General features: G+C 50.0%; 3 protein-coding genes and 1 non-coding gene across 7 annotated transcripts; 1 reads left to right on the top strand and 3 right to left on the bottom strand.

The window, feature by feature from the left end:
* Window positions 1-36,110: 36,110 nt before the first annotated feature.
* On the bottom strand, window positions 36,111-55,607 carry Pard6b (par-6 family cell polarity regulator beta). Of its 2 annotated transcripts, none has more exons than XM_036184857.1 (3): window positions 55,142-55,607; window positions 48,703-48,925; window positions 36,111-38,291 (listed from the first exon to the last, which is right to left on the bottom strand). In XM_036184857.1, exons 1-3 carry the CDS (start codon window positions 55,205-55,207, stop codon window positions 37,468-37,470), a joined length of 1,113 nt encoding a protein of 370 aa, XP_036040750.1. In that variant the 5' UTR covers window positions 55,208-55,607; the 3' UTR covers window positions 36,111-37,467. The 2 variants fall into 2 exon arrangements, with proteins under 2 accessions (XP_036040750.1, XP_036040751.1); XM_036184858.1 differs by having other exon boundaries at window positions 55,184-55,607.
* A 32,853-nt stretch (window positions 55,608-88,460) lies between these two features.
* On the top strand, window positions 88,461-160,666 carry Ripor3 (RIPOR family member 3). 3 transcript variants are annotated; one of them, XM_036186654.1, is made up of 22 exons: window positions 88,461-88,637; window positions 131,181-131,296; window positions 138,915-139,061; window positions 141,777-141,855; window positions 144,963-144,986; window positions 145,156-145,209; window positions 146,076-146,225; window positions 146,334-146,397; window positions 146,671-146,714; window positions 146,812-146,937; window positions 147,014-147,159; window positions 148,191-148,320; window positions 149,331-149,885; window positions 152,616-152,746; window positions 153,475-153,598; window positions 154,028-154,163; window positions 154,603-154,764; window positions 155,415-155,576; window positions 155,995-156,197; window positions 157,054-157,137; window positions 158,945-159,035; window positions 159,454-160,666. In XM_036186654.1, the coding sequence occupies exons 2-22, from the start codon at window positions 131,190-131,192 to the stop codon at window positions 159,546-159,548; spliced, it is 2,814 nt and encodes a 937-aa protein (XP_036042547.1). In that variant the 5' UTR covers window positions 88,461-88,637; window positions 131,181-131,189; the 3' UTR covers window positions 159,549-160,666. The 3 variants fall into 3 exon arrangements, with proteins under 3 accessions (XP_036042547.1, XP_036042546.1, XP_036042548.1); XM_036186653.1 differs by having other exon boundaries at window positions 145,153-145,209; XM_036186655.1 differs by lacking the exons at window positions 155,995-156,197; window positions 158,945-159,035; window positions 159,454-160,666 and having other exon boundaries at window positions 88,598-88,637; window positions 145,153-145,209; window positions 157,054-157,132.
* Window positions 160,667-163,569: 2,903 nt separating this feature from the next.
* On the bottom strand, window positions 163,570-211,066 carry Ptpn1 (protein tyrosine phosphatase non-receptor type 1). Its single transcript, XM_036184934.1, has 9 exons — window positions 210,861-211,066; window positions 178,466-178,556; window positions 175,805-175,905; window positions 172,827-172,925; window positions 168,874-169,011; window positions 166,032-166,241; window positions 165,546-165,707; window positions 165,018-165,238; window positions 163,570-164,101 (listed from the first exon to the last, which is right to left on the bottom strand). Exons 1-9 carry the CDS (start codon window positions 210,921-210,923, stop codon window positions 163,888-163,890), a joined length of 1,299 nt encoding a protein of 432 aa, XP_036040827.1. The 5' UTR covers window positions 210,924-211,066; the 3' UTR covers window positions 163,570-163,887.
* Window positions 211,067-225,593: 14,527 nt separating this feature from the next.
* On the bottom strand, window positions 225,594-225,703 carry LOC118583246. The gene has a single exon (XR_004944836.1). It is a non-coding gene; the product is annotated as a U6 spliceosomal RNA (small nuclear RNA).
* Window positions 225,704-285,659: the final 59,956 nt, after the last annotated feature.

The following is a 285,659-nucleotide window of genomic DNA, read 5'->3' as shown; positions in this document are numbered from 1 at the left end:
GGAAACAAAAGAACCTGGGTTCGAATTCCGGACCCCCATGTAAAGCCCAGCATATAATCTTCTAATCCCAACATTCGAGGACAGAGACAGGCCAGTCCCAGGAGCTTGCAAGACAGCCTGGTTTAGCCAATATCGTGAGTTCTGGGTTCAGTGAGACCCTGCCTCAAAAAAGGTGGACAGTGACGAGGAAGACACTCAGGGTCTCTGGCCTTTGCATGTGCACGGGGCTGTGTGCACACAAACAGAGAAATGAGAGTTCAAGTTGGCTGTGCTTTTGGATTTTCTGTTTCCTTTTAAATTTTATTTTACTTTTAATCATATGCCATGTGTGTGTCTGTGTGGGGCTGACCTAGTTAGTGCCTCTGTTGCTATGATAAAACGCTGACCAAAAGCATTGTGGGAAGGCAAGAATCCATCTGCCTCATACATCCACAGCAGTCTATCATCAAGGGAAGCCAAGGTAGGACCCTGGAGGCGAGAAGTGGAGACCTTGAGGAACATTGCTTACTGGCTTGCTCAGGGCTCTTATATAACCTGGGCCCACCTGCCCAGGAGTAGCATTGGCCACAGTGGGCTGAGCCCTCCACATGGACCATTAATGAAGAAAATGCCTCATAGACATGCCCACAGGCCAGTCTGATGGGAGCAATTCTTCACTGGGACTCCCTCTTCCCAGGTGACTCTTCTTATGTCCAGTTGACAAAACTAATGAGCATATGGGGTATATGCATGTGTGTTCACATGTGTGAGTGTTGTGTGCCTGGAGGATGTGTGTATACGGCTGTGTATGTCCATATACAGAGGTCAGAAAGTGTCCTGCTCAGTCTTTATCTGCCCTTATCCCTTGAGACAGAGTCCCTCACTGGACCTGGAGCAGGGCCAGCAGCCAGTGAGCCCTGATAGTCCTCACATTCTGCCCCCACCCCCTCACTGGGATTCTAGGCAAAAGTGGCCATGCATGGCATTTCACATGGCTTCTGGGGATTTGAATTCAGGCCCTTGTGTTTGCATAGCCAACATTCTTACCCACTAAGCCATCTCTCCAGAACCCAAAATTTACCAAAGATGCTTCAAATGCTTCTTTCTATGAAGGAGATCGCTCTGTCCTTTAAAACACTCTGTAGGCTGACTGACCTGCCATTTGCCACCAACCGAGGCTGCCCTTGAACTTGCAGTGATCTTGGTATTACAAAACTACATTACACCAGCACACAAGCTTGATTTAAACATGTCTGAGCCGGGCGGTGGTGGCGCACACCTGTAATCCCAGCACTCAGGAGGCAGAGACAGATGGATCTCAGTGAGTTCAAGGCCAGCCTGGTCTACAAAGTGAGTTCCAGGCCAGCCAAGGCTATTACACAGAGAAACCCTGTCTCAAAAAAACAAAACAAAAACAAACAAACAAACAAAAAACAGCCAAAAAAAAGTCTGAAATAAATTATTTTATTTTATTTTACTTTATTTTTTGAAACAGGGTTTCTCTGTGTAGCCCTGGCTGTCTGAACTCACAGAGACCCACCTGCCTTTGCCTCCCGAGTGCTGGAATTAAAGGCGTGGGCCACCATTACCCAGCTAAAATAAATACTTGACCAGTCTGGGCTATAGAGGGAGAGTATATGGCTAAAGAAAAAAAAAAAAAAAGTCAGGCCAAGTAGGAGCACACACTTGTAACCCTAACCCCCTTTCCAGGCATGTCCAAGACCCTGACTTCATCCCCAGCACCGAGCCAACAAATGCACCAGGTAAGAGAGACAAGAGCTTAAAAATTCAAGAGATCATTTTCAAAACCTCCAAATTTTTTACTAGTTAAAGGCACTTGACCACCTGAGTTTGATTTCCAGAACCCATGAAATGTGGAAAGAAAGAACACACACACACACACACACACACACACACACACACACACACACACACACCCCTTCTGGGCTTCAACTTCTCAAGACCATCCCAGCCTGTTTTCCCACAGGACACAGGCAGACCACAGGGGCCCACGACAGCCCAGGTCCTCTGCTTGTACCTCTAGCTGCTCCCCCTGGACACACATCACACATTCCTGTCACTGAGTCTTAAGCAGTGGGAGGTTTTCCTCCAACATCTGCGAAGTGTCGCTCCTGATCCAAAAAGCAGTGTATGAAGTGTTCTTCCGGGTCACCACATGCCTTCAACCGCCCAGGGCTCCAAGCACCCTGCTCAGGGACAGGCCAGGAACAAGCCAGATGCCCAAGCTCAGCCTCTTCCCCTCCGCCTTCATCTGGTTTTTGAGGGAACTCAAAGATGAGGGTAGGCTGGGCAGTGGTGGTGCACACCTTTAATCCCAGAACTTGGGAGGCAGAGCCAGGCAGATCTCTGTGAGTTTGAGGCCAGCCTGGATTACCAAGTGAGTTCCAGGAAAGGAGAAAAGCTACACAGGGAAACCCTGTCTCGAAAAACCAAGAAAAAAAAAAAAAAAAAAGATGAGGGTAGGCAGGCTGGCCTATGGGCCCCAGGGATCCTTGTCTCTGGCTACCCAGGACTGAGGTTATAACCACACATGGCCATATAACTTTGTGTTACTGGTTCTGGGGACTGAACCCTGCTCTATGCCCAGCACTTTGGAAACTGAGTTATCTCCCCAGCCTGGAATGTTCATTTTTGGCTAGGACTCCAAGGTTGCCATGGGCGTGATGTTAGAAGCCGTCCCCTGAGCTCCAGCCTTTTGCTTCAGGGGAGGAGAGTGATGGTCTCACACTGGCCCTCCTCCCTTCTCCTCCCTTCTTCCTTCGAACACTGTGAGGTGGATATGGTCAGTGTCTATTTGTTATGTATTGTGGTCTCAACAGGCCCTGTCCACTGGGGCCCATGTCCCTTCCCCAGAGGACAGCAATGACTTGCAACAAATGGAGAGGGCTATCTCCTACATCTTGTCCAGTGCCCCTCTTGACTTCCATGCTGCTGGCTTCGATGAAGTAAAAGGCAAGAAGAGTGGCCTCTAGCCAGCAGCAGCTAAGGACTAGAGAGCCAAGGGGTGATGCACCTTGCATACAGTGGAAGCTGATCCCACCTCAACTTGGACTTGGGATGACCCTGAGCCACAGGCCCAGCCTACCAACTTGGCCTCGAAACCTACCTATCCACCCACCCTTGTTGAGGAATATTTTTTTTAAGCTGAGGATCGAACCCAGGGCCTTGCACTTGCTAGGCAAGCACTCTACCACTGAGCTAAATCCCCAACCTGGAATATTGTTTTAAGGTGCGTTAGTTTTGTTTATGTTGCATTTGTTTAACTCTGTGAAGCTGTGTTACTTGACCTGTCTAAAGCACCTGATGGGCTAATAAAGAGCTGAATGGCCAACAGCAAGGCAGGAGAGAAGATAGGCGGGGCTGGCAGGCAGGGAGAATAAATAGAAGGAGAAATCTGGGAGTAGGAAGAAGAAAGACTTTGGGGGCCAGCCACCCAGCCACCCAGATACACAGCAAACCACGGAGTAAGAGTAAGATTTACAGAAGTTTTTCCATTCTCTAATGGGAAAAGCCCAAAGGCAAAGGGTAGATGGGCTAATTTAAGAAAGCTGGCTAGAAACAAACTAAGCTAATGCCAGTATTTATAATTAAGAATAAGCTTACATGCGTGATTTATTTGGGAGCTGGGTGGCAGCCCCCCCAAAAGAGAAAAACAATCAGCAACACACCCTAAGCGAGCAGGGTTACGAGGATCACTGTTACGTTCCAAGATCATCTTTGGCTACGAAGGAAGTTCTCACACAGCTCACCACAGCTGCTATGAAGCAGCACCTCTCCATCCTCCAGCTCTTCTTTTCTTTCTGCCCCTCTTGTGTGATGTTCCCTGAGCCGTGGCGGGGAGGAGTATCGATGATACAGATGTCGAATTCAGCAGTTAGGGCTGAGCACTCGGTCACTCATTCTCAGTCCTTTGACTGGTTCAGTCTGTGTTAGCCATCCCACCTCCCTTACAAAAGCGGCTTCTCAGAGCTCGCTGAGGACAGCATTACTTTGTGTTTGGAAGTGTAATATCCTTTTTGTGAGAGCGTAAAGGAGTAACTCCAGCTTGTTCCCAAGTCAGTTTTCTCGGAGTTCACTCTCCATCCTTTCTCCTAAGGACCGTCTGTGGTAGATGTGCTTCTCAGAGAGACAGACAGACAACAGCTCCTGGTTTTGATCCAGCCTACAAATTGTGTCTTTTGACTGGAGAAATAAGACTATTCATTTAGCCATCACTGAAAGTTGTCTATGGATCGCTGCCATTTTGCTGATTTTGTTGTGTTTGGTGTTTTCTTCATGCTCACTTGCTTAACCTTTACTCTGGTGTGGTCTAGTCTTTCCTGTGGCCTCATGGGAGGGTTGAGACAGCCTTAGCTGTCCTGAACTCACTCTGTAGACCTTGAATTGGCCTTGAACTCACAGAGATCCACCTGCCTCTGCCTCGAGTGCTGGGATTAAAGGTGTGCACCACCACCACCTGGCTAACCCATATATTTTAATCCACGTTCTTTTATGTGGCTCAGTTACCTTTACTTTGTATCCCCCCATCCTGCTTCATCTCGGCCTGGCTGGTGTCTCTGCCCTTATTCTTCCCAGTGTCCTCTCTGCCTTAAAAATCTGCCTAGCTATTGGCTGATTAGCTTAAAAAAAAATCCATAATAGTGACACATCTTCATAGTGTACAAGATGATTCCACAACAGAGGATGGATCTCAGGGGTTCATTTTATCCTGGAGGCTGCTCAGAGGGTTTTTTGTTTTGTTTTGGTTTTTGGTTTTTTGAGACAGGGTTTCTCTTTAGCTTTGGAGCCTGTCCTGGACTAGCTCTGTAGCCCAGGCTGGCCTGGAACTCACAGAGATCCACCTGCCTCTGCCTCCCGAGTGCTGGGATTACAGGTGTGCGCCACCACCGCCTGGCTGTCAGAGGGTTGTTTGTTTTGTTTTGTTTTTGACTTACTGTGGTTTTTATCTCCAGCATTTCAGATGGGCCTTCTTCACATTTCCATCTCTGTGTTGGATTCTCTTATATCATCCACCCCTTCAGCTGTTTGTGTCATTGAACATAATTATAATCATGACTTTGAGCTCTTTGCCTGGGATTCATCTAACTCACTCTCCCTAAATGCCATTATTGAAGGGTTAGTAATTTTTTCAAGAATTATTGTCGGGTGGTGGTGGCGCATGCCTTTAATCCCTGTACTCGGGAAGCAGAGCCAGGTGGGTCTTTGTGAGTTCGAGGCCAGCCTGGTCTACAGGTTGAGTTTCAGGACAGCCAGAGCTACACAGAGAAACCCTGTCTTGGGGGGAGGGGGGAGAAGAGAGGAGGGATAAAGATGTGGAAGAGGAAGACTCAGAAATGATGCAGAGTATGAGGTGGGGCTGCTGAGTCTAGTGGAGAATTTGTTACAGTAATTAACAGGAGAAAGAGACACTCCTGAAACACGACTGAGCAGCGTACACAGTAAAGCACAGCAATGCCCAGGTGCCGGAGCGGAGGTGAGAAATAGAAAATAGGAGGTACAAACACCAATATGGAGTGAATGGCTGCACAGCTGTGATAGGCTAACAGCAAAGGTCTTTTTACTTGTTGCTGTGTGTGCCTGTGTAAGCATGTGTGCATGCAAAGGCCAGGGGTCACTGTTCGGTGTCTTCCTCTTTTGCTGCCCACCTTATTTTTTGAGACAGGGTCTCTCACTGTGTAGTCCTGGCTGTCCTGGAACTCACTCTGACAACCAGGCTGGCCCAGAACCCGCAGAGATCCACCTGCCTCTGTTTTTGAGTGCTGGGGTTAAAGGCATGTGCCACACCTGGGCCTCTGTCTTCCATTTTGAGACAGGGTTTCTCCCTACCCCTGGAGCTCAGTGATTCAGCCAGGCTGCCCCACCAGCAAGCCCCAGGATTCTGCATATGCAATTCTGGGCCCAGGTTTCTGTGGGTACTGGGGGCTTCTCACTCTTTCCCCACTCAGCCATCTCCCAGCGCCTACCTTTTATACTGAAATGACCTTGCTAGGTTGCTCAGACCAGCCTTGAATTTGTGGTCTTCCTGTCTCAGCCTCCTCAGTAACTGAGATGACAGGCCTGTGCTAGCATGTGCTACGTTGTCCTCCTCTTTCTACCTAAATACTGTGACTGGCTCCTCGGACATGTTCTCATCAGGACTCCCAGCAGGCTGACACCAGTCCAGCGCTTGCCTGCATCTTTCTCTTTGAGGCTCTCCCGTGACACTTGCCCCGTTGATTTTTGTCTAACCCAGGTCCTCTGAGCAGCTTCCCATGTTTGCTGACCACCCCCAACCCCAATCCCAGTCAGAAACCACCATCTCCTGCATCTGCCTCCAAGCCCAGCCCCCACGAGGCCACTGTGTCTTGGTCCCAGAAGGCAATGTGCTGCTCTGGCAGGTGACACCTGGTGCCTGTCCCAGACCTGCCCCCACTTCACCAGCCCAGTCCCAGAGTACTGGGGACTCAGTTCTCACCTGTAAAATCTGGTCCGCTGCAGAGGAGGAACCAGGACTGAGGATTTCTGCAATGTACCTTATCCACCCACATAGGGGCTGGGGCTCTGATTTCCAACTTTGACATTCAAGTGTAACTCTAGTTAGGCATGGTGGTGCACAGGAACTTAGCTTCCACTGAAAACCTCCAAGAACTGCCCCACAGCACACAGCTAGAGCTGGGGACATCTGCTCTCTGGTTAACCACAGTTCCCACTGCGCCCCATAGTCTCTCCAACATGTAGTCCATGTTACTCTTTCTCTTTTTCTTTCTTTCTTTTTTTCTCCAGAGCTGAGGATCGAACCCAGGGCCTTGTACTTGCCAGGCAAGCACTCTACCACTGAGCTAAATCCCCAACCCCACTCTTTCTCATAGAGGAGTCTGGAAAAGAAAGCAACTGGTGATCTGCTCACCCCCACCCACTGTCCTTGTGACAGGCATCTGAGTGTGCCGGAAGAACAGAGGAGACTCTGAGCTTGACAGACAGGAGACCCCTCCCCAGCCACCCCTCCTCCTTCCCGGAGCCCAGAAGTCTGGGGGAGGGTGCTGAGGTCATCAAAGACAGCTGGCTGTCCTGGATAACTGGGGCCCCAGTAAGGAGAGCCAAATGCAGCCACTGGGTGGAGGCCAACAAGGAAGTTTTCTCCATTTATGTCCTGAAGGAGGTGGCTGCTCTGGGCACAAGGTGGGCCTGAGGCTACCCAGGCTCTGAGTGCCCCGAGGGGCTGGCCAGGTCCCAGCAATCACCAAGCAGCAGGCCTTGCAAACCCAGGTTTCAGAGTGCCCTCGGTTTGGCCACCACTGTGTCTGTTGTTGAGACAGGGTTTCAATATAGCCCAGTCTGTCCCAGAATCTGTGTGTAAGGGTAATCTCGAACTTCTGACCCTCTCATCTCCACCTCCAGAGTGCTGGGATGACAGGAGTATGTTATCACACCCAGGTTACATAGCTCTTGGGATTGAACCCAGGGCTTCCTGAGTGCTAGGCAAACACTCTACCAGTTGAGCTACATCCCCAGCCTAGACAGTGGTCTTCTGTCACAGAAGGTACCCATGGCCATGCTGGGAGTTCCCTGGTCCTGAGTCTATGCCATCTTCCAATTCTGCCTGGCCTAGGGGCCGGCATTCCCCATGCAGCCGCCACGGGGACCCCCAGCCCTCTGCCTTGGCCCTGGCCTCCTTCTCCAGCCGCTGATCTGAACTCTTCTCTAAGTCCTAGTTTTCATCATCTCCTGCCCCGCCCCACCCAGGCTTCCCCTCTCCATGCCAGAATGGTCTGCTCTGAAGTCCTTCTGTCTGTCTGTCTCTCGTCCCTTCCCCCACATCAAACTCCAGCTCCAAGATGGGGCTTTACCCACATCAGCCTCCCTGGTAGACCAGAGCCACACCCGTCTGGTCTTACAGATCCATCGATGGCCCTCAGTCTGTTAGCCTTCTCCCCACAGAGCACTGGGCCCAACTTGTTCTCTGACCGACCCCATGGGAACAAGACTGGACACAGACCTTCACTCCCTAGCCTCAGGCCTGCTCAGCCCTGGGATATCTGGGCTGTTACTGGCTCTAATAGTAACACCCTCACAGACCCCCCTGCCGCTCCTGAGCTCACTCCTGTGCCCAGGGAGCAGGACACTGGAATGCCTGTCTGGGGAAAGCATGCTGCTTGGCATGTCAGAGGTCCCCAGATAACATCTGAGCCCACATGGCTGTCACTGGTTGGGCTCTCCTGGACCCTCAGGTCACTGTCCACAGAGGCCGAACTTTTACTACTCCCCCTTTCTGCGTAAGTGTCTGGTGCTCTGGTGACAGCCACAGCCACAGTCTGGCCTCAAGATGGAAGCCTCACACCAGGGTTTCCCGGTTTCCCTTTCATAAACTTGGGGCCTACTAGAAGATTCTATGATTGCCCTTAGGGATTCCAAGCCGGCTGGCCGCAGTCATGGTGAAGAACCTTATCTCCCAGCTTCTCCCTCACCCATCCTAGAGGATTTGATCTAGGAACCCATCGGAGTGGGCAAGGCAGTGGAAGCCCAGAGGGTTGGGAACAGAACTTGACGACAAACAGGCGGAGTGCTTCTGCCGGGGCAAGAGGCCTGCTAGGGCCTCATAGGCCTGAAGCCATTTCCTGGCTGCCTCCATGTTTGCAGGGCAGGCTTCAAGGAACGGAGGAGAGTTAAATATAGTCTCAGGCTCCCCGCTGCTCCACCACAGCATCCACGCCCGAGAGTGCCACCTTGTGGCCAGCTCCAGGCTCCTTGGTGGGATGGGAACCATCTCAGGGGGAATGAGCCTATCAAGATGGCTGCCCAGGAAGCTCTGGAAGGAGTGGGGGGAGGGAGGAGGAGGAGGGGGAGGAGGAGGAGGAGGAGGGCAGGCAGGCATGCATGCGGTGCTCTCCTCCCTGCTGGCCACTGGCCCATTCCCACGGGCTGCCAAGTCACCTCCAACATGGCTTCCCCAGAAAACTCCAGGAAAGGCCTGGAGAGGGGCTGTGAACCCAGACCCCTGGAGCCGACCTTCCCCATGTCCATCAGACTGCAAAACTTCCAAAGCCAGGAGCCTCCTCCACCTCCCTCGCCCACAAAGACAGCAGCGTCCTGCCATCAGCAATGGTTTCCAGGGAGATAAACCCCTTCTTTTCTCTCGCTCTCAGCAAAGAATCAGGGAAGAGATGCCCCGCTCCTCCAGACCCCCATCCTTTCCCAAAGCTCCTTAACCTCGTTGAAAATAGCGGTAGCTGGCAGCAAGCTTGACCCCCACGCACCAAGGGCTGGTTCAGCCACGCCTTGCCATCCTCCCCACACACCTTTTGGGAGAGACAGAATAAACAAATACTATGAAGAAACAGCAAGGCTGCCCCATGCTCTACAGTGCAACGCTGCTGAGCTGGCGGCTCAGAGAGGGGAGGTAACCTGCCCAAGGCCACAAGCCTAAGGTTGAGGGCAGGAGTCCAAGGTAGGCCGGAGCCCACAGTCCTCAAGCCTGTGCTTATAAACACAACCAGGAACCATGGCCTGAGCAACCAGAGAGGAAAGCAGGTCGAGGATGTCTTTGGGACTCCGGAGACGGCTCAGTGGGGGTAGGGCAACTGTGCAAGCATGAGGACCTGGGTTCAGATCCCCAATGCCCGCATAAGAAACTGGGCACTGTGCTGCACACCTGAAACATGCATACTGGGGGTCTAGATAAGAGGATGTGGGGGGAGGCTCGCTGGCTAGATGTTTAGTCAAAACAGGTGATTGCCAGGCTCAGTGAGAGACCTTGCCTTAAAGAACAAGGCAGAGAATGATGAGGAAGACACCCAGGTTGACCTCTGGCCTCCACATATGCCGGCATGGCTGGGGTGATTCGCTGTAGCCCTGGCTGTCCTGGAACTTATTTTGTAGACCAGGCTGGCCTCCAACTCAGAGATCAGATATTTTTCAAAAGTATTTTTAAAAAAACAAAACTCTTCATAACCAAGCACAAACACAAACACAGAAAGAGACGGCCTCCTGGGACCTGACCATGACGAGCTACAGCCATACCTAATTTATCTGCAATCCCTGCCTTTAGGAGCTTGGTCCTGTGCAGGCCTGCACCTTGTTAGGGGCTGGGTCTGCTGAGCCCTCCTAGGGGCTGGGCGCTGAAGGCTGACAGGGGCCTTGAATGTCCAGAGCTGCTGCCGTGACCAAGATGAATGAAGAAAGCCCTGTGGGTAGGGGTGTGGCTCTGTGGTACAGCACAGGCCAGGTCTGAGGGTAGGGGTGGGGCTCTGTGGTACAGCACAGGTCAGGTCTGAGGGTAGGTAGGGGTGGGGCTCTGAGGTACAGCACAGGACAGGTCTGAGGGTAGGTAGGGGTGGGGCTCTGAGGTACAGCACAGGTCAGGTCTGAGGGTAGGTAGGGGTGGGGCTCTGTGGTACAGCACAGGTCAGGCCTAAGGGTAGGGGTGTGGCTCTGTGGTACAGCACAGGCCAGGTCTGAGGGTAAGGGTGTGGCTCTGTGGTACAGCACAGGTCAGGCCTGAGGGTAGGGGTGTGGCTCTGTGGTACAGCACAGGTCAGGTCTGGGGGTAGGGGTGTGGCTCTGAGGTACAGCACAGGTCAGGTCTGAGGGTAGGTAGGGGTGTGGCTCTGAGGTACAGCACAGGTCAAGTCTGAAGGTAGGGGTGTGGCTCTGTGGTACAACACAGGCCAGGTCTGGCTTAGCAGGCAAGTGGTTCTGGGTTCTATTCACAGCTCCACAAATAAACCAAAACAAAAATAAATGAGAGAAGACAGAAATTCTAACTCTGTGGGAAACACCCCAATGATTTCCAAATATCGACTATGTTCCTTGTTTGTCTTTGAGACAGGGTCTCACTGTCCTGAAACTCCCTATGTAGACCAGGCTGGCCTCAGACTCATAGAGATCCTCCTGCCTCTGCCATCTCGGTGCCGGGATTAAAGGCACATGACATTACACCCAACCACCATACACTTTTAACCAGTCACAGGCCAAACAGGATCCTGCTTCCGAAGCCCTGTGGGTATCCAGTCCTAACCAGTGCCCGCTTGTGCAAATATGAGTCTGGACCCTTTCCTCCCAGACAAAGCCAGTACGGGCAGCCTGTTAATTACCGGGCACTGGAGACAGAGCTTACCCAGTGTATGAACCCCTTTCTCCAGCTGACCCTCTCTGTGCTCTGACCCCACACCTGAGGGCTCCCAGGCACACACGTGTCCCGCTCCCTAAAGAGTCTGTATATCAAGTACAGCTGCCTTCAGCATGAGCTACCCCACCCCACAACACAGACCTCTGTGCAAACACCCCTCCTCCTCCCATGTGGTATAAATAGGGCCCAAGTGTGATTCTAAGCCCTGGACCCTTAGTACAACTGGACTATTTCTGGGTTGTACCCTGTGGAGTCCACAGAAAAGGTCCTCAGTGAAGGGAAGGCAGGAGGCATGTTAGGAGGTAACCCCCAAAAGATCATGCTGAGAGGTCATGGGTGATGGTGGCTCTGTGGGGACAGATCCTGGAAGCCACTGAAGCAGGGGAGGAGAAGCCACAGTTCCTCGTCCCAAGGAAAGCTGAAGAGCAAGTGGAGGGGTGCTGGGGACCCCTGGGAATGGTGAGCTGTCAACTCTGGCTCTGCCCCTGCCCAGAGCCACCAAGGCCCAGCTGATCCAGAGGGCCCTGTTCCCGTGAGAAACATTTTTTGTTTTGCTTTTAAACAAAGATAGTTAGCCTGCAAGAACTCTGTCTCCCGAACCTCCCGTTCCCACTTCATGCTGATCCGCCAATCACATCAGATTGTGAGGCCGAGTCTCATTGACCACCAATGTCAAGGACAAAAGCTGAAGCCCTCTAGCCTTGGTGCGCTCACTCGCCAGGTCTGGGTTCTGGTGCACGATTTTGCAAAAAGAATTGTCTTCTTGAGCTACGTTTGTCACTGTTGGTGTGTGCCTTTGTGGGATGAGGGACATTGGTCTTTGTCCAGAGGCCTGCACTCTGCTTGCTGTGCTGATCTCAGCTGAACGCTCGGGAGAGACATGCCAGGTAGGCTCAGTGGCTCAGAGCTTGCCCAGCATGCCTCAGGGAGGGAGTGGAAGATGGGAGCCAGGCAGGGAAAGAAGAACAGTGACATCACTCATCCGGGTCTGTCCTGGGTACGAATCCTGCCTTCTCTTCTGCCAGCAGGGCAGCCTCAGGGGACAGGCTTAGTGGCTGCTTCTGTTGAGTGACAGGAGCCACCACTCCGTTGAAGCAGGTTGTCAGGCTGCCACTCTGACTCAGTCCTGTAGCAGAGAGATTGCATCATTTTTTCGGGGTCACACAGCGAATAAATACTGCAACCAGAACCTGACCATAAACTGACATCTGTAGCCATGAAGGTTTTCCACAGGAGGGACATTTTTTTTTTTTTGCTTGTCAGCTCTGGTCTCTCCCCTCTGTCCACCTCTGGGACCTAGGGTGGTGCCCAGAAGCAGGGTGACACCAAGACAGTGTTACTGACTGGCCCACTAACGGAAGAGTGATCCCAAAATATTTCCAACCCACAGGAAAGCACTCAAGGGCAACCACCCCGCCAGGCCCACAAATCATTCACAGGGCAATTTTCTCAAGATAATCTCCTAAGTGGCCTTAGAAAGGATCCTGCAGGCCACAGCCCACGCACCTTTCCACTGGCCCCTCTGTTCTTTGTAACTCCCTGAGCGGGCAAGGGACAACCAGTCAGTCAGGCTCTCTCTTTCCTTCCTTGTTGTCCCTTCTGCTAACGTGCCATTGCAAGCTTCCCACTGGCTGGGCCAAGTGCCTGGAAGGGCCAGCACTGCCTATGTATGGACAAGGGACAAAAAGCTGCTCCACCCATGGTCCCCTCCCACTCAAAAGTAAAGACAGGTGTCCAGTTGTTCAGGTCACATACGTCAGCACTTCCCAGCACCCCCTACCCCCCCCCCTTCAATTTCCAGCCGTCCAGCTGGGCAGCTGGTCCTCAGTTCTTCCCTCAGAAGAAGGAAGGCTCTCTCTCCATCTCCAGCCACCTCTCTGCTTCCTGCAGAGAGCACCTGAGGCCTTCTTCTGAGCTCTGTGGGCCCTGGGCACGTATGCAGAATGCAGACATACGTGCAGGTGACACACCCACATGCATAATATAAAACATAAAATTTAAACTAAAAATGTAAAAATCAGCTGCCGTGGTGGCACACACCTTTAGTCCCAGCACTTTGGAGGCAGAGGCAGATGGATCTCTGTGAGTTCGAGGCCAGCCTGGTCTACACAGAGAAACCCTGTCTTGAAAAACAAACAAACAAAAAATGTAGAAATCAGGCAGGCAGGTCACTGGTCTTGCATGCTCACCAGGAAGGGGAAATAAGGTCACACATTCAAGGTCAGTCTGGGCTATGTAGCAGTGACCTTATCTTTAAATAAATAAATAAATAAATAAATAAATAAATAAATAAATAAAGCCAGGCAGGTGGTGGCGCAGGCCTTTAGTCCCAGCACTCAGGAGGCAGAGGCAGATGGATCTCTGTGAGTTCGAGGCCAGCCTGGTCTACAGAGTGAGATCCAGGAAAGGCGCAAAGCTACACAGAGAAACCCTGTCTCGAAAAACCAAAACAAAAAAAGCAAAACCAGGGCGATTGGGATGGCTCAGTGGGTAAAGTCACTTGCAGAACTAGCCCGACAACCTAAGTTTCATGATGGAAAAAGAGAATAGGCTCCACACAGTCCTGCCCTCTGAACTCCATGCGGATACCCTGGTGTGCATGCCTCTGCCACACACATACGATAATACAGAAAGGAAAATTAAATTAAAAGAAAAAAACGTTGTGGTTTTTCAAGACAGGGTTTCTCTGTCCTGGAACTCACTCTGTAGACCAGGCTGGCCTTGAACTCACAAAGATCCACCTGCCTCTGCCTCAGGAGTGCTGAAATTAAAGGCATGTGCCACCACCACCTCCCAGCTTACGACTTATGTTTATGTGTAGAAATGGTTTGTCTCTGTGTACATATGTGCACCATGTGAGTACAATGCTCTCAGAAGCCAAAAGAAGGCATCAGATCCCCTGGAAACTGGAGTGACAGACAGTGCCAGTGGAGTTACATGGTGTAGTGGTTTGAGTAAAAATGCCCCCCTCATATATTTTGAATGCTTAGTCATCAGGGAGTGGCACTATTTGAGAATGATTAGGAGGTGTGGCCTTGTTGGAGGACGTGGGGGGGTGGGGGGGTGGGAGGGGTGGGGAGGGTGGAGGGGAGGGTAGGCTTTGAGGTTTCAAAAGCCCATGCAAGACCCAGTCTCATGCTCTCTGCCTAAGATCAGAATGTAGAACTCTCAGCTACCTCTTAAGCACCATGTCTGCCTGTGTGTTGCCAGGCTTCCTGCAATGATGATAGTGGACTAAACCTTTGAACCTGTGAGCCAGCTCCCAACTGGTCATGGTGTCTCTTCACAGCAATACAAACCCTAACTAAGACACCATGGAAACATAAATTACCCAATGATGGCATTGTACTTCAAGAACAATAAGAGTGAGACCGTGTCTCTGTGAAACCAAGAATATTCTCCTTGTCCAACTTACAAACCTGTGGGAGGACTGGGGTGTGTCTTGCACTGTGACCCACTGGCCTTGGGGTACTCTGGTTTTAGGTGTTGGGTTAGAATTCCAGTAGAAGAAGAGGGTGGAGACACTGTAGAAGCCAGAGGTCAAGAAGGAGCAGAACCAAACAGTGTCCTCTGGACATAACAGGACCCTGAACTCATGGCCTGACAGCAGCTGTGGCTGTCTGCACAAGACCTACAGAAGACCAAGCTGTCAGCAGGGAGCAGGGAGGGGCTCACAAGCCCTCAGCCCTAGATGAGAAATGATTGGCAGTTGATGGCTTCTGGGGGAGGGAGAGTCAGTTTTCTTTAAAGGTGTTGACGTCTGGTAGGTGTACCGTGTTCCAGTGAGTGTATAGACAATACGAATTGGACTCAGTAGGTTATTTAGGGGAGGGAAAGGGGGTCATAGAGTTGTGAAGGACAGAGTGGGAGGAACATCTGGAGGGGTCAGAGGGAAAAGTGAGAGGTGACTATGATTAAAGTACATGGCATGAAATTCTCAGAGAGCTAATGAAGTATTTTAAGGGGTTGGGGGGATGTTACCAGTGCTTACTGCTCTTGCAGAGGATGGTCTCGATCTCTAGCACTTCTGTGTCTTAGTCGGTGTTCTTTTGCTGTGAAGACACCATGACCACGGCAACTCATATAGAAGAAAAGCATTTAGTCCCAGGCCAGCCAGGGCTACACAGAGAAAGCCCGTGTCAAAAACAAACAAAACGTAGAAGCAGAACGCAATGGCTGCTCACGCAGCCTCAGCAGTAGGGAAGCGGCCAGAGCCACTGCGGATGGTGGCTGAGAGTGGACACAGCTAAGAGTTTTGCTGTGCAGCCCTGACTGGCCTGGCACTCACACTGTAGACCTGTAGACTAGCCCAGTCTCTGGCTCTCCGTCACACCTCCTGCATGCTGGAATCCCAGGGGTGTGCCACCCCATCAGCCAACTGAGTCTTAAAATGGAGTGTGGTGGTTCACACCTGTAATCTCAGCACTGGGGAGGTGGAGGCAGGAGGATCAGGAAGTCAAGGGTCATCTTCAGCTACATGGTGAGCTTGGGGCCAGCCTGGGCTATACAGTGAGTTCTAGGCTAACCAAGGACTACATCAGGAGACCCTGTTTCAAAAAACCAAATCAAGCTGGGCAGTGGTGGTGCACACCCTTAATCTCAACACTTGGGAGACAGAGAAAGGATCTCTGAGTTCAAAGCCAGCCTGGTCTACAGAGTGAGTTCCAGGACAGCGAAGAGTCCATAGAGAACCCGTGTCTAGAAAAGCAAACAAAACAAAATAAACAAACAAAAAATAAAAACTGAAACTAAATTAAATCAATGCCCCTATACACAGGAACAGACCTAAGAGAATACTGATTCTGTCTCCAGAATGTTAGTCACATCCAAACCCAGGCCCTCTCAGGCCTCCCTGACACCTCAGAGACCATGGGTGTGAGCATGCCCTGGGTGCCTCGTTTCTTCCCTTCCTGGCCATTCTGTCCCATTGTGAGGAGATGGGAACTGTCTGCTCCTCTATCACAGTCCCAACCACAAACCAAAGTTTGGTTACACCAAAGCTCACCCTGGGGAACCAATAGTTTATTGGGCTTGCTTACAGAACGTGGATAAGGGGTTAACTGGCTGGAGGGTGGGAGACTCCAAAGCAGCTACTTTGGTAGCTCACCCCACCATGGATGAACTTAGCTCTAGCTGTGTGGCTGGGCCCCTTTTCAATGACCCCCCCAGCCTCTATTCTATTCTATAGCACTTCCCCAGACCCTCAGTTAGAGCAGACCTGCATACATCCAGGCATGGTGTTGTATACCTTTAGTCCCAGCACTCTGGAGGCAGAGGCAGGTGGATCTCTGAGTTCGAGGCCAGCCTGGTCTACAGAGTGAGTTCCAGGACTGCCAGAGCTACATAGAGAAACCCTGTCTTGAAAAAACACACAAACAAACACACACCAAACCAACAACAACAAACAAATACTGCATACAAATGGCTGTGAGGAGCCTACTGAGTCTCAGGTGAGGGCTGGTGACTCTCCTCCTGTGAGGGAGGGCCAACAGTCAACAAGCTGGACATCGATGGACTCTTCCAAAGAGAGCATATCTGACGGGAGGAAGATGTTGGCTGCTTTGCTCTGAGTACCTCAGACTACAACATAGTGAACGCTTCCCTGTCCCAGCAAGAACACAGAGGTCTGCTTGCATCTGGTCCAGTGGGCAGGAGCTGGCCAGCCTCAGCTACTTCCCTCTTTGCACACCTGGCTCTCCCCTGCCAGCCAGCATGTGGCTTCCAGAGACCTCCCCTGAACTGCCTGTCCCCAGAAGAGGAAGCAAGAGGAGAAAATGTGGAACTAGATCACTGCCTGCCAGCTTGGCTCCTCTGTCCTGGGGAAGATGGTGTCAGGTGCCTGCAGGGCTCTGCACCACCCCCACCCCCAGCTCCACCTCAGTGGTGACCCTTCTCCTAGCAGGTCTCTCTCTTCTCCATCCTCACAGGACCTTTGCAAGACCAGATCCTTGAACCAGAAAGGTTTGTTTTTTTATTTTTAAAAGGTGTGTGTGTGTGTGTGTGTGTGTGTGTGTGTGTGTGTGTGATATTGTGCACCCCAATAAACTTATCTGGGGTCAGAGAACAGAACAGCCACTAGATAGACATAGAGGCCAAGCATGGTGGCACACACACTTTTAGGCTTTCCACAGCAGTTCAGCTGAGATCCATTTGGATAAGGACTCAGAGGCTTTCAGTCTGAGGAAACAAGATCAGCTGAGAAGTTGGAGAGGTGAGGTTGGATGTGGCTTGTTCTGCTTCTCCGATCTTTCAGAATTTACCCCAATATCTGCCTCCGGGTTTGTTTTTATTAATAAGATCTGTTAAGATTCGTGTCACATTGTGTGTATGTTTTGCTGGTGGTATCCAGGGCCTTGTGCACAGCAGACAAGAATTCTACACCAGACCTATAACCCCAACACTTGATTTTCTGAGACAGGGGCTTGTTATACACAGCCCAGGCCGAATCCCTCCAAGCACTTTGCCAACTGTGCCCATCAGCAGCCCCCACTCCTTATTTCAAACACTGTTCCACTGTGGGGGGTCTTAAAAGAGAGAGGGTGTAGAACTTGAGTAGGTAACTTCTTTCAAACACCTGGACAGACCGCCCGCCACAGCTGGAGAGCCCAGTTTGAGATCTAATTTGTTTTTATGCATTTAAAATAGAAACTATGACCGGGACTCCTATTTTTCTTCATAGCAACCATAGTTGCCGGCGGCCTCCAGGCTTCCGGAACCCACGCGGCCTACACACCGTTCCTGGCATCTGGCTCAGCCTGAGGAGAGCTGAGGGGGCTGAGACCCTGCACCTGATCCCCTGCAGCTGAAACAGGTTGCCGCCTCCAGGGCCCTGTGTGGCACCAGGTGGTAACTCTGGGCGTAAGTACTCAGCCCGGTGCACTGGAAACCCGGAGATGCTCGGGGTCCCTGTGTGGAGATAAGAATCTCTTGGGGATGGGTCTCAGATGAGAGTGGGTCCCAGGTAGGGATGGGACCAGGATGGGGAATGGTCCCAGGTAGGGATGGGACCCAGGTGATGATGAGACCAAGGTGAGGATGGATTCCAGGTGGGGATAGGACTGGGGGAGGGGATGAGCCCTGAGTGGGGAAGAGTCACTAGTGGGACGGGTAGGAATGGGACCGGGGTGGAGATGGTTTTTTTGTGGTGATGGACCTGGGAGGGGATGGGCTTTGAGCTGCTGCAACAGGGGGCAGGCACATCTCTGGATAGCCCCGGGCAGCCACAGCTTCGGAAAGGTGTCCTCTTGTCCCTGCCCCTGTAGAAGGCGAGAAGCTGAGGTTTCCCGGTTCAAGGCCCGGACCGCAAGCTGGCGACCACGCTTCCCCTCCGGCTCTTCGCCCTTACTTCTGCCCCAGGCTCCGGGTCAGGGAGAGCGCAGACTTGCGTGTCCCACCGGCTCAGATTGGTCGGCGTCCAAGTGCCACGTCCAAGCCCCGAGGCCCGCTTGGCGGAGGCAGAGCAGGTGTGGTCGCAGGACCCGGCGCCGGCCGAACGCGCAGCGCCCCCCAGTGGCAGCCGGTGTGCACTGCAGTCCGCGAAGCTCGGGCCGTTGGCGCACACCCAGGTCTCGGGGGTCGATACCCGAGCTCTCCGCGTGCATTGTCAACAGCCTGGCTCATGAGAGCTGTCCTTGTACACCAGCTCAGGCTGCACGTCAGAAACCCACACGGAGCTTTTAAACCAGACCAGGTGTTGTGGCTCACAGCACTCCCCAGATAGAAACAGTTAAAGTCATCCTTGGCTGCATAGGGGGTTCCAGACCAGCCTTGACCACATGAGACCTTGTCTCAAAAAGCACCCTCCCCACCCCACACACAAAAGACCTAATTAAGAGTACGGGAAATTAGGAAAGCCTTGGGGGTGTGGGGGTGTGGGTAGCCCTTCTCCAGGCAACTTTTATTTATTTTACAATTATTTATAGAGTGTGTGTATGTGCACCTCCAGCTTTTAATATAAGTTCCGACCTCATCTCACAAAAATAAAATAGGGCAGATGAGATGGCTTAGAGAAGGAAGGTGTCTGCAGTCAGGTCTCAAGTCTAAGGGTTCAGATTAGCTCCCCAGGACCCACAAGTGGAAGTAGAGAACTGACTCCTACAAGTTGTCCCCTGACCTCTACACACCTGTGGTGGCATGTGTGCACCCACATACACAAACACACACTAATGAAATAAGTGCTGGGCGGTGGCGGCACAAGCCTTCAATCCCAGCACTCTGAAGGCAGAAGAAGGTGGATCTCCGAGGTCGAGGACAGCCAGGGCTACACAGAGAAACCCTGTCTGGAAAAACCAAGGGGAGAGAGAGAGAGAGAGAGAGAGAGAGAGAGAGAGAGAGAGAGAGAGAGAGAGAGAGAGAGAGAGAGAGAGAGGTATCAAGCTCACAGAGACAGAGACAGGGAGAAACACAGATATAAAAATATAACACACATTTTGCTGGGCGGTGGTGGCGCACGCCTTTATTCCCAGCACTCAGGAGGCAGAGGCAGGTGGATCTCTGTGAGTTCGAGGCCAGCCTGGTCTACAAATTGAGTCCCAGGAAAGGTGCAGAGCTACACAGAGAAACCCTGTCTTGAAAAACCATATCTATCTATCTATCTATCTATCTATCTATCTATCTATCTATTACATTTGAAAAACCTGCAGGAAGGGATGATTCTGGTAACTCTGGTAGTGGAAGCCACCACTCCTTGGGGGTTCATTTCTGTAATTGCAGCAACTGGGAACTTGAGGCAGGAAGATCGCAGTGGCCATGATGCCAACCTGGGCTACACAGAGGGAATCTGTCCCACCCAGACAGGAGGTCACCTGGACTGAAGAGTGAGTGGGGCTGCCTTCCTGCAATACAAACGGGAAAACTCAAAAGGCAGTAGAGTCAGACTATAGTCTAGTTTTGAATTTCCAGCTGCTTTTTTTTTTTTAATTACATTTATTTTCAAATGGGCTGGTCTTTGGGTTGCGAATAAATATCCACCACCCTTTACCCTTCTCCCGATTCTATGTGAGTTTATATTCACCTGGCATCCCTAGGGAGGGGTCTAAACACACTTCATCTGGCTTTTACGTACTCTGGGGATGTTTACTTTTCACTTGCAGATGTGTAGCTGCTGATTTTCCACATCCATCCAGACCTCCTGGCCTCCTGGCCAGCATCTTCTGGAAAAGCCTTGCCAAAGCCTTGGCTCCCAGGTGCTCAGGGAGATAGTATTACAGGAATCCACTGAGGCCACACGTAGCCATCCATTTTAATTATGACATGCCTAGGACTGAGTTCTGGTTGCACATCTGTCTAGCAAGCCGGTCAGGACTGGGGACAGCGGGCAGAGCCCAGGCTGACCGTGGTTTGGCCAACAGCACTGAGTGGCACAAGCCACTGGGTGAATAACCAGAAGAAATGCAAAAAATGAGCGGCTAAGGCCTGGCACGGTGTTCTGCTGTCACCGGGCACGGGCTACTTTGTGCGTGGGTTCTGCTGTGGCCTGGCCAGGACACTGTGGAAGGGTGGGATCTGGAATTGAGACTTCATTCAGCAAGGTGGTAATTTTGGTGTGAGAGAGGAAGTTGGGGGGGGGGGTGCTCACTGTTTGAATATTTGTAAGGTCTGTTTCTTTGGTGAAGTTGGTTATAATAGCCAACCTTTAGAGTGTCCTTGGAGGCAGAGGCAGGGGATTAATGGTTTTTTTTAATTTAATTTATTTATTTATTATGTGTACAGAAGAGGATGCCAGATCTCATTGCAGATGGTTGTGAGCCACCATGTGGGTGCTGGGAATTGAACTCAGGACCTCTGGAAGAGCAGCCCATGCTCTTAACTTCTGAGCCATCTCTCCAGCCTGGGATTAATGTTTATAAGGTCACTGCTACTTAATGAGTTTGGAGCTAGCCTGGGCTAGATGAGCTCCTGTCTCAAAACACCGGCCTGGAATCTAAGTGTAAAATGTGAGTGGCTTGGGGGAGGCCTTTCTGGGGAAATTGTCCCATCTTCAAGAGTCACATCCTGAGTGGAATTGGGGAGCCAGCAATCACTGTGTTTCTAGAATCCCGTGCCCTACCCCACTTTTTGAAATGGGGACGTGGGAGAAAGGGGGAGCAGGCCTGCCCATTTCCACTAGGTCAGCCATTGATTGGTGTTGATACACAGAGTCTGAGAGCCCTTCCAATTCAGAGCTTCACTGGGTCACCGCTGTGCCAGGGACCCTGCCCAAGGACACAGTGGAGATTTTAAACAAAGGGCTGAATTTGCACAGGGTCTAGCCGCCAAGAGGGCGCTTGGCTGCGGCCCCCAGGCCCCGCTCACAGAGCTCTTGCCCAGGCTGCCCAAACTCCCCAGCCCCAGGAAAGGTCTGGGACGTGCTGCTAGCCTGAGGCCTGGAATGAAGCCTGCAGAGGCCGCACCCTGCCCAAACCAGTTTGAACCAGCCGTGGGAAGGAGACGGGCCAGTCCTTTCGAGCTCCCTCTGGCGCCCAAGTGGGGCTCAGAACTGCAGCCGGCTTTAGAGGTCTCTGCGGGTGGGGGCGGGGCGGGGCCCCCGCAGGGCCTGGGGATGGGAATGCTGATGGCGGCTGGCGATAGCCTGGCTTTTGCAGGGAGTGCCGACTCTCCGGAGCCCCCAGCTGGGCCCCCAGGTCACGCCCTTCTACTTCTGCACCTTCTGGCTTCACCTCTAGGAACACAATGGTTGTCAACCTGCTTTTCAAGATTTTCTCAGCTTAGACCTTAACACACAGGTCTAAGCCTTGTGGTGGTTGCATGTCTGTAATGTCCCCAGTTGAGGTGGAGGCAGGAGGATCAGGAATTTAAGGGCATTCTTGGCTACATACCAAGTTGGGGGCCTTGATATGCGTACCAGCCTATGTCAAGAGTCAAACGCACATACACACAAGTTGTGCAATAGCCATGCTTCCCACATTAGAGTGCACGGTGGAAACTTCTTTTTTACGTCTACATTTGGATTTTTATTACATTTACTTATTTATTGCGTGTGAGGGTGTGCAAGTGTGGAGGTCGGGGGACAACTTGGGGGAGTGGGTTCTCGCCTCCCACCATGTAAGTCCCAGGGATTGAACTCAGTCAGGCTTGGCTACAGACCTTGTCCGGACACCCTGAGTTCCCTGGTCTAGCTTTAGCTTTGGATGACCCGGAGTTCGTCCCTTGTACCAAGTTCTGGACTTGCTCGGCTGTGGCACTTCTAGGCCCTGCAAGCGCCATCACGTTGGTGGCCCAAGTGTCACCATGTGCCAGGCACTGTTCTCTGCTCACCGGGTCCCCATCCCACGGGTGAGAAGGTCACTCTGCCATGTCCCCACTGTAAGAGATGGACACTGAGGAGTGGGGAGGTTGAGTCAGCCAGAACCAGGCCCAGTCTGGAACAGTCTGACCCCAGAAATGAAGTTCTACCATGCCTAGCAGCAACTACTGTCTTTGCCAGAGCAGCCCAGACCACCCGCAATGGACCCTCAAATCAGGCCCTCAAATCAGGCACATTGCTGTTCCGTCTCAGTAGGGTCTGGGGAGGGTCGTTGCACCCTCCCCTGAGATTCCAGCTCAGTGCAGTTCTGTCCCTGTGGCACATGGTCTTTAGAGTGTAGAAGATGGGCAGTTCACTGAAGGGGACTCCATCCACGCAGCTGTTGGGAAGTCATCATCCATGTTGGGTGTGGCACTTGAACGAGAAATGTCCCCCATAGGCTCACACAGTTGAACACTTGTCCTCCAGTTGGTGGCGCTGTTTGGGAGGGGATTATGGAACCTTTGGGAGGTGCAGCCTTGCTGGAGGAAGTACATCAGTCAGAGAGGGCTTGGAGGGTGCTGGCCACACCCACTTCCTGTTGGTTCTTTCTGCATCCTGTGTGCAGTTGAGAGTTGCTCTCCCAGCCTCCGGCTCTGGCCTCCTGTGGCCATTGTGGACCCCTCCTCTGGAACAATAAGCCAAACCAAACAGTCTTCCTTAACTTGCTACTGGTCATGGTGTTTTACCATCGCAACGGAAAAGTAGCTCAAAGGCCGGGGTAAGATGTTTTAGTGATTCAGCAGCTGACTTAGGGTCACTTAGGTTCCTACTTGAAACCCCAGTGAACTCATTGGCTCAGCCAGCAGGCCTTAGGCAGAATGCTTGTTCTGGTTGGCCAATGGTGCCTATCTGGAGTGAACAGGAATTGACTCACTTCTGTCCAGGCAAGTTCCCCCCGCCAGGCCCTGGATGGCTAATGCATATGCGTATGCCCGCCAGGTCTCAGCCACAGGGTGAGCTGGCGTGTGACCACATCACATGGACAACTTTTCTGCACAAAATATATGAATATTCACCACTGTCGAGCTCAGTGAGGCCTCCAGAAAGAGCTGGTGAGGTCCCTCGTCAGGTAAGAGCACTTGCCACCAACCCTGAGGACTTGAGTTGGATCCCCAAAACCATCATGGTGGAAGAAAAGAATTGACTCCTCCAAGTTGACCTCTGACCTCTACTCTTGTGGCATGTGCAAACCCAGAATAAACAATTATTTTCTTTTTAAAAAAGAGCTGAAGCCAGATGTGGTGGAGCACACCTTTATAGTTCCAGCACTTGGGAGGCAGGTGGATCTCTGAGTTTGAGGTCAGCTGCTAGCTTCAGGACAGCCAGGGCTACACAGAGAAAACGTATCTTTTAAAAAAAAAGACAATACAAAAGAAAACAGATGTTCTCAAGCTCTAGGATGTCTCTTTTTTTGTTGCTGTTGCTTTTGGTTTTTGTTTGTTTTGTTTTGGGTTTTTTGTTGTTTTGTTTTTGACTCGTGGTCTCTCTAAGTAGCCCTGCTGTCTGAGTATTGGGATTAAAAAGGTGTGCTACCTCAACCAGCTAGTTCCTCTTAAACATGGCAGGTAGCTTTGGAGGGAAGGATTTCTAGTAGCCACCTCCCAGCAGGTAGACTTAACCTTTGTGGGGTCGAAAACTGTGTGCACAGCTCCCCTGTGTGATTGGTGGAGTCGCTTAACCTCTCTCTGCCCCAGGTTCTTCATTACCTAATGGTGCACCAGCTTACCAGTTTGCTAAGGGGTGCTGGGTGTTCGCCATGTGAACGCATGCAAGAGTGTCTGACAGAGAGAAAGCCTCACTCCTTAACACACCAGGAGTGGAATGGACAAGCTAATGTTTTCAAGACAGGGCAAGGCTGGCCAGGTCACAACCTAACGGGTGAACCTGCTAGCCAGGGTCTTTGTGAGCAAGCATGCATTGGGGCTTCTGAGACACTGGAGAACATGGGTGTTCGGGGTGGGGCTGGGGGTTGGGGGAGGGGCTCTGTGTAGGCTGAGGGAACCGATTCCCTGAAGGATGATGATGGGGAGGGACTCAATGAACTCTGTGGGGTCTCTAGAAAAGAACTCCAAGAGAACCAGAGACACAATGCCCCACCCGATTGTGCAGGCTGGTCGGTCCCTGCCAGGCTGCAGAACAGACACCTGGCGCTGTGCTGTGGGGACCAAGGATGGCCAATTCTGACTTGGTCCCGGCTATTCCTGCCCCCTGGTGGCCATATCTGGTACGGCACTCTCCCAGAGCCTGGGCGGTGGTTTGATTGGTTGCTTGGGAGTTCATCAAAGGGGTTTATCTAGGGCACACTTCTGTAAGGAAGCCGAGAACTCGGAGATGGAGAAAGGCTTAGTCAGAAGACAGCAGAGGTCCACTCTAGCTGGCCAGGAAGGAAGCAGGCAGCGTCACTGACCTGCCTGGATCAGTGGCCAAGCAGTCTCAATTATCCCTGTACCATGAATACATCTGGAGTAGGCCTGAGTCTTGCCAGGCCTTACCCTCTACTCAAGACAGCTGGCCCATCCTGATCCCAGACTCCTTTCGCTCTGACCCCACGACAGTTCTAGCAGAGTGGACGCATCTCTGACACATAGATGGAGTTTGTTCTTAGAGTAAAGCTGACGACATAGGGTAGTGTAGCCAGAGGCCTGCCTCGGATGTAAAAGTGACCCAGGATCCCCAGTGTTCCAAGTGAGTGAAAAACCATCTGGGGCCTCAAAAAAAAAAAAGTGTATATGTGTATGTGAGGGAGCATGGGCACATGTGTGTCACAGCATGAGAGTGAGGTCAGAGGACAGTTAGCAAGAGTTGAGTCTCTTCTTCCACCATAGGGGTTCTAGGGTTCTAGGTCCTAGGTTCTAGGTTGTCAGACTCTGCAGCAAGTGCCTTGAGCCATTTTACCAAGTCTGCTTGGGGATTTGGACAACATGAAGCCTGAGCCTGTCAGTGTGATAATCTGATGATTGTGTTCTTCCCAAAAGGCTGAGTACAAGATGGTAGAATTTCTCTTTTAGAGCGTGTGCATGCGTGTTTACATGTGTGGATGCATGTGTGCGCACAGGTGAGCCTAACCATGTGTAGAAGCCAGAGGCTGATGCTGGAAGTCTTTCTGGATGGCTCTCTGCCTTATTCTCTGAGGCAGGGTCTCTCCCTAGAATCCAAAACTTGCCATTTTCCTAGGCTGGGATGTTTCTGCTCCCAAATGCTAGGATGACAGGCAGCTGCTGTGCCCAGATGGCACTTGCAAGGTACCAGGGACTTTAATTTCCATTCTTACCCTTGTGTAGCAAGCACTTGACCAGCTGAGACCTCCCCCTCACACCCCTCAACCCTGTCTTCTTTGCTGGGGCAGGATGGCAGAGCCTAGTCACCAGGAAGCTGCTGTTTGTCCTGATCACGGGTATGTCCACCATCTGACAGAGGAGACAGTAGCATCTCTCAAAAGACTGAGGTTTGAGGGGCCTTCCTTGTTCACAGCATTACTGAGCTGTGACTCAGTCGCTAGGCACCTCTCTTGTTTAAAGTGTGTGCTTCAGGATTGCCTAGTGCGCATAAGGCCCCGAGTTACATTCCCGGCACACACAGACTGATTCACTCCTGTAATCCCAGCACTCAGCCAGTGGAGGCAGGAGGATCAGGGATTCAACACCAGCCTCAGCCAGACAGAGACTTCAGGGTCAGCCTGGACTACACAAAACTCTAAAAAAAAGAAAAAGAAACTGAGTATGGGGCCCACCTTTAATCCCTGCATTTGGGAGGCAGAGGTAGATCTGTGAGTTTGAAGCCAGCCAGGGTTCATAGTGAGACTGTCTAAAAAAGAGGAAAGAATGTATCTTAGCTGTTTTTCTGTTGTTGTGAGGAGACACCATGACTATGGCAACTCTTATAAAGAAAACATTTCATTAAGGCTGGCTTACAGTTCAGAGCTTTAGTCCATTATCATCATTTTGGGAAGCATGGCAGCACATAGGCAACATGGTACTGGAGAAGGAGCTGAGAGTTCTATATCTCGATCCACAGGCATCAGGAAGAGAGAGAGATACTGGGCCTGGCTTGGGATTTTGAAACCTCAAAGCCCACTCTCAGTGACATACTTCTGTCAACAAGGCCATAACTCCTAATCCTTCTCAACTGGGGATCAAACATTCAAATATATGGGCCTATGGGGGCCATTCCCATTCAAACCACCACAGAAAGAAAGGGAAAAAAGAAAAGATAAGGAAACCAGGTGCCCACAGAAGTGGTGATCTCAGAGGAATTAAAAGAAAAAGTTTGATAGCACAAAGCTGCAATTTCCATTCTTGGGAAGCTGAGGGCAAAGGATTGAAAGTTTGAGGCCTAGCTACAGAGCAAGACACCATCTGGAAGTCATCCCTAAATTCACAGTCCAGGCTGGAGAAATGGCTCAGCATATGCAGGTGCTGCCCACCAAACCTGATGGCCTGTGTTCAATCCCCAGAACCCATGTAGTGGAAGGAAGGAGAGAACCAACTCCTGCAAGTTGTCATCTGACTACCCACCTTTGTTGGTGTAAATAAGAATGTCTCCCATAGGCTCATATATTTGAATGCTTAGACATTGGGGAATGACTCCACTTGAGAAGGATTAGGAGGTGTGGCCTTGTTGGAGTAGGCGGGGCCTTGTTGTAGGAAGTGTGTCATTGGGGAGTGGGCTTTGAAGTTTCAAAAGCCCAACCCAGGCCCAGTGTCACTCTCTATTCCTGTTTCCTGCTGATCCAGATGTAGAACTCTCAGCTCCTTCTCCAGCAGCACATCTGCCTGCATGCTGCTATGTTCCCTGCCATGATGATAAAGGACTAAACCTCTGAATTGTAAGTGAGCCCCAATTAAATGTTTTCCTTGATAAGAGTTGCCGTGGTCATAGTGTCTCCTCACAGCAACACAAACCCTAACTAAGACACCATGGAAACATAAATTATCCAATGATGGCATTGTACTTCAAGAACAATAAGAGTGAGACCGTGTCTCTGTGAAACCAAGAATATTCTCCTTGTCCAACTTGCAAGCCTGTGGGAGGACTGGGGTGCGTCTTGCACTGTGACCTGCTGGCCTTGGGGCATTCTGGTTTTAGGTGTTGGGTTAGAATTCCAGTAGGAGAAGAGGGTGGAGACACTGTAGAAGCCAGAGGTCAAGAAGGAGCAGAGCCAAACAGTGTCCTCTGGACATAACAGGACCCTGAACTCATGACCTGACAGCAGCTGTGGCTGTCTGCACAAGACCTACAGAAGACCAAGCTGTCAGCAGGGAGCAGGGAGGGGCTCACAAGCCCTCAGCCCTAGATGAAAAATGATTGGCAGTTGATGGCTTCTGGGGGAGGGAGAGTCAGTTTTCTTTAAAGGTGTTGACGTCTGGTAGGTGTACCGTGTTCCAGTGAGTGGTTCCACACACCCGTGAGTGTACAGACAATACGAATTGGACTCAGTAGGTTATTTAGGGGAGGGAAAGGTGGCCATGGAGTTGTGAAGGACAGAGTAGGAGGAACATCTGGAGGGGTCAGAGGGAAAAGTGAGAGGTGACTATGATTAAAGTACATCGCATAAAATTCTCAGAGAGCTAATACCACAGTACATGTGCATGCATACACACAATTAAATAAAAATGTAAAAACAAAAAAATCATGATATACAGATGACCATGCAACACCAGCCTTTGGCTCATCCTTGTAGTTCTTGCCCCTGGGAGGCTAAGGTGAGATGATTGATGATTATTACTTGGAGGCTAGCCAATGCTACATAGTGGGACCCTATCTCCAAAACAAATCAAGTGAACCATGCAACCCAAAAAGAGGTAACTGCTTCAGCTTCCCAGCATGCACCTGCATCAGGTGCATGTTCTGACACCATCAGGAGCACAGCATGGAGGAACTGTGGGTGCTCTTTCAGGTTATCTCTGCATCAGCAGTGTGGAGCCGCAGTGAAGACCCCCTTCATTGTCTCTTTGGGAGAATTCCCAGAGGATGAATTGCCAGGTGGAAGCAGATGCTACTTTTGGAAAGGAGAGAGGGACACTTCTCCTTTTCCCTCCCTTCCCCTCTCCCCTCCCTCCCTCCTTTCCTCTCTCCCTTCTCCCTCCTTGCCTCCCTCCCTCCCGTCTTCCCTCCTCCCTCTCTCCTTACCCTCTTTCCCCTCCCTCCTCCTCCCTAACTCCTCCCTTCCTGACAGTGTCTCATGCAGTCCAGTCATCAGGCTTGGCAGCAAGTGCCTTTACCTACTGTGCCAGTTCACTACCCCCCCACACTACTCTCTCTCTCTCTCTCTCTCTCTCTCTCTCTCTCTAAGATTTATTTATTTATTACAAATACAGTGTTCTGTCTACATGCCAGAAGAGGGCACCACATCTCATTGTAGATGGTTGTGAGCCACCATGTGGTTGCTGGGAATTGAACTCAGGACCTCTGGAAGAACAGCCAGTGCTCTTAACCTCTGAGCCACCTCTCTAGCCCCTTTTGTTTGTCTTTTTTGATACAGGGTTTCTCCGTGTAGTCCTAGTTGTCCTGGAACTCACTCTGTAGCCCAGGATGGCCTTGAACACAGAGGTCTGCCTGCTTCTGCATCCCAATTGTGGGGATTAAAGGCATGTGCCACTGCCGCAGGGGCTGTACCTTTGTTTTTGAAGTCCAGATAAACCCAAAACAGAAATCCAACAAACTGTAGTTTTTGCTTTGGTTACCTGTGGATGAAATAATATTGGGCACTGGGCTGTGATTCAGGGGTTCTGTGTCTGAGGTAGATTTCTTTCCTATGTGTAAAGCCCTGGGTTAGATGCCCAGTAAGAGACAGAAAGGAAAGAAGGACATGATCATATCTACCTCAGCAAGAAAAATGTACAACAATTAGCAGTGGGAAGAAAAAGTGGAGCTGAGCAGATGTCAAGGGCTTGAGGCAGTTGGTCGGTTGTCTGAGAAGCCCTAATGAGGGCAAGGCTGAGGCCGGAAAGGAGCGTCAACGCGGCCATGAATTATGCATGGCCGCTGTTAAATATTTCATCCACTCTTAAGCATGGTTTGTCTTAGCACAGCTAAATGAGGAATGAAAAAAAATATTGTGGTCGGAAGCCGCATCGGTCCAGTCATCTTCCTGGGCCGTGGCACTCCACCGAGTTCCTAAAGACAGTGTTGCCCTGGCTCCCTGGAGCAAGTGAGAGCCGGCAGGGTGACCTTTGCCTTCAGTAAGGTGAGGGCTGGCAGAGCGGCTTCACCTCCCGCTTCCGGCAGTCAGCCTTCCCGACCAGGACCATATTCTCCGGCTCAACACGCTGGCTTTAATACTGTCCGCAGGGCTTCTAAGGGGTCTGGGTTCCCCTGGGAGCCCCACGGTAAGTGGGCAGTCCAGCAGGATGTCTGCACTTCAGCAGCGGAGGCGGGAGACGCCTGGCCCGCTGCCCAAGCCGGCTGCTGCTGGCGCTTCTCCCTTTACCACGGATTTTCTCCAGCTCCCTTGGCTCTGTGTGCCCGGCTGTTGGAGGCACACGCCAGCCCCACTGGGCACGGGCTCTAAGAACACAAGCCAAGGCCTCCTGGGGAGGAGGGCACCGAGGCCAGCTCCCAGGGAACAGGCTCCTGGGATGCAGCAGAGTTGCACAGGCTTTCCTGCAGCCTTCCACAGGGGCTGGGACCACAGTGGGGAGAGCCTTGCTTGGGTCGCGGATGTGTGCCTGTGCAGGAAGCTTAACTTGGCATTGAAGTGGATCGCGCGCGCGCGCGCGCGCGCGCGCGTGTGTGTGTGTGTGTGTGTGCGTGTGTGTGTGTGTGTGTGTTTAAAATTTACTGATCAGAAATTGGGCTGGCCTAGTGGGTAAAGGCGCTGGCCGTCACGCCTTATGAGTCAAGTTCCATCCCCGGACCTAGATAAAGGAAGAGAGGACTGACTCCCACTTTGTTCTCTGACCTCCACATGTGTGGCACAGTGGCAAATACACACACACACACACACACACACACACACACACACACACAAATAAATAAAAAGCAATGAAGTAAAATTTAGACCAGTGAGAGAGCTCAGTGTGTAAAGATGGATTTATGTGCCTAGCTCAATCCCCAGATGCCACTTAAAGATGGAAGGAGAAACTGACGCCACAAAGTTGTCCTCTGTCCTCCACACACAACATGGCATGTATACTCTCCCCAGTTTAAAAAAAAATAAATGAAGAATACAGAAAAGTGCATATGTGGTTTGGAGACAGGTGCCGCTGACTCTCAATCCCCCTGCTGTAGCTTGCTAGGTGCCAGGATTACATGTGTGGACTCTCACCCATGCCTATGTGTGTTTGTTAGTGTATTTGTTGATAGGGTCTCAAGTAGCTCAAGCTAGCCTCAAATTTGAGATGTATCTGAGGATGACCTTTGAACCCCTGACCCTCTGGCCTTTACCTCCAGAATGCTGACTACTGAAATGCTGGGTTATGCTGTGCTGGGGATGGAACCCAGCACCATGTGGATGCCAGGCAAGCACGCTACCAACTGAGCCATATCTCCAAGTCCCATGTGTTTTTACTGATTTTTCTTAATTTATGTAAGTGTATGTAGGTGTGTGTATGCCGTGGTATGTATTTGGAGGTCAGAGGTCGGCTTTCAGGAGTCAGTTTTCTCCTTCCACTATGTGGATCTTGGGGATCAAACTCAGGCTTGGTGGCAAGCACCTTTACCTGCTGAGCCATCTCACCAGCCCCCCTATGTATTTGAGACCAGTTTTCCCTGTGACTCACCCAAAGAAATAGTCATTCTTTACATGGTACCCATGTGGATTGTTGAGTTGTAGCCATGTTTTGATTCTAATCGAGGGAAAGATTGCTCACACCGGAGAAGCCACATAGCTGGCACTTGCCCTTCTCCAGCATTGTCCTGGCATCCTCGGATGGCAGGCACTCTATGCCTCACCCTCCAGCCCCTCCTCGCCCGTGCTCTTCGGCTATCTGCTGAGTTAATGATTTAGTTTCTGAGTCACTAAGCACACACTTGCACCGTCGGTCAGGGCACATACCTGAGACAAGCAGCTGAGGGCTGGAAATAGCCTGATTAGTATCTCTGTCCCTCCTGGCCAGGTAGCCTGGGAATAAAAGTTATGTTCTAGAAGAACTCAGTGTAGGCTGCATGCTTGAGTTGAGAGCAGCCGGCTCAGGTCTTAGAAATGATGGCATGAGTGCTATGTGCTTGAGTCCTTGAGCATCCTGGGAATCTGGACAGAGAAGGCTGATGTGCATCAGTGGGTTGTCCTGGGTCCAGTGCCAGCTTCTCTCCTAGCAGATGACAGGGCACAGAAATGCAGCCTGAGGCTCTCGGGGGCTCATTGTCTGCATGCTTTCAGCGATTCGTGCACTGCTGTAGGGAGGGGCTGGAGCCAACAGAAATGTTTCGGAAGGGCCACATCCCTGCACCTCGCTCGTTGGGACTGCTCCAGATGGACTGAGTTACTGCAGTGAGAGCTTCAGCCATACTGGGGTAGCCTTGTCTACAGAGCCAGCCAATGACACCCCTGCAAATGAACTCCAGGCTCCTGGAATGGACGCTCTCTCCTTGGTGCAGCACCAGAGCTGATGGGGTTGAAGACAAATCCCTGGAGGGCTTATACAAGCTAGAAACTATACAGAGCTGAGGGTGCCGGTCAGTGCCAGAGCGCTGCCCAAGTTCCTGGGTTCAACACCCAGAAGGGCAGGGGGAAAAAGTCAGGTGTGGTGGCTCATGTTTTCTAATTCTCAGGACTTGAAAGGCAGAGGCAGGAGGATTAGGAGTTCCAAGTCATCCTGGGGTACTTAGTGAGTTTGAGGCCACCCTAGATTTCAGGAAACCCTGTCCTAAAGCCAAAGAACAGAGGAGGCACAGTGGCTCAAACCTACAGGCCTAGCACTCATGTTGGAGCCTCTGATCCGCACTGTACAACTCCCAAACAGCCAGCGCTACACAGTAAGATCCCATTTCCAGAAAAAACAAAAACAAAAACAAATTGGGCCAGTGAGGAGGCTCTGTGGTAAAAATACTTGTTGAGCAATGAAAAGAGAAAATGGAGTCCTGAAAGTCACCCTCTGACCTCTACAAACTGCGGCTCCAAGCTCATACAGACACCACACATAAACACACATGCTTGAAAATCCTGCTCATTACTTTGAATGCTCGCTTAAAAAATTAATGGGGGTTGGAGAGATGGCTCAGTAGTTAGGAGTGCTGGCTTTTCTTGCAGAGGACCCAGGTTCAGTTCCAGCACTCGTATGGTGGCTCAGAACCATCTGAAACTCCATCCAGTTCCCCAGGACCCAAGGCACTTTTCTGATCTCTGTGGGCATCAGGCATGCACGTGGTTCACAACCATACATGCAGGAAAAACACTTGTACATATGAAATAAAATTTAAAAGTAAATAAAAATTAAGGCAGCCTGAAGAGATGGTTCAGTGGTTAAGAGCACTGGCTGCTTTTGCAGAAGACCCAAATGTATCATATGAAACTGTAGGTTTCTGGAATCCCCCAAAAGTCAGAAGTACAGACAGCCTTGGGCCTACACATACCCAAATAGCATCTCTTGAAATGCTGAACCTCTGCTTTGGGGGCCCAGGGGGCCTCATTTGTCAGCCCCCTCCATCCTGTCTCACTCTAGCTCCAGGGCATTTGAACCAGCAAGAAAACTATTAGCACTCTATACTCCTACCACTGCAGAGCTATGTTTATGTCACATATCTGTGTCCCCGAGTGAATGTCACATGTGTGTGGGTGCCTACAATGGCTGGAAGAGGGTACTGGATCTCTAGATCTGGAGTTACAGGCTGTTCTGAGCCACCAGACATAGGTGCTGGGAATCAAATCTGAGTCCTCTGAAAGTAGTCATTGCTTTTAACCACAGAGCCACCTCTTCAGCTATTTGGCTAGCTCTCTACTACTGACATCCCAGTCCTGTTCACTTTTGAGATGGGGTGTAAGTTGTCCAGGTTGGCCTTGAAACTTGCCATCCTCCTGCCTCAGCCTACCCCCATCACTGGAATGACAGGCCTGTGCTACTGGGTCTACCAACCATCCATGTTTTAAATCAGTTAACACAATGGTGGACGTCTTCTCTCGAGTGCACTATCTATTATCTTTTTTAAAGATAGTCTTGCTGGGCAGCCCTGGCTGGCCTGGAACCATCATGCTCTGCCTGCCTCTGCCTCCTGAGTGCTGGGTTTAAGGGCATGTGCTACCAAGCCTGGCTGTTTTTAAATTTTTCTGGGTATAAGTGTTTTGCTTGTTTGTGTGTCTGTGCACCATGTTCATGCCTGGTCCCTGGGGAGGTCAGAAGAGGGTATCAGAGCCCCTGGAACTGGAGTTAGATAGTTATAACTGCTATGTGGTTGTTGGGAATCCCACCAAGGTCCTCCGGAAGAGCAGTCACCTCTCCAGTCTCCACTGTCTACATCTTAAACATGCAGGTGTCACAGCAGCCTAGGCCACTCTACACTTCTTGAAATAAGGAGCTATAAGTGTCAGTCACCATGGGGTGGGTGAGACAGCTGTGCCGTTGAACCGCAGGTCAAATCCCTCTCAAAAGCTGCCACTCCTAAGTGCATATGCATACTCATGTTAATAAATATAATTTAAAGCCGGGCAGTGGTGGCGCACACTTTTAATCTCAGCACTTGGGAGGCAGAGGCAGGCAGATCGCTGTGAGTTCAAGAGCAGCTTGGTCTACAGAGTAAGTTCCAGGACAGCTAGAGCAACACAGAGAAACCCTGCCTTAAGAAAACAACATAAAACAACACACACACACACACACACACACATTCTGTTTAAAAAACAGAAACCCTCGTCTCAGCCATTCAGTTCCACAGGCCAGGAAGTCTCACTGGCCTTGGGTCTAACCCACCTCCAAAACAGCCTCTTGGTGCAGGCCCATGACTGCTCACACAGTCCAGGGCCATAGGAAATAATCACCAGGTCTAGAAACACCCACAAGCAGCACGCAAGAGTATTCATACAGGCCGGGCGGTGGTGGTGCAATGCCTGTTATCCCAACACTCAGGAGGCAGAGGCAGGTGGATCTCTGTGAGTTCAAGGCCATCCTGGTCTATAGAGCTAGTCCAGGACAGGCTCCAAAAATCCAAAAAAGAAAAAAAAAAAAAAGAGTATTCATACGGCTTGGTGATAAAAGTTAAAAGTGCTTGCTGTTGAAACCCTGGATCCTGGGAACACGTTGTAGGAGTGGACTTATTCCTGAGAGCTATCCTTTAACTCTGTACACTTGCTGTGGCCCACCCACCTCTCCTCACAAAATAAAGGTTACACTTACCTGCAAACCAACCCCAGCTTCTTGGGAGCCCGAGGCAGGACAATGCTGAGTTTGAGATCAACCTGGGCTACATAGTGAGATCTCAAAAAAAACCAAGAAGCCATATGTGATGACAAATACTTTTAAACCCAGCACTCAGGAAGAGGCAGGTGGGTCTCAGCGAGTTCAAGGCCAGTCTGGTCACACATATCAAGTTCCAGGCCCAAACCAAAAGGCTGCTGGTGCATGCCTGTAATGCCGACACCTGGGAGTGGAGGAGGGAGAGTCAAAAGCTAGATTCACAAGTTCAAGGCCAGCCTGGGGCTACAGGAAAACTTACCCAAAACAACTGTCAAGATAAAAAAACTGAAATCAAGTAACAAAAATTCAAAAGAGAAAACCAAACTGTACCTTTTGACATCTGGGCATTGGCCTCTGAGGACCCAGGGCACAGGGGGCAAAGGCAGGGGTATGAGTTTCAGGCTAACCTGGGCTACATGAGGAGCCCTTCCCTCACACGGTGGAGAGAACCAGCTCCTACAAGTTGTCCTCTTACCTTCACAAGCTGTGCACACAAATACACGTGTGCTCATACACAACATACCTTTGCCAGGAGTCTGAGACCAGCCTGGACTGCTGGGTGAGACCTGTCCAAGATACAAACCAAAACAGATGTTTGGTGTGTGGCTCAGGGTGGGGATGTGCTAACTGTGAGACCATGTGCTTAGCCCTTAGCACTGGAAAAGGAAGTCAATAAACCAGCTGTGACTCAGTCTCCCTCCTATGTACCTAATGGATGCTTGATAAATATTCTGAAGTACTCTTTTCATATAATTTCAAACAAGAAAGTAGCCTTTATACAAGTCCGTCTTTATTTGTAAAAAATAATATGTAACTAAAGCTAACTTGATTTTTAAAATCAAAGTTCATTTAGTGATAGTGTACATTTTATAATAAAATTGTAGTAAAATACTGACATTTGATAGTTTAAACAAAGTATCATTCATGTAAAAATCATGTTATAGCATGTAAAATTTAATTAGAAAATTCATGGTTCACAACAGCACAGCATCATGTTGACATAGTTGACTGAGGACAGAACAGAATTCACAGTGAGGCTCGACATTAGAGACAACAGAACTGCACACTGAGCTGCTAACGCTTACACTCTTGTTATAAGGTGCATTAAGAACAAGCCAATGGGACTGGACCCCATAACCAAGGCTCTCTGGCCTCCCAGAATGTCTGCGGATCACTTACTGCACCAGTAAGACCTTGGTGCAAACACTACTATCCCAAATTAAAATAAGCGCCAGCAGCCTTGATCTCCATTTTCAGACGGAAGATAAATCTGTTTTATAGTTAAAATTTGTACAAAAGTCAAGCCCTGAAGTATTTTCCCCAAGAGAAAAGTTCTAATGTTAAAACTCTGTTAAAAAGAGAGAGAGAGAGGGAGGGAGGGAGGGAGGGAGGGAGGGAGAGAGAGAGAGAGAGAGAGGGAGGGAGAGAGAGAGAGAGAGAGAGGTAGTATGTGGAAGTAGTCTGACTTACAATCTTGAGCCTGTGTGCCATTTAGCTCATGAATACAACTGAGCCTTCTAGACCTAACAGTACCTTCCCAAGAGCCAAACTGCGAAAACTCCCTCACAGTGTCAAAGCTGGAACACCGTCAGCAAGTGATGCTGTGGGAGAGGAAGAACGTGGCGAATTGAACAGAGAGTCACTCGGCTAGGGTCTGCCAGTAACATGTTCAGTATCCGTTGAGTCCAGCTCCCTTCACTGGATCAAGGCTTCATTTCTGTTGGTTCGGACTATAGAGAAAAAACATCCTTCAACCCGGAGTCATCGGGATCTTCACTGTCGTAATAGTACACAACTGGGGTGTCCACACTTGCCTCACCACAAGGTGAAGTAATAAATAACTGTCCGCCTCAGGGACTCAGGACAGTCTGAGTCCACACGTGGATCGTGGTACCTGGGCATGCGACACAAGGGCATCAGGTGAGGAGGACAACCACTGGTCCCTCCTCCTGAACATAGAGGAGAATAAATAACTCACAGAATTAACACCCCTTTCGGGGGTGAACTTGACACAGGCTTCCCGAAGTGCAGACAGCGCCCTAGAATCCCCAGGAAGAAAAACTCCATTTTTTTTGTATAAAAAGTGCACATGTGTCCTGTGTGTTATAGTCTCTTAACCTGGGGTCCTTTTTATTCAACATGATCCACACTGTCTGGTATACTGGAAGAGTGTGGAACACACTAACTGTAACACATACACACACATACACACACAAACACAGGAACAATTTCCAATGGACTGGGGGTGAGGAGGTTAACAGTTAAGGGGCAGTCAGTAGGACTGAGGCACCCTGCAACTGTGAAGCTACAGGATGGAGACAACAGGGAGTGCTCCAGGTAGTGGGAAGCACCCCTAAACATGGCCAGCTAGTTAAAGTCTTAGAAAATAGGAAAACAGAACAAAACTGCACATGAAAAAATAATCTGTCACGATTAACTGAGGAACATTTTTAAAAGTCAGAATCCATCAATGTTGGGAATCCAAGAACTGAGGTTCAGTGGACCAAGGAAGGAGACACCAGACTTCACAGAGGACAAACATCACCTCTGCAGAGCAGGTGGAGACAGGGAGGAAGAGCATCCAGTGTTGCAGAGAGCAGCAAAGGCCTCACACATGCACCATTGCAGTCTGTCGGCGGCAGTCACCCCCATCCAGCCACACTTCAGGCTTACCCATGGGACATCAAGGCCCGGAGGTCCCCTGTGTCAGTCTTGTGCCACTTTTATAGTACGTGGCAAACACATGTGGCAGTTCACAACGTTATGATCGTTCCGTCTTCCTCTAAGAGTCTCTGGTCTGGAGCACGGGGTTCAGACTCTGTGTCCAGGCTGCTGGGCACAGGCACCGGGTCCTGTGGAGGGGAGAACCCATTCTGCTCCGGCTCAAAGCTGAGCTCTATCTGCGTCAGGGACTCCAGGCTCTGGGCATCGGGGGCAGCCTTCGGGATCTGCTGTGGCTCACCACTGTCTTCAATGATGATGTCATCCTCATCGCTGTCCTGGTCCTCTGGCTCAAAGCTGGCTTCCACCTGCTGCGGGTAGCCCAGGAGGCTGTTGTCAGTGGACTGGCTGGAGCTGCCGGAAGTCCGACTGTTCCTCACCACGTTGTTCCTCTGGTTAGCTGGCCGCACAGTGATGATGAGGTTGCGGCTATTGGCTATCATCATGTCAGTCACTTGGTCCAGGCTCTTCCCTGACACCTCTATACCATTTACTTCTAACACTTCATCATTGACAGCTAGCAATCCCGTGCTCTGGGCCAGACCCCCAGGGACAAGCCTGGATATGAAGATCCCGGGGACTTTCTCTAAGCCATGTGGTGTCACCCGGACGCTGGAACCATCGCGGATGTAGAAGCCCAGGGGCTTCTCCGTGCCATACTTGTACAGACGGACCCTTCGGTGGGTCTCCGGGAGGATGTCTACATCTATGATGGATGACACTGGCCGGAAGTCCTGGGGCATGCTGATGACGATGTGGGGCTTTTTCCTATGGTTGTCAGGACGAAGTACATTGCTCAGCACGTTCTTCTTCCTGATTAGGGTGTCTGTACCAAAGGCACTGTAGTCAGCTTCTTCTGCTCAGAGAAAACAAATACAAGACAGTTACAGAACTGCTGGAACACATCTGACCACAGTGGACCTGGCAAAGGATGACACCAGCCAACGTACATGCTACATCAAGATCAGAGGTTGAGTGTTAGCTTAGCCAGAACACCAGACTGCAGGGTGACTGCCATGCCATAAAGAAAACACTAGAGGGCCCTCTCAGACACCTCTCAAAGGTCACTACCTACTGAACATTATTAACTGGCCAGTGAAATTCTGACACAACCAGGCATGGCCTACACATCTGTCATCCCAGTGTTCAGGAGCCTATGGCAGAAGAGAGAGGATCTTAAATTCATGGCCAGCCTGAGCTACATCACAACAAGCTTGAGGCCAGCCTGGGTTACAGAGTGAAACCCTGTCTCAAACTCTGAAAACCAAAACAACAAAATAAACTGGTAGATCTTCCAGGCTCATGTTTCCTTTTCTCGGGGAGAGAGTCTCACTGTAGGCTGGCCCCAGTCGCCCAGGCGGTGAGACACTTAACTAAGGACGGTAGTATCTCACCACCCCTGGCTACAACTTCACCCCACAACTTGCCCGTGGGGGTTGCCTTGTATTCAGCTTTTTTTTTTTTTTTGGTTTTCGAGACAGGATTTCTCTGTGTAGCGCTGGCTGTCCTGGAACTTACTTTGTAAACTCACAGAGATCCTCCTGCCTCTGCTTCCTGAGTATTGGGATTAAAGGTGTATGCCATCACTGTCTGGCTTCATTTTTTTAAATTTTTTTTATGTACGTTGGGGTTTTGCCTGCATGTATATCTGTGTGAAGATACCAGCTCCCCTAGAACTGGAGTTACAGACAGTTGTACACTGCCATGAGGATGCTGGGAATTGAATCCGGGTCTTTTGGAAGAGTGGCCAGTGCTCTTAACCTCTGAACCATCACTCCAGCCCCCTAAAAACTCATTTTTTAAAAATCAGCTTGGCCTCGCAGGATGGCTCAGTGGTAAGTTAATTGCTGCCATGCCTGATGACTTAAGTTGGTTCCCAGGACCCACATGGCAGAAAAAAGAATCAACTCTTGAGCTGTCCTCTGACCTCCACAGGCACACGGTTGGCACACATGTACACTAGGTATGGTCACTCACCCTTGTAATCCCAGCTCCTAGGTAGCAGAGGCAGGAAGATCAGGAGCTCAAGGGCAGCCTTAGCTACACAGAGAATTCAATACCAGCCTGGGCTACATAAAACATTCTCAAAAATATTTTTTAACTTAAAAATATTTACACGTATTCAAGTTTTGCCTGCCTCTATATACATGCACCACATATGTGCCTGGTGCCCTGAGATCAGAAGAGGGTATTGGATTCCCTGGAACTGGAGTTATAGACAGTTACAAGCCATTATATGGGTCCTCTGGAAGAACAGCAAGAGCTCTTAATAGCTTAGCTATTTCTCCAGCACAAATAAAAATCATTTGCACGTGGCATGGTGGCGCATGCCTTTAATTCCAGCACTCGGAGGCAGAGGCAGGCGGATCTTTGGGAGTTCAAGGCCAGCCTGGGCTACAAATCAAAGACAGCCAAGGCTACACAGAGAAACTCTATCTCAACCCCCTCCCCCAAATAATTTTGCACCAGCTTCTTAAAAATAATATATTTCTTAGCAGAGTGGTAGTGTTGTATGCCTTTAATCCCAGCACTTGGGAGGCAGAGGCAGGTGGATCTCTGTTTGAGGCCAGCCTGGTCTACAGAGCGAGTTCCAGGGCAGCCAGGGCTACACAGGGAAACTGTCTCGAAAACAAAACAACATCTTGAGATATGGTTCCCTCTGTAGCCTAGACTGGCTTGGTCCTCACTGCGTGCAACAAACTGGAGCAATCCTCCTGCCTCTGCTTTTGCTCTGCTGGGATTATAGAGTTGTCCCAACATGTCCGCTTAAAACGATGTTTTCTTTCATTTAGTTAAAACACCTCCACTTTGCATATTTATTATATCCAAAACGAGGACAGGGGAAGGCACTCATTCCAAGGAATCAGGAGAGCAAGATGGCTAGGGCATGACAGGCAGGAAGGGCACCTGCCTTGAACTGGTGAGGTCCTGGGTTCAATTTCAGCACAGGAGGCTAGAAGGCTGGGAGGGAAGGACCTGACCCACGCACGCATCAACACCATCGGCTTCATTAAGTGAAGCAGGAATGTAGAAAATAATAAAACTCCCTTCTGCCCCACAGGCTCTGACCGTCTCCCTTCCTACTCCGGAGGAGTGTGACGTCAGTGCTATGACTTACTGGGGTGGGGGCAGAAAGGACTCTGGCAAACTTGGAGCTCCTGCTCCATTTAAATCCCACTGGTCTCTCTGGTCCCGCCCTCCCCCCCCCCCCTGCCCCCCCCCCCCCCCCCGCCCCTGTGATGGAAAGCCTCGTTTTCAGGTAAAGCTTCATTTTTGGCTGGTGAGATAGCTCAGTGGTGAGGGTGCTTGCTGACAAGTCCAATGACCTGAGTGTGAGCCCCATCGCCCATAAAGTAGAGAGCCAACTCCTGCAAGCTGTCCTCTGACCTCACTTGTGCACTGTGGCAAACACACACACACACACACACACACACACACACACACACACACACACGAAATATAAAGAAGAAGAAAAATGCTGATACCTACTAAGTAACAACAAAAACATGTTTACTTGCGCACCTGCAGCTGAATTAATTCCTCAAGCCAGCTGAGTCTGTCACATGCTAGAGACACGGAGCCCTAGACACTGCTGTCACAAGGCGAAGGCGGAAAACTCAGAGGAGACATCAGGGGATGAAGGGCAACACGGAGAAGGAAGTGAGCAGGAGAGCTGGGCTTGGTGTGCAGGCCTAGACTCCCAAGGCTTGAGAGGCTCAGAGGGAACACTGAGCCCAGGCTGGGCTGCACCAGGGACCTTATCTCAAAGAACAAAGCAAAAACCTAAACCAACCAACCAAGCAATAGCCAAAATCAAAACTAACTGGGAAAACGGTCAACAAAATATAATTCAGTAACAGGAGCGTGGGGCTCGGGACATGGGCAGAATCAGGAGCCCAAGGCCATCTGTCCTCAGCTACCCAGTGAGCCCACCCTGGGCTGCACTGTACTTGCTCAGAAAACCCAAACTTCTCATGTGCTCCTTCATTTCCCAAACATAACTAGTTGGAAATTCTCATTCCCTGTAGGCCAGAGATAGCATGGGCCCTGCAGAACTCCAGCCAGCTGCCTCCTCACAGGACCTGCCCCACAGCCAGGGACACCCCATCATTACCTTCAGTTCCCGGCCCAGGGGATTAGGAGTACAAAATAATCTGAGACAGGGTGAACCCAGGTTTCCTTGCTGGACCAGTAACTTCCAGGTTCCCATCACAAGGGTCAGGTATGGACACCTCAGGAGGCAGAGTGTCTGGCTCCTCTACTTAGACCATGTGAACAGGGCCAGGGACACCATGCCTTGGCATCCCCCCACCCATATCCTCTCACAAGGAGTCTGTGCTGTGTCCTTAGGCAAGAAATTTGCTTTATAGTTTGGTTTGAGAAATAGATCCATTGAAGCAGGAGTTTTTGGCAAAATCTCGCTAAAAGCCGTTAGGATTAGTCTTGTACTGAACTGTTTATTTCAGAACAACAACCAATAGCAGAAGCCTGCGTAACATGCCCAGGGAAATTCCAGACCACAAAACTGAGAAGGCCACCAAGCTTCCTACATGCCTGCTCATGGGAAACCCTACTGAGAAAACCCAAATCTGCATAATTTGGCACGGCCTGAGACTCCCTCTGAATGCTCGCTCTAAATTCTCAGAAGCACTAGGCCCACACAAAGGCACCTCTGTTCTCCCCCCCCAGCTAATCAGTTTCCAGCCACTGGGAAAGAAACAGGCTGGCAGCAGGCCAGGGTGCAGGGTGTGAGTGTAAAGTGTAAAGGTGACTGTCCAGGAGGGCCCAGCTGGAGGCTGAGGTCACTCCCAGAGGCCATGGGAGTCCCACAGACCCGCAGCAGACCTGGCCCAGGCCATACAGGAACACCCCATGGAGAACTCTGTCCCTCAGCCAACAATCTCTGCTAACTGCCCTTGACAAGGACCCACCCAGAAGCTTCTGGGCCGCCAAATGGGATATCTTCTTCACACACAGGCTCCCAGCTTTACTAACATTGAGCCCTGCAGGGCCTCTCTCTGAGCAGAGACCTCTTTAAACATTAGTTCTGGGAGCTGGTTCCCTCATCTGAGCTCACTGAGGGCCCAGACTCATGCACTCAAGAGTGAGGGTGAGCCAGGGTCCACTGTGGTGATGGCAACAGAAGAAATGCCCACAGTGAACAGAAAGCAAGTTTGGCAAACAAAAGCCTCAGCATGGCACCAAGCGTTCCTGGAGAGGAGACCCCAGCAAACACACGGTACAGTCCTCAGGAGGCTCAAGAGCTTGTCCCATTGGAAGTACAGAGGAAGACAGGGCAGCGGGGACTGGTGGCATGGCCTATCATGTCAGCTACTCGGAGGCTGAGACAGGAGGACTGGCTCCAGGCTGGAGACCTCATGGAGAGAGGCCTATCTCAAAATAAATAGAAAGGGCTCGGCTGGACACTGGGGAGTAGGACAAGAGGCTCAGGAGCTCCAGGCCAACCTGTTACACTGCAAGGTCAAGGCTAGCCCTGTCTCAAGGACAACAACAAAACATCAGGGTGAGTTGAGGTTGGCACAGAGCTCATACTGTAATGGCAGGACACTGACCCAGCAGCATGAGGCCTGGGTTCAGTCCCTAGGACAAGAAAAGAAAAAAAAGAGTGCCAGGTGTGGGGATACTCAACACTCAGAGTGGAGGCACAGAGAATGGGGGAGACAATGACACACGGGGATGGGGGACAGGATGGACCACTGCTGTGAGTTCAACACCAGCCTGGGCTACACAGCAAGACCTTGTCTGGTTTTGCAGGGCACATATGTAAAGGAGTAAGCAGATGTATTTCAAGAAAACTTTACAATAACGTCAGGCCTCTGCTTGTGAATCCCTTTCTAATCCATAATGATGAAATGAAAGATATTTGGCAACTTTAAAAGGATTAAATATCACTCTAGCCAATGTTCAAGTGATGTAGACTCCTTCACTTCCCCACATGGAAGAAGTAATCCAGCCACAGGTTCACAGACCATGCATGGCTCCATGCTCTGCAGTGCAGCCACAGGTTCACAAACCATGCATGGCTCCGTGCTCTGCAGTGCAGACACAGGTTCATAAACCATGCATGGTTCTGTGCTCTGCAGTGCAGCCACAGGTTCACAATCCATGCATGGCTCTGTGCTCTGCAGTGCAGCCACAGGTTCACAATCCATGCATGGCTCCGTGCTCTGCAGTGCAGCCACAGGTTCACAATCCATGCATGGCTCCATGTTCTGCAGTGCAGCCACAGGTTCACAGACCATGCATGGCTCCATGCTCTGCAGTACAGCCACAGGTTCACAGACCATGCATGGCTCCGTGCTCTGCAGTGCAGCCACAGGTTCACAATCCATGCATGGCTCCGTGCTCTGCAGTGCAGACAGACACAGGTTCACAATCCATGCATGGCTCCGTGCTCTGCAGTGCAGACACAGGTTCACAGACCATGCATGGCTCCGTGCTCTACAGTGCAGCCAGTGAAGAAGCAGACAGGCAACCGCTCTCACAGTGTTGCCATCCTACAGAGAGATGGCACAAAGAATGCTGAACAGTCAGCGTCAGGAGTATGAAGGGGACCTGGTGGGGCTGGCAGATGGAGGCAGGACTTCTCTGTGGGGATGAGGTGTCTCTTGAGATGAGAACAGCAGTAACAGGTGGTTGGGTGGGAGGGGGAAGAAGGGTCTAGATGCAGATAGGGGTGTATATGTTTGAGAGGGGTGGTGAAGAAGCCTGAAACATCGGGAAGGAAGGAGGACAGACTGGAGGTGCAGACAGGGTTCCTGGGAAGGGCTGTGGTCTAAGGACTTCAGCCTTGGGCTATGTACCCAGAGATGGTAATCTCATCTGTTTTTTTTTTTTTCCTTTCACAAAGCTCCCTGCAGCAGGGGTGGGAAATAATCAGAGCACTTGATGGGCTTAGTGACTGAGAACAGGTTTGCTCAGAGGTGGGATCAGGCTTCTGTAAGGAGCAACTGAGATCATCTTGAGAACCACGGCTCAAGTTTCAGTAGTAAAAACTTTTGGTGGGAGTATCTATTTTTGTTTTTATTTTGAGACAGGGTCTTAGTGCTATGGAGCCTAGGCTGGCCCTAACCTGATTTCCTACCAGGATTACAGGCCTGTGCCACTACTCCTGGCCTCTTTTGAAAAGTAACTACTATGTATCTCTTGGACTGTATTAAAATTAAATCCTGGTTCATTAAAATGTAACCTTAAAACACAGCTACAAAGTCATGTCTAGTGCCAGGTCAAGGTCCAAGAGTTGATTTTCTGCCAGGTGTGTGAGCCACAAGTCCTCAAGGAGACCTAGCAGAGCAGGAGGCTCTGCTCTGCTAACACTACCCACAAACCCAGGACATAAGCACACACTTCACACACAGAACACCAGCCCACAAGAATGCACAATAAACGACTAGATTGGGGGAGGGCCTGTGCTCTAACATGTCTTAGCATCCCAGACTAAGCAGGTCTGTCTGGAAAGCTCTAGAAATACATCGCCTGGACTGTTTCAACACTACAGGAATGACCTGGTGGGTTTATGTTGTTGTGAGACAGAGGCTCACTATGTAGCTCTGGATATCCTAAAACTCAGCCTGTAGACCTGTCCTGGAACTCAAGAGATCCACCTGCCTCTGCCTCCTGGGTGCTAGAATTACAGGCATGTGTATGTATGACATTTATTGTGACTGTGTATGTGTGTACGTGTGTGTGCCAGAGCATGCCATGTGGAGGTCAAAGGACAACTTGTGGAAGTTAGCTCTCTCCTTCCATCATGTGGGTTCTAGGCCTCACACTCTGGTTGTCAGGCTTGGTGGCAAGCACCTTTACTCAGTGAGCCATGTTGCTGGCCATAGGGAAACACTGGTGGTGGGTGGTGGTAGAGTCCCCATGCCCTGGCCCTGACCTGGATAGTTTGTAAAGGCAACCCAGCATTTCTAACCTGTCTAGTGCAGTCATGTGCTAACCAGCGATGGAAAGGGTTTTCTGGGCTGTCTCACCCTCACCCAGACACAGCAGGAGAAACTCCGGCCCCCAGGAGGGAGCTGAGAACCTTCTTTGTGAAAATAACTTTTCAGATATCAGGTTTTTGTTTTGTTTTGGCTTCCATGAAAACAATCCAAGAAACAAGAGGTATGGGATTTTTCTCCCAACAGAAAATGACCCCAAAACAGAACTTCCCAAAGTGTGTGATATGACTATCTAGGCACCAGCTGTGAGTATACACACTCAAGCACAAGCTTTCACCCCAAAGAAACTTTATTCATTAGCTTATCAGATTCTAAAAACTTTAAATCACTGAGGGACCAGGGCACAGCTCAGGGTAGGCACTTGCCTAGCAGCACACAGGAGGCCTCAGATTTGAAACCCAGGACCACCACATAACAAAAGGGAGAGAAACAACAGCTGAGAAAACAGACTGAGGACTCACTTTAATCTCAGCACACAGGAGGCAGAGGCAGACAGGTCTCTGAGTTCAAGACCAGCTTGGTCTATGTAGCAAGTTAGCAAGTTCGAGGCCAGCCAGTCTTGGAAGAAAAACAAAACAACCAAGCAGAAAACAGAGTGCAGAGGTTCTGCAGGGAGACACAGCCAGCCTTACCCAGGCTCTGCTGGCTCTGTGAAGGGCCACTTCCTGCTTGGGCTCCTGTTTGTTTTGTTTAAAAACCATTCAATCCAAACCAGAATCATGTCTCTGCCTCGGATGCTGGGACCTGGTGGTCAACAGCACATGAGACCAGGTAGTCTAGGCCTAAGCAAGATATGCCTGGATCTGCAAGGCAAACTGGTCAGGGAGGTCCCAAGAGACCTCTGGCAAAGCCAGTGCTGAGTTCAGACATGAGCCACCAAATACAACTATCATGTTTCTGGGATACAGATCCCTAGATTCCCACCCTCAACCCCCGCCTGTCATTTCTAATCTGCATGGTATGGTCAGTTCCGAAGCCTGTTGAGATAATTTGTTAAGCCTAGAAGAACTGAACTCATTATTTTCCCTGCAATCCCACCTGTCTGCCGGATTCTGACAAAGCACTGGGTGTTGTCGGGCTCAACACCACAGCTGTGTTCTGCAGTACCCCTCACTGTTGGCCATTCCCCATCTCACCTCTCTCCCACCTGCTCCTGGCTCTCTACACACTGATTCTTGCAAGCAGACACCAGGGTCTCTTGCAGTCAGTCTCTGCCCACAGCAAGCCCACTGTGGAGCCTGCCATCTACCTATGGGCACGTGGGAGCATTAACACTAACTCTCTCAGGACAGACTGCAGCCCTTCAGCAGATGGAGCCGACAGAGAAGCAAAGTAGCAAAGAAGCCAGGCTGTGGGCATGTCAGATGTTCACCATCCTCCTGTTCAAGCTCCTTTCTGGGTTGGCCTGAAACTGTAAGGTCTTTATCCCACACCACTCAAAGCTCGTAAGTGAGCTTTTCAAATCTTTCATTTACCAAAGAGAAAGGAGCCAGTGGCCAATAGAATAGGACTATCCATCCTTCCCGTCTGCGGTCTGTCTCTGCCTCCTTGCCTCACACATGGGGCAGGGTCAGTCCAAAAAAGTTTTAAGACGCCGTGCAGTGGTGGCGCATGCCTTTAATCCCAGCACTTGAGAAGCCAAGTCAGGCAGATCTCTGTGAGTTCGAGGCCAGCCTGGTCTACAGAGCTAGTCCAGGACAGGCACCATAAATAGTCACCACTTCCCTTCTCATTTCCCAGCTCGTTTTACATTTACACAATTTTTGTGAATACAAAAATATTCTAAAATGGAAGATTCTGTTGGGTGCTGCCCTTTCCTCCATTTGTCTGTGTAGTGATACTACAGGCAGTACAGTCACACCGTAAAGAATGAGGACCAGAGAGAGAGAGTAACCTGCTTCGGCTGTCTCTGAGACAGTGAACAAAGCTCTTGGAGGTGGGTGAGCCTCTGCTACCAAATTCACTTTTTTTTTTTTTTTTTTAAAAGATTTATTTAGGGTTGGGGATTTAGCTCAGTGGTAGAGCGCTTACCTAGCAAGAGCAAGGCCCTGGGTTTGATCCTCAGCTCAAACAAAACAAAACCAAAAACGCCGGGCGGTGGTGGCGCACGCCTGTAATCCCAGTACTTGGGAGGCAGAGGCAGGTGGATCTCTGTGAGTTCGAGGCCAGCCTGGTCTACAAAGCGAGTTCCAGGACAGCTTCCAAAAGCTATAGAGAAACCCTGTCTTAAAAAACCAAAAAGATTTATTTATTATGTATACAGTGAGTGTTCAGCCTGCAGGCCAGAAGAGGGCACCATATTTCATTGTAGATGGTTGTGAGCCACCATGTGGTTGCTGGGAATTGAACTCAGGTCCTCTGTAAGAGCAGCCAGTGCTCTTAACCTCTGAGCCATCTCTCCAGCACTGCCCCCCAAATTCACTCTTGCCCATCAATCCAACAATGGAATGAAGACTTACTTAATGCCTAATTTGACCTGTAATTGTCCCCCCCCCACCCCCAGACAGGGTTTCTCAGTGTAGCCTTAGATGTCCTAGAAGAACCCAGATATCCTTCTGACTCTGCATCCCAAGTGCTGGGATCAAAGGCATGCACCACCACCACCCAATGGCTCCTAATTTGACTTAAAAAAAACAAAACAAAACGGGGGTTGGGGATTTAGCTCAGTGGTAGAGCGCTTGCCTAGCAAGTGCAAAGCCCTGGGTTCCATCCTCAGCTCCAAAAACAAAACAAACAACAACAAAAAACTAAGAGGGGGCTGGAGAGATGGGGTCAGTGGTTAAGAGCAGTGGCTTCTTTCAGAAGTCATGAGTTCAATTCCCAGCACCCACACAGGAGCTCACATCTGCCTGTATAACTCCAGTTCCAGGAGATCTGGTACCTCTGGCTTCTGAGAACACCTGTACACATATGTGTAGAACTGTGCATGCACACACACATACATGCACACAGTTTTTAAAAATAAAAATAAACATAATTTTAGAAACTCTAAGAGGAAGGGCAATGGCAAGACAGTCCAGCAGGTCAAAACACTACCTGTTGCCAAGTTTGTGGAAAAAGTGACTTCTGCAAGCTGTCCTCTGACCTCCACAGGAGTCACATTCACCCCCCCCCCACCCCCCCAGAGTTAATAGTTAAAAACACAGATTTTTTCTTCTGTACACTCAGAGAAGGCTTGGACATAATTTAAGCCAGCAATGTCATCATGCTTTAGCTCCTTGCAAGGTGCAGATCTACTAGGTCAGAGGCAAAGCTGCTCACCCTCGAGGAAACGTGTGCACTCCATACAAAGGCACTCACCCTTCTTCTGTATAAAAATCCTGAGCAGTGGGTTGGCAGTGGAAACCGCCTTGTGGTAGTTGTCATCATTGTTTATGGGCAGCAGGTCCCCATGGATGTCTGCATAGCCCACCAGCACGTCAACATTGGGGATCTTGTGAACATGCTGCAGCAGTCCATAAAACTCCTCAAATTTTCCAGGTTTGGATCTTTCCAGTGAAAACCGACGAAACTCAGCTCCAAACTACAAATATAAAAAACATATTAGAAAATAGAATGTCAGCTGGGCATGTTGGTGCATTCCTTTAGTCCCACTTGGAAGGCAGACCGCAGGAGGACCTCTGTGATTTTGAGGCCAGAGAAAAACCTGCTCTGAACCTCACTGCCAGGAGCAGAAGACAGAAAGACACAGGAATGTGGCTGCTGCTCTCCCAGGGTGCCCCTACCTAGGTCTCCCAGGACAATTCAGCTCCAACTGTGCCTGGAGCCCAGACCAGGGCACCAGAGACATTCACAGACCTAACTTCCCACCACTGCATAGCACCCTCATAAAAGGGATTATCTTTTCACAGGCTGTAAAAGTCAAATCTAAGTGTAGCAAAAGGACTTTGAGCTTCTTGGCATGAAATAAATGATGTCATCATGTAAGAAATAGGTCTAAAGACAGAAAAGAAGCATCTTCCCAAAGTTAGTGGAATTAAAAAAAAAAAAAAAAGCTTATTAACAAACACATCACCTTTAAATCCTGTTCCATCTGGCTAAGGAGCACGTCTGTCCATGTACTGGGCTCAGTGCTGGGCTGCAGGGACCAGGAGGCTGGCCTGCTTCAAAAGCTCAGCAATTAATGGGTGAGGAGACTGATCGCCTCAGGGAGGCTAGAGATCACAGGACAGGCAGGAAGCACCCTCTGTCATTCCCCCATTTACTTTCCAGGTCCCCTAAGGCCACACTTTAAAGTGTCTCCTAAGTCCCTGTGCTCTCAAATCAGGAGCCTAAGAAAGGCTCTTCAGCCTTCTTCAAAAAGTGCCCACCACATACTTTTAACTCTCTCTTTAGGAGTCATTGGCTATATGGCATATTAAATGCTTAGTTAAACGCCAGGGGTGGGACTGGAGAGATGCTCAGCAGTTGAGAGCACTGGCTGCTCTTGCAGAGGACTGGGGTTCAGTTCCCAGCACCCACAAGAGTGGCTCACAAGTACCTCTAACTCAGTTCCAGGGGATCTGATGCCTTCTGACCTCCAAGGGGAACAGACACACACATGGTACATATACATACATGTAGGCAAAGCAGTTATAAACAATAAATGGGCAGGGGGAGGAAAGGAGGGAGGAACTTTGGCTCCTGGTGTGTGTGCCAATCCTACTGTTAGCTTTTTTTTTATTTGAGGCTGGAGGCGTAGCTCGGTGGTAAAGTATGAACTTAGCATGTGCAAGGCTCTCCGTCAAGAACCACACACACAAAAAAATGTGTAAAGTAAACATTCACCAAGCATGTTTGACTGGCGGACTTGTTTTCTGTCTAAATTCCTAGGATATCCAGGAAACATGAATGTTCCACAGGAACAGCAGGTGCCAGGCAGAGAAAGGCCCTCATCCCAACAGGCATCCATGACCAACACCAACACAGCACCCCCAGACATCCAGTCTTTTCTCTTATGGCTGACCTTCCTCTTACATACATTATTCACTACCCACCTGTGCTTTGACATGAAAACAAAATTCACTGCCACTTCTTACTCCTAACAAATTCAAACTTTCCAAAACACATTCCTGAGATAGAAACACTAACATTTGTCAAGAAAAATCAGGTGACTCATATCTAAAGCTCTCAGAAAGTTAGTCACACCTACACATTTCAGAGTAAATAAAACCCAGGAACACCCTTCCTATCAGTCAGTCTTATGATGTTATCAAAGGCAGTTTCTCCTCAGTACTCTAGAGGCTGGTCTCCCAGCACAGCCACAGTCCACAGTGCAGGCTGACTCACCCCAGGCTATCACCTCCCCTGGAGTCTGAATGGGAATACACCTAATGATTTAACCCTTTAGGCTCCCCCAAAGCATCTGCTTGTAAATTCTTTGCTCAACATCCTTTTCTCTGGCTTAAATACTTATTTAAAAACAGCAGGTGCCCACACTAGCCAATGTTGGCAAAGCAGGAGTGGGGAGTGGACATGGGTTAAAAATCTCTTTCAGCAAAGTAGGATTATAAAATCTTTTTAGGACATGAAGAAAGATTAGAGAGCAAATTAACCCAATCAACAATTATTCACCATGCAATCTGGGGGGGGAAGGAGGGGCTGGACCAGTTTGCCTGGAATCCAGATGTACATGGTCTTGTTTCTCAGCATCTGTTGGCATATTCTAGAACTTGGTTCTTTGGAGGGAAGGGGAATGAATAAAGTTCAAGGCTTTAGCTGGCTTTGAACCTGCAGTGAGAGCTGAGATGAAGTACTTTGAGAAGTACTGTTAATATTCCATTTGCCCGTGAACAGCAATTGGTTGTATGTCTCACGACTGTCCAAGGCTGTTTAGGGCAGGTGTCTTGGCTGTGATGAAGGTGCTAGCAGGCCCCAGTATGCCAGTCAAGCTCCAGGGCAACAGCTACAGCCCCCGCCCTCAGGACCAAGGTTACCTAAGGACATCACTGTGTTTACAGAGAACTTTCCCAGTTCTGGAGAAACAATCAAGAAGATAAATCAGTTACCAAAAAAATCACTTGCTTGCTGGTATCACACTTCTAACTAGACCTATATTTACACTATCCATTATTTTTTATTATCTGTACCATGTCTCCCTTTCCAGAGTAAAGATGATAAAGTTGACACTACTGTTTTTCTTTCTTTCTTTCTTTCTTTCTTTCTTTCTTTCTTTCTTTCTCTTTCTCTTCTCTTCTCTTCTTTTTTCTCTTTTCTTCTTTTTTCAAGACAGACGGGGTCTCTCTGTGTATCCCTGGCTGTCCTGGAACTAGCTCTGTAGACCAGGCTCCTCTCAAACTCAGAGATCCACCTGCCTCTGTCTGGGATTAAAGGCATGCGCCGCCACTGCCAGGCCAACACTATTGTTTCTGTAGAGAAGCCTTCTAGTCATGACCTGTATACTATCCAATTTTGGTTACGATCTCTTCATTGTGATATAAAACTGACACTGGATCAGCAAAATGGCTTGGCAGATAAAGGCGCTTGCCACTATGTCTGAGAACACCCAAGACACACACGGTGGTGAGAACCACTCCTGAAGTTGCCCTCTGACCTGACACTCATACTATGGTACTGGTGAATCCCCATTGACTCATGCACACCAAGTAAGTGATCAAAATGTAATAATTTAATGAATTTTTACCATTCACATAGCATAAAATATAATTATTTTTACAAACCTGAGCTAAGCTAAAACTAGTGGCACATGCCTTTACACCCAGCAAAGGTAGGCAGACTCTGTGAGTTCAAGGCCAGTCTGCTCTACATAATGAATTCCAGAACAACCAGAGCTATGTAGAGAGACCCTGTCTCAAAAAACAAAACAACAGCAACCAGAAAAGAGCATGAACGTGCAGAGGACCCAGATTAGTACTCATGTATTTCTGGTGGCTCACAAGCTCACTTCAGCTCCAGGGGAACCAACGCCCTCTTCTGGATTCCACAGGCACCTGCACTCGCGCGCGCGCACGCGCACACACACACACACACACACACTCTCTTTTTTTCTTCTTCTTTTTTTTAAAAAGGCAAAAATACAAAAGTAAATCCCAGAACTCATGAGGCAGAGGGAGTTAGATCTTTGAGTTTGAGGCCAGCCTGGTCTGAAGAGTGAGTTCCAGGGCAGCCAGGGCTACGCAGAGAAACCGTTTTTAAAAACCAAGAAACGACAAACGTAAGGTCCACAGACCTATGCTTTCGTTTATTAACAGGTGGGACAGTGGGACTGCATTTCACCAAGTATCTGTTCTGATTGCCTTGATGCCCATTAGGAGAGGGCGCTCGCTAGAAGTGCAGGATGGCAGCTGAAATACACACCACATACTTTGGACAGAACTATGTAAAATATTAAAAAATCAATAGACGGAAAAGAAGAACAAAAAGCCTGAAATTCCAGTCCCCGAGAACTCAGTTTCCTACCCCCAGAGACCCACTCCTACCTGATTTATTGGCACACCTAGAATCTCTACTCATTTTTCCTATGATAAAAAATTCAAGACTCACTACCAAGATGGGACCATAAAACTGAGTGTTAGCATTATGCAACATCACAAGTGGTTTTCTTTTCCGACCTCAAGTCCCACAAGCCAAACTACAAAAAAAAAAAAAAAAAAAAGCCAGGAGAAAGTTCATGTGCTGGGCCTGCACAGACAACCTCAACACGGTTAGAGAAAAGATGTACATTTCTGGGGTTACTGTCACCCTTCCATTCAAACAAGTCACCTCAGTTTGCCATTATGCTGTGGAGAGCCCAGCCCAAGAAGAGTATGATCCTCAAACTACCATACAGTTTTATTCTTTTTGTAGACCAGCCTGGTCTCCAACTCAGAGATCCACCTGCCTCTGCCTCCCAAGTGCTGGGACTAAAGGCATGTGCCACCATGTCCAGCTCAGTTTTATTCTAAAAACAAAATCCTAAAAAAAATATGTGTACATGTGGTCTCTGTGTATGTGTGCCATACATAGGTGCCCTGGGAAGCTAGACTATCAGATCTCCCGAACCTAGTGAAGGGCTGGAGAAGGCTCGGTGGTTAAAAGCATGGGCTGCTCTTCCAGAGGCTCTGGGTTTGGTTCCCAGCACTCACAAAGTGGCTCACAGTTAAAACTCCAGGCCCAGGAGATCTGGCTCCATCCGGCTTCCTTGAGCACCAGGCATGCAGGTGGTACAGACATACATGCAAGCACTTATAAACATAAAATAGAAAAAAAATTTAAATGTACAGGTTCTGGGCTGGAGAGATGGCTGCTCTTCCAAAGGACCTTGAATCCCAGCACCCACATGGCAGCTCACAACTGTCTATAACTCAAGTTCCAGGGGCTCTGACTCCCTCACACAGACACACACTCAGGCCAAGTACCAACACAGTAAAAAAATATAATTACTTAAAAAAAATTTACAGGTGCTTTTTGCTTGACAGGGCGAGAGCTGAACCTGGGTCTCCTGCAAGAGCAATGCATACTCTACTATCTTTCTAGCACCAACAGCCCTATCATTTATTCAACAGATCTGTGTTTCTGGTACCTACTCTGGTATATAAGTCCCTCCCTCCCCTTTATTAAGACTGGATCTCACTGTACTGGCCAGGCTGGCCTGGAACTCTTCCAACTTCACTAGTCTGGCTACATTGGGAATTCCAGATTAGTCTAAATTAAAGGAGATTTAGAGAGAGAGAGAGAGAGAGAGAGAGAGAGAGAGAGAGAGCGCTTAAAAGCAAATGTAGATCTGTGATCATTAGTTAACAGAACATCGCTCTCAAGCCCAGACACCACCACACCTCACCCAAAGGCTCATGGCAGCTTTCCTGACTTCCCTCAAACCACTCCTGGAACCGACAGTCCCCCGGGGTCCCTTAACCGCCACCCCACGGGTGTGCACCACATCACTCTTGTGTCTCACCTCAATTCTATCCTAAATTCTCAGGGTCAGCACCCTCTGACCACTGTTCTACAAGTTGTTCAGTAAAAAGCCCTCGGCAGGACTTGGTCCTAGAGCAGAGCTAGGGGGAAGTCACACCCTTAAGAAGCTGGTCGGTCACCCTGTCATCTCAGAATTCTCCAAGGGTCTGGCTGTATTATCCCAGCTCCTTCTGGCCTTTCAAAGTCAGGAGAAGCTTGCCTACGTGTTCCGGTGGCTGCAGATCACCTTCAAATTCCATCTGAAAAGCCCCCTTGGGAAGAACGCATTCCCTAGCTAATCCGCACAGGCTACTCTGCTCACCGGGCCTTGAGACTGAGGAATTCCTCGGACACTGAAGTCACTATCAGCAGACTGGCAGACCCGCCAAGGGGAAAAGCACTTGCCATGAAGAAAAGAGCGGCAGCGTCTCAAACTGTCAAGCGCTGCTCCAGAGAAAGGCGATAGTTAAACAGACTAAATGCATACCAAAGTTAGAGCTGGAAAAATGAGGCTCGCCTCCATTCGATGTGCCCCTGAACCCCAAGAAGAGGTGACATGAGGAGACAACAAGGTGCTCCGAGAGCCTCTGACTCACGCCCAGGGTGAAGGGCTTCCCCACAGCTACCGCATCACCTAGCCTTCGAGCGGTCCCCATCCCACCCTTAAAGCAAGGCGGGAATACGAAAGATGGAAAACAGAGGCTGTGATGCGGAACAGACGCCAGCGCTCCCCGCCGCCGCTCTCCACCAAGTTTCTCTCCTACGTGCTCCGTCCGGCAGATCGCCCTCGGCCCGCGTCCACCGCGGCAGCCCGGGTCCACCAGCCCGCCACCCCGCGTCCCCGTCGCCCCGCCCGGCCGCGCACCTTGCTCTTCACCTCCATGGTGCCCAGGCAGCCGCTGCTCACCCCGTGCCGGTGGCCGCGGTTCATGCTGAGCGCCCGGCCGGCGGCCGCCTCGTCGGGGGCCGGCCCTCGGGAGCGCGGGCAGCGGGGCCGCGGACGCGCGGGCTCGGGACTCGGAGCGCCGCACGGCGCCTCGTCACCGCACCTGTCGAGGTCCGCGCTGCGCTGGGCCGGGTGCTCCGCGGAGGCCCGAGGGTCGGACTGGCAGTGCGGCAGGCGGGGACACGGGTCCCTCCCAGGGAGGCTCGGGGGCGGCGGCAGCCGCGGTGAGGAGAGGGCGGAGCACAGTCCCACAGCCGCCGCAGCCTGGCTTCTCGGCTGCCTCCCCCGCGGGCACGCGCGCGGCCCGGCGCTCGTGCACGCAAGCACGGCTGCAGCCGCGGCACGTGCGCGCGCTCACCTGCAGCCTCCGAGCAGCCTCGGCCGCTCGCGCTCCGCCCACACCCAATGGGAAGCGCGCACCTGCGCCCGCGGCGCCAGCCAATCGGCACGCGGCCTGCGCGGCTCGCGCGGCGCGTGGGCGGGCCCCGTGCCCCCCGAGAGCCCCGCCCACTCGCTCGCGATTGGTCCTGCGTTGCGAGGGAGGGGCGGGATCACCTGAAACTGTGGGGCCTCTCTGGATTGAGCAGGGGAGCACGGGGACGCATGCGCCGGCTGTGGAGTTTCCGCCCCGAGACGGCAATCGGGGAAGGCAGGCCGGAAGCGCGAGCGCACCTGGACAGCGGCTCAGGAGGGTGTGTGTTTTTGCGCATGCGCGGGAGCGTTCGAGGCTGCTGTTTCGGGTTGGAAGCTCCGGAGCGCCCTAGTCACGGCGGAGTCCTGGGGTGGGGTGTGCGGGCGGGTCCCTTGCGGCGATCATCTGAAGGGCTGCTCCGGCGTCCCTGTTCGGCCTGAGCCACCGTGCTGCGGCCTTTAGGCACCCACTGCAAGTCTTGGTCGTAAATTCAAGTTTCCCGCCTCTGCCTCTGCGGCGTTCACTAGGGGAGAGGCTCCGGGGTTCTCGGCCTGGTTCCGTGGGTCGAGGCTTTAACCTTCAGCTAGAACAGCGGGTTGAGACCCCTTTGGGAGTCGAACGACCCTTTCACAGGAGTATTCTCGGAAAACACAGATATTTACGAGTCGTAACAGTAGCAAAATCACAGTTATGTAGTAGCAACGGAATAATTTGGTGGTCAGGGTCACCACAACATGAATAACTAACTGTATTGAAGGGTTGCAGCATTAGGAAGGTTGAGAGCCATCTAGATCTTTCGTGTCCCGAGGGTGCCCTGAGCACCGGGAGAGCTGAGGCCTGCGATGATCCCCGTAGGCCCTGGCTCCTCGCGGGCCTCCCCATCCACCCTCTCGGGACTGACGTCTTCTCTCCATGGATCCATTTCTTGGCCCTTTCCTGTTTGTACCCACGCCTCTGGATTGTGTTCTGTTCCCCCAGTGACCAAGCTGTGTCCCGGGGTAACACAACACCAAATCCTACTCTCTGAGCGCCCCACACTGGGGCTCCCGCCTCTTTCCTGTTTTGTTTACCTGTTGGCCCTGCTGAAGCCACGAGCCCAGAGAGGGCTCCATCCTGGGAGCCAGGACGGGCTGAAGGCTGAAAAGTTCACCAGAGGGCTTAACTTCTGTCTGTCTCCTTCCCCTTTACCGCAGAGCCTGACACCTGCGTCTTCCCTTCTCCTCTGTGATGGGGCCCAGTTTTCTTACTTTCCTTTGCGCATGTGAGTTTTGAGCGACTCTACGTACAATAAAAGCTTTCCAAAGGCGAGGATGCCCTTGCTTTGCTAAACTGAAGCAGTCTCCCAGAGCCAGTCTCCGGGTGTGTTCTCAGGTATGCCTTTGGAGACAAGGCGCCAAGTGTGTGGCTTCTCCAGGCTGCACTCTACACCTTCAAAGATGAGAAGCCACTTTCCCTTGAACAAATCAGCTCACCAGAGGTTGGTAGATGACTCTAAGGTTTCCCTGACCGTTTAGGGGTGGAAGCTCTGAAAGGAGAGAGACACCCCAAGCCGAATCACAAGGCTACTATCCCCACCAATCCCTGTGTGATTGGAGCCCTGGTGGAAATGAAATCCGTGGTTGTGAGGGGAACCACACGCCTGGAATCCTGCTAACTGCATCCGCGTGGCAGTTGGAGCTGTTTGGGTCCCAAGACCCCTTTAACTAACATGATGAGGAATCGCAGTCTGTGTATGTCTATGCATATTTATTGTATTAGAATTAAAACGAAACCGGTTTAAAACAATACACAATATGCATTTCAAGCAGTCAAAGATGATGTCATCTTTTGTCATGTCCCTTCTGGAAAACTCCATCATTTTCTCCTGAGATGAGGAAGGTGAGAAGTGACACCTTAGAATCATGAGAACAGTCTGACTTAGGGAAATCCCCTAGCAAGGTTTCCAGGTGCCCGTGGATCTGTGGGGTGCGCTAGGAAACATGTCCCCCTTTGCGGACCTCCAATTTCAGCTTTCTTCTGCCTCTGCCCTGAGCAGGGCCACGCCTTGAGAACTGTGTGGCCCCGGCTCCGTGTGAATGATGGCGGGGTGGCTGCTATTATTGCTATCGGGATTGCTTTATCAGTGGCTCTGAGGAGGAAGCTCACGGGTGCCAACGCACCTGCGTGGGCCCTGCATTCCTGGAGCTGCCGTCACATCCGTCCTCCCATCCCTGGGTGTGGCATCCCTCTCTACCTGGACTTTCCTTTCTAGAGGGAAGGGCCAGGCCAGAGCTTCCTGGATCTCTCAGGCAGATCTGCTGTGAGCCAGGCCTGTGGAAGGAAGGAATGTAGAAAATAGTTTGGGTTTGATAAAGGTGTTGTGGGGGAGGGGAACCTTGTCAGTTTTGCTTGAGAAGCCAGAAGACCCGAGAAACAGTGTGGATTAGGTCTTAACTCCTGCCTCTCCGGTTTACAGACTGATCTAACCTCATTTTTCTTCTCTCCCTGCCCCCAAATCTTCAAGCCAGAGCTGATCCAGACTGACATGGGGCATGAGAAGCTGCGAGAATTAGTACTCAGTGAGTTGAGAGATAAGTCAAGCGACTGACCCAGCTCCATAAATTACAGGCTCCTCAGATCATGAGTCTGGAGCGGGTCACCAGAGCTCCACACCCACACAGCGCCATCCCAGCCCTGAGACAGCTTGGGCAAGGGTTAGAGTTTCACTTTATCCTCTCCCAACATGGTTCTTCTTTTACGTTATAAACAGCCTGGCATGGTGGCTCAGGCAGGTAGATTGCCTAAATCCAAGGCCAATGTGGTCTACAGATTGAGACTCTGTCTTTAAAAATAAGGGCTGGACCTGGTGAAGTGGTGCATACCTTTACTCCCAGCACCTAGGAGGCCGAGGCAGGTCAGTGTCTTGAGTTCAAGGCCAGTGTGGTCTACATAACAAGTTCCAAGCCAGCTAGGAAGATGGCTGATGTGGTACCACAAAGTCTGACAGACAGGCTGAGTTCCATCCTGGAACCCACAGAAACAAACTCCCACGAGTTGTCCTTGACCTCCACACAAATGCTGTGGCATATGTACACCCCCACACTATACACCCACAAGATAAATGTAAATACACACACACACACACACACACACACACACACACACACACACACAAAACAAAACCAAAGAAACAGTCTGGCATGGCTTGGTTGGAAGCACAGGGAACTGTGTTCCTTCCCCAGACCCAGAACTCATGTGGGAACTCATATATATATCAGGTCGTAGTGGTACATGCTTGCAATCCCAGCACTAGGGAGGCAGAGGCAGGAGGATCCTTGCACCTTGCTCACTGCCCAGCCAGCCTAGCCCATTTGGCAAGTTCCAGATTTTTAAAAAAAAAAAAAAAAAGTGGCCACACTTAAGGTATGACTCTTGAAGCTGTCTGTGGTCTGTGCAGGCACATATACCCTTAGGCACGCACGTGTGCACCTGCACACACCCAAACTACAAACACTGTTCAGTTCTTTAGAAATCTACCTAGTGTGACGAAAGCACTGTAAATTTCCACGATTATTTTTTAAATTAACATCTGGCCTAATGATCTTCTTCCTCCAACTCTTAGAGAAGGGGGAGGGGACTACCCGGAGGTGGCACCAAGTCACACTCGGGGCGGGTAAAATTTCTTCAAGGAATGTCTCTACCAGCTTTTTCTCATTGGTTGCTCAAGTTGCAGCCTTGATGGAGCTGGTTAATGATTTTTTGAGAAGCAGCTGAAGTGTGCATTTATGAATCTCTGGCTATTCACCCAAGCATTTTAAGCCCTTTAGCTGAGGTGGAATTCTGTCACATGTTCTTTTTTCTGGTTAGTGGCCTATAATGCTTTAGGGGTTTGGAGGGGGCCTAGGGGCCCACGGCTAGAGAGTGAATATGTTATTCCCTGTAACCTTTTAGAGGTTTGCTGCTGCTTTAGTTAAGAAAGCTATCTCTACAGGAGGCATCTGGGCGGGGGCACAATGCCTCTGCCTTGCCGTTGTTCTGGTCCTGCTGTGGGTTTGCATTCTGACTTTAACCCTTTCAGGGTCCCAGTTTCTCTGTCTGTAAAGGCGGGCCCAGGATGAGGTCATCTTCACTATCCCTCCCATCTCAACACTCTGACTCCCTAGGGATCTCAGAAAGTGAGCGGTATTTCAGCATTACCAGGGTGGACTGGCATGGAAAGACTAGTTCCCATGGTGGTCCATAGACACTTTTCCCAGGAGGAGCTGATGAAGATGATCATTGTATTAGCATTTATCTGAAACCTAACGGGTGCCAAGACGGGCTTAAGTGCTTTTGCATGGGTTAACTAATTTAATCTTAAATTGCAGGAAAGAGTGTCATGTCTGGAGTCAGTTCCTGGAAGATCTGGCTTGTTTTCTAGGCTGACAGTTCCCTGAAGTCCTTGCTCTCCTCCTCACTGCCTGGGTGGCATTGATCCTGCGCACTCAAGTGCTCAGCACTCTAATCTCTTCTGTGAAATGGGACGATAGTGTTGGCGATGTGTACTGTGGACGGAAGTTTCTCTGTCCTGCCTAGCCCCGTGGTCCAGACCAATCTCTTCCACGAGTGTTCTCGAAGCTGCTTTTATAATAATCACTCAGAGGCTTATATTAATTACCAACTGTTTGGTTTATGGCTCAGGCTTCTTGCTAGCTAGCTCTTACAACTTAACTCAACCCATTCCTGTTAATCTATGTTTCCCCATGTGGCTTCCTGGCATTACCTGTTCTCTCACATCTTGCTTCTCCTGGTGGCAAGATCCTCGGAGCATCTGCTTCACTCCAACTTTCTTCTCTTTCTTTCTTGGATTTTTCCACCTGGCTCCATCCTGCCCTGCTCATGCAGCTTTATTTATTAATCAATGGGAGCCACACATATTCATAGCACACAGAAAGACACGCCCAGCAGCGTTCTCTGATCTAGTTGTCACACTGCAGATGAGGGATGACACAAGACTTTTGCAAGCCACCAAGTTAGGGCAGACATGCATAACTAGTAACGGTGCCACCAGCAGGTCTGCAGAAAGTGCCAGAAAAAAAAAAGGAAAGCCGGGCGCTGGTGGCCACGCCTTTAATCCCAGCACTTGGGAGGCAGAGCCAGGCGGATCTCTGTGAGTTCAAAAGGCCAGCCTGGTCTCCAAAGTGAGTTCCAGGAAAGGTGCAGAGCTACACAGAGAAACCCTGTCTCGAAAAAAAACAAAAAAAAAAACAAAAAAAAAGGAAATGTGGCAAAACTCTGTTTCTGTCTTCAAAGTGGGCTTTTTTATGTGCATTGGTGTTTTGGCCATGGGCGTCAGATCCCCTGAAACTGGAGTTATAGACAGTTATGAATTGCCATGTGGGTGCTGAGAATTGAACCTGCGTCGTCTGGAAAAAATCAGTGCTCCTAACTGCTGAGCTGTCTCTCCAGCCCTCATTTATTTATTTATTTTTATACATATGGGTTTTAGCCTACCTATATCTGTGCTAATCACCCTCTTGTTGCCTGCAGAGGCTCAAGAAGGTGTCAGATCCCCTGGGCCTGGAGTTTAGAGGCTTTGTGAGCGAGCTGCTGTGTGGGTGCTGGGAATCAAACCCAGGTCCTCTGGAAGAGCAACCAGTGCTCTTAGCTGATGAGCCATCCTCCAGCCCCAAATGGTTGGTTTTTGTTTATTTGCTTGTTTGATTTTGAGACAGGGTCTCTCACAGTTGTGTAGGCTGCCCTGAAACTGACTCTGTAGCCCAGGCTAGCCTCCACCTTACAGTTGTCCTCAGGCTTCCAACATGCTGAGATTATAGGTGTAAGCTGCTATGCCAAGCTTAGAATGGTGTGTGTGTGTGTGTGTGTGTGTGTGTGTGTGCCTGCCTGTGTGTGTTATATGTACATGTGTGCCTCAGTGTGTATGCCTGTGTGTGTGTGCCTGCCTGTGTGTGTTATATGTACATGTGTGCCTGTGTGTTATATGTGCATGTGTGTTATATGTGCATGTGTGCCTGTGTGTATGCCTGTGTGTGTGTTATATGTGCATGTGTGCCTGTGTGTATGTATGTGTGTACTGTGTGTGTTATATGTGCATGTGTGCCTGTGTGTATGTATGTGTGTATGCCTGTGTGTGTGTGTATACCTGCCTGTGTGTGTTATATGTGCATGTGTGCCTGTGTGTATGTATGTGTGTATGCCTGTGTGTGTGTGTATACCTGCCTGTGTGTGTTATATGTGCATGTGTGCCTGTGTGTATGTATGCGTGTATGCCTGTGTGTGTGCCTCTGTGTGTGTGTGTGTGTGTGTGTGTGTGTGTGTGTGTGTGTTATATGTGCATGCATATGAAGGCCAGAGGTTGACTGACAACTGGTGTCTTCTATCACCTCCACCTTCTTTTCTGAGACAGAGTTTCTCCCTGAACCTGGAACTCATTGCTTTACCTGGACTGGACCACTCAGGGATGCGCCTGTCTCTGCCTCCCCCATCCCTTTCAGATGAGACTACTTTTTATGAGAGTGCTCAGCATCTCAAGTCAGGCCCTCCTGCTTTCAAAGCAAGCACTTTATTGACTGGCCATCTCCCCAGGCCTTGGAGAGTCTAAGAACATGACTTAGGGCCAGGAGAGGCAGTTTCCTGTAGAGTACTTACCAGCATGCACAGGGTCCTGGGTTAAAGTGCCAGTACTGCCAAAAAGCATCAGCTTTTTACAAATTTAGAAGAGAGGAGCAAACAGCCAGGTTTCATGGCTCATACCTACCCTTGGGAAACTGAGGCAGGAGGATTCAGGGAACTGTCTTAGTTACTGTCCTATTGCCATGACCATGTGACCATGTGACCATGACCAAAAGCAATTTGGGGAGGAAAGGGTTTATTTCACTCACACTAATATGTGACAGTTCATCGTTGAAAGCAGTGAGGGCAGGAACCTGGAGGCAGGAGCTGATGCAGAGGCCATGGAGGGGTGCTGTTTACTGGCTTGCTCCCCAGGGCTTGCTCAGCCTGCTTTCTTATAGAGCCCAGAACCACCTGCTCAGGGGTGACACCACCCACAATGGGTGGGACATTCTTCCAGCAATCACTAATTGAGAAAACACCGTATAGGCTCGCCTGCTTACAGCCCAGTCTTCTGGAGACATTTTCTCAATCGAGGTTCCCTCCTATCAAATGACTGCATGTCAAGCTAGCTTGGACTGCAGAATTAGTCCTAAGCTACAGAATGAGACTGTTGAAAATCAACCACTCAACGAAACAAACAAGAACAGTCAGTCCTCAGGCTACAGGTAAGGCCTGTGTCTGCTGCACATGGGGTGGGACCTTAGTCAAGTCCTCTGAGACTCCATTAACACAGCTGTAAAATTAAGATAATGAGAGCTAATTGTCTGATGGTCTTAATTCACACACAGCACACTTAGACTAGATCATGGGAACAATGAGGACTCCATGCAGGGCCCCTCGCTCTCCTGACTGCTGTCTAATTATGTTTATTGTCCGTTGTCTTAATAGGCTTCATTAGTGCAATGGATGTCAGCATCCCCCTACCTGTGCACGGAATGCTGGCAAAAAAAAAGTGTAGCAACAGCAGAAATGGTTGCTGGGGCCCCTTGACCCCGGCATTGGGAAGGTGGATGATAAAAGTGGGGAATGGCAGACAGCTCTGGGCCTGCCAGGGTTGTAGAGACCTTGTCTCAAAACCAAACCCAAATTAAACAGCACAGACAGCCACCTCTCCCCCTCAGTCCATCATGGTTCCTGCAAAGGGAGTTCCAGGATAGCCCGGGCTACACAGAGAAACCCTGTCTCAAAAAACCAAACCAAAACCAACTAAGCAAACAAAAACAAAAACCTCTGCTTTTCTGGTGCTGACATTACAGGAACATCAAACTACTTAGGAGCTAGAGATGGCTCGGTGGATAAAGGTGCTTGAAGCCATGCCTGATGACCCGAGTTCTATCCCTGAGCCCTGAGTGATGGAAGAGAACCACATCCCTCCTCCTCCTCCTCCTTCTTTTTCTGGTTTTCTGAGACAGAGTTTTTCTGTGTAGCTCTGACTGTCCTGGAACTCACTCTGTAGACCAGACTGGCCTCAAACTCAGAGATCCCAAGTGCTGGGATTAAATGCATGTGCCACCACTGCCTGGCAAGAACCAACTTCTGTAAGTTGTTCTCACATGCACTAGCAACACACACACACACACACACACACACACACAGAGAGAGAGAGAGAGAGAGAGAGAGAATCCCTAGAGATGTGGCTCAGTAGTGGCTCACTTACCTTGCATGTGGGTGTGATTATGGATTCAACCCCAGCCCACAAAGGGAAAAGGAATAAACAATAAGCTACAATATTTAAAATAAGTGAATTGATATTCACAGAGAGAGTTGGGGAGGCCTGGCTTGGAGTGAGGCATGCAGGAAGAAAGGAAACTTCCATCAAGGAACTGTGGGCCACACCTGTAGTTGCAGCTACTAGGGAGGCTGAGACAGGGGATCACTTGAGCCCAGGAGTTGGGCCACAGAGGAAGACCCTGTGGATTAATTAATAGTGTGGCAGGGCTGCCTCTGGGGAGTTGGGCTTAAGTCTGTGAGCTGGGGGTATGGCGGCTCACCCAGGCCGAATGAAATAGCTGAAGGGTGCTTGCTCAATGCATGGCACATTGGAGGGCTGGCAGGGAAGACACCAGCTACTATTTTGAGCCGTTACTCAGAGCTCAGGCCAGAGAGAGGAGAGGTAGAACGGAGAGGATGACTAAGTCAGCTGGAGGGTGAAGTGGCCCCGGCAGGAATGAGTGGGAGTCCGCTGGGGCATTCCAGGGACAGAGCACTGGGGCGGGGGGGGGGGGGGGGGGCACGGGAGCTGACAGGGTGGGCTGCCAGCCAGCCTGGGGCTGGGCAGGGGCTGGATGAGACCTCTATAGAAAGTAGGTGGGAAGCAGATGGGAAAGCCTCAGAGGCTCCCAAGATGCTTAAATCTGGGGGTTGGAAGAATCGTATTTGTGTTTCCTTTTGGTAAGATCTACTGGGGGAGGTGGGCATGGAGGTGTGGGGAGTTAATGAGTCTGACAGGCTGAGTGTGATTAGATGGCCAGATGAGTGGGGTGCCCCATGGGAGGAGGAAAGGCATTTCTTCAGCTATTAGCTTGTGTGTGAGAGGTGTGTGTGTGTGTGTGTGTGTGTGTGTGTGTGTGTGTGTAAGTGCATATGTATGTGTGTATGTGGTATGTGTATGTGTGTGTAAGTGCATATGTATGTGTGTATGTGGTGTGTGGGTGTGTAGTGTTATGTCTAGTGTGTGTGTAAGTGAATATGTATGTGTGTATGTGGTATGTGTAAGTGTGTATGTGTGTGTGTGTGTGTGTGTGTGTGTGTGTGTATACTTATTGAGATCTAACTGTGAACCAGGCACAGGTCAAATGCTAGTCTAGTTTGGGGAATAAATCCTTACAATGAAGACAGGCAAGCCTGGGGATGTAGCTCTGTGGAAGAGTGCTTACTCAGCATGTATGAGAACCTGTATAAGTCTCTAGCACAACCTTCCAAAAAAGGTACAGGGGGAGGGGAGCAAAGAAGATAGGTGATAGGCATGTGATTTGAACTTGGTGGGTAATAGGAGAATGCCACTAATCCTAGGCTTCGTGGCCCAGGCCACACATAGTGAAGATGCTGGTGGGACTGCGGAAGACACAGCCTCTGGCTGTGGTGAGGGGCTCACCTTCAGTCCTTCAGGCTGAGGGTCAGGCAGTTTCAGAGGGCAGCCTTTGTGCTGGACACATACTTGGGAAACTTGTGATTTGTGAACATCAGTTACAAGTCAGTACTGGAGTGTGTGTGTGTGTGTGTGTGTGTGTGTGTGTGTGTGTGTGTGTGTTTCTTTCTCTCTCTCTAATCCCAGCACTTGAGTAGCAGAGGCAGGAGGATCTCTGTGAGTTTAAGGCCAGGCCCATCTACAGAGCAAGTTCCAGGACAGCCAGGGCTACACACAGAAAATCTGCCTCAAAAATACAAAATAAAAGAAAACTCTTTTTACAAAAGATTAATTTTCTTTGTGTGTATAAGCATTAAGCCTGCATGTGCAACACGTGTGTCCAGGGTCACATGTGTATCTGGAGTTCGGATCTCCTAGAAGTGGAGTTATAGGCAGTCAGTCGTGAGCCACCGAGGGGTGATGCAAACCTATCCTAGATCATCTGAAAGAGTAACAAGTGCCTTTAACCACTGAGCAATCTCCCCAGCCCGCCCCTCTTTAAAACAATAAAAACAGAGTTTGTATATATGTGTCCATGTGTGCATGCCTGAATGCCCAAGGAGGTCGGAAGGGGCATTGAATCCAATGGAGCTGGAGTTATAGGTGGTTGTGAGCCGAACCACCTGCATGCTTGGATCTGAACTCTTCTGGAAGGGCAGTATGAGCTTTTAACCCCCTGAGCTATCTCTCCAGCCAGGAGTATCTTATCAGTTGATAGCCTGGCAAGAAATGAAGTTCAAACCTCAGAGTGTAGAAAAATGTAGCTTTCCCACCCCCAACCCACTTACGGACCAAGTGTTCCACAAGCCAGGTGACATCAGTCTTTCACTCTCTCAAAGGCTAGATGTCTGAGATCAAGCTGGGATCAGGGTTGGTCCCTTCTAGAGGCTCTCAGGGACAGGCTGTTCCAGTCTGTCTCCAGCCTCCCATAGCTGCCAGTTACCATGGGATCCCTGGGGCTTCCAGCTGAGTCACGGTAGTCTCCCACATTGTGATCTTGGCCTTTTCCCTGTAGGTTTTTTTCCAGTCTGTTGATAAGGGTACCAAGGATTGGATTTGGGACCTACTCAAGAAGCTTATCTGAAAGTGATAAGTGTCTAAAAGACCCTGGTTCTCTCTCGGCCCCGCCCCATTCCTTCTCCCCTTTCCCCTTCCTTCCTTCCTTCCTTCCTTCCTTCCTTCCTTCCTTCCTTCCTTCCTTCCTTCCTTCCTTCCTTCTTCCCACACCTCTTTTTCCCTCCCTCCCTTCCCAGAACCAGGCAAGCAGCCGTCCTGTCCCAGCGCTGAGCTGCCTTCCCAGGCCTTTTTGTATTCTTTACTTTGAGACAGGGTCCCACTCCCTGGCCTGAGCCTGCCTTGAGCACACTCGCTGGTCCACTGAAGCACATAGAGTGACCTGAGAAGAGGGAAGACCCGTGGAAAAGATGCCTCATAGACTGGCCTGCGGGCAAGCCTGCTGGGCATTTTCTTGTTAATGTGGGAGAGCCCAGGCCACTGTGGGAAGGGCCACCCCTGAGCAGGTGGTCCTGGGTGCTAGAAGAAAGCAGGCTCATGGCTGGGTGGCGGCGGCGGCAGCGGTGGCACACGCCTTTAATCCCAGCACTCGGGAGGCAGAGCCAGGCGGTGGGTCTCTGTGAGTTCTGGACCAGCCTGGTCTCCAAAGCGAGTTCCAGGACAACTGGGGGTACACAGAGAAACCTTGTTTCGAAAAACCAACCCCCCCAAAAAAAAGAAAGAAAAAGAGAAGAAGAAGGAGAAGAAGAAGGCGGCAGGTTGAGCAAGCCATGAGGAGCAAGTCTGAGCTGTGTTTCTTCTCTACAGCTCCTGCTTCAGTCCCTGCCTCTAACTCCTTCCTGCTTGAGCTCCCACACGACTTCTCTCAGTGCTGGAGTGAGTGTGACCGGAGAGCTGTAAAAAGAAATAAACACTTTCTTCCCCAAGTGGCCTTTGGTCATGGTGGAATTTTGGGGTTGTTTTGAGACAGGATCTCATTATGTAGCTCTGGCTGACTTGGAACTCACTATGCAAATCAGCCTGACCTTGAACTCAGAGCCTCTTGCCTCTGCCTTCCCAGTGAGTGCAGGGACTAAAGGTGTGCGCCTGTGTGACCACACTCGGCTTGGTTACGGTATTTTGTCACAGCAATAGAAACCTCAACTAAGGGGCTAGAGAGGTTGCAGAGTGCTCTTCTAAAGGACCCACATGTAGCTCACAATTGTCAGTAATTTTAGTTCTAACAACATCCTCTTCAGGCCCCCATGACAAAAGTATGCACATGGTACAGCCAGGCGTGGTGGTACAGGTCTCTAATTCCAGCATTAGAGAGACAAAAGCAGGTGGATCTCTATGAGTTCAAGTCCATCCTGGTCTACATAGTATGTTCTAGGATAGCCAGGGCCACACAGTGAGACCCTGTCTCAAAAATAAATAAATAAACCTTGAAAGAAATAAAGAGGGCTGGAAGGATGGCTCAGTGGTTAAGAGCCTGGTTCAAATCCCAACACCCACATGGCAGCTCACAACTGTCTGAAACTCCAGTTCCAGGGGATCTGAACCCTAACATAGACATACATGTAGGCAACACACTAATGTACATGAAAAATAATAAAGAGGGGCTCAGTGGTAGATTGCTTGCCTAGCAAGCACAAGGCCCTGGGTTCGGTCCTCAGCTCTGGCAAAAAAAGAAAGAAAGAAAGAAAGAAAGAAAGAAAGGAAGGAAAGGAAGGAAGGAAGGAAGGAAGGAAGAGAAGAAGAAAGGGAAGGAAGGAAGGAAGGAAAGAAAGAAAGAAAGAAAGAAAGAAAGAAAGAAAGAAAGAAAGAAAGAAAGAGAGAGAAAGAAACTAATAAGGATCCCCAGACAGGATCTGAACTTGGAACCTCCCTGCTTCCGTCTCTCTTGTAGCTGGTCTAATAGGCTTTTTTTTTTTTTTTTTTTTTTTGCTTTGTTTTGTTTTTCACTGGTCTCTCTGTGTAGCTCTGGCTGTCCTGGAACTTACTCTGTAGGCCAGGCTGGGCTTGAACTCACAGATCCACCTGCCTCTGTCCTAAGTAAGGTTTCAGCATATCCTTTGTGAGGGCGCAGTCTAATCTAGAGCAGGGATGTTTCGGCGTGATAACATCATCAGGGCAGCTATTGACTCTGTGGGAAGTGTTTCCCTGGCATTGCAACAAATGGCTGGTGTTAACACAAGAGACTTCTGTTCCTTGAAGGAGCCAGCAAGGCTCAAAGAGGTGTAGAAGTCAGAGTCTCAGTATGTAGCCCAGGCTGGCCTCAGACTCACAGGGATCCTTCCTCAGCTGCTGTGGTCTGGGATTACAGATATGAGCTGCTGTGAGGCCAGCTTCCTTATTGAGATGGAGGTTAATAATATACCTGCATTTCTCCTCAGGCCTGTCGTGTGGACCTGACGCAATGCTCCTAACACGTTTGACTGGGTGCCCAATGTACAGGAAGTTCTAAAAAAAGACCTGCTCGGACCTGGGAGTGTGGCTCAGTGGTAGATGCTTGTCCAGCATGTGTGGGACCTTGCCTTTGGACTCCAGCACTGGAAAATAAAGTGTCACTGTGCTTCACACTATTCAACCCGGAATAGGCAGAGAGTGCTTGCGAAATGGGTTGGTGGCTTCTGTCACCAATCCTGATGACCTGAGTTTGATCCCGGACCTATAGGTTGGAAGGAGAGAACTGTTTTCCTTTGACCTGGACTCACCTGATGAGCAGGCATCCCTATTGGCTGCTCCCCTCAGGGCGTGGCTGCTTACAGGTTTCCCTTCCTTTGTCTTGAGACTCTAACTTCCCAGCAAACCCCACACCACCTTCACAAAAATCATATACCGGCACTATTACCCTCAGCTTATACATTTTGAAGTTTGTGTTTGTAGCCCAGGCTAGCTTCAAACTTGATATTTAGCCAAGGCTGACCTTGAATTTCAGATCCTCCGGGCCTTCACCTCCCAAGTGCTGGGATTACAAGTGTGTATCACATGTCCAGCTTCACTGGGAACCCTATAAATTTGCAAATACAATCAATCACGGAGGAGGTAAGTCCCTGGTCCTGCCCTGTTGGACAGTCCCTACTGTTCTCTACTGTTCTTTATAGGTCATGGGGCATATAGATGTCTGTGCTTGGCTTAAGGCCATTTTATTGTATTTTTATATTTTTATTTATTTTTTTTTTTGAGTAAGGGTCTCAACATGTAACTCTGGCTGGCCTGGAACTCACAGAGACCCACTGGATTCTGCGTCCCGAGTGCTCCACTATCTCCTGGCCTGAACTGTTCATTTAAGGGTAGAAAGAACAGCTGAGTGTTTTTCCCTGCTCCGAAGCAACCCACAGGTGTAAGGTAAGCTGAGACTCAGGTTGCAAGGTTCATTGCCTTCCAGAACCTTCCAGAAGCCTCTGCCTCACAGCCCACTCGTGAACAGGAGGGAGGGGTCAGCCACGAGAAGAGCCTAGTGGCAGGAAGGAGGGGACAGGACAGTTTTAGAGAACTCTTTTCCCTCAGACATTTAAGACGTGAACAATTTTTTTTTTTTTTGAAAAAAATTCAAGGAATGCCAAGCTTATGTAAAACTAAACCAGCAGTGACAGAGGCTTGGGGACAACAACAAAGGCAGCCAGAAGCAGTTCCACAGTTCCCGGGGGGGGGGGGGGGGGGGGGGGGGGGGACCTCAGAGGAGTCCTGGGAGCACACAGGTACACCCAAGTGGGTGGGGCCGTGCCACCCTTGGGGCCTGCATTTTCCTGACAACCCTCTGCAAGCAACTGTTGAGGACACAGGCTTTGTGGGCTGGTTTGTTTGCTTGCTTGCTTGTTTTTTGTTTTGTTTGAGATAGGTTCTCACACTGTAGACCAAGTTAGCCCAGAACTTACTGTTAGCCCAGGCTGGCCTCAAACTTACAATCCTCCTGCCTCAGCCTCCTGAGTGATGGAATTGTAGACATGTACCATCACTGGCCTTTTTTGTTTTGCTTTGATTTGAGATCAGATGCCTCCTTTTAATTCCAGACATGTTTGTGTCTGGAGAGTGCCACAGGCATGCCTGGCAGTCTTTTTGACAGAGGCATTTTCCTCTCCACTTCAGACAAACATTTCAGGTAGAAGGTGTGTCCTGCCCAGCCCAAGGCCCTCTAGGCAGAACTGGAAACTGCCCTAAAGCTGAATTCTGCCCCAGCTTCATTTCACCCAGAGCCATCACCTAGAGAGCTGATGCGTGTGTTCACAAGCACCTACCAACAGCAGAGCTTAACACAGGACACCATGCATGAAGCCCAGGTTCCCTGCTAGGGCCCCAGGAGGCTGAGGGGAAAGTTTGCCCCTCACCATGGTCCCCACAGGATTCTGCAACCCTCAGTAGCTACTGATTTGCTTTATTAGCTGCTGGCCCTTCTCCACCCTGTCTCCTAATTGATCAGTTCCGCATTGTGGAGGAAAAGTCTTTCCTGGTGTCACCTTCAAAGTCAAGAGTATGCTGGGGGTGGTGACATACATAGGTTTGTTTTATTTCTGTTTTGTTTTGTTGGTTTTTCAAGACAGGGTTTCTCTGTAGCCCTGGCTGTTCTGGAACTCGCTCTGTAGACCAGGCTGGGCTCGAACTCACAGAGATCCCCCTGGCTCTGCCTCCCAAGTTCTGGGATTAAAGGTGTGCACCAGCACAGCCTGGCTTTTCTTTTGTTTGTTTTTCGTTGTTCTCCCCACCACAGATGGGTTTTTCTGTGTAGGCCTGGCTGTCCTGGAATCATCTACACACTGGGTTTGAGGCCAGCCCATGGTGCATGGAATCCTGTCTCAGTCCAACCAACCAACAACATCCTCCTCCCCATTCCCACGACTTAGATGAGTCTATGGGTTTCTTCTACAGATGAATATACTTTACCTGCATCTTCTGTTGGGGAAACGGCCCTTCCCCCTCCCTTCCAAGGCTTCCATTACATACACACCATACATAATCTTGCTAGGTATACTCTCTGCCATGTGTCATAATGATACTTCCTTTCATGTGTGCTCCTAATTCTTTTTCCTGGCTGCCTAGCTTTCCAAGGCACAGGCACATCATAATTTACTTAGGCATCGAGGTCACTATGACTCACTGTGTTGCAGTAAGCATCCCATGGTGCTGTCCTGTGCACTCTGCATGTATCTCTAGGATAGACTCCAAGAGGTCAGAGGGTGTGCACATATTAGGTGTGTCTGATAGGGGGCTGGAAAGATGGCTCGGTGGTTAAGAGCACTGACTGCCCTTCCAGAGGAGCCAGGTTCAATTCCCAGCACCCACATGGCATCTCACAATTGTCTGTAACTCTAGTCCCAGGGGACCCGAAACCCCCGATAAAACACTAATGCACATAGCTGTGTCTGAGAAAGATGGCCTGCTGATAGACAGGATGGGGTCTCAGTTTGCTGGTGAGCTCCCCTATCTTCAGGTCAAAAGGTGGAAGCAATTGTCAAGGTATCAGTGGAAAGGATAAGCTCAGCTTTTTAGCAGCCGAGGCAGGAGGATTGCTGAGAGTTTGAGGCCAGCCTGGACCACTGTGTTGCAACCTTCTCTAAACAAACAGACAGACGAACAAACACCTCGACAGTTCCCTGAACCCAGTGAGGCTGGATTTCCTGCTGTTAGCGCTCACTTTGTTTTTCTGTACTAAATATTCAACCCAGGGCCTCCTGGGAGCTAGAGGGGCACGCCACCAGTTGAGCCACATCCAGCCCATGTTCTTCTTTTCTTTTTTAATTAATTAATTTATTTATTTATTGAGCTGAGGATCGAACCCAGGGCCTTGTGCTTGCTAGGCAAGCGCTCTACCACTGAGCTAAATAAATCCCAAACCCTATTTATTTTTATTTCATGCACATTGGTATTTTGCCTGCATGTATGTCTGTGAGAGTGTCAGATCCCCTGAAATTAGAGTTATAGACAGTTTTTGAGCTGTCATGTGGGTGCTGGGAATTGAACCCAGGTCCTTTGGAAGAGCAGCCAGTGCTCTTAACTACTGAGCCATCTCTCCAGACCCCTAGCCTGTTTTCTTTATTTATGTGCTTTATGTATATGGGCATTTTGTTTGCCTGTATGCACACCAAAGAAGGCATGAGACTAGTCATAGATGGTTGTGAGCCATCGTGTGAGTGCTGGGAATTGAACTCAGGACCTCTGGAAGAGCAGCCAGTGCTCTTAATCACTGAGCCATCTCTCCAGCCCCCATGCCTTCCTTCCTTTTGTTCTATTTGTTTTGCTTTTTGAAAGAAAGTCTCACTATGTAGACCAGGCTGACCTTGAACTACGGAGATCCACTTGCCCCTTCCTCCTGAGTTGGGGGATTAAAGTTGTAATTAAAGGCAGGCATGACCATTCTAGTCTCTCTCTTCCTGTCCTCCTCTCTCCCTCCCTCCTCCTACCCCTTTTCAATCTTTGTTTGAGACAGAGTATTGCTATATATCCCAGGCTGACTTTGAATTGAAATCCTCCAGCCTCCTGAGTGCTGTCACCAAGCATTGAGGCATGTGTCACCAAGCCAGGCCCCCATCTTCCTCTTAAAAAGTCCTGTGGTCGCTGGTAGAGAGATGGCTCAGTGATTAAGACCACTTGTTGCTCTTCTAGAGAACCCAAGTTCAGTTCCCAGCACTCACATCCAGAGACTCTAGTTCCAAGGAATTCTTCTTGGATATAAGCATAAATCTTACATAAGACAAAGTCCTGTGACCAGGCTGGCCAGATGGCTTAGTTGGCAAACAGACTAGCTTCCCAGTCTGATGACTCCACCTCCACACCTGAATCCCATCAGAACTCCACTGCCGGCCTCCCGTGCTGTGCATTTCTGTGAAGGGCACAGTGATTCTCTGGTCTCAAGGACTGTGACTTTATTTTATCCACCCCTTCTCTCACTTAGCTCCATGAGTGACAGCAGGTCCTTCCCTGGGATGCAGCAGTTCCCAGGACAGATCTTCCCCTGTTCTGTCTGCAGCCAGATGAACTTGTGCTGTCTGTCCCTGACTGTCCCCGCCCCCGGTGCTCAATGGTGACACCACTCTCCTCTTAGTGCTGCTCAGTGGCCTCCAGGCCTTGTCCCAGTCATCTGCTTTTGGTTCTCATTCCGGCTGTTGGACACCTTTACAGGCATGATGTCACTCCCCTCCCACACCTTGGGAGACAGGAACAATTATTATGTTGTATTTCAGGACCAGGAAACCCAGAGCTGCAAAAGTGAATGACTCACGGCCACTTGGCTGGGGATGGGCAATACACTGGAGATCTGGAGACTGTGGGTCTTAGCTGTGTCCCAAGTACTGATCCCATGTCCCCTAAATGTATCCCCATGAGCTGAGTATTGTGGTGTATTCCTGTAGTCCCAACACTCAGGAGGTGAATGCAAGATCAGAGCTCAAGAATAGCCTTGGCTACATGGCAGACTTGAGCTAGCCTAGGTTACATGAGATCCTGTCTTAAAGAAAGTCCTGTAAAATGTCAAAAATGGAAATGGCAGTAGGGTGTGGTTGCAGACCTTTATTTCCTGCACTCAGAGACAGAGGTAGTCTGTCTGTGAGTTTGAGGCCAGTCTGGTCTACATAGAGAGTTCCAGAACAACCACAGCTTTATAGTAAAACCTTGTCTCAAACAAAACAAAACAAATATTTAAAATGGCAGGAGCAGGGGCTGGAGAGACAACTTACCAGGTAAGACCACTGGCTGCTCTTATAGAGGGCCTGGGTTCAATTCTCAGCACCCACATGGCAGCTCACAACTGTCTAAAACTCCAATTCCAGGGAATCTGAGGCCCTCTTCTAGTCTTCTGGCTTGGCACACACATGATACATAGACATACATTCAGGCAAAACACCAACACACACACACACACACACACACACACAAAGGCATGTACACACACAGGCGCGCGCACACACACAGAGACTCACACAAACAGGCAAGGGCTAGAAAGCTGACTGGTTGAGAGTACTTCCTCCTCTTGCAGAAGACCCAAGTTCAGTTCCCAGCACCCGCAGCTAGGAACAATCACCTGTAGCTCCAGGGGACCCAATGATGGATTAAAAATAAATCTTAAGCCGGGCTGTGGTGGTACACGCCTTTAGTCCCAGCACTTGGGAGGCAGAGGCAGGCAGATCTTTGTGAGTTCGAGGCCAGCCTGGTCTACCGAGCGAGATCCAGGAAAGGCGCAAAGCTACACAGAGAAACCCTGTCTTCAAAAAACAAAAAAAAAAGAGACAAATTACCAAGCATGATGATGCACACACCTTTAATCCCAGTATTCGGAGGCAGAGACAGATGGATCTGTGTGAGTTTAAGGCCAACCTGGTCTACAAAGCAAGTTCCATGACAGCTAAGGCTGTTACACAAAGAAACACTGTCTGGAAAACAAAACAAAACAAAAAGAAAAAGATAAATCTTTAAAATATTCCAAAGAACCAATCCACAAAGTTTTAAGTCATGATGTGCAAAGATTCAGCCTTTTTGTGTTCTTTTCTCTTCTGAGATAGGACCTTACTCTGGAGCCCAGGCTGACCTGGAACTCACAGCAACCCCGTCTCAGCTTCCTGCATGCTGGCAATTCAGGTGCAGCATAGCACACAACCGTCCCTTGTTTTCAAAGATCTGAGCAGAGTCAGCTCTGCTCTTGCTCGGGTCTTGTGGGAGCTGCTTGTGCCCCTATGGCTCAGGCGCCAACATGGCTCAGGGCCTGGCTGGTTCTCACCATCTCTCGGGCCAAAACAGGAGCTCCTACACTCGCCCTGCTGCAGCATAGTCTGAGGAGCTGACATTCTGGCAGAATCCAGTCAGATGATGCCCATCCTCGGTAGTGGCTGCTTCTGTCTGAGTCGCTGTAAACGTTTGGACAGCCCAACAGCCCTTACCTTCACCCTTAACTCACCTCATCTCCCCTCTGCCACCCACCACCAACCCCAGCCCACTGCTGCTGTTCAGAGTTGTCATACTCTATTCCTGGACTCATGACGACCAGCTCTATCTGCTTATTGTCCCTGCATGCCACCCCCACCCCAATTACAGGAGCATAAGCTCCCAGAAGGCAGGGACTTAGGAATTTTCTACTTCATTTCTACACATGGGAGGTGGAGGCTACAATTCAAAGCCAGCCTGGGCTCCATGAGCCCTTGTCTCAAAACACCAAGAAAACAAAAGAGCCTTTTATTTCAGCATCCAGCTCTATTCTGGCACACAGCCCCTGCTGATGAGGGGCTGGGGGCTGTCAGTCAAAGCCTGTGTGCTACCTAAGGAAGTGTCAGCCAACACTCGTCTGAGCGATGGAGTTGAACATCCCCTCCCTCCCAGGGATGAGTCCACTATGACGCCATAGCTCAGGGAGTTAGTCACTCACGTGCTTGTGTTGCTGTGCGTGTACACACCCCGTGTCGCTGTGGGGTAAATACACAGCACGTGTAATTAGACACAGTTGCGACACTTGACTGTGGTGACCCATGAGGTTACATTGTGTGGCTTCTGCGCTGTACCTGTCATTATCTTAGAGTGTTCTCCTGTTTATAAAATCAAGTGGGCTGTCAAGGAGCTGGCTGGTGGCAGCTCCTCCACCCGACTCTGTCATTTTTCCCTTCGGCTTGATTTAATCTCCACTGCTTTGCTCAAAGTGGGCCAGGAGGGACTGACCTGTTATTACATACCAGGCCTGGCTCCTGCTCGAGGATTTTTTTGCAAAGAAGGAGAGAGAGAGAGAGAGAGAGAGAGAGAGAGAGAGAGAGAGAGAGAAAGAGAAAGAGAGATTGAGAGAGAGATTTTATCTATTTACTTGTTTGTAGATAGGGTCTCACTGTGTAGCCCTGACTGGCCTTGAACTCACAGAGATCCAACTGCCTCTGCCTTTTGAGTGCTGAGATTAAAAGAGCATGCCACAGCACCTTTTGGTTGTTGTTTGTTTTTGTTTTTTGAGACAGGGTTTCTCTGTATAATAGGCCTGACTGTCCTGGAACTTGCTTTGTAGCCCAGGCTGGCCTCATACTCACAGAGATTGGCCTGCCTCTGCCTCCCTAGTGCTGGGATCAAAGTTGTGTGCTACCACTCTTTGGTTGTTGGTTTTTGGTTTTGTTTTGGTTTTGGTTTTTTGCCACAGTGCCTTTGAGGCAGCGTTTTGTGCAGCCCAAGCTGGCCTTGAATTCTTGTGGCTCTCCTGTGCCAGTGTTACAGGTGTATGCTACAGTCTTGACTGAGCCACCTCCATAGCCCTTTTCCAAATATTTTTGAGAAGTCTGGAAACTCCTCTGTAGGCTAAGCTGGCCTCTAACTTGAAGAGATCCTCCTGCCTCAGCCTACAAGTGCTGGGACAGTAGATTCAGGTCACCTGCTTGATAATGTTGGAAGCTTACAGGCAGACACACCCAGTGCAGGTGTGGGGAGGTGAAGTGCTGTGTGGGGGGCACAGGGAGGGGCTGGTTTACTGAGGCACCTGCGGCTGCTCCTAGTTTCTAAGCAAGTTGGAGCAGTCTTCTCTTGACTTCCCCAAGTCCCAGGAAATGCCAACTCTAGGTCCAAGCGTTCCTGACAAATGCAGGGTCAGTGCAAGTCACACAGAGGCCTTTCTGTGCTTCTATACATGCTTGGCATGTTCCTGTCATGCGGGTGTGCAGGTGAAGTGCAAGCATGGGTGTGTATGGAGGGCAGAGGCTGATGTCAGTGTCTTCCTTAACCTCCCTCCTCCTTATTTTTGTGTTTTATTTTATTTGAGGCAGAGTCTCCTGTGTAGCCTTGGCTGGTCAGAAACTCTCCATGTAGACCAGGCTGGCCTTGAACTCTCAGAGATCCACCTGCCTCTGCCTCCCAAGTGTTGGGGTGATCACACCTGGCTAAATTTATTTTTATTTTTTTATTTTTTTGGTTTTTTGAGACAGGATTTCTCTGTGTAGCTTTGTGCCTTTCCTGGAACTCACTTGGTAGTCTAGGCTGGCCTCGAACTCACAGAGATCCACCTGGCTCTGCCTCCTGAGAGCTGGGACTAAAGGCGTGCGCCGCCACCACCACCTGGCTATTTTTATTTTTAAGAACAATTTATTTATTTATTTATTTCAGTTTTTGAGATAGGCTTTCACTATCTAGTGTAGCTATAAGTTTTCTCTGGTCCCACCCAGCTCGAGGTCCGGTGTTCCTCCAGTCCTGCCTGGCCTGAGGGTCCCTCAGCCACTTATAAAATAATCATTCAGAGGCTTAATATTAATTACCAAATGTATGGTCTATGGCAGGCTTCTTGCTAGCTAGCTCTTATAACTTAACCCATTTCTATTAATCTATAAGTTGCCACATGGCTGTGGCATTACCCGTCTGCTGGCATCTTGCTTCTCCTTGGGTGGCTGACATCTCCCTCTCCTCTCCTTTCTTTTCTCCATATAGCTGCTTGGATTTCCCACCTGCCTCTAAGCTGCCTTGCCATAGGCCAATACAGCTTTACTTATCAACCAGTCAGAGCAACATATATTCACAGCATACAGAAAGACATCCCTAGCCGGGCGGTGGTGGCACACACCTGTAATCCCAGCACTCGGGAGGCAGAGGCAGGTGAATCTCTGTGAGTTCGAGGCCAGCCTGGTCTACAGAGCTAGTCCAGGACAGGCTCCAAAGCTACAGAGAAACCCTGTCTCAAAAACAACAACAACAACAACAACAACAAACCAAACAAACAAACAGAAAGACATCCTATAGCACTGTGTAGCCCTGGCTGTCCTAGAACTCACACTGTAGACCAGATTGGCCTCTAACTCACAGAGACCTCTCTGCCTCCTGGTGCCCTCGGCAAGAAGAGGGTATTGGAACCCCTGGAACTGGAGTTATGGATGGTTGTAGCCTGGCATCTGGGTCCTGGGAATTGAATTTGGGTCCTCTGCAAAAACAAAAAGTGTTCCTAGACCGATGAGCCATTTTGCTTCTGCCCTTATTTTTTATTTTTGTTTATGTGCATGTCTGTGTGAATTCATGCCTTGTGGGTGCAATGCCCTCAGAGGTTAGAAGAGGGCATCGGATCTCTTGGAGCTGAAGTCACAGGTTATTATAAGATGCCTGACATGGGTGCTAGGAACTGAACTTGGGTCTTCTGGAAGAACACAAAAGACTCTTAACTGGTCAGTGCGCTTTCTCTCTCTCTCTCTCTCTCTCTCTCTCTCTCTCTCTCTCTCTCATATTTTTACAGGTTTTTTGAGACAGTTTCTCTGTGTAACCTGGTTGTCCTCGAACTTAGTTTTTAGACCACACTGGCCTCAAACTCACAGAGATCCTCCTGCTTCTGCCTCTGAGAGCTGGGACTAAAGGCATGTGCCACCACCTAGTTCTGTCTTTTAATTCATAGGTGTTTTGCCTGTATGTATGTGTAACATATACATGCAATGTTCCCTGAGGCTAGTAGGGGGTGTTGGATCACCTGGGACTGGAGTTATACTTGGAAGTTATATTGGAAGCTGCCATGTGTGGGTATTGAGATTGAACTTGGGGCCTCTGGAAGAGCAGCTCTTAACCACTGAGCCTCACTACAGCATCCATCTTCCTCTCTTTCTTTTAAAGATTTAAATTTTTTTTAATTTTAGGTGTATGTTTGCCTGCATGCATAAATATATGTGTATGTATACACACACACACACACACATATATATATATATATACACACACACATATATACACCATGTGTGTGAATGGTGCCTTTGGAGGCCAGGAAGGGATTGAACGTCCTAGAATTGGAATTACAGGCAGTTGTGAGCCTCCGTGTGGGTGCTAGGAACTGAACCCAGATCTGTAAGAACAGCCAAGGATAACTGCCGAGACACCTCTCCAGCTGCCTCATTTTTGAGTCAGTTCACTTTTTCTGCCTCTTTAAGGGCATCGGGGCCCAGGTGAGCCTTTCTGACTCCCCGGCCAGGTGCATTCTGCACAGCACCAGGGCGGTGGCCTCCGCCTTTAACCCCATTAGCAATTTCTCATTTTCTTCCCATGACGTTCTGAAAATCCTTGACCCTTCACAGAGCCTAGGCAGTCTAGATTTGTGACATTCCTGTCATTCTATTTCCAACCCTTAACACAGTGCCCGGAACTCAAATATTTCTTGAATGATCAGATCAGTTGTTTTTTGTTTGTTTTTTAATTGTCATTGAAGTGCCGGGGATAAGACCTACGCCTTGTGCTCTCTAGGGATGCACTCCACTGCCAAGCTCTGCCCCACCTCGTAAAAAAGACCCCTTCAACCTCCCACTGGCGTTTCAGGAACTGCCAGCAAAAGTCCTGTGTCACTCACCTGAGTCCCCAGTGCACAGCTCACTCCTATCCCGAGAATGGTGGTGAATACTGAGTAAGGAATGGCGGAACCCACACTGGACGTTCAGTGTCCTAGTGAGAGAACTAAGGACCCATTAGACATGATCTCGGTCCCCTCCCTCCCTTCCTTCTTTTTGAAGCTGGGTCTCACTATACAGCCAACCTCAAACCTCAGACTTACAGCACGCCTCTGCCTCCCAGTGCTGGAATCACTGGTGTGAGCTACCATGCCTAGTTTATTTTTCTTAATTAATTTCCTTTTTTTTTAAATGTTGTTTTTGTGACAGGGCTTTGCTATGTAGCCCTGGCTAGCCTGGAACTCACTACATAGACCAGGCTGGCCTCAAACTTGCAGTGATCCTCCTGCCTCTGCTTCCCAAGTATTGGAATTACTGACATGCACTGCATTTGACCATATTTTGATGGAAAACTTATCTGAGGTTGAGCGCAGGTGCTCGAACCTAAAATTGTAGCAATGAGGAAGAGGAGGTAGAGGGCTCCATAGTCAGACCCCATCTCAAGAAAGCAAAACCAGAGCTGGGGGTACAGTTTAGTGGATGAACACTAGCCTAGCATGTGCAAAGCTCTGGGTTCTAGCCCCTGCACCACAAAACACGGCACCTGAAGTCTATCTGTTACACAGTGTCGGAATTGGAGTACCTCAGTTTCCCCCTCATTTTGGTGGTACTACTCATGCATGTGGGGGTTGGGAGGGTGCTGGGGAGGCAGGGAATGCTTGGGGATTGAGTGCTGAGCAGGCACCTCCAGTGGAAAAGAGCTGGCTCAGGACACTGGTCCAGAGGCCAAGCTGGCAGTGTGTCCACAGCATGGGCACATGTCGGTTAGAAGGTGGCTTAACAGAAAGCAGTTTGGGGTCCCTTAATGTAACCGCACACTAGCAACGCCAGCCTGTAATGGCCTGCTCATGGCTGGCTCTCATTTCTAGCCCCATTATGAGGTATTTGTGCTTGGGATATAAATTATAAATCTAAACACAGGCAGGGTTTGTGACCCCCACTCTCCAAAGCAGATTCTGAGAAGGATGAAACCAGCCAACCCAAATAAACTGTGCACTGGCCCGTTGTTTCCAGAACCATGTAAACCTTTGAAAAGGGGCCTGGGAACAAGCGCCCCACCATCAGGGTTCAATTTAGGCCGCACATATTTGAGTGGTTTACTAGAAATCTGTGGCAAAGACAGGCATGCATGGTGGTGGCGGAGCCACAACCGAAGTGTCGTATCAAATCGTGAAGGATGCAGCTGAGGGTCTTCTCACAGACCCAGACCTCTCACAGAAGTCCTGCACACCAGGGGCCAGCAGGATTCCTCAGCTGGTGGAGTAATCTCTGGAATGCGAGGCTCACTCTCCGTGGAATGTTAAGGAGATGACAGTCACCACGTGGAGAAACACAGGCCCTCCAGAGAAGCCCCATGGGTGCTTGTGTGTGGAAACAGTTTATTTAACTGGACTCGGTTTCTGCAAAGATTTAACCCTGGCAAGAGCTGTTGTATGTGTGGGGGTGGGGTAGGGGTGGTATTGTGGGGCTTCTCTGGCTTTCTTTAGGGTCAGACCTCAACCTCTGCTAATCACCTCCTGACTGATAAGGTTTCCAGATTGCAGTGCTGCTCCATTCCTCTGCTAAACTGAGGTTTCTGGTTCATACCAGAGGTGGACCTTGTCAATCCAAAGGCTTTTTCCGCTCAGCAGAGCCTAAGGGCTCCAGGATCACAGTCAGTTTGTCATGGGGGAGAGGGTGTCAGAAGGGCCTGGACTGAGGCTCCAGAGGGGTCAGATGAGAACACAGAGATGACAGGGGCTGATGCATTAGGACATTTATCTCCAGGGAGGACCAGATAATCTGACCTGGTCAGCGCTGAAAGCGGCTGCCATTGATAAGGGCCTCCTCCTGGTCACTATCTCCCAGCCCCTCCCCCACAGGGGTCCCTTGCACACCCCGACGACAATGACGTCTCTGTCATTTTCAGGAAAGGGGCAAACTGCAAAGAGTTCAGCTAGCCTGGTCACTGGGCTTCTATCCAGCTTTCCCATGTGAATTAGGCATGGGACCCCACAATGCCATGGGGCTCTTGACATTAAAGTTCTCTCAGCTGCGGAGAGATGAGAGAAAGACAGTATTAGGGGATGATAATGGTGATATATATTTGCTAATTAATTACATTTCCTAGTTAATTTGTTATTTTTTGTTTTTAAAAAAGATTTATGATTTTGTGTGTGTGTGTGTGTGTGTGTGTGTGTGTGTGTGTGTGTGTGTAGACCTGACTGTATATCTGTGCATCATGTATGTGCAGGTGCCTTCAGAGGCTAGTAGTCAGATCCCCTAGAACTGGAGTTACAGGCAGTTGTGAGCTGTCATGTGAGTGCTGAGAACCAAACCTGGGTCCTTCACAAGAGCAAATGCTTTTAAACCCTTTAGTCACCTTTCCGGTCCAACAGGATCTCATGTAGTCAAAGCTGGTGTCTTCGTTAGGGTTTCTATTGCTGTGAAGAGACACCATGACCACAGCAGCTCTTAGAAAGGAAAACATTTAACTGGGGCTGGCTTACAGTTTCAGTGGTTAGTCCATTATCGTCATGGTGGGGAGCATGGCAGCATGCAGGCAGACATGGAGCTGGAGAAGGAGCTGAGAGTTCTTATATCTTGACTTGTGCAGGCAACAGGAAGTGGTCTGTCTCACTGAGAGTGGCTTGGTTACATATGAGCCCTCAAAGCCCCTAGAAGACCACACCGACTCCAGCAAGGCCACACCTCCCATTAGTGCCACTCCCTTTGGGGGCCATTGTCTTTCACACCACCATAAATGATGACTTAAAGCTTCTGATCACCCTGCCCAACCGCACATGTGCTGGGATTACAGGCATGTGCTGCTATGCCCCACTTCAAGTTTTATTCTGACAAAATAAAAACCTGAAGGAAAATTGAAAGGATAGTACCTAAAATACCCATAGACCCTCAGGGCACCAACTGTCGACATTTGTCATGCTTCTTTTTCTATTTTATCCCATAAATAAATCTATCAAAAATGGCTGTTGGGCTGGAGAGATGGCTCAGTGGTTAAGAGCACTTACTGCTCTTCCCAAGGTCCTGAGTTTCCATCCTAGCACCCACATGGTAGCTCACAGCTGTCTGATGCCTCCTTCTGGTGTGCAGATGTACATGCAGACAAAATACCCATATACATAAAATACATAAATAAATAAGAATGTAAAAAGTAAAATAAACAAAAAATAAATAGAAAGTGTTACAGAATATTATTTTAACTATTTAAAGTGTTACATTTGTTTTTGCTGTGGAATATTACTTTAATTGTGTAAAGTTGTTCATGCTGCATTTGTTTAACTATGTAAAGATGTGTTGCTGTTTCACCTTGCCTGCCTAAGGCACTTGATTGGTCTAATAAAAAGCTAAATGGCCAATAGCTAGGGAGGAGAGGGCTAGACGGGGCTGGCATGCAGAGAGAATAAATAGGAGGAGAAATCTAGGCTCAAGAAGAAAAAGAAAGAAGAATGAGGAGGAGGAGAGAATGAGGCAGCCACCAGCCCGCAGACAGGAGAGCAGTGAAAGTAAGATACACAGATGGAAAGAAAAGTCAAAAGCCCAGAGGCAAAAGATAGATAAACAGAAACAGGTTCATTTAAGTTAAAAGAACTAGGCAAAAATAATGAGCCTAAGCTAGGCTGAGCATTCAAAACTGATAATAAGTCTCTGTTTCATGATATGGGACCTGGTTGTTGGCCTGGTACAAAAAAAAAAAAAAAAAGGCTGTTTCAGTTGGGCATGGGGTGCACAACTCTAATGCCAGAGGAGGTGGGCAGAGGTCGGTGGGTCTCTGTGAGTTCAAGGCCAGCCTGGTCTACTTAGTGAGTTCTAGGACTATGTAGAGAGACCCTGTGCTGTGGAATAATTCTTCTATACACTGTGAAAATGTGTTGCTTTCATTGTTACTAAAAAGCTGACTGGCTGGTAGCTAGGCAGGACTTTCAGGGCAGAGAGAAAGCTGGGATGAACAAGGGCACAGTCTGAGGAGTCACGGGCCAGACGGGGAAGAAACAACATGGGAAGTCCATAGATGAGGTTAACGAGCCTTGGGGCAGTGCACAGATGAATAGAAATGGGTTAATTTAAGTTGTAAGAGCTGGCTGAAGACAAGCCTAAGTTATTGGCCAAGTATTTATAATTAATATTAAGTTTCTGTGTGGTTATTTGGGAGCAGCTGGTGGGACAGAGCTAACCAGCAGTTCTGTCGAAAAACTCTGCCTACAATCCTGTCTCAAAAACAAAAGTATGTTTCTCGGGTTGGGGATTTAGCTCAGTGGTAGAGCGCTTGCCTAGCAAGCACAAGGCCCTGGGTTTGATCCTCAGCTCAAAAATAAATAAGTAAATAAGTAAGTAAGTAAGTAAGTAAGTAAGTAAGTAAATAAATAAATAAATAAATAAATAAAAGTATGTTTCTCTCTACTGTGAGCCCATTAAAGGTATTTTGTAATGCTTGGGGTGTGGTTAGTGATAGCCCTTGTCTAGCATGTGCAAGACCCTAGGTTTATCTCCAGCACTGCAAAATAAGTAAGGAAATATTTAAAACATTCTAGGGCAGGCATGATAATGTATGTCCAAAATCCCAGCACTTGAAACCTAAGGTAGGAGAATCTCCCTAAGTTTGAGGCCAGCCTGGGCTACATAGTGAATTTAAGGTCAACCTGGGTTACATATCCAGACAAAAAATAAGGGGGTGGGGGAGTTCCGAAGTCCTGTCCCCCCTCCCCCCCAGATATGGTTTCTATGAAGCTTTGGAGTCTGTCCTGGAACTCGCTTTGTAGACCAGGCTGGCCTCGAACTCACAGAGATCCACCTGCCTCTGCCTCCCGAGTGCTGGGATTACAGGCATGTGCCACCACCGCCTGGCTTTTTTTTTTTTTTTTAAAGAGTTATTTATTTATTATGTATACAGAAGAGGGCACCAGATCTCATTATAGATGGTCATGAGCCACCATGTGGTTGCTGGGAATTGAACTCAGGACCTTTGGAAGAGCAGTCAATGCTCTTAACCTCTGAGCCATCTCTCCAGCCCCTCCAAAGTTTAAATGACCATTTATTTTGTTTTGTTTGGGCCTTATTTAGCCCAGGCTGGCCTTAAACTCACTGTGTAGCCCAGACTGGCCTTGAATTCACTGTGTTCCAGAGGATGGTCTTGAGTTCTTCCTGTCTCTATCTTCCAGATACACTGGCTACCATGCGCCATGAACTTTTTGTTTTCATTTCTAGGAATGCTGTTGTGTGTGGAGGGTTCTGCATAGATTTCTTATAGTTGCCTCATGGTCCACTTCCACCACTGTGCAAGGCTCACTACAGCTAAGGGACAAATACTAACACATTGTCATTACCTAAATTCCACGTGTCCTTATGGTTGTGTTCATTTTCCCTTATCAGGTGGATCCATCTTTAAGCTTTAAAATATTAAAAATAGGGGGTCCACAAAATGGCTCAGTGGGTAAAGGTACTCACTATCAAGCCCAGTGACCTGAGTGAATTGACCCTGACTTCTAAATGCACACTATAGCACTCAGACGCACGTACGCACGCACACACGTGCACATGTACAAAGGGGGCATCTCCATGGCAGGTATAATCTCTGGCCCACTTGATTTCTACTAGATTCTGTGTGACAGGGACCTGTGCCTGGGGCTGCTGTTTCTACACTAACTCTTTCTTTGTTGGGAAGAGAAATTAGCCAGAGGTGTGAAAGGCAGGCCTGTTCTGAAGGAAGACTTTCCCAGGTCCATTGGGACTGAAAGAGGTTTGCCTGAAGAGAAAGTGCCTAGGAGACCCAGGGCTGCTGAGTGCTCAGTCTACAGAATAACACCATGTCACATGATATTGGTGTCAGCAGGGGTCCCACCCGGGTGGGACTCCCCCACAGGAAATACCCTGTCATCTATCTGGTTATGCCAGGAACCAGAGGACAGAGTCAGGGCTGGGAGCATGTCATCTGTGTTCTACAGTGACTGCCCTGAAGGGCTCCTCCATCAGCAGGTATTTGCTGAGTGCAGAATGGGACAGCACCCCCTGGAGGAGTCCCGTGGTATCACAAAACAAGCTCAGCACAGGTCAGGAACTCTGGGCAGTGAAGGAGACAGGGAAGGCATGCCACATGGGAACTGGCTGTCTCCAGAGCTTTCCTGTGACCTCTGAACTTGCTCTTGTGCCTTCAAGTGCTCCCCATGGTTTAGTTGAGAAGATGGTATTGCTGAAAGTGAGCTTTGGACCAGCACAGAACCCTGTGATTGGGGAGGTACCCTAGGACACTCAGCCACTTGGGATGACCAGCTGCTGTCCAACCTGGAGGACTGTTGGTCTGTGGTAGCTCACTGTTGCTCAGGTTCCAGAACACCCTCTCAGTTCACAGAATTCCAAGGTGAAGTTCAAGCCCAAGGCTTGCCTTGACTTCTTTGTGAAGCTTTGTTGAGTTTATTTTATGTGTATGGGTATTTGCCTGTGTGTGTGTGTGTGTGTGTGTGTGTGTGTGTGTGTGTGTGTGTGTGTGTGCACAGAGGAAGTGCTTCAGCTTGGTTCACAGCCATTCAGGGCTTCTTTCTGGCTTCATATATTTAGTTTAATCATATTTCATTTCATTAGTGTGTTAGGGGGCATGCTATACAGTCAAGATTATATTTACTTTGTTGTCCTGCTTCTTGGGAGGCTCACTTGAGCCCAGGAGTTCAAAGCCAACTTGGACAACACCCAAAGACCTTGGTCTTTTCTTTATTTTCTTTTTGAGATATGGTCTCTTGTAGCCCAGGCTAGCCTCAAACTTGCTATGTAGCTAAAGATGTCCTTGAACTTCTGATCCCCCTGCCCCCATCTCCTAAGTGCTAGAATTAGGAATGCCCACCACCAAACCTGGCTTTTCTGTTTTAGCAAGAGGGTCTCATGTAGCCCAGGCTGGCCTTGAATTCTTGGTCTTCCTGTCCTAGCTTCTTGAGTGCTGGGATTAGATGTGTGAGTTGCCACTCCTGGTTTGAGACTCCTGTGTTCAAAACATAAAATGAGAGTCAGGGCTTGGTACTATAGTTCTGTAATTCCAGACATTTGCTACTCTGGAGCCTGAGGCAGAAGAACAAGTTCAAGGTCTGCCTGAGTTACAGCGTGAACTTGAGGTTGAAGGCTCGTCTGAGCAACCAGGAGAAATCCTGTCCCCAAAAGTGCAAAGAAAACTGGGTGTGGCTCACTGGGACAGTACTTGCCTGTCGTGTGGGAGGCCTCCACACTGCAAAAAAGTGACTAAACCAACTAATTGACTTAATCAATTAAATCAAGCAACTTAAAAACCACCGTTTTGTTCCTGTTGTGTGTGTGTCCACACTAGTGTTTTCATGCATGCACATGTGAGTGGAAGACAGAGGACAAGTGTCCTTCCTCAGGTACCATTCGTTAATTAAGTCTCTCATTGGCCTGAAACTTCAGGCTGGGCTGGCTCCCAGACAGGGCCGTTGTCTGCCCTCCCAGGCAGTATGACAGGAGGTCAATACTGTCTTCTGGGGATTGACCCAAACCCTAGTGTTCGCAAGACAGGCTCTTTCCCCACTGAGCCACTTCCTCAGCCCATCCTGGGGACTACACACCCAGCAGTGTGGATTAGAGGCCTGTGGTTTCATTGTTCTGCAGGTACAGATTTTGTTTTTATTTTTGCTCTTATGTTGCTGTTATTGCTTGAGACAGGGTCTTGCTATGTAGTCCAGGCTAGCCTCCCACTTACCACCTTCTGGCTTCAGCCTCCTGAATGCAGGGATTGCAGGCACAGGCTGAAGCATCCAGCGAAGGGTTGCCTGAGGCCCTGTAGTCCAATTGGCTTTCATTTTATTCAATTAGCTATTATGTAATGGCTAGGTGAGTGACTCTCCATTTCCTGTACCAACCCGTTTACAGTGTGTGTGTGTGTGTGTGTATGTATGTATGTATGTGAGTGCGTTCCATTGTTTGGAAATGTTCATTCTTGCTGTTCAAAGTTCCTGCCAAGCTGGGCATGATAGTTGGCTTGAGTCTGTCTTCCTCAGCCATACAGTGAATTTGAGGCCAGCCTGGGCTACTCCAGAGACTTCATTTAAAAAAAAAAAATTAAAAATTAAAAAATCTGAACTGCTTGCTGCCAAGCCTGACAACTTGAGTTGGATCCCGGAAACCACAGGTTAGAAGAATAGAGCAATCTCCCCAAAGTGTGTCCTGGCATGTGCTTTCTCCTCACAAATGAATGAAGGAGTGAGTGAGTAAGTGAGTGAGTGAATGTAAAAGACAAGATTAAAAAACCAAATGTGTTTGAGGGAGTTGGGACCCTCCTTCTGGATCCCCACCCAACAGAGAGGTGGTGCAGCGGGGAACCCCTGCTGGGAAACCAGGTCAGCTCAGACCGGTCCCTGGCTAGGGGGAAAGGGGCTAGGGCTCGGAAGGAGCTAAAAAGGCCGATGCTGGAGGGAGGGAGCCCGACCCTGCCTGTGAGTGATTAGCTGCAGCCCCGCGCAGCGCAGTAAACAGAAACTTCCAGGCGTCCCCTCCGCTCCCTCCCAGGCCAGGCAGGCATCGGACCCCCCACCTCCGCCTGCCACGTAATTAATTTGAGTCTTCGGGGGCCACGAGCCTTGCACGGACTTGGAATCAGCAAAGATGGGAGTAGGAGGTGGCCTCCTACAGCTACGGCAGGGGAGTGTCCCCGCAGCGCTGTGACACGACGGGCCAGCGCGGCATCCGGGGGCGCAGGGCCGGGGCTGGAGGCTTCCGGGAACCCCGGGTCCCTCGGCCGCTGCACCCTGACACCGCCAGATAAGCTCTATCGCAGCGGCCAGAGCTGGGGACAGCCGGATACAGGGGCCACCGAGTGCATTCCCAGAACCAGCACTCGCGGTGGCCAGCGGGCTGCGAGGAGCTCCGCCTGCCCGCGGACAGCGACAGCCAGCCGGCGCAGGACCGTGGGGCTCCGTCCGGGAGGTCCAGACCTGCTCCACGGTGAGTGACGACACGGTCCCCAGGAGGCTGGAACATGCAGGTAGAGAGAGGAGGGGCCGCTTCCTCGCACTCACCTGGAGCACCAGGAGAGGGAGTCTGGATCCGAGCCGAGATAACAGTGCTGTGTAGCCTTGGGCAAATTCCTTTCCCTCTCTGGGCCTTCCTGTGTCTCTGTCCATCTTTAAATAGAGTAGTTATCCGGAAAATCTTTAAGGGGGCTCTTGCATGACACTATGTCTCAGGCATAGTGCTGGGCACTTTTGAAGCGGGTTGGTACAGGGAATATTTAGGGAATCCCCTGGGTTCCCCCTTCCTGGTAGAGGGTACGACTCCCCCCACCCCCCATCCTTGTATACAAAGGCTCAGAGAGATGGAGCGACTTGTCTAGGTCACACAACCCATCAGTGCCATTGACAAGCAGTGGAGCCGCGTCTTTATTCCAGGCATAGTTGGAGTAGTCTAGACTGTCTATTGCCTTAGGAAGGGGCAGAGGAGGCATGCAGCCTCAGTTCTTCAAGCCCCCTCCAGCTGTCAGGAAGGCGGTGGTTGCTCTAGCTGGGAGGACAGTGCCCATTGCCACTGCCTCACCTTGCTGCCTAGACGGTCCCCAGGGACTTGAGAGAAAAAGGATGGCCGTCAGGGGTGGGAGAGAGCTGGGGGTGGGGAGTGTGGCTCATGCCTTGACTAGGTTTTGTTCCAATTTTATTTTGCCTTTTCAAAAATCTGTTTTAAATCATTCTGGGCCCCTGCGCGGCTCCTCTGGACAAAACAGAATTGTGAAACACACCAGCACTTTCCACACGCCTCCCCTGGGGGGAATCTCGTATTAATACCATGGCAGGCTATTTGCATATCCGTCTCTGCTGCTGCTGCTGCTACGGCGGCGGCGGCGGCGGCGGCGGCGGCGGCGGCGGCGGTGGCTGGCAGTGGGCAGGGTGTGGGTTGTAGACAAAGTTAGCTTGGGCACTAGGAAGGAGGTTCAGTTACATTCCAGAGCCAGGAAGTCCTCAGCAGGATGGCAGCAGGTGGGAAGCCCCCAGGGCCAGGCTCCCAGCCAGAGGTGAAGGTCTCAACACCCAGATGTGGCCTGTCTTCCTTTGGAATGTTCCACTGGGCAGCAGCCCTGGGGTGGACCCACACCTCCTTCCCTTCCTGGGGTGGACTCAGAAGCCCCTGCACTGAGGGTAATTGGAGGCTTGAGCTGTGTCCCAAGAGCCCTCTCAGTCCCAGGGAACCTGGTTTTTGTGACTTTAACCAATTGCTTATCTTAGCCCACTTTCCCCATCTGCCAGATAATGGGTTTGTTTGATACTATCTCTCATTTCTGTAGTCTGGATTCTGGGACTCCCAGCAGGAGCAGTCCTAGGGCAGGGATACTAGGTCAGGACAAAGTGTTTGTCTAGGATGCACAAGGCCCTAGGCTGGATGTCCTCCCAGACCTGCGAGGGTGGGGATGGTAGGTAGGGGTGGGGCCTGGAGAGTACTCCAGTCCATCATCCTGCTCCACAGGTATCGGGGAGAACTCCAGTACAGTGGGAGGGTGGAGTACCAGGACCGCTGGTGGGCTTGGAGACATGGCTGCTGGCCTGTCAGCTGCGGGCAGGCTGGGAGACCTCAGGGCAGAACACCCCGGGGTTTGATATGCCAGACCTTGCTGGCTGGGCTCCTGCCTAGTCATCTCATCTATAGGTCTCAGAGCTTCTGCTATTTGTGGGTCCCAGAGATGGAGCTAAGGCTCCAGGCTTGTGAAGGCAAAAGCCTCTACCCACTGAGTGGTCTAAACTCACCTGACAGGGGACTTTTTTGCTGTGTGGTTCCCACACAGGGGGGTAGGAGCCTTCCTGAGGAAGCCCACTGTCAGAATCTTAGGAATTGTATGAGAACTGGTTGCTAAACCAGAATTATGTAAACTCACCATAAATTCTGCTTAAACCAGGTAACAAGTACACAGAGCTCATCACTTCTCCTTTTTACTTGTGGTGTTGGGGATTGACTCTGGGTCTTGCACAGGGCAGGAGTGTGCTCTGTTGTTGAGCTGTGTGCCAGCTCTTGCTGTTTTGAGATAGCCTTACCAAGTAGTCTGGTGTCCTCAGAGACCAGAAAAGGACATTGGATCCCCAGGGATTGGAATTACAGACAGTTGTGAGCCTCCATGTGGGTGCTGGGATTTGAACCCTGGTCCTCTGGAAGAGCAGCTGGTGTTCTTAGCCATTGAGTCATCTCTCTGGCTCCGCAGCCGGCATTTTGGAAACCATTTTCTTTGTGCTGGGGACAAAGCCAGGGCTTCAGTTGTGTTAAGCATGTAGTATATCTCCAAGCCATGACCTGGCCCCACACAACTCACTGTGTCATTTCCAAGCCTCTGAGCTGCGTCCTATCACATTTGAATGACAGGAACACAGAAGGGTGGCAGGTCACTGCACAGCTCTTCCCGCTTCCACGGTCAGTGATTTCATCTCCGAAGTTTGAAGTTGGCTTTGGTGGGAAACTGCCCAAAGATCCAACCTGGGGCTTGCTTTGTTCCTTTGTCTACTGTTGGGTTTGTGAAAGTGGCCAGTGTGAAGGGTTTCACTGAAACATCACTTCCTGCCTCTGCCTTCTTGCTGCCTGCCAGTTGCACAGGAAAGGCACTGCCTACCTCTGGTGACCCAGTGAATTCCCACACTGTGTTTTGTGAGCTGCTGGCTCACTCACTGAGGTAAAGGGATGGCACCAGTCTTCCCACAAAGCCACGCTCCTTCACTCCCTGTCACATGCAAAAGTCGGGATAAAAACCTGCCAAAAAGGTTCCATGCAAATGAAAAATAGTGTGTGATGCCCCTGCTTCAGCCTCCTGAGGGCTAGGACAGGAACGTATGTCACCATGCTTGGCTATGTAAATCTTGTAGTATTAGTATTTTATTTTTTAAAATAAGCTTTTTTTTTTTTTTGAGACAGTGTTTCTCTGTGTAGCCCTGTCTGTCCTGGAACTCACTCTGTAGATCAGGCTGGCCTCAAACTCAGAGATCTGCCTGCCTCTGCCTCCTGAGTGCTGAGATTAAAGTCATGCATTGTCACGCCTGGCTATTAAATAAGTATTTCTATTTTGTGTGTCTGCATGCTTTGCCTGTGTGTATGTCTGTGTACCACATGTGTGCAGTGCTCAAGGAGGCCAGGAGGCAGCATTGGGAGGCTTGAGTCTTTGGAACTGGAGTTACAGACAATTGTGGGCCACTGTGTGGGTTCTGGGAATTGAACCCGGGACCTCTGGAAGAGCCACCAGTGCTCTTAACCTCTGAGCTATCTCTCCAGACCCTGGAAATTTTATTTTTATTAGTAAAGTGTAAGATCGACATTCTTGATTACCATATACTGGTGTGTGTGTGTGTGTGTGTGTGTGTGTGTGTGTGTGTGTGTGTATGGGTTTGTGTGAACACAGAGCTGGTTGATAACCCTTTGGCACCGCACCACTGGTTCCCTGATGTCCATACCACTGCCCAGGGGCTCGGAGATCTTGTCATGGACAGGCCTCCACCTCCCTGGAGTTTCAGACCCAAGCCCTCTGCTTCTTTCTTTCACTGAAGGACAAACAACCAAACCTGTGCTCTCTGGCTCCAGCCCTGGGGTGAGAAGGGGGTGGGGGATGACTGTCTCCAGGAGGAATATCCAGACTCCTGCCAGGGCCACACTTTGTTCACTGCACTGTGGTCTTTGCATCTTGGCTTCTGCACCTGTGGTCCCTGCATCTTTGGTCCTGCTCTCTGTATCCAAGGGGCATCCGTCATAGGTCCCATCAGTGGCAGCTTCTGGTTAATTGCATGCCATTTTGCGTCTTGATCTTGCCAGCCTCTATTTTCCCATGTGTAGAATGATGGTGTTAATAGAAACAATGTCTTGGAACAATTCAAAGGAACAGCTAAGCCAGCCCTATAGATGAGTTAAGACAGCGTTTTATTTTTAGAAACCCTAGGAGCCAGGTGGGCCCTTTCCAGCCGCCCTGGAGCAGGCCAGAGCAAGGAAAATCTTTCTCAGGCCCAAGTCCCGCCTCTTCTCCTGCCTGGCCAAGGAGGAGGCCTAGGTGGGGGGCGTTAGCTAAGCTGTGTGGCTGTGGTGGAGGGGTGGGGGCAGGCCTGTAGTGATTTTAAAAGGGCTAAGAGTGTGTCATGTTTTATTATTTGGTGTGACAGGAAGCATACAGAGGGGGTATGTGACTGTCTGGGCAAGGGGGCATTCCAGATGTCCATGTGGTTCCCCACCAAAATCCTCAGGACTGTGCTCTGCCTGGTAACGCTCCTGAAGTCAGGTGTCTCTGTTCCACACCTCCATCTCTGCCTGCATGTCCTTCCTCCTACTCTCCACCCCCTTTTTGGCACTTTGCAACAGCAGGCTGGGCGGGATGTAGCTCAGGGGCAGAGCTCTTGCCTAGCCTGTGTGGGCTCTGGATTCCATTCCCAGCACCACATGCTTGATTGCATGCATGAGCGCACCCTGAGCTCGGTCCACCCATGTTATTTCCCCACCTCTTCCTTTCGCCTGAACATTCCAGCCTGGTCAGATGGTTCAGTGAGTAAAGGCGCTTGCCACCAAACCTCACGTGGTAGAAGAAAACTGAGTCCCACAAGTTGTCCTGTGATCTCTGCACACACACACACACACACACACACACACACACACACACACACACACCCGTCTGCTTTCTAAGCCGGGCTTACAAGGGTCAGTTTGACAAACACTTTCTAACTGGGTTCCATACTTTTTTTGACATGCTCGTGCAGAGCCCAGCAGCGTCTACTTTTCAGTAAACAAAGCAACTGTGACGGTACTGCCCTCAGCAACGGTCCAGAAATCCATGGCTTCTGGTCACCTCCACTGTCCCAGCAAAGCCACATCCTCTGTTCTCGCCTGCTTCTTCCTGGCCCTGCTCCCCGTCACTCAGAACACAAAGCCTGAAGGGGCCAAACCTTTTTAAGTCCAGGTCACCATACCTTCTCCGCACCTGCCTCTCTCAGTCAGGCTGGGGACAGCTCTGCCCCAGGGCCTTTGTGTCATTCTCCTCTCATGTCATCCCTCTCTCGGTCAGGCTGGGGACAGCTCTGCCCCAGGGCCTTTTGTCATTCTCCTCTCATGTCCTCCCTCTCTCGGACCTTCCAAGGCCTCGAGCAATTGCCGTCTTCTCAGACTTGGTTTGGTCTTAGGTACTTGTCTTGAATGCAGAAGGGTTTGGGTTCTACCTCCAGTGAAACCAGCTAACAATGCCTCCTTGTTCCAGGTAAAGCCAAGGCAAGCCGAGTGTGGGCTCTGATTCCACAGTGCCTGCGACTGCCAGTGTGTTGTCCCCTGAGGGCCACCCGCTATGGCTGACCACGTCCTGAGTGTTGGTGCTGTGATTGCTCCCAGAGGGATAGGAGCCTGACAGCTAGACTGCAGGGGGACCTGTCAGGATGGAGACTTAGGACCCTATGGCACTGGCCTCTAGGGACAGCATGGGGACAGGACATGTTTCTACTCTGTGATGGACACTGGGCCACATACCCCACACTCACTGGCTGACTCCTTCCTTGGATCCTGAAAACAGAGATGCCTTTTCGAGTTTGTGCAGAGATGGAGACTGAGACACAGGAGTGACAGTCATATGGCTTATAAATGACAGAATGGCTGTGTGTCCAGCTCCTCTGGGTCTCCCCACCCTGAGTTCATGATAGTGCCCAGCAGCTTAGCATTGTTAAGTCCTCGGTCATACATACAGGACTCAAATCCTGAATCCCCTGCCACAGTGCTGTGTGTCTCTGAGCTGATTACTTCCCATCTCTGTTTTCTTTAAAAATTATTGTTGTTACCTGGGCGGTGGGGCGCTCGCCTTTAATCCCAGCACTCAGGAGGCAGAGGCAGGATGATCTCTGTGAGTTCAAGGCCAGCCTGGTTTACATAGTGAGTTCCAGGACAGCCAGGACTACACAGAGAAACTCTGTCTCGAAAAACAAAGAAGCAAATAAAGGTCAAGGTCCCACTGGTGATGAGGGGTCCCCCAGAGCCAACCACTGGTGATGAGGGGGTCCCCCAGAGCTGACCACTGGTGATGAGGGGGTCCCCCAGAGCCAACCACTGGTGATGAGGGGTCCCCCAGAGCCGACCACTGGTGATGAGGGGTCCCCCAGAGCTGACCACTGGTGATGAGGAGGTCTCACAGATTGTTTGGTTTTTCTGGAAGCTAGGAAGAAACCTCTGGCCTTGCTGCTGAGTGATCCCTGTTACTCTAGCAGAAGTCCTGGCTGCTTGTCCTAAGTTCACCTGTTCCCTAGGCTGGCTGAACACAGAACAACGATGTTGAGGATTTCTATTCAGGTTCCGGAGCATTCTTGGTGGAGGACGGGAACACTTGGCAACACAGAGCAGCTGTGAGATGGTTCCAAGTGGGCACCAGACTTTAGCACTGAAGCTGTTAGCCAGGAGCCTCGCATGGGGGACTTGGCCACTTGGTGCTTCAGTTACTGAGTATTGAAGGGATGGTTGGAGTCCCTCAGAGTGATGAAGAAACTGAGTACCCATGGGAGGGGCGGAGGCAGAATCCTTCATCAACACTAGCTTTTGGAGTTGACAGGTTGGCTGTGCTGTGCAGCTTAGCCCTGTTCTCTGTGGTGGTGGTGGTGGTGTGTGTGGTGGTGGTGTGTGTGGTGGTGGTGTGGTGGTGGTGGTGTGTGTGGTGGTGGTGTGTGTGGTGATGGTGGTGTGTGTGGTGGTGGTGGTGTGTGTGGTGGTGGTGTGTGTGGTGATGGTGGTGTGTGTGGTGGTGGTGGTGTGTGTGGTGGTGGTCTGTGTGGTGATGGTGGTGTGTGTGGTGGTGGTGGTGTGTGTGGTGATGGTGGTGTGTGGTGGTGTTGGTGGTGTGTGTGGTGGTGGTGGAGGGCACAGGCTCAGGTCTTTCCTGGTTGCAAACAGTGCCGGAGTGGAATGCCCATGGCTTTGTGTGCCCTGCTCAGGTATGTGAATCCTGTAGTAACCTTAGCCCTGGACCTGCAGGACAAGGAGCCAAGAGTGCATGGCCAGCCCTGCCTAGCATGCAGACAGGCCTATGGGGTGGGGCAGGAGACTGGCAGGAAAGATTCTTCCTGAGTCCCTTTGTGAGTAAAGTACCATTAAGCATTTCAGAAGGGTGAGGCAAGCAGGGCCACTGAGCCCCCAGCTTCCTGGTAGGTGCCTTTGTGTGTCTGGACAGAGAAAAACAGTGCCATGAGGCTCCGTTGGTCCTTCCAGGGCCTTCTCCCCCAGGGCCCAGTGTCCTCTGCCTTATCTGTCACCAACTTGACCCTCATATCTGGAGGGTAAGACCCTGAGATGTGAGGTCAAAGCTGCTGATTTCTGCTCCGACATTCTGGTGCCTACACCCCTATAGCCCCAGCCTGTATGTCCAAAAACCTTGTCCAAAAACCTGGACACTGTTAATCGACTCACAGGAAGATCTAGGAGCCTCAAAGACATGAGGCACGTGGAGCACGAGAAATCCAAATAGAGCTGGGAAATGTCCCGTTTTGGGGGATGTCTGGGACACAGGGACCTGCAGGCGGGAAGAGATGGGCGGCTCTGTGGTCTTGGCTGGATCCTCTGTCTCTGCTAAGCGCTCTTGGATACCAGGTTGCTGACAGCACAGAGCTCCAGGGCGAGTGTGAGATTAAATGAGGCAGAAAGCACAGGGCTTCGGGTCCTGACAGATGCCGTGGTGGCTTGCTGGTATACCGATCAGGAGTGTTAACAGTTGCTGATATCTCGCCAGGCATGCAAGCAATTGGCACCCAGTGAATACCAAGGGACCGACTGGCAGAGCTGAGCATACCTGATATAAGCCTGGGCCTTGGGGCTAGAGGGATTCTCTCCTGTGTTGTTCATCCTCATTGTTAATTTTGTTGTTGTTATTATTTGTTTTGTTTGAGACAGGATTTCTCTGTGTATCCCTTGCCATCTTGGAGCTCACTTAGATCAGGCTTGCCTGCCTCTGCCTCCTGAGTGCTGGGATTCAAGGCGTGCGCCACCACTGCCAGGCTTGTTATTGTATCTTAAGTACGTATTCTTTTTATGTGCATATACATGTGTGTTTGTGCCACAGTGGACATGTGGGGTGAGAGACGGCTTTTTGGAGCTGATTCTCTTTGACCTTTGTGTGGGCTCTGGAGGTCAAACTCAGGTTCCAGGGGTTGTCATGCCAAGCCAGCATCTCAATGGTGCGATCACTGCAGAGTCAGCTAGCCTGGAGCTCTTGGCGATCCTCCTGCCTCACCCTCTGCCTCGCCACTGCTCCTGGCTTGTTGTTGAGCCTTAAGAGAATAAAGGAGGAAGCCTGGGGGACATAGGACAGACAGGGCATGGCCATTCCGTTTCAGAGGTGGGGGAGCCAAAGCCTAAGATTGGGCTTCGCCCCACCTCCATCCCAGGGGAAGAAGCCAAGCCAGACCCACCCCCAGAGGCAGCTCCTGACCCTACACCCCTTGCAGGAAGTGGACATGGGGTGAGCTTGTATCCCTCCATGGCAGAGCCCTTGTGCATTTCTGACATTTTTGTGTCTTGGGACAAAGGGTGAAAAAACTCAGATGAACCGGGCTGCTTCCTGGTGGAAAAACACTCGGGACCCTGGTGGGGATCTTCCAGCAGCGAGGCTGGTCTTGCCTCTGTCTCCTTCTGTTCTTGCTGCTGCCCGCTGGAAAGATGATAGAAGACTCAGGGCTTGGGGAGCCAGATTGGGGCTCAGGGACTCAAAAGATTGAGTGTATGAGCTGGGCCTTCCAAGCTAGTCCTGCCTTTGCTATCAGGAGTCCTGGAGTGATGGAGCAGACAGTGCGTTCTGCCACTGTCCCTATCCGGATCCCGTGGCCACTTCCAGCACAACCACTGAGCTGCCCAAGGGGACCTGGCCTAGGCCTTGGATTCAGACAGACCCGGCTTTGCCCAGCCTCGAGACCTGTAGTGTAGGATGAGCACAGTCTTAGTCTGCTTCCTCATCCTCAGGATGTCAACAGAGAACCTGTCACCATGAAGCCTGCATGAGAAAGTGGCTCACAGAGGACCAGATAGTCTGAATACAAATGTAGTCTCAGCTCTGAGTGCTATCACCACCCCTGCAAACTGGCTTCCTCTTTGTATCCATGCCTATCAGGATATGAATCACATCATAATAATGGGTTTTATTATGACATTTTCATTTTCACTGTACATAATGTGTTTTGATCACAGTCATCCCTTCCCCCTCTCTGTCCCCTCCTACTCTTGCTGACCCCTTCCTAACTCGCTCCCCGTTTCTACTTTCTTTTTTTCCCCCCAAATGTGCTCATTATCTGAGCATGGTCTCCTTACCGGCGCCTACACCAGTGAAGAAACTGTCTTCTCCTTTCTCTGCAGCTGTGAACTGCCAATCATCAAGGAGGAGCCTTGTGACTCACTCCCCCTGGGTTTTATCTATCTATCTATCTATCTATCTATTTATTTATTTATTTATTTATCTATTTATTTATTTATTTATTTATTTAATGGTTTTTTTGAGATAGGGTTTCTCTGTGTAGTTTTGTGCCTTTCCTGGAACTGGCCTGGTAGACCAGGCTGGCCTCGAACTCACAGAGATCCGCCTGCCTCTGCCTCCCGAGTGCTGGGATTAAAGGCATGCGCCACCACCGCCCGGCTTGTTTTATTTTTGAGACATGGTCTCCTTGCGCAGTCCTGGCTGGCCTGGGACCCTGGATTTGTTTTGTAGACAGGCTATTCTGAAAATCACAGAGATCTGCTTGCCTCTGCCTCCAGAGTGCTGGGATCAAAGGCGTACACTACCAACTTTGGTAAATCTTCCCCTAGTTTTGAGACCCAGTCTCATGTAGCCCAGGCTAGCTTCAAACTCACCATGTAGCTGAGGATGACCTTGAGCTCCTGATCCTCCTGCCTCCCGAGCGCTGGGATCGAAGGCGGGGACCACTACAACGGCTGTCTTGTCTTGTTGCTCAGTGTAGTAGGTGCTCAGCCTTGAGAGGACTCCTGGGCCTAGCAGCTACCTATGTCTATTTCTCGGTGATGCTGAAAGGGTCCCACAGACTGTTGCTAAAAACTGTCTGTCTGTCTGTCTGTCTGTCTGTCTGTCTGTCTGTGGCGCTGCTAGGGACTGAACTCAGACCCTTGAACATGCTAGGTAGGTGCACACTCTGCTGATGAACCATATCCCTTGGAAGTTGCATGGCCTTCCTCTGTGTGTCCTGCCCTTGTGTGAGGACATTGGCCACTGGATTCAGGCTGGCCCCCGTGCAGGACTACCTCCCCTTCACCACGCATCTATAAAGACCTATTTCTAAATCTGGTCACAGGTCTACGGTGCTTTTTACATTTCTTCCCACCCCCTGACAGACCCACTGTTGGTGGGGTCCCCTTCCCACTGTGACCTCACCCACATTGGATGTCCAGTGTGATCCAGCTCCCTTCTGTTCCTGCGGCCATCCTGTGCTGTTTACTGGCCTGTGATGGTCTCTGAGGAACAGAGAAGTAAACTCAGTTTCCTGAGGTCACATGGCCAGCAAATGCTAACTCTGGGAGACTTCTTTCTGCCTCTAAAGCTGGCTGGGTTTTGAGACCCTCCCACCCCACCCCAAGAGCCAGAACTCCCACAGATGAGACACACTCTTTCCTGGCTTGCACCATCTTCCAGGTACACCTCCCACTGCCTCTTCCTGCCCTAGGCTGGTAAAGTCGGGGTGGGGGGTGGGGAGTGGGGGGTGGGGGGTGCAGGAATAGGGAGACTATCCCTATTTGTGGTTAAGAGATTCTGCAGAGGGTCAGAATTACATTCCCAGAATTCATATTTGGCAGCTCTTAACTGCCTGTAACTCCAGCTCCAGGGAATTTGGTGCTCTCTCCAAGGGCACCGGAGTATGTGTATGCTGCACACACACACACACACACACACACACACACACACAATTTTTCTATTTTTAGACTTTCACACATGAGTATTGTATTTTACATCATTTCAATGTTTCCTCTCCCCCCTCCAATGCTCCAGTGAGCCTCCCACCTCCTTTTGAATTCATAACCTCTCCTATAATTATGACCATTTTACACACACACTCTCTACTGCATCCATTTACTATTGCCTGTATGTACATGTGTTTAGGGCTGATCCCTTGGGATTGGATTGCCTGTCAGGGTGCTCATCCTTAGAGAAAACTGACTCTTGGAAGCCATCAGTTCATATAGGGATGAGGCCTCGAGAAATATCTCCCATTTACACCAACATAGTGACTGGTGTGGTTATTGTGCAGATCTTGTACAGGCAACCATATTGGTGAGATTTCATGAGTGTAATAGCTGTCTGTCTTGCTTAGAAGACACTGTCTCTTGGCAGGATAAAATAACCTTTAAAAAAAAAAAAAGAGGAAAGAAAGACACCAGCCATGTGTTGATGTGGGCACAGCACTCATGAGTCTGGCAACATTGGAGGAGTCTCAGGATTGAGACCATACATTGCAAAGTGACTCATTAAAACTGTGACTTGTGGCCGGGGCGGTGGTGGTGCACACCTTTCATTCCAGCACTTGGGAGGCAGAGGCAGTGTATCTCTGTGAGTTTGAGGCTAGCCTGGTCTATGTAGTGAGTTTGTTCCAGGACAGCCAGGGTTGTATAGAAGGATCCGGTCAAAAAGGAAAAACGGTGACTTGTTTGTTTTGGTGACAAGGATCTTAAATACTCTGAAACAGTTTCCGCTGCCAGGTCAGCAGCAAGAACCTCCTGGGCCAGGCCTGGAGGAGGCACTGAAAGGATGTGGGCACTGCTTTGATGTGGAGGGAAGTGCTGAGGTCAGACAGGTACTGACAGAGGCAAAGGATTGAGCCATCAGATGAGGCAGGGATTTACATTCCCCGCAGGCATGGATCCTTGTCTTGGATGTAGCTGCTTGGGCTGAGGTCTGCTGTTCTGAGATGTTGGATCTAGGGTGGGGGTGGAGGTGGGCAGGGTTCTAATTTTGGGGCTCTGGGGCTAGGAAATAGTTTCAGTGTCAGCAGGGAGAGCAGTGGGCAGATTGGAGGCCCCTAAGGAGATGAGGGTTTCCCAAGGACTTTGCTGGGGGCAGCTGGCAAGTGGGTCAGGAGCCAGCCACATGCCTGGGTAGGAATCCAGCCAATTGGGCCTTCGGGAAGTATGGGCTAATGGGGCTGAGGGCCCCCAATGACATCTCATTAAAGGTTCAAAACTGTCATCATGGTGGCAAAGGCTGGGATGACAGTCGGAGGAAGTGCCCATGAGAAGCCTCAGAGGGCATCTGGGAGCCATTCAGTACTCAGCCCAGCAGGCCACAGGCCTCACGTGAGACCAGCTGAGGGCAGTGGACCTGTGAGGAAGCCCCCAGTGCCCTCCAAGCCTGCTGCAGGCAAGCTGCCTGAGGGGTGCCAGCCAATGCCACGCCTGGAACTCAGGCCTGTGTCCACCTCTGTCTGGAAGAGGCATGCCAACAGACATGTGGTCCCTTCTGCCCACATGAAGGTGGGGAGACAGATGTGTACTGCTGAGGTCTGTCCCGTAGGTCATGGTTAGGAGAGGGGTGAAGTTGAGGCCTCTGATGCACAGGTAGAGAGCTTGGTGCTTTCGGCCCAGATTTGGGGGTCCTAGAGACTTTGTTCCTAGAACCCCTGCACACTTAAGAAGCCTCAGCTGCACCATGGAACCCAGACCAGTTAGTGCTGACACCTGAGGTGTTTTAGATGAAAGCGGCTCCCGAGGGCTCACATATTTAAATCTTTGGTTCCCAGTTGGTGGACTGTTGGGGAAGTATTAGGAGGTGTGGCCTTGCTGGAGGAGGTGTGGCCTTGCTGGAGGAGGTGTGGCCTTGCTGGAGGAGGTGTGGCCTTGCTGGAGGAGGTGTGTCACTCCGTGGAGATTTCAAATGCCCATGCCAGGCCCTGTCTCCTCCTCTGTCTGTAACTTGTGGGTCAGATGTGAGCTCTCAGCTACTTCTCCAGCACCATGCCTGCATGCCTGCCACCAAACTCCCAGCCACGATGGTCATGGACTCATCCAAAACTGTAAGCAAGCCCCCACCTAAATGATTTCTCTTATAAGTTATCTTGGTCATGGTGTCTCTTCACAGCAGTGGAACAGTAATGAAGATATATATACCCCATGAGGGTGACCTTTTAACTATACAATGCTATTGGTTTGTCTCCATCAAGCCAAATACAGGCTTGTGGGAAGCAGTGGCCCCAGGTCAGTCATCCAGGGAGAAGGCAGAGCCCAGGAAGGCATGGCCAAGAGCACTTGGACAGACACACCCTTTCCATGTCTGTTTACAGGCCTCTGAGGCTTCTCCTGACCACAGGCAGAGTCAGTCACTGCTTCTCTGAGGCCCTAAGAGCTTGCCCAGTGGAGTGAGGATGGAGGACTTCCTGGAAGAGACACCTTTCTTTCTCTCATGTGCCTGGAGCTCACTGAATAGGCAAGGCAGGCTAGCCAGTGACCCCAGGAATCTTTCTGTCTCTGATTAGAAGTGTGACACACTTCGCTTTCACATGGGTGCTAGGAATCAAACCCACTCATGCCAATTCTTTATAGATGGAGCCATCTCCTCAGCCAGCCATGATTTTTTTTTTCTTTTGAGAAAAGGTTTCAGGATGTAGCCTAGGCTGGCTCAAACACATAATCCTCCTGCCTCAGTCTCTTGAGTGAAGGGATGACAGTGATGGTGTGCCACCATACCATTAAATGTTATTTAATGTTCATAAAAATGACATGGGATCAAGAAAATGCTTGGTCCTAGGGTGGGAAGGTGCTTCTGTCGTGCCTGGTTTAACTTTTGTTTTGCGAGGCTGGGAATGGAACCCCGGGCTTTGAGCGTGTTGAACACACATACTGAGCTACAGTCGCTGCCCAATTTTAGAGGAGGTGACACAGTCGGAGATCAGGTAGGTAACTGGTCCAGGGGTCAAGAACTGACGAGGGTACAAGTGTCTCCTGCTGAACACCAGATGACCCCACAACTTGGTGGATTTGGACACACATTTATTACCTCATGCTCTCTGTGGGGTAGGAACCCAGCATGGCTGCCCTGGGTGTGCCACCTCAGGGACTGTCATGAGCTGTATCCAGGGGTCAATAGAGGCTGCTCCCTACCTCTCTTGAGGGAGTATTGGGGTTCCATTTTCTGTCACTACGATAAAAGCACCTTATGGAGGGAAGGGTCTGTTCTGGCTCACAGTTCCTGGTACAGTCCATCATGGTGGGGAAGTCCTGGTGGCAGGAGTGTGAGGCGGCTGGTCACAGTGTCACCCACAATCAGGAAGCACAGAGAGACGCACACGATCCTCAGCTCCTTGGCTCCCTCTTCAGTCAGGGCCCTGGCCGCTGCAGTGACACCCACAGTTAGGCTGGATCTGCCCACCTTCTAACCTAATTAAGATGACCACTCACAGGCTCGCCAGAGGCTTGCCTCATGGGTGGCTTTAGATCTAGTCAAGTGACAGTGTTAACTGTCACATGGGATTCAGCTTTCTGTAGGCTGCTGGCTGCAGGGCCCTTAGTGTGTGGCCTTCAGGGTATCTTCAGCATGGTGTCTTGAGCAAGCCTAGGAGAAGGAGAGGAAGGAGGAGAGGAGGGGGGGGGGGGGGGGGAGGGGAAGTGCTTATGCCATGCCTGGTTTAATTTTTGTTTTGTGGGTCTAGGAACAGAACCCAGGGCTTTGAGCATGCTGAACACGCATGCCCCTGCTGTATCCTGAGCTATAGGTCAGCAGGGAGATTAACATCTCACGTTGTTTTTCTCCCAGTGCTGAGTGGACTCAGGGCCTGGCCCTAGGCGAGCACCCTATCTCTGAGCTCATCTACAGCCTTACTTTGTAGCTCATGCTGGTCTCTAACTTGCACCCTCCTGCCTCAGCCTCCAAAGTAAATGGGTTATAGGTGTGTGCCACTGCACCCTGCTTGAACATCGCTGCCTCTTCTGACCACCCCCCACTTTGCCATTAGGTGTGCCCCCCCTGCACACCAGGATGGAGGATGTCTGGCGGCCGGGCAGAAGCCACCCACTGCTGGGCAGAGCCCAGGCTTGGCAGTGTGGCTTGACTTCAATGCCTGTTATCTGTGGAAGCCGAGACTGGCTGTTCCTCTGTCTGTGGACAGACACACTGACAGCTGCACACAGCACTTCGCAGGATCTGCATTGGGCCTTGAGTTTACTCCATCACCTCAGGGATGTGCAGAGAACAGTGTCTGCTAACGTCCTGCCTTCTTCTCTCTCCTTGCTTCCTTGCAATCACCTGGCATCCCTCAGCCACCACCAATGAACAAGGAACAGGGAGCCTGTATCCAGTGTGGTCTGTTTCATCCTTTGGGCTTAGGCAGTGCTCTGTCCCAAACTCCCCTCTGTTCCTTGTAGCCCTCCCTGAGGAGGCCGTGTGTCTCAAATGGGGAATGGGCACTTCATGGCAGGTGGCAGCCGGGAGAGGAACACTCTGGGCCCAGAATGGAGCCGTGAGGCTTCTCAGCCTTGGCTACACTTCCATCGTTTCTACCGCATCTGAGCCACTGCCTAGCCGGCCACTACCAGTTCTGCTTCGGTCACGCTACTTCTTGTCCTAGCGAGGTGTCCCCTACCTAAGTAGCATATTGCTCCTCAATCTGACCATGAGGGACCAGTGAAGCCAGAGAAAGTGGAAACCAGGCTTCCTTTCAATCCACAGGGCTTCCAGGTCCCACCCCTGGCTGCTGGGGAGGTGTCTGGGGTCACACCTGCTGGTGACAGCTCAGTTCACTGTCTAGTAGCACTAGAGTGGCTGAGGCCCGCCCTTCCTGTCTGCAAACCTCCCTCAGGCAAGTGGGTGCTTGGGTCCCCAGACAAGCCAGAGGGAGGACAGTAGTGTCCAGACTTTTACCTGTCATAGAAGCTGTCATGTGTGTAGTCTGCCACAGTCCTGTTACTTATGTGTGAAGGTGGCCATCCACCATATTCCAGGGGTCATGAGAGGTGAACCTGGGCCAGGGGCCCTCAGGAGGCCAAATGAGCAGTGAATGGCTGACAAGAAACCAATGTCTCTTTTAAATCTGTATCTTAGACCTCTGGGCCTGTTGGATTAAAGGGGAAATCCACAAAGCTGTGAGGTCACCTCCATTAGCAACCTGGGGATGCCCCATCTGCCCTTGCACCCCATCTTTCCAGGGGATGCCCCATCTGCCCTTGCACTCCATCTTTCCAGGGGATGCCCCATCTGCCCTTGTACCCCATCTTTCCTGGGGATGCCCTATCTGCCCTTGTACCCCATCTTTCCTGGGGATGCCCTATCTGCCCTTGTACCCCATCTTTCCTGGGGATGCCCCATCTGCCCTTGCACCCCACCCTCCGCACCTCATACAGGGCTGCTGTCAGCCCAGTTGTCACTGAATCTCTGTGGCTGTCCTCTTCCTTTCCCAAGACAACGCCTACTCAAAAAACGCAGTGGCCAAGGTGCAGGCACAGGCACCAAGACTTCCCCCAGGCCTGTGGGTCAGCAGCTGTCCACAGGGTTCCCCTTCCCTCTTCACAGGGTCCTCGTGAGAACACTGGCTAGGTCAACACTCTAAGCTCCTAACACTAAGCGGCAGCAGCCCACTGTGACTGCTTTCTCTTCAGCACACATCACACAGGGCTGCTGAGTGGGGACTCCTTCTGGACTGTCCTCCAGGCTCCTGCCTTCCCCCTTTGGTTGGGGGATACTTGAGCATGAGAATAGGGGTCCCAGGGGCACCAGCAATTTGACTTCTCTTCTATGGAACAGCTGCCATGTTGCCCTGCTTGAGAGTGGGGGTCTCCCAGGGCTGACTGCCAGTGTTCCTGATCTCACAGCGGAAGAGGACATCACAGAGAGATTCTAGATCAAGTTGCTGTACCAGCAGGCTAGACTGTACAGTGCTGAGGTGGGTTCTGAGTCTGGGTTTGTATGGGGGTCTGTGTTCCATTTGTAATGCCTGCCATAAATTAAAGGGGCAGTTGTTTTTGTTTTTTGTTTTTGAGAGAGTCTTGCTCTATAATCCAGACTGGCCAAGAGTTCACTGTGTAGGTCAGCCTGGTCTCCAACTCAGGGCAATCCTCCTGCCTCAGAGTGAGCTAATATGCCTAGCTTAAACTTTCTTCTAATAGGTAAGAATCCTTAGGGTAAAAGACCTCACTTTGTTCTCTCTCTCTCTCTCTCTCTCTCTCTCTCTCTCTCTCTCCTCCCCTCTCAAGCCAGTATGATTCAGGGTTTCAGGCTCCAGGACCACGACCGAGGAAGGGTGCAAGGGCAGACGGGGCATCCCCTGGAAAGATGGGGTGCAAGGGCAGATGGGGTATCCCCAGGAAAGATGGGGTGCAAGGGCAGATGGGGTATCCCCTGGAAATATGGGGTGCGAGGGCAGATGGGGCGTCCCCTGGAAAGATGGGGTGCAAGGGCAGATAGGGCATCCCCAGGAAAGATGGGGTGCAAGGGCAGATGGGGCATCCCCAGGAAAGATGGGGTGCAAGGGCAGATGGGGCATCCCCAGGAAAGATGGGGTGCAAGGGCAGATAGGGCATCCCCAGGAAAGATGGGGTGCAAGGGCAGATAGGGCATCCCCAGGAAAGATGGGGTGCAAGGGCAGATGGGGTATCCCCAGGAAAGATGGGGTGCAAGGGCAGATGGGGCATCCCCAGGAAAGATGGGGTGCAAGGGCAGATGGGGCATCCCCAGGAAAGATGGGGTGCAAGGGCAGATAGGGCATCCCCAGGAAAGATGGGGTGCAAGGGCAGATAGGGCATCCCCAGGAAAGATGGGGTGCAAGGGCAGATGGGGTATCCCCAGGAAAGATGGGGTGCAAGGGCAGATGGGGTATCCCCAGGAAAGATGGGGTGCAAGGGCAGATGGGGCATCCCCAGGGAGTCAGGAGTGCAGAGACCAAACCACACAGAAACACCTGGCCTGCTGCATCTGTCACCCTCACATCTCACTGAAGCCAAAAGTCTCTTCATGGCATGTGTGACAACCTCCAGGCTCAGAGAGGGGGATTAACTAGACTCAAATCACACAGCCAGGAAGCTGTGGGGGCAGGGTGAAAACTCCACCTAGGAGCTGGTGCTGCTGACCCCCTGGGAGCCCATGAGGGATACTGTGAGCAGAGGCACATCTAGGAGAAGAGCCCCGGTGAGCAGAGATTCCCTCAACAGAAGTTGGAGAAATGTAAGGTGAGGGGTCTTATTGCTGGAGGCAGCATACATACCTCAGGGATCGGATGATAGCCCTACCTGTGAAGCCCAGGGGTGACCCGACTGTGACCTAGCACCTCCTGGAGCCTTGACACACCCCTCTGAGCCATGCTGTGAGCCACATGGACCTGTAGTACAGCCTGGCACCTGACACTCACACCCTGATTTTACTGGTGTGGCCAGTGGTGACTATTATTGATTGCACATGGAAGTTTACTTTTCTTCTTTTTGTGCAGCTGGAGAGGGAGCTGAGCTCCTACTGGGTTTTCTGCACTGGGCTGTGGCCCCAGGTCCAGGAAGTTTACTTGCAGTCTATTTGGTTTCTCTTTCTTCCCTAAGAGTTCTGTCTTTGGGGCATCTCATGACTAAGACAGCTGTTCCTGGGTTGTCTGGGGCCCACCCACGCTTCCCTGGGGTCTAGAAGAGGCAGGAGAAGGGTCAAGTTTGTGGCTGGTCTTTTTCCATCTGTCTCCACAGTCAGCTTCAGGAGCCGTCACGTCTGCCGGGGCTGCTGATGGGAGAAGCAGGTGGGAGAGTAAGGCAGGGACAGATGTGGCTCCTGAGCCTCTGGGAAGAGTAGACACGCTGCCGCCTGGACACTGCCTCCCTGCTCCCCTCCCCCAATTGTCCTGCGATCTCAGGAGCACCCAACTTCACCCTCTGTCCTGGATTTTCAGAGACAATGATAACAACGGTTCTGAGGCTGGGGAGGGTTGACAGAGGACAGTGTATTCCTAAACCTCTGAGTCTCCTTCAAGTGCTGTCAGTAGCGGGGAGGGTCAGGTCACTTGGGTCACACAAGAACATCTTCTGGCTTCAGTGAGGTTTGTTTGTATCCCATGAGTCAGAAATTCACTCAAACAAAATTTGCATCCACAGTGGGGCACACCTGTCAATCCCAGCACTTGGGAAGCACTGGCAGGATGATCAGGAGCTCAAGGCTGTCCAGGTTATGAGAGACTGTCTCTCCAAATAGAAAACCAACCAAACAAAACACAGGGTCTAGAGAGATGGCTCAGCAGTTAAGAGCATTGGCTGCTCTTGTAGAGGCCCCAGGTTTGGTTTCCAGCACTCAGTTGGCAGCTTACAACCATCTGTAACTTCAGTTTAAAGGCAATCTGATGTCCTTCTCTGGCCTCTGTGGGCACCTGCACATACATGGTGTACATACACAAGCAAGCATACACACACACACACACACACACACTAAAAGAAAAATAAAACTTTAAAAAAAAATTAAGCTGGGCAGTGGTGGTGCACACCTTTAATCCCAGCACTTGGGAGGCAGAGGCAGGCTGATCTCTATAAGTTCAAGGCCAGCTTGGTCTACAAAGCGAGTTCCAGGAAAGACGCAAAGCTACACAGAGAAACCCTGTCTTGAAAACAAAACAAAACAAAACAAAACAAAACCCCAAAAAACAAAAAAAACAAAACAAAAACCCAACAACAACAACAAAAACCAAAACCAAAAACAAAAAAAACCCAAAAACTAAAACTAAAATTCGGACTAAAAAGGCTGCGTTCATCCCATGGAGCTACAGCCATTTCCTTGGGTTTGAGAAATCGTTCGAAGCCCAAACCTCGGTAGAGTCCATCAGAAGTTCTAGTTGGTTCGTGCAGCTGAGGGGTCCAGGGGTGGGGCGGGTGTGCTGGGTAGTTTAACTGTCACCTTGACACACTCATCCCAAGTCATCTGGGAAGAGAGTCAAGGTGAGTTATCCAGGTCAGGCTGGCCTGTGGGCATGTATGTGGGGAGGGTATTGATTGTTAATGATCCAGGAGGATCCAGCCCTAGGCAGAGAGGGTCCTAAGCATTGTGACCGAGGAGAAAGCTACCTGCGTGCCAACAAAGCAGGTCTCTGTGGCTGTTCTCTCCCTGCTCTCCACTGTGCCTGTGACATCCAGAGTTCCTGCAAAGCCTGGAGTTTAAACCAACTAAACCCTTTCTTCCTGGGCCGCTCCCCATCCGGGTGTTTGCCAAGCAACAGAAATGAAACAGTAGTGGGGGGGGGGCTCGATCAAGTCACTGGTAGCTCCCTGAAACCAGAGCCCCACAGCACTCCCCCCTGTTCTTTTCTTCCTTTCTTTTTCTTTTTCTTTTCTTTCTTTCTTTCTTTTTTTTTTTTAAGATTTATTTATTTATTATGTACACAGAGGAAGGCGCCAGATCTCATTACAGATGTTGTAATTGAACTCAGGACCTCTGGAAGAGCAGTCAGTGCTCTTAACCTCTGAGCCATCTCTCCAGCCCCACTCTCTCCCTTTCTACATATATCCCCCTGTGTGTCCCCAAACCCCGGGCCTTTGTCTCAAGAATGGACCAAGCTGGAATGCCCTTCCCTGTAACAAGTCTTTCTTTCTCCTGCCAGCTCCAAAATAATGACACAGAGACTTTTTACTAATTTTGAAAGCCTATAGCTTAGGCTTGTTCCTACTAGTCCTTATAACTTAAATTAACCCATTTATATTAATCTACATTCTGCCACGTGGCTCGTGGCTGTTACCTCTCTTCCTAAACATCCTGCTTGCTTTGTGTCTCCTGGCATCTCCATCATTCTCTTCCCAGAGTCCTCTCTGTCCCCAAAAGTCCTGTCTATACCACTTGTCTAGCTATTGGCCATTCAGCTTTTTATTACACCAATCACAGCAATGCATCTTCACACGGTGTACAAATATCCCACAACACTTTCCTGACTCCAGATTCACATTTCTGAGGAAGGAGGTTGATGTCCATCCAGGCTCTTCTTTTAGGAAGATGTTTGAGGCCAGTGAGTGCATTGTCCTGTTCAGTTGCTGGTGACCAGACTGGGTGGGGCATGTGCTCCTTCATAGTAGAGGCTTTGAGCAGGGGTACTGGCAGGTCAGTCACCCAAGACTCAGCCAACAAGTGCTCAAGGACCCCGAGATGCCACCTGCCTTGTCTTCTTCCTCGTTTGTAGGAAAAGTTTAAGCTTGGTTTGTTTAGAATGTTAATTTAGGGGCAGTGGTGGTGACACACACCTGTAATCCCAGCACTCAGGAGGCAGAAACTGGGGGAGCTCTGAGTTGGAGGCCAGCCTGGTCTACAGAGCAAGTTCCAGGACAGCCCGGGCTGCGTGGAGAAACTGTTTCAGAACAAAACAAACAGACAGAAAGAACACTGACAGTCCTAAGGTTTCTTTTCTTTTCTTTTCACTGTTTTGAGACATCCTTTCACTCTTTAGTTGAGGTTTGCCTCAAGCTCACAATGTAGCCCTGATTGGCCTGGAACTTGTGGCAATTCTCCTGCCTCAGTGTTGGGATTGCAGGCATGAGCTACCATGCCCAGCTCTCAGAGGTTTGTTTCTGGCTCACTCACAAGTGCCATTTAGACTCTGGTTCAGGAAATGTTTTAATCACTGTCCCCGAAAAGGCAGTCGATAACCACACGCCCATCATCACCAGGAGGGGCCGAGGGTCCATGTCAGATGGAGGTCAGCAGGCCAGCTTCTGCAAACAGCTGCATTCTTTTATTACTTCCACACCAGGAAAAAAGTTTGATCCTGTAACAGTGCACCCGCGTCATCAATTGGGCTGGAAGAACTTGTTTGGCTAAATTTAGAACCTGCAAGGTCAGGATAGATACATTAAGAGCCGAACTCTGAGTCTCGGAGACTCTTCCTGGTGAACTTGGCTATCAGGGCCCCAGAGTTCTTGAGTGCCATGTAGAATAGGACCTTGTCTCCTCTCCCTGACTGCTGTGGGGACTCTGCTGGGGAGTTTGGCTCCAACCCTTGCTCTGCTTTGCTTCAAAGAATGGAAAGCACAATAACATCTACTTATAGGACCCTGCCAGATTGGCCAGACATCTAGTGTGTGTGTGTGTGTGTGTGTGTGTGTGTGTGTGTGTGTGTGTGTGCATCTGCATCTGCATCTGCATCTTCCATGGCTCTTGTGGAAACCAGAGGACAACTTCAGAAATCAGTTCTTTCCTCCTACCAGGTCATCAGGCTTGGTGGCAATGCCTTTGCCCACTGAATCTTGCCAGCCTGACTTTCCTTTCTTTCTTTCTTTCTTTCTTTCTTTCTTTCTTTCTTTCTTTCTTTCTTTCTTTCTTTCTTTTTATTTTTTTAAGATTAATTTATTTTATTTTATGTGTCTGGGTGTTTTGTCTGCATGTAGGTCTGTGCACCCTGTGTGTGCAGTGCCTGCAGAGGCCAGAAGATGGCGTCAGATTCTCTAGAATTGGAGTTATGGATGGTTGTGAACCACCACCCCCCTGGGGGGGTGCTGAGAATCGAACCCAGGTTCCTTGCAAGAACAAGTGCTCTTAACCGCTGAGCCATCTTTCCAGTCCCACAGACCTTTCCTTCTGAGACAGGGTTTTGATAACAATGTGGTAGCCATGTCTTTGCCCATCCCCTTGCCCCAGGCTCCTGAGTGCTGAATTTCACTTATTTATTTACTTATTTAGTTAGTTTAGTTTTTCAAGACAGAGTTTCTCCGTGTAGCCCTGGCTGTCCGGGAACTCACTTTGTAGTCCAGGCTGGCCTCGAACTCACAGAGATCTGTCTGCCTCTGCCTCCTGAGTGCTGGGACTAAAGGCATGCACCATAACACGCAATGTGCTGATTAATGGATGTGTGAACTGGCCCTGGTTTTTACTTACTTCCCTATGCTTGTCTGTGTTTCTGTTTTGTTTTTCTTGTTTTTGAGATAGGGTCTTATTATGTAACCTGGAGTGGGCCCTAGACCAGGCTGGCCTCAAACTCACAGACTCACCTAACTCTGCCTTACAAGGGCTGTGGTTAAAAGCATATGTGGCCAAGCCCAGCTGTACCTTTTCCCCCTCAAACTTTGGGGGTAGGAGGAAAGGCCAGAAAGCGGTGCAGTGGGTCAGAATAGAAGGCAGGAGTAACAGTAACTGCTTCCCCACAGGCATCTGAGGACAGCTCTGCAGGGCCGTGGCTAAGCCACTCGGTTCGCAGCTCTTGTTCCTGGCTGCATGCTCTGGCTGTCCTTTAGCTGATTGCTTACTAGTGGGAGTGTGTGCTGTGGATGAACACACATACACACACACACACACACACACACACACACACACACACACTCATACAGCCCACGCAGACAAAGACCGGAGGCAGACAAAACCCAACCATAGCCAAAACTCTGTTAAATCGATGTGTGCTGTTACAGCCGCAGCTTTCCAAAAAGCAGAGCTCAGTGAAATAAATATTTTTCCTGTGAGAAGAGGCTGAATTCTGTGAGTTTAACAACCCAACTTGTTCCAGACTCGCTCCCAGCAGCTGGCGTCAGTGTGCCCATCTTGATGTACTTAAAGTGTCTGGGTGACCACAGCATCTTGTTTCCTTGCTTTCTCTCTCTCCACCATGTTTCAGGGGCACTGGGTGGGACGAGAGTTGCCCCTGGGGAGCGATTTCTAAGCTTTTTATGCTCCTCTCCATTTCTTGGGGTCCTGATTATCTTTTCCTGGTAAGTCTGCACTAATATTTTTCTTTTCAAGACATTTAGTGTCTCATGTGGTCCAGGCTGATCTCCACCTTGCTATGTTGCCCAGGATATCCTGAACGTCTAATCCTCCTGTCTCCACTTCCTGAATGCTAGGATCACAGGTGTGTGCCACCACACTGAGTACGCAATGCTGGAGATGGGATCCGGGGCTGTGAATGCTGGACAAGCATTCTACCAGCTGAGCCACATCTCCAACCTACCTCTGCTTCCTATTTAAAACAGAGGCTGGGGCAGGGGAGTGAGTCGGTGGGTAAAGTGGTCACCCCCGACGACCCATGTCTGATGGAATTCAATAGTAAAGGGAAGTTAAATTAGGGACACAGAACCAGTGCACACCTGTTGTCCCCGAACTGGCCTGAGTTCAAGGACAGCCAGGGCCATATAATGAGAGTCTGCCAAATGAAACAAAACAAACACACCAAAAAAATTAGGAACAGACAGCTGGGACAGGGTGGTGACATTTTTAGATAAGGGACAGGGAAGGCATCATGAGAAAGTGGCAGTTAGGTCACAGCCTTCGAGAGAGGCGGGAAGGTATTATCAGTGATTCACCATTCCCTGAGTCTCTTTCCCAAGGATCTTTCAGGCCTGATTGTGCTGGTTCGAAAGTCCCTTTGTGGCTACTGTGACATCAGATACCTATCTCCCCTTTAACAGAGGCTCTGGTGGCTGTGGGGTGTGCCGGGCTGTGTGTGCCGGGCTGTGGGGTGTGCCGGGCTGTGTGTGCCGGGCTGTGGGGTGTGCCCGGCTGTGTGTGCCGGGCTGTGGGGTGTGCCGGGCTGCGTGTCCTGAGCTGCTGACTCAGCAGTGACATGTAGCCTCCCAGGATACAATTAGCTTGGGAAAAGTGAGTTGACATAAAGGGTCATGTTGGCCTTTGACACAGGTAGTGCTAGACCCAGGACACTTGTGCGGGTACCGTGTGAGTGACAGTTGGAGCTCCCTCAGGTAGCCACAAATGTACAGGCTCAGGGGTGAAAGGCAGGGGGTGGCCAGTACCCCCTGACAGGGTGGCTGATGGGTAGCTGTGCCCCTGCCCTGACAGGACAAGGAGGCCTGCCCACGGAGGCTGCCTCTGGGGCTCATTTCTGCTGAGTTTGGACTGCCACAGGCGGAAGCTCGTGCCTGAGCATGGTGGCCCCCAATAGGAATCTGGGTAATCAAGATGCTGAGGCAGGAGGATTACTGAGAGTATGAGGCTAGGCTAGGTCTGCAGAGTGAGACCCCTTCTCCAAAGACAAAGGGGAGTGGGAAGAGAATCATGCAGCCCATTACAGATGGAAAAGCACCATTTGCTGAGACAGGGGTAAAAGGTCAGGGGGCACAAGGTCAAGGGTGAAAGGTAAGGAATCAAAGTCACTGCTACAAGGTCAGGGGAACAAAGTTAGAGGGTATAAAATAACAGTTAAGGCTGGAGAGATGGCTCAGAGGTTAAGAACACCGACTGCTCTTCCAGAGGTCCTGAGTTCAATTCCCAGCAACCACATGGTGGCTTACAACCATCTGTAATGAGATCTGGCTCCCTCTTCTGTATACATAATAAAATAAATAAATCTTAAAAAAAAAAAGAAGAAAGAGTTAAACTTTTTGTTTTGTTTCATTCAAGATGGGGTTTCTTTGTGTAGCCCTAGTTGTACTGGAACTTGCTCTGTAGACCAGGCTGGCCTCGAACTCACAGAGATCCACCTGCCTCTGCCTCCAAAGTGCTCAGATTAAAAGCATGCACCACCTGGCTTACATTAAACATTTTAAAAAGAAACCCCCACTAGAAAAAAACCCACCTTTGTTAAAAAATGGAAATGTAGGGGCTGGAGAGATGGCTCAGAGGTTAAGAGCACTGACTGTTCTTCCAGAAGTCCTGAGTTCAATTCCCAGCAACCACATGGTGGCTCACAACCATCTGTAATGAGATCTGGCGCCCTTTTCTGTGTACATAATAAATAAATACATCTTCAAAAAAATGGGAATGTAATTCATCTGACCTTTGCCTTTCTACAGCACACACCGATTGGTTAGTACGCTCATAGAGCTGGACCACTGTCATCATGTGGTTCCAGAATGTCTTCATCACCCATTGATACTCTCACCTCCACAACCTCTTACAGTCTGTCTTGTTTCTTCCTCCTTGTTCCCAGACATCACTCACCTTTTTCTGTCCCCATGCTGGGGGCCTGTCATGTAAACATGTGACCAGCTGCCTTTTGTATCTGCTTCCAGTGCTCAGGGTTCCCCCACCATTTGGGTCACAGGTTTCAATACTTGCTGCCTCAATGGGTGCAGAGCCTTTGGGGGTGTCGGGGTGGGCTGGCAGAAGTAGCTCCCTCAGGGTAAGGCTTGAAGGTTACAGCCTGCCCTTGTGTGATCCACCAAGATGTGAACAAGGTACACAGCAAGCTCCTGCCACCATGGACCGGACCCTTCAGCCACCATGATGGACTGTACCAAACCGTGATCAGTCTCCCACTGATCCTGGTGTACTGATTCAACTAGGCTGACTGGCCAGGGAGCTCTAGGGACCCATCTGTCTCTTCCTCTCCAGCACTGGGATCCCAGAGTGCCTTGGACTCAGCTTTTTATGTGGGTGCTGTGGATCCAAGCTAGGGCAACAGGAACTCCACTGACAGCCATGTCCCCCCCACTCCTGTGAGTCCTGCTCTAGCACCTCTTGCTGTTTATTCCTTTACATGACTGAATCATGAGTGTAGACAGTCTACACTGGCTTATCCCTCTACAGCTAGAGACTGTTAGTGTCCTTTTCTTCTTGGAGGCTGTGGACATGTGTTTCTCTTTGGCGTTTCCCTACTGGGGTTGCTGGGTCACACTGTTGCTCTGAGTTGCCTGGGCTCCAGCGCTGGCCCAGCTTTTGTCTCTCCAGAGGTGTCTTGGGATTCTTATGGCTCCGCATCCTCAAAGCACTGGGCTATACTTAAACATGGATGGGCCTGGTGATTGCTGGGAGAAAGAGAAGTCAGAAGACTTGAAGTGTGAAACCTGGAAGAATTTGGGAGGGGCCTGAGGAGACTGAATGCAGGAAAGAGCTGGGAGACTGGACTGCTCCACATGTCCCCGGGTCAGCTTCTTCCTCCAGGGGCCTCAGATAGGCCACAGCAGTCTAAGGAGGTTTGGCTGCGGAATGCATTGAATTCCATTGTTCTAAGGAAAGCCAGTGCAAAGGGGTCAGAGATGGACACTGGGCTTGGGCCACATTGGATGGACTCTGAGTGGTGCTGATCTTGTCTGCTCACTCAGAACACCACAACACTGTTTTCCACAGGAGGGGTGTGTCCTGCTTCCCTGTTAGACTGTGGCTCCCTGTGTGGGCAGTCATGCCTGGCTCTGATCCCACATGACCTTCCCAGGTGGTTTTTAATTTTTTTTAAAATTTATTTTATGTGCATGTGTGTTTTGTTTTGGTTTGGTTGTTTGCCTGCATGTATACCAAATACATACCTATTGCCCCTGGAGGCCAGAAGAGGGAATCAGATCCTTTGAAACTGGAGTTACAGGCGGTCCTGAGCCACTGTGCAGGTCCTGGGAACCAAACCCAGATCCTCTGGAAGAACAGTGAGCACTCTTAGTTGATGAACCATCTAACCAGCCCCTGAGCAGAGCTCTTGAATTACATCTATACTTGTTGGCTTTTAGGCTGGCCTACTATTGGGGTTCACCACACCCTCGGCAGGGGGTCCTGAAGTGTAGGAGTGGGGAAATTGAGCTGAGCACAAGCAAGCATGCATGTATCCCATGTATCCTCTGTGTTCCTGACAGGATGGGCTGTGACTAGCTGTTCAAAGTTCCTGCCTTGATGTCCCCACATTGATGGGCTGTAACCTGGAATTGTAAGTCAAGCAAACCCTTTCTTCCCTAAGTTGCTTTTGGTCAAGGTGTCCTGCTTGTCACAGGAGCAGAAATGAAACATCTTCGTAGTGATCCGTCTCCATAGTGATCCGTCTCCATAGTGATCCGTCTCTGTCGTGATCTGTCTCTGTAGTGATCTGTCTCTGTAGTGGTCTCCATCTCCAGGGTCCCTCTTCAGCTTCTGGCGGTTCCCATATCCTTGACAGGTGCCCCGGGGCTTCAAGGTCACTGATGGGGAGGCTGCCTCCTGAAGTCCCTCTCCCTGTATCGAGGTTCAAGAGTCCCAACCTCAGAGCCACCAGGGAGAGGTATAGAGAGCCAGGTCATGGGTGGTTTCCGTGTTGTGTCTGGAAGGGAGGGTCTCAGGCACAGAACTGAGCACAGCAGCGAGGACCAGGGACTTCTTTTACTTGCTCAGAACTCTGCAGACTCAGATGAGCTCCACACCTGCTACACTGGGGACCTGGTACCTTGAGTGTCTGTGTCACCCTGAGGTTCCGGCTAATGAATGGATGTCCTCACCCCCTAGGATGGCCACAGGGCTAGGACAGGGGCTCTTCGGAGGTGATTAGGGCTAGAGGGTGGAGTCTCCCTGAATGGAACCAGTGCCACGAAAAAAGAGGTCCCAGCAAGATGCCTCCAACCTTGCTGATTGATTGATTGATCGATCGATCAATCGATCGATCAGGAGGACTGCATGGATTGGTGCAGTTCCCTAGCCTATCACATGGCCAGCGATGATATGCACAAAGTAAGGTGACACGTTGAAAATGATTTTACTTTCCTTTCCCCACATGTTGCAAATGCTTTTTCCTGGGATTTATTCTTTCCTTAAATATTTTATTTACTTTTATTTTCGATGTCTTGAGTGTTTTGGCTGCATGTATGTATGTGCTCAGGCTAGTCTGGAACTCATTATATGGTTGAAGATGACTTTGAAATTCTAATCCCCCGGCCTCCACTTCCATTGTACTGGAATTCCAGGCATGAGTCTGGGTTTGGTGTGTGCATACACGTGTGTGTATAGTCATGTGGAGGCCATTGGTCTTGCCTCAGCTGTCCCCTTGATTTATGAGACAGTGTATCTTTTTGGCCTGGGACTCACTGGTTAGACTAGGCTGGGTGACCACAAAGATCCAGTGAGCAGGTCTCCACTTTCTTAGCATCCGGATTATAAGCACACTGCCACCGTGCCTGGCTTTTTGTTGTTGTTGTTGTTGTTGTTTTTCGAGACAGGGTTTCTCTGTGTAGCTTTGTGCTTTTCCTGGAACTCACTCTGTAGACCAGGCTGGCCTCGAACTCACAGAGATCTGCCTGGCTGAGTCCTGGGATCAAAGGCATGCGCCACCACTGCCCGGCTTTTTTTTTTTTTTTAAACATGGATTCTAGGAATCAAATTCAGGTCTTCAGGAGTACGTAACCCACTGAACCATCTCTCCAACCTCCCCCCTTCACCCCCCCATCCCCTACCATGTAGCCCCTCCTGGCCGGCTTCTATCCTTCTGCTTCAGCCTCTCAAGTGCTGGGATTACGCGCATGCACCACCACACTGGTTCCTCTGGAGAATTCTTTCATTGTCTTTCCACCACTTGACAAGCACGTGAGCCCAAATGCCGCTCTTTCCCACACAGAACCCACCACACTGGGGTCTGGTCCATGGGCTTCCTCCATGGCTGTAAAACAGAAGCCTCCTTGGTTCAAGATGCGTCCAGCCTGGGATGCTCCAGCCTTGAGAGGCTGTGACCGAGTCTTGGCTGTGGTGAGGAGTGGTGAGGCTATGCCTCTGTCCTCAGTTCACCTTCTAGGAGCATGGCTCTCACAGGCAGCCGGAGTGAGCTACTGGGGCCCAGATAGGCAGGCTCCTAGCCAGCGCTCTTGGCACCCACAGCAACCCTGCCTCCCATTAGAAGCCAGGCCCTCAGTGCTCTCTCTGGAAGGAAAGGATCCACCTCCTGCCAGTAGAGGGTCTTGAGGGCGCTCATCCCTGGAAACTCATCCACTGGTGGCCAGACTCCAGCTCAGCTCAGCATTTGCTGGAACTGCCACTAGGCCCAGGGGATCCACCTCCTTAGACAGGAAAAGCAACAGAGTCCAGGGTACAGGATCAGAACAGCATGTGGTCAGAAGGACTGGTGTGTGTGTGTGTGTGTGTGTGTGTGTGTGTGTGTGTGTGTGTGTATGTTGGCTTGGGTGGGTGCTGGCCTAAGCAAGGGTCCGTACTTGCCAAAGGGGACCATAGAACAGCTCAGTGATCACACATCTGTGTGCAGCACATGCCAGTGCTGGCACGTGGCTGCTTAGCTCCAACTCTCCCATCCTGTGTTTTTATATTCAGCGAACTGAAACATGCTCCCTTCTAATCCCTTTATTTGCTCCTTTATCCTTCTTCCTTTTCTTTTAATTGGGGCTTTTTGTTGATGTTTGTTTTGGGACAGGTCTCGAATAGCCCAGGCTGGCCTTGAATTCACTATGTAGCTCAGGCAGGCCTTGAATTCCTGACCCTACTCTACAAGTGTGTGCCACAGGCCTAGCTACTGCTAAGTATTGAGTCTAGGGTCTCGTGCATGCTAGGCATTATACCACTACGGTGGTGGTGCACACTTTTAACCCAGCACTTGGGAGGCAGAGGCAGGAAGAGCTCTGTGAGTTTAAGGCCAGCCTGGTCTACAGAGTGATTTCCAGGACAGCCAGGGCTACACAGAGAAATCCTGTCTTGAAAAACCAAAGCCAAAAACAGAGAGAGAGAGAGAGAAAGAGAGAGAGAGGGAGAGAGAGAGAGAGAGATACCGGCTCCCACTTTTTAATTTTTATTCTGGAACAGGGTCTTCCTACATTTCCCACACTGTTGAACTTGGAATCCTCTTGCCTCAGCCTCCAGAGTAGCTTGGATTATAGGCTGGGCTACCAGACTCAGTCTGACTTATTAATTTGTTGTTTGAGACGTCTCACTCTATAGCTCAGCCTGGCCCCAAACTCATGAAAATCCTTCTGCCTCAGCCTCTGAAGTAATGGGATCATAGAAGTGAGTGTGTATACCCAGGACTTCATTTATTATCGTGTGTGTAGACGAATGTATATGCACACACAACATGGTTTACTTAGTGAGTTCCAGGCCAGCTGTGACTTTATAGTAAGATCTTATCTAAACACCAAACCAAACCAAACCAAACCAAACCAAACCAAAACCCCCTTAAGTCTCCTCAGACCACTCCTTTCCTCTCCTCCCTACTCAGATGCCGTTCTTCATTTTCCCTGAAGCTTTGCTGATGCAGGCTCCTGGCTGGGAGTCACTGTGGAAGGTTTTCCTGTGACCCAGGAGTCTCCTGGCAGCCCATAGTGGGTGAGGGGGTCATTGGCTGTCTTCAAAGAGCCCCAAATTCTAGTTTGTTCCCAGATGTCACAGTAACTCAAAATTTAGTAAGATGGCTGAGGAGATGGCATGGCAGGTTAGCACATACAAGTGTGAGGAGCCTGGCTTGGAGCCTCAGAATCCAAGTTAAGTCAGATATGGCAGGGTACACCGTCATCTCATACACAGAGGTGGTGAGACCCTGTCTCAAATGGAGTGGGAGACTGGAGCCTGAGCTGCTCTTTGACCTCCACACCCTCTTGTACACACACACACACACACACACACACACACACACACACACAGAGTACACTCTGTCTCTCCTGATGGCATCTGCCTCTTCCAGTAGCTGGCTGTTTCTCTGAGAGCAAACCTTCATCCTCTGCTGATTCCATTCAGCTGCGATACATTCCCAACCAAACTACCTCCCCTGAGACCCAGGCAAGAATGTTTGGCAAACAGGGGACTAATGATAAACAGTTCATGGTCCACACTCTAGCATCAGCCTAGAATGTTCTGCAATACTTTGGAAATCCCACGATTATGATCTCAGTCCAAGCTGCTCAGCCACACACATCTGTCCCATGCTTGGGACCCACCGACCTTGCTGGGAACAGAGAGCCTCACCCTCCTTTGGGTGGGCAGCCATCCCTGCTGGTGAAGCAAGGATGCAATACTAAAGGTGACCAGTAGGGGTCTCCCTTGATGGAAAAGAGGTTTGTGTTGGCAGGGCTGGAGAGATAGCCAGAGTGCTTGCCCAGCAGATGTAAGGTTCTAGGTTCCATCTCCTGCACTCCAAAAACAACACCCACTCCTACATTGGGAGAGAACGCTGGGTTGTAGAAAATATTCTGTCCCTTTGGGAGGAAATCCCCCTGTTGAGGAGGTGAGTCGACCATCTGGCATAATCTCTGAGAAAAGAAATGGAAGACATCTCTGTCCCTGCTTCCCAGCGCCCATGTGCTGCAGGCCAGGGCGGCTCTTGGGCTAGGACCCAGGTCCTGGACCAGCCTCTGTCCCTCCAGGAGCCAAGATGAGAGAGAAACATCTAACTGGACTTGAAAACCAGAGCAAGCTATCTGCAGCTCTCTCGTGACATGTTTATTGTGGAGCAACCAGATGGCTCGTCTCTGGTTGAACCCTTGACCACTTCCTGGGCTGTGAACAGTCTTGGCCAGCAAACAAGCAGGCTGGCTGTGGAGCCCTGGGCTCTGAAGTGTGGGGAAGTGGAGCACTGGGGCTGGAGAGCAGATGATGGCTGGGGCAGGGGAGTGGGGACGGAGGTCATTGTCCACCTTGAGCCCCTAGCACAAACTTACTCAGAGGGTACCTCTTCAGGCTGGGTGGGGATGAGTGCCCACAGGCTGAGTCCTGCTGGCCTCACAGTGGCCTGTGTCTGCAGAAATGGTTGTCTTAGGTCAATTTTTGCCTTACTGTGACAGGAACTGGGGGTAACTTCATATGTGGGGATGTGTGCGTGCATGTGCGTGCATGCTCATATATGAATTCAGGCATGCACACAGCCCATGTGTAGAGGTCAGAAGACAACTTCAAACGTGTTGTTCCTCACCTTCCACCTTGTTTGAGACAGGTTCTCTTTGTTCTTCCTTGCTGTGTGTGCCCTTGGCTTCTGAACTCCCGGGGATTCGCCTGTCTCTGCAGTCCACCTCACTAGAAACACTGGGAGAGCAGATGCTGCTCTAGCCAGATTTATGTGGGTTCTGAGGATCTGGGCTCAGGTCCCCACAGAGCACAGAGCACACCATATGCACTGAGCCATCTCCCCAGGCTGAGTGACTTGATTTGAGAAGCAGACATAGGGTGGTAGGCACTGAGTTCTTGACTGGCCTGTCCAGTTCCTCCATGAGTCACTGTAGAACCTGGCCTTTTGGGGACAGTGGCCAGCCTGATTTCTCAAGCTTTCTCCTCCTCTTCCTCCTCCTCCTCCTCCTCTTCCTCTTCCTCCTCTCCTCCTCCTCTTCCTTCTCTTCCTCCTCTCCTCCTCTTCCTCCTCCTCCTCCTCTTTCTTCTTCTTCTATTCTTCTTTTTCCTTCTTTGATTCTTTGAAATGAGGTTGCAGGTAACCCAGGCTGATCTCAAATTTACTGTGTATCTGAGGATGGTCTGGAAGTTCCCACCTGTCTTTGCCTCACAAGTGCAAGGATCATAGGCAGGTGTGCATTACCACATCTGGCTTGCAAAATTCTTATAATAAGAAATACCTAATCAGCTGGGCAGTGATGGTGCATGTCTTTGATACCAGCACTCGGGAGGCAGAGGCAGGTGGATCTCTGTGAGTTCAAGGCCAGCCTTATATACAGAGCTAGTTCCAGGACAGCCAGGGTTACACAAAGAAACCTTGTCTTAAAAAACAAACAACAAACAAAAAAACCTAACCAAAGCTAGGTGTGATGTCACAGGCTGTTGGTCCCAGCACTTGGAAGACAAGGGCAGTTGGATCCCTGTGAGTTGGATTCCAGGTCGGTCTACAAAGTGGTTCCAGGATAAGTAGGGGCTGTGCAGAAAGACCCTGTTTCAAAAAGGAAAAAAAGGGGCCAGGTGGTGGCGGTGCACGCCTTCAATCCCAGCACGCAGGTGGTAGACACAGGTGGATCTTTGTTAGTTCGAGACCAGCCTGGTCTACAAAGCCCATTTCAGGACAGCCAGGGCTGTTATACAGAGAAACTCAGTTTTGAAAAATCAACCAACCAACCAACAAACAAACAAACAAACACCCCCTCCAAAGAAAGGGGGGAAGAAAAGAAATACTTAGTCAATATACTTTATATATTAATATATTAAACCAATTAATATCTCCCTGCCATGAGCTCTTTCTGCATAAACCCATGTTGTCCCACCTCATGCCTTGACAAAACTGGGGGGGGGGGCATGATTATTTCTTTGCATAGGAAAAGACTAGAAGAATTGTACTTTTTATTTATTTATTTATTTATTAGAAAAAACAGATGTAAAATATCACATTCTTAGTGTCAAAAATATTCCTTGGGAATTTTTGAAAAAGCAGTGTCTTATTTTGCATGCAGCTACGTGTCACTGTACTGAGATAACCCTAAGTCCAGGGTTTAATTTTTTCCAGTTGTTATTACTGCACACATGGCACACATGCATGGTATGTGTGTGGAGGTCAGAGGACAACTTCGTGGAGTCAGTTCTCCCCTTCCTTTAGGTGAGTTCTGGGGTGACATTCAGGTCTTCAGGCATGGGCAGCAAGCACCTTTCCCCTTGAGCCGTCTTTCCTGGCCACATCCAAGGCTTTCCTTTGTTTTTTTGTTTTTTGTTTGTTTGTTTTGTTTTGTTTTTTTGATACTGGGGATGGAACCCAGAAGCTGGCAGATTCCAGACAGTATGCTGAGCTGCACTCAACCCTAGTTTGGTTAATTTTTAATCACTCTTCTGCTCCTGTTTGTGGCCCGACACTTAAAGCTTAAGGGAGGGAGCCCAGTGTGGTGGCACACACCTTCAATCCCAGCACTCCTGAGGCAGGGGCAGGCAGATATCTGTGAGTTGAAGGCCAGCCTGCTCTACATAGCAAGCTCCAAGACAGCCAGGACTACAGAGAGTGACCCTTTCTCAAAAACGACAACAACAAAAAACAAAACAAAACAAGCCAGGTGGCGGTGGTGCAGGCCTTTAATCCCAGCACTCAGGAGGCAGAGCCAGGCGGATCTCTGCGAGTTTGGGCCTAGCCTGGTCTACACAGGGAGTTCATTCCAGGACAGCCAGGGCTGTCTGGAAAAACCAACAAAACAAAACAGATAACATATCAGGGGTCGGGGATGGGCCTGGAGAGCTGCCCCCACCCCCACCCCCCCACCCCCCGCCCCAAAGAGAAATGGCTGTATTAGAGGATCCGGGTTCTATTTCCAGCAACCACATGATGGCTCAGCAACTTCAGTTCCCAGGGATCTGATGTCTTCTTCTGACCTCTGTGGACACCAAGCATGAACAGTACACAGAAAAGAAAAAAGTAAAACACTCATACATGTGAAATAGAAATAAGTTTAAAGGCTGGGGATGGAAAGCTGGCCTCTCTCTGCTCCAGTGCGCACCCTGGAGGTGTCTCCTGGGATTTCCACCTGGGGCGATAATACCCTGCTGGAAACTGCTTTCCAAGCAACAGAACTTATAAACACCACCACCTTATCATGGTCACCGAGGAGGGTGTGACAGCGGTGTGCATCACAGGCTGGGGACCATTACTTGGGGAGCTACGATGATTTCCTGTTCAGACTGCCTGGAAGCCTCTTGCCCAGATTGGGTGGATGGTTTTAATCTATATTTTCTGTTGTTTTGCTTTCTATTTTATGACACTTTTTCTTGTTTATATTTGCGGAACTGGGACTGGAATCCAGGGCCTTTCGTATGTTTCTCAAGCACTCTGCCTCTGAGCTACATCCCAGCTACAGCAGTGTCTAAAGTCGCATTGGCTACGGGATGGCCCAGGATGAGGTGGTGACAGATTGTCTGGGTAGAGTGGGCTGGAAGAGGTGGACGCTGGTGTGTCTGAGAAGAGGGGACTTTCCAGACGTGATCTCTCGCAAGGGACAGGAGGTGGGACACTGCTGGCTGAAAAGTTGCAGGGAGATGTAGGTTTTGCCAGGGCACTCTGCCTCTGAGGTCCACTGGGGAGAAGCTTGTCCCCTCTAAAACACGGGAGGGACCAAGGGGGAGCTTGGTCACATGTGGTTTATTTGTTTGTTTGTTTATGTATTTATTTATCGAGACAGGATTTCTCTGTGTAGTTTTGGTGTCTGTCCTGGATCTTGCCCTATAGATCAGGCTGGCCTCGAACTCACAGAGATCCACCTGGCTCTGCCTCCTGAATGCTAGGATTAAAGGCATGTGCCACCACCGCCAGGCCACATGTGTCTTATTAAGGCATGTTCATGTTCACATGGCTATGTTTGCACCTATGCTCCTCTCTTTCTGTGTGTGTGTGTGTGTATGTGTGTGTGTATGTGTGTGTATGTGTGTGTGTGTATGTGTGTGCGTGTGTGCACGCACAAATGGGAGGCCAGACCTTAGAAGTCTTCCTCAAGCTGGGTGGTGGTGGCGCACACCTTTAATTCCAGCACTTGGGAGGCAGGTGGATCTCTGTGAGTACAAGGCCAGTCTGGTCTACAAAGTGAGTTCCAGGACAATCAAGGCTACACAGAGAAACCCTGTCTCAGTGCCCCCCTCTCCGCCACAAAAAAAGAAGTCTTCCTCAATGTCTCTTCATTATGGCAGTGAGGACTAAACCTTCATGTATGCAAGACAAGCACTCTACCACAGAGCTACTACGCCACTCCACTCAACATCTTTAATCCGAACACTTCCTTCTGGGGTCAGCCATCCCCCTACATGGTACTCCAAGTATCACATGCTTTTCCTCTTCAGGGCCAAGTATGGGCTGGCCTTTCCCCTCTCCCATATTTGGCCATCAATGGCTGTACTCATATTCTGTAAAGTGGGCAAGGTGCTGTGGTAGATATTGGGGACCCACCTGTCTACCCACAGTATGGGCCCTTAGTGGGTCTGTGAGTTTTGAGAGTCAAGGGTTGGGCACAGGCTGAGCAGGGCAGGAAGGTGTCAGTGCTGGGGACTGTGCTGGGCAGAGAGAACCTTGGTCCTTTCTCCCCATGACTGCCATCCTGGAGGGCAACAGAGCCAGGGGCCAGGCTGGGACAGGACCTGTGCTCTGCTCTAGCTGAGGCCTGTATTTAACACCTGTTAGACACAAACACACAGGCAGTCTGCTCTAAAGAGAGGTTTCCTTAAAATAATTCGGCAGCCGGGTGTGGTGGCACATGCTTGCCACCTCAGCATCCAGGAGCCAGCAGCAAGTTAGAGGCCAGCAGGAGCTGCATAGCAAGACCTTGGGTCAAAAACATAACCCCGACAAAATCAAACCGCTGCCACCCTAAAATTCAACAAAACCACCAACAAAGCCAGGCTTTCTCTCTGGGAGCTTGGTCCCCAGAAGCTAGGCTTAGCAGCAGGCAGCGTAACCCTAATTCTGACACGGCAGAGACAGGAAGATTTCTGGGGTTCACTGGCCAGTTAGTTTAGTAGAATTGGCAAGCCTAGTGGCCTAGTGACAACTGTATGCCCAAGGCCTGCATACAGTAGGTACTCAGTACATGCTGACTGTGGAAGTTTGAAGAGCTATGGTCTCCAGAGAGTCATGCGTTTGACTGTGTGGCCCATAGGGAATAGCACTATTAGGAGGAAGTGTGTCACTGTGGGGGTGGACTTTGAGGGCTTATAAGCTCAGGTCTGCCAGTGTGACCCAGTTCACTTCTTGCTGCCTGCGGATCAAGAGGTAGAACTCTTAGCTCCTTCTCCAGCACCATGTCTGCCTGCACACTGCCATGTTGCACCATGATGACAATGGACTGAACCTCTGTACTGTAAGCCAGCCCTAATTAAATGTTTTCCTTTATAAGAGTTGCTATGGTCATGGTGTCTCTTCATAGCAATAGGAACCCTGACTAAGACACTCACTGAGCAAGTAGATGGAAGGAGAGAGCTCAGAAATATCATTCATTAAGTTACTACTACTAGGCCACGCCCAGAGGTGTGCATAGAACAGAAATGGTCGGACCAGTCTGGAGCAGAAATTCTTGTGAAGGATGTAATGAGCCCTGACCTACAGATACACAAGATAGCAAGAGTCCTCAGTAGGGCTTGGGTGAAATGAGGGATGGACTTCTTCAGTCAGTGTTTGCTCAAGGATGTCTCTGGAAAGAAGTGACCTCAGCCATGAGACCTGAAGACTTAGAGGAGGCTTCAAGGGAAGACCCTGGGGACGAGGGAGCTGGCAGAAGGGCAGCCAGCACAAAAGTCCTGAGGCAGCCCCAGTGGAGGGTCCTGATGGAGCAGTGGAGCCACTCAGCTGGGGAGGAGGTCAAGTCTTCTTGCGATTCCAGGCAAGTCACGTGAGCATGCAGTAAAATGAAAGGTTGGCTCCCTCAGCCCCTCTGGGTCAGACAGTCTGGTTCCAGGACGTTCTGCTGGGTCATCTACTCCCCTTGTTTAGGCTCATTTCTATCCGGGTCTGATTTACCAGTTCCTGTCAGGCTATACCAAGGCAGCTATTTCAGAAACTTCCAAAGGCAATTCAAGCCCTGGCCATCATTTAGGGGAGAAAAAAAGAGTCCTAAGTGAGGGACTCAGGCCTAAGAGCCCGCCCAGCCCCACAAGACGGCCATGCTAAATTTAGCCGCTTCACCTCGAAATGAGGTGAAATTGCAGGTTTCTGGTGGGCGGTGACGCAGGGTGGTTGTGGACAGATGAAGCTCTGCTTCCTCTGGCTGCACCTGAGGGCAGAGTCCCAGGACTGTCCCCAGGGTCCCACGGAGTCGGGGAAGCAGGTCCATGTGAAGCTGCCTTCAACTGGTCTGCAGAGTCCCAGCGGTACCGGGTGCCAACCAGAGCCAGGCAGCAAGGGGCAGGACAGAGAAGAGGCTGCCTTGTCTGCCACCAAAGGTTTGGGAACTATGGCTGCTGGGCCTGCTCCTCTGTTCAGGGGTCCAGTGGGTCCTGACTGCTCACCTTGACTCCTGAAGACAGCTGGGCTGCCTAGGGTGACTGAGAGCCACCCAAGGGTCCCTCTGCATAACCAGGGCCTCCTCTGTTCCCAACCAGCAGCTTTGGGGTTAATGCCAGCCACAGCAGAGGTCGTTCGATGGGCCAAGGGGTCTCCAGGGCTCCATTTGCCCACGTTGCTTTTTGTTTTGGGTGCCATTGTGGGCAGTGCCCGATGTAAGCATTAGGGATGCTAGTACGTTCCCTGGGGCTTGTCAGCTTCTGCTCATGAAATCCTGAGCTGGCCTGTCTTAGTCCAGAGGAGCCCAAACCGCATCCTCCTTCTCTCTCCCACTTGGGGGATTGCAGAATGGCTTTACCTGGCTGGCCAGGAGGGGGTGCTGCTGGCTGCACAGTTCAGTTGCTATGTGGCCGCGGTCCTCCCCAGCCCTGCCTCAGCCTGGGCTCTTCCCTCCCTGGGCTGCTAGTTCCTGGCTCTTCAGTGCACCTGGGGAGGTGAGCATAGCTCAGCTCCAGTGTGCCGGGCTCGAGTCTCAGCTCTGGGTTTTCCTGTCAACAACCTTGGAGGAGCGATCCTCTTCCCCCAGACTTTCTTGTTTTCTACTGTTGGTTTGAGACAGGGTCTCAGTCTGTAGCTTTGGCTTGCCTGGAAGTCATAGCAATCCTTCTGCCTCAGCTTCCCAGGGGCTGGAATGACAGCTTCGGTTTCTTTTCTTTTTAAAGACTTAATTATTTCCTGTGTATATGTGTGTGCCCGAGTGCATGTATATACACCATGTGCACACAGGAGCTCTTGGGAGGTCAGTGAGAAGGGGGTGTCAGATGCCCTGAAACTGGGGCTACAGGTGATTGGGTGTTGTCATGTGGGTGCTGGGAACTGAACCCAGGTCCTCTGCAAGAGCAGCCAGTGCTCTTAAATGTTGAGCATCTCTCCAGCCCCAGCTTCGTTTGTTTGTTGTTGTTGTTGTTGTTGTTTTGTTTGTTTGTTTGTTGAGACAGAGTTTCTCTGTGTAGTTTTGGTGCCTGTCCTGGATCTTGCTCTGTAGACCAGGCTGGCCTCAACTCACAGAGATCCGCCTGGCTCTGCCTCCTGAGTGCTGGGATTAAAGGTGTGCACCACCACTGCCGGCTAGCCTCGGTTTCTTTATCTAAGAGGGATAATATTTGTCTATTTGTCTTGGGAAAATGGTCCGAGGTGGTCCAGTCTCAGGCAGGGAGCAGGCTGTGGGAGTCACAGGAGGGGCATGTCTGCAGCAGGGCCTGGGATTGTCCAGTTGGCACTGGTTCTGTAACACAGGTCATTTGGTGACCGGAGATGTGGCCCAGTGGGCAGCATGCTTGCCCAGCATCTCTGAGGCCTGGGACTCTGCCACCACATGGATGTGTGTGTGATACCTATAATCTCAGGAGGTTGAGGCAAGTGGATCAGTCTTAACTACATAGCAAGTCTGAGGCCAGCCTGGGCTACATGAAAAGAAAGGTGCTGGGCACAGCACTACCCTTTCATTTCCATAGTGCTCGAGTCCCTTTAGTTCTAAAGTGGCTGAGCTGAGCAAAGGTGACAGATGTCCTGTCTAGCCCTCCAGCTGCTCTTTGCTCACCTTGCCTGTTGGTCATTGTTTTAGGGCTGTTGGAGTAATGGAGCAGGCTGAGCCTCTCTTGCAGGTCTCAGTTGCCTGACGGTGAACTGGGGTCTTCTGGATACCCCAAATCCACAAAGCCACTTGAGGGACCTCGTCTAGGAGGAGGGCAAGTCCCACGGTCCCTTTTGGTGATTGCAGGAGCCAAGGATTCTGGGAACAAAGAGTTCTGACCCCAGCCCAGACCTGGAGACCCCAAACAGAAGGCACTCAAGAAAACTACCCCAGTGAGGTGGCCAGGGCCAGAGGGTGGAACTGGCCAGGAAGCCAGTCCATAGGACCAACTGCAGAGTTAGATGCAGGTCTCTGAGCTGCTGCCCCCTCACAGTGAGATGAGTGGGGTCATAGGACTCACAGTGCTGGCCTGTGAAGAGCCCCCTCAGGGGGACAGGGGCTATCACTGGCCTCTGGGGAGTACCATCAGGGGGACAGGGGCTATCACTGACCTGTGGGGAGCCCCCTCATGGGACAGTGTCCATCACTGTCAGAGACTAGGACTGTTCAGCGTCTAGACAGAACCTGAAGGAAGGCTTTGGTGACACCCCACCTGACGTCCTCTTTCCCTAGCCCAGCAGTGGGAGAGGGAGGCAGCCACCCTGGACTGGACTGAGGGCACACCTCAGTGGGTTGGTGACACCCAGCATAAGGAGGGACAGCCTAAGCTGCAGTACTCATAATTCCCACTGTGGCTGACTGAAGCCAAGAAGGGGATGCCAGTGGCTCAGATGCCTCCCTGAGGTGGTATAAGCCAAAGGCAAGGGCAGGGGATTCTGCTGGGGGGCGGGGCTATGTCCCCAGTGATGGTACCTGCATGCCAGGTGAGACATATGCACTTCTGGGCTCCAAGCTGGCTTTGTAGCTCCCCACTGGGGTCCACAAAGGCCTTGGCTGCCTCTCCGACCTCAGTTTCCCCTCATCTGTGGAACTCAGCCATCAATTGCTTCTGCTCCTTAGAAGACAGTGTGGACTGAATAAGGGAATTTATCACAGGGTTTCATACCTCACGTTGCCTCAACTTCCCCACCTGTGTGCCAGAAGCACGCTGACCCCTGGGCAGCCAGCAGGGACTGAGCAGACACTGACTGCGTGCCTCCTTCACTAGGGCAACAAGTTGCTCCCTTGATCCTTTCAGGACTCTGGTCCTCTCGGTCAGTTGCACAGCGAGTCATTACACACACACACACACACACACACACACACACACACACACACGCACACACACACACACGCACACACGCACACACGCACACACACACACGTACAGGTACACACCCTTGTACACAGGGAACTCTCAGTGCATTTTGTTCTTGGTTCCTCGGAGAACCTTTGAGCCCATTTCATGGTTGTGACCACCAAGGCCCAGGGCCAGGTTTTGACTGGAGCTGAGGCTAGCTTTGTGCTTCAGATGCCTTCCTGTATACTGTGCCGTGGGGTGGTGCCATGGGGTAGGAGGAGACAGGGAAGGTTTGCAGGACTGCACAGGCATGCAGAGGGGCAGCATGGGCCTCTGAGCCCCTGGGAGGGACAGGCTCTAAACAGAATGCAAGAGCAACACTGGGCAGCTGTGGGAGCTGTGGAAAGGGGCTGCAGCGTGATCCAGGGTGTGGAAGTGAAAGAGATACCGGAGTACAGGGTCCCAGTACAGGAGAAGGAGCCTCGGTGGGTGGAGATGTCCTAGGTTGTGTGTGGGCAATAAAGTCTCTGGAATCCTTCAACTGGCACCACCCTGGCTAAGGAGCAAAGTATGAAACCTCAGCAGCCGAGATTTAGGTTAGATATGAAGAAGTTTCCGACTGTCTGTGCTGGAAGATGCCAGCTTGATGTGCTGTGCTCCCCAGGGATGTAGGGACATTTTTCCACCCTGGAGATGGTTTGGAAAAAAGAGAAGCTAGCCAAGGCTCTGTGGGCTGGCCTCATGACAGCCTGGATCTGGGATAGGCAGTGGGCCCGGGTTCAAAACAGCCCTTGATGTCTGTCCCTTGCTTCAAATCCACTCAGGGCTCCCAGCTCCCTCTGCCCAGCTGGAAGGCCCAGATCCTCCCTGGGGGACTTGACTCTCTGGGAACCTGTGTTCTGTGGCCCCTCCAATTCTGCCAGGGGCTGCAGCCCTGCTCTATTTCTGGGTCACAGCTGGTCCCCTGGTGCCACAGGACATTTGCCCATGCTACGTACTATATTGTTTGATGCACTCAGTGTGTCCAGTTCAGAGCTTGCATACAGCAGGCACTTAGTGCTGGCTCTGCAGGTGGGCCCTCAGCAGGGGAGGGGAGAGCAGATGGCTAGTGGTGCTGGGCTCAGCATTAAGATGGCCAGAGCCCCAGCTTTGAACCCCACAACTGCCACTTGTCCCAGGCTGCCCCCACAATCCCCCTCCTCATGCAACCAGCTCCTATGTGAGTGGCGGCAGGACCCGTGTCAGCCAGGTGCTGTTGAAGACTGTGCGGTCAAGCTGACTCTCCTGTCCTCTCCTCTCAGGTGACAGCCATGTCTGTGAGGTTGCGCTTCCTGTCTCATGGGGATGCCGGGGCTGTGGGGACCGTGGGCCGCAGCGCCTCCTTTGCTGGCTTCAGCGCACAAAGCCGGAGGGTCTCGTAAGTGCCGTGGGGATGGGGGGTGGGGTGGTGCACACAGTTCAGCCAGTGGCCCGGGACATCAAACTATGCGGGGTACGCCTGTTCCTGGAGGAACCTGTCATCTCCCACGGCCGCATCCACGTTGTCTCTTCTCACTTCCATAGTCAGCCTGCTGATCTTACCACTGCTTGGCAAATGAGAAAACAGGCTCAGAGAGGTAGCTCCACTACTCCAGGGTCGCAGAGCAAAATGTCTTCCCAGTTGTCCTTAGCCTCCTGGGGGTGGGGTATGAAGGAATGCTCTTCCTGTTTAGTGGCCTGGCTGATGGGGCCACCTGTCCTGGCTCTGTGACTTCACCTCTCTGAGCCCAGGTTTCTTCCTGAACATGGGAGGGGTGTGGCTTCCTGTTGTTGTGAAGGGGAGTTGACACTGGGCTGGGGGGTGTGGCTTTCTGATGACAGCAGCTGGCTTGACTATGTGGGATGGGCCTCGAAGACTACTCTATCCCATGCTCCCTCCTGTCCTGATGAGTCCCTTCTGCCTGTGGGGCCAGGGCCCACCAGCCTAGGTTCCATGGGCTTAGCTGGACACTGAACAGGCCCCCAGGAAACCACGTCTGGTTACCTGTAAGTACCAGAGCCAAAGGCCCCGAACAGCACCTGAGCAGACCGGTGGGCAGCTCTCCACCAGAGTGGGTGCAGAGCCTGGCTGGTCCGTCAGCTGATCAACAACCAATTTCCTCAATGCCACACACCCTTGCTTGTGCTTAAGGACCTTAGCAGTCCCCTCAAACCTTCAAGGCCATTCGGTGGCCCTCATGACCAGGAGGCTCCAGATTAGCTCAGCCAGTGCGCCAGCAACTCTGGCCGCTCTCCCAGACCCTAGCACATGCTGCGTGTCCTAGCTGATTATTCCTCGTGGCCAGTTCCTGCTGTCACAGCATGTCCTAGGGAGGACTCCAGGCCCAGCCCAGCCAGGTTCCTCACATCCACCCAACAGCCGCCTGCAGGTTACCCTCTGCCCCTGGCCTGCTCCATCTGAAGTCTACCTAGAGGAATGCACCGCCAGGGTTATGGTGTTTGTCTCAGTGGGGCACCTGGAAGCCCTTCTTCCTCCGCAGACGTGAGTGGGTGAGTGGGGAGAGACCCAGGCCCTGGTCTGCTTGATCTTCCATCAGGGGAGCCAAAGCAAATCAGCTCAGCCATGGCTAGTGCTATGTTGGACCTAGGACAGGGTGCAGAGTGGGAGTGTGTGTGTCTCCTGAGGGCCTGAGGGGTAGTGGCTTCATTCAGCAGAAGCTGATGGGGGTGACGGGAAGTGGGGGTGGCGAAGACAGCAAATGCAAATGTCCTGAGGTGGTGAGGAGCAGCAAGCAGGCTGTGAGGCATGTGGGTTGCGGTCAGAGAGGGAGGGAACACTGGGGGACACATCCTCAGTGTCAGGGACCAGTGAAGGCTTGAGCAGAAGTTCTGGAGGGGGCGGGGTTGGCAAAGACCCATGGTTGTCAGTCCTAGTCACTGACTGTGGCCTTGGAGAGGAGAGTGGGTGCCACTGTGAGGGAGACACAGTAGGCATGCATAAATGCTGCTGGGAGAGTGCATGTAAGCAGAGGAAACCCGCACTGTCTCTCAGCTAGGCCATCTCCATGATGCCTCTGCCTGGGCCTCCTTGGACCTGACCCTGAGGTCTGTGTGTAGAGCTGGCCAAGGAACACATAGCCCGGGACCATCTAAGATGGTCCGAGGCTTGGAGGGCTCTGTGTGGTTCAGGAGGAGAGGAGGGGCTGCTGCCCACCATGAGACATAGACAAAGTGCTCTTCACAGCCACCAGGTGACAATCACATGCCACATTTCCACCCTGCTGCTGGCTTTCAGGCCTCAGGACACCACATATCCGTGGGAAGCGCCCCCTTAAGCCCCACCAGCACTTCTGTCCAGAAAGTCCCAAGGCACCCCCAACTCTGCTGCTGCTGGATTCCTGGAAGATGGAGGTGACTGGGTCCTGTTAGGATACCTGGGCTCACAGCCATGTCCATGTGCGGCCTAGAGAAGTGAGCCCTGATGCTGTGAGGGCCTGGGTCCCCAGGGCTGCTTGGATCTTAGCTACTGTTGAGGTCCTGAGTGGCCCCCAGGTCCAGTCTCAGCCTGGGCAGTCCCCTGTCAAAGATGGGGAAGGTTGCCCATGAAGAGGCATAGCTGGATTTTTTGTTTGTTTGTTTGTTTCAGATTTTATTTTATGTGTACCGGTGGTTTTCTGCGTGTGTGTGTGTGTGTGTGTGTGTGTGTGTGTGTGTGTGTGTGTGTGTATGTACTGCATGTATACAGTGCCCATGGAGGCCAGAAGAGGGCGTTGTAACCCCTGGAACTAGAGCTACAGACACTTAAGAGCCACCATGTGGGTGCTGGAATCCAGCCCAGGTTCTCTGTAAGAGCAGCCAGTGCTCTTAACTGCTGAGTGGTCTCTCTAGCCTCTGTATGGTTGTTTTTAACTTCCTTACTCTGTCCATCTCTCCGGTGTCTAACACCAGTTTGATCTGGATTGGACTGCAGGCCTCATCTCTGCCTCTGATTCCCAGATTTCTCAACAGGCAGAGACACAGCTGCAGAGGTGAGGGACCACACCAGGGTGGGTTGTAGCTGGAAAGCTTCTTCAGTCCCACTGGGCCCCTTGGCCCTGTAGCTGCTTAATCACTCAGAGGCTTAATATTAATTACAAACTGTGTGGCCTATGGCCAGCTTCTTGCTAGCTAGCTCTTTCATCTTAAATTAACCCATTTCAATTAATCTGTGTTTTGCCACATGACTGGGGCGTTGCTGATCTGCTGGCATCTTGCTTCTCCTTGGGCGGCAGCGAGGCATCTCTCCAGACTCTGCCTTTCTCTTTCCTGTCTCTCTCCTTGGATTTTCTGCCTGCCTCTAAGCTACCTTGCCACAGGCCAAAACAGCTTATTTATTAACCAATGGGAACAGCATATATTCACAATGTACAGAAAGATGTCCCCAGCAGTAGGTAAGGCAAAATGACCCTAGGCAGCCCAGCAGGACTCCACTCAGGGCTGGGCACACCTCCTGCACCATACCCTGCCCAACTACAACTCTTCGACTAGCCCGGGCTTTCTGCCCCACAGATACAGAATTCACTTGGGGATGTTATCTGATAGAATTTAGTACTAAGGTATGAATGATTGATATAATAAAGCCATTTCCCTTTTCCAGGCTCTGTAGGTGAAACAGCTGAGTCAAGTGCTGACAATGACCCAGTAGTTTTCTCCAACAGGCATAGCAGTAGCTTGGCATCCAGGGCTGTCTCCCCCAGGACTGTCGGGCAGGTGCCTCTGAAGCCAACAGTTGGGGTGGGTCATCAAACTTGGTTGGGTTTTTGTTTGTTTGTTGGTTGGTTGGTTGGTTGGTTTTTCGAGACAGGGTTTCTCTGTGTAGCTTTGTGCTTTTCCTGGAACTCACTCTGTAGACCAGGCTGGCCTCGGAACTCGCAGAGATCCGCCTGGCTCTGCCTCCTGAGTGCTGGAATTAAAGGCGTGCGCCACCACTGCATGGCATCAAACTTGGGTTTAAGTTGCTTCTGGTGACAGGCCCAAAGACCCATGAATTGAAGGTGGAATAATGTGTTTGAAGCATGCAAAGTTGAGCCTCAGCATGGTAAGGCTGTCATTGTCCTCTACCGTGGGTCACCAGGCACAGGACCATGGCCAACCTGGTCGATGGGCATGCAGTCAGGAGTCTATGTGGTCAGTCCAAGGACTGCCCTGCCTGGAGGCTGGGGCAGGTTCAGCACGTGAGCAGAGCCCTGGCATGGCCAGCACAAGGCTGAGGACAGTCATGATGGACAGAGGCTGCTTGATTGCTTGTGAACACGGGGCACCAGGCTGCACGTGCCTGGAAGCCTGTCTGGCAGGCCTGGGGCTGTTTAATATTTACAGAGTCCTCCTGGAGCTGGTGACACATCCTCCCTCGGAGGTTGCTCCCAGCCTGGTGACATCCCAGCCAGCCATGCAGCATGCAGCCTCATTTCACCATCCAGGCTGTGCTGTGCCAGCCCTCAGAGCCTCTCAGAGGCTCAGAGACAGTGCTGGGCTTGGAACCTCCAGAGCCCAAGGGAGAGGGAAGGGGTGGGCTGTGGGGTACACCTTCGGGGACTGTGGACCCCTGAAGTGAGCTGTAGCTTCACCCAGAGACACCTCCCGCCTGTCTCCCTGCCCTCTGGCTGCCTGGACTCTCATCTGTCGGAAACCCACTTGTACCCTTGTCTGCAGTGTGGCCTGTCCGTGCCTGAGATGGCAACTTTGTGGAGGGCTCGATCCAAGAGGTGGGTGATGCGGCCTTGGGGGAAAAAAGGGGGAGGGAGCGGGGAGAGGCTTTGGAAAGTCATTCTTCTGTAGTCTGTGAATATCAGCCAGCACCAGAGATGAAGCCCTGGTGGCATAGCCCTCCAGCCACTGCTGGGGGAGTCGTCCCACCCCCCCCCCCCCCCCGCTGCCCACATCGCTTCCCTTTTTCCTTCTCAGCATCAGGTCCCATCGGACAGGCTTGTTCCAAACTTCTCTCTTCAACTTGGGCACACATGTGGTGCCTGCTGTTTACCAAACACCGTTTGGAGTTCTTTGCATTTATCAGCCTGCGGAGCCCTCCTGGCAATCCCAGCTCTGGACTCCATTTCACAGAGAGAACTGAAATCCAGAGAGTCTTTGTCACTTCCCAGGGCCACACAGCTTGGTCATAGGAGAGCCAGATACTGACTGCACCAGCTGGCCTATGTCTCTCAGGGCGGGCATTTGTTTATCTTTGTTACTGCTCTGTCCTGTCCTAAGCCCTGGGATGGTGGTCACTACAGCAGGGACTGAGCAAACGTCTGCCAAGTGACTGTCATGACAACTCAAGGCATCATTACCTCCCCTCCACAGAGAGGAAACTGAGGCTGAGTGGGTTCAGTGCCCAGAGCCGTGGGGCTTGGGTTTGAATACAGGGGCCGAGTACAGGCACAAGGTCTCAGTGGCTTGGTATGTGCTGGGTTGTCAGCCTCAGGGGCTCTGGGCATGGGTTGGTCCCAAAGCAGGGTGACAAGCAGACCTGGCTTGAGTGTTTGTGTTGTGTCTCCCACATGTGGAATGCTCAGCATCTCACCTGGCAGGAACTAGCCTGGTGACTTTTCTCAGGACTGAGGAAAGAGCAGAGCCATGTCCCTGTGGCCCGCCCCCTGCCTGGCTTGCTAGCTAGCCCACAATCCTCTGCCTCCCCGCTATAGGTTGTGACCCTCGGTGACCCAGACCACCAGGGGCTGCTTAGTGAGCTCCTATCTAGATGGATAAGCGCCTGGTTTTTAAAAGTGCACTTGAGATTCTGAGGCAGGAGGACCGCTGTGAGTTTGAGGCCAGCCTGGGTGACAGAGTGAGTTCCTATCTAAACAAGAAAGGACAATGAAAAAAGGCCCAGGGACATTAGAAGGACCCCTAGAAAGGCCATGTCTTCAGTATGTGGGTGATCCCCCAAAAGCCCAGAGCTAGTGAGCCCCAGAGGCAGAGGGCCATATCATGCACTTCCAATAGACGAACCCATCTATTTATCTTACAATTGTGCAGACGGCCTCTCATGTGGCTGGGGCTGGCCTTGAATTCTATGTTGCTAATGACTCCCTTGGATTGCCTAGCCTCCTGCCTCTACCTCCAGACACTGGGATTAGAGGCCTGTACCCCAGGCCTGGCTGTGCCTTTGTTAAAGCAGGATCTCACTACACTGCTTATGTTGGCTTTGAACTCCTGAGCTCCTTGTCGTTAGGGCCACAAGTGTATACTCACATGCTCAGTGTGGCCTGGGGACCAGCAGCATAGACGGGCTTGGGAATGGGGCAGAAATGCAGAGTCTCAGGCCTCCTAAATCTCCTGTGTTGAGGAGGGGTTTGCAGTCTTGAGCTGACCAGTCTGTAGTGAGTGACCATCCTGTATGCCACGCCTTGTGTCCCACACCCTGCTGGGTCCTTCTGTTCCTGGTGCAAGGTTTGGGGCTTGGCCCTTCCACCCACGGGTCTCTGTCCTCCAGCCCCATGGCCACAACCTTCACTGCTTCAGTGTGGCACACTGTAAGCTGAGCATCTATTATCCAGGCTGCCAGTGCAGGAGAGCTGTGGCTGAGATGCGGTTGTTCCCATTAGCTCATATGTACAAAGCATTGACTAATGATTGGCTTTCATGTGCCAGTCACAGAGCTGGGGTCTCAGCGTCCCTGTTTTACAAATGGCAAAACAGAGGCTTGGACGTGTGCTAGCACGGGACACACACACACACACACACACACACACACACACACACACACACGACTGCTTTGATTAAAGAGGGCAGAAGCTTAAATAAGCTGTTACCCTTCTGCTCAGATGCCCAAGGCCATGAGTGATAGGTCTGGATGGGGGTGGGGTCTTCCCCTCCAGGCTGCTCAGGACCATGCTCCTCTGTCCTCAGCCAATGGCCACTCCTGCCCCTGGTCTGAAGGCTCCTGCTCCTTGGAGTGGATGGAGCTGGTGAAACGGCCTGGTTGGCTTCCCTTTGAGAACCAGCTTCGGGTTGGTTCCAGACACAGTTACATCAGGTTTCTTCTGAGATTAAAGCCCCAAAGCTGGAACAGTGAAAACCATCAGGAAAAGTCTGAGGAGGGCTGAAAGCGAAGCTGAAGGCCGCACGCCCAGTCCTCCGGCCTCTGAAGGGGCCAGTGCACACGCGTGCAGACACACTAGGTCACTGTCTTGACTGTTTTTGTTGCTGTGTTAACAAATTCTAATAAAAAGCCACGTAAAGCAGAAATAGTTTATTCGGCTCACAGTCCCAGGTCACAGCCCATCACAGGAGGGAAGTCAAGGCAGGAGCCTGAGGCAGCTTGTCACATCTCTTCCATAGTCAAGAGCAGGGAGAAATGAATGTGTGCATGTTGACCGCTAAGCTTTCTCTGCTCTTACACAGCCCGGGGCCCCAACCTAGGGAACGGTGCCACCCGCTTTCAGGCTGACCCTCCCCTGACTGAGGCCCTCGAGACAACATGCCCACTGACCCACCTGATTTGGATCAGCCCCCACTGAGACTTGGTTCCCAGGTGGTTATACATGAAAGCGGTTTACGGTTACAACTAACCATTGCCATCACTTTCTCTAAAGTCCACAAGTGAAAGAGCAGATCTGGGGGCTCTCCTGGGGGGGGCAGGAGAGGTTGGAGATGAACAGGTCCCTGCACTCAGCAGGAACCCAGGGGCTAGGATCCAGCCCCCTCACAATGCTGCTGTGTGTTTGGAGCGCGTCACTCACGGAGTCCAGCTGCTCCACTGCACCCTCCCTGCAAGTTTCTCCATGTAGCCCTGGCTGTCCTCGAACTCGCTTTGTAGACCTGGCTGTCCTCGAACTCAGAGATCCGCCTAGCCTCCCAAGTGCTAGGATTAAAGGCATGCGCCACCACCGCCCGACAGAAGCTTGTTTCTGATACTGCGTTTGTAACTGCTCTCTTCATCCTCAAACCCAGTCCTCCCATTTTCCGGATGAGGAGACTGAGGCTCCAGGAACCCCAGTTTTCTGAAGAGCACACAGCTTGGAGGTGATGGAAATGGAACCCAGTCAGCTGTCCTGACTCTCTGTCCCCTCCCACAGAAAGTCCATCAACAGGAACTCTGTGAGGTCACGGCTGCCGGCCAAGTCCTCCAAGGCGTATGGAACACTGCGCAAGGGCTCGCTCTGCCTGGACCCCCGGCCGCAGCAGGTGAAGAAGATCTTTGATGCTTTGAAGAGAGGCCTCAGGTGAGTGGGAAGAGACAAGCGGACGGACAGACGGCAGTACTGAGAAGTACATCAGGTGGTGTTGGTGCTGTGGAGGAAACCTGGTGAAGTAGGCAGGGGGTCAGGCGTGGTTCCAGAGGGACCACTCCGGGCAGCCTCACCACAGTGGGGCCACAGGGGAACAAGGAAGTCCCTTGGGGATAATGGCAAGGCCAGAGGTCTCCAAGCTCAGGGGCCCTAGAGCAAGAGACGCAGGGGCACAGGGCGACTAACAGCAGGCACAATGCTCCAGGGCCATGTGAGCTGAGGAGGCCTTTGCTATTCATCTTGGGAGAGCAGCCATGGTTCTGTGGTGACCGGGGAGGTGATCAAGCTTTCAGGCCTGGGCTTCAAGATCAGTCAGTAATGGGCTGGTGGTGGACTCCTGGCAGGTGGTGGGGGCTGAGAGGGGGCAGGACCGGTTTGGAGCCACATTGGGAAGGATGTGGGGGTGAAGGAGAGAGAGGAGAGGGTGGCTCCAGAGACAGATTTGTCTGTGTTCTGAGCAGGGGTAGATGTCGCTGGCCTCTAGCCCTGTGAGTGCTGAGTGTAGCCTGAAGAGGGCACTGGTGTCCCAGCTAGGAGAGCCGGACAGGCCAAGTTTGAAGGGAACTATGAACAAGCCCATCTGGGTCCCTCCTCTGTTGGGGATGTCACTGTCACTTAGTAAACTGACCTTGATAGGATAAACCCAGGGAGGGGGGCGGGGAGAAAGAGAGGGTTCCACACCATGGATGGGGCAGGAACGGTCACAGCTGGAGGGACACACCTTGGCCCCACAAGAGAATGGCCTCTGGAGACGTTTTCCACATACAGTGGCACCTAAGTCCCCAAATGTCAGAGCAGAAAGGCACACCCCTTCTTCACCCTCTCTGGAGACTGCTCTGACCCAAGAGGATGGAGGATAGAAGCCCCTTGAGCTCGCTCTGACTTAGATAATGTCCTCAGAGTGGGAGAGGTTAGGGCTCAGAGAAGATGCCGGAAGGCTCTGCTTGGGCGGTAGACCCTGATGTGTGTCCTTGGCCTTGAGGCTGGAAGGAACCTTGGGGAAGGGCTGGGCTGGCCCAGCAGTCTGGCTCCCTGCTTCCCTGTTACTCAACTGGGACACTGCAAATCCCTTTGTAGATGTATCCATCTTGTTAAATAAGAAACACAGAGCCAATTGCAGAGTTAATAGCCAAGAGGTCAGAGCAATAGCTGAGAGCTGAAAACCTTACCCTTCACTGCTGCTTCTGTCTTTCCTCTCTGCAAGAAGTCTACTTCCTGTGTCCTGTCTTTTATATAAACTTTCTGTTCTGCCTTCTCATTGATTGTTAACCCAGCCACATGACCTCCTCACACTGCCTGTCTGTACAGACCTCCAGGTCTTCTATGGTTGGTATTGAGATTAAAGGCGTGTGTCTCCATGCTGGCTGTGTCCTTGAACACACAGAGATCCACCTAGCTCTGCCTCCCAAGTGCTAGGATTAAAGGCGTGAGCCACCACCACCGCCCAGCTTCTGCTATGGCTTGCTCTGACCCTAAGGCAACTTTATTAATATACAAATAAAATCACATTTCAGTACAAATAAAATATCACCATACCCCTTAGGTTTGGGGGTGGAGGGTCCCGTCCTATCTGGAGCAGGGAGGAGGGGCAGAGCCCGGTCAGTATGGTCAGCCAGCCAGCAGCCCTGACTGAGGCCACTGTAAGAGTGAGCACAGTCCTGGGTTGTCACTTGAAGGGACTTTCCCATCCCTGATGCTTCTCACACCCTCAGCTGCAGGCTCACAGCTGCAGGCTCACACCCTCAGCTGCAGGTTCACACCCTCAGCTGCAGGTTCACAGCTGCAGGCTCACACCCTCAGCTGCAGGCTCACAGCTGCAGGTTCACAGCTGCAGGCTCACACCCTCAGCTGCAGGCTCACAGCTGCAGGCTCACAGCTGCAGGCTCACACCCTCAGCTGCAGGCTCACCTGCTGCTGCAGGCTCATGTGCTCAGCTGCAGGTTCACAGCTGCAGGCTCACACCCTCAGCTGCTGGCTCACCTGCTGCTGCAGGCTCACACCCTCAGCTGCAGGTTCACAGCTGCAGGCTCACACCCTCAGCTGCAGGCTCACCTTCTGCTGCAGGCTCACACCCTCAGCTGCAGGTTCACAGCTGCAGGCTCACACCCTCAGCTGCAGGTTCACAGCTGCAGGCTCACACCCTCAGCTGCAGGCTCACAGCTGCAGGCTCACACCCTCAGCTGCAGGTTCACAGCTGCAGGCTCACACCCTCAGCTGCTGGCTCACCTTCTGCTGCAGGCTCATGTGCTCAGCTGCAGGTTCACAGCTGCAGGCTCACACCCTCAGCTGCTGGCTCACCTGCTGCTGAACATTTCTTGAGTCCCCCCTTCTTCCTGGCCCTGGGTTCATGGTCTCCTCATCTCCCCTGTCAGCCTTCTCCATGTTCTGTTCTCACAGCCTCTGCCCCCCTTCTATCCACCATACCCTCCTCAGCTCAGGCTTCCCCTGGCCAGTTCCTTGCTGCCTATAAGGATCCACATGTGGCCATCTACACAACGTGCCTAGTAATGCTTGGATTGATCTGTGGGGTTCTTGGCTGGGGACCCCCAGACAGTGAGCTGGCCAACCCTTATTCTGGGAGGGTACCTGGCCAGTTGTCTCTCAGCTCAGATCCTACCCCCTTAACCCCCCACCCTCTGTCTACTGTAGGGAACACCTGTGTGAGCAGCAGGCTGAGCTGGATTACCTGTGTGGACGACACACGGACACCCAGAGGAGCTCCAGGCTGGTAAGTGTCCGGGATGAAAACATAGGTGGTCTCCACCCTGGGCCTGTGGTATCTGTGGTGAACTTTCCTCTCGGGTTCTGGGGGAGCTGTCAGACAGGCGACCACAGAGGTACACGTGTGTCTGATAACCCCATCCCTCAGGCTGACAGGGTAGAGGAGGAGGCCTTGGCAGTCTGACACGCCAGAGCCAGGCAGTGACTTTATGTGACTTAGGGAAAGTGGCCATTTCTGAGTGTCACAGGCCTTGCCCCTGCCCCAAATTGAGCCTGCATGTCATAGTGTCCAGGGTGATCGTTTTCTATGGATATCAAGATGTGGGACTCACAGTGTGGGGTTCACGGACTCTGAGTTTGATACACTTGCTCAGTGTATCAAAAACCCAAAACCAAACCAGCAGGAATACAGGATGCCCAGTTAAATTTGATTTCAGACAAGCAAAAGCTTCTTGCTCTAAGTTGACCCTGTGAGCGATGTGTACCAGAAGCTTAAGTCCCCAGCAGGTGCCCTGTACTTCACCTCCAGCAAGGGACCCCTTGTCCCTGTCTCTGTGGCCCCCCAGACCCCGTCTCACTCTTCTTTAACTTAGGGGTCAAGAACTTGTGTCCCAAGTCAGGTCTAGCCACCCGCCATTACTAAGACAATTAAAAGAGTCAAATTAAAAGTGGAAAGCAGAAAAAGATTTATTCAATGTGTCAAGAAGAGGAGGATCTGGGGCTGGAAAGATGGCTCGGAAGTTAAGAGCACTGACTGCTCTTCCAGAGGACCCGGGTTCAATTCCAAGCACCGACATGGCAACTCACAACTGTCTATAATTTCAGTTGTAGGGAATTTGATACTCTCACACCAATGCACATAAAATAAAGTTAAATAAATTATAAAAAAAAAAGAATAGGAAGATCCAGTAGACACCCTAAAAGTCCACTAGTCTTTTAAAGTTTAAGTAGAGGAAGGATATGCACATCTACATCCTGTCAAGGGGTGGTCCCACCCACCACAGTATATGGGCATCAGTCTCATCCTGTAGAACTGTGTGAAATCTCTTGAGAAGACATGTCCCCCACATTAGGTCAAAGACCTTTTCCTTCCCCAGCGTGAACTTCCTGAGAAAGTCCCATTTCTCTGGTGTCTGTTGTTCCAGTAGTTGAATAGACAGACTGAGAGACACACTTCCGACTGTCTTCATTTCTACAGAGCAGATTATGTCATGGGCTGCTGCCTGGGGGAAGTGTCACCCAGCCTGCCTGGGTCACACCCCAGGAGCAAAGCAGGAATGTCTTGTCACACACCCCAGGCTTCTCCTCACAAACTGTGTCCCCTCTTCCAAATTCAGCCTTACATAAGGGGCTGGAAAAATGGGAGCAGACAGTGGGTTGTCTGTCAAAGTATCACCCAGACCCCTCTGGTGGTCCCTCAGGTTCAGCTCCCATGACTCGGAAGACTTGGGTGTCAGCAGAGTGGAAGGCCCCAGTCTCATGTGGGTGTCAGGCACATAGGAAGGTGGGGCCTGGCAAGCTTGGAGCTTTCCTCTGTAGGCGACTGGGTGATGGCCAGAACAGAGGGAGGGAAGAGGCACTTCTAAGACCTCACCTATTCTTGCCCCCCCCCCAGGAAGTGCTGCCATCCCCCACCGTTCCCACACTGTGTCGGTTCTCTGGGGTCTAGAAGCCTCCCTTGCTTGGGCAGACAATGTATAAAGAGGCCTGCTCAGCACTCACAATGCCTGATGCTAAGTCACACTGGTGTCGGGGAAGGGTCAGGACTCCACAGTGAGGACAGGTTACCTGGGCCCCACAGGGAGGTTTCCAAGAAGACCACATCAGAACACCTTTTCAAAATCACAGCTCCTTCCTAGCTCTCCATTTCATATTTTATTTTTTTTTATGTTTAATATATTTTATTTTTATGTGTATTTGTGTTCTTGCCACGGGTGTCAGGGTCCCCTGAAACTGGAGTTACAGACAGGTGTGAGCTGCCATGTGGGTGCTGGGAATTGAACTCTGGTCCTCTGGAAGAAGAGTCAGCGCTCTTAACCCCTGAGCCATCTCTCCAGCCCCGTTTCATATTTTAATGTGTTACATTTATTTATTTATTGGGGGGGGGCAGGAGGCAAAGCAGGTGTGCACCGCCCGGTGCCCCGTGTGGAGTCAGAGGACGACTGTGGGAGTTTTGGTTCTCTTGGCACCACCCGGGGCCCAGACGTGGAAATCAGGTCATCAGGCTTGACGGCAAGCACCCTCACCCGTGAGCCATTGGGCTGGCACAGTGCTTCTTTCTTAGCTGAAGTTTGGCGTTTAGGATCTAGCAGTCACTCACGTGGGTACTACCTCTCTCCTTGTCGGACAAAATGCCCAGCAAAATGACGTCAGAAAAGGAGGGTTAGTTTTGGCTCAAGGCACAACATCAGGAGGGTCAGGAAGCAGAGAGATGGAAGTTGCTACTTAGCTGGCTCTTTCCTTCCATGCAGCCCAGGACCCCAGCCTCTGGGATGCCATCCCTTTCATCTAGGGTGGGTCTCCCCACCTCAATTAACCCAATCTAGAAACTCCCTCCTTTCAGAGGTTCATCTTCAAGGTGATTCTAGACAGAGGCCGGCAAGCTGACAGGTCACTGCAGTGACCGATGCCCATTTCCTTCCTTCCTTCCTTCCTTCCTTCCTTCCTTCCTTCCTTCCTTCCTTCCTTCCTTCTTTCCTTCCTTCCTTCCATCCTTCCTTCCTTTCTTTTTTAAGAACATATCCCTGCAGACCAGAAGAGGGCACCAGATCTCATTACAGATGGTTGTGAGCCACCATGTGGTTGCTGGAAATTGAACTCAGGACCTTTGGAAGAGCAAGCAGTGCTCTTAACCTCTGAGCCATCTCTCCAGCCCCCCCCCCATGCCCTTTTCACATAGGAAGAAAGGGAGGCTCAGAGAGGTTGAGTAACTTGACTGGAGCACACAGGGAGCTAGAACTAGCTTGCCCACAATGCACATATTGAATTTGTTTTTCCCCTGGGCACCCATGGCCATGAGCAGGGCAGGCTGTGGGCATTGGCTTTTGTCAATGAAGCCCAGGTGTCCAGTGACGAAGGGTCTCTGGGACTCTGACACCTTCCCTCTCTCTGCAGGCTTTCTACTACGATCTGGACAAGGTGAGCCCATGTCCCTGTGTGGTCCCCAGGGTGGGTAAGACTGTCTGAGGTGGCCTTCCATCCCAGTTGCCCCTGGGAAGAACACTTGGGCGTCCTCTCATGTTACAATGGGGAAACTGAGGCCTAGCATGAGCCCCTTCTAAAGCAGCTTTTCTGTTTCTGGGAGAAGCAAACACGCTTGGTTGAGAGACACATCCGGAAGGTGGAGTTCCACATCAGTAAGGTGGGTGTCTTGGGAATCACGGGGCATCATGGGAGGTGTCACAGGAAGTCATGTGGGTATCTCTTGTGAGTCAAGGGGAGCCATGTGGTGTCACTGGACATCATGTAGGTGTCACATGCACCATGGGGGTGTCATAAGAATGTAGCAGGTGTTAGGCTGGGTGGTCATGGGTAGCTGCGGAGAGGTAGGGCAGATAGTTTGCTGAGCTATAGTGACTGACAGCAGGGTCTCAGTCCTGGGGTGGGGCTCCGTCACTGGCCAGTACAGGGGGCTTGCTGCTTGGTCTTAGAAGGCTTTGTCCCTGTGTAGGCCGGCAGGTGGAGGCTCAACCCACAAGGATGTGCCCACAGTCCCCCAGCAAGTCCCTTAGGCTTGGCTTCTCCTCCTTCCTCACTCTCTTTCTTCTTCTGGAGACAGGGTCTCACAGTGTAGCCCTGGCTGTCCTGGAACTCACTCTGTAGCCCAGGCTGGTCTCAAACTCACAGAGATCCTCCTTCCTCTGCCTCCCAAGTGCTGGGATTAAAGGCGTGTGCCACCACTGCTCGGCTCCTTTAGGCTTTCTTACAATCAGTTTGCAAACATGTTCATGAGCTTACCTTCCTCTCCATACCCACAGGGTGGGCAGCTGTCATACCTCACTTTTCCATTCCATAGTTGGGACTCAGGCTGGTGTGTGACATGGTCACTAGTGTCTACTGTGCTTTGAGTGTGTGTGAGTGATCCTAGGTGCTGGGGTGCTAGGTGGTGGTGGCTCAGAGCCATGAGTACCATAGGGCAAGGCCGGGATAGGAGATGGTTCTTGAAGGAACAGATGATGGGAAGGGACTGTCCCTTGGTGTGGCCCACAGCCTGAATGTCTGCGGCAGGTGGATGAGCTCTATGAAGGCTATTGTATCCAGTGGCGTCTGCGAGATGGTGCCTCCAACATGCAGCGTGCCTTCAGCAACAGCACCCAGAGTCGCGCCTCCCGTGAGAGCCTGCAGGAGTTGGGCCGCAGCCTCCAGGAGTGCATGGAGGTGGGCCAGCTGTGGGGCCTCTCCACCCCAGCTCTCTCTGCCCCAGCTCTGGGGTCCTGGGTGGTGGCTGGGGCTGGCAAGTGACTGACCCACACGTGGACCTTGCAGGACATGTGTCTCATAGAGGGGGCCTTGGAAGTTCACCTGGGCGAGTTCCACGTGAAGATGAAGGGTGAGTACCAAGCCAGGCTGGGCTTGGGGTCAGTTCTTCCTAGCTGCCAGGAGAGCCTGCTAAGGGAGGGCGTGTGGGCCTAGAGGCCCAACCCTGACTGTTGGCCTTGTGACAGAGGGCTCATTGCTCTCTGAGGTATGCTATGATGCCCACCACCCTCTTGACCATCAAAACCTCCAACATTCCCATGTTGTCAGGCAGATCCCTGTACCCCTGGGTCCCCATGGTCCTAGGCAGGGATGGAAGGGAGACTAGCCCATTTCTGTGTTCTAGGCTTGGTGGGCTATGCACGCCTCTGTCCCGGAGACCAGTATGAGGTACAGCCAGGAAGGTCCTGGGAGGGAGGTCCCCGGGTAGGAGTGAGGGAACTCCCCTGGGTCTGCCTCTGCACCCCTTTCTGCACCTTACTTGCAGGTGCTCATGCGCCTGGGCCGTCAGCGGTGGCGGCTAAAGGGCCGGATAGAGCCAGATGACAGCCAGACCTGGGATGAGGAGGAGAAGGCCTTTGTGCCCACAGTGCATGAGAACCTTGAGATCAAGGTAGGGCAGAGCTCGGGGTGGGACCTGGTGCCTGCGTGCTGAGCTCAGATACCACCATCCTGCCCCTCATGCCCAGGTAACCGAGCTTCGAGGCCTGAGCTCAATGGTGGTGGGTGCTGTGACATGCGACATCGCCGACTTCTTCACAGCCCGACCACAGCTTGTGGTGGTGGACATCACTGAGTTGGGCACCATCAAGCTGCAGCTGGAACTGCTGTGGAAGTGAGTGTCTGCTGGGCCATCCCTGCCCTCACCAAGACCACCCCAGCTCCTGGTGCAGGGGAGCCAAGTGGCCCCGCCTGCTCCCCAGGGGCCGAATGTGCTCCAGACCCGCTCCTGCATAGCCATCCCTGTCCTCAGCCATCCTACCCCACAGCCAGGCTTGCCTGGCCTTCACAGAGCTCTGTCCCCTCCTCTCCCATGTCTCTGGTGACCTTGAATTCCACTCTCACTTCTGGACACATGGCAGCGCCAGCTGAGCCAGGACTCTTTCTAAGCATTTCTTTTTGCTTAGTTCCTCAGAGGAACTCCTCTTCACTGCCTCCTGTCGTTGGCTGACCCCGGTCCCTTCCAGTCCAGGGCTGAACTGTCACCCTGAGGCCCTCCTCTAGGCCACAGGGTTTGGGGCTCCCTCCTGTACCTTCAAGAACCTGTGGTCTCCAGAGATTTTGTTGGCAGCACCTTGCATTCCTGGGGTGCCCCTTCCCTGTCTTCAGAGAAGGTGTGGCAGGGTAGGAAAGAGCTGAGAACATAGTCCACCTCAGTCACTTAGGACCCCCTCAAACGCATGCCACAACCCTAGGCCAGTCACTCTTTAAGTCCTTGACCTGCTGGCCACAGGTGCCCTGAGGGGGAGATACTGCAGGCCTCTGGGCTCCAGGCTCTCCTGGGGGGTTTGGGGTACTCCTCAGCTGAGGACCATGCTGCCTCCTGGCCTCTACCCTGAGTCTCGCCCACTAGCATGAACATCACGCCTAGCTGACCTGAAGGCTTTGGGATGGGAGAAAAGTGAGGTGAATTCCATTCTGGCCCTGATTCTTGGAGGGGACATTGGTCCAAGCAAATTCCTTGTCTCAGAGCCATCATTTCATCCCATGAAAATAACCCAGCCACTCGCCAGCCTGTGGGGCTTGTGGGAAGATAACAGAGCTCTTACCTGCAAGGGTGACTTTGAAAGACAAGGCAGAGCTGCCCGTGACTGCAGAGCACTGGGTCCCACCTGAGTCCCTGATGGTCTCTGCTGTCCTCTGTAGCCCCTTGGACTCTGAGTGCCAACTGGTGTCACCCAGCCCCACTGGCAGGTTCTCCATGGGCAGCAGGAAGGGCTCCCTGTACACCTGGACACCACCCAGCACCCCCAGTTTCCGGGACAAATACTACCTGGTAAGTGAGCCTGTTCCCAGTAGGGTGAGTTGCTCTGGACTGGGCAGTGAGGGGCATGGCCTGCTTGAGGTTCAGCCTTTGGGGCTGCAAGGCTGTGTGGCTCAATCTTCTGCTGCTTGAGACCATGGGCATTAGGCTGGGGCTGGGACCTGCTGTTTGTGTGTGTGTGTGGAGGGGTGTCCTCTGCCCAGGCACGGCCTTGGCCTCACCTTGCTGGGGAGACTTAGAGCCTCCAGGAGTGTGATCTAGAGCCTTGTACAAGAGAGCAACCTTCTCCCTGTGACCTCCAGGGCCAAGGTGCCCTCGGAGGCAGGGTCACCGTCCTCTCCTTTCCTGGGGGGTGGGGGTGGTGGTCACGTAGGCACTGAGAGCTGTGCACATGGGCACCATGAGCGTTTCTCTTGGTGTTGTCCTTAGATGGTCCCTCACAAGGACTTTCTTAGCAACCCCTGCCCCACACTGCTCCACACTCAACTGTGTTTACTCAACAGACATGGAGGTCATTTCAATGTGGTGCTGTGCCTATCCACAGGCACATGAGTGATCTTCAGTGAGAACATCTCTCCCAAGCTCACACCCATCCAGGGTCCCAGGCCCCAGGGCTTGTCCCCCTTTATGTGTGGCCATCATCACACAGGTGGGGAGACACATGACATCTCTCCAATACGGAGCCTGGGTACAGAGACCAAAGCAGTTGGGAAGGGGATCACTGGAGCACTTGGGGTGTCCAGAGATGTGCTCCCAAAGCAGTGGCATCTGAATTGGGACCCTCGGTATTGACAGCATGTGTGCAGAGTGGTTCGAGGCAGAGAGCACAGTCAACACAAAGGCCCTGAGGCAGGAGCATGGCGAACACGATACAGTGAAGTTTAGGGGGAGAATTAGAGGATGCAGTTAGCTGTGTCAGCAGCTCTGGATGCAGATCAACATCACCCTGAGCACAGGGCACACAGGGGTCTCAGCCCAGTCCTTGGGGTGGCGGCTGAGGTTGCTCCTGCATCCCTTCCCAGTCTGTAGTCCGGCAGCCGGTGCAGCAGGCCTTGCTGCTAGGTGGGCCCAGGGCCACCTCCATCCTCGGCTACCTGTCTGACAGTGAGCTCCAGGGCCCCCGCCTGCGGAGCCAGAGCCAGGAGCTACTTGAGATGGACTCCTTCAGCTCTGAGGACCCCAGAGACACTGAGACCAGCACTTCAGCATCTACCTCAGATGTGGGCTTCCTGTCCATGCCTGCGGTACCCACAGCTTGCATAGAAGAGGGGGCCAAGGAGGAGCCCCCACCCTTGGGCCTGCTGCCAGGCCTGGCTCATCCGGTTGGGGGTGTGCTGGTGGAGCAGCCTGGCTGGAGGGACTTGGGAGGAGAGAGGCTGACCCTGCTGCAAGATGCCCCAGTCCACAGTCGTGTGGTGCCACAGAGCCGGAGCCGGCAGGGCCAGGAGGAAGGAGCTGGGGACGGAGTGGAGAGGCCTGTGCAGGAGGTCCTGGACCTGCTGCGCTCTGCAGACCCTGCACAGCCCCAGCTCCGGGAGCTGGAATATCAAGTCCTTGGCTTCAGGGACCGGCTGAAGGTATGCCCACCCTGCACTGGACAGCAGCACCACTTTGCTGCTGGCCCGAGGCCTGGGAGCAGGCGCAGGGACCAGCCAGCAGCCCATGTGAGCATCCACGCCTCACCCCTCTGTGACCTGGGTGGGCCGAGCCTCTTCCATCCTCAGTTTCCTCACTTTTCAAGGCCTAGGAGAATACCCAGGGGAGGCCGGAGCGCACAGTAAGTCATTTGCTCCGTGTCCAGCCAGAACCTGGCTCCATCGAGAATCTTCTGATGTGAGTGGGTGCTTGGGGCTGTAATTTAGGATTAAGAACTTTGGGCAGACAGAGCTGAATTCATCTCCCTGTAGCTACCTGCCATCCTCATCTGTATGGCCGCCCAGAACCTTCCCCTCAGCAGTCACTCAGCCAGAGCGTGTCCTCTGGCCACAGCAGTGGCTCTCAGAACTGCTGGCCCAGACAGATGGCTTTGTTTACATTTTTGAATGCATAAAATAAAATGTGGGCCACACACACCAGCTTCTACAGGTGTTGAAGAGTCCACTCTGGGTATGACACAGTTTTGCTCAGAACTAGCCAACACAGGCTTCTCTTCAAAAAGTCTCTCTTATTGTTTTGTTCATTCTCAACCCGGACCTCACATCAGCACAGCTAAGAGAAAGTTCCACTTTTCATCCACCCTGCCTGCCTACCACCTTACAAAGGCCCAGGCCCTGCTCTAACATTCCAGGAACAAGAATCTGAGAAAGACTCCACCTTTGCTGTTACTTTCCCTGTGTTGTGACAGAACTGTTTGAGTTGGAGTTGTATTGTGAAAAATCACATGCACCTTGTAGGACCCTGAAATAGCAGTCATTCAACACACCAACGAGACACTTCTCCTTTCTGGAAGACAGCTAAGGACAATAAAAACAATGGCAAGTCCCACTTTCAGCTTGGTTTCTAAAGGGGAGCCACCCACAGAGCATTCCTAGACTTCACTTCTTGAGAAATGGTCTCAGTCTTGCTAAGAAGCCCAGGCTGGCCTTGAACTCCAGATCGCCCTGCTTCAGCCTCCAGAGGCTGGGGTGGCAGGTGCGTGCCACCATGCCTGGCTAACTTACACATTTATTACTATTTATATATGTGTATATTTGCGTGTATATACATGCATGTGTCAGGTGCTCTTGAGGCCAGCTGAGGGCATCAGATCCCCTAGAGCTGGGGTTACAGACAGTTGTGAGGCACCATGTGGTCCTCTGCAAGAACAGCCAGTGCTTTTAGCCATGGAACCATTTCTCCAGCTTCATATGCTGCTGTCATTTTTCCAGGGGGAAAAAAAATCCAAGTTATTCAGTGTGTGCCCTTTGGGCTGAGGATGACCGAAGGGCTGGCTGCTCTGGCTCCCTTCAGCTGCCTCCCTTTCCCAGCCACTGTCACGTGTCCCACCACCCGTGCCCTCCACGTCTGTCAGGAGTTTTGCTGTGTAAAGGGCCCCATGTGTAGGGCTGTTTGCAGGCTTGTGGTCCCAAGCACAAGCCCCAGCACGTCTGCTGGTAACAATCAGAGAGTTAGATGAGTTTCCTTCAGGCAGGAGGTGCAGAGAGCTGACGGGAGCATGCCACAACACTGTTAAACTGTCCTCAGGGCTGGGGACAGTGCAGTTGGTAGAGCACTTGCTGTGCAAACATGAGGACCTGAATTCAACCCCAGGACCCACCCAAAGAAAAGGCAGCCTGCCGGGCGGTGGTGGCACACGTCTTTAATCCCAGCACTCGGGAGGCAGAGGCAGGCGGATCTCTGTGAGTTCCAGGAAAGGCACAAAGCTACACAGAGAAACCCTTTCTCTAAAAACAAAACAAACAAACAACAACAACAAAAAAAAAAAAAAAAAAAAAGAAGAAGAAGAAGAAAGAAAAGAAAAGGCAAGCTTTGTGGCAAGCCCTTTGGCACGTGGAGGTGGGGCTCCCTGGGACTCAATGGTCAGCCAGTCTAGCCTAACTGGCAAACTCCAGGTGCCAGTAGGAGGCACCTCAAAAACAAACAGATCAGAAAAACCAAACAACAACCAATAAAACAAGGTGGACAGGTCTTGAGGCATGACACCCAAGGTTGTCCTTGCATGGCCCCTCTGCATACACAAGCACACATGTACAACATGCACAACACACACACACACACACACACACACACACACACGAAAAGAAAAATAGTTTTTAAACAAAAGTGCACACTGGGCCTTGTACTTACTGGCTGGGAGTTTACAGTGTGGCCTAGAGGCCACGGCTCCGAGTTTGCTGGTTTGCTGACCTAACTACCTCAACTCATAAGAACCCATTCGTGTCTGTGTACATACATGCACACATGCGTTTGTAGAATTTTGCTCTAATGGAAGTAAAGTCTTGGCAGTCAGGCCTATTATTTTGTGGTTGCTCGTGGATTTTTTAAATTTTTTTTTTGTCTGTGAGCTCAGCTGTGAGCACCTGTTTCAGGTTTGCAGTCTTGCTGGGCTGGGGTAGCTGGGGTGGAGTGGCGCCCCCTTGTGGTGTGTCCCATGGGTGCTGGGGAAAAACAGGTGAGGGCTTTCAGCTCGGTACTCTGGTGACCTTCCCTTGTCTCAGGTCATGCTGGTGGGACACTGAAAGTGCCACATCCCAGGCTCCTTCTGCTGAGCTGGCCTGTGCTGGGGTCAGTGTGTGGGGCTGTGGCTGTCCCGTCTTGGATGGATGGCTGTGGCAGGTCAAGGCCGTCATCCTGGTGCTTGTCCACAGCCCCGAGGGGTGCAGCCAGAAGCTGTATCAGTACAGAGCCTGATGGACTGTATCCTCGAGAGCTTTGCCTTTCTGAATGCCGACCTTGCCAGTGATGAGATGTCCCTGTTTGGGGGCTCCCAGGCTCCTGAGTGAGTGAACACCAAGCGGGGACACCACTGGGCTGCTGTAGCTCCATGCTCACCTCTCGAGTCCTTGGCCCCATCCCGGGTAGTTTTTCTGTGCTCAGTGCCTCCTCTCCACATCCCTGTCCCCACATAGCAAGCCTTTATGGCCACTGAGGGGATCTCAGGCAATGACAGCAGCACACAGCAAAACCCTGACCTTGACCTCAGTGCCTGCATGATGACCAACCTCCCTAGTAACTGCCTCACCCAGTGTTCTCTCTGAACCACCATCCATCTGCCTTACCACCTACCCTGATGGCCCAGGGCCACTTCTATCCCCAGACCTCAGCAATACAAAAGAGGACAGTCCCCATTTCTTCCTCTCATCCAGTGGTCCCCCAGGGAGATTCCAAGTCTGCTACCTTCCCGAGTGGGATGAGCCAGTTGGGCCTTGGTGGGGTTCAGTTCTGCCCTGTGAGCCATTATATCCCCACCCTGAGTCTAGGCTTCCTGCTCACTTCACAGAAAAGCAAAATGAGGCTCCGGCAACTACCCAGAAGCATAGCCTGGGGTCCCCTAGGAAGCTCTGCTCTCCACACCTGTTTGATTTCCAGCCAACTTTTCCCCACTTCCCTCACTGAACCCCTGGACCTGGGGCCTGACTCTGATCTGGAGCTCTGGGGGTTGGGGTGGGGCCAGGGAAGGGGTCCCTTTGCTAACCCCATGGTCACTCAGTTCTTTCATCTCCTCAGGAAGGACAGCCCCCCGCCCCCTCGGCCATCATTGAAGGTGTCATCCAGTGAGCTCACAGCTGGTGCCCCTGAGCTGGACACACTGCTCACCGTCCACCTTCAAGTCTGCAAAGCCTTGCTTCAGGTGTCTGGTCAGGGTGGGGATGGGGCTCAAGGTGGTGAAAAGTCTGGGGCCAGGTAAAAAGGAACCCACCCTGAGAGCCAGTGCCTTGGAGGTCCTGTGGCAGGAGGTGAGGAACCATGTGGGTCTTGGGGAGCCAAGCCCTGAACCAAATGAGTGGTTCTGATGTCCATGTGTAGGTACCACGCCAGTCCAAACTGAAGTATCCAAGGCGGGCTCAGGCTGCGCTACTCCCAGGGGTCCTAAGGCTGTGAAATGGGCATGGCCTCTTACTTCTGCTTTATGACATTTTGCTGAACTTGGGTGGGCTGACCCTGGAGGCTGGGTGCTTAGGTCATGGTCTAGAAGCCTCCTTTAGGACAGGGCAGATGTGGGCAGCTGGGAGCAGAGATGTACATGCCAGGCTAACCTGAGCATCTCGGCTGATTCTAGAAACTGGCCTCCCCTAACTTATCAACAATGGTCCAGGACTGCCTCCTGGAGGAAGCAGAGCAGCAAAGGCATGTTCTGGAACTGCTTTCAGACCTTGACTTTGAGCAGGTCAGCAAGGCCAGGTCGGTTGAAGAGAGTAAGTAGCAACCAGGCCCTCACCCAAGGCCTTGCCTCTCCCCCACTCCCACTGATGGGTGGATCACATGGGCTTGCACACCTGTGCGTCTTTGTATACCGGGGAGGCCACTGCTGGCCTCACAGAAGCCACGTCTGCCCACATCCTGGCGGTTCCTCCAAGGAGCAGTGGCTGTTACCCCAGTTCTTCGTCTGCCCCTGTGGACCTCTCTGGAGAGTCCAGCTAGTCCACCAGGGTGGCTATGAGAGTGGCTGGCCTTAGGAGTGGGCACAAGGAAGGTACTTGGAACCAACACTGTTCCTTGGGAGAGACATGGGCCTGAGAGGGGATCCCTGGATTGGGTCTCCTGCCCTCACTTCCAACCTTGGGTCCTGGTGAGGGGGGTTCTGGTGTCTGTGGCCGCTCCTGCCCAGGTTGCTCAGCAGCTGCTCTCTCTCAGTCATCCCACAGGCTCCTCACAGGAAGGGTGGCTTGGCACTGTGGCAAGGGTGCACACAGCCTGGCGGAGTCCTGGCTTGCCCTTCCTCCACACTCCTCAGCCAGCTTAAGAAGATGTTCCTACATCGAGTCCGAGGGAAGTACCCAGGCCAGCTGGAAATAGGTAGCGTCCTCCTTGCTTGCTCTGTTCCACAGGAATTATGGTGCTACAACTGAGGTCTTCATGCTTCGGGCCCTCTGTATCTCCGTGCGTGTCTTCACTGCCCCTGGGAAAGCAGGCTGGGAATCCTTGTGCCTCCCACCAAGCCTTGAAGGGTTGTTAGAGGAGGTTGTGCAGACAAGTGCCATCCAGGTGTCCTGAGATCAGGCTGGACCCTTCCTGAGGGCAGCTGTAGCATTTTCTTGTGGAGCACGTGAAGGGTGGTGCTCCTGAGGGTGGTGCTCCTGAGGGTGGCATTTGTAGTCTGGAAGTTCCTCCCACTCTCTGGACTGCTTTCGATAAGTGTTTCCAAGGCTCTGGCTCCGGGATTCAGAGTCCACTGCAGTGGTTATTGGCTAGCTGGTATGCTCCGCTTCTCTGTCAAGTCAAGAATTAAAAGACAGGAAAGTAGCCCAGAGCTGAGTGAAGGTTCACGTTATTGGCAAGTGCTACGAACTTCTGGGGTAGAGGAGGCTCCAGAAACCCGAGTCTGTTGACTCTAAGGAGGTCTCCCTGGGATCCCCTTCCCCAGAGTCCCTCTTAGCTGATCCAGACCTGTTGACTGAGAGTCCAGCTGAAGCTTCAGCCCCTCTCACAGCCCTTTCCTCTGCCAGTGTGTCGCAGGCTCCTGGAGCAGGTGGTCGGCTGTGGTGGGCTGTTGGCCACAGCGGGGCTCCAGGAAGAGCAGATGGTCACCTGGTTCCAGTTCCATAGCTACCTGCAGCGGCAGAACGTCTCCGACCTGGAGAAACACCTCAGCCAGCTCACCAAGGAAGGTAGGGCCTGGCCATGGCAATGGCCTGGAAGCAGGTTACAGCACACCCTGGGGGCTCTGCCCCTTCTAGCTGGGGCCACAATTCAGATGCAACTCCCCCTCCAGCTGTCAGAGCTGAAAGGAAGTGAATAGCCCAGAGCAGCTCCGGGGAAAGGAGGTGGGAGCCTCGAAGTCAGCACATCCGGTTTCGTTTTGAATTAGGGTCTCACTATGTAGCTTGGACTGACTTCAAACTCGCCATCCTCCTGCCTCAGTCTCCCAAGTGCTGTTGGGAGTGGTTCTGTTCGTTTTCAGGGTGTGTCAGATCCGTTTGTAGGGAGTGTCTGCCGGGATGCAGTGATGCCTCTCTGCCTTGGAGCTGCCCCTGTGGCTGAGGCAACTGAGCCAGCACTGATGGCTCCTGCCCCCCTCTTTTCCAGTTACTCTCATTGAGGAGCTTCAGTGTGCAGGCCCAGCCAAGGCCTTGAGGAAGCTGCACGGGAAACGTCTGGGCCAGCTGCAGCCCCTGCCCCAGACACTTCAAGCTTGGGCACTGCTGCAGCTGGATGGACCCCCGAGGCTCTACAGGGCTGCCAGAGCACGCCTGGCCAGTGCAGCCAGGAATAGAAGCTTCCGGGAAAAGGTGTGGTGCATGCGCGGGCGCTCTGGCTGGGTATGCAAGAGTACAAAGTGGGTGATGGGGACTAGACTCAACAGATTTGAGATTAAGAGAGTTGAGCATGGGCTGGAGTCACTGGAGCAGTGGTTCTCAACCTTCCAAATGCTGTGACCCTTTAATATGTTCCTTGTGTGGTGGTGACCCCCAACCATTATTTCGTTGCTACTTCATAACTGTGATTTTGCTACTGTTATAAGTTGTAAATATCTAGTATGTGACCCCCAAAGGGGTTGAGACCCACAGGTTGAGGGGTATACCCAGTACCAGTTCACAGCCTGGGCTTGGTTTCTCAGACCTGTGCAACATCTTTCTAAGAGGTGCTTTTAAATTTTAATGTTTATTTATTTGGTGTGTGTGTGTACCACATCTTGAGTCTGGAGGTCAGAGGATAACCTAAGGGAAGTCAGTTTTCTCCCTCTACAATATGGGTTCCAGGGTTCAAATTCAAGTGAAGCTGGGCATTATGACACATGCCTCTAATCCCAGCACTCGGGAGGCAGAGGCAGGCAGGTCTCTGAGTTCAAGGCCAGCCTGGTCTACAGAGCGAGTTCCAGGACAGCCAGGGCTACACAGAGACACCCTGCCTCGAAAAGCAAAACCAAAAAAGCTTTGTGGAGCTCACTTCCTAAGCCAGGCAGTGATCAATCTGGGATTAACCCACCTCCTGACAAAACACCTGTCCCGAGACTGACAGGTCTCACCCCAAGTTTTGTTTAGAGGAGGGCTGAGTTTGGGTGACTGGAGCATCTGCAGTGTGTCCAGCCCAGCCGGGGACCTGCCTGCCCTGACCTCTCTGTCCAATCCTGGTGTCTTCCCCCAGGCTCTGTTGTTCTACACCAACGCCTTGAATGACAGTGACGCCAAGGTCCAGCAGGCAGCGTGCATGGCGCTGCAGCAGCTTGGGGTGAGTCCTCTGCCTCCCTACTGACAGGAGCCACCAGTGGTGAGGGCTGAGGCAGCAGCTGCTGCACCTCAAAATGCTTTCACTGGAACAGAGTGGGAGTGGCAGAGGGGCAGCAAGAGGACCCTTGACAGCCAGCCAGCCCCCAGACTCCAATGCCGAGATCCCCACTCAAGGGGCTCCCTGCCCAGCTCAACATGTGTAAACATGAGAATTCTTTTGTTGTTGTTGTTATTGTTTTTTCTTTTTCTTTTTTTTCTTTTCTGTGGGGGGGGCGGGTTTCAAGACAGGATTTCTCTGTGTAGTTTTGGTGCCTGTCCTGGATCTCGCTCTGTAGACCAGGCTGGCCTCAAACTCACAGGGATCCGCCTGGCTCTGCCTCCCTAGTGCTGGAATTAAAGGTGTGCGCCACCACCACCTGGCATAAATTCTTTTTTTTTTTTTTTAACTGAGGATCAAACCCAGGGCCTTGCTCTTGCTAGGCAAGCGCTCTACCACTGAGCTAAATCCCCAGCTTTTTTTTTTTTTTTTTAAGATTTATATATTTATTATGTATACAGAAGAGGGTGCCAGATCTCATTACAGATGGTTGTGAGCCACCATGTGATTGCTGGGAATTGAACTCAGGACCTCTGGAAGTGTAGTCAGTGCTCTTAACCTCTCTGAGCCATCTCTCCAGCCCAATAAATTCTTATAAATGAGAAAAAGACAAAGCTCAGACATGTGAAAACTGCCTTGTCACCCTAGCCCTCAGCAGAAGTGACCGGCCACCTCTGGCATGTTTGCAGGGACATGAGCACCCTGAACATTGCTATTAAACACGACTTTCCAATGAGCAAAGGGCTGCATGCCCACAAGCACAAGGAACTGAGTGGAATCCCCAGGACTCCCTAAAAAAGCCCCAAGTGGTGGCACGCACTTCTCATCCAGTGCAGGGGAGGTAGAAGCCGAGGATTCCAGGACTGGCCAGCTAGGCCAGCATAGTTTATTAGTGAGCTCCAGGCTGGGAGAGACCACATCTCAAAACATGGTATGGATGGCACCCTACGCTCTCATTTTGTTCGCATTGTGTGTGGAGGGGGGCACACATGTGCACTCTTCACACAGTCACAGAAAAATGTACTTTTCATGCATGGAGTGGGGGGGGAGGCAGGTATGAGGGCTGGATACCCATGATGCAGGGCCAGCCTGGGCTTCATAGTGAGATCCTGTCTCATAAATGCCACTATGAGCATTTCTATCAATAAGGTTTTATAAAGAGCCACATTGGGTTCCAGCTCATTTTTGCTGGGCTGGATGACACAGGGTTGCTTCAGGGCCTGTGAACCATGACTTCCCCACTCCTCCTGCACTCCCACAGTGGAGGTGAGGGGACCTTGTTTGTTTACACTCATGCTAGGAGTCTGCCCTGGATAACCTTGCTTCTCACTTGGACATGGGCGTTGGCTCAAGACAGAGGAATCCCACTGACTCAGGCCTGCCCCAAGAGGTCCTCAGAAGAGCACCTGTTAAGGCTCGGGTGCTAGCCGAAGGGGTCAGAGGTCCCATGGGAGCGCTGTCTGTGGATGTGTTGCAATCAGGCCCTGGTTCTCCAGGGAAGAGGACAGTCAGGGTTTAGCAAGTCCCAGGAGGCAGCAGGGTTTGTTAGATGGTGTCAACAGAGACTTCCAAAGGTGTCCCTGAAGGGTCCCTGGAGGCCTCTAGAGAAGGACAGACAAGGCCCCAGGAACCATGCCAGGGTTGGCACTGCAGGGGTGACCCGATGCAGTCTACTTGCTGCTTAACAAGCCCTTTTCCCCTAACCTCACAGGGCATCGAAAGCATTGACCAGATCGCCAGCCTGTGTCGGTCTGACCTGGAGGCCGTACGAGTGACCGCTCGGGAAGCAACACTGTCATTTGGTAAAATGCAGCCTTAGGCCCATTTGGCATAATGGGGTCCCAGAGTTCTAGTGGAGATGGGTGAGAAGAGACCACCTCAGCTGTCAGTGCCGGGCTGCTAGGGACCCTGCTGCAGGCCGCCTGTGCTCTGCAGCCCCTGCTCAGTGCAAGCTCCCATTCCAGCAGGCTGACAGCCAGGGTGACACCCCCCCCCCCCTTTAGTCTATGGCCCTTGGCAAATGGAGAGCAGGGGGAAAGCCAAGCTAGTGCCTCGGAGACCTCCGACATGGAAGGCTGTTTCAGTTGTGGATGGTTCAGACAACAGTGGGGGCAGGGGACCCCCAACCACTACTGTCCTGCCCTCTCTAAAGATACCAAGACTTGGCAAAGCAGAACACCAAAGCGGTGACAAGCTGGTGATGACACCTTTGTGTTCCAGGTGAGAAAGGCCGCCTAGCTTTTGAGAAGATGGACAAACTCCACTCACAACAAGCAATCTACCAGGAAGCAGATGTTGAAATCACAATTTTCTAAGAAGCTACGATCACTGAGCTCCGATCCAGTACCATTCTTCCTTGATGCTGTCCAGCTTCCAAAGTGCCCAAGTTTTGGACTGAGCACCTGAGGCACTCCTTCACAAATGTGGGCTGGTCAGCATGGCTACCCGAGGTTTGGGTCAGTACCTAGCCTGAGGGCACAGTGGTGCACTCAGAGCAGGAGAAAGTGGTATGTGGGACCTCTGAGGCTGTGGCCTCCCCAAATGCTGGTTTTGTCTGTCCTGCCTTCCTGGGGTGCAGTGCCAGGGGCAGCTGGCACTGGCTGAGGATCAAGGGTCCAAGACAAGATGAAGCTCCAAGACAGACATGCAGACAGAGCAGGGGCAGAACTGGTCTGATAAACATAGGCTGAGACAGCTGGCTGGTGGACAGGCCCACTTTCCAGCACATGCCAACCTGAGGCCCATTAGGTGAATTGTTCAGAAACCAGAGCTGAGGTGAGGTTTTCATTGAGGCTATGGGTTTCCTACTTCAGCGAATAAACCACTCAAAACAGGGTATCTGAGATGCCCATGAGGGGCCAAGTGGCTCTTGGGGTTGACTTGGACTCACCCATTTAAGAGTTGCGTGGGCCACGTGTGCTGACTTACCTTGGTATTTATTTCATGCCCTCATTCGTGTCCATTTTCTGAAATCTCAGTTAAAAACTCTGTAGTGTATGGTTACCAAGTAGATAAGGTTGTGTCTATACAGCCACACAGAAGAGGGTAGCCAGGGCCACAGGGCTCTGCAGGACCCATTGAGGATCCTCCCTACACTCTTGATTCCTAAGGCTCATGGCAGGCTGCCCTACCCTGGGGATACTTTAAGGACACCCCAGGCCTTTGCCAAGGCTTTGCCCCACTGGAGTTATCCCAGTTACACATTACGCCAGTGTTCTCTGTGAAGCTCAGACACTATTTTCATACCTGAAGCTTTCAGTTGTGACAGTGGGCACTGCGCTTCCATTGTTCTGTGGCTCCAGGACCACAGCAGGGACCACTTACCACACAAACCATTGTGAAGCCTTGAGAGGTACAGGGCTGTGCTTTCTTTTTTGCAGGAGGGGACGGTGGTGGTGGTGGCATTAAGACAGGGTTTCTGTGTGGCCCTGGCTGTCCTGGATCTTACTCTGTAGACCAGGCTGACCTCGAACTCAGAGCTCCACCTGTCTCTGCCTCCTGAGTGCTGTTATTAAAGGTGTGTGTCACCAAATAGGACTGTGCTTCCTACTACATCCGCCATTGCAAAGTCTGAGGTGACTTTGAAACAGTCCCTCGGAGGCCCTACATGCTGAGTCTTGGACATGAATGGGAGGTCACACTAATTTTTGGGTCTCATTTCTGTGTCAAGTACACATCAAATGTGGCTTTACGGAGGTCCTGAGATGGGATGACCACGGTGTGTGACAGGCAGCTGGCTAAGGTGTGGTTTGGAGCCTGAAACAGAGATTCCACTGTCAACCTTGAGTCTTGTTAAAGTGCTCCAAGGCCCAGAGGGTGGGTTCCTGAAAGAACAGTGTGGAGACCCAGAGTACCCAACAAGCTCTGCAGCTAAGGCAGGTTGGCCAGGCACTGGCACACACAACCCAGAGCACGCTAACCCTGCAAGGCAGACCTACCTCATGCTGGCAGGGACGGACAGATGGCTGCCCATCCTGGCTCAGGTCCATCAGGTAAAGAAATAGAAGCGTCTCACATCTATGTTCTTTAAAAACATTTATTGTTGCAACTAAAATGTAGACCCATTAGTGATAGGGCAAGTTGGAAACGGTGCAGTCTGACAGTTCTGTGAGGTCACAGAAGACCCTGAGACACCCCATGGGGGCATGCACCACCCCCATACACCTGCAAAGGGACTATACTGGAACACATGTTTTTGTTGTTGGTTTTTATTTTTGTAAAAATGCTTTATTCCATGGCCATTAAAAAAAAAAAAAAAAAAAAAAAAGAACGACCTGCTGAGTAAATATTGGCTTAAGGCTACAGCAGCCTGCTACCTCCAACACGGGCAATGGGGTGGAGGGCGCCTGTTCTCCAGGACATCCACCTAGAAGGCTACTGTGCACACCCCACTACTACAGACACAGTCCACTGCTAACTGCTCCCAGCCTGGACCGGCTGTTCCACCTCTCCAGGCTCTGCAGGCAAGGCCACCACCATTCCCACCAGTGGCTCTGTGCTGGCTTCTCTGGGTGAAAGGCAAAATGTGAAATGCTGGCAAGAGGCAGTTGGGAGTTCCTGCTGCCTTCGCTTATTTTAAAAAAGCCACCCAATGTGGAGGTCTTAAGTTCCTCTCACAGGAAGAGTCATGAGCACCATCATCGGTCTCTACCAGGCTCAAGAGTAGCACACCTCTGGACAAGGTGACAGGCCAGTGATGACAGCGGGCTGATTCTAAGGGCTGTCACCCGAGGTTTCCCAGGAGGGTGCTTCCCACAAGCTGCCTTGCTTCCAATCCTGGCCTGCTCCAGAAGAGCGTGAACTTGGAATGGAGGGGCAGATTCCAGAGGTGGAAGGGCCCTGCTTGCCTAAGTGTCCAGGGAATGAGATGTGACCGTGGAATGTCTGAGGTGTGGTGGAGCTTGGTGGGGCAGGCCAGGGAGCCTAGAGTGTCCTGCCAGGAGTGAGGCAGTATCTGCGCTGGACAGTCAGTGAGTGGGCATCTAAGTTCCCCATGTCAAGCACATGGCACCACCAGGGCAGGAGACTTGGTGCTTTCTAGCTAAAAGGGAAAGTGGAGGCTGGGAACAGGATGGACGAGGCCATGGGGAGAAAGCCCAGCCCTCCTCATTCTTGAACATCACATCAGTAGCCGCAGGGCCTTTACACATGAACACACTGTCTCATGTTCCTGGAGATTGCTCCCACCACCCTCCAGCGTCAGCTCCTGGCCCCAGCCCCGGCTGCACGTGGCTCCTGTCAGTTTCGTAACCCTGGCTCGACTGCAGCAGGACTGATCTGATCACCAGAGCCCTGGGTGCCAGGCTGACAACTTACATTGCCAGGTGAAGGACGTGCTCATGCAGTGGGGACGGATGCCTTTGGGAACAGTGAATAAATAGAGTGGAGCGCTTTCTAGGGAGAGTGTGGGGCCTCGTGCTGCCATGAGCCAGTGCTCTGCCTCTGTACTCCTCACGATGGCTGTGAGGGAACCAGGAAAGGAAGTGAAGGATGAGGAGAGAGGGAGACGCCCAACTGAAGGAGATGGTGGCTCTGTGTGAACTAGCATCCTTTACAGCTTGCTCTGCTGGCCAGTGCTTCCCCACCATGGCCACTGTGGCCCGCAGGTGAGAGGCTGGAGAGCAGCCTTATGAAAGCGGGTGCCTCCTCACAGCCTCAGCCATGGCAAGCTTTCAGTGGTGTTTTACAAGTCCTGACTGAAAATTACCACTCAGGAAAAAGTCTTTGCAGTTTGCAAAAATCATCTGATGCCTTCAAGGAGGGGACTGAATGTTTGAGAGGTCGGAAACAGTCCTGCGAAGTGGCTTCCATGACACCAAGGCTCCTTCCTTCTCTCGGTCACGCTTGTACCTCAGCAGTGTGGGCTCTACCGCAGTGGTGCTTACCTTCCAAATGAAATGGAAACTGCAGGATGAACGCTGGCAGCCACCTAGGTGAACTTGACCCTGAGGCAGGGCTCCCAGGGAAACCCATTTACAGGGACAGGATGGTGAGGGCTGGGACACCAGCAAGATGGCTGTCACAAGGAGTGAGGGTGCAGAGGAGTCTGGAAATGCAGCAGGGACACCTGAGCGAAGCAGGCCGGGCTTGCTCCCCTCACAGCAGGGCGGCTCGAGGGTACCTGCCAGCTCAGGGTAACAGTGGGGGCAGTCCAAGCCAGCAGGAGCGCTACATTCCTGACCGGTTGGGATCCTTCCCCTGGGAAATCAACATAAGTCAGGAATCTGATCTTACGCCAAAGGGCACAAGAAAATCTCCTGAGTGCCTAGCGTCTTTTTTTTTTCCTTCCAGAAATAACAAAAACCTGCCTTTATAAATGTTAAAAACAACAATGTGTTGTAATTCTTTTTTTTTTTTTTTCCAAAAACAACGAACAGAAGGAAAGGGGGGAGTGAGGTGAGAGAGCGGGTGAGTGAGAGTATTTGGCGTTTCCTCCACTTCTCCTCAACAGCTTAAGGCCCTGAGATTAGGCTGTTCTTGGGACCATGGGGCTTTGAAGCCCAGTGCATTGACGCCCCTCCTGGGGCTGGCCCTTCCAGTTCCACCGCAGGCTTGCGAGCTGCTCCCCTAACAGCAGGCCCGACGCCGCAGACCGACCGACTCCCAAGCTGGGCAGCAGCAGTGCCCACCGCACTCACGCTTCCCAGAGGTCCGTCAGTGAAAACACACCCGGTAGCAGAGGTACGCGCCAGTCGCCAGGACTGTGGCCATGCACATGTTGACCAGGAAGGGCTTCCAGTGCGTCGGACAGTGTGCCTTTTGTTCCTCCTTCACTGGGGACAGCTCTTCCTTGGTGGGAACAGATGCCTGAGCACCTTGAAGACCTCCACCTACCATCCGTTTTCTAACTTCAGTGTCTTGACTCACGCTGGGGAGAAGGGAAGAGACAGGTCATTTACCTTGAGAAGATGGACGGAGGTATTCTGGAGAAGCAAGCCCTCCATACTGCGTTGGGTGGGAAGGCCAGCACAGACAGCCTACTTGTCTTCTAGTCCCTGGGGACCTTGGTTTCATTCAAAGATCAACAGCCTGCAGCCCACCAGTGTATGTGCTCGGTCAGAATGGGAACTCCTAGCTCTCGTCAGAGATGCGCTCAGCTCCATATCCCAATTGCAGGGAAACACGGCTTCCTTAGTCCTGGTACACTGGCAGTTCTGTACCTTCTATGACCCAGGCTGCTAGAATGAGGGCAGCCAGCCATGCCTCTACATACAGTGTTCAGAGCTCTGGGTGGGTCCCACTGAGAGTCAGCCTGTGTGTGCCCACACCTCAAAACTGCCTTCTAGGAAGGGGACAGCTGCCCCAGGAGCTACCCCCACTCCTACTGAGGTCACCACAGTGCCAGTTCCTGCAGGTACATACTTTCTGTATCATCCCTGCTCTACCACAAAATGCCAGGAGCATGCCCCTTTCTCCAAATGGAGGGTCTGCAGCACAGATCCTGGACACACTCTACCATTATCTCAGTACCCCACAGTTATCAGTGGGTGCTCAACAATGCTTATACCAGGGTGAGCAAGCAAGCTGCTACACCTGCCCAGTTTCAGCACGGAGCAGATCAGACAAGCACCACAAGGTGGCACTGGAACCTCATTATAACCTGTCACTGCACAGGCACAGCCACGGGCAACGGGCACTTTCTGCCAAGATAGAGGCAGCACCATTTCTCATGCATAAACACCTCGTGTAGCCTCAAGGTTTTCAGTACCTACATATATTTCTGGACAGCAAGTCACTCCCTTTCACATCCGCCACCCCCACACCAAGCCAGGCTCCTCCATCACCTGCTCATGCTATGCACGGCACTGAAGGGGTCTCTGCCTTCCTCTCTGGCCAGGCTGTCTTCATTCTCACTGGTCTCCTCGCTCACCCACTGGTGGTTGGAGAAGAGTTCCTTGCACTTCCCATTGTGAGGCTCCATGATACGTTTGGGTGGTCGGGGAGGTGGGGGGACATGCTCAGGTGGGGGTTCCAGGTCCTCATGGGAGAGCTCCTTCCACTGATCCTGGGGAAGAACAGCAACAGAAATCCATTAGTACTTGCTCTGGGTCTCCCCAGGTGAGCAGTCCACAGCTTAGCAGCAGCTCTGGGATCCTTGGCAGGCAGAGGGGACAGTCCCTTAGCAACTCTAGCGAGGGCATACACAAAAGAGGGTTACTTCCTTTGACCTCAACAGAGCTGGGCCTTTTTACAACTGGAGTTCCTTCCAAAGATCAGGGCCTTGAGGAGCATGCACAGGCTCAACAGTCTATCCCCAGCTAGGAACTGAGCCCAAACACCAACACACATGTGCTAAGCAGAACAGCACTGACCTGCACTGAGGAGTCGCCCATGATAAACTTTGCACCTTCGATCACAGCCAGATAGGAGAAGCGTAGCTGGTCGGCTGTCTGGATTAGCCCCATGCGGAACCTGCGCATCTCCAGGAGCACTTTTTTGATATCCACAGAAGAGGGGTCTTTCCTCTTGTCCATCTGCAAGCCAAGGAAACTGGGTCAGCCAGAGGAAAGCCACGGGGGTGGTGGAGGGCCTCAAGGAAATGGGAGAAAAAAGAAGCAAACCCAGGACCCTTTGGCCTGAGTTGAAAGAGCTTAGAAAAGAGCTGAGGATTCTGGGGTGGCTGGCTCCTGTGACAACTGGGAACACCCTGTGAACAAAGCTAGAGGGCACAGAACCACTGTCACAGAGTTGTTAAAGGCAAGGGCAACATGGAGCATCCCCCAAGGAAGGGGGCCTAAGGACAGCGTCACAGAAGTGCAGCCAGCAGGGTGGTTTAAGCATGCTTCCTTTCTCCTCACCAGCAAGAGGCAGGTGTCAGCCAGACAGAAGGTCCCCGACCTGCCGATGCCAGCGCTGCAGTGCACCACGATGGGACCATGATCCGGGCTGAGTGAGCCTGACTCTCGGACTTTGAAAAGGAAATTGAGGAAGGAGGCAGGCGACTCAGGGACTCCAAAGTCAGGCCATGTGGTATAGTGGAAATGCAGGATCTCCCGAGCCTCCCGGGTCTGAAAGAGAAAGCCTTGCGGTAAGGCTGAGTGCATCATTTGCGACTCCACATGAGCATCAAGTGACTTCCTGCCCAGCCTTCTCAGTGTGTACTGGCTTGATCTGGCAGCAGCCTTAGGCAGTGGACAATGCTCTTATCTGCCTGTCCCTTCTACACCCGTGCACATGTGGCCACAATCATTTTAGCCTAAAAGTCACCATGCCACTCGGACCCTAAATCTCAGAAAGGGTTCCTGTGGGGGGAGGGGCTAGCACCAGGTCTGTGTGGTGACATTTTTTGTTTGTGAGCTAACAAGTAAAGCTTGCCTGAAGATCAGAGTGAGGAGCTAAGCCACTAGTCAGCCGGAGAGGCCAGGCAGTGTTGGCACACACCTTTAATCCCAGCACTCGGGCTCTCATGCCTTTAATCTCAGCATTGGCAAGTGACATGGCTGGGTGGGGAGAGGATGTAAGATGAGGAGACAGGAGCTCAGCCCCTGTCAGGCTGAGGACTCAGTAGAGGTAAGAAGTCTCTCTAGTTGCCGTCTCCTTTACTGATCTGTCAGCATTTACCCTGATAATTGACTCTGGGTTTTTATTATGAAGACCAATTAGAATTTGTGCTACAGGTCTGGGTGGCTCAGGGAGACCACTGGGATGGTTCAGGTAACTGTTACTTAGGAAAAGAAATTGATTAATTCAAGTCTCCAAAGATGGATTGCCAAGGCAGCCGCCATACAGGTGCAGCATCAGCTATGGCTCCAGGGGCAACTGCCTGTGCGTTTACCATGCCCTCATCCACCTTAAGGACCACACCCATTTGCAGAACTGGCTCACAGTGCCCTGCAGTTGGGCAAAAAATGGCCTCCAGCACCTGCTTCCACTCTGCTCTTTCCTAGATCATCTGGGATTTTTACAAATATTTATTTGGGGATGAGGGTGCCACACATCGTGTGGACGTCTGGAGGTCAGAAGATAACTTGCGGTGCTACATTGAGCTATCTCACCTGCGCCACTGACCAGAATTTTTTCTTTTTTCAATCAAGACAGCATTTCTCTGTCTAGCCCTAGCTGTCCCAGAACTTACTCTGTAGACCAGGCTGGCTTTGAACTCAAGAGATGTACCTGCTTCTGCCTCCCAAGTGTGCCATCACCACCCTGCTACAGTCCAGTATTCTTAAAGGAGGCAGCTGAAGGCAAGACCCCAGAGGGCAGGGCCCCAGAACTACAGAGAGGGCCAGCAGCCTGTGAGAAGAAAGATGGAAATACAGATGCCCAGGCTAGGCCTGGTGATACCAAGGTGCCATCTGTCTGTAAAGTACAGGAGGTGCCTGCTGTGGTACAAACACACATGAAAGACATGGCCAAGCCTCAGTGTGGCCACTAGACACAGAGTGTTGTGCACAGCTGGGCAAATAAAAGGCTCTGCAGCAGCTCTGCCACCCACCCTGCAAAAGCAAACCACTTATACTCGGTGAAGGGAGGAGCTTCAAAGAGATTTAAAAACTGGTTTAGAATATGCAAAAAGAGCCTTCTTTTTATCCCTAAAGGAACATGGGCCCCTCTTCTACCACCTTCCTCCTGCCTGGCTGTCTCTTCAAAGGGACTCAGTGCTAGGCCCAAAAGGTCCTAATGTTGCAACCTTGAGCTGGCCTGTTCTGCAATCCCAGCACTCAGGAGGCAGAGGCTGGTGGACTATAAATGCGAAGGCAGAATGGGCTCCCTACAAGCAAACCGTCCCAAAGCAGTAACCCAGAACAAAGCCTGGGCACTCCTGCCCTTGCTCTGCCATGAACAGACAAACTTCTGGTGTTCACTCCGAGATGTTTCCCAGGGATGATCAGAGGTCACTTTCAATAAAAGCCGGGCTTTATTGACAGGGTCTCCCATACTCCTACCTGCCAGTGACATTCCAGAGCATCTGTGACCTCATCCCAGGCTCCAGGCTCCTCTGCTAGGCCATGACAGGACCTCATTCCTCTCTCTACTCCAGCAACCTGAGCTAGGTTCTGGAATTGGTCTTACACAAACAGGAGCTCTGAGAAGTCTAAGGACATGTTTCTGTCACTGCAGCAGACCCCAACCTTTCTCTATGGCCTAACAAGCCTCACTCCGGCAGTCTAGCCCTTACCCCAGCTCCCTGCTGCTCTTCGGATCCCATACCTACTGACCTCTTGCCCATGACTCCTAGAACCTAGTCTGAAACTAGAAAAAGCAAAGGCACTGGGAGATGTCCCTTGGCCCTACTCCAGCAGTTAGGCAAAGTGGGCCAATAGTGGTTCCACCATGCCGGGGCTCCCACGGCTTCCTCAGTCACAGCTCTGTACTACGAGCAGAGCTGCTTCCGCTCCTAACTACAGGGTCCTGCCATGCCCCAGGACATGAGGAGGTGCAAGCTTGCTGCTTTTCCCTCACAACTGTGTGAACTGGTGTCACAGGTGAGAGTGCACTGTGGAGGTGCTTGTATCCTGTCCTTCACTGGTGCCTGGGCACTGGCTCCTACAGCAGCAAGCCCTGCTTACCACGGTGTGGGGCCACATTGTGCACAGAGCTCACAATTCCTGGGGACGTTACCACTGGAACTAGCACCCAAGGACTAAGGACAAAAGCAAGGCAACACTTTCTGGAGGAGTTGGCACATGCTGTACTTACGGCCAGGTTTTCCAGCTCCAACTGTCGCACTGTGTAGTATGACTTGACATCTTCAGAGATCAGTGTCAATTTCAAATTTGTGTCATCAAAGACCATCTCCTTTTCTTCTTTCTGTGGCCAATACTGGGCACATTTTAACTGGGGGAAGAACAACACTAGATTATTCTAGGTGGGCACTACATGAGCAGGAGGCTTGGAGGGTGGTCTGCTAACTTTACAGTAACTCAGAGTCTGAGGTCTTCCGGTCGGTAGAGCTGCTCTTTGTAGAGAACACATAGAACTCACGCATCTGAACTGTTCCAGGCTGGTCCAGTCTACTGGGAGAGATGTTCCCTCTCTTGGGGTGGGTGCGTGGATGGGGAGAGCGAGGAGGGAGACACTGCCAGTACATATGACCGCGGGACTCAGAGGAGGGGATGCTCAGCTAGCCAAGCAAAGAAAGAGATCAAAGAGGCTCTTTGGAGAGAAGGCTCTGACCGGTGGCAGGAGACAGGACAAGGGGGACCAGAGCACAGTGGGGCTGAGGCAGCCAAGGCTGAACAGAACTGTAGAGGCCTGTTGTTCCTGCTCTTCTGGGGCTCAGTGTTGCCCCCCTCCTTCCAAACCAATGCAAACGGTAGAGAAAGCAGTACAGGACGCAAGGGCCTACAATGCCAACAGGGAAGGAGCTTTCCAATCCCAGGACAGAAGCTGAGAGGGCTTTCTCAAGAGCTTGGTTTCAAGGTCTGGCCTACTCAACCCATGACCCATCCCATCTTCGAAGACCAGCTAGAGAGATGGGTCTCCCAACTAGGGCCAACCAGTCAGTATGGGAGCAGATCTTAACATCCTAACACAGAGGCCAGGTGAAGTGAGACTAGAGTCACTTATTCCCACAGTCAGACCCCAGGCCACCATGCTAGGGTGGGCACTCACCATGAGTAGGGGGAATGCCAAGGGTCTGTCAGTACAGAAGAGGGAGTGGGTGTCCTCACCTCAGAGGCAAGGTAGGCAGACTCTAACCTTTACTTCCACAACAGAGTCCCAGAACAAGCCTGACAGATCTCTACTTAAGCAAAATCTATGATTTCAGAGGCATTCTGGCACTCAGCCAAATGTCCATCAACCAACATTTAATTAGGTGTCTATAGGACCACACTCTGCTCTGTCATTTCCTGTAAAAATTTCTACTTTTTAAACACAAAACAAAACAACACACACTACTTCCAGTTAGCTGGTGGCACCTACATGCTGCCTTGAGCGGAAGCCTGACTTTTACTGGAATGCGAGCAGGCCATCGCTGGAACTGACATCCTTTGGCCAGCCCCATACAGGAAGATGGCAATGCCAGTCTGCTAGTACTCCAAGTTTAATATCATCTCCACCATGAGGCCTGAAGCTCATCCAAGTCCTTACAAAGCAAAGAGCCAGGCAGTCTGCGGAAGAGGCTGTGATGGTCAGTGCTGTTTCTCCAATAGGGTAGCTTGTTCTCATCCCCAAAGGATGTTAATAATGACAAGTGAGCAGGTCCCAGAGCGAAGGATCCTGGGCTACCAAGTACCTGAACCCCAACTTTGGCTCTCACCGGGTTTTACAAGAGAAAACAGCCTCCCATTGTATAAACAACAGTCCCATGCTTACACACAGCACACATCATGTTGCCATGTCTAAGTTAAATTTCAAACTGAACTAACAAGAACTCTGGCCCCTGGGTATCCCAGTCTAATGCACACAGCCTATAGTGTGGTTGGATTCATAAGCACCAGGTCCAGCCTCAAAGATAGAAGGCCAGCACCCACATGTCTGAGAGGAAACAGGGCCCAGAATGCACATGCAGTCCGGGGCCTCTGAAACCCAGCTCTACTGGGCTGGGGGTGGTTGGAACTAGGTGAGTGGAGCAGCAACAGGTACCCTCCTTGTACTCTACCCACTCCTGGGGTTGCTGATGTGCACCTCACACAAAGCACACAGTTTCAATGGCCCTAAGTGGAGCACAATAGTTCTAAAGGACCACTGCCATGCTGCCATGGGAAATAGCAACCAGCTGACCAGCTGTGCTTCCAACGGCAAACACAGGAATCTCGAGGAAGGTGGTCATGGTGGGTCCACTTATGATAAGCCCAGAGTGCTGAAAGCCAGACCTGGTGGCAGTTATTCAACCACAAAGCAGACACCATTCCTTATAATGTGATTAACAGCTGCTAATGCAAAGAGCAAACTATAAGGGTCATCAGGACCACTGGCAACATATTTACATGTGTAAGTATGTACACTAGCATGTGCACCCTTACACACATGCACAGTAAATCCTGCCACATCTGATGACTTTAAAAGAAAGATTTAATATTTTATTTACTTTTTATGTGTATGTGTGTTTTGCCTGCACACCATGTGCTTGCCTGGTGCCCACTGGGGTCAGAAGAAGCTTTTGGGGGCTAGAGAGATGGCTCAGTGGTTAAGAGCACTGGCTGCTCTTCCAGGGGTCCTGAGTTCTATTCCTAGCAACCACATGGTGGTTCACAACCATCTGTAATAGGATCTGATGCCCTCCTCAGGCATGCAGGTAGACATGGAGAACCCTCATACATAAAATATAAGTAATTAAAAAAAAAAAAAAGAGGTTGTTGGATCCCTTGGAACTTGAATCACAGGCAGCTGTGAGCTGCTAGTGGGTGCTGGGAATGGAACCTGCAGTTAGCAGTCTTCCCTCTCTCCAGCCTCCACAGCTGATGATTCTGTGATACCAGGTTGATTTCAAACTCCTCCCTCTGGTGTTGTCAATTGACCACACCGCAGGCGCTGCATCTGTTATCACCGTGTTCTACGAAAGACGGGAGGTGAGCACCAGACAACAGTCTGGTGGCAAGCAGCCTCAGGGAAGTCACCACCACGAGTGACTGGGACCCTTGTGCTCTCTGTGTGTGGGGCAACCCGCTTGTGATGCCTGGTCCTCACTCCGTGCACCTGGTTCCACCCTCAGTGTGACCGCTGTCTTTGGAGGGGATGGAAGGATTCTTTGGCAACCTCACATTCTTGAGAGTTTGAGGAAGCTAGAGCAACAGACAGATAGTGCCTGTGCCTGGCCAGGCCTTGGACATCCCCTTCTCTGTTCCTGGCTACTGCTGCAATTGTTCCCAACAGTTCTCAGCTCATCTTTTCCAGGGACCTCAACCTGTGGAGCTGCAGAGTTTATAAGTGCCAACCAAGTCCAGGGAGGGAAGAAAGAGGCTGCTGGCTCTGCCCCATGCTGGCCTTGGGCAGCACTCCAAGCCAGTCTTCGGTGCCCATCACAGGGATGGGAAGAGGGAAGGGACCGAAGGGCTGGTTGCTGATGACAGGTCTGATGACTGATCTGAGACACAGTGTCACTATGACTCAGACCCAAGGCCCAAAGGACAGGGTAAGAAACAAACTGGAGACCTGTCTGGGCTATGGTATGAGGAGTGAGGGAGTCTAGGTAACAGGTCCAGCCACTCCGGGTCTGCAGGCTGCATTAATGACCACCCTTAGAGGTGAGAGTGTGGTGAGACCACCCTGCAGGTGTGAGACAGAGCGACTCAGGCTGAGGGGGAGGGGCTGCTAAAGTGAGGGGGAGCTATTTCAAGAGTTTCAAGAACTCACAGTGCCATGTGTCCTGAAGCCAACTCACCAGCAGAGGTTATGTTGGCATTTGATAATCTGGAGCTGGTGTCCCCCAGTTTGCCCTCAAGAGACCCAGTCTGGGCTTGGTAAAGAGATACTCCACAGGCAGTACCAAGGGAGTGGAGCCAGGAAGGCGGAAGGCTAGGCAGTGCTGCTGCTCCTTGGAGTCAAACTTGACTTGTTTGTAACAAATGGTTGTTTAGGTAATGTTCGCCTTTTTAAAATAAAAAAGGTGTCATGTAAAGGAGTTAGAAAACAGAAACGCAGGGGACTGGGAGCTTTACAGGCTGTGTGTGCGTGGACAGCGGCAAGGGGCTGTGGCAGGAACTTACCGAGCCTTTTTCCATGATACGGTTGAGCATGACCACACCCCTGCTCTTCTGCTCCCACACCATCTCCCAGAAGTGCCCACATGTGTTTGGCAAAGGGCCCTGCAAACACACGAGACACACACTGTACAACACTGAACACAAACACAACTCGCCGTCAGCCAGGGAGTGTTTGGAGGGTCAGGCAGGATGGCTGCCAAGGCTGCCTGCCCTGTGTCAGTCACCTAGTCCCACATGCCATCGTGTGGTGAAAGTCACCTCTGCATCTCAGTGCAGACTGTTTCTTGGGCTGGGCTGGTGGCTGAGGGACTACACAGGGTTCCTTGCTCAAGAGGTGAGAGGCAGCATGGGGCAGGGCTCCCACTGTGCTCTGGCAGTCCCAGACCCTGCTCTAAAAACCTGTCACCTTCTAACTTCAAGCAAGTCACTCCGCTTCTCTATGCCTGCTTCCCCACATGGCCCACTTGATTCTAACTTCAAGCAAGTCACTCCGCTTCTCTATGCCTGCTTCCCCACATGGCCCACTTGATTAAAAGCAACGCCTGTTCCCAAGGTGTATAAGTAATGGCAATGCTGTCGGTGAAGGACTCAGCACAGCACCTAGAACAAAGCAAGTACCCAGCACAGAGTGGGGCTTTTTCCTTACAACTAGTACTGGGGAGTCTAAGCATGGACAGCTTTGAGAGCTGAACCAAGGAACGGGACAGATGTGGCCCACAAACCGTCTCAGAGGTGGCCCGAGGGCTCGGAAGGCCTGTGCATGGCAGGTGCCCGCTGAGCAGCTAGCCCACCTAGTGATGGTGGGTAGTGACAGATAAATGGGAAGTGCTGGGAGTTCGCTTTAGCCCTGTGGGTACCACAGGAAAGCATCCACGCCAGGGCTGGCCACATCTTTGGGCCAGAACCTCTTCTAGAACAGTTTCTGTTCTCACCAATTTTGATCCAAGCCCCTGCCCCGTAAGTCTCGGCATACTTTTCTTCCCTGTACCAGCACTTGGCATCTATTTGCTCATTCTTTCCCCAAGTGCTTCTGTCTGAAGCGTGAGGCAAGGGCTCTGATAATAATGTCACACAGGTGACGACGTCCCCTCAGGTAACAGAGCCAGGGTGGCAGGTGGATGTCCAGGTACCTGATGGCCACCTAGGTCCTTCATCCTCTAAACTGCACAAGGATCCAAACCCTCAGCCCCACCATGGGTACAATTCTCTGCATTCTGCAACTCACCAATTACCATTCCCATCTTCAAGCACCACCCAGCTCTGCAGCTTTCAAGACCTAAAAGGGCACAGCCCAGCCTTGGCTGTCCCTTTGCACTGGAGGTGAAGGCTAGCCCTATATCCCTGCTCTTTCCAACCTCTACTTTTACAACATGAGGCACAGACTATGTGGTTTCTGTAAGGAATAACACTGGATGTATCGGGAAGTGTTCTTGGTTTGCGGCTTGGAAAACATTTGGGTCTCCCTGTCAGAAACACTCCTTTGGGGTCAGACTGTTTTGCGTCTATATGAAACCCCTAGGGCTACAGAAACCATCTGTGAATACACATGGTGCCACACTGCACAGCAAAATGTCACAGGTCTCACATAGTTGCCAGGGCTCAGGGTTGGGATAGGGGTAAAAGTAATTCTCGAGTTTCTCTTTCTCCTTCCCTAAGTCTAGCCCAGAATGGCCTTTGGAACTCCTTATGTATTTTCAACTGGCCTCAAACATGTGGCAAGTCTCCTGCCTCAGCCTTTCAAGTGCTGGGATCACATGTATGAACCACAACACCTGGGTCTAATGAATGCTTTTTGTCATTAGCAGTGGGTTTGTTTGGTTTTTTGGGGGGGGGGGGGGGGGGGGGGAATACTGGGAGCTAGACCCAGGGCCTTACATGTCAGGTAAGTGCTCTACCACCAAGGCCCAACCTCAGCCCCTCAGAGAAAACATGCTAAGTGGTCATTTGACTTGGGCATCACACACCTTATAATGGTCAACACCTATACTAAGTCTTTCTGACCTCAACTGTAGACGAATGGCTGAAGCCAAGAACTCCGGACTTCTCTACACAGATTCTCAGGAAGTCACGGATGCCTCAGCCTCTGAGCAGCAGGCTCCACCTTCTTTCAGAATCTGGAGCAGCCACCCACTCAAACACAGAGGTGCTGGGAGGACCCTCCCTGGCTGAGGCCTGGGAAGGTTGGCCCTGTATCCACAGGGCTGAAGACAGCCCACTGGTGCTACACAGGCTGAATGGCTGGAGTGGGGGTAGGGGACAGGGACAGGGAGGGGATGGGAGATGCTTCTGGTCACACAAACTGGCTTGGGACAGAAAGGGGGAAGGGCTGTGATGGATGAGTGCTGGCTCTGAGCTTCTGGCTTCACTGGGATTTGACTTCCACACAGCAGACAGAGCCCTACAGCCCAGCTATGTGATCTGTAATGACAAAGGAGAAACAATGCATGGCTGTTTAAACCAGCCTGCTGGTAACAGGCTAAGACTGGAGAAAATTATTGAGAATAAGCTTTAATCTCTTTCCAGACATTCAGTCTTCTGGTCACACACCGTGAAGTGTGTTACAGATGCCCACCAAGCTTTCTCACAAGGAAGCCTGGAGCTGTGGCATTTTTAAGAGATGTCGTATCACCTAATGAGGTCCGGAGGAACACTGAGTGGCACTTGGAAAGAGGTGCCTGGCCGACTGCTAGCCCTCTTAGATGCTGTAGAAGCACTCACTGCTGAGGTCCACCCCCACGGTCTCATGGCTAAGCTCTTCTCCTGCTCATCAGGAGACCACTGGCAGCTCAGTGTGTCACCTCAGTGCCCAGGGAAGACGCTGTGCTCACTGAGTCTGAGGGAGCATGCTTCCTTTCTTGCTGCTTTTTGGTTGATGAGAAGTCTGAACTTCTCAAGGACATGATGATCTTATCTGATGTGAACACAACAGCACTCTTAAACTCTCCAGGTGACATAAAAGAATAGCCCAGACCACCTGTTACCTGGGTGAGAATATAGCTCCTCTGGGCTTCCTCCATTTTTATCAAACTGGCATTGATGTAGTCATTATCCTCCTGGTGCAATTTAATCCGACTGTGGTCAACTGAAAGACAAAAGCGGAGCTGGGTGATCCTGGGTCCAAGTGCCTGGGTTCTAAAGGAAGGCCGAGAGGACCCACGGCCTGAAGAAATGCACACTGGCGGGGCCTCACTAGTCAAGTGAAACGGGTCACATGTCGAGTGACTGGCACTCCGGATAGCTCCGTTGTAACAGCCGTCAACTCTACACCATGGTGAGACAGCGACAAGCCCACAGATCACAGGAGAACATCAAAGGATCTACTTCCTGGTGCCTAACACAGGTTCCCAGGGTAAAGTCAAGGCTGTGAAAGGAAGCAATTCACCAAGAGCTGTCCCAGCACCCCGTGACATATGGAGGTGTCTCAGGTGGGGCTGACTGACCACTTGGTCTAAGTCTGAAGCACTGCAGGGCAGCCAGTATCCACCCTAAGGAGCAGCGATGAGCCATGTACAATGAAGCGATTCAGACATTATGATCAGAGACCCTGAGAAGGGGATTTAAACTGGACAGTGGTGGTACACACCTTTAATCCCAGCACCCAGGAGTTCAAGACCAGCCTGGTCTACATAGTGAGTCCCAGGACAGTCAGAGTTGCATAGTGAGACCCTGTCTCAAGGGAGGGGACAAGTTAATGCAGTAAGAGCCCCCGCTCCCACAGTGAAAGTACACAGATGGATGTAACTCTAGGAATGGACTCACAGGGAGGCGCTACACAGGCTCCTGACAAAGCATTGTGCTTCTGTTCCTGTCCCCCTCACTACTCTGTCCCGAGAGCAGGGGCCCCACAGGCTGCCATTCTCTCCCTGCGGCTGTCCCAGGTGCGCAGCTGTTCTTTCTGCTATAGCACAAGGGAGACTGGTCAGGATGAACTCCATCTTTCACCTGAGCCCAGAGGGAAAGGGAACGGCACTGAGCCCAGTAGCCTTTGGGTTCTGTTCTGAAGACTCTCCAGCTGGACCTGCCATTTCCCACTGTGGAGGTTAGGAGAGGCCTGGGTCACTTTTTAGTGGACCAAAAAGATAAAGTAGGCAGGTAGGTGGATAGACAGATACACTGACTGACCGAGTCCACCAGGCCTGGAAACATTCACATATAACCCCAACACTTGGGAGGAAGACAAGAGGATTATGAGTTCAAGGCTAGCTTTAGTGGCCTGGCTGCATGAGCCTACTTCTCAAAACACAAACAACAAAACCCTTGTGTGAGCGGCACTGGTGACCTCGAGGGCTCCAACAGCACCAGTTGGCCTTAGGCAAGCTCTTCGTCTTGTTTACGTCCTTGCTGAGCACAAGTTAAAAGAGGGGTGTGGGGGTGCTCCGAGTCTGCTCCACAGCCACAGTACCAGCAGCACTCGAAACTGGAAAGGTCTCTTTCCACCTTGAACCACCTTTCCTGCACCTATGACCTGAACAACAATCCCTTTTTCTACTCGAGTGTGTGGAGGAAAAGAGAGACAAGAGTAGGATTAGGATGCAATGCTGAGAACGACCCCATGTGCAGTGGGGCACTGCAGCTGCTGGCCCTATCTAGGACACTTGGTGGATATCCTGGGGCAGCCTGGCAATGGGGAAAGGACAGTCTCATATGGTCACATCACTGTCCTCAAGTTCTAGCCAGGACTCCAGAACAGAGTCAGTAAGGGTTTTCATTGCGTCACTGTGTTTTCATAAACACATCTGGTGTCCCTCAGCCAAGGGAAGCTAACTCTACACAGCAGGTGCTGGAGTGAGCTCAGTCAGCCTCCACCTAAGGACCTACAAATGCACTTCAAATGGCCCATGTTTACTACATGCACCTCTGAGAGGGCACTAGGCTTAGTGGTTTACACTGCTGCTTCACCCCCACACACTCCTACAAGGTGAGTGTGACTTCCATGTCACTGATAACCAAAGCCATCAGTGTGGCCGGCCAAGAGGTACAGTTTGTGTTCTAAACCTAGATCCTTTATGTCTCCCTGGGAACTTGATTGATGGCCATGTAGATTTGAGTAGCCACAATCCTTGTTGAGGAATAATGACTACAGACGTCAAGAGACGTCAATAAACTTGGGTGCTAATGAGAGAGTCCGGTCCTGAGTCCAGTTCTGGCTTTTCTTGCTTTCCACACATTCTACACATTTGGTTATTTCCTCTGAAGGTATTTCCAGATTAGGAGCTAGGCAGAAGGTGCAGGCTCAGGCCAGCGGGCACTGCCAGTCTTAAGCAATGAAAGTCAAGGGCCCGCTGGATCTACACATCTGGTGGAGTGGAGAACCTGTGAGCATCACTGTGGCTCTCACCAGGCTGACAGCCAACGGCATAGCTGCTGAGTCACCCCAAAGAGGCTGTTCACTAAGCCTAAGCCACTCCACTTCAGGGGAGGAAAATGACTCACCACAACAGAGCTAAAAAGAAGGGCTCTGAACCACCAAAATTTCCAGAAACTGGAGTCCTAGTGTCTGCAACAGTGAAAGCGAGTTATGACACTGTGTCTCCCGTGCTTATAACAAGAGACAATGAGGTCACAACCTCTACCCCACCCTGGACAATGGCAGCCTGTAACTGGGAAGTGTGAGTAGGGCAGTGGGAACAGTGGGTACTTACAGGGGCTGACATCCCGGTACCTGTTCCGGTTTTTGTTCTTAGGAAGTTTCGCCACTCTGCATGGGAAGTCACTGGCTTCATGTCGAATATCCTACAAAAAAGGATAAAGAGTTCTCTTTTGGAATCTACACCAGAAATTTATCCAGTTAAAGAAGCACCAGAGATGAGTCAGGCACTGAGGACAGAGCAGACATCAAAGAGCCTGGGCAGTGTGGGCAGGACAAGCTGATAATGCACAGGTATACACAAGGTTACAGGAGCAGAGCATGCCGAGCAGGCCCAGGCCTGGCTGGGATGCAGAGGAGGATAATGTACTACTTAGGAAGGCCTGCTAGCAGAGGCGGGGGGCTTATGTCAGAACAGAGAGTGGGCAGCAGGGAAGAAGGGCAGATGGCTGGAGGATGTGGTGGGCAAGCTAGATCTTGAAGTGCTGCAATGTCAGGCCTGGAGTTCCAACTGGAACCTTCTGGAAAGGAATGCATCAATAAACATTCCACCATCCAACTGCTGTCTTTGGAGGTAAACACGCCCCTGCATGAACAGAAGCAGCTTCCTCCTGCTCCTGGAACTGCACAGGCCCAGCCTGCTCTTGCTGAGATGACTGACACCAGTTTCAGAAAGCAGTCTGGGGCAATCTGCTCTTTCATTAGCAATGACAAGTGCATGTGTACTGTGAATGTGCTACCACCACAAAACTGTGTGTCTATAAATGGTTTAAACTCTTGACTTAAGGCTGGTATACTTTACCATGAAAAGGGGACAGGGGAAGAGGCCATGGTGACAGCAGTCTACAAGCTGGAATTCAGACAGTTCATAAGGCAGCCCCCCCACTCCCCCAGAGACAATGTGCAGGGTGTGGACAGCTGTCACCTTGGAAGGAAGGGTGAGACTCCCAGTGAGGGGTAGGTGAGGCTCCCTCTGAGAGGGGCTAGATGCCACCCTACCCTACTCCGAGTTGCTGTGTCAGCTCTTACTTCTGCAGAAATCAAAGGATGAATTTCTGGAAAAGTCAATCAGGTCTCCAAACTAGCTAATGTGGCACAGTGCAAAGTGAACGACCCATCCAAGGCACATAAACGCCCAAGATCAGGCCCTGACTTCTTTTATATGCTCACATGGGGCTGCAGCTCCAATTCCTTTCCAGGTGGGAGGCCTTCAGATGATCTGACCAGACAGCAGGAAGCATTGAAGGATGCCAGCATCCGGGTGTGCCTCTTTGCTCTATCTATCTGCGTGTGGGCCTCTACCCTCTCTCACACAAATGCCACTGATGGCAGATCTAACAGGAAAACAAGAGCCAGGGAAAGAGCCCTTCAGAGACACAAACTGTGGAGTACAGAAAGACTGAGAATAAATACTACTGACACACTCACAACAATAAAATCTCATATCCAGCAATTAAGAACAGGATGCTATGATACACTAAACAAAAATATCTTTTGTAATGTAAAACAAAGTAGCAAAAGTGGCAAGCTCAGTTGAAAAGATAAAGAACTCCTCCCATCCCCCTACAGCCACTCCAAAGGAAAGCCAAAGATAGCAGCCACACTCCCTTTCCCAACAGGTTTTCCACCCCACTGAGAATAAGAATAAACCAAGAAGAGAGGGGGAAGAAACAAAATGGAAAATGATGGCAAAGGAAACTTCCATGGAAACTGAAGGCTAACAGACGCTTGCCAATATGACCAAGACAGCAGTGTCAACAGCTTGTCTTCTCCAGCACACTCACTATGACATGTCAGTCTACTCGAGGAAGGAGACCTGAAGCAGCCCACAGGGGACTGCAACTGAGACACAGACAAAGGTCTTTGGCATCTGGATGACAGCCATGCACAGACAGAGGCTCCTGAAAATCTGGAACTGAGAGTCTGAACTGTCACAAAGCTAGTAATAAGATCACAGTGACAGGGCACAAGAGGGCCCAACTGCCAGGCGTGGTGGCTGTGCACACCTGTAATCCCAGGACTCAGAGGCTGAGGCAAGACTGCTGTTGAGTTGAGATCAGCCTGAGCTATACAGTTAGATGCTGTCTCAAAGAATCAGATAGATCCCAAATGTGCACACCTTTAATCTCAGTGCTCTGGGGGCAGAGGCCGGTGGTGAATTGCTATGAATTTGAGGCCAGCCTGGTCTACATAATGACACCTTGTTTTAAAACAAAACAAACAACAAAAAAATAAGCAGAACAACAGTTTTGTATTTGGAGAAGCTCATTTCCACCACTATTCAAGTATCTCTTAGATCCAACTAGTCAGAAATTCCAACTTGGATGAACAGTTGACACGCCCTAATTTGAGATGGAAGTAAACAGGCATAAAAGACAGTCCGAGCACATGGCAAAACTTCCATGTTGCACAGAACACTTTGCTAAGTGGAACAGCAGCACCGGCTTTAACCTGTTCACTCTGGTCCCACACAGTGAATCTGTGCTTCTGGCTCCATGGTAGAATGTATTACTCGCTTAGAACCATCTTCCACGGGAAGAGCAGGGAAGCCTTCCTGAAAGCAGTCAGGAATCTGTTGAGAGTAAAGCCCTCACCTCTAATCCCAGACCTGGGCCAGGGCAGGCCCGCAACATAACCTGCTGACTGACTGAAAGGATGGTGCTAATCCCGTAAGTGTACAGCTTTTGATTCCATAGCAGCACACTTCCCAGCAGCACAGGGTGGAAATGCCCAGAGGGAGCATGCATCCGAGAACACCCCATCAGGCCCATCTTAACTGCTACAGAACGCATGCTCCTGGGGTCTGGTTTCTGCAACTGTCGCACACAGCCCTGACAAGACAGTACCAAACACAGGTACTAAAGGAGAGATGGGTGTGCTGGTACACACCTGTGATCCCAACACTTGGGAGGCTGAGGCAGGAGGATGGAGAGTTCAAAGACAGCTTGGGCTGTCTCAAAAAAAAAAAAAAAAAAAAGGAAATAGGAAAGAGAGTAATTTTTTTCAGTGGTGTAGCCGCTGGCAAGATGCACATTCCAGTAAGTAACCCTTACCCAGGCTCATGCAAGCAACACAAATTAAACCCAGGGAAACACACACACACACACACACACACACACACACACCCCAACCTCCCCAAATCTGAAAGTAGGCAGGGTCTTGTTGGGACCTGAAGGCAGCACTGAGGGTGAAGAGGGTATCAAGAAATTAAAAACAAACAACACAAACCACCCACATATAAGCAGGAAGGGTTGTTTATCAAGTGTCCTAACAGGTGCCATGTGTCTAAAGGAGGGAAACCTCCAACAGTACCTGTCACCTGTTAGAACTCCAGGGACTACAAAGTCCCTCCCTGTCACTGGTCAATCTAGGCCTTTCTCTGAATGGCTGTCTGATCTGAAGTGCTGGGGGAAGCTACTGATTCTCAGAAATAGTCAGCTGAGAGACTGAACAAAGGGCAGAAATACCAGACATTGGTGACTGACAGGCAAGGTACTTCCTGGAACCCAGAAGCAGCCTCGGCTGAGCAGCACACAGAGAGATGGCACTTGTGTCGGGCCAGTTCACCTATGATGGATGTAAGAACCTCCTCCAAGTCATGAATGCAGAGCGGATTTTATTAACTAAGCCTCTTTATAAATGAAACAAAATTTACATGGAACAAAATACAATCAAAACCCACAGATCATCAGAGGCTGTCTTCTAAATGGAAAACAATATTTCATATAGCCCAGGCTAGCCTCAAACTTCCTTTGAAGCTGAGGATGGCCTTGAACTAATCTTCCCAGTCTCCCCAGTCCTGGAGTACGCACCAGCACAGCTGGTTTACTGGGTGATGGGGATGAGGCCCAGCTCTCAAGCACTTCACACACAAAGTCCCCCCTAGCCCGCTTCACTCCTCACACACACAGGTTAACAATATAACTTACTTCAAAGACTTAAGAAATGGCGTAGTGTAATGGCCACCTGTTTGGTATGCGTGAGTCCCTGGGTTTGACTCCCAGTAAACACACACACACACACACACACACACACACACACACACACTTTTAATATATTTCTACCTTATTTACACATTCATATAATAAATATGCAGGAGGTAATGTGCTTGATGTAACCATATTTTAACATAAACCACAGTGCTTAAACAATAAAGAAGAGTCCAAATTAGCTAATTAACACCAAGCCAGTTTTGATTTTTAAAAAATTTAAAGGTTTATTCTAATTGTGTGTCTGTGCATGCACATGTCACCATAAATCCAGATGCCCACAGAGGTCAGAAGAGGATGTCAGATCCCTTGGAGCTGGACTAACAGGTGATTGTAGTCACCCCTGGGGTGATACAGGGGTCCTCTGGGTCCTCTGAAATTGCAGTACTCACTCTTTACCACTGAGCCCAGCCCCTTGATTTTAAATGACCATATTGAATAAAAATAGATGTTATAAAGAAAATCTATGCCCCCAAGACTCCCAGAGCAATGATGATGGCCAGACATGCCAGACAGGGAAGCAGAGGCTCCAGCAAGCCCTGGACCAGGGTTAGAACAAAAGGCTGTGGAAATGACATGGGAAGGCAGGCCAAGTCGTGCTATAGAGCTCTTCAAATAGGAACAAGGGCAGCAGGAGGTAGTCAACTAATCTGGAAGGGAACCTCTGCTGGGGAGAGTGGGCAATTTCACTCTTTGAGCACCCTCTGCTCTGAACATGAAGCACCAGCCAGGCAATTATATTTAGAAAAACCACAGATAGTCTAGGCTGAGACACACATGAGAAATAAAAGTCCAGGCTCCCCACTGAAATGGACTGCTATGGTCCCAGAAGGAGACCGGCTCTAGCAGATAACCGATGCTTCAGCCAGAGTACAATCTGTTCTCCACGGTCCATGGTGGGTCGTATGACCAGAACTAAGGAGCCGTGGACAAAGAAGGCAGAAGTGGAGAGTCTCCTGTCAGTTGAGGCTTAGGAGGCTAAAAGTAACTACAGGGGCAGGTACCCAGGCTGCAATTGCAACCACACAGAGGAGCAGAGGAGCAGAGGAGCAGAGGAGCAGAGGAGCAGAGGAGCAGCAGAAAGGTGTGTGTGTGTGTGTGTGTGTGTGTGTGTGTGTGTGTGTGCGCGTGCGCGCGCGCGCGCGCGCGCGCGCGCCTATAAGGTCTTCAGAGCTTTAATGTGGTGCTGGGTAGAGCCCTACTGCTGGGACAGCTGTTCAAAACCCCAAACTCTTAAAATACCAGCAGAGACCTCTGTCACTGCTGCCAACCTAAGCCTTTACAAGAACAGGCCACTGTACATAATCTCATTACAATGATTGCTCGGTCCCTAAGGGCTGTAGTTTCAGCACTGAGAAGGACGGCCTTGAGAAGCCTGACTGTGGCCGTGTAGTGGGTGGCTATGAAAGAATGACTTACTACAGGTAAATGAATCTGACCTTGCCCTGCAATTAGAAACAGCATTCTGAGTTCAATGCAGTGAGCCTTACGTGAATTATACAAATAATTAGAATGGTATGACTGCCTTAAACTCTCAAATATCCCTGACTTTCACCCCTAATTTTTACAGCCCTTGATACAAGCATCTTTTTTTAAAATCACTTATGTTTTCTGTTAAATGTCGTGAATTTCACCTTGGGCAGAAATCAATAGGGAGAAAATGAATCAGACTTACAGTAATTGATGTCAATCAAACATATTGGAACCAGTATCTCCTGAAGTGCTGAGAACCACAAAACTGTTCCCGTAAGAGAACGGGCTAAAAAAATCGACTTTCACTTCTGTTTTGTTTACCTTCTGCTTTCCATCAGGCCAGTAAGAACTTCACCCCAGCTCCTGGCTGCTTGCCGGGGGACAGTGGGACAGTTGACTAACAAGGACTTGGCAGGCATCTGCAAGAGCAAGGTCCACAACTTTCCTGGCAGGAACCAGGCTGCCCACCATGTTTCCTCCTTTCAAGGTCCCAGGGGAGAGGCAACATAGGACACCAGTGAAACCCCTGCTTTGAAATGATCCTGCTCTCCAACCCAACGGAAGGATGCTTCCCGCACACTTAGGAGCGTGAATGAGCAGAAAACAGCTCATTAAATGAAATTGATTTGGTTAAGATTTTCTCAAGTACTTGGAAAGCTGCGGGGGAGGGGGCACTAACCGGAACCAAGAGAAAGGCACCTGCACCACAATCACTGGTCAAATGATCTTCCAGATGCCACACACTTTTCTGCCTGCCATGAGAGGGACCAAGGATGAAGGAGGAACAGAGAGGGAAGCATGGCAGCAGTCACAGCACTGGAAGGGATGGATCTGTGGAGCCACAAAACTAAAATCAGAAGCTCAGGCAGAGAGGCTGTGCGACTTCCCAAGGAGGCAAGGGTGAGGCTTACACAGGCATTCCTTCAGCTCGTCCAGACACTGTGCCCAGACCTGGAGCACCATCTTCAGACTTCAGCTGCTCAGCCCTGCAGAGAGGTGGAGGTGACCTTTCACTCCCAGGTAGAAAATAGGACTGTGGGTCCAGGCATGGAGTGCATGCCTGTAATCAATCCCAACATTAGAAGAAGACAGAAGGATGCCAAGTTGATGAGCTACACAGGAGGACAGTCTTAAAACCAAATCAAATCATGAAGTATGTTACTGGCTAAATTCATTATTTTCAACATTTTAACAAACCAAAGATAAAGAAGAATGGGGACATAAAATGCAAGGAAATTTGAGCTGGGTATAGCCTTTAATCTCAGCACTCAAGAGGCAAAGGCTGGTGGATTTCTGTGAGCTTAAAGCCAGCCTGGTCTACATAGTGAGTTCCATGACAGCCAGAGCTACATAATGAGACCCTGTCCTCCAGGGTGTAGTCAGGGTGGGGAGCAAGAAAATGTAAAGACCTGGGGCTGGGGTGATGCTCAGTGGTTAAAAGCACTGGCTGTTCTTGCAGAAGAACCAGTTTGGTTCCCAGCACCTACATGGTGGCTCACAACTGTCTGTAAATCCAATTCCAGGGTGTCCGACTCCCTCTTCTGGCTACTGAGGCTACTATGCACACAAGTGGCACACAGGCATACATATAGGAAAAACATCCATATACATAAAAAAAATTTTAATGGAAAGAAAAAAATTGGGAGTGTCTTGAGACAGGGTCTCACTGTGCAGCCTTGACCGGCCTGAAACTCACTATGTAGACCAGGCTGGCCAAGAACATCTGCTGTCACATGCCTCTGCCTCCTAAGTGCTGTAGGAAGAAAGGTTCATGTTTGATAAGAAGAGAGGATTTCAAGACCTACAGTAGCATGGTTGTCCTTGAAGTGATTCTACCCTAAACCTTGAAGGAAGAAGGAGAAGAGTGGTTCTGGTTCACATCCTGCCCCATATTTATCTCAACTATATTCCTTAGGAGTTCAAGGCCAGCAAGGGCTACACAGAGAAACCCTAAACAAACAAACAAATAAAACCCCCCCCCCAAGATATTTATGTTAAACTCCCTAGCTGTGGTGGCACTCCCCTCTAATCACAGTACAGACAGGCAGATTTCTGTGAGTTCCAGGCTAGCCAGGTATATACAGTGAGACCTTGTCTAAAAAACAAACAAGCACATACACAAAAAAGTCAAACATTAAATTGTTCCAGTGGGATGGGATCCCGGCACCCACACAAAAAGTTGGGTGTGGCCATGTGCTATTTCAGCACTCTATCTGGGAAAAGACAGGAAGACCCTGGGGCTTGCTGACCACCAGCCTAGCTCCAGGTTGGTGACAGACCCTGCCTAACAGAAGGTGGGTGTTGATCAGATCACCCATCACCAAACTGTCCCCCTGTAAGTAGACATAGGGGCACTAACAGTACACACCCCTCCCCCACTCCACATTTCTCCATGACTGTTACCACTAACCTCAAGTGAAGCAAATTTTATTAAGTACCTTTAATTAAAAAGCTACACTCAGGGGGCTGGAGAGATGGCTTAGCCAGCAAAGGAACTGATGACCTGAGGTGGACTCTCAGAACCCAAATGGTGGAAGGCAAGAATAGATTCCCACAGGTTGTCATGCACGTACCCACACATATATACTCACTCAGACACAGACACACATACTACAAAAATAAGACAGCTATAGTAAGGCCCTGCCTCAAACAAACAAAACAAGTAAGGAAAACAGTTCTATTCAGAGTACAACTGCAAACAACCCCAGCATAGAGCAGCAAAGCCTCACATCTGTGCACCTTCCACATTCTCAACTGTGAAGTAAAATGAATGACTCTTCAAAGGTCTGTCCGTCTGGCCTCTCTATAGAGTATATACTCTAGGCCTTCTTAGAGCTGAATTCATCAAATATATTTTCTCCAGTATGGTCTACAGAGCGAGATCCAGGACAGTCAGAGCTACAAAGAGAGACCCTGTGTTGGAAACATACACCTACACACACACCAAATGTATGTATGTATGTATGTATGTATGTATGTATGTATGTATGTATGTATGTATGTATGTATGTATGTATGTATAGATATAGATATAGACAGGCAGCAAGCCTTCACTAATGACCCGTGGTCACCTGCAGAAGCTTCTGAGAGCTGGAGGATGCCAGATTCCTTAAGGGGCTGCTCCACATCTCAATGCCAAACTCCAGAGGAACCAACACCCACACCCACACCCACACTGATGGACCCCAGCCGGTCACTCCCAGCTCCCTCAGCTCCTGTGGTACAAACATCCTCTAAAAATGTGCACGTCACTCCTCCTCCAAAGCCCGTGATGACAGTGAGACATGTTAGCAAGAGCCAAGGACTCCTAAAACCCAAGGTAAAAAAGAATTCAGGAACACTAATGCCATACATACAGCCACACAAGGGCTGTGACCTCCCACTGTGCTACAGGTTCTTCTGAGAAAGCAGTGAATTGCAGCAACCTGTGCTTACTGGAGCAGCCATGCATGAGGGTCATGAACTTGCCACCAATTTCTGTCCCTGCCTTCAGCTTGGGTCAAGTGAGTGTTGCAGGGACAGGTAGTTCTGCCAAGGTCTATGTTCTCAGTGAAGAGGTAGACCATCTGTGGCCACAAGCTCGCTGTGCTGTGCAGAAAGCATGTCACAAGTGTAGTGTAGGAAGAAGGGAAGTGTCAAGGCTGGCTAGTGAAATCGAAGGTAATGTCCTTGAAAGTGGCTGCCCGGTAGCCCCCTCTAGTGCAGACTGGTGACAGGTCACCTGTCCTTACAAATTAAGGCTGGCATCAATGGTAGGAAATCAACTAAATGCCATGCTTCAGGTGCTCAATGGAAACTTTAGGCACAGGGCCAGAGGAGCAGGCCCTGCCCTTCCCGGCAACATGCTCAGGGACTGCACAGCATCACTCGGGCGGGCCCTTGCCACAGGACAGTGAGCTTTGGTCCATCCTGGAACAGCACACACAGTTGCTAGGCTCTTTGCCTCTGCTTTCTAGACAGGGGACATACTCAGGGGAGCTGGTATTCATGGGCAGAGCTCAGTTATGTGGGGACTAACGATGTCAGAGCCAAGGGGAGGGTGGTGGATTGGGATGCACAGTATGACAAGCAGCAAAGAGAACACCACTGACCAAAAGCCACACCACCATTCCCCAACTGCCACAGAAGGTTCGGGTGTTAGGGCAGCAATGAGCAACTTCCAGCTCTGTCATCTGGGGAGTGGCAGGGCATGACAGAGTTCCTCAGACCAGGCCTCTCCCCGTACTTCTGCTGCAGAACTGCCACCTCTGACAGGCACATTCCTGAAGACCACATTCCACACAACCAGATTCTAGGTTCCCTACAGTTTCCTGCCCAACAGAAAATAAGTGGGTCTACAGAGGTGACATCAAGATTTCACCAGGGACCCCTGAGACATGCTGACTAGGAGACCAGCAGGGCACACAGCACTAGTGGCACTGAGTCACTACCTGCTGAGCTGGTCCCCAGCATCTTCTGGTCTTGAGATTTTACCATCCTTCCTAAATCCAAGGTGGAGGTGGTCATGACTCCCTTGATTCTTAAAATGGCACTGTCTATGATGCTAGGATGCATTCCACAACTAGGAGAGGAGGGTGACATCTAACATTTGTAATTGCTACCTCCTCCTGAACTCTGGGATTAAAAAGTGCTCCACTATGATGACTGGGAGGGTACTTTTTGAGGACAGAAATTTTAGCCTGAAATCCCAGAATCTGGGAAGCTGAGGAAGAGTTCGAGTTTGAGGACAGCCTGGGCTATATGGTAAGACCATTTCAAATGCATTACATATACAAATGCATTACTAATCATTAAACACACATACAGACGCGCACACACACCTTGGGCCATGCTCTACCTACAAAACCATGCTGCAGCTTCACAAACATGCAGGGGTGAGGAGGAAGGGTGGTAAGAGCCTGCATTATTCCATAGCTCTACAGGAATCTGCAATGCCCTCACTGAAATTTCAAGAAAAAAATCTGAGTGGCAGAATCCTGACCGAAACACCTCTCTAGTGAGGAGCTGCAGTGATAGAAGTCGAGAGGCCCCCATCACTTTTCCACAGGAAAGACTGTGTGTGGATGGATGGATGGACGGATGGACGGACGGACGGACAGACAGACAGACAGACAGACAGACAGATAGTAGATAATAGATATGGATATCCATCCCTAAGACAAAGTTTCTGAGTAGCCCTGGCTGGCCTGGAACCCAGAGATACCTGCCTCTGCCTCCTAAGTGAGGGATTAAAGATGTACATCGCCAGCTGGTAGGAACAAGGGTAAAAAAGGTTGCAGCAGGACTTGGGGTGTATAAGCACTGTGCCCAACACTAGGCGAAGAAAAATTCCTAACACTTAAAAAGTCTGGATAGAAAGGAGCAACTTTCCCAGAGTGGTGTGTCAGGAGGCAAACCGAAACCGCTCAGAGATCCACTCGTCAGGTCACATACCTGCCCTTCCTCCCTAGACTCTACTCGAAGCCATTTCTACAGAAAAGGCCCAGGCCCCACTGAAATGCTTGGAGGTCCCTCAGAACAGCCCAGGACCCAAGCTGCTCGCCACAGCTCCTACTTTTCCTTCCAGACTCAGCTCTGTGGCTCATCCAGGCTCTCTTCTGTGACCTCAGACACAGGATCTTGGTTAGCACACTGCCCAGCCACTGCAGTCAGGAGTAGTGGGAATGACTCAGGGGCCCACCTAATGCACTTGATCTTGCAGATGATACTCACTGGTTACAGAGTAACTGCCAGAAGGGTCCTTAGAACACTGATACTCTGACTCTAGAAACAGGTGTCCCATCTCACATGCACCACAGCTGCAGGGAGCTGCACGGTGGAAACTGTATGCAATTAATCCGGAGGACCCTCCTTAAACTAGCTCCAAGCCTGAGTGAGGCCTCAACTCCCTTAGCCTATCAGAGAAAAACTGCCCCGCTGGAGCCTCCTTTCCCTGGGACCTGTTCCAGTCTGTGGCATTAGCAATTAGGTAATTAAAGGAATGTGTTTCTTTTGAAAGGGAAAGGGATGGTGAGCAATTAACACCTGAAAGCTACCTGTAGTGACAAGTCCACAGGGGACTCCAGGCCAGGCAGCAGGGGCACCAGGTGCACAGGACATAAAGCTGAAGCATGACAACCCCAAATTCCAGTAGAGCTTGATGATAGCTAGAGGGAAGAAATGAAACACTGAACAGTGTAAGATGTTCTGGAGCACCCAGCAGGGGCAGCAGAAAGCAAGAGCCCCCTTCCTACCCCCACCCCCATCAGAGCAGAGCTGCTCTTTCTGGAATTAAAACTTCACGTGACTGGTACAAAGTTAAACTGCAACTCTAAGGGGAAATACCACTCAGTGCCAGTGAGGCAGGGGACTGCCATAAAGGCAAGTATATGGTGCTGCCCTAGAAGCTGGGGTCTCTACTCAGGAGGCTTCAAGCATCTGTGTTAGGCCAGGTAAGGACTCTGATGGGAGCAGGTGTCCAAACACCTGAAATGTTTGGACAGCGACATGCTGTGGATATCGCTCTGTACAAATAAAATGCTGTTTGGCCCGTGGCCAGGCAGGAAGGATAGGCGGGACAAGAGAGAAGAGGATTCTGGGAAGTAGAAGGCTGGAGGGAGACACCGCCAGCCGCCGCCATGAGAAGCAACATGTAAAGACACTGGTAAGCCACAAGCCATGTGGCAAAGTATAGACTAACAGAAATGAGTTAATTTAAGATAGAAGAAGCAGATAACAAGAAGCCTGCCATGGCCATACAGTTTCTAAACAATGTAAGTTTCTGTGTGCTTTCTTGGTTGGGTCTGAGCGACTATGGGACTGGCGGGTAAGAGAGATTTGTCCTGACTGGGCCAGGCAGGAAAACTCTAGCCACAGCGACACACAGCTGTGACAGACAGGCATTTGCACCACCTGAGACTGACTAAAGGCCAGAGATGAGAAGAGCACCAGTCAGGAGTGAAGGCAGAGGGTGGGTGGGGGTGGGGTGTCCATTCTCTTTTGGTGTGGATGTTGAAATAGGGTCTTACTCTGTACCCTGAGTTGGCCTCATTCAAACTTGTGACAACTCTCCTGCCTCAGCCTCCTCAATGCAAGAATGCAGGAATGAGCCAGCAGCCCCGTTCTGGAAGAGAGGTACCGACTAGCAGTGAGAATGCATGGAAGAGAAGATGACTTTAGGCTTCAAGTTAATATGGCCAAGGCTGGACAGAAACACCACAGGTTTCCACTGAACTTCAAACTCTTCCGGCCTCCCCAAAGCAGGACGAATAAGGATCAAGGGGACTAGACAAGAAAAGAGCCATCCCTGTTACAAAACATCCTCCAAATAAAGGGTTCAAAGCCATAAAAAGAATGCACTAGGCCCAGGCAGTGGTGGTGCATGCCTTTAATCCCAGCACTCAGGAGGCCAGAACTCTGAGTTCAAACCCAGCAAGATCTACAAAGTGAGTTCCAGGACAGCCAGAGCTACACAGAGAAACCGTGTCTTGAAACACCAAATAAATCAAAAACAAAAAAAACTAAAAAAGAAAGAATGCACTAGAAAATGTATTGGATCTTATGGACATGTGACTCCTGATCTATTTTATGAAATGTGCTGCTTGCACAGGTTAAAGGCTGGATACATAAGTGATCTCTAGGACCAACAGACTTTTTTCAGAGAAACTTGCCAGGACCTGGAGAAGACCCAGGCTCCGAGGAGACATCACCAACAGCAGAGTGTGCTGTTCACAGCTTCCACAGCTAAAGCCGACCCACTGAGATCACAACTATTAAGTGGGGAAAAGTCCCAGCCCCTTCCAGCACACTGTGCCAGACATAGTTCGGAGCAATGTGTGTTCCCAGGAAACTAGTCTCCTCCGGCCTCAAAGGCCCCCTCCTTGGTGCAGCACTCACAGGCAAGCCTCTTCAGAAGCAGTCCATCAAACTTCCCTTCTGGGTGGACGGACGTAGGTGTTCCCTTCCTTTGACAAGTGAAATGGCACATGTCAAGCCTGTGTGAACTAACATTTCACCAGCTAGTTTAGAGTAGCTCCCCAAAGACACCTGGGCTAGTTGGGGTCACTAGCAGAAGCTCATACCCAGGCAGTGTCTGGTGGAGGACAAGTTGGGGTACAGGCCATTTGCAGGTGCAGGAAGGGGACAACGAACCCTGAAGTGACAAACCAAAATGTCACAGGCTACCTGCCAGTCCTTGTCCCAAAGCCCCAACTTCCTGCACCCAGTGAAGCCCAGTGAAGCCCAGTGGAGCCCAGTGGAGCCGTCCAGAGCTGGAGCACTGCTCCCCAAAGTCTTATCCAGGCACAGCCTTGGCTACACTTTGGTACAGGCAGCTCTCGAGCACTGGTGGGTAGGAAGTGCCTATGTGGTGTCGTGGCCTCTCGTTTAAGTTCTGAAAAGTGAACTTCAACAGTGTGGAGGGCAGTACTGCTGCCTTTAAAAGTTGGCTCTTGTGCAATGACCCCCAGGGAGGAGAATGACAGGAGCTCATGCATGTCTGTGATGATGTACTCCACAGCCTTCCTGGCAGCATCACTCGTGAGAACCCAGCAAAGCAGCACTTAAAACTGCACTAGGCTACTACAAAGACCTTGTGTTTCAGACATAGGTGACTCTGTAGACAGAGGCAACCCAAGAGGCCCACACCTGGAGATCCAAAAAGTGTGAAGGTCACACAGACTGCAGGAGCAGCCTGTCATCACTGTTCTCCAGCCCTAGAGACTCTAGCCTGATGGTAGTCTTTAGGGCTCAAACCTACTTCCTGCACTCCAAATGCAGCCTGTACTCTCGGATCCCTTCGCCTCAAACTGATTTTAAGAAAAAAGAAAAAGGGGTCTGCAGACACAACCCTCCAGGCAGACCTCCAGTGATGCTCACTCATAAAAACCATTGCCAAGTGAAATCACGTGAGCGTCAGAGAACCCCTCGGGTACACTGCAGAGGTTACAGCTGCATGCAGTGTGTGTACTGTAACCTCTACTCCCTACACTGTTTCTACAGAAAAACACAGCCAGAATGCCAACCAATCTCTGAGCTCCTGAGGCGTGACACATCTGTGGAGGAGAACTGTCTGTACTTGCATGCATGGTTACCATTCTGACCCTGTGCCAGCTAAAAAAAGTCCATCTGAACATTGTTTTGTGAACTGATCCAAGGAAGACTGAAGGTGTTGTGCAGAGTAAAAAACATGGAGCCTCACAAGCCAGGTATCCCATGCCATTAAAACCCAGCACAGCGTTTACCAAAGCCTCTCAGCACAAGGACATTGAAAAACGAGTTTCTGAAGGTTGCTATTATCCATGTTTCGGTGTTTACTCGTCTCTGTGGCTACAAGCTCATGCTTGCTTCTGCCATCCTCTTCAATGGGCACTGTCAGGGTACAGGGAACCCCTAAACACAGAGGCAGACAGAAGCCATTAATTACGAGGTACACTCAGGGAGGCTCCACAGAGCTGGGTTTACAGTGTCCATGGCTAACGTCACATTCTTACAGAGATGCAGCCCTAAGATCCTCCATGTCTGGAACTGCTGGTGATCACAGCAGTGGCTACGGGACTGCAGGCAGGGCACCAGGAGCTCAGGTGCCCCGCAACCTCGAAACCCCACAGGCTTCTGTGGGTCCTGTGACAAGCCTGTCTCCACAGCTTCAGTTCTGTTCTCATCTCTTCCACCTCTGCCTTTCAGCCTGAATCCTAAGGAAGCATTTCTGGGCTTCAAAGCTGTCTCTAAACGGCACTGAGGATTCAGAGGCTTGGCCCTGCTGGCTGGGCACATCAGCAGCCAGGACAGTGTCTGCTCCTTTCACACTCAGCTACTCTAAAGAAAGGAGACCTGAGGCTCCAAAGCCGCCGAGCAGCACAGGAGAGGCTGCTGGCAGGGAAGAGCGCCCGCTCCTAGGCTTGCTCTGTGGCCTCTGATCAAGAGGCTTTCCTTCACGTCAGGTCGTTCACAGGAGGATCCGCTAGTCCCAAGGGCAGAAGTTCACAAATGCCTTTGTTTGAAACTCAGTCCCCTTCACACAGGAGGCCCCTTGTGTCCCAGCACTGGAGCTCCTGCACCCACAACAGCCCGCGCTGGCGCGGCAGGCTGGCAGCTCCAGGTTGGACAGCCCTGCTCCAGGTAGAGTAAGGCTGTTGGATTGTTTAGGCCTCCTCTCTCCTCCATTTAAATCACACCACTCCCTTCATGAGCCCCAGGGGGAGGGGAAGTCCTGAACGGACAATCACTGCCTGGTCTTCGGGACTGAACAAGGATTACACTTCAAGAAAAGAGCGAAGATTGAAAACACTGATAAACGCCTCACCTGCCAGACCTTTTGTTGGGCACTTTCTGGCCAGATCAAAATCTCAGGAAATACCACACAAATGAAAATGCAGAGATAACAAAATGACCTAACTGCTGAGAACACAGGCCTCCCTTCTTACTAGCTCTTCATGTTTAGAAGTGCCCCAGCCACAAAAATCATATGCTAAGGGAGCTGCTGCCTGCAGGCTGACAGCCTGAGTCAGCCCCTCCACTTCCTCTCAGCCCCGCTCCCACCACTGCCATGCCTCCCTGGGCCAGCACCCTAGAACACAAAGCTAGAGTGGAGGGGCCTGTGCATGCCAGGGACGTGCACAAGAGGAACTCTGACTCATCAAGCATCCACATGGCCTAGACGGGCCCTCTGAGGTGGAGTGCAGGGATATGCAAAGCTCTGAGAGTCACCAGCAAGTGTAGATAGCTTTCCCTCAGAAAAGGGTTTCTAGATTTGGTAGGGGCTAAACTAACACGCATGCATGTGAGAAAAAACCCACCCAGAACATAGTAATCCTAGGCCTTCCTGTTGGCCCCAGCACATAGGAGCTTTCTATGTGCTAGCCCTATGATGAGGACTAGGAGATACAAACCACAGACACAGACTTGACAGTAAGTGACCAACCATCAATCACGGCATTGGCATGGCTGCAGCCCAATCACACTGATGCTGTGGGAGGAGCCAAGGCATCCAACTTGGATCTGGGAAAGGGCAGTCAGTGGGTGCCAGGAGAGATGCCTCAGGAGCACCTGTGAGGAAGAAAGAATTCTCTCCAGGGAAGGCACACGGTTCCAGAAGAGAGAGAGCACATGCAAGGTTTCCCAGTGACAGAATCTCAGGACAGGAAGGAACCTCCAAAGCCGCACCCAATGCAGGGAGGGCAGAGTGTGTTATATCCAGCGCTCTGAATTCAAGGCCTCCAGGATTTAAGGGTAAATATACGAGACAGAGATGAGCAGTGGCTGGGGCAACATCTGGGAGTTAAAGAACAAACAGGGACATACTCAGGATCCAGGTCCAGAGAGGTGGAGATAAAAAAAGAGAAAGAGAGAGAAGGCTAGGGAAACCAAAGACAACATTCAAGAAGTGCTAGGGTGCTTTCTTAGCACTGTCCAGATGCTTGAGGAGTGTAATCCCCAGCCCCACAGTGCCAATGGTCAAGAGTGCAACAGAGCAGGGCAGAATGGTGCACGCCTTTAACCCAGGCACTAGGAGGCACAGGCAGGGGGTTCTCTGAATTTGAGGCCAGCCTAGTCTACACAAAGCTAGTTCCAGAACAGCCAGGGTTACATAGAGACTTTGTTTCAAAACAAAAAACAAGAAAGGAAGAAAGGAAAGGGAAGGGAAGGAAGGAAGGAGATAGGGAGAAAAAGAGAAGAAAGCAGACAGAGGTCAAGCACGCTAATGGTGCTCAAATCAGGATGTGAGGTGTCACGGGCTGAGCAAAGCGGAAGCCAGCTAGCTAAGAGGAGCCCCGTGTCAGACATTATGTCAGTGGCTTGGGAACATGAAGCCTAGCTTCCCTGTGCCAAGAAGTAACTGGAAGGTGAACAATGGGCACAGTGCTAATGTACTGCAAAATTTACCTGCAGCTACAGGACTCAGGAAGCTGAGGCAGGGAAGCCTGTGTTCAAGGCCAACCTGGGCTACAAAGTGAGACTGAAGACAGTCTGTGCTATGCACATAGAAAAACCCTGCTTCAAAAAACATAAAATAGTGGCTGACTGTGGTCTCAGGGAATAGAGAAACAGCTGAAAATCTGGATGCAAGTGAAAGCCAGAAGGGGAAGTGGATAAGTGAAGGATCACCGAAGAGGGAGCTACAAGGTCTGGATTTGAAGAAATGTCAAAGGCTGGCGCAGGTGTGGCAGGAAATGTTGGACATAAAGTTACCAGGGGACAAGGCCAGGACACTGACATGGCCAGGCATGGTGCAGGAGTCCTGTGAGGGAGACAAGACAGACCCTGAGCCAGGTAAAGTGAAGAAACAGAAGGATGGGAAGGACATGCTTAAACCCAAGTAGCACAGCAAGGCCAGGCTAAACTCCCTGCCCGGCATGGCAACTCAAAAGAACTCCAAACCATGTACGTGGGCAAGCACACACACCCGCACCTCTCCAACCCCAAGGGGTTTCCCTCTCCTGGCAGAGTGTAATCAAGAAACTGAGCTGTGAGGCAGAGCTCGTGTTGTGCAAACTCATTCTCCACTGCTCTCCTAAAGGCACTTGTCTAGTGCCAGTGTTTGGCCATGGACAGCTGTATCTCAGCAACCAGGTCCACAGCCTGGGACTAAAGTGGCTTCTCTGCTCTACCACATTTGCTCCGATACAGGCTCTCAGATGACCAAACGGGGACAGCTACTCTTCAAGGCACTCTCCCATGAAGACAAAGCAGGTACTCCTTGTTCTGTGTCATTATCCACTAGTAGGGAAATCCTTTCTGAGGTCAAGCCATTAGTAATCAGCCATTTGAGTCTGTTCTGAGAATGCATCTTGGTTGTAACCCAGACTGGCCTTAAACTTACAATCCTCCTGTCTCAGCCTCCCAAGTGCCAGAACTAAAGCTGTGTGTTCTCATGCCCAGAACAAGAATTGTTTTTTAAAAACTACTTGTACTGGCTGAGGATATGGCTCAATGGTAGAACCTTGGCCTGGCATGTAGAAGCAGGTCTGGAATTCTTAGTACTGCATGCTTGTACACACACACACACACACACACACACACACACACACACACACACACACTGCAATTGTGCTCTGGAGCATCTCCTACACCTCGCATGTGAGGCCATGGGTTCAAATCCTAGCACCATCAAACCCCCCCACCACACACACACACAAAGTAACAGTCGATATTTTTACAAGGATGGTGTCTGCAGATAATTCATTTTGACTGTTTCTATGTGGTCAGGAGTTCGATACTGTAAATAGAAAACTGGCAAATAAGAAGCAAGCTATCCACAGCTACTTGAGATAATTTTTGTTTTTAAATTTACTTAACCACAAAAGTCTCACAAGCTGTAATCCTATGTGAAGTGCCTAAAAATGAATGGTGACTCAATCATTTCAAGTAGAAAAAGGCAGGCCTGGAGGTGCTTGTGCCCGAGTCCCAACACTTAGAGGCTGAGGCAGAAGACCATGAGTTGCCCACCTGGGACAACATGAGACTCTGTATCCAAAATACAAAAGTGGGGATTGGTGAGAACGCCCAGTACAGAAGGGCATTTTGCCACCACACCTGACACTCCGACTTTGATTCTCAGGCTCCACATGGTAGAAAGAGAAAGCTAACTCCTGCAGGCTGTCCTCTGACCCTCACACACATAGAGATACAGACACACACACCCAAATACAAAAGTAGAAGGAGGGCTAAGGATAAAGCTCAGGGGTAGAGTACGTGGCTACCATGTGTGAAGCTTGAGGTCCAATCTAGAATACTGTAATAATAATAATAATAGAACAGTAGATGAGTATCACTGATTTCTTTTTATTTTTTATTTTTGGAGACAGGGTTTCTCTGTGTATCCCTGGCTGTCCTGGAACATGCTCTATAGATCAGACTGACCTCAAACTCAAAGATCTGCCTGCCCTGGGATTAAAGGCATGTTCCATGAACACCCTACAATTTTCACTGACCTTAAATCCTCTTACAAGGTACTCTACTTGAAAGTCACTCAAAGAAAACCATGTGAATGACAAAAACTACTAGTAAACAGACCATATGATGGGAGAAGCCAGCCAAAAATCATTAAAAATATCCTTTAAAATCCACAAACAAATGATACCTTTATTCTCAGTGCCTGCTGCAGATCAGGGGCTGGCCACGCACCTTCAGTGTATTCTTAGGAAGACAGCTAGTATCTGGAGTCTGTTTACTCCTTTAGCAACAGGAACTTACACTTCCCAGACTGGCCTCAGTATATAAACTCACTGTATAACCAAAGCTCCTCCTGCCTCTACCTCCCCAGCCCTGGAATCCTAGGCATGTGCTACCATGCTTGGTTTATGTGGTGATGGGGATCAAACCCAGGGCTTTGTGCATGCTAGGCCAGGTCATTCTCAGGCCCTGATTCTTCCTGGGAGTCTTTATTCTCTGTATAGGAGAGACTACTTTATCACAATGGACACTGGTGCTCCTGTCTAGTCATGTGACAGATCCACTGCAGCAGGCACTGAGAATAAAGGTATCATTTGTTTGTGGATGCTGGCACCTCCATTATGTCACCCTGACAGAGGGAACAGATAAAAAGAAGACAAGGAGATGTGTGTGAACACATATGAGGAGAGACAGGAGTTATTCTCCACCTGGGTTCCTAGCTCCCATGGGAGGAGAGCTCCTATCACTGTGCTCTGGGATTCTCTGTCACCTGATCCCCACTGCCTATCACAGAGCCCGGGGCCCAGTGGCCACTGTGCACCTGACAAATGAGCTGAGCTGGCCAGCAAGGGCTGTAGGTCTAGCAGAGCACCGGTGAGAAGGCCAAGGGTACTGAAGCTGGCCCTGAGCTGAAACTGTGCCATCGGCCCAGTGCTGGGGAGTGCTCCAGTTCGGAACTGGTTTTGTCCTTCGGGGATTCAGCTTTGTGAGGGAAGCTCAGAACAAAGAACCCAACTGTTTCATGGTGTGAAGAACTGCCAATAACTCTGGTTTGTTTTTTTCTTGTCTCACACACACACATCTCTGTGAGCTACAGGTGTTCCAGAGAAAGCTCATCCCCTAATTCGCTCGAGGGGACTGTTGCTGCTTTTCATGCTCTTCTTGCAAGTCTTCTAAGGCTCTCTGACCTCATCCCTTGACCTCCAGGACAGACTGGAGAAACCATAAAGCACAAGCTCAAACATCTGACACATACCACCCTGCCTAACCAAGTCACAGAGCGAGGCATTAAAACAGCTTCTAGCATTTCTCAGTACAAGCAAACTTGGGCAGATTACTTTTTTCATCAGTTCCCACAGGGCCCATTGAATTTAACTGCCAGCTTGGTCATCAAACATGATTCTTGGAAGTCAAGCATGTAGCACTGGACTGTAATCCCAGCACTGGGGAGACCGAGGCATCAGGAGATGAGGCCATTCTGGGTCAGGAGACTATAAAACACAACATGCACAGAGAAAAAGTTCTTGGAAATAGCTGAACACTGGACAAAAATACAATCACACTCAGTTGCCTGCAGTGGAAAATGGTGACGACGGCCTCCAACTTCCTTTAAAGCAGCAGGGGCCGAAGGAGGGAGGGAGGCAGGCAGGCAGGCAGGCAAGCAGTTACTACAGAGGGTGGTCTTCTTCTGGAGTCTCAGTCAGGGGCTCTCCCTTAGGCCACCTCTTCACCCCTCTGCTCTGATTTTTGTTAGTGACAGCACACCAACCATGTTCCACCAACACCGTGTCGGCCCAGCACTGACAATGCACTTGAAGAAACCAACCGGTTATGATTCAAGGCCCCGAAGACCAGCAACACATGGCACCCAGGACAGCACAAGCCATGAGACTGAGGCGAAGAAAAGATTGCAGACACATCCATCCAAAGAAGCAATGACCCTTGGCTCCAGGACCAGGGACAAGGCTGTTCACACAGCAGCACCCTGGATCTAAGGCATATTATGCTTCCTCCATATTTATCCATAGCCACATCAAAACATAACCCCTAATAGGCTCCTCTTTTTAAAAACAGTGTACCAAGCAAATGATTCTGTAGGTGCTCAATTAGTGACACATAGGTAGGAGGTTATAGAGCCAGGCAAAGGTCAGCTCTACATACAATCCTCTTGATGACCCAGGAAGGTTGTGCACTGGAAGCTGAGGCAGTAGCCACACCAGCAATAACTGGGAAGATGGACTGGAGTCACTGGGGAGTTCACAACGAACACTAAGGTTCTACAACCCAACGGCTTCAACAAACACTCCTTATTACAGACCGACTGTTGGGGCACACCAACAGTACCCTGTGTGAAAGCGTCGCATAGAACCTGGGTTCAAACAGAACTCAAGATGCTGGGTACTGTGCTGAATACAGCAGAATGAGGCTGGGGCCTGATGACAAAACCCAACAACTGCAACTTCAAATATAAGAATGTCAAAAGCAACTTCATTCACTGTGCGACATTTAGTAGTAATTTATAAAATATACTGATTTACAACCTCAAAGGACATTTTCTTATGTCTAAGGATGAATGGAAGGTTCTTAAGGTTCTAACTGGGGTATTGTGAAATTTTAAATTTTATGTCCCTCTTGGAGATGAGCAGGATCATGCAGCAGCCACAGTAATGAAAAACCCAGCGTAAGGACACAAAGCCTCCATTCTTCTAGAAATGCCAGACTCCTTCTAGTTCTTCAAATGCCTAGAGTTGGGGGTACCAGATGCAGGCTATGCTGTCAAGCTGGTTGTTCTCACCCTGCATGCCACAGGTTGGATCCCAAGAAACTCCTCAAAGACCCACAGCAGCCAGGTATCCTGATCTCAGTGTCCCTCATCTTTGGGGAGTGCCTATCAGGGTGGATGGCGAAGGAGAGTCTGCAGCCTAGGACTAAGGCTTTGACAAGCAGAGTCCTGCTAAGAGCAACAGAACCAGAGGTGAACAATGCCTATAATGCAGGGGTGGGGGGCAGCAGACCTCTCAATCAGCCAGCAGAGCCTCTGAGTGGCACACTGCATCCTGGCCTTTGATACCCTTGGCGAGAGCTACACACTTCAGACAAAGAACACAGCTGCTTGCTGGGACAAGAGGGTGTCACAGAGCAAAGGAATTGATGTGGAAACAATCTCCCCAGGCGCCCACTGGCAGCTACCTCAGAGCACTGAGAAGGCAGCTTCTGAAATGGAGCCAAGGGCAGAACACAGGCAGTGCCCTACATTCAAAGTGTGTCTTTCTAGAAAGTGAGCCTTAATGGTGAAGGACAGAAAATGACCCGTGAACAGGAGACTAAAATCAGCACAGACCACGAACACACTCATCACTTCCTCCCTGATCAGTCTACAGCTAACACCAGCATTAAAGGCACTTGCAAGAGGAAGGCGAGGGCAAGCCTGGCTCTGCCCTTCCTCTGCCCAGAAGGGCCCTGGCCCCTGAACACTGAATGGACACTGTCAAAGGATGGCAATTGGATGATGTGAAGGCGAGCCAAGGGCAGCCATTAGAGCCTGGTTTGCCCAGAAAGTAAACAGTATGTTGCACACAGTTCTTCAGCGGTTAGAGAACTGCCACCCCCTCACACTGAAGACAGGAAGTTGTGGAAGATGGCCCACACCCATCTCCAATTGCATGGCAACAGCAGCTGGGAAATGCCATGTTTCTTTACTTCCCTATGCCTGTCTACTAAAGCCTGGCACTCCTACCTTTCAAAAGCAACATCTTCCAATAGCTTCACCAAGAAAACCATGGTGGCTGCCACCAAGGGGTGGGGCAAGTTGCAAAGGAGGTCTGGCTGAAGAGCAGCCCTTGATGAAAAGGTACTTGTCTGTCAACCTCTGGCTTCTAACGGTGATTCCCTCCATATCATAACTGCTTTGATCAATTTTGTGATAGGTTTATTTGGGGGTGAGGAGAGGTGGTTCAAGCTCACAAAGATTAAAGCAAGAAAACAACCTGCTGTCTGCTCCTGGCCAGCTCCAATGCTGTCACCCAAACTGGCAAAATATTCTCACTAGCAGGGAGAAGAGCAAACGTGGGCAGTCCCCTGCACTGTGAGCAGACTTAATAACATACTGCCCATGTTACTGATGCTTCTAGGATTGATCCACAAGAAACACAGGAAGACTCAGTATCTAGTGCAGGCATAACTTGGCAGCCAGCCTATCTAGCACACTGTGCTTCTAAATAAGAAGCATGGCACACCATGCTCATGAAGTCAGAGCACTGAATTCTGAAACAGTAGGAGCTAGCCTGTGGGCCACCCTGCACTCAACACGTCTCCTTTAATGTGCTTCTTTGACATAGAGACCATGGTGGTATGAGTGTTCACTATCCAACCCAAGGTAATATGCTAAAATAAACTCACAGTTGATAGGCTTCCACTACATAATATGTTGCTCCCCTACAATAAAGCAGATACTGTTCCCTGAAACCATCTCTGGAGTGGTTCATCTCTTTGCCCTTCACCAACCCATGGACAATGCTGTATTGTCTGGGGACAGCCTGGTAACAACAGCAATCTAGAAAGGCCTAGACATGGCACATGATTGGGACACAGAACCCTCTGAAACCCAGCTTCAAGAGAGAGTGGGTTCTTAAGTTCAAGAGAATTGTGGACCTGCTGGTTAGGCTAAACCACCTGCTGTAACTAGGGCGGCCCCAGAGATGTGGCCTCAAGTGATTGACAGCTTCCTCCTCAGTGCCACATGGCTCCACCCACCTGCAAGGTGGCAGGAGGCTGTCATGTCAGGCATAGGAGAGCAATCACGGCAGGGCTCTCACTCAAGCTGCTGCTAAGGCACAGATCAGTGGTAACAGCCACATAATAAGTATACAAGAAACGTCCTCTTCACAAAAACATCAGGAGCTGGAAACAGGCTGCTCCCCCAGAAGACTGCAGTACAGTGCCCAGCACCAAGGGCAGCTCATAATCTAGAACTCCAGCTGCAGGGAATCCTACGCCCTCTTCTGGCCTATGTGGGAACCTGCACATCCAGATGCACACCTGCACCCAGACATCCAGACAGAAGACAAGACACACAAACACACACCTTGACAAAAGCAGCAGCAGCCACCACTGCCTGTTCTTTCACAGGCTCTCCTCTCCAAGTCACATTTGACTCAGAGAGGGTCTGCTTTGCTGTTTTCCTTCTAGAAGTGAAAGGCCCTACTGGGAGAGCTACAAGGACAGCTACCCACAAGCTACAAGGGGCAAAACCACAACACAATGAATGCTCAGCTGGGGGGTGGTTTACTGGCATGCGTACTCAGGGCACGTTCTTCATTTGCTCAACTGTGCTCAAAAGTGACTCCATGTGAGATGGTCACTGACATGTGCAGTACTACAGCCAATTTTGCAGCAGCACATAGCTTCTGAGTGGCCAGTCTGCTCAGAGTGAACAACAGCAAGCTGGCGGCTGAAATTCAGTCATTTTTAAGTAAGCTTCCTCCTTGGGAAGAGGTGTGTGTGGGGGGGATGGCTGGTGACTCGGGCTCCATCCCCAGGACCCAGGACGCACAAAGTGGAAGGGGAGAACCAACTTCCTCAGATGGTCCTCTGACTTGACACATGGGTGAATACACAACAAGTAAACAAATGTAATACTCTTTGGAAAGGAAATGGTGTGCCCGTAAGAATCACTGAAAAAGAAAGATGGCACAGGAAACTACTTCCAGATAGAGATGTGGCAAGGAGCCCCTCTCTCTGATCAACCAATGCATCTTCAGAATGTGACCCTGGGAACCCAGTTTTGCGTGCTCAGCCTCTCTGCAAGCACCACTACTCAGCCACAAAAGCCACAGATATAGCCCGGGCTTCTCCCTATAAAAACCAACCAAACAACCAAACACACAAACAAAACAACAACCCCCAAAACAGCAAAAAAAACAAAACAAAGACACAGGTCTGTATGAGAGAGAAGGAACTGGGGACATGAGACCATTTGGCCACCAACCCCTCACCAGGTAGTTCAGTAGGAGTTTCCTGTCATGGGCTTGGATGAAAGTAAAGAACATGAACACGTGTATTTCCCAGAGAAAATCAAGACCCACCCACCACTTAGCCAACAGGCTGACGCTGACTCTGAGCACACTGAAGGGTTGAGGTCTATAGCACTCCCTACCTAGTGAGTGCTGGCATCTAAGAAACTCTAGTCACAGACTGGATGGCATCCTGAGCATTTGGAATTGAACCACCACACACAAGGCTAACACTACTCCCTCACGAGAGTATGGTTCTGTCTGCAGTGTGACCTTGTATTAAAGCCATAGGAGCATTAGACTCTGGCTATTAGTGAAAGAGGCATTCTGTGAGCTATGATCCCTGTTGCCAGTTTTCAAACATTCAAACATCTACAGACTGTCAGCAAAGGCTTGGGATACGTCAGAAATGATGACACATGCCTATCGTCCCAGGAATTCAGTGACTGAGGCAGGAGAATTGTGAGTTTCGGGGCAATGTGAACTACATAGTAAAAACCTGTGTCAAAAACAAAGGGGACTCGGGGCTGGGGGGCAGCTCAGTTGGCAGAGTGCTTGCCTAGATGCTCTGCAATTCACACCCAACCACACATACACTGTATCAACCCAGCACAGCAGCACACGCTGTGCAAGAGGGTGGGTGAAGGTCAAGGTCATCTTTGATATTTAGCTAACCTAAGATGCCTACGACCCTCTCTCTAAAGAAGGAGAAAAGCTGCTGCTGAGGTGTCTGGGAAGTGGCAGTGTCTCCACAAAGTGTATGGTGCTGTCCAGTGGTGGGGACTTAGGTACTTTCTCCTGGAGGCCAGCAGATGTGTAAGCTCTCATCTTAGTCAAATGAAGCTGACAGCAGATGTGGGTTCTTTCTAAAATTACAACATAAGGGCAGCTGCCCCTCATGCACCCCATTTTCATGAACTCTCAAGAGTCAGTTCCTCTATCTTTTACAGGAAAATCACCCAAGCACTGTCTCAAGGAGGGGCGCCCAAATGTGGCCGGCTACTCACTTTCCCATGTCACTCACTCTAGGGAGCCCTCTCAGTGAGAACCTTGAATGTCCCTAGGGATATATATATATATATATATATATATATATATATATATATATATATATATATATATATATATCTTTTAAGCTGCTAGCCACACTAGCAAACCTATACATTTTTTTGCCTAACCATATGACCTGTGCAGACGTCTGCAGTTTTACAAGGGTTATAAGAACTTTTATTACTTGAGGTGAACTTAATGGTCAGTTAGTTCAGGATCATTTTACAAAAGGGAGGGAGAGAGAAGGGGAGTGAAGAGACGAGGCAGAAAGATAGGAGCCATCTGGCTCTAGCTAAGACTGTAACATACTTCCAGCCACCAAGAATATCAGATGAGGAGAAAGCTACACTTTCCTCTTGACACTGAGATGGTCTAGTTAAAAGCTGAACAATGCTTGCCTTTACTAACTGGAGTTTGGAAAACAAGACTTGGTAAGGCTGCTGACTGACAGAGAACCCTATCTTATTTCCCAAAATTGAAATATATTTGTGAATCATCTACACCTCTCTAGCACAGAAGACACTCAGAAGAGCTCAACAGGATTAGAGAAAGCTGTAGCTGCATATGAGCCTGTCACACAGAGGGAACACCTGTGAAGCAGGGAGAACGGCAAGTCGTAGAGCACACCAGCTTTCTCTGTGAAGTCATGTAGGCAACACGGGATCATTGCATTAGGTAAGGGCTCAAAATGCAGTAGTTTCCACCAGAGGGACTCCTACAACTGGGCCGAGTGTGGGCGATCTTCCTGACCCCATCATTAGCCTGGGACAAGGAACCACAGGAACCACAGCCACTACATCTGACACTTGTGGGAATGTTTACTTTGTGCCAGATTTAGGGGATAGGGTGCCATAGTCAGTGACCTCGGGACAAGTGGGCTCCAGCGCCGGACCAAAATATAAAGAGGCAGACCTCAGGAGCATACAGTAACATCAGGTAGTGCACAGGACCCAGAGCAGAGTTCCCTGTGAGGAGGCACACATGTGAGCTGGAAGATGCAAGCTGGATGGGAATGCTAGGCAAGTGTGAGCAGTAGTGCAGGCAGAAGGCCTCCTGGGCGCTAAGATGGAAGCCCCAGGAGAACAAGGACAACTGGATGCCAGCAGAGTGCGGGTCTTGAGTGTTAGGACAGCATCGAAAGCAGTCACACAAAGTGACAGTCACACAAAGTGACAGGCTCAGAGCTATTGTTTCTGCTGCTTTGGTTTTGTTTTGTTTTTTTTTAACAGGGTCTCGCTATGTAGCTCTGGCTGTCCTGGAACTCACTATGTAAACCAGTCTGGTCTCGAACTCACAGAGATCCACCCGTCTCTGCCTCCTGGATTAAAGGCTAAAGGTGTGCACCACCAGACCCAGTTTCAGAGCTTTTGTTAAAACAAAGTCAGCCAGGAGATGGTGGCGCACACCTTTAGTCCCAGCATTTGGGAGGCAGAGGCAAGAGGATCTCTGGTCTACAGAATGAGTTTCAGGACAGCCAGGGCTACATGGAGAGACCCTATTTGGGGGTGCGGGTACATTAGCAATAAACTGCAGATCTATGAGGTGAAGAACCTGATAGGCCAGATTAACCAAGGGCTAAGACGACGACTCTGTGGGTAAAGTGCTTGTTCTGCAAGTGTGAGGACCTGAGTTAGGATTCCCCAGAACCCATATACAGCTGGACACAGGCCTGCCTATAACCCCAGTGCCGCTACGAGATGGGAGATGGAGAATCCTTGGATGCTCATAAACTAGACACCCTGGCATACTCAGCAATGAAACAGACTTCTTATTATAAACAAGATGGAAGAGCAAAAACCAGCATCCAAGCTTGTTCTCTGACTTCTACATGTACACTATAGCGCACGCACGCACGCGCGCGCACACACACACACACAGACTGTATACACAATAAAATAAAGGCAACCAGCTTGTCATCTCTGCAGTACGAAGGACACATAAGTGCCGGTTTATGGGCAGTTTAGACCACCAAGGTGGGTGACAGGGTGACCAAGCAATGGAAGGCAGGGGAGGGACTCTCAGACCTACTCAAGTCAAGAACTCCAGCCTACTCAAAACCCACTTGGGGCACTGCAGATTCATATATCATCCCAGAAGCAATGACTCAGATGGGACTCCAGGTTTCTAGAACATGCCCAGCCTTCCTGCCAATATTAGCTGCTGCTGGGAATGAGCATTAACACTGCAGGAAAGAAAAGAAGACATGCAAAAGACACACATGAGGAAGGATGCTAGAAGAGACTGGAAAAGGGACAATGGTGTTTGTGGTGGGGGGTTAAGTGTGGTGGCTCAGGTCAATAATGGAGGCATAGGAGAACAGAGCCAGGCTGGGCCACACAGCAAGATGCATCTCATAAAACATCAAACAAAACCCCCAAGGGTCAGAGAGGTAGCCCAAGGGCATAGTGCTTGTCTAGAGTGTTGTCTGAGCACCACCAAAAGAGAACAGGCAATTATCTTAATAGATTATCACCCAAAAAGCCTCCACATGGAACTTCTTGGTCACTTCAGTCTCAAAGTGTACCAACATTTAATTCCATTACTCAATAAATACCAGGTCCCATGGATCCTACTAAAATGCAAAGGTAGCAGGCAGGCCAGGAGCCCAGCAGGGGGATCTGGTAGCTGAAAACCACTGGCTTTCCTCTGTTTCCCCATGACTCCCAGCTGCTGGATCAGACACTGAATGTGTTCTGCTTACACTCCAGAGAGCCCAGCTACTGTAAATATGCTGGGGAGGGCAAACAAGGGGTGAGTCCCTCCCAGTTCTGCTAGAACTCTGTTAATTTCCTACCAGGCCAGACAATTTCAAAGGTCTCACACCTCCTCAAAGTGTCCATCAGAAACCTAAATTTAGTTCATGCAAACCAGGCCAAACAAGAACATTTAGATCTCATGGGTCACTCAAAATGATGAGAACTTCCCAATCTCCATGTCACATACCCCCCCCACGCCCCTCCCACATCAAAATGAAACGCGCGGTGTATAGGTCTTTCTTTTCAACACAAACTATAGTCATCCCCCACCTTTGGAGCCAATGGTGTCTACATAAGCACTATTGGAAGTGCGCCTCTTGGAGCATGACAGTGTCAGCTGTCTAAACCCGTAAGGAATTTTAGGGCATTACCGATATAACAGGACTTTAACCCAGTCACGCAATGGGTTGCATTTTAGTATGAAGGTAGCCATAACAAATATCAGGTGGAAGAGTGCCCCACCATACAAAGCCTGCTTGTAATGAGCTGTCTTGCCTCCAAGTAAGGAGCTACTGGGTTGGGAGATGCTCCTTATCTGAAACATATCATGCACTGAAAGTGGCAGAATCAAAGACCTGACCAGCATCCTCTTCCAGCCACCTAAGGAGGGTACTGTCCCTAGTTACTCCTTCCACAGTCAAGCCAAGATCTCTTATTAGAACATCTGCAAATTCTGAATGGTAGAAAGGGGTTCTTCAAGCTATTTCCATAAGCAAACAACCCTGACTCTACAGGCCTAAGTGACTGTCCACATTGCCAATCACTTGTTAGCAGTAAAGATGAGAAGCGCCCAGGCTCCCTCCAAGAAGGCCTGAAGATATTTTTTTCTAGCTGCCACCTTCCCCAGCACTCAAAAGTCCACTTCACCTTTTGTTCTCTGCCCATTTGTCTCAGAGTTTGTAGATCTTTTTGGTCTATGTAGAAAAGCAGTTAGAATAAGGAGAAATTATTCTGCTGCCTTGCTCATACACCTGGAAGCAAAGCTGCACACTCCTTCTGAATTATGACAAGCTCAAATAGGACCTCAGATAACGATGCCTTCATTTTGACACACTAGCAAACATTCATTAAAACAAAACAAAAAATCCTCCCATTTTCTACCAATTTATTCACTATTATTTCAACATATTTCTTTAAACTCAAAAAATAATGGTTTGAGTCAGTTGGCCTTTAGGTGATTCAAATTTTGGTTTTTTTTAAAAAAATGGCACAGTTGAAGCAGGGTGTGGTAGCACATGTCTTTTAATCCCAGCACTCAGGAGGCAGAGGCTGGCAGGCAAATCTCTGTGAGTTCTAGGACAACCAGAACTGTTACACAGAGAACCCTGTCTTGAAAAAACCAACCAACCAAACAAACAAAAAAAGGTACAATTTTAAGATAAAGAGCTACTTTTAAAATATAAAACAGGGACACACCTTCAGACCCATTTTAGAAAATACAAATACTCACACCAGGAAAGCCCATGGTGGGGAGGGCGGGGGGCGCTTCAACAAGCTGTGGAGACCCTGACCTCTTACTGGACTCAAGTGTGGTAAGGAAACTGGAGCGCAATGAGGGAATGATTTCAAAGCCAGTCTACTCCAAGCCAGCAGCATTCTTAATGCAGCTTTAACGAGGCTGAGAGATCCGGGCAGGCCACTCTGACCTAAAAGTGTAAAAGCCGCATTCTACAGTATCTTATTTATGATACTAATGTGTTACAGATCAGTCTATTTCAGTATTAAAGATCCAACTGTCTCCACTTGGGATGGTCTGTTTAGCCAACAACTTCCACACTTCAGAGTGACTGACATGACAATGTCCATGTGATGTTACCCTCGGCTCCCCTTGCATTCAATCTGATATAGAAAATCTGCCCACATATCTGACTCCTTAATGGAATCCATCCAACTAATTCAGAGGCTAGACCTGGAACACAAACGTTGATATTGATCGCTCTACTTTCACAGATTACACTAGTTATAAATATCAGTCCAAGAGAAGCTGACACACACCACAGCCCAAGGAAGAAGAACCCTGTCAAGGAATCTGGAAATCAAGGCCACCCAAAAAAAGCGTTTTGTCAGTCCAGCACATCAAACAGCAGCCTGAGGCTTTTTCCTTTTCCAAGTGAAGCTCAAAATAGATTTCAATTCTCCAGCTGATGGGTCTCACCCACTGCCTTTTGAACCTAAAGCTGAAAACAGAATAAACTGCTTGCTCCCTTTACACAAGGAACAGGATCTATTTTGCACATGCTTATTTAAGATGCCGGGCGGAGTGTGGTTTTGGTTAATCCTCACAACCCCCGCACTGACATTTAATCGGAAGACTTATTTTCTTTAGAGGACTTAGTTGCTTGCAAAGACATCTTTGTGTTTTCAACCCGCTGTTTCGTAGATAGAGAGAAACCCTACTCCCATAGTATTTTATTTGTGTACCACCAGACACTCAAGTGGACCGGACCCCAGAAAACAGGACCATCTCAGCTCCCGATCAAAGGATAAAGACACTCATCAAGGAGAGAGGCCATTTAGAGAGGGTTAAAACTATCTCATTTCCCTGTCTGGAAGGAAAGAGTTTGGCAGCTGGAGGAAGGGGTTCTGTGTCCCCCTAGGTTAGTCGCCTAACCTCATGGCTTGCCGCTCCTTGTTCTGTTCAAAGAGCAAGCCTCCTTCTCTAACAGCCTTGCCGGAATCCCCTCTCCAAGGCAGCAGGCCCTTTGGGTACAGTCACCCCCACCTCAAGATGTCTTCTTTTCCCAACACTTGTCACCAGCTGCAATGATCTGTATTTGAGTGTCTGTGTTACTCCAAGCCTCTCTGGGGGCAGGGTAGGTCTACCATAGTGTTCAACACACACCATCTACAGTGTCTAGCGCCGAATGGACTCTCCAACTCACGTCCAACAAATGAATGGACAGGAAGGGGTAAGGGGGATGTCATCCTAGGGCCTCCACGACCGCCCACCGAGGCCAGAGTAAAGGAAATGTGCGGGGGGGGGGGGGGGGGTTGGGGGTGTCGGCGAGCTCACCTCCCTCCCTGGGAGACAAAGGAAGAGGGCCTGAGGTGGTCCGGTCCAGACAAGGAAGCAGCGGGGGTGTGGACCAGTGGGGACAAAGGGTGGCTGGGCCAAGGTTAGGGTCGAGGTGGGGGTGGGGACTCGGGAGAGGACACAGACCGCGGAAAGATGCAAGCGAGTGTATGTAAGGCCGAGTGCGAGGCCCCAGAGGGGTCTAGACGGCGGGGCCGCGCGACAGGGGTCTCTCGAGCCCCGAGGGCCCGGGAGGCTGCGCGGCCTAGGGGCCCCAGCTCCGCACCTGGTAAATGGCCGCCCAGTTCCCGGCCTTGTCGATCTGTTCGAACTCCTTCTCCATCTCCATGGCGGGACGGGCCGGCTGCCCGCGTCCCCTCGGCCGTCCGGCGCGCTAGGACGTGTCGCTCTGCGCCCCGAGGCCCGCCGCCCGCCGCCACCGCAGCCCCAGCCTCTCGAGCCGCCGCGGCTTCTGCATGTCAAGCCGGCAGCCGGAAGTACGCACCCCGCCTCGCCGCGAGCTCCGCCCTCTGTACGTAGGGGCCAGTCAAATAGCGAGGAGGCTTGCCGGCACTTCCGTGGGGGCGGGGCCGGGGCGGAGCTTAGTGGAAGAGGCCTGGGCCAGAAGAGCTGACCTGCTGCGCGCGCGGCTTGTCGCTTCCCGGGTTCCGAGCTCGGGTGGGCGCGCGCTCGTTGCCCAGGCGACCCCGGGCGGCGCGCCCGAGGCGCTTGGACCGAGGCGGAGATGGCGGGATCGCGAGTTCGAGGCTCAAGCCTGCGGGTTGAGTCACGCGGCGAAGGCGTGGCGAAGGCGTGGCGGTTGGGGCGTGGGGAGCGGCATTTCCTGTCCCGTTCTTTCTGTTTTTTGTTTTTGGGTTTTTTTCCCCCAGGGTGTCTCTGCGTAGCCCAGGCTGTCCTGAAACTTGCTCTATAGATTAGGCTAGCCTCGAACTTACTGAGATCCACTTGCCTCTGCCTCCCAAGTGCTGGGATTAAAGGCCTGCGCCACCACTCCAGGCTCCCTTCTTTATTTTTAACTCAGGATTGCACTATCCCAGGTTGGCCTTCTAACTTGCTTCCAGGTCAAGGATGGTCCTCCTGCCTCCACCTCCCAGGTCTTGGAATCACAGGCATGTATTGGCTGGGGATGGAATCAGAGCTCCATGCAGGCTAGGACGCACTCTGCTCGCAGAACCACATCCCAGCTGCTTGTTTGTTTTAGACTGAGTCACTGTAGCCCAAGCTGGCCTGGAATTCACTATGTAGCCTAGGCTGGCCTCCAGCTCACTATCTGCTGGCCTTAGTCTCCCAAGTTCTCTGCATTTGCCAACACCCAACTGTCCACTTTACTCTCCTGAAATAAGAGAGTTTATGAGATTTCCACCCAGGCAGAACGAATGGATGGGGTTTGTACTAGTTTTCTCTCTTACCACAGTATCAAGAAAATCCTGGTCAGTGCCTGCCTTTAAACCCAGCACTTCTGAGGTAGAGGCAAGGGGTCTCTGAGTTCGAGGCCAGCCTGGTCTACATGAGTTCCAGGACAGCCAGAGTTACACAGTGAGACCCTGTCACAAAACAAACAAAAAACAACAACAAAAGGAAAACCTTCCTTGGGGGTGATGGTGGCTCACAATCATCTGTAAGTCCAGTTTCTGGTGGCTCACAGCTATCTATAACTCCGGTGTCAGGCCCTCTTTTGACCTACAAGGGTACCAGGCACATGTGATACTATACATACTTGCAAACAAAAAATTCATACAAATAAAATAAATCTAAAAACATTCAAAAGAAAGAAAGAAAGAGCTCTCCCGCAAGAACTCATGCAGGTGCAAATTCTCTGGTGTGTTCAGACTGCCCACTGAATGTTGGTTCTGATACCTGGGCTTCTGGAAGTATAAGAGAATGGTGAGGTTGCCTTCCTCTGGGAAGCTTGACTGTAGCTTGGAGCTGTTACCATGCTCAACACATGATAGAAAAGAAAACTTAAGTGGGTCAGTGCCCTGTGCCCAATAGCTCCTGGTGTGACAGAGGGAATTCCGGCTTGCTCTTGGGGTGCTGTGGGAGGCACTGTGCCCGGCATGCAAAGCCCCCATTTCCATTTTTTCTCCTTAACTACCCTCTCACGGAGGCAGCTGGATTCCCATCTTGGGGCTGACAATAACAATGCACAGAGACAAGTCTCTTTTCCAAGGAACCATTGCCAAGCTGGGCTAGCAGCTGAACATGGCTGTAATCCTAACACTTGAGAAGCTGAGTCAGGAGGATCACCCAAAATTCTAGGTCAGCCTGGTCTACGTAGTGAGTTCCAGGCACAGAGTGAAAACCCTATCTCAAAAAACCATAAACAAAGCAGTCTTTCAAATGGGAAGGGAGGCTGAATTGACTTTCAGAGAATCTCTTGCTTAGGAGCCAGGCTGCGGGGTGGGGGGGGGGGGGGGGGGGGGGGGGGGGCACAACACAGATGGACACACATGATGACTTGGGTTCTAAGGTCCTGTGATATAGCCTGGGGTGGATTCCTGGTAAGCTCGGCATCTTGATTTTCTCCATTGTGAGATGGGAATCATAAGATGTGCCTACTTCAGGATGGGTGGGTAGTGGTGGTACGTGCATTTAATCCCAACACTTGGGAAACAGAGGCAGGTGAGTTTGAGGCCAGCCTGATCTACAGAGCGAGTTCCAGGACAGCTAGGGCTGTTATACCAAGAAACCCTAAAAATAAAAAAATAAAGAGTGCCTACCTTATAAAAGGTGGATGAGTTTATCTAATGGGCTTATTTCAAATAGCAGCAAATGGGTAGGTAGATGAATTTTTTTTATAGCACACATGCAATTTGAGGTCCAAGGACAACTTGCCAGAGTCAATAGTCTCCTTCCATTGGGTGAGACCCAGGGATCAAACTTAAGCTGTCAGACTTGGCGGCAAGCAGCTATACCCAGGAAGCCATCTAGCCAGCCCAGGGAGCCATCTAGCCAACCCAGGGAGCCATCTAGCCAGCCCATTAATTCTTGCTGGATAAAGACAGCTCACCTGATAAACAATATTCTTAGAAATAGAGTGCTCCCTTAAGAGAAAAAGTTGATTATTCTGGTGAAAACTTTGGGACTCCACCCTTGGAGGCTGCCTTACTGAAGTTGTTGCCTATTTAAATGACTCGGGGTAGGTGGGCTCCTCCTGTCCTTAAGGTACACATTTGAGGAGTAGCTCCATGGAGTAAAGGTGGCTCATTCACCCCTGTATACAGAGCTAAGTAGATGAACGGATCCTCGCCCCCTCCATGTCTGTTCCTTTTTTGTAGTGCCCAGGGTGGAGCCCAGGACCCCCACATGCTAGGAAGTCGCTCTAGTCCTGAGCTACATACCCTGCCTCTCTTCACACTTGTTATTTGACACAGTTTCACTAACGTGTCTCAGAAGAGCTTGAGCTTTTGATCCTCCTGCATCAGCCTCCTGAATGGCTGGGACGAGAGGCCTGTGCCACAAGGCCCAGTCTTCTCTGTTCACAAGGCCCCAGAGTCGGCTGGCTTGGTAGACCTCTTTCTGATGCCCAAGGCCCCTTCTCTGCTTCTCTCTCCAGTAGGCTGTCTTTCCTTGGCAATATCCCCTCACCCTTGCCTTATTTCCACATGGTCTCTCTGGCTCCTCCTGCCTGACAAACCTCCCTGTTCCCTTCTATAAGAACACTTGTCATTGTGTCCCAGGCTGATGTTCTGGGTCCAGTGATCCAGATCTCCTCCCGAGGCTCCTAAGTCAATGACATGCAAAACTATTTTCCCAAATAAGGTCACACTGGTGATGTGACTTCTTAGGGGCCCCACTTAACCCACTGAAGTGGCAGAAGATGAAACCCTCTGAGAAATCCTAACTCTGGAGAAAAGGCTGAGTCCCAGTGTGTCTCACATCCACTCTCCACAGAGCAGCACCAGAGATGGTCATGCCTTCCTGATTAAAACACTGTGAGGATTTCTCGTTCTACTTAGAAAAAAAGCCTGGTCCAGAGCTGGAGAGATGGTTTTGTGATTAAAAGCACTTATTGCTCTAACAGCAGAACCCCATTCAGTTCCCAGACACCACATAGTGGCTCACAACTGCCTGTAATTCCAGTTCTGGAGGATCCAATGCCTCTTCAGGCACAAGCACACACACACACACACACACACACACACACACACACACACACACTTAAACTAATGTGTGTATTTAAAAAAAAGAATAGCTGGGCAGTGGTGGCGCATGCCATTAATCCCAGCACTCAGGAGGCAGAGGCAGGCAGATCTCCGTGATTTCAAGGCTAGCCTGGCCTTCAAAGCAAGATCCAGGACAGCCAGGGCTGTTACACAGAGAAATCCTGTCTCAAAAAACCAAATATAAATGAAAATGAAAAAAGAATAATGATCCATCTCTGATCTTGTGCCGGTGACTGTGGTGACCTGTCCTATCTGCCCCCCTACCCTCTCTCTCCATTGCCTGCTTCCCTCCATTCTGGGTCCCTTCCCAGTCCACCTGGCTGGTTTCCACCACAGGACCTTTGTGCCATCCAGTCTTGACCAGGCCCCTCTGTGTATCTTTTCTCCCTTCAGGTCTCAAGCTGAGTGTCACCTCCCCGAGCAGTTCTCCTGACTGCAGCCCCTGTCCTCTTCTGCTGTACCTATTTGCTGGCTTCTCTCCTGGCAGTCCTGTTCATCAGGGCGGAACGTCTTTGTTCCCACATCCCAGGCATCTGACATTTGCTGGGAAGAGAGACTTCAATGACCCTAAGTGTCAGCTTTCCCCGAAGTCCTGTGGACAAAGCCGGCCCTGCCAACCTAGTGATGATGGTGGCTGATTAGAAAGTAAACAAGGTGGCCTGTGTCACCATGGCTAATGCCCTTTCTGATCAGGCAAGTCTGTGAAGTACTCCAATGTTCTCATTCAGGGTCTTGGCTTTCTCTTCACAGATCCCACTAAGGAGAGACATCAGCACCACAAGTCAGTGACCAGTCAACTTTTTAATCATCCCGGGACTCTCGTGGGTAGAGGACAGCTGTTTCTGAAGCCTGTGGCTGTTGCTGACCCCTGACTGAGGTGGTCAGCAAGTGGCCTGGACAGTAGGTGGCATCGGCCTACTGGTAACGCATTTCAGAGCTCAGAATCCAAATAACGGTAGAGCTCTGAAGCCACCTTATCTGGGGGGAGGGGCTACTCCTCCCCCACAGCTCCCACCCCACCCCCACCCCTTCACTACCTGCCATGACTTGATGTGTTTGCCATCATCCCTTGGCCACTAACTGTAAACTTTGTGAATAAGTGGAGCTGAGATGCGTTGCCCAACACCATCCTCCTTGAGCTGGAAGTGTGCAAGTCATTCTCCCCAAACCCCCACCAGCCCTTGGAAGGTTCTAGAAATCAGAATGACAAGGGCTTCTTTGCCTCTCATAGACTGAGTCCTTTGGAAGGTCCAGCACAACTACCCAGTGCTGGGACCCCACAGGCAGGAAGGGTATGACCCTGCCTCTTTGAGCCTCAAGGCTGATCCCTGAGATGGAGTTACCAGTGGGGGAAGTCAGAGTGCTGGCAGTGGAAGGCCTGGACTCCAGCCTGAAGCTGCCCAGGCATCAGTGGAACTCCAAAGTCCCTTTAAGTCCGTGGAACTGTTTGACTTTCTCAGGTGTAGACAGTTGCTGCTCAGAGAGAGTAAAAGGAACAGTGGTGCACATCCCAGTGCCAACAGAGAGCATGTGGCTGTCACACTAGAGTTTCCAAGCCCAGAGTCCCTCTCACAGCCGGTGTGCCCAGACCAAGTCTCTTTGTTTGTTTGTTTGTTTTGTTTTGTTTTTCAAGACAGGGTTTCTCTCTGTAGCTTTGCGCCTTTCCTGGATCTCGCTCTGTAGCCCAGGCTGGCCTCGAACTCCGAGATCCGCCTGCCTCTGCCTCCCGAGTGCTGGGGTTAAAGGCGTGCACCACTGCTGCCCGGTCTGGACCAAGTTTCTTAACCTCTTGGTGTTGGCCTAGATAATTTCCTATGAGAAAACCCAACCGAAAGTGGCTTTTGCAAAATGGGAAGTTTTTGGTTCATGAAAATGGGAAGTCTAAAAGCTGCTTGCTTCAGGCACAGTGTGATCTTAGTCCTCAGATAACGTCATTCTGACTCTGTATCCTCAGCCCCTGTCTCTGCTTGTTCTGTGCTGGCTTTGGTCCTGGGTCAGCTGTCCTGGGATGGCCTGGGATGGCCCAGCAACCCTCTCTCCCAGCACATATCCTAGTCTATAGTCTCCTAAGTCCCATGGAGGGAGGGACATGTGTCATCCTAAGCCAATCTCTGTCCAGAGGAGAACTTGGCAGATGAAAGAACCCAGGCTCACAGGGGCCAATGACTTAACCGAGCCCATTCAGCCAGCAAGGCTAAAACAGGCTTCGAGTGTGGACGTCTAACGTCAGAGTCCATGCCCTCCTCCAGGATGTTGTACAATCTCCCCAGGAATTCCCATGAGCTCTAAAAATAGCACAAGTGGCCCACAGAATGCCAATCATAGTGACATCTACTACTTTAAAGACCAGGCGTAGTGGCATACGCCTGTAATCCTAGCACTAGCGGGTGGAGGCGGAAGGTCCAGAGGATCAGTGTCATCCTTGGCCATATAGAGGGTTCAAGTCCATTCTGAGCTACATGAGACCCTGCCTCAAAAAAAAAAAAAAAAAAAAAAAAAATTAAAACTTAACACTATGAAAGTCTATACTATTCGGAATCCAATATCCAATTTGAAATACAGCACTGAAGAATTAGGCAACTAGCCCACAGTTGCACAGGACTTGAACTTCTAGTTCTGAAGTTCTCTGTTCAATGGAGTTCTGCACCATTTCAGGAAGGGAGGCGGCCCCACCCGAAGCTCCGCCCCACTCACATTCTTTCTGGGCTCTTCAAAGCCTTAAAGAGACTCTCCCACCTCTCTGCCCCCGGAAAACATTTCAGACTTGATTCCAAGCCATTATAAATAAACACAAATATAATCCCAAGCAGGCCGTCTCGTAAGAAGAGACGGGAGGAGGAGGCATTTAGGGGAACTGGGGGAGTCACGTGTATGCTGAGAAAGGCTGCAGAGCGGCATGGGGGCGTGGTTCGAGGAGGGAAGTGGAACCCAGAGATGGAAATGAGGTTTGGCCGCCCGCTTTCAGCAAAGGTGGAGTCCCAGAGGGTTGCTAGAGGCCAGGGCACTTCTCCACCCTCCCTGACAGAGTCAGGGCACTGTTGTTGCAGGCGGTGGTTCTGGGTTTGGATCATGGAACCTGGAGGGAGGCCTTGGGCAAGTATGCTCTTGGGCAAGCCAGTTCCTCATCTCTCCCACCCTCAATTTTCTCTTACGTAAGGCAGGGAGGCACTACTTAGGTGAACCGGAGCGTCGAGTGCTCTACCCTCTCAGGTTAGCAGCAAGGTCTTCGTAAATTCGGTTCTTATAATATCAAAAGTGCAGCTTACCAGCTAGCTCTAGAAACTTCCTAATGTGTGCTGGAACTTACATCTCTGGAGCGTCATCCTGCTGCTGAGAGCAAGTGGGGCTGGCTTGGTGTGTGTATGCACATCTGGAACAACTGCACAGCCCTGGCCCCCGCCCCCCAGCCTTGGTTGGTTGTACTTTCATTATCTTGAAATTATAAATCACTTTCTACTTCTTGTTTTTTTCTTTTCAGTGTTGGGGAATTGAACCCAGAGCCTTGTGCATATTAGACAAGAGCTGTATCGCTGAGCTATATATCCCCAGCCCTCTTCAAATATCTGGTCTTCTAGGGTGATCTAAAAGTCACGTTCTTGAACGATGTGGTCTTAGCGATTCTTCTTTTGCCTCTGACCAGAGACCTGGCAGAAGCAATTGAAGGGACAAGAGGAGTCTTGTTGTTGTTTTTGTTTACTTGTTTTTTGTTTTTGTTTTTTTTTAGCACGTGATACCAAGGAAGAAAACAATACAGTCCATCATAGTGGGAGCGGCAGCATCCCCTGGCCAGTGGGTGCTTGGGGATGCAGTTTCTCACATCCTGGCAGGTCAGGAAGCAGAGACAGGACCCAAACCAGGGTCAGGCTATAACCCACAGTGCTCATTCCAAGAGATCTGATGTTCACCAGCCAGACCATACCTCCCAAAGGTCCCACAACACCCAAATAATGCTACCAGCTAGGAACCAAGTATTCCAACACACGAGGCTGGGGGTGGGGGGTGGGGCAGCATTTCATTATTGTTAGAGCAGTTTCTTTGAAAATAATGTATAGTCTTGCCCTGTCATTCTGAGAGAGACCAACGACGGCCTGTCCTAAAACAGGGTAACTTGGAGGAGTCAGTTCTCTCCTGCCTTGTGGATCCTGGGAATTGAACTTGGGTCATCAAGCTTGGCAGCATGTGCCTTTACCCACTGAGCCATCTTGTTGGCCCAATAATAGGGATTATTAATGGAATTGCTGCATGCACTGGGTATAAACCTCCAGCCAGCTTCAGTGCTAAGTGAGCACTCTCCAGATCTCTGCAGTGACCTGGGGGGGATGAAGCTGAGGCCAGGGGTGTTCTGGAGACTTGTCTTTGGTTGCACATTGGTGAGGGGATGGCCTGGCCGGACCCTTGTTCTTATGTGTGTGTATACATGTGTAGGTGTGTGCATGTGTTGGGTGTCATTCCTCAGATGCTGTTGACCTTGTTTTGGAGTCAGGGCTTCTCACTGATCTGGAACTCACCAAGGTGTCAGGGCTGGCTGGTGAGCAAGGCCCAGGGATTGCCTGACTCTGTATCCCCAGCATTGGAATTACAGATGCATGCCACTCAGCCTGGATCTCTCCTTCATCTCTGAGTTCTGGGGATCAAACTCAGGTCTCATGCTGAGTCATCTGCTCAGAGAGACAGTGTCTCCCCTAGAGCTCAGGCTGACCTTGAACTCCTGTTGATCCTTCCTGTTTCAGCCTCTTTGGTGTTGGAATCACAGGTGGGTGTCACAATGCCCAGATTCAAGTTCTGCAATTGGAGATGGAAATGGCCTCTGAGATTCCCACTGACCAGAACTTGGGCTCCTTTGCAATGGGAAGAGGCCACAGAGAGGACTCCCTTTTGGGATAGGTAAAGGTAGAGGGACCCAGACTTGGGAAATGCATTTTTAGCTATCCAGAAAGCTCCCCTCCACTCCCCACCACCACCCCCCAACTGTGAGGAAGCTTTGTGTCAAGGGCTTTGGCTATTGGATGTCCCTGCTGCCCCTGGCCTGGGGTAGGCCAGGAAGCCAGACTCTTTTTTTAAAAAAAATTATTTATTTGTATTTTATATTTTGCCCAAATGTATGTCTGTGTGAGGGAGTCAGATCCCTTGGAACTGGAGTTACAGGCAGTTGTTAGCTGCCATATGGGTGCTGGGATTTGAACCTGGGTCCTCTGGAAGAACAGTCAGTACCCTTAACCCCTGAACCTTAGTGAGCTCTTAGTGAGTGGGGTAGGATCTTTTGTTTAATTGGGGTGAGGGGTGGCAGAGAGGGAGGGGTGCTTAGAGCAGCCTCCATTCGGGGACACAGGCCGGCTGCCACAGACAAGCAGCTTACCATCAGAATGTGAGACCATCAGGAGGGTGTGCAGGAAACACTTAACATGGCACTACAAGTGGCTTGTGGCCTTGTGGATGAAACTGTGGACAGTTTTATTGTGTGGCCCCTTTCTACCTTGTGTGTCCCATCTGTTACCCTGACAGCTGCAAACAGTTGTATTTGTAGCCATGGGTTCATCTGAGCTGTTGTGTCAGATCCTAATTGGATCCAATATCAATTCTCTTTTTTTCCATACAAATGGGTTTGAAGCTAGACACTAGCCCATCCAGTTAAGGACTACGTTCCTAGCATCCTTTGAAATTAAATATGCTACCTCCGTACAAAGGCTGTGAGTGGACTTCATGTGCTTTTAAATCACAAAGGTGGGTGGGCATGGTGTGGGTGACACTTGATCATTTTTGTTTGTTTGTTTGCTTGTTTGTTTTTGCTTCAGAGTTTCTTTGTGTAGCCCTAGTTGTCCTGGAGCTCACTCTGTAGACCAGGCTGGCCTTGAACTCATAGAGATCTGCCTGCCTCTGCCTCCCTAGTGCTGGCATTAAAAGTGTGCCCCAACACCGCTGGGCTCTGGAATCTTTTCTTTACCTTCTCTCCATTTTACTGCTTGGAATGTAATATACCAGGCATGAGTTTGAACTATGCAGACTAGAGCTGAGTGGAAGGATGGAAGAGGATGAGATAGAAGGTCCTGCCTTGGTCTCATACCGACCACACAGCTGGTTATATAAGAGAGATGTCTAAAGGACACATATGCAGCTGCTGTGCCTAGTTCCTCTCACCCCATGGCTTCCAAGCACATCCTCATTGTTACAGTAAACTCTACTGCAGCCAGGGAGCTGGCTCAGTGGTCAAGAACACTGGCTGCTCTTGCCAAGAACCTGGGTTCCATTCCACATACCCCCTGTGGTGGCTCACAGTAGTCCCTAACTCCAGTTCCAGGGGATCTGATGCCCTCTTCTGGCCTCCATGGGTACCAGATACACACATATTGCACAGACTATACATGTCAGCAAAACACTCATACACATAAACAGAAGAAACAGACAATGGACTTTGCATAGGCTCTGTCAGTTGGGACCCTAGTCGGTAATGAAACCCTCGCCAATCTCTCACTGCAGTCACGTTGGATGGTGGCTGTCCCAGAGAAAGGGCTAGGTCCCACTTCCAGAGCCAAGTGGCCTGCTCCATGTGGTACTGGGGATGGGTGCAGCACCCTGGGAAGGTCGAAATGCTGTGGTGCACGGTGCTTGTCAAATAACCAATAAAAACATCTATCCCTCCTCCCCCGAGATTCTGAGCAGCTTCGGAAAGACCCTAACTGCAGCTAGGTCTTAAAGTCCTGCAGCCCTGGAATTAGGGACTAAAGGAGAAGCTGGAATTCAGGGGGCAGCTGGGCTTGGAACAGGCTCCCCCTGCCTCCCGCCATGGGCTCCCTCCATCCTCACAGCTCCCTTCCCCCTTCTCGCCCAGCGTGTTGAAGAAGGGAGGTGGACTCCTTCCAGGGCTTCTTGGCTTCAGGGCCTGGATGTGTTGGGCAATGCTGGTGTGGGGGTGGGAGGCACGGTCTGCTGAAGGCTTTCTTGGGAATGCTATCCCTCTTGTAAAAGAGGCACGCAGGAGGAATGGGGGTGTCACCAGCTGCCGTGAGAGGGAGAGGAAGCACCTGTAGGGAGAAGAACATCTAGGTATGTCCTGTTGGCAGAGACCACAACCCCTTCCCACCGTCTGCAGCGTGGGGCTGGCTCTTTGGTTACTTGTGGCTGCTAACATGATAGTGACCTGTGACTTTACCTGAGTCTTTGGGATTACAGGTGTGTATGTGGTGATCAAGCTCTCATCCACTGAGGCCCAACACCTGTGACATCTGTCTTTGGTTTCTAGCTCCCTCCAGGCCTTCCATCTTACCCCAGTACCCCGAGCTCTGGAAGTTAAGAACACTCATTTGGAAAGAACCCAAGTCACCCTGTCCCCACACACTTCTAAGTCAGAATCTCCCTTGTCACTCCTGACTTCTTCATTTCAGGAGATCTGGGTACAGAGGCCTAAAAACAGAACTCCAACCTTCATGGGAAACTCAGTTGTTCCCATGACCCTCCTCTTGGAAGTGAGACTCAGCCTTGTTGGAAGGCATTGACTCTGTGGGCATAGAGCTCAAGGGCTCAGGTAGGATCTGGGTGAGAGGAGGCATCTGCCGAGCGCTTGTTGAATGAATATAAGAAATGAATCATCTAAATCCAGTTGAATGAGTTCCTGAACACAGCGGGTCTCCTCCCCCACCACCCTCCTGTGTCATCCAGGACAAGATAGTTCCTGCCCAGGGAAATGAGGTCAACTCCATTCCCAGTTTCCAATCATTTTGGAATCCCCCTTCCCCTGCCCTCCTCAGCCCAGATCCCTCTCTGACCCAGGGCATCTTGGGAAAAGGAAGCAAGGAATTTGGAAGGAGGTTCGAGAACCATGGATGAGCATCCAGCTTTTGAGGCCCGGCTTTTTAAATTTTCTTAATTTCTTTCTGATTTCTGTGTGACACATGTCTTATGGTAACAGCTTGAAACACCTGGTGTACTCTCCACTGCTGACGATCCATGCTGCTAGCTTGGTGAGCATATTCTGACACAGGGTCTCCCATGAAACCCAGAGTAGCCTTGAACTTGAGGCAATCCTCCTGCCTCAGATTTCCAAGTGCTGAGATGACAGGCATTTGCCCCCCATCACCTTGTCCACTATTTTCCTGGCCCCCTGTTTCCTCATCTGTCCTGAGTGCCTCTCCAACCCTGTGATTATTCCCTTTGTGGGATCATCTACCATTCTCCAGCTCTCTGTCTCTGTCAGGCATCAGAGGCTGGTGCCCTCTCCTCACCAGCCACGCTGTGTGGTCCAGTCTCCACCTTTGGACAGGACTGAAAAACAAGTCCTCTCCCCACAGACATTTCTGAGAAGTCTGGATGTGTTGTCCCTGAGCTCTGCTGTCACTTGTCTGTTCTTGCTCTGAGCTGTGGCTGATTCACTCCCAGCTTCCCTCTACCCTTCTCAGGAATGCTTTGGGGCTGAGGATGTGGTGTGGTTGGCAGAGGTTTCGTCTAGCATGTGGGAAAGCACTGAGCCCAGCCCCCGGCACCACGTGAGTCAGGCCTGGTGGGGCATGCCTGTAATCCAAGCCCGAGGGAGATAGGCTCAAGATCAGAAACTCAGGGTCATCCTTGGCTACATATTGAGCTGGAGGCCAGCCTAGACTATGTGAGACCTGGTCTTTAGGAAAATAATGACAGAGACTTTTGGCTATGTTGAGTTGACAGCAGCTCCCACAACTTGGAGCTTAGCTTCCCTGCAGAGTGAGCTGTGCGGGCCAGGTGGCCACCGACCCTGCAGCTACCTTCCCCCTCTCCCCCTCCCGAATCTCCCAGTAGCTCTGTGTCTGGGCACTTGCTCAGGACCCTGAGTCCTGTTCCTTTCCCCAGGGCCCTGTCAGGAGAGCAGGGCTCAGCCTTCAGGAGCACCCCATAGATAGCATGACATGGGAGGGTATGTCACCAGCTCACTAACCTCCTTTAAAGGCAGACAGATGACCAGGGCAGTCTCCTAGAGGCACCGATTCATTTGACCAATGAGAGGCTACTTAGGATGTCCCCATCTTGCCTCAGTATCTCCCACCACCACCACTGGGGCCTCTGGCAGGGTGCTCCCATCCAATCCTGTTTCAGAGGCTGCAGCTCCAAAGACCTCAGTAGAAGACAGAAAATGCAGATTCACTTTTCCCAACTAAGTCATCGAATGAAAATGTCTTCTTTTGAATTCAGAACCCAAATACTCTTGGCACCTCTGAAATAGCGACATCTAGTTCTGGACCTAAACAAAGTTTTAGATTCCTATTCTGGATTCCATGATAACTGCTTTGGGCTAGGTCCTTTACAAAGCAGTAAGATGAAGTTAAGGGTCCCTGGAGTTACCCAGGCTAAGCTCAAAGGGCACCAGGGCCAGCCACCTCCCTGCAGGCCCCATGGAGAAGTCATTAAGCAGAATGTCAGCCTCCTCCCTCTCCCGTAGCTCCAAGTAAGTGAAGAGAGAGTGTATGCTGCCTCCGCTCCCCGAAGTCCAGCTGTACTGGAGAAGAGGGACCTGGGCAGCATGCATACAGGCTTGGAACCAGGTTTGAGACTCTTGAGTTCTTTTCTTTTTGTTGTTTGTTTGTTTTGTTTTTGAGCTGAGGATCGAACCCAGGGCCTTGCTCTTGCTAGGCAAGTGCTCTACCGCTGAGCTAAATCCCCAACCTGAGTTCTTTTCAACAAAAAAATAATGTGAAATATGATGATCAGATGCAAATAATTTTATTTTCTCTCTTGACACATGGTCTGGTCCTAAAGCTGAGGCAGGCCTGGACATCCAAGGCAGCCCAAGATGGCTTCAAACTTGAAATCCTCCTGCTTGTGTAGGTGTGTGATGTGTGATGAGTATGTATGTATGTGTGATGAGTATGTATGTATGTATGTATGTATGTATGTATGAATGGGGAAGGTCAGAGGACAACCTTCAAGTGTCAGTCCTTGCCTGTTGCTGTGGGATGTTCTGTATATCAAATGTGTTGCTCTGATTGGTTAATAAATAAAACACTGGCCAGTAGCCAGGCAGGAAGTATAGGCGGGACAAGCAGAGAAGAGAATTCTGGGAAGAGAAAGGCTGAGAGAGACGCTGCCAGCCGCCGCCATGACAAGGAAGGTGTAAGGCACTGGTAAGCCCCAAGCCATGTGGCAAAGTATAGATTAATAGAAATGGGCTGAATATAAGAGTAAGAGCTAGACAATGGTAGGCCTGAGCTAATGGCCAAGCAGTTTAAATAATATAAGCATCTGTGTGTTTATTTTAGCAGTGGGCTGTAGGACTGACAGGGCTTGGTGGGGGCTGGAGAGAAGGTCTCCAGCTACAGCCTGTCACCTTCTTTGACACAGAGTCTCTATGCTTTTGCATCAGCTGGGCTAGCTGGCTCACAAACGCCTAGAGATTGTCCTGTTTCTCACTCCCTCTTGCTTGCAGGAACACCGGGATTCTAGGCACATGCTTTTATGTGAGAGGCAGACACTGAGCAATATCCCCAGTCCTGGAAATTATTTCTTGAATTAAAGAACATACACAGTAAAGTGTCTATACACAGACAATGATAGAAAAACATCACACATATATTAAATATACAATTTGGAGAGTTTCTACAAACTGAACATGCTAATGTAAACAATATGTGTGGTCTGAATGGCATGTGCGTGCGTGCGTGCGTGCATGCGTGCGTGCGTGCGTGCGTGCCTACAGAAGCCAGAAGAGGGCATCAGATACCCTGGAGCTGGAGTTACAGGTGGTTGGGAGTTGGCCAATGTGGGTGCTGGGAACCGAACTCAGGTCTCTAGAACACAGGCATCACATCACTCTAAACCACTGAGTTCTCTCTCTCTCTCTCTCTCTCTCTCTCTCTCTCTCTCTCTCTCTCTGTTTTAATATGGAATGCTTCAGGAATTTGCACGTCATCCTTGCACAGGAGCCATGCTAATCTTCTCCGTATCATTCCAATGTTAGTGTATGTGCTGCCGAGGCAAGAAGCACTGGCTGAACCATCTCTCTAGCCCTTCTAAAGTTTTAAAACTTGACATTTGGGTTTGGAGAACCTGGCAGGTTGTGGGATCTGAGGGAGGTGGACGGAAGCTCATTCCTTCAAGGTTGCTTGTCGTGAGGTCCAGCTTGTCTTGGGGCACAGGCTATCTTGGGGCACAGTCTTCTTGGGGTACAGTGTCTTGGGGCACAGCCTGTCTTGGGGCACAGTGTCTTGGGGCACAGCCTGTCTCAGGGCACAGTGTCTTGGGGCGCAGTCTGTCTTGGGGCACGGTCTGTCTTGGGACACAGTCATGAACTGCAGACAGATACTGAATCTTTCCTCCTGAGATCATGGAGGAGTCTGTGAGTACAGAAGGGCTGTGCAAAGCTGGCTGTGCCCTCCATGCCTGCGTCCACCACCTCAACTCCTACTATTTTTACTTCTGCCCAGAGGGAAAGCAGAGGTTTCAACAGAGAATATTGGGTGCCAGTTACTACAAAAATAAAATTATCTCATGGGTCCACCTCAACTAGTTGAAACACTACCGCTCAAGTTCATGTCCTCCCTGAGAAGCTGGTGTGATCCTCCTTTGAAAGATGAGGTGGCTGAGGCTCAGAGGGAGAGGTGGCTTCCAAGGGTCTACAGGGATGGCAGCAGCCAGGAGTCCAGTGACCCCGACAGCACCAGGCTGTTTTTGCCCATTTGCTAATTCTTATCTGCCAGTGGGTCTTGTGGTCCTTGGTGGTGATATGGGTGGTGCCACGTAGCTGCCTAAAGCACAATCCCTTTGTGGGGTGCTGCTTAGGAACTTAGAAGAATCTGCGGCCAGGGTTGAGGTGCAGTTGGTAGAGTGCTTGCCGAGGATGCATGAAGGCCATGGTTCGAGCCCCAACTCTGTCTAAAGCCAAAGTGGCAGTGTACATCCGTGATCCCAGCACCAGGGATGTGGAGGCAGGAGGATCAGAAGTACCTAGTCATCCTTGCTACAGTTCAAAGCCAGCCTGAGATAAAAGAGACCCTGTGACACACACACACACACACACACACACACACACACACACACACACACGATCTTAGAATATGTTCCGAGTTGATCTGCTCCCTGGCCTGTTCCCATTGGTCTTTCCTGTGGGCCTTGGCAGCAGCACCAGGTAAGTTACAGGTGACACAGCTGGGCACAGCAAACAGGTTTCACTGCAGCTTGTGGTGGAGATACAGCTGGGATGGCTGGTGTCTGCTGCTGGAGCAGCCACCAGAGGACCAGAATTCTCTGGTGCTTTCACAGTACTTTTCTGTGGGTGGATAACAAGAATTGAAAAGGAACTTTCTAGAATGATAAGATTGTTTCCAGAATGAACTTTGTGTACATGGAGAATGTTCTAGAACCAAGCTTGCAAAGAACTTAGAAAGATCCCTGTGATGTAATCCCCAGGGAATAAATCTCCCTCCTTCCCTCTCTCTCTCTCTCTCTCTCTTGTTTTTTGAGACAGGGTTTCTCTGCATGTAGCCCTGGCTGTCCTAGATCTCGCTCTGTGGACCACACTAGCCTTGAACTCACAGAGATCCACCTGCCTCTGCCTCCTGAGTGCTGGGATTAAAGGTGTGCGCCACCACTGTCCGGTGCCCTGGGGGATCTTGATTCTACCCCCAAGTAGAATTCTCTGAGGTTGGTTGCCTGGGATACACTGGGGTGTGCACAGGAAAACAGCTCAGGCTGGTTTCAGCTGCAGAGTTAACTGGAAGGCCAGGACCAAGGCTGGTGGGTCTGGAAGTTTGAGAAAGCAGTTGGGAAGCCAAGGTCTCTCTCCATCCCCACTCTACCATCCACCGTGGCTTTACCCAGAAGCCACTTCCTGTGGCTCCTGATACTGTGATTGTGAAATTCAAATTTAACACATTGTCATTTGTGAAAATGTCCAGTGGAGAGTACGAGGACACTCGGCTGTCAGAAACCCCAGAATCTGTGCAGGTCTCACTGGTCCCAAACTGCCTTAAGCTGGTGCATCCCAAACCCCTTATCCAAAAGACACCAAGGTGGGTGACAAACAAAGGAAGACATTTCTTAATTAAAGCCTGTTTTAAATTGATACATGACAATATTAAAGTTGTAAGTATTGGTTGAGCTGTGTGATGTTTCCATACGTGTCTACATTGTGTGAGTTTAATCTACTTGATTCCATCGGTCTCCTTAGACAACACCTCTTTATTCTCATTTATTTCTTTTGTGTGTGCATTCTATGCATATGTGTGTGTGTATGTGTGTGGTATGTGTATGTATGTGCATACAGTGTGGTGTGTGTGGTATGTGTGTGGTCTGTGTTTGTGTGATATGTATGTGTGTGTGATATATATGTAAGCATGTATGTGTGGTGTATGTGGTGTGTGTGTATATGTGTGTAGTGTCTTATGTATGTGAGTGTGTGGTTATGCATGTGTATGTATATGTGTACAATGTGAATGTGATATATGTATGTGGTATGTGTGTGGTGTATATGTGGTATGTATGTGGTGTGTGTGTTTATGTATGTGTACGATGTGATATGTGTGGTGTGTGTATGTGGTGTGTTTGTGTGGTGTATATGTATGTGGTGTGTGGTATGTGTGAGTAGTATGTGTGTGTGTGGTGTGTGTATATATACATACATGCAGTGGGGTGTATGGTATGTGTATGTAGTGTATATGTGTGTATAGTGTACATATGTGTGTGTGGTGTGTATGCGTGTGTATTTGGTATGTTGTGTGTGTGTATGTATGTGTGTACAGTGCGGTGTGGTGTGTGTGTGTGTGTGTGTGTGTGTGTGTGTGTGTGTGTGTGTAAATGTCCTCCACAATGCCTGTCATCAATGTGCCATTACAAAGATCTTTTGCGCCTGACTGTGGTGGCGCACGCCTTTAATTCCAGCACTCGGGAGGCAGAAGCAGGCGGATCTTCATGAGTTCGAGGCCAGCCTGGTCTACCGAGCGAGATCCAGGAAAGGTGCAAAGCTACACAAAGAAACCCTGTCTTGAAAAACAAACAAACAAAAACAGAGATCTTTTGCTTCCTCTGAGTCCTGCTTAGTTTTTATTATTAATTTGATACAACCAAGAGTCACCTGGAAGAGAGAGCCTGAATTCAAGAATGCCTCCATCAGGTTGGACTGTGTTCATTCTGTGAGGAATTGTCTTGACTGACTGATGTAGGAGGGCCTAGTGCACTGTGGGCGGCACCATCCCTAGAAAGTGGGCCTGAGATGTCTAAGAAAGCTGAGATGTGAGAGCCAGCCAGTAAACAGCATTCCTCCATGGTCTGTGCTCCACTTCCTGTCTCCAGGTTCCTGCTGTGGCTTCCTTTGCTAATGGACAATTCTCTAAACAACCCTATTCCTCCCCTTTGCTTTTGGTCAGTGTTGTGGGATATTTTCATGCACTCTGACAATCCTGAGACTGACAATAAAGTTAAACCTTGAATCACAGGGTGGAGTCAACATTCAGTTGTCCAGAATTAACCATGGAGTTTTTGGCATACCCAGATTAGGACAGAGAGAGACACAGGAAGGAATAGGGAGGAGCTTAGAAAAATTCATGGGCCTTTTTGATCTGGAAGTGTGGAGATGCTGGGTCAGCTGATCATTGCTCCATCCCTCTTTGTATCATCATGTTTTAACGTCAATATTTGACTCCCGATTTTATTTAATAATAAATAAAACAATATGCCAGGCAGTGGTAGCACACACCTTTAATCCTAGCACTCAGGAAGCAGAGCCAGGTCAATCTCTGAGTTTGAGGCCAGCCTGGTCTACAGAGTGAGATCCAGGACAGGCACCAAAACTACACAGAGAAACCCTGTCTCGAAAAAAACAAATAATAATAATAGTAGTAGTAGTAGTAGTAGAACAATATAAGTAACTGCTTCATCTGTTGTCCAACATGTGGTGAAATCAGGCAGTGAGTTCTAAAGTCACCACTTCTCTGCACCGCTGTGGAACACTGGCTTTTCCTACCAGGGGATTTTCCACTGTGGCTTTCCTGCAACAGCCACACCCTAGACTACAAACCCTGGCCCAAAATGCTGCATCTGCAGCCATGCACTGGCTTTGCAGCCACCAAAGCCGGCAGTGACCGCTGGCTCTGTCATTCAGGTGTCTGGTGCCCTCCCACCCTGCATCCTAGCCACTTGGGCTTCTCCTACCTTTCTTCCTACATTCACTTTTCAGGTGACTCAGATCTGGTGAGACACTCAGGAATTCTTAAGAGGGGAATTAGGTTTTATTTGAAAAAAATGTCTTTCCCATGTTAAGAATGGGGAACAATATTAAGATGCAGGGAGTTAGGACTCTATATGATTCCACAATAGAAGTTTTGAAAATGGGGAAAATTAAATGAAGGGATAAGCAACTTAGCTGGGATTGACATAATGTTGATTATAATTATCAGTTTGGTAATTCATGTTTTATCCTTAAAGAAGTGGTTTTATATTGGTGCTGAATATGAAAAGTTGACTGATAAGATACAATCCTTAGACTTAATGAAACTAAGGAAAATATTCACACACAGAGCAGTTTAGAGCAGAACCTACCACACTATCACATTATAAAACTGAAGAGAAGCCTAAGTTATTAGAAAACCAACCTTAATTTATCCAGTTACAATACAAGAATGACCACCAGATGATAGGCACCCCCAAGGCTATGCAGAAGTTAACTGGAATTGTGTAGAAATGTTAGATTTGAAGAGATTTAAGGAAGCAATAATTTCCTATGCATCTTTTACCTTTTGTGAAAGAGATGTTAAATTCATGGGCAACTCGAAACAGAATTATTTCACAAGTCTGGAGAGATTAGCTACAGCAATATTGGAAGCTGATCCTCAGTTACAATGGAGAAGATGGTGAAGAGAGGAAGCAAGGGTCATAGAACAACAAAATATAGGGTGAGAGGTATGAAAATTTCCTAAGACCAGCTTCTCAGTGAAGACCAGTATGCTGATTTGCAAAGACAGTTTAGATTTGATGATCACACCTTGGCACTATGTCATATAGCAGCTTTGAATGCCTGGGACAGGGTTCAAGAATCAGGAAAGAGGGAATGGAGAGATGGCTCAGAGGTTAAGAGCACTGGCTGTTCTTCCAGAGGTCCTGAGTTCAATTCCCAGCAACCACATGGTAGCTTTAAACCATCTACAATGAGATTTGGTTCCCTCTTCTGGCCTGCAGGCATACATGCAGACAGAACACTGTATACATAATAAATAAATAAAATCTTAAAAAAAAAAAAGAGCCAGGCAGTGTGGCACATGCCTGTAATCCCAGCACTCAGGAGACAGAGGCAGGTGGATCTCTGTGAGTTCCAGGCCAGCCTGGTCTACAGAGCTAGTCCAGGACTGGCTCCGAAGCTACAGAGAAACCCTGTCTTGAAAAACAAACAAACAAACAAAAAAATCAGGAAAGAAGGCTGAGTCATTTATTAAAATTATACAAGGCCCAAAAGAATTCTTCACTGATTTTTTTTAAATGAAGATTGACTTCAGCTATAAATAGTATGCTATCAGATCAGAAAGTTAAACAAATATTAATTGAATATATGGCTTTTGAAAATGCTAATTCAGAAGCAAAAGGGTGATTAGGCTTTTAAAGGGAAGATCAGCATTCATAGATGAATAGATTCCAAATACAGCTGATATTGGACCTCCCATTTATAATGATACTTGGATAGAAGTGATTTCTAAAAATTTTAAGAAAAATCAAAAGGTTAGATGTTTTAATTGTGGTAAACAAGGTCATCTGAAAAGGGATTGTAGGCAAGGTGTTCTTCAAAACAATGTTTTTTCTAGAGATAATCCAAACAGAAGGCCTCAGCCTTCTGGAAAATGGAGAAGGTGGGGCAAAGGTCAACATTGGACTAATGAATGCAGATCAACAACGGACAGGCAAGGTAACCCTTTGCCATCATGAAATGCCTTAAGAGGCCTCTCACAGGCCCCAATGTCAAAATTGGTTCAGTCTTCCCTGTCAGCATTGGGAAACTCCTCAACAGAGCAATTAAAAGACTTAATACCTGTTGTTAAAAAACATACTGCTCTGGATGATAGAACACCTTTAGTAGATAAAACAAAATTTTAAGGAAAGACTGTACAACAAGTATTTTGGCAAACTTCTATAAGTGATCAAAGACCAAAGCTAAAAATATGAATAAATGTCATTGTAATTATAGGTTTACTAGACACAGACACGGCTATAACAATAATTTCACCAAAACCTTGGCATCCAGATTGGCCTTTTCAGGAAGTAAATATTCAATTGCTAGAGACTGGGACTTTATCTCAGGTAAAATAAAGTACATGGTGAATAAAACACATAGGGTCAGAGGGACTGGCAGGGAGAATAAAGCCATATGTGACTAATAAAAAAATGAATTTATGGGGTCATGATTTTTTTCTTTTTTCTTTTTCTTTTTCTTTTTTCTTCTTCTTCTTTTTTTTTTTTTTAACCTGAGGATTGAACCCAGGGCCTTGCGCTTGCTAGGCAAGCGTTCTACCACTTAGCTAAATCCTCAACCCCAGAGTTATGATTTTTACAGCAAAGAAAAACGAAGATTAACATTCCTCCAATCTCAGAAACAAACCATAAAATAAAGAATGTTCTGAGAGAAATATTAAAAGGTATTATCAAGAACAATCAACAACCATTCACGTTGTACATAAGTAGGGCACAGCAGCTGTTCATCTTTCAAACAGCCCTACCTTTAAAATGGTTAACTGACAAACCTGTCTGGGTGGAACAATGGCCTTTGATATCAGAAAATAACAGGCATTAGAACAGATGGTACAGGAGCAGCTAAATGCTCACCATATTGAAGAATCAAACATTCCTTGGAATTCTCCTATATTTGCCATTAAAAAGAAATCTGGAAAATGGAGAATGGTAACCGATTTGAGAACTATTAATAAGGTAATCCTCTCAATGGGCCCTTTATAGCCTGGAATTATCCTGCTTTCTTTATTACCTAAAGGATGATCTATTATAGTGATTGATTTAAAAGATTGCTTTTTAATTATACCTTTACAAGAACAGGATAGAGAAAATTTGCCTTCACAGTGCCCACTACTAATAATTCTCAGCCTGTTAAAAAGCATCAGTGGAAAGTTCTCCCACAAGAGATGTTAAACAGCCTTACATTGTGTCAAAATTTTGTAAAACAGCCACTAAAAAATAATTCATAAACAGTTTCCTCAATCTATAACTTACCATTATATAGATGATATCTTACTAGCTGATTCAGACACAAAGAGCTTAGATAAAATGTTTGATGAAGTAAAGAGAATTTTAGCCTTGTTAGGGTTTATAAATTGCTCCTGAAAAAATGCAAAGAGGAGATTCTATTAATTGTCTAGGATACTGGACATGTTTACAAAAAATTCAACCACAGAAAGTACAAATCAGGAGAGATCAATTACAAACTCTTAATGATTTTCAAAAATTACTGGGAGCTATTACTAGCTACAGCCCACAATTAGGTTTAACTACTCAAGAACTAAGTAATTTATTTAAAATTTTACAAGGTGATAAGGACTTGAAATAGTCCAAGAAAATTATCAGCTGAGGCTGAGAGAGAATTGGCTTTGGAAGAAAAGAAATGACAGGATGCACATGTGGATTTCTTGGATCCAGGGCTTGATTGTATCCTAGTCACACTACCTTGTATGCAGTCTCCCACTGTAATTCTTATGCAGAGACAAAATAATATCTAAGAATGGGTAAACAGAGTAGTATATTAAAAACTTACGCAGAAAATGTTTCTGAATCAATTATGAAAGGAAAATTAAAACAAGAATAGACTCAACAAAAATTGTGATACCTTTTACTAATGCTGAAATTTCCTCATTATGGTCAGAAAATGAACAGTAGGAAAGAGCTTGTGGTAATTTCTTGAGAGAGAGTAACAACAAATATCCCAAAAGGAAGATATTTCAATTTCTAAAAAGAAGTAATTGAATCCTTCCTCACATTGTACAGGAATCAACAATATCTGGAGCCCCTACATTCTATACTGATGCAAACAAATCAGGAAAGGCAGATTATAAATCAGGAAAAATAAGTAAAGTGGCTCAAAGACCTTATGGTTTGATTCAAAAGTCAGAATTATGTGTTATTCTCATGGTATTACTAGACTTTCCAGAACCTCTTAATATAGCTACTGACTCTTGACATGCAGAGAGGGTTGTTTTACATATTGAAATCACTGTGCTTATTTGAGATGATTCATAACTCATTTATTTAGTTACAAGAAATAATCAGTGGGCTGGAGACATGGCTCAGTGGTTAAGAACACCGACTGCTTTTGCAGAGGACCTGGGTTTGATTCCCAGCACCCACATGGCAGCTCACAACTGTCTGTGACTCCAGTTCCAGGGGATCTGACACCCTCACAGGACATATATGAAGGCAAAAACACTGATTCATATAAAGTAAAAATAATGTTTTTTTTTTAAAAAAAGAAATAATCAGAAATCATCCCTTGTATATAACACATATCAGATCCCATATGAGTCTACCAGGCCCTCTAGCACAAGGTAATGATGAAATTGATCAACTAATGATAGGAAATGTGCTAGAAGCCCCAGAATTTTGTAAGAAATACCATGTTAATAGCAAAGGTTTAAAGAAAGATTTTTTTTTTCCCCATTACTTGGCAATAAGCCAAGGAAATTATAAGGAAATGTCCTGCTTGTTGTTTGTATAATCAAACTCCACTATCTGCAGGAAGTAGCCCATAAATAAATGTGTTTCATTTTGCAGAGTTTGGAAAATTAAAGTACGTGCACCATACCATAGATACATATTCAGGATTTCAATGGGCAACTACTTTGAGTTCTGAAAAAGTTGATTCTGTAATTATGAATTTATTAAAAGTTAATGGTCATCATGGGAATACCTGTACAAATTAAGACTATGCTCCAACACATGTCTCTAGTAAAATTAAATAGATTTTTGCATATTACAACATAAAGCATATTACAGTTATACCACACAATCATACAGGACAAGCAGTTTTAGAAAGATCTAATCACACTTTAAAAGATATGCTGGTAGAAAACTATATGGATAATAAATAAATAAATCGTTTTTAAAAAGCTATGCTTAATAAACAGAAAGGGGTAATAAAGAACCCCAGAGCCAGGCGGGGGTGGTACACTCAGGAGGCAGAAGCAGGTGGATCTACAGAGCTAGTCCAGGACAGGCTCCAAAGCTACAGAGAAACCCTGTCTCAGGGGAAAAAAAACAAAACAATAACAACCAAACCAAACCAAACCAAACAAACAAACAAAAACCCCAGAGATAGATTACACAATGCTTTATTAATTTTGAATTTTTAAAATGCTAATGAGAAAGGAATGACAGTTGCCAAGAGATATTGTATAGTAGAAAAAACTGCTGAATTAAATTACTCTGGGGGCTGGAGAGATGGCTCAGTGGTTAAGAGCACGACTGCTCTTCCAGAGGTCCTGAGTTCAATTCCCAGCAACCACATGGTGGTTCACAACCACTTGTAATGAAATCTGGTGCCCTCTTCTGGCCTGTAAGGGACACATGTAGGCAGAATACTGTGTATTTAATAAATAAATAAATAAATCTTTTTTAAAAATTGCTCTGTATTCTTTAAAGATGTGTTGACCTCAGATGGAACCAAGATATATATTATGTTGGGGAAGAGGTTTTGCTTTTATTTCCACAGAAAAAAAGCTATGGATAGTATCAAGATTGATAAAGATTAGATTCAAACAAGAGAGACCTCTTGATAATGAGAGGTAATAGTTCATCAAACAGTGTGGCCATTCAATCTAAACTAACTTATAAGACTAACAAATGCCTTTCATTTGATTGAATATAACCTGCCAAAAGGTACCCCCCCCCCCCAAAGTTAGGGTTGAGGCAGGGTTTTGTTTTTGTCTTCCCAGGAGAATAAAGGCATCCAAGTAAAGAATCTGACCACTGGACAAATGAGACATCTGAAGAAAAAGGACAAATCTTCCAAAGAAAATATCATGAGAAAAAATGTAAATTGACCTAATGGTATATAGCACATTTCTAAAAGGATAAAGTTTTGTAAATCTTCCCAAATGTTTGTTTCTGCTGTTATCTACAAACATATAAGGCAATTTTTTTTTAGTCCCAATTCAATTAAAAATTAAAGCTCACTTTAGAATTGGAGTATGGCTCTTTCCTTCTCTAAACCCAAGCATGCTTGTTAAAGGACAATTCAAAATTTCTGTCTCATGTCAGAAGAGGCACCTGGTATGGAACAGAAGAAAACTAAAATTAAGGAACTATTCTATTGTCACTAATCTCATAATCCTTTGGTTTTATTTTGACTCTTTAAAACTTTTTTAAGGTATAAATATTATCTCAAAATGTATATGATTATTACATACACGAAAACTTTTTATTGTGATATTAAGGGTCATATAGAGTACTAACTAATTCTAGAAGTGGGCTTCATCTAGCTCCCTGTATGTGATTTCAGGCTTTGGTCTGAAGCAGGTACCTAGGAATTAAGCTTGTGTACCCTGGATGTATTTAATAGATTATGATCCTTTAACTTCTCAAGATCTACTACATATGACATTTAAAATGTTTGAGTTTTCTGCAGTAAACCATGACATTCCTAGCAGCTACCTTTAAAGTCTTGAAAAGGATGATGGGGCCTCGTAAAGACAATTCTATCTGGAGTGTGGTGACGCCACCTGAAAGTCAGATTTGGACTGCAAAGTGCTCAGAATAATTTCAAGGCAGTTGGCTAAGATAGTCCAGCCTCACAGACCACTCCAGTCAGGACTTCTGATAAGCCTTGCACTTTCCCATCACACCAAGACTGGACAACAAGTCTAAGCTATCAACCAAGCATTTATTATTAATAATAAGTCTCTGTGTGATTATTTGGTAACTGGCTGGCAGGACAGAAAAGTCCACCTGCAGTGGGGTGGGTGGTTTCTGGCCATTCAATGGATGTTTGTCATTGTTTAGGGGAAGGTGGTTGCAAGTTGTTACTGGTCATGGTCAGGGAAAAAAACTAAGTAAAGGAGGTTAGATTCAGGAATCTCTTTCTGAAAAGAAAAAGGGGGGATATCAGAATAATAGGATGAAAGTCTAGATTATTGAATCTACTTTTAAACTAAAAAGAACTACTAGTATTAAATATTTTACATTGGTATGGATTTTTGTATATTGATATAAATATAAGGTTACTTTTGTTAGAACATACTGCATATACGTTTCTACTCTTGTTTAAGGTGTTTTGTATATTGATACAAATTTAAGTTTATTTTTGTTAGAACATACTGTTGTTAATGGGTTTTTTACTCTTTTTCTCTTTGTTCTTTACTCTTTGGGGGGCCACCACTCAGCTCCCAAATAAATCACACACAGAGTTTTGTTCTTATTTATAAATGTCTGGCCTTAGCTTAGTTTATTTCTAGCCAGTTTTTCATAACTTAACCAATCTATCTTTTGCCTCTGGGCTTTTACCTTTTTCTATTTCTGTATATCTTTTTTTCTTTCCTACTCCATGGCTGGCTGTGGAGCTGTGTGGCTGTGTGGCTGAGTGGCTGGCCCTTGATGGCCTCCTCTCCTCCTTTCTTGCTCCCTGATCCTCCTCCAAGATTTCTCCTTCTATTCATTCTCTCTGTCTGCCAGTCCCTCCTATCCTTTCTCTTACCTTGCTATTGGATGTTCAGCTCTTTATTAGACCAATCAGGTATTTTAGACAGGCAAATTAACACAGCTACACGGAGTTAAACAAATGCAACATAAAAGAATGCATCACATCTTTGTATCATTAAACAAATGTTCTACAGCATAAACAAATGTAACACACCTTCAACTAATATTCTACAACATACTGTATTTATTTTTCTACTCTTGTGTTTAAGGTATTTTTGTATGTTGCTACAAATTTAAGGTTATTTTTGTTAGAACATACTGTATATATGTTTCTATTCTTGTTTAAGGTATTGTACCTATGCAGCTTTTTTAAAAATGTAAAGTTCTAATCCTTGAAAGCTATTTTGGATATTAAAGAAATACAGGTTAGTAGTTAGTCAAGTATAACAATCAAACTTATAGTCATTTTAGGTATGTTTTCAAGGTCAATCAGAGACGTATTTTAGATAGACAGATGGCCTTCAAACACTTCAGAGACCTACAGAATATGGCGTTTAAGGTGTTTGAATAGCCTAAGGCCTTTAATGACAGACACATCTGCTCCTGGCAGCACCAATTTACTTCAAAAGAGGATGATTGGTATCAAAGAACCACCTCTGTATGGAGTTTGCTTTTGTTGTGGCAAAGTCAGCCACTAGGCAAGAAACTGCCCTTGCCTCAACTGCTGACAGTGTGCTGACCAAATTGGATGAGCAGGACAGAAAAGAAGGTGACTGCCAAACTTGGCCAATATAAGGTGGGACAGTTCTTCAAAAATTCCTGCTTCACAGAAAAAAATCTGTCAGATATTCTAGGCCTGGAGGCCAAAGATGGACGCCCCAATGTTACAGAGGAAACTTGGGTGACTATCCAGGTAGCCAGCTGTCCCTGTCATTTCTATAGTTTGGGAAGTTGTTTGCTCTGCACTTCCTGTTTATTCAAGTAATAGTATATCTTTCTCGGGTCTCTGATGGGATTGAAGAACAGATAGTTATAGTTTTACAGTTTTTCTTGTTATCAAATTAAAAAAAAAGAAACTCACAAAAGAGGTGTAAAATGTATACAATTGAAGATTTTTAGGATGGTAATTCAAAATATGATAGAAAGTGGTTTAGGTATAAAACTTCGCACTCATCAAGGTAGGATAGATAATGGAGTAGTTTCTCCAAATTTGCTAAATACAAATGGACTGGACATTGTGCTTGTAATTCTTACCTGATAATTATTCTTTCTTTCTTTTTGTTTTGTTTTTTGTTTTTCAAGATAGGATTTCTCTGCATAGCTTTGCGCCTTTCCTGGAACTTGCTTTGGAGACAAGGCTGGCCTCAAACTCACAGAGATCCTCCTGCCTCTGCCTCCTGAGTGCTGGGATTAAAGGCATGAGCCACCACCGCCCGGCTAATTCTTCTTCTTCTTCTTCTTCTTCTTCTTTTAAAGATTTATTTATTTATTATGTATACAGTGTTCTGTTTGCATGTATGTCTGCACACCAGAAGAGGACACTGGATCTCATTACAGATGGCTGTGAGCCACCATGTGGTTGCTGGGAATTGAACTCAGGACCTCTGGAAGAGCAGTCAGTGCTCTTAACCTCTGAGCCATCTCCTCTTCCCTGGCTAATTATTCTTATTGTAATTCTTATTGTATATGTTTTTACTTTGTTAAAGTTAAAACCTTTCCTTTTTACTTTTTTTTTTTTTTTTTTTTTAGCTGAGGATCAAACCCAGGGCCTTGTGCTTGCTAGGCAAGGGCTCTACCACTGAACTAAATCCCCAACCCAAAACCTTTCCTTTTATTTAGACAATATCTGATAATTGTGCTTATTGTACATAGTCTTGCTGTGTTAGAGTTAAAACCTTCCCTTTTATTTAGGCAAAAAGGGGGAAATGACACTGATACTCCTGAGACTGACAATAAAGTTAAACCTTGAATCAGAGGGTGGAGCCAACATTCAGCTGGCCAGAATTAACCATGGAGTTTTGGGTGGGCCCAGATTAACATAGAGAGACATAGGAAAGAATAGGGAAGGGCTTAGAAAGATGCTCAGGCCTTTCAATCTGGAAGTGTGGAGAGGCAGGGTCAGCTGACCGTTCTTCTGTCCCTCTTTGGATCATCAGGTTTTTACCCCAATATCTGAATCCTGAGTTTTATTTAGTAATAGAACAATGTAAGTAATTGCTTCATCTGGTTAATTGCTTCAGGTCAGTGTTATATCACACTAACAGAAAGCAAACCAAAACACACGCTTAAACTTATCTCTTATTATTTTGGTGTGGCTGTTGTTGTGTTTTATAGTAATTGCAAGTTGGATTGCTTTCTTGATTTTTTATTTCAGATAGTTCACTATTAATATATGAAGACTTTAAAAAATAATTATTTGTTTTGTATGTGTGTGTGCCTGAGTGTATATATGTGCACCACGTGCATGCAGGAGCAGGTGGAGGCCAGAACAGGGCACCAGATCCCCCTGAACTGGAGTTATCAGCAATTGCTGGCTGCCTGGTATAGATTTTGGAAAACAAATCCATGTCCTCTGTAAGATCATTGAGCATTGGGCCATCTCTCCAGCCAATTTTTTTTAAATATACATATATTTTAAAATTAGTATTTATGTGTACATACCCATAGAGACCAGAAAAGCACCAGATCCCTTGGAGCTCCAGTTACAGGCAGTTGTAAGTTGTCTGATGTGGGTGCTGGGAATTGAACCCAGGTCCTCTGTAAGAACTGTATACAGTCATAACTACTGAGCCATCTCTCCAGCCTTAAAAAAAAAAAAAATTAAAGAAAAAACATGGTTTTGTGTATTCTAGGCTGGCCACAAATTCCCAACTTAGCTGAGGCTATTTTTTTTTCCCTTCACATTTTAGGTTTTTTTTGTTTGTTTGTTTGTTTGTTTGTTTTGCCGGAGCTGAGGATCAAACCCAGGGCCTTGCGCTTACTAAGCTAAATCCCCAACCCCGAGGCTATTCTTGAACTCTTGACTGTCCTTCTTCCATCTTCCTAATGGTGGGATTACAGGCATGTGCCACTACACCCAAGAGTGTGTGGTGCTGGGGCTGGAACTCAGCTTTGAGCATGCTAGGCAGCAGACACTCTAGCTGCTAAGTTGCTTCCCTGGTCATGAAGGCTTAGTGATAGCAGAATCTGGGGGAGGGGTGGTGGGAAGTCAAAGATGCTTCTACACACCTTGAGATGAACAAGAAGCCTTGCCCACCCCCACCGGCCCCTAACATTGATAGTACTGATGGCATTTAGCTGTGCCTCACTCACAGCAGCTGGGAAGAGTCACCTACAGTGTTTAGTGCAAACTCCCTTTTCAGAACTTTGTTTTTGCCACTCCGAGATTTAAATTTCAGAGTGAGTTAGCTTGGCTTGGCCTAGGCATGGCTGAGGTCACATGCACACTCAGGCTAAGGCCAGGTGGCAGACCTGTAGTGTCCACACAAGGGCTCAGGCTGCCAGCCCAGGAAGTGGGAAATGTTTTAACAGGGAGAGCATTGCCTACCCCAACTTCTCTAGAAGCTGAACTTCTTTGGTGGTATAGGAGGGGACAACCATTGACTCAGGGTTGAACTTCCTCAGAGACAGGCCCCTTAAGGAAGAAAGAGGCACTGGGATGGGACCAGCTGAAGGTACAGGCCAGTCTAACTCAGAGGTGGCCAGGACTTTCTTCTCTCCCTTGTGTGGGCCCCATGCCCCTGGATATACAAAGTCTGTTTCACCAGCTTCAGTCTGAGCTAGCCTTGATCTTGACTTTATTCTGATAAACAGATCATAGAGGTGGTGATGTTGGGTCAGTTCTGAAATCCAGTCCCCTCAAACCCTGGGCTTCCATGGAAGGGCTCTCCATCAGTCCACCATGGACTTCCAACCCAGGTCATGGTGATGTCAACTCCAACAGACCATCTGCTTAAGACAAGCTCCAGTGTTCCCAAACCCGAGAGTCCCTCAGCTGAGCCCAGAACTGTGATCAACATCTATGAACTGTTTTTCTTTGTAGAGATGGACTTGTCTTACACAGGCTGGTCTAGAACTCTTGGACTGACTGGACCCTCCTGTCTCAGCCTTCTGAGTGCTGGGACTGTAGACATCCTCTGCTCAGCTGTGTTTTTTTTGTTTTGTTTTGTTTTGTTTGTTTGTTTTGTTTTGTTTGTTTGTTTGTTTTTCGAGACAGGGTTTCTTTGTGTAGCTTTTGGAGCCTATCCTGGAACTTTCTCTGTAGCCCAGGCTGGCCTTGAACTCACAATTCACAGAGATCCACCTGGCTCTGCCTCCGGAGTGCTGGGATTAAAGGCGAGCGCCACCATTGCCCAGCTCAGCTGTGGTTTTTAAGCCTCCGTATTAGTTAGCTTTCTATTGCTGTGATAAACACCATGACCAAAAGCAACTTGGAGATGACATTATATCATTTTACACTTACAGGCCACAGACTGTTGTGGTGGTATTGCATTCCCTGAAATTATGCATGCTAATAAACTTATCTGAGGTCAGAGAACAGGACAGCCACAATATTAAACATAGAGGTTAGGCAGTGGTAGCACACACCCTTAATCCCAGCACTCAGGAGGCAGAGCCAGGTGGATCTCTGTGAGTTCAAGGTCACATTGGAAACATCCAGGCGTGGTGACTCACACCTTTAATCCCAAAAAGTGAGCCTTTAATCCTAGGGAGTGATGGCAGGAACCAAAAAGATATATAAGGCATGAGGACCAGAAACTAGAAGCATTTGGCTGGTTAAGCTTTTAGGCTTCTGAGCAGCAATTCAGCTGAGAGCCATTGGGATGAGGACACAGAAGTTTCCAGTCTGAGGAAATAGGATCAGCTGAGGAACTGGCAAGGTGAGGTAGCTGTGGCTTGTTCTGTCTCTCTGATCTTCCAGCATTCACCTCAATAACTGGCTCAGGTTTGATTTTATTAATAAGACCGTCATTGAGGGAAGACAGGGCAGAAACTCAAACAGGAACCTGGAGCAGTAACCGTAGAGGAACGCTGCTTCCTAGCTTACTCACTGGCACGTGGTTACACCTTTAAAACAACTTATTTTTATATTATGTGTATGAATGTTTTGCCTTCGTGTATGAATGTGCACTGCATGTGTGTCTGGTGCCTGCAGAAGCCAAAAGAGGTCCTCAGATCCCTTGGAACTGGAGTGATAGATGGTTGTAAGTTGCCATGTGTGTATTGTGAGCCAAACCCATTTTCTCTGCAAGAGCAACAAGTTCTCTTAACAGCTGAGCCATCTCTCTAGCCGCTCAGCTACACTTGTTATACAGCCCAGACCTACCTGTTTAGGGATGGTGCTGCCCATAGTGGACTGGGCCTTCACATCAATCATCAGTCATGACCGTCTCTCACAGACATGGCCAGAGACCAATGTGATGGAGGCAGTTCTTCAATTTGAGGTTCCCTCTCCCCAGGTGACTCTTGGTAATGTCAAATTTATTTTATTTTTTTAAATTTGTTAGTTTTCAAACTAACCAGGGCAGCTCCTAAGTTTAGATTCCATTTGCCATGCATCAACCCAGCCAGAACAACACATTGATATTCATACAGGATTAAAACATTTCCATGCTCATAGAACTTTGCTATCTTTTTTTTAATACTTGTGCCTCTGTGTGTGCGAGCATGTGTGTGAGCATGTGTGTGATTGTAGGTATGAGCACACCAGAGTGTGGAGGGGGAGGTTCACAGGATACCCTTGGTGTCAATCCTTGCCTTGTCTCTTCGCTCCTGTGTACCCTAGGCTAGCTCACCCAAGAGCCTCTGAGCCATCTCCTGCCTCTGCCCTGCAGCTCACTGTAGGAGCTGGACCACAGACGTACTATGAAGGCTGTTTTTACACACAGTCCTGAGATGCGAACTCAGATCCTCCTGCTTGCAGGGTAAGCAACTGTCTTAGTTTGGGTTTTTATTGCTGTGGAGAGACACCGTGACCCCTGCAACTTGTACAAAGAAAACATTCACTTGAGCGTGGTTCACTTACAGTTTCAGAGGTTCAGGCCATTATGATCATGAAGAGGAGCCCGGCAGTGTGCAGGCAGACGTGGTGCTGGAGAAATAGTTGAGAGTCCTACATCTTGCAGGCAACAGGAAGTTGACTGACTGTCACACTGTGGGAAGCTTGAGAAAAGAGACCTCAAAGTCTGCTCCCACAGTGACACACTTTCCAACAAGGCCACATGTCCTAATGGTACCCCTCCCTTCGGGGCCATTTTCTTTCAAGCCCCCACAGCACTTTACCCACTGACCTGCCTCCCTGTAGCTCTATATCTATATCTTTATTTTTATTTATCGAGACAGGGTCTTACTATGTAGCACTGTCCTGGAACTGGCTGTGTAGACCAGAGTGGCCTCAAACTCACAGAGATGTGCCCACCTTTGCTTCTAAGTGCTGGGATTAAAGGGGTGTGCCACCACATCTACTCACTTTTATTTTAATTTAAAATACATTTTTTGCTGGGCGGTGTTGGCGCATGTCTTTAATCCCAGCACTCGGGAGGCAGAGCCAGGTGGATCTCTGTGAGTTCGAGGCCAGCCTGGGCTACCAAGTGAGTTCCAGGAAAGGCACAAAGCTACACAGAGAAACCCTGTCTTGAAAACCTCCCCAAAAATACATTTTTTAAATAAAAGCAATGAAAACATTATGAAAAGAAAAAGGGGACAAGAAACCATTACCTCTCCAGGGACAGGGTTTTGGCCATAATCATTATTAGCATTGAGTCAGGTAGTCATTCACTGATTTTTTCCTATGTTCACATGCATCTCTGTCTGTCTATATATCTCCCTGTCTTTCTGTCTGTCTGTCTCTGAGTTACTCAGGCTGTGACTTGGATACACGATTGAAAGGACTCTGCTAAGGAGATTCAGTGGGGAAAGCAGCCCAGTCTCTCCACACATCATGAGGGTCCTTTTAAACATCGGGCATGTAGGTCAAGGTCAGAGAGGGCGTTCTGAGGAAAGAAGCAGGCTTAGAGACTGAGGATGAGGATGGCTCCCACTTTCATATTTGCAATCCCTCCTCCCCGAGTGTAAGGTCATGTGATGTGGCTCTGAGCTATTGTGTCTGAGGCCATCTGCTTGAGCAGCAAAGGGCAGAGAATTGTGTCTGTTGCCCTCTACCAGACAGGGAGTCACTTCCATGGTTGAGGTAGGAGCCAACAAGCTGGTACTCAGTTGGACAAAGGGGCTTCTTGGGACACACAGCGGCTAAGGGCTGAGGCCATCCACGGCTTTACTGAGAAACACCACAGGGACTCCTGGAAACCAGCAGACACTGGCTTCTGCCTATTTTCTTCACCCTTTTTCTTTCATGCTGTTTCTTGGTAATAACACTGGGACTTCTCTGGAAGTCCCCATGGTAGTAAAATGAAAACCAAGTGTTGAAATCACAGTGGTCACTGGCTCCTCGGACACTCTGCTGTCAGTGCTACTAACGATTTCCCTGTACAGGCACGACATCCAGCTTCCTTCAGGGACTGCTTGGACCTCAGCTGTAAGGTGGACTTCTGAAGGTTTGGAGACATTGTCAGGATTGAATATGATCACTTGAGAGGAGATCGACAGTTGGAGCAAGCAGGATCCTCCCCTTGGGTAGGCTGTCCATCAGCTGCGCTCAGAAAGGTCTGTGAGGCCCAGCATTTCCCCATAGGGCATTGGCCTGGACCTGTTTGACAAAATCTATACATTTGAACTTGAAGTTCCCAGTGGGTGTGGCCCAAGGCTCTGTTTGTACCCTGCCACCCAGCTCCCTGACCACTCACCCTGACATTTGCTCCACAGTTCTCCCCCAACTTACCAACCTCCAGGATGCAACTGATGAAGCCCTATGGAGTGCTTAATTTATAGTTTTGAGATAGGGTCTCCCTTTGTAGCCAAGGCTGGCCTTGATCTTCCTGCCTCAGCCTCCTAAGTGCTGGCGTTTTGTGCATGTGCTACCAAGCTTGCATACCGTAGACTCTCACTCTGAATTCATTTCTTCCCTTCCTCTGTGTCTAAGTCAATGTAGGACTTTTTTTGAGACAGGGATTCACTCTGGCTGGCATGGGACTCACTGTGTAGACCAGGCTGGCCTCAACACACAGAGTCCTGCCTGTGTGCCTGCTTCTGCCTCCTGAGTGCTAGAATTAAAGGCGCAAACCATCATGCCTGGCCACTTTAGGGCCACTTAAAAAAATGCATTTGTGCCGGGCGGTGGTGGCACATGCCTTTAATCCCAGCACTTGGGAGGCAGAGGCAGGTGGATCTTTGTGAGTTCGAGGCCAGCCTGGTTTACAGAGCGAGATCCAGGAAAGGAGCAAAGCAACATAGAGAAATCCTGTCTCAAAAAACCAACCAACCAAACAAACAAACAAAAACATTTGTATGTGTGTTGGGGAGCATATGGCTTGGTACATTTTAACTTCATTAAAAAGTAAAAGTGACTGCAGATAAATCTAAAATCTGTAACCCAGACTCCATGCCCTGTGTGACCGAGCCCATACTCTGGCCACAGCTGTCCACTGGATCTTGCCCACAGGGCCTTTGCACGTGCTGTCTATGTTCAAGTGTCTCTTCTTGCCTTTCGTGTGCTGATGTCACATGGGTGTCATCATGAAGACAGTCCCATGGGATCTGGCTAGGGTCTGAGCTCCTGTGACCTGTTTTTAGGCTCCCCTCTGCCTTCTGTATGTGCTCTTACACCGGCTGTTCTCCAGTGGGGAACTGGTTCTCGCAGAAGACATTTGGCAATGTGTGAAAGACATTTTGTTTATCGTGGTTGGGGGGAGGGGGCGTTGATACTGGCATCCAGTGAGTAAAGGCTCAGACACTGCTGACCTCCCTGTCATATACAGGTCAGTTTCTACCACAAGGAAATAATACCCAGGCAGGTCACGGGGTCAGCAGAACTGAGATGAGAAAACCACAGGAATCTGTGATCCGGGTCCTGCCTCTGGCCCTCCCTCCTGCTAGCCACCAACTCTTCCACTGTGTATCTAGTTGTCTAGTGGCGCTCTCTGTGCTTGGCATGATGCCTGATGGCCAGAGAGTGTCTGAGTGGTTCCCTGTTTGTGGCTGTCACCATGGGTACTTAATAAATGTGCTGAAATGATGATACCCTTTAGAAAGAATTTTTTTTTTTTGAGGGGGTTTCGAGACAGGGTTTCTCTGTGTAGCCCTGGAACTCTCTCTGTAGACCAGGCTAGCCTCAGACTCACAGAGATCTGCCTGCCTCTGCCTGGGATTAAAGGTGTGCACCATCGTGCCTGGCTTTAGAAAGGGTCATTAATCCAGGACACAAGAGGTCCTCTCTGTTCCCATCTTCATGACTTTTCAAATATCACTTGGGAAAAAAATGTGTTAGAAGAGAGATGGGGGAGCAGGGCAGAAGAAAGGAACAGAGACTGGAGAGGGGAGGGGGAGAGCGGCAGGAGGGGGAGAGGGAGGGAGAAAGGGGGGGGAAGTGAGAGGAGGAGGAGGAGGAGGTGGAGGTGGAGGAGGGACCTGGGGGAGTTCCCGACTGTCTCTCTTCACTCTCCCCTTTACTAGCCTCAGCTTTCTCATCTGCAAAATGGGATTATACAGTGCAACCCACTGCCCCGCCATGCCAGGCACCTGCACTCTGCAAATGGTGGGTCTTACCCTCTGCCTCCCCCCTCCCCCCGGTGGACCAGGCTGGCCCCAACCTCACAGAGGTCTGAGTGCGGCTGCCTCCCAAGTGCTGGGACTATAGGTGAGTGCCACAAGGCCCAGCTCCTGCCAACTTCCAACAGGTGACAGCCATGCCCCTTTTTGCATGTCATTGTCCCCTTCTTCTCTTCTTCTTCTTCCTCTCCTCCTCCTCCTCCTCCTCTTCTCTTCTTCTTCTTCCTCTTCTCCTCCTCCTCCTCTTCTCTTCTTCTTCTTCCTTTTCTCCTCCTCCTCCTCTTCTCTTCTTCTTCTTCCTTTTCTCCTCCTCCTCCTCTTTTCTTTTTCTTCCTCTTCTCCTCCTCCTCCTCTTCTCTTCTTCCTTTTCTCCTCCTCCTCCTCCTCTTCTCTTCTTCTTCTTCCTCTTCTCCTCCTCCTCCTCTTCTTCTCCTCCCCCTCCTCCTTCATTGCATTTGATGTTGTTTGGCTCTTTCTTTCTGGCTGTTGGAGTGCAACAGTCTAGAAGACAGAAGAAAAAGACTTCTTCTCTCTCCAGCTGCTCAGCCTCCTGCAGCTGGTGAGGTGGTGGTCTACACAACTCGGAAATTCCCCAGCCCTAATCTGAGACAGGAGACTGAGGACTGGCTACTGCTATGGCAATATTAAGTCCATAACTTGCCCAACAGCCAGGCATCTGCCTTCCATGGCTTGCTCTCCTCCCTGTAAGTGTTTTCTTCATGCCCCTCGAATGAACTGCAGGCACGGGCAGCCCCTCCAAGGTTCACGGCGTGCTGTCAGAGGGGTCTAAACCAAGCCAGACGTCAGCTCGATGGCAAAGAGGCTTTGAGAGTGTTTGAGGCAGGGCCTCCTGGCAGCCGGACTGACTTTGATCTCCCAGTCCTCAGGCTTCAGCCATCCCAGTGCTTGGGATTATGTGTGTCCCCTCACCCAGCTGTAGTTCTGGCCACAAGAATAGCAGGAGGCTGGGAAATCATCAGTGGGCAGAGTGCTTGTTCCACAGTATGAGGACCTGAGTTGGGATCACCAGTACCCACATAAGAAAGCCAGGTGCTAGCTGGGCGGTGGTGGCGCACACCTTTAATCCCAGCACTCGGGAGGCAGAGCCAGGCGGATCTTTGGGAGTTGGAGGCCAGCCTGGTCTACAGAGTGAGTTCTAGGACGGCCAAGGTTACACAGAAAAAAATATCTCAAAAAAAAACCAAACCAAAACAAAACCAACCAACCAACCAAAAAATGTTGAGAGCGATTAAGGAAGAGACCCACATTGATCTCTGGCCTCCACAAGCACAAAAAAATGTGTGCTTACACACACACACACACACACACACACACACACACACACACACAATCAGTCTGTGCCAGGCTGTTTCCCCACTAACACTCTCCTGCTTCCCATTTGGGGCTCAGGTTGAGTTCCCACTTCCTTAATCAGGCGGTACCCACCCCTGGTGGCATCAGTCACAGCCTTAGGGCAGGGCGCAGGGGCTCCTTTGTTGTGTTTCTTAGAAAGTGACTCTCACTGGAACAGAGTCCAGGGTATTGTCCTTTGAGTCTCTAGCCTGAGGCGCCTCTCCCTCCAGTTGAGAGGCTTCTGGGAAAAGTCAGTTGAGCTAAAAGTTGACAGGAAACAATCAGCTTGGTTCTACACTTGCTAGAAGATGTTCTAGGGAAGATGATTAGTAAGTAAAACAGCTGGATGTAAGCAAGAGGGCCTGAGTTGGGGTCTCCAGAACCCATACAGAGCCTGAGAGTACCAGTCTGTAACCTCAGGGCTCTCTCACAGAGATGGGAGCGGAGAGAGGAGGGTCTCCAGCAGCTAATCTGGTGTACAGAGCTGCAAACAGTTTCAGACAAGACGGAAGGTGAAGACAGACTGCAGAGGTTGTCTTTGACCCCAACATGTGCACTGTGGAGACGTGCTGAGACTCGCATACAGGAACGTGAATTTACAGACACACAAATGTACACAAAGACCCAAAATTGGGGCCGGAGAGATGGCTCAGCAGTCAAGAGCACTGGCTGCTCTTGTAAAGGACCTGGCATCAGTTCCCAGTGCCCACATGGCAGCTCACAACCTCCTGTAACTCACTCAGTTCCAGGGGGTCCGGCGCCCTCTTCTGGCCTCTGTGAGTACTGCACTCATGTGGCGTACAGACATACATGTAGGCAAAACACCTGCACACACAAAATTAAATAAACAAATCTAAAGTAAACTTGTTTTTGCACTTTTTCTGGAACTCACTCTGTAGACCAGGCTGGCCTCGAACTCACAGAGATCCGCCTGTCTTTGCCTCCCAAGTGCTGGGATTAAAGGCGTGTGCCACCACTGCCCGGCTTAAAGTAAAACTTGTAAAAAAGACCAAAATTTTCTTCTCCTGTAATTCTCTCCCCTTTCTAATGTGAAAGTTCAGAGTGCCTGCTGATTCAGGACCCTGCATCCCAGCCATTTTCTTCTCTCAATCCCCCATAAGCCTCCGCGCCAACAAGGAGCGTGGGACTTAGCACCAGCCAATCAGGGGCCAAGGCACAATCACTACTGTAATTAGCTTGGGGTGGCCTTTGTGTGTGTGTGTGTGTGTGTGTGTGTGTGTGTATTTATTTTTCACAAAATACTGCTTGCTTTGAGCAAAGTTTACCTTTACAGTCCTTTTTGCTTGTTTAAAAATCTCAGCCTGGCAGGTTCGAGGCCAACCTGGGCTACAGAGTGAGTTCCAGGACAGCCAGGGCTACACAGAGGAAACCTGCCTCGAAAAACCAAAAAATAATATAAAAACCTCAGCCTGGGGGCTGGGAGAAGGTTTGGGAAATAAAGCGCTTGGCTCACAAGTGTGAGGCCTTGAGTTCGAGTATCCAGAACCAATGGAAAGACTGTACTGAGCGTGTCTGTTCTGCTGTGGGGACAGGGGAAACTCCTGGCTCAGGTCCGCTGGCACACACACCAGGAGACTGAACAAGGTGGAGAACCGACCCCCAAGGCTGTCCTCTGACCTCCATACAGGCACTGTGCGGACCCTGCCCTGCCTTGTTTATAAGCCAGAGGCAACCAGAGGAGGGAGAGTCCATGGTTATTTTTATTTTATTTTTATTACCTCTCTTTCCCAAACCTTTTTTTTTCATACAACTTCAGGCCCTCTCATACCGTGAGCCAGCCAGAGTCTAGAATGAAGGTCTCCAGGAGAAGCGATGCTCTTCAGCGGCACAGGGGCTCTGGCCTCTTGGTAATGGGGGCTGAAATGACACTGGGCGGGGGTCAGCTCCTGGGGTGTTGCTCACAGGTTGAGAGTCTTGGTTTCCTCACCATTTTGGTCAAGGAGTGGGGCCATTTCAGGGACTGTCAGCTGGGTGCCCACAGCACCCAAGGAAAGTCATACATGGGTGGTGGATGGTTTCACACACTGGAATCACTGCACTTAAACAACTGAGGCAGGAGGATTGCTGTGAGCTCAGGGACAGCCTGGGCTACATAGTGAATTTGAGGTCAGCCTGAGTTGAACTTGGTCTCAATAACAACAACAAAATAAAGAATAAACTAGAGAGATGGCTCAGGAATGAAGCTCACTTTCTGTTTTTCCAGAAGACCTGAGGTGCCCAGCCTACACATCAGGCTCATGGCCACCAGCTCCAGGGGATCCAGCGCCCTCTTCTGGCCTCTATTGGCATTGCACTCACGTGTGCAAACCTACACACAGGCCCACAATACATAATTAAAAATAAATCTTAAAAAAAAAAAAAATAAACAGCCAGGCGATGGTGGTGCACGCCTTTAATCCCAGAACTTGGGAGGCAGAGGCAGGTGGATCTCTGTGAGTTCGAGGCCAGCCTGGGCTACCAAGTGAGTTTCAGGAAAAAGGCCCAAAGCTACACTGAGAAACCCTGTCTCGAAACTGACAGGAAGTCACAACATGCCCACATGGTTGGGCTTGCCTGGCGGACCGCCTAGTTATTTCCGGTTCAAAATAGCCATTTCCAGGTCAGAACATCTCGCGGGATTAGGACTCTGTGGCTTTGCATGGCTGCGTAAAGCAGGTGCGGCCATGTAGTCTACGCACATGCGTGTAATAGCCAGATACGGTCCTCTATGAATGCGCAGCCCACTCTTTAAAAAGCCAGTGCCATTTTGCACAGGCCTCGTCTCTCTTCTCTCCTCTCCTCCTCTCTTCCTTTTCTCTTGACCATGTGGCCTGTCACGTCTGTCTCTTCCTATCCTATATTAATAAACAGATCTTCTGTGGATTTGTCGTGTTCGGGACGCGTTCCTCATGGGGTAAGAGTGCCAAAATAGCTAACAGAACCCCCCAAACAAACAAACAAACAAACAAATAATAAACAAAACAGAGAAAGCAGGACTGAGGCCCTACAGCAGCTGGTCTTGCTCAGCAGGTGTGAGGCCTTATTTGGTGTCGTTCCCCCTCACTCCGCCCCCCCCCCATCTTCCTGCACCCCCTACTTCTTGCCCTTTCACCTATAGGTATTTGATAATTGCCTTTTCTCCTTTTCACCTGAGGGGTCACACCACAAAATGACTGAGGAGATTTAGTGTGGAGCTAGTGGTTTCCAAGGTGTCTCCCCACAAGGGATCCCCTTTCCCACTCTGCTGTCCTGAGCTCTGGTAACTGGATTCCCTCCTTGTCTCCTGATCACCCTCCCTGTCCTGCTTCTGTTCCTAATTCTATACAAGAGGTGTGGGGCACAGATGGACAGATACAGAAGCACACAGGCAAGCATGTGAACTCAGAGAGACTCAGATAGACAGACATGCACACTCCTTATGTTTCCAGAAGGCAGGATGCAGCAGATCTGCACCTGCTTACTCTTGGCCTAGCATGCCCAAGGCCCAGGATCCCACTCCTAGTATTTTAACAACAAAGCCTATACACATATACACCTTACACACATAAATGTGTACACCCCTACATAAACATGCATGCAACACACACACACACATACACACTCCAAGTCACCAAGTCCAAAGTCAAGGGAGAGACTTCCATGGCTTGGTTCTTAAGTTAGAAGGTGATGTCTGTAATCTAAAAGGTTTCCTTTATCTCCCGACCATGTACTGCTGGCAGTGCTCAAGCTGGGTGGGTGGGGCTCAGGGTCAAGGCCACCACATCCTTAGGTGCATCCTCAGTGAGATGCCCAAACAGGTCCATGTCCTGCAGGCCCCTCCCAGGGCACTTCCCAAACTCCCAGGGCACAGTGTTGTTTCTGAGGTTCATTATCAAGGCCTCTCTGTGGTTTCTCCTAGCTGGTTTCTGGAGAGATCTCTCCCACCATTTGAACTTCAGGAAGCCTAGTTTCTCCCAAGAAACTAAGGAAATAGGAATGTGCCCAACATCTGGCCTTCAGGTGAATTTTTAAAAATCCTTTGCTATCTCTTTTCTATTATTCAGCAGCCACTGGAGGCTGAGATGAAAAGGTTAAGATGGACCGGGTGGTGGTGGCGCACACCTTTAATCCCAGCTCCCAGGAGGCAGAGGCAGATAGATCTCTGTGAGTTCGAGGCCAGCCTGGTCTACAGAGCAAGATCCAGGACAGGTGCCAAAGCTACAGAGAAACCCTGTCTCGAAACAAACAAACAAACAAACAAGCAAAAAGAAAGAAAGAAAAAGGTTCAGATGAGGAGTGCTTGGGTTACAGTGTGTCTGGGCAGTAGATCAGGGCCTAGAATCCCCCAGTGAGGGGCTGGGCATGTGGCTCAGCAGGAGAGTACCTGGCCAGTGTTTGGGTCTGTCTCCAGCATGTCTACCACCAGCACAACACAGAAATCCAGGGCTAGAGAAACAGCTGCGTTAGTACAGTACTTGCTCCACAATCACAGTTGGGATCTCTGGTACCTGTGGGAAATGTTGGGTGTGGTGTGGGTCTGTGGGCCCATAGCTGGGGAGGCAGAGACAGGAGGATCCCTGGGGCAGGCTGGCCAGCCAGTCCAGCCCAACTGGTGAGCTCCAGGTTCAGTGAGGGACTGGAGAGGAAGCAGAGAAGTTAAGAGCAATACTGTTTTCACAGAGGACCTGAGTTTGGTTCCCAGGACCCATGTCAACAGCTCACAACTACCTACAACTCCAGCTCCAGGGGATCTGACATCTCTGGCCTCCAGGGCACCAGCCAGAATGAGGACACACCCACCCACTCGGGAGAAGAGCCCTGGATCCATCACTCCCTCTTCCTTCTCCCCAGAGCTGGGGAAGAGGAAGTCTCTGTTTCCGGTTGTTTCTAAATGGAGATTGATGGCTGCAACCCCGAAGATAACTGCATTTGCAGAGGATTCTGAAGGCCAAGGGCAGGTCACTTGCCTTTCTACAGGGAAACCAGACTGAGCAGAGCCTGGTAACATAAAACAGTCACAGAGATGGGAACCATTGTGGTCACACTGGTGTGGGTCCCCATGGAAGCAGGTCTGGGTTCCTATTCTGCACTCTTGACCCCATGAGGCCACTGCAGTTGGGGTCAGGTATTACTTTTGAGGGAAAGGTATTTGCTCTGCTCATGATCTTGGGCTATACTGCCCAAAGGGGTCAAGAGGTCCCTTCTTTTATTTATTTATTTATTTATTTATTTATTTATTTATTTATTTATCTATCTATCTATCTATCTATTTGTTTTCTATCTATCTATCTATCTATCTATCTATCTATCTATCTATCTATCTAAATCCTGGTGTGATTGGACAGCAGACAGCCTGGGAATTGAACCTGGTTCCTCTAGAACATCTTCAGTGTTCTTAACCGCTGAGCCGCCTCTCTCCTTTTTCTTTTTATCCTGGCAACCTTTTAGGAGGTCACATACAATGGCAGGAAGCATCGCCTCCTTCAGACCATATAGTCCAAGATCACCGGCCAAGCAAATACCACTACAGAAAGGTGCTGCCTCTTCCAGGAAGCCCACCTTGACTCTACACCCTAACACCAGGCCTCAGGTCATAGAGTGCATCTTGTTAGTCTGGCCACACTTGTTGTTTTGAGACAGGATCTCTTGTAGCCCAGGCTAGCCTTGAGCTTCCTTTGTAGTTGAGGATAACCTTGAACTTCTGATATTCCTGTCTCCACCTCCCAGGTGCTGTATTGGCAGGCATTCCAAGCACCATGCTGGGCCTGCCACACTCTGAAATAATTTGACCTTGTGATCTCAAGACCAGAGCCCATGTCACACTCAGTTTGCTAAAATAGCATTTAGTTATTATTTTTTGTGTGTGTGCTGGTGTTTTGCCTGCATGTATGTCTGCTTACCAGATATGTGCACTGCCTACAGGAGCCAAAGAGGGCATTGGATCCCCTGGAACTGGAGTTACAGATGGCCATGAACCGTTTTGTGGGTGCTGAGACTCGAACCTGGGTCATCTATAAGAGGAGCAAGTTCTTTACATTCTGAGTCCTCTCTCAGTTTCAAGACAGCATTTAGAGAGAGTTACCTGGTCTCTCCCAGCTGCACTTTCTCCTTTCTGAAATGGGGACAATGGTGAAGTTTGTTTATTTTTTAACTTTTTATTATTTATTTATTTATTATTTATTTTTTGGTTTTTCTAGACAGGGTTTCTCTGTGTTGCTTTGGTGCCTTTCCTGGATCTCGCTCTGTAGACCAGGCTGGCCTTGAACTCACAAAGATCCGCCTGCCTCTGCCTCCCGAGTGCTGGGATTAAAGGTGTGCATCACCACCACCCGGCCTAAGTTATTTTATTATTGTATTGTATTATATTGTATTATATTATATTATATTATTTTATATTATATTTCCTTGTTTTTAGACAAGATGTCTCTATATAATCCTGGCTGTCCTGAGCTGGCCACACACCCACAGAAATCTGCCTGCCTTTGCCTCCTGAGTGCTGGGATCAAGGTGTGGGCCACCACACCTGGCTCAGAGTTATTATTTAGGGTGTGTGTGTGTGTGTGTGAGAGAGAGAGAGAGAGAGAGAGAGAGAGACAGACAGACAGAGAGAGACAGAGAGAGACAGAGAGACAGAGAGAGACAGAGAGACAGAGAGAGACAGAGAGCATGAGCATACATTGTTGGAGATTGAACTCAGAGCCTCATGCAATCTAGGTAGCTGCTCTATCACTGAGAGCATCCCTAGTCCTAAGGTCTTATTTTGAAGTACCACCATGGTAAAGTATTTGAAGTGCTTTCCAAGTGGGAGGAATGGTTCAGCAGCCAAGAGCATGTATTTCTTTTCCAGAAGGATCCAAGTTCAGTTCCCAGCACCCATGTCAGGCAACTCACAACTACCTGTAACTCCAACGTCAGGGAACTTACTGCCTCTGGCCTCTGAGGGCACACACACACACACACACACACACACACACACTCATTTAAAAAATAAATCTTTTAAGGGCTGGAGAGATGCTCAGCAGTTGAGAGCACGGGCTGCTCTTCCAGAGTACCCAGGTTCAATTCCCAACACCCACATGGCAGCTCACACCTGTCTGTAACTAGTTCCAGGGGATCCAACAACCTCACACAGACATACATGCAGGCAAAACACCAATGTTCATAAACTAAAAATAAATTATATATTATAAATAAAAAATGGATCTTTTAAAGTGTTTCCCATGCATTTACACCTGGGTAACCACCCAGATCTGCAGATAGAACATTACTGACCCTGAGAAAATTCTCTTTTCCTCCCTTCCCTACCTAGAGGTGCCTCCCAGACTGCTGTCTACCACCCAAAGTGAAATTTTTGCATTTCTCAGAACCTCATGGAACTGGAATAGCACAGTGTGTGCTTCGTGGAGGCTTGAGAGATGTGTTGGGTGGGAGGTATTGGCACCATGCTACCACTGTCTTAATTTGTGTGCATACATATACACACTCCAAAGTAATGGGTGCTGAGCAATCTGTGACACCCAAGATGCTTTACTAATTAAAGGGTGTGTGTGTGTGTGTGTGTGTGTGTGTGTGTGTGTGTGTGTGTGTAAGGAATGTGTGCACTGAGATAAACTCACAGGCTCTGCTATAGGAAGGCTCACAGGGGTTACTTGAGGATGTTGCTGTGAGCATTCGTATCTGATCCTTGGCATCATATAGCTGCCTTTTAGGGACAGGCAGGGACTGTAGCTGGCATTCCCTGACCGTCTGTCTTGTTTCTGCCATGGAATCTGTCCCTATCAGTCCCCCTGCCTGCTCTCGGGCCTAGCTACCCTCATGTGTGCTGACTGATGTCAGCCTTGGGTCAGTGCCCTGGGCATAGGTTAAACCTGGGTTTCTTTCTCAGATCTTTGAGGCCACAGCTGGGTGAATGTGTCCCACTGCCACACCATACCAGGGTCGATGGCTCTGTGGCTGTCACACCCCCTCCAGAGCCTTGTCCCACTTGTCACATCCACTGCTGGCCTGATTTCATGGGCCACCCCTCCTCCTGGTCCCCTGCAGTCCTCACAGCCTCCTCCATGCATTTCTGCACATGGCGGCAAGATGCTGTTGGGATGAGAACTAGGCGTGTTCTTTTGAATGCTTTCCCACGCTTGGCCTGGACACCCGGTTCCTCAATGGTGGTCCACAGAGCTCTGTTGCATCTGGCAGCCACCTGGTAACTGTCATCGCTCCCAGGCAGCCTCTTGGGTCCTAAAATACAGCACCCTTCGGTTACCTCAGGGCTTTTGCTCCCAATGGCCCTGCCTGGTGTCTTCTGCTGTCAGGGATGCTTCCTGCACACACCCCTTGACTTCCCACTGCTGGGAGCCTGAGGATGAGTCTGTGCTCAGTGGAGCTCTGCACCTGACCCCTGCTGCTTCCAGAGCCCTGGCACGGGTCAGGTCTGCTGACCAGCTCATACAGCACCCTCCTTTACTCTCCCCTTAGACTAGTCTACTTCGTGGAGGTACCATTATGGTGTGGTCAGTGCTCCATTCAAGGGCATCTATTTCTATGGCCTTGCTGTGAAAAACTCCCTGAGGGCCGGTGAGGTGGCTCCGTGGGTAAAGGAACTTGCCAGCAAGCCTCATTACCTGAGTTGGATTCCTGAGACCCTCATGGTGGAAGGAGAGAGCTGAGTCCTGAGAGTTGTCTTCTGACCTCCACACATGCACCATGGAATGCGCGCGCGCACACACACACACACACCACTGATAAATAGATGTAAATTTAAAAAAAATGACAGTGACTAGCCTCAAATCTGTCATTGTCATGCCTATGACTAAACCTACAGGACAAGTTTCAGAAGCAGGAGTGCCGGAGCTCGGCCAAGGACATCTTCAGTTTAGTGACGGCCTCCCAGATGCTCCTTGGGGAAGGGAGGCAGTTCATCACAGAGGCCTGAGCTTGCTCATTGTGCCACACCCCTGACTGGTGTAGGGTCGCCCCATGGGATTTTGTATATCAGAGTATATGCTGGGGATGTGACATTTTCTTTCTTTTATTATTTGTGAAGTGTTTCTCATTTTGGGGCTGTTTTTAAATTTAAAAAATTTTTGATTGTTTTGTTTTCAGATTGGGTCTTGATGCAGAACTCTTGTTGGTGGGAGGGCAATCATTTGCCACCCTGTCAAGGTGTGAGCAATAGGCCAAAGAACCAAACACTCAAATCTGTCTTGATGAACTGATGTGTATGTCAGGCTTGCTTACAGAGCACAGGCAAGCAATAGAAGCTAGTTAGGGTTCTGTTGCTATGAAGAGACACCATGACCATGGCAACTCTTACAAAGGAACACATTTAATTGGCTTACAGTCCAGAGGTCTAGTCCACTATTGTCATGGCGGGAAGCATGGCGGCATGCAGGCAGACATGGTGCTGGAGAGGTAGCTGAGAGTTCTACATCTGGATCCACAGGCAGCAGGAAGAGACAGTGAGCCATTAGGCCTCGTTTGAGCTTCTGAAACCTCAAAGCCTGCCCCAAGAGACACACTTCCTCCAACAAGGCCACACCTACTCCAACAACAACACACCTCGTAATAGTGCCAGTCCCTATGAGGCTATGGGGCTCCCTTTTTATTCAAACTACCACAGGTTCTTACAGGAACATGGGTGATCCACTTACACAACATGGGTGAGGGGTTCTTACAGGAATGGGGGTAAACCCCAAACATCTGCATGACTGCAATGCCCCTCCCCCATGGATTTTCTTTGCTTGTCCATATTCAGACCACTCTTGGACACTCCAGAGGGCACATGGGGAAGCGGACAGTGATGGTTGGCTGTGTCAATTTGCCACAACCCAAAATCACCTGTGAAGAGAATCACAGTGAAGGATGGATTGTCTATACTGGGCTGGCCTGTGGGCACATCTGTGGGGGACTGTCTTAACTATGTTAATGACGTTAACTGATGCAGACAGACCCAGCCCATGGCTGGCATGAGTAAGCAAATGAGCAAGCAAGCATGCATACATTCATCGTCTCTGCTCTTAACTGTGGATGTGACTAGCTGCTTCAAGGTCCTGGCACTGTGATTTCAAGGTCCTAACATCATGGATTGTAACTTGGAGTCATAGATTGCTTTCATCAGGGTATTTTATCTCAGTAACAGAAATGGACTTAGGAAAAACACACTGGGCACATCCTCCTACCAGGCGCAACAGACCCAAGCCACGTTCCATCACTGTTCCTGGGCCTTGCTGCTGAGGTGATGACTACTGTACCATACCGGACAGGCTGCTGTGTGCGTGCATGAGCAGGGCAGTCCCCCACTACACATCCTGCCCTGGCACTGGCTGGCTGGCTCACGCAGCATGTGGAGCCCATGGTCCTCTCCTCCAGGTAGTCTTTGTCAACTTCTTTGCACAGTCACCCAGATATGCATATCTGCTCTGTCCTGGGCACATGGGAAATAAAGCAACCTCCCAGTGGACCTAGGTGCCATGGCTGTCCTCATTTTCCTGAGCACCGAGTAGTTAAGTAACCTATTCAAAGCTGCACAGCTGGCCTAGTGGGAGGGCTTTTAAAATGACAGTTCACTAGAATCCATCTGGTTCTGCAAAACTGGCCAAACTCCCAGGAGCTGTTTTCAAAAGGCACCCATATGTGGCTGCTGCTGTTCAGCCAGCCTGGGCATCAGAGCCTGGGGACTCACAATACCAGACAGTGATTCTGAGAAGCCCGGGGACTCTGCCGGCGGCTCTCTCAATAGCCGTAAGAATTCTCTGCACAGAATAAAACTGACAGAGGAAAGCAAACCCACCTACCACTTCCTGTTTCGAGGAGGAGAGAGAGATCTTCATGGAAGCATGCTATGGAATTTTCCAAGCCACACCAGCGTTCTCAGAGCTGTGTTATTAGAACAGCATTTCATGTGTAGATTAGAACCCGGAGCACAGCACTGAGCTGTGAGAGATGCTGTTCACATGCATGCCTGGAGGGTGGGGTAGGGGTAGGTTCTGCATCTCAAAGGTGTCAGAGGCTGACAGTCATGTTTGCGGGTCCCATGTTCTGCACACAGCCCATTAGCCATATCTTAGGCATGGAGTAAATTCTTGCTGCAAGAGCTGCTGGGAAGAGTCAACCAGCACTGGCATCCCTAAGGATCCTGGAGGTGGGGGTGTCTCCATGTGTGCCACAGTGTGTGTGCGGAGGCCAGAGGATAACAGTGCAGTTCATTCTTTCCTTCCATCTTTATGTGGGTTCTGGGGCACCTAGCTTAGGTAGCCAGGCTTGCCTGCTAAGTGCCTTTATCTGCTGGGCCATCTTGCCAGCTCTCCCCCATGTTTTTGGAGCCAGGGTCTCTGGCTGGCTTGAGGATCACAACTTCTGCTAGGCTGGCCGGCCATGGAGCCCTACCTAGGGATCCAGTTGTCTCCACCTGCCCTGCCCTGGGACTACACGAGCATACCACCTCACCCGGCCTTTAGGGGGCGCTAGAGGTTTAACTCAGGCCCTCATGCTTGCATGGCAGACACTTGACAGCCTGAGCCCTCTTCTCTGCTCCTGACCCAGGCATTACAGAAGAACCCAGAGTTTGGACTCCGGGACACAACACATTCCTCACCCCCCGGAGGAGCCCTGTGCCATATGGTTTCAAAATCGCATCTAACCATGACTGCCAACTTCAGGAGGCCCCACTTGGCTGGTCTCCGGCTAGGGCTATGCCGTATGGCTGGATAACGCAATAAACACATGTGGGCCTTTGCACTAATCAACAGTGATAGATTAGAGCCAACAACACTTATTTTTAAATTTCTTCTCTGGGGTATTGTCATCAGGGTCCGGGTAGGCATTAATTAATACTTTGCTGATTATGTAAGAAGCTGCATGTGGGGAACCTAGATTGCTTTTGGCTTTAGAATCTGGTTCTCTCTCAGCAGCCCTTGTACCAGATGAGGGCAGAGTTAGTGAGCCAAGGTAAGGGTGGACTTGACCCTGAGGGCACAAGGGAGCCACTCGAGAGGTTAAAGCAGGAGAGGGAGTATTTAATAGCAAACCCTGGCTACAAGGTGGCAGGCAGAGTGTGTGGTGTGATTTGGACAACGTTTGGGAGACTCCAGCATGAGCCATGCCAACCTGGAGTAACAATTGTCACACTTAAAACTCGAGTCCAGCTGGGTGGTGGTGGCGCATGCCTTTAATCCCAGCACCTGGAGGCAGAGACAGGCAGATCTCTGAGTTTTGGGCCAGCCTGGTCTACAGAGTGAGTTCCAGGACAGCCAGGGCTACACAGAGAAACCTTGTCTCAACAAACAAACAACTCGATCCCTGTTTCCCCAGATCTCACCTGTCACGGTCTTTGCTGCATATTCTGCCCCTCATGCCCTCAACTCTGTCTAGGTTACATTTTTCTTTAAAAAGCACATTTCTTTTACTTAAATGAATATTTATTTTTGAAACAGGCTCTCAGGCTGTCACTGAACACTCTAAAAAGCCTAGTATGATGTTGAACTCCTAATCTCCCTGTCTCTGTATCTCTAGTCCTGGGATTGCAGGTGCTGGGGATCAAACCCAGGACTTTGTACATGCTAGACTAGGCAAGCACTTTACCAACCAAGTTACTTCCCTAGTCCCAAGTAAATTTAGTTTCTAGATTGTGTGTGTGTGTGTGTGTGTGTGTGTGTGTGTGTGTGTGTGTGTGTGTGTGATAAGCCCTTGGAGAAGAGAGAAAATCGGATGTCCTGGAGCTGGAGTTATAGATGGTTGTGAGCTGCCAAGTGGGTGCTGGGAACTGAACTCGGGTCCTTTGGAAGAGCAGCAGTGGTCTTGGTTGCTGAGCTATCTCTCCGGCCTGAGAACTTAGCTTTTAGAGAAAGCTGTATCCGTTCACTGTGAGCATCATTTCAGGCGAGGCTTGGCTGCAGTGACAGAGACGCCAGAATCTCAGCAGCTTGTTGACAGCCCCCACTCCCTCCAGAGTTTCATGTAACCCAGGCTGTCCCTGAACTCCTTCCTGCCTCTGAAGAGCTCCTACACTGACTGGTGTGACTAGCAGCAGGTCCTGGGTTGGCCACATCTGTCCTCATGTCACCTACCTCTGCTCAGATCAAGCCATTGCAGCCACAGAGAGAAAACAGCCATCAGACCCAAGGATGGCTCCCGAAGACGCTGCTCAGATGTTCAGCTCACGTTCTATCTGGGGAAGATGGTCACAGAACCGAGCCTGATGCCAGTATGGAGGTCATCTAGTAAAAATCCCCTCCAGCCATCTACCACAGGCTTGTGAGGGAAGCCGCCCCCCCCCCCCCCCCGCCCTGCTGTTGTAGTGTACTGTCTCCATCGGATCTACCTCGTCCAATTTGTCCATTTGCACGGGTTGGTCTTTATCAGGACTGTGGACCTCCAACATTCACTAACAGAAGTGGGTGGGTGATGGAGGCACCAGCCCCTCACCTGAGGGGCTCAGCCCCTCCTCCCAATCATTTCAATACAATTCTGCCCTATTTGGAGTGTGTGGTGGTGGTGGTGGGGGTTCGGGGAAGGTTAACTGTGAGGAGCTCCATTGACATTGCCAGAGAGAAGCTATCACCCATGCTGGGCGCAGACCTCCCCATGCTCTGTAAGTAACTCTAATAAACTGTTCCCCTAGAGTGATCTGGGGGAATCGTGTTTTGGTTTGTTCTTGGGGTCTTAGGAGGAGCGGGTGGATGTTGTTTACTTCTCCCCAGGGAAAGAATTCTCATAACACCTCCGCAGAGAATGGCTGTGAAACTGAAATACTAAATACTACCACACTCCATCCCGACTTCTGGAGGTAGGGCTGCGACCAACTCTCTTTTGTTCCAAAGAGGGATGGACAAGTTGCAGCGGTGTCCGGTGTGCTTTGGTTACACGGGGACCCTGCCCAGATGAGAGGAACGGCCCGTTCTGTGCTGGCCCTGTGGTATGTGCCCTAAGACCCTCCGCGCCCTTGCTCAAGTGGGCATTTGCCGAGCGATGCTGAGGACTAGGAGCAGTCCCAGACATGCCCACAAGGTGTCGCCCTCTCCCAGCGGTTGGAAGGCGGGTACCGGGAAGCTGCAGCTATGCTCCCTGCGCGGCGCCAGCATCCCGCAGATTCCCGCCGGCGCCCTGTTTGAACCAAGTTTATGGATGCCAAGCAAGTTTCTCCCAAGGCATTGCTGCCCACAAACGGACCAGCGTTTCTACATACACGCCTCGGGTTATATAGATGGGAAACTGAGGCTGAGAAAGTCGGGGAGCCTCAGGGGTCCCAGCTAGTGAGTGGGAGACAGAATTCCACCCCAGACCGAGTCAGATGCTCAGAAGGAGTCAGTAGTATCTATTCTGTTTTTTATAGGTGCAGCGCCTCTGATGGACACTAAGCAAGAAAATAGGAGACTTTGAAGTTGTTTTTTTTTAAATTATCTAACTACACCTTGAAAATTATTATTATTTTAATTAGAAATTCTCTAGGAGGCATAGGCAGGAGGATCCAGAGTTGAAGAGGAAGAGACCCCTGTCTCAGAGGAGGAGAACCCACATTTGCTCGAGTCTTGAGGCAGGTCCTTCCTGACAATGTTCTTATTTTCTTTATCACTGAACTCTTCACTGGCAAGATGGCTCAGTGGGTAAAGGGGCTTGCTGCCAAGCTGTACAAACTTGATCCCAGGCATACACATGGTGGAAGGAGAGAGTCTGTTTCTGCAAGCTCTTCCTCTGACCTTCACAGACTTGCTGTGTTATGAGTGTGTATGTACATACACACAAATAAATGAAAGAATGTACTTTTTTAATCTTAAAAAAATCAACTAAGAAATGCATACACACGGGGGAAATATGTGGGAAACCGAGGCAGAGAGTGGAGGATGGGTGACTTTGCAAACTCACAACTCTTCCCTAGACTGAACTAGAAGGTTAGGACTTCGATGCCAAAAGAGGCAGTGGACTCTTCTCAGCTCCTACAGGCCACAGGACCCCGTGCTCCCCTCCCCCAGTCCCTCCCATTCACGAAGTTTCAGGAATTGTTGCTGAGCAAGCCAGGAGGTAGACGCTAGACACGTGAGCAGATTCCTGTCCTCCAGCAGGCTCCACACCCTGTTCTGAGCAAATTTGTTTTCCTTTTTCCCTGTAACAATGCACCTTGGTGACCTCTTTCAGACTGACACCAGGAAAACACACTTCACACATTCCACGTCTGAACATAACCTCGAACCTGGCTGGTTCCCTGGCCATAGCTGGAGGTGTTTCCAGGCTTTGTAAGTAACAAACACCACACAGTTAACACCCCTGTGCCCAAGTCACTGGCCTGTTTGCTCTGATGCATTCCTAGACTCCGCTGTCCGTCACAGGCACAGGCCTTTGAAATGTCCACAGTGGTTGTCTAAATGTTCTCCATTCTCAGTGCCATCCGGTACAGCAGCCAGGGTAGGCCCTAGCTCCTCCTGCCTGGAGGCTAGCCCGATACTGTCACTATCTCCCCCTGGTCAGCGGAGAACAGCTGACCCCCGTGGGCTAGCCTACGGCACTCGTTCATTGTATGCTAGCAATGGAGTTTTAAAATGAGTGTCCAGGGCCAGTGAGGTAGCCCAGAGGGTAAAGAAGATTGCCATTAAGCCTGATGACTTGAGTTCAAATCTCAGGACCTGCATGGTGGAAGGAGAGAACAGATCCCTACAAGTGTCATGTGGCCGCGCGCGCGCGCGCGCGCGCGCGCGCGCACACACACACACACACACACACACACACACACACACACACACACACACCAATGGCATGCACGTACCCCTTCCCTGCCAAATAAATATGAAAACATATGCTCTAAGAAATGCATGCGCAGGCCATTTGCCTTGCTTTTCTGTTAGAGAAGCGGCCCCCTGCATTTCTCTATTTCCAGTGAACAGTCGTAATTCTTACAGGTGGGCAGCACTAGTTCTTTACGTTTTTATTTTGAGATGGGACTTGCGACACAGCCCAGGCTGGCCTGTAACTCTCAATTCTTCTGCCTCAGCCTCCCAAGGCATGATGACAGGTGTGTGCCCTTACATGGGGTCGGGGTTCTTTATAGGCTGATCGAGTGCAGGTTTTGGAGTCACATTTGTTATCCATGTACATGCTTTAAACATGATGTATCAAAGAAAGATGGGATCCCCACAGGCCATGGTTCCCCCTCTCTTCTGTATGTGTGTGTGCCTCTGCAAGTATTTGATATCTGTTTAAGGATTTTTAGTCTGCACCTTGGGATGTGGCTCCATTGGTGGACAGTTTGCTTAGCACTCACGAAGCCTTGGGTTTGCTCCCCAGCACCGAATAAACCGGTGTGGTGGCCTGTAATCTCAGTGCCGGCCTCAGGAAGATCAGAGGTCAAGGCCATCCCTGAGAACATATTAAGATGGAACCTGAACAGCTGTGGCACCTGATCCACACCACCCACCTTGTGATCTTAAGGAGACCCTGCCACCAAGACTGACAACCAGCCATCCCCATTTCAGAGATGGGCAAGCTGAGGCTCAGAAGAGTCAGGATTCGCCCAAGGTCTCCCTGCTGCTGAGTGAAAGAGGGCTCAACCCCACACCTGTATGTCTTTGACAATTCTGCTTTATAACCTTCTGTAACCCTAGGACTCCTCACTGCCGGATTTCCGCCTTGGTGAGCTGGGTCGCCTCACACTCCACCTTCAGCTGGAAGTGCCTGTAGTTCAGGGTCCAGGCCACTGGGAGGCGCTAGGGACATGTTCCTTGCCCAGTGTGTAGGGCTGTAAACAGTCTCCCCAGCATCCTGGGACAGAGGCAGGACCCAAGGATCCTGCTGGCTGGGGTGGGTGGCTCAGAGGCAGAGGGATGTCTCTTGTCACATATGGCAGCTCCTTCAGCCTCCACCTCCCTGCAGGGACTTCAGGGTTGCAGAGCTGTTTGACTCCAAGCTAGCTAGGCTGGGGATGCACTTTCCTGAGGCCTGGGGTGGAGGTGGAGGGGGGGGGCTAGCAGGATGACCTGACTCCATCATCCTTCATGGTGTGCGTGTGTGTGTGTGTGTGTGTGTGTGTGTGTGTGTGTGTGTGTGTGTGTGTGTGTGTGTGTGTGTGTGTGTGTGTCCAGGCTGGGGATGCACTTTCCTGAGGCCTGGGGTGGAGGTGGAGGAGGGGCTAGCAGGATGACCTGACTCCATCATCCTTCATGGTGTGTGTGTGTGTGTGTGTGTGTGTGTGTGTGTGTGTGTGTGTGTGTGTGTGTGCTGTGCCCAGCAGGGAGTTTAACAGAAGGGGTACCCCTTCCCGCTGAAATAGTCAGAGCCCAAGCTTCCTCTAGACTTTTCCGGATGCCCTGTGGGAGGTTACCACGTGCCCCCGAGGTTGAGAATTTCTTATGGGCGTGTCATGTATGAAGAAGCCAGGCCTGGCTGAGCATTTCACACACAGGGATGTATCAGTGGCCTGTGGGGCGAAGATGGACTCCAGGCACCATTGCTCTGTACAGATGAGCAGTGGAAGCTGAGAGGCGTGGAACCTGCCCCCCCAGCTCCAGTGTCTGGGCCCTATCCTCTGTGCCCTGCAGTCCAGCAGGGGAACTCCCATCATTCATGCCTCTGCCCCCTAAGCGTCCTCTACTCACACAAAATAACCCTGTTCTTAGATGTCTTTTCTGTTTTACATTTATTTAGTGTGTATGTGGGCACACAAGCATAGCATTGTGCATATATAGAGGTCAGAGGACAATTGTATGGAATCGGTTCTCCTTCTCCACATGCGTTCTGGGGATAGAACTCAGGTAGCCAGACTTGGCAGCAAGTCCCTTACCCTCTGAACCCTCTTGTCAGCTCTGTTATTTCTTCACATTGCTGTTTCGGTGTTTTGAGTCAGGATCTCATTATGCAGCTCAGGCTGTCCTCAAACTCAAAATCTTCCTGCTCCTGAATGCTGGGATTATAAGCATGAGCCATATGCCTGACTTAGTTTCCCCACTTTTGATGAAAGAGCCAAGAAGAAGCAGTTTTTCATTTCCTTTATGGTTTTACTATGAGAAAAACACTGGTGCCTGGGAAGTGGGGGCAGGGATCCCTGGGGGCCAAAATCATTGTTTCTGAAGCAATTTTGCAAGAAAATCTACAAACGTTTTAAATGTGAAATTTCCTAATGTTTAATGAGAATTCATTTAAGACATTAAAACCCGGGAAGACAGAGCAAGACTGGAGTCTGCTGCTGCTGAGAGCTGCCGGCCGTCAGCACTTCCCTGGGGCAGTCGGTGTCCAGGGACAGACGTACTCTCCACGGCTTCTCGCCATTGGTTAACCTCATTCTTGTCACACTGATCCTTCCTTCTGTTGTTTATTAATCCATCTACACACCTGTCCTGCCACCCCCCACCCAACCACCCACTCACCATCCACCCATCCCTCCACCAAACTACCCACTCACCATCCATCCATCCATCCATCCACCCACTTAACATCCACCCATCCACCTACCCACTCACCATCCATCCATCCACCCATCCACCTACCCACTCACCATCCACCCGCCCACCCACCATCCACCATTTACCTATATATCCATCTATCTGTCCTTCACTCACTCACCCATCATCTGTCAGTTCATTTCCTGCACTGGTCATTGGTTCTCTACTGTCTACCACACTTTGGGCCAAGTCCTAGGTTCGTGGGGAAGACCAGTATCTTGAGGAAATCATCGAGTCTAGTGGGCGTGAGACATGGACCAGAGACAAAGAGAAAACCGAATCCTGTTCTCTTCAGATCCTTCCTGTCGGCTGTCATTCGCAAACTCCGTTGGAACCTCAGTTTCCCCTCTGTGAAATGGACTGTCTTATCCACTTTACATTGCTGTTACAAAATACTTGAGACCTGGTAGTTGTTAAATAACTGTGGGTTACCTTGGCCCACAGTTCTGCAGGATGGAAAGTTCAAAGTCACGAGGTCATATCTGGCTGCTCCCAAACATGGCAGAAGTCACAGGGTAAAGACCCAAGTGGGGAGCACAGCGGTGGAGACAGAGGCCAGCTCCACCTGACACCCACCTGCCTGCTCCATTACCAGGGGTCCTTGCAGACCCCACTCAACTCCTTTGGAGACCTGCTTCCACCTCAGGATAACTCTCATTGGCCGGGTACTTCATCAGCACCCCGCCCCCGACAGGGCGGCATGGGACGCCAACAGGAGGCCTGGGAACAAAGCACATCCCAGCCCCTGTGGGGATCTGGAGCTTAGGGGTGTAGGTGACCAGGAGGACAGCAGAGAGCTGGCTCTCTAGGGATCTCAACAGGCTTTTTGTGAGGTGGCATCCAGAACATCTCAGCTCTGAGGGGAGGGGTTGCTTTGTGACTGACCAGCACCAAGCCCTGGCCAGGCTCTGCCTGCCCCAACACTGGCCTGTCTCTCTTTCTCCCCCACTATGGGCTCCTATGGGAACAGCACGGATCAAAAGCCCATGGCCTCTCTTGACTAGATCTGCTGTGATTTGGTTCCCATTTCAATAGAAACTGTGCTTATTAGAGGACATTCGGAAAAACACATCAAACACAGAAGAAGAAAAATTTCTTGTTCCATCCCTTCCAGTGTGACCACAGTAAAAGAATCCATTGTTTTCTTCCCGCAGGCTCCTGAGGGGTGTGTGTGTTAGTTACATGGGTTAGTCCTGTGGTGTTTTTCACAATTTCTGTGTTCTGTCCCAGGCCGCCCTCCCCCAGATCATCTTCATGAACATATTTGAAGGCCGCTTTGGTTTGTCCACCAGATGTTAAGTGAGCTGCTGTTGTGGCTGGGCGGTGGGGTGGGGGTGGGGAGCTGGGTATGATAACATGAGACAAGGATGCCCGGCGAGGCCCTAAGCACTGTATTAATATTGGCCCTCTTCTTCCTCATGACCTGCTGTGACATACACACAATCACCCCTTGCTTTCCAGGTGGGGAAACAGGGTCATGGCTGCATGACTAAGAGACAGCATTGGATTCTAGGGGTTAGCCGCAGAGCTCGGGCTCTGGCCATGCTGGTCACACTCATCCAAGTGAGCGGAGCTTGGACATGGAGGGAATGGAGACTGATGTTCATTTGGAGCATCAGGGAGGAGGAGGTGAGGGTGACAGGCAGAGGGAGCAGTGTTCTGGACTATGGTTGGGAGGGGCAGGACTGGGTGGTGGCCTCGAGGGTTCTAGATTTCCTAGGGAGCCAGAGAGTTCAAGCAGGACCTGGCATGGCTGGGGAGGCCTTGTGTCCCATGCTGGGTCCTGGCTCTGACTTTTACTTGCCTGCCCACCCTGTAGACCCAGATCCCAAGCACTTTTTTGGGAGACAGGGTCTCATGAAGCCCGAGCCAGCGAGAACAGACTTTGAAGTTCTAGTTCTTCTGCTCCGTCTCGCAGAGTGCCGGGATCCAGGCAGCACCACACTTAGGTTACACCATGCTGGGGCTGGAGTCCAGGGCCTTGCAATCGCAGCAAGCTAGGCAAGCTGAGCCCCCTCCCCATCCCAATCCTGTGTTTCTTGCTTGCTCTCTGCTTCTTAGCCCTTCTGGATGGCTCTGTCCCCTGCTCTGGCTCAGATCACTAGCAAACACCATGAAGAGGTGGCTACAGATGTCTGTTGACACAGTTGAGAGGCTGACATTTGGCCTGCCACACCATGCGGGTACCCGTGGAGACAGGTTCTTTGCCCGCAGGGTGCAAGGTCTCTCTGGGCTATGCCTTCAGGCCTGTGGGACATTGCTGTAACTTGCCCAGAGGGTCTGGTTGAGCTTGGGAGGCTGTGTAGATAGCCACATGTCTGGTCTAGCTGCCCTAGGAGGTAATGAGGAGCTGCGGGAAGAGGGCCGGGGTACGGCCACCTCCAACCTGCTTTCCTTCCAGAGCAGCCTGTCATCCACCGCCATGGATACACTGTCTTCTGTCCGCTGTCACCAGGAGCCTCCTAGGAGAGGCCATGCCCAGCCCCTCCTCCCCATCTGTGCTCCCAGCCTCCGCTCCCCTGCCCTGAGCCTCAGCCAAGCTCATATCTTATCAGCTCAAGTACTTCAGAGTTCAGGCCAAGAAGCCAAAGTCAATTTGAAAAAAAAGTCTGTAAAAGGCCCAAACACAGCCACCAGGAAGGTGGGGCTGGGGGAGGGGAGGAGGCTGGGGAAGGGTGAGCTTATACTGGGGTCCCTGGTGGACTCTGAATCCATAGCCGACCTCTGTGGCTCTGAGCCATCCTAGGGGACAGATACACAAACAGAGGGTCCCACAGCCCAAGCAAAGGATGGTAAATACTCTATAATAGGAAGTCTCCAAGACAGACTGAGGTGGACAGGGGAACATGCATGTCATTAGACCTTTTAGTAAACAGGACAGAACGGAACACAACCCCACCAGCCTGCAGAGAGCCGTCTAGAAGCACCTAGAGATAGCTAGCATGGGGAGGCAGTGTCAGAAGGACTCAGACTCTCACGAACTTCCTCCTGTCTTTTGAACAATTTAAGACATGCTAATGAGCTCTTATAGGGAGAAGCCAATGGGAACCTGGAGGATTCCAGGTAACTGACCAATAGAGCAGAAGGTGGGAGGGGCTGTGGATGCAAAGGTACAGAGCACATGGTGCTGGAGCTCTATCTCAAGGGAATTCTAAGTCTATCGGGCTCCTTCTCAGGAAGTTAGCTCCCTACAAGGGTTTTCGGGGTGTGTGTGTGTGTGTGTGTGTGTGTGTGTGTGTGTGTGTGTGTATGTGTGTGTGTGTGGTGTGGTGTAGGCTAGAGGACAGTGTCAGCTGTCAATCCTTAGATGTTAATATTTATTTTTAGATTTATTGTTTGTTTTCTTTTGTTTTTGTGGGTTGTTTTTTTTTTTTAATTTTTTTTATTTCAGACAGGGTCTCACTGTGTAGCCCTGGCTGGCCTGGAACTCACTCTGTAGACTAGGCTGTCCTCAAACTCACAAAGATCTGCCTGCGTCTGCCTCCCAAGTTCTAGGATTAAAGGCGTACACCACCACCCCAGCTTATTTTTTCATTCATGTATCTATGTGAGTGTATGCCGTGCATGTACTGTGTTTAAAGAGGCAAGGGTAAGACCTTGGATCTCCTGGAGTTGGAGTCTCAGGTGGCTGTGAGCCATGTGGGTGCTGGGAACTGATCAAAGAACTCTGTAAGAACAGTATGTGCCCTTCACCACCGACCGAGCCACCTCTCCAGTCCTCACTCGGTTCTTGGTTTGTTTTTGGGACAGGCCCTCTCTCTGGCCTAGAGCTACGGAGTAGGTTAGGGTGTCCGTCTAGCGAGCCCCAGGGATCCACTTGGCTCTACTTTTCTAGCCCCAGAGTACAACCACAGCGCCTTTTTCTTTGATGTGGGTTCTGGGATTGAACCCAGGCACTCACGCTTTCAGAGCAAAGCATTTTACCAAGTGGGTCATCCCTTCAGACCCTGAAAGTGCACTTACAGATGTATCATTTCCTGAACCTTCTGCGGACTCTGAAACTGGGAACCAGACAGAACCCAGCAGGAAACTGAAGTCCATGAGGTGAAGGGACTGGTCTAAGGTCCCACATTCAGCAGTGACTGAGCCAGGATCCGAAACAGGGTTCTTGGTGCTGTTTCCTGTCCCTGAGATGCTCACATGTGCCCTTCGAGGCACAAACATGAGCCATGTACTCCGTTCAGCCAGCCATACCCCAAGAACACACTGAAAATATCCTCAGACACATATCCTACATACAGGATAGGATGACTCCTCACCAGTGGACACACTTGTACAATCCACCCCCAGATGAACACAGAACATCCCAGAATCCCCTGTCTTGCTCCCTAGAAAGTCCACTAAGGTCACTGAACTCTGAACTCAAGCCCTAAGGTGACTTATGCTGGTTGCAACTTGGCATAAACGGAAGCCACAGCGGCTGTACCCCCAGTGGACTCCTAGTGCCCAGCAAGGTTAGTGGGGCTCAGCAGAGGTGACCGTGATGGCAGCCAGAGCAGGACAGACGTGGGCTATCAGGGAGCTCACAGCAGTGTGTCTGGGGCAGCAGCGGGGTCCCTCCTGTGCACCTGTGGGGTGGGGTGGGGAATTAAAAAAGAGAGAAAACAGCTTTACAGTTCCTCAAAAGACCAAATGGAACACCTTCTAGAGGTGTAGGCCTGACATCTCCAGGCTGCTGGGGAGGCTGAGGCAGGATCATCACAAGGTCAGAGTGAGTTCAGGGCCAGTCTGGGAACCTTTCTGAGAGAGGAGAAGGAGGGCTGGGGGTTAGCTCAGCAGTAGAGCAGCTGGCTAGCAAGGACAGGACCCTATGTTCAGTCCCCAGTCTCCCTTCCATACACAGACTAACACACTTGAAATTCCATGATTGCATTCCTGAGTATCCATACTCAAGAAAACTGTGTCTATGTAAACATAGCAACACATGTCCATCAACCAACAAAAGGAAAAGCAAAACTGTGACCAGTTCCTACAAGGGAGCGCTATACAGCCACAAAAAGGAACAAAGTACTGATGTATGTTACAACATGAACCGTCTTCGGTGATGCATGCCAAAGGGGCCCCATGTGGTGGGATCCCTTTACAGGAAGAGACAGGAAGCAGGAGATGGGGGAGGGGAAGGAGGAGCCTGCTAAGAAGCTCATGGTTTCTTTCTGGGGTGATGGCAACATTCCACTGTGGTGATTGATGCACAGCTCTGTGAAGGCCGGAAAACACTGGCTTGCACAATTTAGAAAGTAGATTTTGTTCTGTGGATTCTTTGTCAACACCACCATCATGTTTTAACATTTTATTTATTATTATTGGGGGTGTGGGAGGGTGAGTTCTCTCCTTCCACCTTGATGTCGGTTCTGGGGATTGAACTCAGGTCACCAGGCTTGTGGGACAAGGGTTTTTACCTGCTAAGCCATCTTACTGGCCCCAGGGCATAATGGGGAAGATACAGCTTCAGCAGCACCAGGTGAGCTGGGTGTGGTTGTACACCTGAGATGCCAGCACTCTGGAAGCTAAGGCAGGAAGGTCCTGAATTTGAGGCTAGCCTGGGCTCCCTAGTGAGATACCATCTCTAAACTTCAAACCTAAACCCAAACAGAAACAAAAACCTAGGACCAAATAGTCTGCATGTGGCTACCACATGGAGTACTCAGAAAATGCCGTTTATTTTATATTTATTTATGTTGGGTTTTTGTTTGTTTGTTTGTTTTCAAGACAGTTTCTCTGTGTAGCTCTGGCTGTCCTGTAACTTGCTCTGTAGACCAGGCTGGCCTTGAATTCAGAGATTCATCTGCCTCTGCCTCCCAAGAGCTGGGATTAAAGGCGTGCGCCACCATGCTATTTTAAGTGACAAGATAAGCTGGGGCCCAACACAGCCTTGAGTATGAGGTCCCAGTTTCCACCTGTGCCATGAAAATGGAGTGCAGCTTCCTGCACTGAGCCCTGTCTGAGGCATCATCCACTGGGTCTCAATATCACTATCTGCAAAGTGGGGTGAGCCACAGTGTCACCTCCTCAGTGGTGACAAGGACCAGGAACAGAGCCTGGGGCACAGCAGGTGCTCAGGGCTGCTGGTATCATTTCTGGCACTTTCCCCAGCTTCCTGGTACCTTCCAGGCAAGCTGGGTTCACACAAAAGTAAAGACAATAACAGCAGAACCCACTTAACAGCTGTGGGGAGGAAGGGTGGGGGTCACAGGGGAAGGGGCAGATGGGGAGGGTGAGGGACAGATGGAAGGGAGGACAGACAGCCTGGATGGAGGGCACAGCATCCCAGAGTACAGAGGTTCAAGCCAAGAGGACCCCAGATTGCATTGCAGGGAGAACCCCCAATGCCCCTCTTGTCTCCTGGACATTGAGTGTGGGATACTTCTCCTTGGTCTGTGGGGAACATGCTCTCTCTCTCCCTCCCCCTCCCTCCCTCCCTCCCTCCCCCTCCCTCCCTCCCTCTCTTCCTCTCCCTCCCTCCCTCTCTCTCTCTCTCTCTCCCTCCCTCTCCCTCCCTCCCTCTCCCTCCCTCCCTCTCCCTCCCTCCTCATCACAGGTGTGCCTGGCTCCCTCTTGTTCCTCAGGCCACAGCAGTAGCATCTGCTGCAGGCTGAGTCTAATGCCCAGGGCCCTTTGCTGTGACAGCCTAGACCTGGGAGACCACTCTGGGTGGTGACAGGGTCAGTACTGTTTACCGAGAGGACACACTAGACACAAGCCACATGCACAAGGCGTCTCTGGTGTGTTTGGGAGAGCTAAGAACGCCCCATCATGCACTTTGGGGGGGGGGGGCATGTGTACATGCCTATACATGTGTTCATGTTGATGTAGATTGACTTTAGGTGTCATCTGAAGGAGGCACAGGTGGGCGGATCTTTGAGAGTTCAAGGCCAGCCTGGTCTACAAAGCAAGTTCCAGGAGAGTCAGGACTACACAGAGAAACCTTGTCTCAAAAAAAAAAAAAAAAAAAAAAAAAACCAAAAACCAAACAAACAAACAAACAAAATAAATCGATTTAGGCAGGGCCTCTCAGTGACTGTCTTGGAACTTGCTATGTAGTCCAGGCTGGCCTCAGAGATCTGTCTGCCTCTGCCTTTGCCTCCTGGGATTAAAGGATGTGCCACCATGCCCAGACCTTCACATTATTTTTGAGATAGGGCTTCTCACTGAATCTGGGGCTGTCTATTAGGTTGTCTATTAGAAAGCCACAGGGGTCCGTCCTCCTCCACCCCTTCCCCAGCACTGGGAAGACACACCTGTTTCAAGTGTAGGTGGGGGAGGGGCAGTTGAACTCAGGTCTGCACGACAGCTGCTTTACTGTTGGGGGGAGACCCCCTCCTCTTCCAAAGAGCTTTCTTGAGGCCCATCTTTGCTCTAGACTGAGTTTTAGGCTCTGGGAGCATCTGTAATCAAGGCAGACACCCACCCACAATTCTCCCTCTTAAGGGACAGACACACAGACGGCGGGGGTGGGGGGTGGGGAGTGGGGCTTCATGAAAACACAGCAAGGAGCCCGCTCCCCATGCTGAGAAGATGGAGGTTGTAGGACCTTTAAGAGGTGGGACCTAGAGGAAGGTGATTAGGTCATTGGGATCCACCCTCAGGAAGAGATGCATGCTGGTCTAGCCACCCCTACCTCCTCTCTTTCAATAGGAGTATATATGGGATAATGTGGAGGTCGAAAGACTGAGGAACTGTAAGGGGTTTCTGAGCACATGAAGACCAAAACTTAACCCAAAATCAGCGGCCTAATGAGCCAAGAGTTTCTGGTGGCACTTGCTGAGTACCTTGGACTTGCCTGCAGCCTCAGTTCTGCTCATTGGCTGTGCTTTGCCTGCTATCAGGCCACACAGTGCCTCAACATTGCCCAACGCTCTCAGCGCAGACCTGAGATGGGAGTGTTGCAGACAGATGCCTTTCCTCTCTAGTTTCCCGCTCCTGTAGAAATAGCAAGTTAATTAGAGAGTGCGGAGGCCCTCAGCACGTGTCAGCCATTGTATCTTCGATTGTGTCATGTTAGAATGTCTGAGTTGCTGACTTGGTTTTCATCTTAAAAAAAAAAAAAATCCTTTGAAAAGCCAGGCATGGCGGTGCATCTTTTAAACCCAGCAGTGTGAAGCTAGCCTGGTCTACATGGCAAGTTCCAGACAGCCAGGGCTGCAGAGGGAGACCCTGTCTTGATAAACAAAACTTGTTAATGAGTTTTAGGACAGAATTTCCAATCATTCCTGAAATGGTCCTAAAAGGATTTCTGCTATTTGTACCATATATGTGTGAGAAGCGGTGTGCTGGATAGTTTTATGTCAACTTGATACAAGCTAGAATCATCTGGGATCGGGGAACCTCAATTGAGAAAATGCTTCCATAGGATGAGCCTGTAGGCAAGCCTGTAGAGCATTTTCCTAATTAGTGATTGGTATGGGAGAGCCCAGCTCACTATGGGCAGTGCTACCCCTGGGCAGGCGGTCCTGGGTGCTATAAGAAAGTATGCTAAGCCAGGTGGTGGTGGTACACACCTTTAGTTCCAGCACTAGGGAGGCAGAGGCAGGCTGATCTCTGTGAGTTTGAGGCTAGCCTGTGCTACAGAGTGAGTTCTAGGACAGCAGGTTGAGCAAACCATGAAGGCAAGCCAGCAAGCAGCACCCCTCCATGGTCTCTGCAGCAGCTCCTGCCTGCAGGTTCCTGCCTCCAGGTTCCTGCCTGCCTTTCTTCAGTGAGGGACTACACACTGTAAGAGGAAATCAACCTTTCTCTCCCCAACTTGCTCTTGGTTATTGTTGTTGGTTTCTTGCTTTTCTTTTGTTTTGTTTTCCCTACTCTCTGGGGGGGCTGCCATTTAGCTCCCAAATAAACACACTGAGACTTATTCTTACTTATGAGTGCCTGGCCTTAGCCTGGCTTGTTTCTAGCCAGCTTTTCTAACTTGAATTAACACTTTACTCTTTTCTACATTTTGCCTCTGGGCTTTTTACCTTTCTTAATTTTATGTGCCTTCTTTCCCTTCTTACTCCGTGGCTGGGTGGGTGGCTGGGTGTGTGGCCCCTGGCATCCTCCTCTCCTTCTCCTTTTCTTGCTCCTCACTCCTCTCCTCTTCTCTTGAGCCTAGATTTCTCCTATTTATTCTCTCTGCCTCTTAGCCCCACCTATCCCTCCCTCCAAAAGCTATTGGCCATTCAGCTCTTTATTAGACCAATCAGGTGTTTTAGACAGGCAAAGTAACACAGCTTCAAAGAGTTAAACAAGGCTGGGCGGTGGCACACGCCTTTAATCCCAGCACTCAGGAGGCAGAGGCAGGCTGGGCTACAGAGTGAGTTCCAGGACAGGCTCTAAAGCTACACAGAGAAACCCTGTCTGGAAAAAGCAAAAAAAAAAAAAAAAAAAAAAAAAAAAAAAAAAAAAAAAAAAAAAGTTAAACAAATGCAACATGAAAGAATGCAACACATCTTTGCATCATTAAACAAATATTCCACAGCACAAACAATTGTAACACATCTTAAACTAATATTCCACAACAGGTTACAATGTTTCATCATAGCAATAGAAACCCTAACTAAGACAATTGTACCTGGAGTGGGGTTTTCTAAGACAGATCTGACGGTGTATCCTGGGGAGGATTGTGGTGGGATCTGAACTTTGGGCTGGAAAAGCTGGTGAGTTCTCAGAGCTCAGTGGGAGCTTGGAAGAGAAGGGCCTTAAGAGAAATGCAGATGATGGAGGCCCGGCTTGGGAAATTTCGGAGGGAAGCAAAGACTCCGTCGGGCCCACTTATGTGATATTTTGAACTATGGCTCTGTTTCCAATCAGCTGGGGCTGAAGAATCAGCTGTGATGAACTGGAGACCAGATCCATTGAAGGGAAAGCTTTGCTGGTAGGCTGGAGCTGATTAGCCACACTTGAGAGACCTGCATCTTTAAAAGGCAAAGTCTTCTGGAAAGGGCTTCCTCAGGGTCAGCACACAAAAGCTGTGGTTCAGAAGGGCGAAGGTTGTACCTCATGCTGACCCTGGTAAGGTGTAAGAATCTCTCAGGAGGCACTAGTTTAAAGTCATGACATGGAGAGCAGCTGAGGCTCGACACTGTGTGCCAGGACTGGAGTCCCTGAAGAGAGGCTGGGAGAGACCACTGGTGAAGGTGTAGGTTCTAAAAGTAGAATCCCTATGATTGAAGGGATTGTGGGCAGATGCTGAGGCTGGGCACCATGTGGCAGGGTTATAGTCCCTGAGGAGAGCTCAGGAGGCTGTTGATGAAGATGCACCCCAATAGCACTGGAGACCTGTTGTGTGACCAAACTTTTCCTGGGGAGATGCAACACACACATCTTCTCACCACAGAGGGAACCCAAGATAGGCCGAAGTATGAATACCACTGAAGTCAACTCGGTGGACCATGCATGAGGTCTATTGGGGTCACTTACAGGACTAAGGGTGAGGGGTTACCCACAGGAGCAGGAATGCCTCAAAGACAGCTGCATCCCCAAGCCTGCCCCGGCATGGGTGACAGCTCTGGAAGCTGGGAACCCGGAGCACTCTGCACAGCCTGCGGCAGCTCCACAGGTGGGAGAGTGACCTCTCCAGGTGCCTCAGTTGGTCTAAAGCTCTTCCAGGCAGCTCAGCTGGTCTGACCCTCTTCTTGGCTACCCTGGCAAGGAGGAAACTAGTGAATCTGGTGAGTTTTAGGGAGGTTTTTTGTTTGTTTGGGTTTTTGGTTTTTCCAGACAGGGTTTCTCTGTATAACAGTCCTGGATGTCCTGGAACTAGCTCTGTAGACTAGGCTGGCCTCGAACTCACAGAGATCCACCTAACCCTGCCTTTCGAGTACTGGGGTTAAAGGCATGTACCACCACAGTTGGCCAAGTTTCAGGTAGTTCTTGAAGCTACATTTTGCTGTTCCCTGCATAGGGAGCTCCCCTGCAGGATGGAAGTCTCTAATCTGGCAGGTGACTGTTACATAAGTCCCCAGTATTTTGGAGATGTCAGTACCATGGATAACACTGAGGACATCAGCAGTTGTGGAGTGGAGCCAGCCTGAACCTAGGGTATGTACAAGCTGTGTGTCTTGGATGGCAGGGCCAGAGAAGTATGACCTTTCAGGGTCTTCAGAGCCCCGGGGGTAGAGGGTGTTAGAGGGTCCCAGACACCAGGCTCCGAATTCTTTGCACCATTGAATTTTGGTTTTGCTTTGGTCTGATTGCAACAGTGCCCTGGTTCTTCCCTGGTCCTTCCCTCTCAGAGTAAGAAGGCATGTATTTTACTTTTATTATTTTTAAGATTTATTTTTATGTGCATTGGTATTTTGCCTGTATGTGTGTCTGTGTGAGGGTGCCAGATTCCCTGGAACTGGAGTTACAGACAGCTGTGAGCTGCCATGTGGGTGCTGGGAATTGAACTCAGGTCCTCTGGAAGGGCAGCCAGTGCTCTTAACCTCTGAGCTATCTCTCCAGCCCTGCATATATTTTATTATTTTATTTTTCCCCAAAGGGCCCACAGTTAAGAGATTTGGGAATTTTAGAGAGACTTTGAATATTTTAGAGAAAATTTTAAACTTTCAAAGAATGTTTGGTGTGGTGGTATTGTGTTCCCCAAAATATTGTGCACTCTTATAAACTTATCTGGGGTGAGAAACAGAACAGCCACAATATTAAACATAGAGGTTAGGCAGTGGTAGTACAAGCCTTTAATCCTAGCATTTCAGAGGCAAAGATCTATCTGGATCTCTGTGTGTTCAAGGATCTAGCCCAGCTTGGTGACTCATGCCTTTCATCCCAGAAAGTGAGCCTTTAATCCCAGGTAGTGATGGCAGAAAGCAGAAAGATATATAAAGTGTGAAGACCAGAAACTAGAAGCATTTGGTTGGTTAAGCATTTTTAGGCTTTTGAGCAACAGTTCAGCTGAGATCCATTTGGATGACGGCACAGAGGCTTCCAGTCTGAGGAAACAGGATCAGCTGAGGAACTGGCAAGGTGAGGTAGCTGTGGTTTGTTCTGCTTCTCTGATCTTCCAGCATTCACCCTAATACCAGGCCTTGGGCTTGATTTTATTAATAAGACCATTTAAGATTCCTGTTACATCTTGGATACTTTTTAAAAAAGGTTTATTTATTTACTAGGTATGCCATGTTCTGCCTGCATGTATGTGGGCACACCAAAAAAGGCACCAGATCTCATTATAGATGGTTGTGAGCCACCATGTGGGTGCTGGGAAATGAACTTAGGACTTCAGGAAGAGCAACCAGTGCTCTTAACTGCTGAGCCATCTCTCCAGTCTGATGTTGGGACTTTAAGGAGACTGAACTTTCATTTGAAATTTTAGAGACTGTGACCTTGAAAAGTAGTTGTGTACTTGGTCATGATAACAGAATCAAAATATTAGAAAATGCTAGAAATGTTCCCTGCTCTGTGGTACCAAGATTCACTTATTTGTGTATAAATAAATAATTGTGTATAAATAAATAATTGGGCCATGTAGGAGGGGAGGAATGATCATGAAATATGTGTATGTACACAAATGAGCTGAAATCATCATGCTGTAGGCTGAAGGAACAATACAAATTTAAATAGGGTTGGAGAGATGGCTCAGCAGCTAAGAATATATACTGCTCTTGCAGAGGACCTGAGTTCAGTTCCCAGCAGCCAAGCACATCTGTACATACATGGTGTGTATGCATAGACACAGAGAGAGAGGGAGGAGTGCTGTGGATATTGCTCTGTGTAAATAAAGTTCTGATTGGCCAGTGGCCAGGCAGGAAGTATAGGCGGGACAGGCAGGAAGTATAGGCGGGACAAGAGAGAAGAGAATTCTGGGAGGTGGAAGGCTGGGGCGGGGAGACACCACCAGCCGCCGCCAAGAGAAGAAAGAGATAAGGTACTGGTAAGCCACGAGCCACGTGGCAAAATATAGACTAACAGAGATGGGTTAATTTAAGATAGAAGAAGTAGGTAATAAGAAGCCTGCCACGGCCATACAGTTTGTAAACAATGTAAGTTTCTGTGTGCTTTCTTGGTTGGGTCTGAGCGTCTATGGGCCTGGCGGGTAAGAGAGATTTGTCCTGACTGTGGGCCAGGCAAGAAAACTCTAACTACAAATGGCGTCCAACGTGTTGGCAAGAGTTTCCACCTAAAACCTGAGAAAAAAGATTCTAAAATGGAGCTAAAAACAGCTTCCTAGTTGTCTCTCTCAAGTTAGAGGCAGCCTGCCGGTTTGAGCTACTATGGCAGGTTCCTGGCGTGTGCGTCTGACCTGCAGTGTGGCGGGAATGAGGAATCTACACTTTACTCTGCTGTGTGGTGGATTTAGCCTTTAGTAGTTTAAAAAAAAAAAAGTTTCTGGGCTATGGGCTAGTTTGATAGAACTGCTTCTGATAGTTGATGGTACACATGGCTCCAGACCCAGAGCTGGTGGCAAACTGTACCACCGCCATGTTGGGAAGCTGAGGTGGGCGGAGCCAGCAGCCAAAGTGGTGTTTCAGTCTTACAAAGATGGATATTACACAGAGAGTCTGGTTTATGTTGTCTTTGGAATTTTTAACTGCAGAAAAAGATTTGATTGTAAAAGCTGTTAGGTTAAATAAATATGTAAATTTTAAAGGTACCTTGACTTCAAAATTTGGATATAAGGATATGTTGCTTTGGAAAAGAGTCTCTGCTTTTGTTTCCACAGAAAGCCAGAGGCTGTGGGTTTGTTCTAGATTCAGATACATCGGGTTTGATCAGCCAAGACCACCTGAAAGGTCTTTGATGACACCATGGCCCAGATGATCCAACATCCAGAATGGTTTCAAGGCAACTGGCTCAGAGGTTTACCCTCACGGACTACTCCATAATCCTAAAATTTTCTTTGTGTCCCCATAAGATACAGTGCCCCCCTCCAGCAGGAAGTAGTAAGAGAAACTACGTCCAATTTCCCAAAATTATCAAGCTGGCTTTGGAGATGGAATTGGCTCACTCCTTCTCTAAACCCAAACATATTGCTAAAAGAAAAGGTTAAGAGATTTTTGTGTCCCAAATCAGAAGAGCCCTCCGTTGTGGGACAGAAAAAAACAGTATTTTTATTTAAAGCAGGTTGATTATAAATGCGATCTCTTTCTAAAGAAGAAAAGGGGATATGATATAGATATAATAGGAAAAAAGGGTATATTATGAAACTTACTTCTAAAGAGCAACAACTTGTTTAAAATGTTTTACATTGGTTTTACATTTTAGTCTATTGATACAAACTTAAAGTTAATTTTGTTATACTGTGTGTATATTTCTACTCTTGTTTAAAGTATTATGTTTATATAGTTCATTTAAAATTGTAATGGATAATTAAAGATTAATAATTAGTCATCTATGATAATCATACTCGTAGCCATGTTAGTTAAGTCTTCTAGGTATACATAGAGATATTTCAGATAGATAGGTAATCTTCAAATACTTCAAAGACCTACAGAATATGGCATTTAAAATATTTTTAAAATTTAGACTTTCTGGACAATGAGACATGTCTGCTCCTGACAACACCGATTTACTTCAGAGAGGAGGATGAGCATTGAAGACACTTCATATCTTATCTTCACCTTGGCAAAAATAGCCATTTGGGCAAGAAACTGTTCTTGCCTGGACTGCCTGATCGACTGGACATGCAGAACCCATAGAAAGGTGACCACTAAACTTTGCTTGACAAAATGGTCCTTCAGGTACCTGTTTCGCAGAAGAAACTGCCAGAAATTCTACAGGACACTGAGAGAAGTGACCGAGAGACTCTAGCCCTGTGGGCTGAAGACAAATGTCCCAACTTTACAAAGGAACATTAGGTGACTGTCCAGGCTGCCAGCTGTCTCTGTCTACTCTTGCAAGACTCCTGAAAAATGCTTGCATCCTTCTCCCGGTTCTCAGGTAATATTATATCCTTCTGAGGTCTTTGATGTGGTTGAAGACTAGATAGTTATAATTTCCTCAGTTATGATAAAAGATAAGTTAGATATAAAACCTTAGACTCACAAATATAAGATAGATAGGATATCTTCTTTAATATTGTAACTGCAATTCTTGCTTGATAATTGTTTTGTTATCTAAAATTTTATTATATAAAAGTTAAAACCGTCCTTAAAAAAAAAAGAAAAGAAAAGGGAAGTGCTGTGGATATCGCTCTGTGTAAATAAAATTCTGATTGGCCAGTGGCCAGGCAGGAAGTATAGGCGGGACAGGCAGGAAGTATAGGCGGGACAAGAGAGAAGAGAATTCTGGGAGGTGGAAGGCTGGGGCGGGGAGACACCACCAGCCACCACCAAGAGAAGAAAGAGATAAGGTACTGGTAAGCCACGAGCCACGTGGCAAAATATAGACTAACAGAGATGGGTTAATTTAAGATAGAAGAAGTAGATAACAAGAAGCCTGCCACGGCCATACGGTTTGTAAGCAATATAAGTTTCTGTGTGTTTACTTGGTTGGGTCTGAGCATCTATGGGCCTGGCGGGTGAGAGAGATTTGTCCTGACTGTGGGCCTGGCAGGAAAACTCTAACTACAGAGGAGGGAGGGAGGGAGAGAGAGAATAAATATTTTTTTAAAATTCCATCTCATTTGTGTACAGATTTGCTTTCATCTTTTTTTTAAATCACATTTTATTTTGTGAACATGCATGCATATGGACAGGTATGTGCGTATTTGTGAACACAAATGCATGTGGGCAGGTGTGTGCGTATGCCATGGTGTATACATGCCATGGTGTGCACATAGAGATCAGAGGACAACTTGGGAGAATCATTCTCTCCCTTCATCACGTGGGGGATTGAACTCAGGTTGTCAGGCTTGGTGGCAAACTCCTTTACCTACTGAGCCATCTCACTGGCCCCAGCTTTCATCTTTAATAAATGTTAAAATTGTATGTCTTCCAAAGAATTGCTTTACAGTAATTTCCCTATTTATTGCCAGTAAACATTTGACTTGTCTGATGTTTTATATTCTCGAGGTCATGTAAGAATTTCTCAGGAAGAAGTGGTTGGGGAGGGAAGCTTTAAGAGTTTCAGGGGAGACAGAGCCCCACCCCTGGGTGGACACCCTGATTCTGGAATCAAGGTTGACATTTACAGTCTCACTGCTGCCCCAGGGGCACCGGGCTTCGAACTTGGTCACACTGTTTACAAAGGTCTTTACAGCTGCTGCCCCAAGGGGATGATCGATTCCCTGCTAGGCAGCAGAGGTTGGAAGTCAACTGGACGTTGCTTCTCCTGGGACTGAGACGAGGTACAGCTTAACAGAAATGGTGAGGCTGTTCTCCCACAGCCCCTAAGCCCCCCTTCCCCCTTCAGTGTTCACCCGTTTACTTAATTTCCTAGGTGATAGTGGGGATCGAACCCAGAACCTTGCACATGCCAGACAAGTTCTCTACCAATTGAAGTACATACATCCCAGCCCTATACAATTTTTTTAAAGATTTTTATTTTTAATCATGTGTATGTATGTGTGCGTGCGTGCGTGTGTGTGTGTGTGTGTGTGTGTGTGTGTGTGTGTGTGTCAGAATCAGAGGTGGAGATGAAGTTTCAGGCAGCTGTAAGCTGCCAGACCTGGCAGCTGGAAATCACACTTGGGTCTTCTGGAAGAGTGATACCTGCTTTTAAATTCGGAGAATGTCTCCAGCCTTGCCCCCATTTGGAGACAGGATTTCTCTGTGTAGCCCAGGCTAGCCTCAAACTAACTCTGTAGCCCAGGCTGGCCTCAAGCTCACAGAGATCCTCCTGCCTCTGCCTCCCGAGTGCTGGACTCCAAGGCTGTAACACCACATTTAGCTATAATCTTTTTGAGACAGGGTCTTGCAGTGTAGCTCAGGCTGGCCTGGTACTTGTGGCAATCCTCCTGCTCCAGCTTCCCAAGTGCTGGAACTACAGGCATGCTCCACCATGACCAGCTAATGAAGTTCTTACGATGAGATATATAATATTTGTAAAAATGAGAGGCTTTCATATTTTGGGAACTTTGAAAATTCCTACAGGGACGTGAAATCTCCAGTAGCCTGTGTCCTAGATGGGCATCCTGACTCTGGCAGCCTATGATGGTGGCACCTCATGAGTAGGAGGGAGAGGCCATAAAACCCTAAATTCACTAAGCCAGAGGAGACAGCAGAAGGGGCTGAGCTCCACTGCCAAGCCCCACCAACACTTTTCCCACCACCCACTCCCCGCAACCGCTACCCCCACCCCCACTCCCTACTGGAATCCCACTCCCACATCCCACCCACACCCCCAACCCCATTTCCAATGCCCCCCCACCCTACGCGTTGGAAAGTGCTGGAGTCCTGGCGCTGGGGGGCTGGCCTGTAGGCTGCCCTCTCTTCCTGCCAGCTGACTGACGCTGACTTCTCCAGCTGGCCACAGGCCCAGCCCTAGGGAAGAGAGTGTGATTGATTTAAGTCCACTACAGCAAGCCCATCTTCCTGGGCCTGGGATTGGTCCGGGGTGGTCCTGTGACCAACTTCTGGCCAAGACATACTCTGCTGGGGACTTCTGGGAACATGTTTCTTTTCAGATAAGAGAAAGGCAAACAAGGAGAGGCTGGTTGCCTTCTTTCCTCTCTTCCTGCTTTGGACATGGTTGGGTGAAGAGGTGATGAACGAGTAGTGGCAGCCATCTGTGACATGAGGACCAGGCGCTGATGAGTCTGGGTCCTGTATGGCAACCTTGAGGCGCCACACACTCTCCATCTCCAAGCTCCAGATGGCTCTTAAACAAACAGTAGCCGACACAATAATCCCCAGCATGGCATCCTAGGCTCAGGTAGCATCCTAGTGTGGGGTCTGTGCCTCAGAGGCAGACTCCAGGGCCAATTGCATCTTCCGTGCACCAGGCCTCCCGCTCCACTACACTGGGCAAGTGAGTCCACTTTTCCCATCCTTAGGTTTTGTTATTTGGTTTACGAAGGGCCTCATGGAGCCCAGTCTGGCCTTGACCTGCTCCACAGCTGAAGATGGTCCTCAACTGCTGGTCTTCCTATGTCAACCTCCCAAGTGCTGGGATCACAGACACACACTACCATGCTGCATTTTAGGAGATGCTGAGGACCGGGGGCTTCACGAACAACAGCAAGGACTCTACCAACTGCATCCCCAGCCGGAGACCTTAGTTTTCTGTCTAAAAAATGGACATCATTTTCAAGGAAGAAAAAACATTTAAAGTACTCAGCACATAGTAAATGCTAACAGCTTTCTCAGCCATAATCATAGCATCTTCAATATTTATCATAATATGCTAAAAATAGGGATGAGAAATATGGACAGAGGCAGGAAATTAAGTACACCTAATTAAAGGCCACCAGCTGGGCACAAGATGAACAGAAAAGGATCTGAGTGTCAGAGCTGACCACAAGCTGCTGAGTCAGGGCCTTCAGAAGCCTGGGGGGCTGGCCACTGAGCAAGGGAGGGAGTGAGATAGTAGATTCTTGATAGTGACCCCAGCTCTGTGACCATGACTCACTCCTCCCCAGGAGCACCAGATACATTCGGGCATCTTCTCCATCAAAGGATGTGGGGAGCTGTTCTTGGTCCCAAAGCTGGACAGTGGCCTTGGGCTATTGACATGGAGACAGAGAGAGCAGGGGAAAGGTCAGTGCCGCCTCCTGTGGGAAGTGCCTGAGTTATGGAGCAGCTGAAGGCCGAACCACAGAAGCCTGAAGGAAGATACAAAACCAAGAGACAGGAGCCCCTGGTGAGCTTGGGAACCCAAGGCTCTACGGGCAACCCCAGGGACAGGTCCCTGTGTTCCAGACTGTCCCAGGCAGTCTATAGTCCCAAGGAGGGAGGACAGGCCACGAGTGCATTTGGCTGCAAGTAACCAGAGAGCCGGTGGGCTGTGCTCAGCCCAGGGGTTCACCAGGGGCCAGCAGGGGGCAGATGCCAGCCTTGACTGAGTGTTCAGGGCTCTCTGGGGTCACTGTCACCCCAGAGGTGGTGGCTTCTTGTGGTATTC

This window comes from Onychomys torridus, chromosome 4 (genome assembly GCF_903995425.1).
Source record: "Onychomys torridus chromosome 4, mOncTor1.1, whole genome shotgun sequence".
NCBI lineage: Eukaryota > Metazoa > Chordata > Mammalia > Rodentia > Cricetidae > Onychomys > Onychomys torridus.
The sequence above is the reverse complement of the archived record's forward strand: the minus strand, read 5'-3'. Positions and strand labels throughout refer to the sequence as shown.

Excerpts from the sequence above, each read along its gene's own strand:
- Pard6b (XM_036184857.1), bottom strand. The coding sequence starts at position 55,207 with ATGAACCGCGGCCACCGGCACGGGGTGAGCAGCGGCTGCCTGGGCACC. Across the intron at positions 48,926-55,141 it reads CCATGGAGGTGAAGAGCAAG|TTTGGAGCTGAGTTTCGTCG; the intron begins GTGCGCGGCCGG and ends TTATATTTGTAG. Across the intron at positions 38,292-48,702 it reads GATTTTTATACAGAAGAAGG|AAGAAGCTGACTACAGTGCC; the intron begins GTGAGTGCCTTT and ends TTCTCTGAGCAG.
- Ripor3 (XM_036186653.1), top strand. The coding sequence starts at position 131,190 with ATGTCTGTGAGGTTGCGCTTCCTGTCTCATGGGGATGCCGGGGCTGTG. Across the intron at positions 154,765-155,414 it reads CCCAGGCCAGCTGGAAATAG|TGTGTCGCAGGCTCCTGGAG; the intron begins GTAGCGTCCTCC and ends TTCCTCTGCCAG. Across the intron at positions 157,138-158,944 it reads TGGCGCTGCAGCAGCTTGGG|GGCATCGAAAGCATTGACCA; the intron begins GTGAGTCCTCTG and ends CTAACCTCACAG.
- Ptpn1 (XM_036184934.1), bottom strand. The coding sequence starts at position 210,923 with ATGGAGATGGAGAAGGAGTTCGAACAGATCGACAAGGCCGGGAACTGG. Across the intron at positions 178,557-210,860 it reads ACTGGGCGGCCATTTACCAG|GATATTCGACATGAAGCCAG; the intron begins GTGCGGAGCTGG and ends CCTTTTTTGTAG. Across the intron at positions 164,102-165,017 it reads GCCGTGCATAGCATGAGCAG|CGTGAGTCAAGACACTGAAG; the intron begins GTGATGGAGGAG and ends CCTTCTCCCCAG.